At 38.2% G+C, this 248,195-nt stretch overlaps 19 protein-coding genes and 4 long non-coding RNA genes across 53 annotated transcripts; 9 read left to right on the forward strand and 14 right to left on the reverse strand.

The window, feature by feature from the left end:
- The first annotated feature begins 13,360 nt into the window (after positions 1-13,360).
- LOC100646128 (homeobox protein Hmx) lies at positions 13,361-38,722 on the forward strand. Its single transcript, XM_048412516.1, has 3 exons — positions 13,361-15,514; positions 25,681-26,027; positions 29,936-38,722. The coding sequence occupies exons 1-3, from the start codon at positions 14,922-14,924 to the stop codon at positions 30,772-30,774; spliced, it is 1,779 nt and encodes a 592-aa protein (XP_048268473.1). The 5' UTR covers positions 13,361-14,921; the 3' UTR covers positions 30,775-38,722.
- A 7,304-nt stretch (positions 38,723-46,026) lies between these two features.
- LOC100648954 (peroxiredoxin) lies at positions 46,027-47,341 on the reverse strand. Its single transcript, XM_003401316.4, has 3 exons — positions 46,965-47,341; positions 46,645-46,871; positions 46,027-46,568 (listed from the first exon to the last, which is right to left on the reverse strand). The coding sequence occupies exons 1-3, from the start codon at positions 47,007-47,009 to the stop codon at positions 46,109-46,111; spliced, it is 732 nt and encodes a 243-aa protein (XP_003401364.1). The 5' UTR covers positions 47,010-47,341; the 3' UTR covers positions 46,027-46,108.
- A 127-nt stretch (positions 47,342-47,468) lies between these two features.
- Positions 47,469-50,478, reverse strand: LOC100648722 (negative elongation factor A). 2 transcript variants are annotated; one of them, XM_048412517.1, is made up of 7 exons: positions 50,203-50,274; positions 49,764-49,816; positions 49,384-49,686; positions 48,885-49,298; positions 48,624-48,820; positions 48,453-48,552; positions 47,469-48,378 (listed from the first exon to the last, which is right to left on the reverse strand). In XM_048412517.1, exons 1-7 carry the CDS (start codon positions 50,211-50,213, stop codon positions 48,146-48,148), a joined length of 1,311 nt encoding a protein of 436 aa, XP_048268474.1. In that variant the 5' UTR covers positions 50,214-50,274; the 3' UTR covers positions 47,469-48,145. The 2 variants fall into 2 exon arrangements, with proteins under 2 accessions (XP_048268474.1, XP_003401362.1); XM_003401314.4 differs by having other exon boundaries at positions 49,384-49,816; positions 50,203-50,478.
- Positions 50,479-51,969: 1,491 nt separating this feature from the next.
- Positions 51,970-53,122, reverse strand: LOC100648608 (40S ribosomal protein S23). Its single transcript, XM_003401313.4, has 3 exons — positions 52,966-53,122; positions 52,608-52,767; positions 51,970-52,498 (listed from the first exon to the last, which is right to left on the reverse strand). The coding sequence occupies exons 1-3, from the start codon at positions 52,967-52,969 to the stop codon at positions 52,231-52,233; spliced, it is 432 nt and encodes a 143-aa protein (XP_003401361.1). The 5' UTR covers positions 52,970-53,122; the 3' UTR covers positions 51,970-52,230.
- Positions 53,123-53,437: 315 nt separating this feature from the next.
- On the forward strand, positions 53,438-55,299 carry LOC100648488 (cellular tumor antigen p53). Of its 2 annotated transcripts, none has more exons than XM_003401312.4 (3): positions 53,438-53,630; positions 53,735-53,963; positions 54,045-55,299. In XM_003401312.4, exons 1-3 carry the CDS (start codon positions 53,548-53,550, stop codon positions 54,768-54,770), a joined length of 1,038 nt encoding a protein of 345 aa, XP_003401360.1. In that variant the 5' UTR covers positions 53,438-53,547; the 3' UTR covers positions 54,771-55,299. The 2 variants fall into 2 exon arrangements, with proteins under 2 accessions (XP_003401360.1, XP_020722577.1); XM_020866918.2 differs by having other exon boundaries at positions 53,506-53,645.
- LOC100648374 lies at positions 54,829-57,471 on the reverse strand. 2 transcript variants are annotated; one of them, XM_020866913.2, is made up of 4 exons: positions 56,586-57,471; positions 56,319-56,529; positions 55,368-56,207; positions 54,829-55,296 (listed from the first exon to the last, which is right to left on the reverse strand). In XM_020866913.2, exons 1-4 carry the CDS (start codon positions 56,828-56,830, stop codon positions 55,057-55,059), a joined length of 1,536 nt encoding a protein of 511 aa, XP_020722572.1. In that variant the 5' UTR covers positions 56,831-57,471; the 3' UTR covers positions 54,829-55,056. The 2 variants fall into 2 exon arrangements, with proteins under 2 accessions (XP_020722572.1, XP_048268475.1); XM_048412518.1 differs by having other exon boundaries at positions 56,319-56,485; positions 56,586-56,736.
- A 201-nt stretch (positions 57,472-57,672) lies between these two features.
- On the reverse strand, positions 57,673-61,914 carry LOC125386391. Of its 3 annotated transcripts, XM_048412522.1 has the most exons (10): positions 61,708-61,871; positions 61,425-61,560; positions 61,104-61,326; positions 60,197-60,750; positions 59,639-59,861; positions 59,334-59,547; positions 59,085-59,258; positions 58,855-58,969; positions 58,574-58,758; positions 57,673-58,470 (listed from the first exon to the last, which is right to left on the reverse strand). In XM_048412522.1, exons 4-10 carry the CDS (start codon positions 60,243-60,245, stop codon positions 58,237-58,239), a joined length of 1,194 nt encoding a protein of 397 aa, XP_048268479.1. In that variant the 5' UTR covers positions 60,246-60,750; positions 61,104-61,326; positions 61,425-61,560; positions 61,708-61,871; the 3' UTR covers positions 57,673-58,236. The 3 variants fall into 3 exon arrangements, with proteins under 3 accessions (XP_048268479.1, XP_048268477.1, XP_048268478.1); XM_048412520.1 differs by lacking the exon at positions 60,197-60,750 and having other exon boundaries at positions 59,639-60,147; positions 61,708-61,914; XM_048412521.1 differs by lacking the exon at positions 60,197-60,750 and having other exon boundaries at positions 57,673-58,437; positions 59,639-60,147.
- Positions 61,915-62,006: 92 nt separating this feature from the next.
- On the reverse strand, positions 62,007-66,221 carry LOC100647913. Of its 2 annotated transcripts, XM_012317146.3 has the most exons (10): positions 66,066-66,221; positions 65,781-65,916; positions 65,460-65,682; positions 64,552-65,105; positions 63,994-64,216; positions 63,689-63,902; positions 63,440-63,613; positions 63,210-63,324; positions 62,930-63,114; positions 62,007-62,826 (listed from the first exon to the last, which is right to left on the reverse strand). In XM_012317146.3, exons 4-10 carry the CDS (start codon positions 64,598-64,600, stop codon positions 62,581-62,583), a joined length of 1,206 nt encoding a protein of 401 aa, XP_012172536.1. In that variant the 5' UTR covers positions 64,601-65,105; positions 65,460-65,682; positions 65,781-65,916; positions 66,066-66,221; the 3' UTR covers positions 62,007-62,580. The 2 variants fall into 2 exon arrangements, with proteins under 2 accessions (XP_012172536.1, XP_020722575.1); XM_020866916.2 differs by lacking the exon at positions 64,552-65,105 and having other exon boundaries at positions 63,994-64,502.
- A 144-nt stretch (positions 66,222-66,365) lies between these two features.
- On the reverse strand, positions 66,366-68,929 carry LOC100647791. The gene is made up of 7 exons (XM_020866914.2): positions 68,784-68,929; positions 68,365-68,712; positions 68,060-68,273; positions 67,811-67,984; positions 67,580-67,694; positions 67,300-67,484; positions 66,366-67,205 (listed from the first exon to the last, which is right to left on the reverse strand). Exons 2-7 carry the CDS (start codon positions 68,688-68,690, stop codon positions 66,909-66,911), a joined length of 1,311 nt encoding a protein of 436 aa, XP_020722573.1. The 5' UTR covers positions 68,691-68,712; positions 68,784-68,929; the 3' UTR covers positions 66,366-66,908.
- A 2,362-nt stretch (positions 68,930-71,291) lies between these two features.
- Positions 71,292-74,328, reverse strand: LOC100648032. 2 transcript variants are annotated; one of them, XM_020866917.2, is made up of 6 exons: positions 73,740-74,328; positions 73,449-73,668; positions 73,197-73,373; positions 72,966-73,080; positions 72,683-72,870; positions 71,292-71,487 (listed from the first exon to the last, which is right to left on the reverse strand). In XM_020866917.2, the coding sequence occupies exons 1-6, from the start codon at positions 74,120-74,122 to the stop codon at positions 71,416-71,418; spliced, it is 1,155 nt and encodes a 384-aa protein (XP_020722576.1). In that variant the 5' UTR covers positions 74,123-74,328; the 3' UTR covers positions 71,292-71,415. The 2 variants fall into 2 exon arrangements, with proteins under 2 accessions (XP_020722576.1, XP_048268476.1); XM_048412519.1 differs by lacking the exon at positions 71,292-71,487 and adding an exon at positions 71,705-72,596.
- A 1,027-nt stretch (positions 74,329-75,355) lies between these two features.
- Positions 75,356-80,002, forward strand: LOC110119930. The gene is made up of 2 exons (XR_002308451.2): positions 75,356-75,446; positions 79,735-80,002. It is a non-coding gene; the product is annotated as an uncharacterized LOC110119930 (long non-coding RNA).
- LOC100647120 lies at positions 75,643-81,170 on the reverse strand. 3 transcript variants are annotated; one of them, XM_003401301.4, is made up of 15 exons: positions 80,909-81,170; positions 80,633-80,681; positions 80,165-80,442; positions 79,898-80,083; positions 79,688-79,820; positions 79,442-79,608; positions 78,241-79,335; positions 77,950-78,163; positions 77,701-77,874; positions 77,470-77,584; positions 77,188-77,375; positions 76,867-77,101; positions 76,625-76,791; positions 76,313-76,553; positions 75,643-76,209 (listed from the first exon to the last, which is right to left on the reverse strand). In XM_003401301.4, the coding sequence occupies exons 1-15, from the start codon at positions 80,956-80,958 to the stop codon at positions 76,022-76,024; spliced, it is 3,480 nt and encodes a 1,159-aa protein (XP_003401349.2). In that variant the 5' UTR covers positions 80,959-81,170; the 3' UTR covers positions 75,643-76,021. The 3 variants fall into 3 exon arrangements, with proteins under 3 accessions (XP_003401349.2, XP_012172528.2, XP_048268471.1); XM_012317138.3 differs by having other exon boundaries at positions 80,633-80,696; XM_048412514.1 differs by lacking the exon at positions 80,633-80,681 and having other exon boundaries at positions 80,909-81,167.
- A 449-nt stretch (positions 81,171-81,619) lies between these two features.
- Positions 81,620-93,737, forward strand: LOC100647000 (dedicator of cytokinesis protein 1). Of its 7 annotated transcripts, none has more exons than XR_007226495.1 (21): positions 81,620-81,833; positions 82,273-82,514; positions 82,591-83,336; positions 83,452-83,608; positions 83,683-83,853; positions 83,912-84,292; positions 84,370-84,585; positions 84,660-84,982; positions 85,088-85,436; positions 86,415-86,513; positions 86,780-86,970; positions 87,067-87,417; positions 87,501-87,777; positions 87,845-88,092; positions 88,185-88,596; positions 88,670-88,893; positions 88,968-89,574; positions 89,640-89,749; positions 90,053-90,178; positions 90,542-90,994; positions 91,094-91,219. XR_007226495.1 is itself a non-coding variant. In XM_020867102.2 (21 exons), the coding sequence occupies exons 1-21, from the start codon at positions 81,791-81,793 to the stop codon at positions 91,916-91,918; spliced, it is 5,991 nt and encodes a 1,996-aa protein (XP_020722761.1). In that variant the 5' UTR covers positions 81,621-81,790; the 3' UTR covers positions 91,919-93,737. The 7 variants fall into 7 exon arrangements, 5 of the variants coding, with proteins under 5 accessions (XP_020722761.1, XP_048268468.1, XP_048268467.1 ...); XR_007226496.1 differs by having other exon boundaries at positions 90,071-90,178; XM_020867102.2 differs by lacking the exon at positions 90,542-90,994 and adding an exon at positions 91,460-93,737 and having other exon boundaries at positions 81,621-81,833; positions 91,094-91,352.
- A 210-nt stretch (positions 93,738-93,947) lies between these two features.
- Positions 93,948-96,375, reverse strand: LOC100647239. 6 transcript variants are annotated; one of them, XM_048412526.1, is made up of 7 exons: positions 96,230-96,365; positions 95,889-96,049; positions 95,193-95,565; positions 94,670-95,125; positions 94,367-94,450; positions 94,231-94,308; positions 93,948-94,147 (listed from the first exon to the last, which is right to left on the reverse strand). In XM_048412526.1, exons 3-7 carry the CDS (start codon positions 95,544-95,546, stop codon positions 94,064-94,066), a joined length of 1,056 nt encoding a protein of 351 aa, XP_048268483.1. In that variant the 5' UTR covers positions 95,547-95,565; positions 95,889-96,049; positions 96,230-96,365; the 3' UTR covers positions 93,948-94,063. The 6 variants fall into 6 exon arrangements, with proteins under 6 accessions (XP_048268483.1, XP_048268481.1, XP_048268482.1 ...); XM_048412524.1 differs by having other exon boundaries at positions 95,884-96,049; XM_048412525.1 differs by having other exon boundaries at positions 95,873-96,049.
- Positions 96,376-96,419: 44 nt separating this feature from the next.
- LOC100647357 lies at positions 96,420-97,570 on the forward strand. Of its 2 annotated transcripts, none has more exons than XM_048412530.1 (4): positions 96,420-96,437; positions 96,627-97,015; positions 97,096-97,195; positions 97,329-97,434. In XM_048412530.1, exons 2-4 carry the CDS (start codon positions 96,704-96,706, stop codon positions 97,382-97,384), a joined length of 468 nt encoding a protein of 155 aa, XP_048268487.1. In that variant the 5' UTR covers positions 96,420-96,437; positions 96,627-96,703; the 3' UTR covers positions 97,385-97,434. The 2 variants fall into 2 exon arrangements, with proteins under 2 accessions (XP_048268487.1, XP_012172524.2); XM_012317134.3 differs by having other exon boundaries at positions 96,421-96,437; positions 97,096-97,250; positions 97,329-97,570.
- On the reverse strand, positions 97,419-99,194 carry LOC105666564. Of its 2 annotated transcripts, none has more exons than XM_048412529.1 (4): positions 99,081-99,194; positions 98,742-98,882; positions 98,323-98,684; positions 97,419-98,229 (listed from the first exon to the last, which is right to left on the reverse strand). In XM_048412529.1, the coding sequence occupies exons 2-4, from the start codon at positions 98,743-98,745 to the stop codon at positions 97,660-97,662; spliced, it is 936 nt and encodes a 311-aa protein (XP_048268486.1). In that variant the 5' UTR covers positions 98,746-98,882; positions 99,081-99,194; the 3' UTR covers positions 97,419-97,659. The 2 variants fall into 2 exon arrangements, with proteins under 2 accessions (XP_048268486.1, XP_048268485.1); XM_048412528.1 differs by having other exon boundaries at positions 98,942-99,169.
- Positions 99,195-99,278: 84 nt separating this feature from the next.
- Positions 99,279-104,132, forward strand: LOC100646881 (coiled-coil domain-containing protein 142). 2 transcript variants are annotated; one of them, XM_003401299.3, is made up of 13 exons: positions 99,279-99,838; positions 100,510-100,727; positions 100,790-100,922; positions 101,151-101,299; positions 101,394-101,581; positions 101,948-102,139; positions 102,223-102,362; positions 102,544-102,828; positions 102,940-103,056; positions 103,134-103,287; positions 103,344-103,461; positions 103,579-103,766; positions 103,851-104,131. In XM_003401299.3, the coding sequence occupies exons 1-13, from the start codon at positions 99,668-99,670 to the stop codon at positions 103,985-103,987; spliced, it is 2,190 nt and encodes a 729-aa protein (XP_003401347.2). In that variant the 5' UTR covers positions 99,279-99,667; the 3' UTR covers positions 103,988-104,131. The 2 variants fall into 2 exon arrangements, with proteins under 2 accessions (XP_003401347.2, XP_048268472.1); XM_048412515.1 differs by lacking the exon at positions 103,579-103,766 and having other exon boundaries at positions 103,851-104,132.
- Positions 104,133-104,519: 387 nt separating this feature from the next.
- Positions 104,520-114,672, forward strand: LOC100646756. Of its 4 annotated transcripts, none has more exons than XM_012317131.3 (5): positions 104,520-104,940; positions 106,110-106,517; positions 109,510-110,518; positions 110,921-112,013; positions 112,352-114,672. In XM_012317131.3, exons 2-5 carry the CDS (start codon positions 106,375-106,377, stop codon positions 114,445-114,447), a joined length of 4,341 nt encoding a protein of 1,446 aa, XP_012172521.2. In that variant the 5' UTR covers positions 104,520-104,940; positions 106,110-106,374; the 3' UTR covers positions 114,448-114,672. The 4 variants fall into 4 exon arrangements, with proteins under 4 accessions (XP_012172521.2, XP_003401346.2, XP_048268505.1 ...); XM_003401298.4 differs by having other exon boundaries at positions 106,118-106,517; XM_048412548.1 differs by lacking the exon at positions 104,520-104,940 and having other exon boundaries at positions 106,109-106,517.
- Positions 108,043-109,250, reverse strand: LOC125386398. Its single transcript, XR_007226504.1, has 3 exons — positions 108,778-109,250; positions 108,280-108,704; positions 108,043-108,185 (listed from the first exon to the last, which is right to left on the reverse strand). It is a non-coding gene; the product is annotated as an uncharacterized LOC125386398 (long non-coding RNA).
- Positions 114,670-154,798, reverse strand: LOC100646011 (dynein axonemal heavy chain 2). The gene is made up of 63 exons (XM_012317133.3): positions 153,268-154,798; positions 152,544-153,001; positions 148,341-148,477; positions 147,921-148,263; positions 147,284-147,803; positions 145,597-145,739; positions 144,823-144,968; positions 144,643-144,736; positions 142,854-143,024; positions 142,560-142,749; positions 142,363-142,459; positions 142,030-142,281; positions 141,323-141,450; positions 141,035-141,153; positions 139,987-140,101; positions 139,718-139,851; positions 139,465-139,658; positions 139,098-139,326; positions 138,771-138,922; positions 138,459-138,709; positions 137,686-137,906; positions 137,352-137,466; positions 136,738-136,909; positions 135,704-135,879; positions 134,941-135,103; positions 132,240-132,464; positions 131,744-132,032; positions 131,527-131,664; positions 130,851-131,021; positions 130,003-130,294; positions 129,823-129,914; positions 129,407-129,610; positions 129,107-129,312; positions 128,840-129,025; positions 128,392-128,611; positions 128,130-128,296; positions 127,835-128,055; positions 127,612-127,721; positions 127,430-127,545; positions 127,259-127,359; positions 126,740-126,918; positions 126,262-126,561; positions 125,813-126,100; positions 124,978-125,168; positions 124,490-124,665; positions 124,087-124,238; positions 123,231-123,395; positions 122,968-123,134; positions 122,410-122,581; positions 121,564-121,776; positions 120,960-121,175; positions 120,706-120,856; positions 120,077-120,226; positions 119,776-119,908; positions 118,968-119,312; positions 118,543-118,815; positions 117,984-118,328; positions 117,524-117,661; positions 117,185-117,461; positions 116,180-116,587; positions 115,412-115,930; positions 114,962-115,112; positions 114,670-114,824 (listed from the first exon to the last, which is right to left on the reverse strand). Exons 1-63 carry the CDS (start codon positions 153,521-153,523, stop codon positions 114,670-114,672), a joined length of 12,978 nt encoding a protein of 4,325 aa, XP_012172523.3. The 5' UTR covers positions 153,524-154,798.
- On the forward strand, positions 119,197-120,242 carry LOC125386397. The gene is made up of 2 exons (XR_007226503.1): positions 119,197-119,327; positions 119,742-120,242. It is a non-coding gene; the product is annotated as an uncharacterized LOC125386397 (long non-coding RNA).
- Positions 125,334-128,833, forward strand: LOC125386399. The gene is made up of 4 exons (XR_007226505.1): positions 125,334-125,638; positions 125,726-125,941; positions 128,376-128,614; positions 128,707-128,833. It is a non-coding gene; the product is annotated as an uncharacterized LOC125386399 (long non-coding RNA).
- A 445-nt stretch (positions 154,799-155,243) lies between the features above and the next one.
- LOC100646636 (photoreceptor outer segment membrane glycoprotein 2) lies at positions 155,244-233,217 on the reverse strand. 5 transcript variants are annotated; one of them, XR_007226502.1, is made up of 8 exons: positions 232,964-233,217; positions 185,009-185,145; positions 182,837-182,993; positions 178,170-178,398; positions 176,151-176,300; positions 163,682-165,264; positions 155,622-155,689; positions 155,331-155,349 (listed from the first exon to the last, which is right to left on the reverse strand). XR_007226502.1 is itself a non-coding variant. In XM_048412550.1 (7 exons), exons 2-7 carry the CDS (start codon positions 185,136-185,138, stop codon positions 155,337-155,339), a joined length of 747 nt encoding a protein of 248 aa, XP_048268507.1. In that variant the 5' UTR covers positions 185,139-185,145; positions 232,964-233,217; the 3' UTR covers positions 155,244-155,336. The 5 variants fall into 5 exon arrangements, 4 of the variants coding, with proteins under 4 accessions (XP_048268507.1, XP_048268509.1, XP_048268508.1 ...); XM_048412550.1 differs by lacking the exon at positions 163,682-165,264 and having other exon boundaries at positions 155,244-155,349; XM_048412552.1 differs by lacking the exons at positions 155,331-155,349; positions 155,622-155,689 and having other exon boundaries at positions 163,051-165,264.
- Positions 233,218-248,195: the final 14,978 nt, after the last annotated feature.

Genomic DNA, 248,195 nt, shown 5'->3' on the forward strand with positions numbered 1-248,195 from the left:
GATGATTGTTTCCTTTTTGTTTCTTTTAAAAGCGTAGGGGATGAATGGCAGGGGGCTGAAATTTGATTTCTGATTCGGATTTACAAAGTATCCAAAGGTTTGGTTCAGATTTTGTGTCCGTGGCTGCTGGTCTCTCGGTTATGGTAAGCCAATATGGTTCTTTGCTTTGGAAAGGCATCGCAGTACAAAGGGCGGACGGTGCTGAGCGATGTGCAGAGTTTGTGGAATAGATACAATACATTAGTCATAAAATTCTGTTTTCAAAGGAAACACGTTAATATTTGAGATTAAAGCTCCTCCGACAGAATATCCAAGAATCTTCCGCTCCGTTACCTCGCGATTGTCTAAACCTTGTTAAAACTCTTTGCGATTATTCATCATTGATTTTCTGTATACCCGAGCACGGATACCTAAGATAAAGTATTTACTGCTGCCTTCTTACTTGGAAAATTAGCTCGATAATTCCGCCCCTGACAATCTAGAATTACCTCGAATTAGGGGTCGTCGATTTGCTCAAAAACGAACAGAATCTTCCCTCGATTTCCCCTAATTTTCCTCTTTATCTTCGAATCTTTCCTTAAGAAAACACAACATTTCGCAAATTACCTTGCAGTATTACCTTACAACAATACTTCACAGCGTTACCGTACGGTATTTCCTATCCTTTAAAGTACAACAAACAACGAACAAACTAATTCTCGTTTTAAAAATTCGAAATTTATCGAGACAATCTCTGGCGAGATGTTTCCACGGAATAAATATTATTCCAAAGCGGAAACATACATTGCATTCTGTTGGAGACCGCGAGTCGAAGAGAAAAGCATCGTTCGTTGTGGCGGGTTTTCGGCATGGAAGCTCGCGGGTTCGCGAATCGCATTACGCCACTCTCCTCTTTTCCAACGAGGAATACGCTCGATGTGTTATGTTATCGGGAGTGAGGGTGGGGCTGCCGCAAAGGGGAGGAATACTTTGAGCAGCAGCAACGAGTCTTTGATCAGAATCTATCAAAAGGATTGGTTGCTCCATTGTGGCCCGCGTTCCGCATCGGTATTACTTGCCATTGCGATCAGAACGTGTACCCTGGCTACGAATATTAACGTTCCACTGGATGCAGCGGCCCGGTCACAATGCGCCAGCCAATCTCTCTGATAGTAGCTAGAGAAACCTTGCACCGATCCGATATCAGGCTAACTAGTTATCGGGGCCGCGAGTTTAAGGCAGAAAAGCCGCGTGGCCCCGACTTTTGCCCGCTTGTCGACGCGAGACGACAAGTCAAAGCGAAAAAAATTCCAAAGTGTTCTCTCCCTCTATCTGGCCTCTCCGGTGCACCCTTAATAGGCCTGCTTCCTAATAGCCGTCTCGGATGCACTTATCGCGATTGCGTTGCAACGTTGCAGCATCGCGCGGATACCGCATGCTTCCGGTCGATATTTTTTTTTTCTTTCCTCTCCGCATCGTTCTTTTTACCTTTCTTCCTTTTTTCTCCCTTTCGATTCAACGACAAGGAAAACGGACGAAAGCGTTTATCCGGGCCAAAGAGTTTGGTAGGAACGAAGTTTAAAGAAAGGGAAGAGAAACAGAGAGATGATGTAGGGGGTGGTGACCCGGAAGGCGTACGGGAGAACAAACGGGCAACGAGAAGAAGGAGGAGGAGGAGGAGGTGGACCATGTTCATCCAAAAAATCGCGGATATCACTGGTAACGCCGACTGAACAAAAGGAGGAAAAGAGCAAAGGGTGGAAAACGAGCAAGGAACGGTGAGTGGAAAAAAGGGAAGCAACGATGGTAAAAAGAGGAAGATGACCGAGAGAAGAAAGAGGAAAGGTTCTGTGTGTCGTTTCCTTTCTTCCCTTACACCGTTGGCTGGTGTAAAGAGCGTGGAAATGTGGCGCAGATGGGAATGCGGATTGTGCTACGCGCGAGAGAAGGTGGAGCAAGAATCGAAACTCGGGGACTTTGAGATCCAGTCGATAAAGCTATTAGCATTTAGACGAGCTGTCGCCGGCGTCGTTCGCCTCTTCTCCACCCCCTGACCACCCATTTCTGCCAGCCGTCCCTCCGCCGCCTCGCTCTTCTCACCCTCTTTATCTCTTCTGTGTGTCGGTTCCCCTACTTTCCTCGTGCTCGCTTCTCCGCCCTTTTTCCCGCGTCCTCTTTCCCTCTTTTCCAACGGTGGCTCCGCCGCTGAAATGCATACCGATGTATCACCATCCCCGCGCATTCCACCCTCCGGCCCTCGAAATCTGCACGTGTATATACGCACACACGAACTGCGGTACGGGCCTTGCTTTTCCTCCTCCTCCTCCTCCCCCTTCCGCTCTTCTTCTCTCTTCAACCCAACTTCAACGTCCTGCAGCCCCTCCTCCTCTCTCCCCCTGCCCCTGCTGCCCCTTCGAGACTCGCCTCGTGCTCCGACAGCGGTAGAAAACGCACACACGAAGAACCGCAGCAGTGACTTCACCACCTTCTATTAGCGGCGGAGCGTGGTAAATGGTAGAAAAAGAGAGATGCGGAGAGGATCAACGGTGGCGGAGCCAGTCCAGTCAGCGAGAGGAGAGATGGTTTAACGCACCAACCACCCTTCACCGTCGAAAGGTGGTGCGTTATAGTGGCACGGCGGCGGTCGGACGACTTGGTCCATACACGCGCGCATTTACCTATACGTTCAGCATCGCGAGTGATCGCGCACACGCTCGTAGCGGTGAGCGCACTTATACAGGGAAAGCCGGCTGGTCCATCTCCGCTCTACGGAAGATACTTATTAAAGGCATCTCTCCCGCAAGCAGCGGCCGGTTGCCGTGGAAACCTGACTCGACCACGCGTGTACGTGTACAAAACGCCCCCGCCCGCGTGCAAACGTGTGCACACGATATAACGCGACCGTGTGCCTAGACACGTGGAGGCGGCCTAACGTGTGTGCGTGTGATCACACGTCGAGAAAACCAACAGGGAGGAACAAACAACGGCAAAAGGAGAGGGAGGAGGACAACGACGAGGCGAGTACACGTAGCTGTGTATACAGGGGGACACGCGTGCTCCATTTGTATGTGTATATATGTCGGCTGTCTGCGTGTACCGCGGCGTTTCACCGTCGAGGGAGGTAGGGGTGAAACAACCCTCTAATAGCCGGGGCGGCGCCTATACCCAACCCTAATAGCCCTATCTCGCCCTCGTCTCTCTCGCTTCGGTTCGTTTCTCCTCGAGCATCCTCGCCTCGTCTATCGTCTTTCTTCACTCTTCCAGTAATTTTCGCCTGCACCGTTTCTTCCTTCTTCTTCACCTCCCATCTTCTTTCGTCGTTCCTCTTTTCTCCTTCCGTCCTTTCCGATTTTCTTCTCGTCTCGTTTCCCTCGCGCGATTCTTCTCGCTCGTACCCTCGGTTCTTACCAGCTGCGTCTCCGCCAGGAATTCGTCCTTTCCTCCCTTCGTTTCCTCCGCACGACGAATCGTCCGTCGTCCCACACCCACCATTCTCTCCTTCTCATCTTGTCTTCCCGTTTCTCTGCCCGTGCTTTCCGATCCTCGCCGCACGCTGTTTGTTTATTCGATGCCTTTTCACTCTCTATTAGTCTCCCGCACTCCTACATTTTCTGATTAGCCGGATGTCGCGCGTATACACGCTTTACCTACCGCACCCGATTCCGCGCGCCGGCTTTTCTTTGAACCGGAGGCAACCAGAGCCATCCGATCGATCGCGCCACCCGCCCGCCCCCGTCCCTCACACACCCTCTGGCCCTCCCTCACTCGCACCAACGCCACCAACCACCCTCCCCCCTCGTACCAACCAACGACTCACTCCCCTTCTCTCGATCTCTTTTCGTTTCTCTGTCGCGCCTCATCTCTCCATTCGTGTGTCTCTTCATCCCCCTCCTAAACCACCTCTTTCACCCTCTCTCGTTCTTCTCGTTACTCGGTTGTGTAGAGGAGCGTGTGCGCGGCTCGTTTTTTACTAGCGCGCGTTCAACGATTCGCGTTTTCGTTTCCGCGATGAACGATCCTTTGGCAACGGTCAACCGCGCTCGGACGGCCAGAGAATGGAGCGGCCTGTTTGACGGCTAGGGCTCTGGCTTTCCACGAATGTCTTTATCTCGCACAGAAACCCGACGCCGGCTCTCCTCTGTTCCTGGGAAAAGAAGGAAAATTTGATCGCGAGTCTTTTAACGCCGCGAGCGGATAAAAATGCCCGATACTAAGATGCATTTTGTTTTCCTTTTGTATTCGCCACTGTGTTATGTTTCCTGCCCTTTCTGTCTTCCTTTTGTTTTTTTTTCTTCTTTGTTGCTTGGGAAATTTTTTGTTACAAAGTTTTGCATATGGTGAATATCGCTTGGTTAATTTTCCTGCTACAATAGATATAGGTTTTCTTATTGCCGGTGTAAGTTGCCAGGTTTCGAGTTTATCTCTGGGACGAAGAACGAAAGTCGACTTACTTCTCACAACAAGAAGCCGAGATAACATTCGTATGAACTGAACCATGCGCCAAATAATGCAGTCATAAACCACCCCTTTCGGAGATACCATCAAGGGAACTCGAAAGGGTATTATGCTGAGGGACACCGGAAGGGAGACGCTTCTAACTTCATCAGACATTCTTTTCATGCCAGAGTGCCTCAATGCACAATCGATCTATTCATCCCCCATTAATTACCATTTTATTTATCCCATTAGATGGTAACGTAAACGTTTCACCATCCAGAACCTGTTACTCCTTCCCGAACGAACAAGATTATAAAATGTTTATATGATCGTTTCTACAGCCCGAAGATTATCTTCTCAAATAATTATCTCGATAATAATTATGTTTCTTATCGATTAGTCGAGAAAATGATCGAGCACGTCAAATGCTATAAGAGACATTTTACCATCAAAGAAATTGGTAGTCCCTCTCGGGGAATAGAGAATACGATACAATGCCGATGATAATATCGAAGCAAAATTCGCACGATGAAATTTTCTATAGCCTTTGAAGCCACGTTCTTATAAAATGACTCAACGTTCTCGCATTCTGCGCAGAAAATTCGCATCTTCCCCAAGAAATACTCAAGACCAATACGAAACTCGTTCTAAAACCAAGCCAAACCTTTGCCAATTCAACCACTTGCAATCCGGTAAACCAATCAATCCGGGAACGATCTGAAGAGCGTTGATTAATCCGGCGATCGATAATAGAAGTCGATGCCCGGCTCCAAGTCGAGCTCGATTTAACATTCGCGACGCGTTCCAGCGCAAGGTTGGAATTTTCCGAATCGAGAGGGTGGCAGGCGGCTGCTGGGATGGGACGAGATAGAGGTGGGCGGCAGAGAAAATCGAACGAGTAGGCGTCGGGATGACGATTCGCCGGAGCGTCGACGAAGCGCTCTTGCACCTTTCTCTCGGCGTTTTTTCACGTGCGGTTTCATTTAGCTGGGCGGCAATATCACGGAGACCCAGGTCGTAGTGTACTATCTTTTTCACTCCTCTCGTACCGTCTCCACCTTCCTTTCTTCCCTTCTTTCTCTTTGTTCCAACTCTTTCTTTCTTTCGCGCGCGTAATCATCGCGAGCGCGCGCAAGACTTCCATTTCAGCGTTTCGCAAAGAAAGTCTGTCTCTCCGCGTCTCATCCCTCTCCCTTGTCCTCCTTGTGCTTGCCTCTCGTTGCTCCCGCGCGCTCGGTTTGCCAGAAACGGCCCGAAACGCAAATCCCAACCCGCGGACCGTCTTCTTTTCGCCTTTGCACAACGCGCACACACGCGCACGTGCCGCGTTCAAAAGTTTTCTGAACCGTTCGCGGGATTAATGGGGAACGGACGCCATCGCTTGAGCCGCCGCCACCGCCGCCGCCGCCGCGCTACACCGGATAAAGCGAGAAGGCCACGAAACGCGCTTGGCCGAAATGGAAACGATACTTGGGGGAGTTGTCGCGCGAGTTATCGCCGTCGATGAATCGTCAGTACGGACGTGTTTGTTAGGGAATTCGTAACCAAAGCGATTTTTGCTTGTTGAAATTTTGAAATCCATCAGTCGATTTTTCGTGATACTGGTGAATTATTCTTGTTAATTCTGCCGTGTTCTGCGAATGTTTATAGATTTTTACAGAGATCGTGAATTTCGAATTGCAAGCATCTTTTGATCAAATGGTACATAAGTAGCATACTCTTGCTGTATCGTATCAAGTATCGATTTAAATGAATTATTATAATCCGATTCGCGTTAGGTTCAAAGGTACAAGCCTTCCAACAATAGCTGAAATTTTTGCAAGAAGTACGATGTTCAGGGATACATTTCGTACTATATCAATGGACGTTTACGATAACACGAAATTGGATAAAGATCATAAGATGATCGTATAGTTGGTTACGCGGAAAGTTGCGTTAAAGTCGACGCGACTGTTGAGAGTTTATGGACTGGTGGAAATTTCTCAAATTAGGAGATCAATTAACTTTAATGTTCCCCTGAGGCCTCTTAGAACTCCTCTAGTTTTTCATGCCGCATTACGTGCAGATCCGATCGATAAGGTATACCAAGGGCCAAAGTCCTCTTCCGACACGTGATTAAACGTATTTCCATTAAACACGCAATTTAATCATCACAATCGTCCGATCTCGACTTGATTTCAATCGTCCGAAAAATTTCCACATGGATTGTATCAAATTCGCGAATCCGTTTGGCAAAAATTTGTTGCACAGTTTGTACATGTCGGACACGCATTTTAACAGGGGTGTGCGTGTAAGCCTTAAGTCTCGAGGGTCGAAACTACGACTTTTCGTGGACTCGAATGGGCAAACGCTCGGTCCGAGGAATTTTTCCGGCTTCCTTCCGATCCTGTTGAGGAACCGTCCGAAATACATCTGGAAAATGTACGCGGAAAAAGGCAACGGGAATGTGCAGGAACTTCACAGTCGTCGCGGTTTCGACGGAAGTTATATCGATGGGAATAATTTTTCACGTGATATCGGTCCCTTTTATATATAATATCGTTCCTTCCTATCATTATCTAAACGCGCCTTATCTACCATTAAAAGCATTGCTATCGCATTGTATACAAATTTAATGAGAACTCCAGAGCATGTTATGAATCGTTTTTCCTACGAATTTATTCAAATAATAATCTGGTATTGAATAGGGAACGGTAACGTACAGACACAAAGAGTTAAAAGGAAGTTTCGCGTTCGAATCAGATACGATTCGAAATACCGCGAGAACCTTCGGTTGCTTTTATTCGCCACGTTTTTATTGGTTTTGTGAAATGCACGCGTTCTATTATGGATACAGCGTAATGTTTCCCCTTCTCGTGAAACGAATATCGAAGATTGAGTTTTTCGAAAAACCAACGCCGTGATATGTATTCGTTTCTTCCGTTTTTTTTTCTTCTATCCCCTTCCTCCCTTTTCTCTCCTTTTTTTCTTCTTTTTTTTTGGTTTTCTTTATTTCGCTTGACTAGTGCTGCAAGAGCAGAGACTTTTCACCGCACACAGGCAGGAAACTTTTTTAATTAATCGCGAGATGTATTCGCCACGAGATCGCGAATAATTGTTGTTCATTTATGATGCTGTAATAAGGAGAACAGGCAGGGGGAGGAGGTACGTTTGCTGTTTTAAATGAAATCGGGTATCGGAACATTTTGATGGATCGACTCGCTTTCGCACAAAATGATATCCCGGTTCGTAAAATGTCCACCAATTTTTGTTCCCTTTGTATTAATATTACATTTATGCAGCCATCGTAACGAGCCGCAGCCTTATTTTCGCGCACAGGTATTGTTTACGTAATTGTACCATCATAATCGCGCTCGTCCGTGAATTTTTCGTTAAATTCCCTTTTTTCATCGAACACGCGGTGAATGTTCCTTTATTAAAATAATCATAATGCACCGGCCGGCAAACAAGTCCATTTGCATTGTTCCCCCCGACGAAATAACGATGCCTCTTTTTCATCTGATCGCTCATTTATTCCATAATTTTTGCTCGGCTGGTAATCAAGCCGAATATAAAAGCTCGTGTTTGCGTGCTTTATAACGAATTATTCACCTGTACGTCTAATCACCAATGTTGTAAGTGAGATTTATATAAACAACACCAACATTCTTGCGAGATATACCAATATTTTTAGTAAAATATAATTTTGCTAGGTTCGCTAATGCATGAATTAAATTTACAGACTGATGCGTCCATAAAAAGATATCAAGTGCTGCTTCGAATTATTAATTCGTCGTTAATTTCTACGCTTTGATCGAATTTAAATATGCAATCGGGAAAATCACGCAATGTTAAAGAAATATGCGACACACGCGACTACTGCAAATCGACTTAAGCATGTGAGTGTTATTGAGCGATATACGCCTCGTTCTTTTCTTACGTTTCTTGGGTTTCTCGGGTATCGAGAATACCGTAATTACTCCAATTATTGGAAGGCCACAGAAACACCTCGGGAAAAGAAAAAAGTTGGCACGGATGAGCAATCTTTAATTCTTGGCGTGCCGTCCCTACCAGAAAACCATACACCCAGGCTATTTACGAAAGTTACCTAATTTGACCAGCACGATTGTCCTTAGGGAATACGCTAGCCCTCGTCCATTAACACTACCCCCGGTGTTCGTCCCGGAAATTTAGATCGCATCCCCCTCGTCGACGGTCAAAACGTGAAAACGCCATTATTGACCACAACATTTCGTCACCCCTCTCGTTGTATCGTCCTCACAATTTTAATTTAGTCTGGCCGCCGAATTAAAAATTATCTCTTACGTTAGTTAGTCACCCTTCATCCTGCGATGATGTGATGATTTTGTCAGATGATAACGTAATCACCGATGCTAGATTAGGGCTAATGAAGGGTGCATGTTTAAGTCATTTAGAAAGATTGCGATTTTTGACCATTCCTCTTGGAAATATACTTCGTTCTACACGATTCTCGTTCATAAGTCACGAGATAATATTAACGATTTAATCGATAAGTCGGTTATGAAAATCCTGCGTTTTTAACGTCCTGCTTGTAAAAGAGAATTGCAAGGATTCGCTTAATATTTTTCTAAGTTGTTCCTTTTGCGTACATTCCATAGTTTTATAAAATGTCGCAGCCTTCGATTTGCATATCGAACGCAAACACGTTAAAAACATTGAAAATCGCGCGGTAGTGTCGATAGCCATGCAACAGGCGTCTAGGAACATTTAATATTCAATACCGATATAACTTCTATAATATTAAATCCCTCAACTGTTCCCAAGACTTGAATTCCTCCTGCTTGTACGATAGATTAGAAATTCCCGAAGTTAGAATATCCTCTTATTTGAATAATTCCTAGGTAAACGAATCGATCGAGTGTCCGGCCGTTTAATTTTCCTCGAGTGAGCGGTCGTTTGGCCGGGACGACGAGAGGATCTCTCTCGCGTCGGTTCTTTCACGAGAGATCGAGCACGGGCCGGCGAGCCCCGAGCTAGTTCCTTTTTCCGGCGGATCTGGACGTCCGCTTCGATCGGTCTTCGCACGGAGATTAGCTCGGCGAAAGTAGCGCGGAACCAGTAGAGGGACACCAACACCGCTCCATCTCGAACAAGACAAAAGCAATGTCTCTTCTCCTCTTGCTCGCAAAAATGAGCCACCGGTTCCTTTTTAATTCGCGTTTACTGTGAACGGCGTCAAGTAATTAGTCGCTTACTCTCTCTCCGGATTTAATGTAAGGTATTAGAGCCGGCAGGCGAACCATGGCTTTTCTTCTCGTTGCCTTGTTCCACGACCTTCGGTAGCTCCTCGTTTACCTCCGTCGCCATTATGTCCCTCCCCTATCCCATCCACCAGGTTTCAAGCTGTGTGACCGGCCGTTAATCGCTTGTTATCTAACCGCTGCTCTTGAAATCTTTCTCCTCCCTCCGCCCTCCCAACCTCGCTGACGCTTTTCTTTTTTCTTCTTTACCTGTCAGCTGCGTGTATCCCTCGTTAAAGGTATTATGTCACGGTTGTTCGACTCTGATCGATCTCTGTCGAGCACCGCCTTGCTTCGTTCTTCCGTCTCGTTCCGCCATTGTGATGCACGCGCGGGGGTGTCGTGTGTTATGAGTGTTCGATCACGCGATTAAGTTTCCCACTGAAGCAACAGTCATCCAACCGGAAGGAACAATCGCGGTGTAACAACTCGAATCAACTCGTTCTCGTGTATAATACCTATGCAGCTATTTACGAAATTCATCTCTTTACGTATTCATAAGTGGAATATAATCTCCGATAATTTGAGAAACGAGCTTCATCAATTGCACCGAATTCCCAGCGCAATTAGCGTCCCTGCTAAAAACCAGCCTCTTCCGTATCCACGGCAGAGATCGGCCACGATCTCGTCGCCCGCTAAACGTGGTCGTCGATCGATCCTCCCGATCGATCTTCCAGGTGCACGTTGTCCAGGGCGAACGAGAGAGCGAGAGAGAAAGAGAACGATGATACGGTTGGCGCACGGTCTAATTACTCGGCAAAGCAGATTCGCGTTCCGGGGATAAAGGGCGGCTTCGGCACGATAATACAAATCGGCCGTGCAAAAACGGCCGGCAGAGGCCACGATCATTGTTGCGGCCCACGGTAAGAGTATAAATTTCACAGCAGGTCGGCGGGGCGACCGATTTCGGTGGCAGCCTCCGAAACAGACGAGAAAGAAGCATCGGTGGCCATTGAAGGACCATTGCAAAAAAGAATACCGATTCGTCTAACTGGTTGAAAGACGAAGGTAGAATACAAGGAACAGAAGAGGAGGGACAGAGGACACGTTGCTAGAGGATGGTCGCAATATTCCAGGCGAAACTCACGCAGTTCGCGGATGACTGAGTAGTTCTGCCGGCAGTATAATGGGACCCCCCGTGGTAGCTTACCTGCATCATCGACTAATCACGCCGGATAATAGGGAACAATGGCGCCCCCGTGAAAAGTGAAGCATACTCACCACTTACCTCCCTGTTCAACCATCACCCCTCTCTATCTTCTATCTTCCGGCGTCTTTCGTATACTGGATGGCTGTCTCGTTCTATGTCTCTCGGCAAACGCTCGCCCTCTCAGATCGTTCCCGCGAGTCTCTTTCTCTTTTCGCCTACGTTTACGAACAACTATCTCCGTCTCCATGCGGAGAGTATATAATCCTCTTACGCACCGGGCACAAAGTAAAATACGGACAACACAAGGCGGTCCGCTCCGTCGCATCGTGTTCCGGCCTTGCCGATTACACGAAAGACTATTTCTTGGAGAATGGTATGGTCGATTTCGGAAATCGACGCGCTAAATTTGTAAATCCGTAAGGCTCTTAACTTTTTAACCTTTTTCACGAAACATTTATTATCTATATATATTACATTCTTCTGTCGAGAGGAGAATTGAAATGAATCGTTACGATTACAGATTACAACATAATTTAGAAGATTTTCGATCAATTGGTAATTCTTATATGGATTCACGATTTTTTTAATTGTCCTTTATAATCAGTTTTATATCGAATTTCTAGCATCGCAGGACAAAATGTTGTAGTAGCGAGGAATACATTAGAAGACTATAGACGATAGATAAAACTACCCGATCAACATTAGCTAGAAAAAATTAAGCTTGCAAATAACGTGTCGAATAAACTAATTCATCGACAATTTTCCACGTAAAGCGTCGCTTTCACGAAACGCTGATACGATTAGAACGAATGTACCTCTCGATATAACCTCGTTATAGTACAGTGAAACTAGAGTCGTTTCTCTGGTTCTTTCCGTTCGTCCCTCCGGAGGTTGGTCAACGGTTTCTCGTTACCTATGTAGGCGGAGGACCTCCGTGAGGTAACAGACATGTGAACGACGACACACAAACGGTCGTTGGTTCGCTTTGTCGTGCTTTAGACGAAGTTGCTCGCGAGACGAGAACGTACGCGTTTGACCCTTTTTACCGGGAACCGCTTTCCTTCCGTGGCGCTCGCCTACGCCGCTGGCCGTGTAATCATTCTCTCCTACTTTCGAGAGGCAGGCCGCGCTTTCACGCGGACGCTCGAATCGCTTTTGTGCCCTTCCGGCTGGATCCGCGGGAGGACCGGCCCATTATGCCACGCAACGCGCGCGTTTTGTTAACTTGGGGATGAAAGGGTCGTTAAAGGAGCCCTCCGGACTCGTTAGTCGGCCGTGCCTTCGGTGATTCTTCCGCAAAAAGAGGTGCGAGATGAGATCCGAAGCGATACTTGCTCCCTTTGTCGCGTAAATTACATGAAAAAATTTATTTATCGGGGAAAAATTGCTCGTTAAAATGGTTTGCTCGGAATTTCTATCTCGGTCGCGTCTCTCTTGTGGGACGAAGATAAGAATGGCGTGGACAAAGGCAGCGGAAGAGCGAAGAAAAAGCGACAGCACGATATCGGTATCATGATGGAATCGTGCGGTCCACTCTTAATTTCCGTCGCCTGGCGCTTATTTAAGCCGGAGCGAGTATCGCGAAAGAGCGAGAGAGCCGGAAGACGACAGCGAGGCATGGATAGAGACGGGAGGACGACGAGGGTTCCTGACTCGGAACGAGATACCCCCGCGCGGCCGGCTACGTGCTCTCGGGGTATTTGCACGCGCGAATACGCGGCTCTGATACACCGACGCGCATAATGCATGTGGTTATAGAGAGCGAGAAAGGAGGACCGGAACGGTGAAGAAAAAGAGGGAGCTAACGGATAGAGGTAACTAGAGGGTGGCGGTGGAAGGGAGAGAAGCAGTAGATTAGGTGGGTACATCGCGCGACTGCGGCGAGGACGTTGGTATAGAATAGCAGATATAGGTGTACGAGAACTACCATCGTGTGGCACACCGGTTAGGAAGAGAGAGCGAGCGAGTAGTCGACGAGGCAAGCTAAAATGGGCGGTCGGAGAGGGGGATGACTGAGGAACGCGAGCCGAGGGGCGAGAAGGGTGGCGAGCAGGGAAGGACAGAGGGAAGCACGGGGTAGTAGAGTGAACGGGGTGTCGAGGGGGGTAGGCTATAAAGGCTAATTGGTTAAAAGCTCACCGCTGGCTGCAGGCTTAAATCAAGATCTTGGAGTGTTATAATGGATAAGTAACACGGCGAGGCACGGCCACCAGCCAGCGGAGTTGTGTGTTATCCCCACCCCTTGGTTAGCTCTGGCAGAGTAGGTAGGTTCGGTGAGGCAGCGCTACCACCCCCATTCCGCGATCCGCAGGATCGTCGAGGGCGAGTATCTTTCGAGTTAAGGACGACGCGGCTCACGCGATTGGCCCGCACCTACGGCTACCCCCGTGCCGGATACACTCTGCCACGAGTCATCGATCGCGCCTCCACCCTATGAGAAATCGCGACATCCATCCCCCACGGTAAGCCATTTGCTCCGCCCCGCCCCCTGCCCCTCCAACAACGACACCCCTTCTGGCAACTTGCAGCTTAGCCATCCTCTCTGCTCCCCTCCAACGCGTTCGCCACCCTTCTATCTTCGTTCGTGTTTCATCCCTCTCGTTTCAACCATCCCTTCGGCCCGTTCGTCTGTCCTTCGGTAGTCGTCTATCTATCCGACGCGCAACACTACCACCCCGTGAGTCTCGGAGCGTGACTCCACGTTCTATCCTTCTTTACCCTCCTCCGTCTCCATCTTCTCCTCCTCTTTCTCTTTCTCCACCCTGCCTATGCTTCTTCTCTTTCTCTCTCTCACTCTCTCTCTCCCTCTCTCCTTCTTCGCCACTGTTTCTCGCTCGCACTCTCCGTCTCCGCTTCGCTTTCCCTACGTCGCTCCGCGCGCTCCGGCTGCGTGCGCGAATGTTCGAGTAAGGCCCTCGTTCGTGTGACCTGTGGTTTCTCCGGCGTTTTCCTACCCTTAGTGCGAGCACAGTGCCCATCCGCAGTCCATCATTCGCCACGATACGCATTCGCGATTCTCGGCTACTTTCACCTCGTTGCTCGTGCTCGCGGCCGACGATTTCCGCGAGTGGATGTCACCGTGTTGTTCCTACCGATTCTTCCAAACGTTCACCCTGTTGTGCGATTCACCGTGCATCTTCGTGCAAGAGTACTTGACCATGGTTCGTAAATCGTGTAACGATGATCCGATCCGATCCAGTGGTAAATATTAAAAGAAACAAAGGGATGCGATCCATCGATCTTGCGTGGGAAAAAAAAAGCGGAACACCGGCGAACGAGTGATTAACGATCAGTGGAAGAGAAAGTGACTCGAGGAAGTGACTCCGTGTTGCTCTTCGCGGTTTTACACGTACGGCAACGTCTCGCGAATAAACTAGCGGGTCGAAGAGGGGAAGAGAAGATCAGTTTGGGGTGAAGAAGAGAGGAGAAACGGCTACGTGTCAGGTTGGTAGGCGGTGGTGGGAGGAGGTGCTACCACAAGCGCACAATTACACACACACACACACACATACTCACACAAATACATTCGCCTGTATATACGCACAGTATAACGCACACTGTGACGCGCGAATAAAGTCGGAAGGTGGTGGTGGTGGTGGACAGAGGTGGTTGAAGGACGAGAGGGGCGAAAGAGGGTGGCTCTGGAAAGGGTGGGCCTTCCAAGTGTCTTGTCTCCTATCATCCTGTCGTCCAGGGTATCGCTTACGAATGTCGCGCGATCGAGCGATCCGTCTCCGATCCAGCACGACCAGGGACGTTCTGCCATCGAAGGCGTTGCGACGAACCCACTAGTCTACACCGTACAGTTTACCATTATCATCGTGTTACGCTCTCCGCTTGATATGCGACGCGAGCCGCGATTCGAACCACTCCGCGTGTCGGATAGACCGTGTTCTGCCGTCGGACCGTCGGCGGAGGAGCATCCTGTGCTCTTCTGACGGGACGAACGCGTACAACGAGCCGTGTTCAGTGGAACGGATGACTGTTTGCTCGAATCGTGTGCCATTCCAGGGGAAACAGAACTCGAGACTGACGCGTTCCGTTCGGGGAACCGTGAACGTCGCTGGAACGGACTCTTTGGACGCGAGTCAACGATGTCTGGTGAAACGGAGATCGAGGTATCCGTAGTGTCCGAAGAGGATTTGGAACTGGAAGGTTCGAGGAGCAGCTCGACACCGGCGGAGTTGCTTCTACAAGAGAAAAACGGAAAGTCTAGTTGTGGGTTGAACAATCACCATTCCTTCAGCTTCGACGTAGGCAAACCGGCACTCAGGCCCGCGTGTAACCCTCAGTACACGTCCTTCAGCATCTCTAGCATCCTTGGAAGACCCGAGTCACCTCCTATAGACTCTACATCGACGGTGTCCGCTGAAAGGCAATCGTCGGATGTTGACAGAGGCTCGCCATTGCCAACAACGAACGCTCAGAATTCCCAGAGAATCGGATCCTCCTGCGACAGCCCTGCAAGGGGTTTGTCCTCGCCTACGTCCTTGAGATTTTCCAACAATCAAAGGGGCGTCTCGTCGGTCGGTCACACGACAGACAACAGAAACAATGCTACTAACATGGGGATCGTATGTGCTACCAGTGCTACCAGCCCGGCGTCCACTTTCTCTCCGCCCAGCGACGCCTCTACGAACCCTCTGCTCGGTCACCAAGCGTCGGCCGACTTGGCGATGCTGTCGAGGTATGTTTTCCTCTCTATCGATCTGTTCCTTTTTTCACAGTGTATGTCATTCAATGAAACTTCATGCCGTTGAACGCTGAACGTTGAATATTGTGCGGTTTCAGCGTGGTTATTTTCGTAGTTTTCAGTGTACGAATTTTTGGTGGTCCACCGAACTGAACGGTCCCGTGGTTTGATGGATGCTTTGCGTTTCATCGTGTTGTTTGTGCGACTGAGTTTTGCAATCGTGAAACGATTATCAAACAATAGCTTCAGCTGTGTTTGGCAGTACCGCGTATTATGATAGGTCGATGGAAAGAATTTGAGTTTAGTAAAAGTTTTCGTGTACGCAAGGTGTTATAAAATCCGTTTAATCTCTCTGCAATCATTCGTCTCGTGGTATTTTATCGTACGAAAGCGACCAAGCGACCTATTATTCTACCTAAATAATGCTTTATCTGACTAATGATTTCTAAATTGCAAGGATAGTAAATCCAGCTATCATCGTCGAAATGTAAACAGCTTCGAAACGCGCAACAATCGACCATTTACCGATAGTTCTGCCCCGCTTCTCGTCCAAGAATAATTTAACACGTTCGTCGAACGAATGGCGGGTACGCGACGGTAGCATCTATTCGTTGTCGATGTCGCACCGATGTCGAATATAGTTCATACCAGTGGAACTATCATTTCGTGTTAATACGTCAACGCCATTAAATGCTGTTAGGTATCAATGTTTACTAATAAGGAATTAGTGCGCGCCATCAATTTTATATCTGCGGCGACTGCCAGCGCAATAACTATTTCATCGACGACCGCGCGCCGCCGCATACGATTAACGTCGATTGGTCACAATCAACGCAATCGATACATGTATGCCAACTTTTTTCTCCAATAACGCTATTTACTTTTAAAATCCTGCTTTTCGATTATCTTATCGAAAGAGTGTCAATATTATCCTCGTCTCTCCCTTATTTTCCCCAGACTTCACGGAGGGGAACGTCAACAACCGATCAAACGTGAAACGCGAAAGAAATTCGGGTGAAAGATCTTGATCAATTCGACTTTTTTTCTTTTCGAGGACATTGTGTATAGTGCCATTATCCTTGTTCGTGACGCAATAAATGGAAACGAAATTATTCGAATGACTTTCCCGAAGTGGTGTCGAAACGATCCGCAATGCTGTTCTCTGGTTTACCTTATTTTCTCAAACTTCATCGAGGGCCAGCAACTGTTTCGCACGTGAAAGGCAAGACAGATCCGTTAAAAAGATCTCGGTCAACTGCATTCTTCTACTGTTCGAGGATGTTCAACAGAGGACCTTTATCTCTATTTAGGATGCCACAATTCACAGTACAATTCTTCGAATAATAACACCATTAAAAATGATCTGAAACATCCAACCGAGAACCGAATATCCGAGCATCCGTGAACCAAAATCAGAAGACGATATTGGACGATGTGCAAGAATCAAACGAAAGATTTTCAGCCACAAATGAAATTTTCTTTCAGAGTGAATGCTCTTTTGGTGAACATACACAGGTCGTATGAATGGTATATATATGTGAACTTTGGTCGAAGGACAGAGTGGTTGGAGGTGGTAGGGGAGTGATAAAGTAGCGGAAAGAGAAACGCGTGGCTGCAGCTTCGGATTATATTATGTGGGAATGGACCGAGGGGTCCGTAATGGGCCTATTAGGCTGTCTCATTTAATAACAACCGTAGCAACAACCACCCTCTTACATTACTTACGTTACTTAGGGCCGTCCGGCTCTGTATCGGATATATCTCGGCAAGGAACTCGAGCCGGGCCAAGCTGAGCCACAAGGGGCTGCCAGAGACGAGGGAGGGTTCGAGATGATTTTATCAGATTTACACCCCCTTCCGATTGACGAGTCCCCGCTATATAACCGACTGCTTGCTTACTTGCTTGCTTACTCGCTCTTATAACGGTTCGATGCCTCCAATTGCTTGTTTTCCACCCGTTTACCATTTGATTAAGTTGCACTCGAACCAACGGTGCATCGGGACCCGTCACTTCGATCGAGAGAAAAGATTATTCCGGGGCACGAGCTTGTCACCACAAGGGGGTGTACTTCGATGGCGCGTCACTCGATAATTTTCCAGATGGATAAAATAGTGGTGCGTTAAACGACCATTGCTGTGGTCCTCGATCTTCGAAACTGCTCGTGTGAAATGTCAGAATACGTATCACGCGAGAATTTCTTGATTTTGATATCGCTCGGACAATTCGGTAGATTCACAAATATTTTCAATGTCTCCGATAATCGATAAATCTATAAAATTGGACAAACGATCGAAGAATTATCTTTTGAACGATCAGTAGGATACAAAGAACATCTCTGAAATACCCCTCTGATGGTTTTCATATTTTTTAACGCGAAATTAAATTATCTCGTGTTGCGACATTGTTTGAGATACACGTTTGCGGTATATGTACGTCGAAGTCCATTCTAGAAGACCATTAGACAAAAACTAACTGCACCCCGTTCCGTAGACTCTACGCCATGGAAGATCGAATATCAACGTAGGTGCGGAAAGTAGAAAAGAATCAATTAGGCAACGGGTGCATAATACATCAGCGGATGAGACGGCAACGCGTAGTGGAAGTTAAGGAGCCTAAGGCTCCCGGGAGAAACGGCCACCTATCCCGTCCCGTTTCGGCCACCCCAGCGAGCGTCTTCCGCGCGGAGGAAGCAAGAGCAACACACGCAAGCGAACACACTTCTTGGTTTGATTTATTATTAAATCGCTGCCTACGGCATCCGAGTCTTGGCCTCACCAAGGTCGGCTAAGTAGACGAAAAGCTTGCACCGTGAAATCTTCCCCCGACCATCTCGACGCTTAACGTGCAACCCTCTCTCTCTCTCTCTCTCTCTCTCTCTCTCTTTCTCTCTTTCTCTCTTTCTCTCTCTCCCTTTGCTGAACTGATACGGTAATAGCATTTCCAGGGAGGAAGAGATTTCAGTAGAAAGGATTCCCGTGTAGAATATTACCTGAATTAGCCGGTCCGTGAATTTACCTCGCATCCTTCTCCGTTTCGTCACATTTTTGCATATACACGCACGTAGGGGGTTGCAGAAGCGCGTTAACAGTTAACCCCCTGCCGCTACACCCTTCGATCTAAACCGTTCTCCGTTTTAAGGGATAAATTGAAAAATATAACGTGTCTGAAAATGATTTTGTATCGATATCTGCGCCGCGATCTGAAAGTCGTGAAAATTAACAATAGGAACGAGAATCGGTTTATTAATTAATTGGTTGATTGTTTGCGAGCGACGAGTATTTTATTTTATAGCTGTAAAAAGAACGAGTCTAGAAAGCTTTTTTACCGCTATGAAATAACTAGATCGCGAATGCTTATGCAGAATATTTTTATGGACGCAACTGAAACATATCTCACGGTTTCTCCTGTCTCTATAACAAGATCCTTATCGCTTAAAGAACAATTAGACAGACTCTTATCTTGCTCCAAGAAAACAAAAATCTGCAGAAAGCAGTAGCAAGGTCGAAAATAATTCAAGTTGTATCGAGTTGTCGTGTAGCGCGAAGCTATCAGGTTTAAAGAGTGGCAGGAGAGTGGGCGGGAAGGTAGGTGCGCGAGACAAAGCCGTATTAAAATTGATAATATCCCAGTGATGAGAGGTAGAAGCTCGTGTATGCGAGCGTCGTCAGAGTCTGTAAATTAATCAGAAGGACGACGCGTAACAGAAACGCGTTTCTCGTTTATCTTCAACATTTTCCTCGCGGTCCAATCTAATTACCGCGTGTTTATCCCGGGAAACGAAGCGCAACAAATGTAACAGTATTCCGTTTAAAAAGAGGAAAAAGAAAGGAAAAACCATCAAAAAGAAAATAATAGAGGGAGATGGATAGACGAAGAGAGAAGGAGAAAAAATCTCGCACGAACACGGCATTGAAAACTAGCTACAGATACAGGAAGCGTCGTAAGAATGTATATCTGTATATGTCTATGTGCATACTATATTGTATATGCGCTATATATATTTATTTTCTCCCTCTCGCCTACTCGTCTACTCTTTTAGCAATGGTGCAAAAGTCGCGCGGGCTCCTTTGCAAGGGAGCAACAATATTCAGTAACGTAACCGCAGGCATATGACGTCTATGCGCAAAAGATCTGGCCGGGATAATCCGCGACAGAGTCGGCCTCGTTAATTACAGCGCCGATGAATGATTCGTTAATTAGCGTGGGATCGTGCTGCAAGTTTCAAAGGAAGGTACGATAAAGCCCATTCTGTATGATCGCCCGTAAATTACAGCGTCGGAAACAAATGTGGAATGAACGGTAGCTGGGAATAGACCACGAATAATAATCGCGTCGAAACACAGTTTCTCTCCTTCTTTCCTTCCATCTATCTCTCCTTCTTTTTCCTCCTCCTTTTCCTCCTCCGCCTTTTCCCGTTCTACCCCCTTTTTTTCACGTTTCTCCCTCTCGTTTTTCCCTCCTCGGTTCTCCTCTCTGTACGTACGTGTGTCGTTTCGATTCGTTCCTCTCTCTACTCTTTCGGGCTCTCGTCCCTTTTATTCTACCGTTGACGCTGATGACGCCTCCGTTCTCTCGCCGAAATCGAAAATCCCGACTGAAACCGGGGAAGCATGTACTTTGGAATATTTCGCGAGTCTGGTCTTTTATGAGGATGATTGCGAAACGTTCAATTTTTGAGAGTTACTTTTATTAGTATCCACAATGCATGATTTAACAGGTCGAATAATCCTATATATATGCAGCGTAAACTTAAATTCGTGGTACAATCAGGAACAACAAAATTGTGTATGTTAATACGTAAATTGTACGTATTTTATATAGAAATTATACGTAAATAATCTTAACTGTGTATGTAGCGTAACTTTGATATAAATACGAGAGCTGTTAATCGCGTAAGATGAATTTTCGAGTGTCGAAAAACGAGCCAAAATTGCAGAGCAGTAGCTGTCGGCACTATTCCATGTTTTCATGGAAATTGATTTCGAAAGCACGGATATGCAACCACTCCGGTATAAAATGCTATTTAAACGATCAGTCTACCGTTATTTATTCCGTTTGTATACCACAAGCAATACCGTTTGTTTAGAATCGAACAATTTTTATCTGATTCTTCGTTTCTTCGCTTTGTCATCGTTACGTGAATATTATATTTTTGAGAAACTTACGTTGATGAAATTTCCTTAACATTACGAGTGAAATACGTATCCTGGAGGGTACGAGACGTCCCGTTCAAGGGTTAAACCGTACATACCGTAAACGGACAAGTTTTTAATGGGAGAAGAAATCTTAGCGGCGTCTGGCGTAATTAATTCCCCCTGGCGAAGGGTTTAATCCGCGAATGTATCCTGGTCTGGGTTTCTAAAGCCTGCAAGCGTCGCGCTAAAGCAATTAAGTTGTTTCCTTGAAATCCAGTGAAATGAAGTTGTCTCCTGTGTAAGCACAAGCATAAATCCTCCACTTGGCCTGTAACAGGCAGCCAGCGGAATGAAGCCAAGTAGCGGATTTAGCCGAGTACTTTGAAAGCCAATAACTCATTGTTGGGTCATCGTAATGACACTTTATAAGTCAGTACGTAACCATGAACGCTGTTAGGCAAATCGACAAAAACAAAACTCGCTCCCTTATCGATATTAAGATTCACGCGAAGACGCGATTTTCCTTTTTTCCAATAAGAATAGAGCACGCTTCCCTCGTCAATATCAACATTCGCGTAATATTTTTGCATATGTTCCGGCAATAAAATTGAAAAGAAACTTTCATTGAAAAATGCAAATTCTTTTCAAATTATGCAGAATAAAAGATTCGTACGATTTTATTTCGAACGTTCTGGCATTTCAGGCCAATTCACTACCCTTCACGAAAACCCTTCGTTCTCGTTTAACCACCAACGGCGACGACGAATTAGCACAAAGCCTGGAGACGAAAAAAAGAGAAAAAAAAAGAAGAAAGATGAGAGGCGTGAACGATCGGTCTCCGAGCAGAGAGCCCTTAATTACCAGCGAGGCTGTGAAACCCTTGCGCCGCGGAAATCGGCGAAGTTTCGAGGCGGTGTAAAGCTGTGCGGGAACGATTGGCCGCCATCGTGCGTAATCGACTTCTCCTTCTTCGGACTACGCACCGAAAACTACCTCCCCTAGTGTAACGGTACACGACAAAAACGTATCGGGTTACGGGCGATCGTTAACCACGGCATAAAGAGTTTATATTCGAGAATGCCACTTACTAGGCGCACGCTCGCCCTAGAACGCGCGCGCGCGCGAGTACCAGCGTACAATCGTACGAGCAAGCGGGCGATATGACCGAGTAAAAAGGTGGGATAATAATCAATACAGAAAAAGGGATAATATATCCATTGAACTATGGCTGTGTAGGGGAGAACGAAGTTTAACGGACAAATTGGTGGAGGATCTGCACATCGAAGAATCAAAGCTTGACCATCGACCGGCTGTTGAATCGATACAGAGAATATCGTCGGTTTGACGTTCGATTCCGATTATATTCATCGTCGCGTTTCATCGAAGCCGTCCGTATCCGATTATGCCGGGGTGACTCGTAATCAACGAGTTTCTTCCTGTGGACATTCGATCGAGCCAATAAGATCACCGACCGACCAACGGGAAAGATCAACTCGGAGAAAGAGAAAGAGATCGAAGAAGAAGAAGAAGTGGATGGCGAGAAGAAAGAAAGGGATGTGCCGTATTGAAGTTGTGCTGATAAAGTAGAATCGAAGGAAGTCGAGGACCCTCGTTGAATCGATCGAGCGAAGGAAGAAGCCGGAGCAAGAGGAGTCGCGCCCGTAGAAAGGAGAGAAGAAAGCCTCTGCTCACGGCCATTCATTCCGCTGGCTACCTAAGAAGACGTAAGCCGCGCAAGAATTAGGCAGAAAAAGGTGGAGCACGCTCCTCGAACGGCCGAGAGTGTTTGGTGTTTATACCTGGCTCCTTAGAAAACGGCCTCCCTCCAAGTAGATGCTTACAAACAGGCGGTTGTCAGATTTCTTTTATCTTTCCCGGGGCATCTGTATGGCCGATGCCCCCGGTAGCTACTCCTCTTTTGCGTTTTCTTTTTCTTATACCGCGACTAGTCGCGTCGACCACCCTACCAGTTATCGATGCGAGACAACTGGAATTGCATGCTTCTCTCACTGTGACTTTCTTCGGGATTCGCCGATAATGTTCGTGTAGTAATTACTTGCAAGCGGAGTTGATTTTTGCATTGAAATTTCTTATAAATGCATAAATATCCGCAGTCTAAGTGTATAACTCAAGCTCTGCAAACATTTGCACGCACAGTGGCGACAAGACTCTCGTTAAAATCAATTTCAACTACATTCGAACAAACATCGGGAACGTCAAATGAGAAACGAGTGTCCCTGAACAGTTCTCGACAACTCCGAACGATTAAGGAATCCCACCGCAAGCAGCGTGTCGACTCGACAAGCTTCGACCGTCGGAGGATTGGTTGGCGATCGTCAACGAGCATGAACCAAGCCGGAGGAAAAGTGCATCGATTCGGCGATCAGAGATCGTAGCTCGTGGCCAGACTGAGAGGGAACGAACGAGTCATGAACAACGGGGGAGCTGGTATGGCTTCCGAATCGGTGGGCTTCTTGCCGTACCGGCTCCCGACGATATGTTCGAACCTACATTTCTGATGACCAACTAAATCGCCGGCCGCAAATCGCCGCTAGAGCGTTAAGTTCTCTCTCTCTTTCTCTCTCTCTCTCTCTCTCTCTCTCTATCTATCTATCTATCTATCTCGATCTCTCTATCTCTATTTCTCTTTCGATCCGAGCGCAACGTCAAGCGTTCGCAGCTGCACTTAACGCTGATCAGGAATAACGATCGCCAGGCTGTTACACACGACCCGGCAAAATGGCCGGTATAATTGAGAGCTCTCTGTTTCGGGAGCAGGGATCCGCCCTGAGATAGTTAGACGTTGGCAGCTCTGTTTGCGGTATGATCTAATTAGAAACTTCTACTTGAGTACCATTGAAAAGTATCGCTGTTATTATTCAAGGATAAACACTAACGTTGGGAAGTTTGAAGTGGCAGCAGCTTTGCTAGTCTTTTGTCTTAGTAAATTTCCATTGAGCGACTGGAAATTTTTCGTAGTTCAACTAATATGGAAAGTGAAAATAATCAAACCGCGTGGATGTACGAAGAATAGAAGAGTTCGACGCTCTCGGTGAAAGTTTAGTCGAGATAATCTATAGAATGGAGTTCTAATTGTAGTTGAGACCTTGCATGCGTCGGTAGCTCGAGTTGCAGCTCACGAACCCAGAACTCAAGGAGCAATTCGGTTGCGTGTACATTGAAAAGCGAAAGCTGTAGAGCGGCTGTGCTCCAGCCGTGAATATCCTCGCCGAGATCAGCACTTAGGAGAACGTAACCTTCCATTTACAAATATCCGGATTTGGGGATTTGCCCCTGGTTTAGACAGGTTTAGGTATCACTACGAGCTCCATTTACCTTAATCTACAATTAAGAGCACCTTCAAGAACCTGGTAACAAAGAGCTATATTTACCAGAAAACTTGCAAACGGCGGGTATTCGCTCTCTGCTCAAACCTTCGTCCGAAAACTAATTACCATCATCCAAATACAATCCACCCTAACGAGTTATCATCTTCACGATTCTACTCTGTTCTACACGTTGATTCTTTTTACTCTGCAAAAGTCACGCGCATCCAACCACTCGATCGCTGAACAATCTTCAATTAGTCACGACCTACGATTCTATCGATCATCTATTTCATTCGCGAGATCTATTATGCCCAATTCTCCATTCACGCTCTCGACTTCCGATCACAGACAACGAATAAAAGAATCCTCGACGAAGGTAAACCGATTCATTGGAATCCCGTAAGCGGATTTTCATCGTTAATAACGAGGCTGTACAAACAGCGAGCCATGGCTGATGTCATTGTTGGGCACGGCTCGCGTTGCCCTTAATAGGCATAACTCTCGAAAAATTCCTTTGCATTGTGGCAAAGATCGAGCAGACGTTAATGGCTTTCGGAAGATCGCGAAGAATCGGTTGCACGGAAAGAATGGTTTGGTCTTTTTTCGCGAGTAACGCAACAAGAAAGAGAATGGAGCTCGTTTTCGACGAAACGGCCATGGACCGGATAAATGGGTTTGGAACCGTTTGCCGGTTTTTCGAGCGCGGAAACGAAGGGAGAGAGGACCAGGTTGAATCGTGGCCGACGCCTCGGACACGGCCACGTTCCGACTGTGTAAAGCCTCGCAACGCTCGCATTCAGCCACGCTTCAACCCGCTGGAAACGCGGCCGCTGTGTTTTAATCCCGCTGTTTCCCTCTTTTTTTTTAGCGTTGTTTTATTTAGAGCGCGGCTTTAAACGGCTCGCAACCGGCGCAAACATTTCGCTAACGGTTTCACTTTTACGCTGCCGCGCCCCGAAATGATCCGGCAGAGCTAACTCTCGGTGAAACGTGACCGATCCTACGCGAATACTTCCGGGTTAATCGAACCCATTACAATCACCCTTTAATCCCAAATCCCTCAATTTTTTTCGTTCTGCAGAATAAATGTCTTCAGAAATGTTTTGCGCATGAAGGATACGAGATTCGAGGACTTTTTTGTAAGTTCTGATAGGATGGGACTCGTGCGATCTTTATAATCACGTTGTTGAGCCTGGTGTCTCGTTTAAGTAGCACGGCATCATTGGACGATGTCAATCCCGAAATGTTAAGATTACTCTGCCAGTTATGACTGGCGATACAACTGAAATTTTCTTTGCTATTTTCTTTTCAAACAAGCAGCGTATCACGAAAAATAAATTGAATCTTTCTCGAAAATAAGTAAATTAATCTCGATCAGAGACTGTACAATGCGTGAAAAACAATTACACGATCCTTGTGGCATTTATAGCACCAAAAACTAATTAAAGAAAGAAGCGATCGTTGAAAAATCGCATGTCTCTTAAATCACAATTAATGGACGAACTTCTTATAACCAGAGGAAGAGAGAATTGTTTTTTACTTTTCAGTGCTACTTGCTTGAAACACATTTATTAACTGAATGAGATACACGATACTAGAAAATATTCGAAGAAAAATGATTGATACAGTTTTAGCCACTGTATCTTTACGTCTTTTGATACGATGTTTGAACTTCATCGAATCTTCCGTTTTCAGATTGGGCCTAATGTCGTCGTTGATAGCGGGCCGATATCCGGTCGGAATTGGCGTCGGCGGTGTGTTCTTTCCGTCGACGTTGCAACACCTTCACCAACAACAGCAACACCAACATCACTCGCGGCTGGCAGCCGCTTCGTCGGCCTTGAGCAACGCCGTTCAGGTCACCGGCCAATCGGATATCGTCGATGCCGACGGCATCCGCGGCGTTCTACCCGGTGGCGCCGGTTGGCCGTTTCCATGGAGGCCGACGCACGGCCTACAGACGCTGGAACATCCGTCGCCGAGCGACGTCGTCGGCAGCTTGAGTCGTGTCAGTCCCGCTTCCGCGTCCTTTCCGCAAAGGGGTGAGTTTCCAATGCCAAGAATCAAGAATTCTACCACTAAACAAAAATTTGGATATAATCTTTAATTAGGAAACTGAAAGTGATTCATGAAGTTGAACCAACAATTCAAGGTACCTTTCTTAGTGCTATTAAGTGATAGGTGATGAACGATAGTTCGGATTAAATTGATTAATTTTAGAGTATTAGTTTACTTTTAAAACAAATAACATTATCTCAGCTTGTATTCTATATTTAATTCTCGAATCGAAATTGATGTAACAGGACAACGGCATACTCGTTTATCCTTAATACATTCACCCATAGATGACATAATAAATGATCCGATTAGGGACCATTTGACCAGAAAGCTACTTCTATCGAATATACATATACTCGTACAAATATTCTACAAACATTCTAGTAGTATGATTATGCGTGAAATCGTGTCGACTTGTTGAATCATAAATTTAGGCTACTCGTGCGTGATAGAGGTTTGTAAACATTCTCGTGCGGAACAACTCGTTGATTGAAAATCGTGCGCTCGCTCTATCTGCAAATAGACCGTTGAATGAACGTGGACATCAACGATGCATCTATCGTTGCACATCAATCCCAAATTGCGCGGAGAGAACGTGATCGATTGATTGACATAATTTCTTGCAAACGGCCTGTTTGTACATCGACAAAACTCAATTATCACGGTTGAAAGAAACAATCCTCTTCCTGTAGCTTCTGACTAAATCGTCGATTTTTATACGAGGTAGAGGGCACAAAAGTGACGTACTGTTTGGTTGCAAGGAAGTATAAATAAGGGATGTTTTACGAGAGAAATTGATCCGCAATGAAATACACTTGGGAAGATGGGAATTTGCGAGCATCGTAAAAGAAACTGGAAACGGTATAAGAAAAAGAGAAAAGGGCAAGACGAGGGCTCGCACGCGTTGTACGTAAGTGTATAAACGCGAGCGTGGACGTCGACAAGTATGGCTTCCACGGCTTCCACCACGACAAACCAACGTCGATCGCCTTACCCGCCGATCGTTTTACTCCTGCCACTTCGCCAAAATACTTGGCAGCCTGCTAGATGATGACCGTTTGCACCTATGGCGAGACCTGCCGCTGATAGTTTCGTAAACACCTCGTCGCTTTCATTCTTCGATCGTTATCCTAGAAAACATTTCACGTAACATGTAACATGTAACAGTCGACATTCTAAAATACCTTAAATTCTGTTCTTAGCATCTTGATAAAGAAATAGAAAAGGACAATAGGTCAAGATTTACATAGAAACCGAGATTTATGAGCAAAATTTCTAAGTCTTTTATAAAACATGCTTTATCTACACAAGATATTCTTCGTGTGTAAATCACAGAAAAATGATAATCTTTTACATGGAATATGTGCAAATTTGAGGTAATATGGAACAGTCGAGGAAACTGTAGGTTTTCTGAATGAACTGATAGAATGGAGGCGCGAAACACGAGATGTTTACGATGGATTTGCGAGATCGCGGTACAACCAAATCGATGAGTCGAGTTTTGCATGGAAGGCGCGAAGGACCGATGCAGAAACGACAAATATTTCATTAGAGCGGTGAAACATGGCTACTCCCGATATCTGAGGCAATTATATCAAAATGGATAAATAGAATATTAATTAGCGGATTATCAATCGACTAAATATTAAATGCAACGGCCGGCCGAGATGAATAGCTCCAATTGATTTATCGAATTCATTGGCCAAAGACAATTTATAGACACATATTCTCGGCCCGGTTGATCGACGATACCGAAAGGGATATCTCTGCGATTCTGTTTCGACCGATGCCAACGACGAAAACGCTTTAAAGGATCGGTTAATTAACGCGTTTAGCATATGCCAAACCGTTTTCACCAACATTCAATGATCGCCTGAATAAATAGGACGATTTGTGAAATTATGCTGGCGCGCGTGGATTCGTCATTCGCCATCATACTAGTAATATCACGTTCCATAATTACCCAGTTGAAACCGTGAAACGAAGATTAAACTGCAGACACCATTTCCTACTCTAATATGCTAATTTCATCATTATTATATAATGACCTCTTTATCGTGAAATTAAATCAAACGAATTTAGACTATGAGAACACTTTAGATTCTTCCGAATGAATCTTTGATTTTTATCATTTGCGAAAATACCTGTAACGGCACACGAGCTACAGGACGATTCAAATCACGTTGATGTTTTGCCTCGGAGTATCAATATCGTTAGGATACATGTAATGTAAGAATAAACTCCCGACAAAACGATGTCGCTGCTACGTGCAACCGTCGAACAAAGACGAATTTGAATTTTCCGACTTTCCCCCGACCAGTATAAATAAACGGACGTGATCGTAAGGAAGACAGTTATCAACCAGTGATCAGTTAGTCGCGCGAATCAATATCAGAGTTACCAACGAGTTATCAGTTATTATATTTAGCGATTATACACCGTCTTAATGAATCCATTAGTACGAGCGTCCTTCTGTACTTATTTATTTAACATTTTAAGTATGCTTGATGGTTTCAACAACGAACAATCTCGTCTAATAAATCTCACGATCAACCACTCTACACATAGTCCTGTACATGTTAATTTGAATTTTTTTAGAACTATGATAAATTAGTAGATTGCGGATGCTTATGCAAATTCATATTTTTATGAGCAGGGCTAAATAGAAATTTGTTTCACCCTCTAAATGATATAACGAGTTCTTTACTTTGGATATTTCGTCGTATTTTCGCACATCAAGCATGTTGTGTATTTTTGCACGTTTAACTTTCCCAAGCAGTCTACCAATTAGTTAACACCATGGCTACTAAATTTTATTTCTAGCGTTACTAAAATTATGCCAACACTTTTAACAAAAATAATGCTTTCTTTCGCTAAAATACAGTCATTTACAAGGATCTCCGTACATCCCATAAAAACCGTTTTTTTATTTAAATACACGATGTGTCACGACATACTTATTTCTCAATATACGTAAAACAGCTCTTGCTTATCTTACCACAGAACATACTAACTTCGCAGGGAAATTTTGTAACATTATATTTTAATAAAAATGACCTCTTCATGAACTATACAAAAGCTTTTGTAAATGATGGTATTAATGTACTAAACTGTTTCCTTCATACCGCTTTAATTGTAATAATCGATGTACGATATATTTAGGTATAATTAGATATTGGTAATTTTAATATTAAATGGCAACTAAAACTGTTTCATATCCTCCGTCGGAAGCGCGGGACAATTTATAGCGCGGTCGTTGGCGATAGTATCCATTTAGACTCTTGCATTCGCCACAATGACAACGAACTACCGATCATCACTGACATTGGAAGCATATGTTTCCATTACGACATGCGTGGCCGCCTATCGGGAAAATTGAGGCGTTAATCGGTATCGATGAGCAACCTCCTGCGGCTACCAAAAGCCGACGCATTATCTTATCCTGTCGCTACTTTGCATCGATTATCGTCCATTCTAGACGACAAGATATTCAAGCGTCCGCTTTTACAGCTTCCCCTTTACGACGGAATCGATTCTCGATTATAGAACGACGATTTCAATCTTACTCGGAAACTTTGGAATTGGATTGCTCTTATCTTATTACTCAAAATCAAATTCTTACAATGTACGCTATCGCCTACCGATATTCGGTACAAACTGAGTGTCTTTCGCTGCTTTTGTTTCCAATCAGTTTACTACAAATCTTCGTCTTGTAATTGGCAATATCGAATAAAGGAAAATTTTGTTCCAGTTTTCCAGTAAATGTAACGAGTAGGTGTCCTTATATAATACTTACGGTCGGCAGTGTATATAACTGTCCGAAGGCTACCAATTTTCGACAGACCAAGGAAGGCTAACAATTTTCAAGCAATCGTATATCATTTTCCTGCAGACGACCTGGACGACGAGAACGGGGAGGAGCGTCTGCACCGGACACGGAGTCCGTCGACGGGCGACGAAGGACACGACGATCTGGGCGAGCAGGACGACTGCCCGGAGGCGGATGGCGAAGGGGAATCCACAAACTCGACGAGTCTTCACGTCGGTAGCGGCGGTGGCACAGGGAATAGCGGAGGTGGTGGAGGCGGTGGTGGCGGTGGGCAGAACAGCGTGCAGGTTGGCGTAGATGGTCGCGACTCCAGCAGCATGAAACGAAAAAAGAAGACGCGAACTGTGTTCTCGCGGTCGCAGGTGTTTCAATTAGAAAGCACGTTCGACCTGAAACGCTACCTTTCGTCTTCTGAACGCGCCGGTCTCGCTGCAACGTTACGGCTGACCGAGACTCAGGTGAAGATCTGGTTCCAGAATCGTCGTAACAAGTGGAAAAGACAACTCGCTGCCGAATTGGAGGCAGCAAACATGGCGCACGCGGCGCAGAGACTAGTCAGGGTGCCGATACTGTATCACGAGGCGTCCGCCGGAAGCGGAACGTCCGGCAGTGTCTCGGTGTCGGTCGCTGCGCCGCCGGCCGCCGCTGCGCCAGCGTCGGTCGCCACGTCGGCGCTCTCCCACTCGGTCGGCGTAGGAGTCGGCGTCGGTGTCGGCGTCGGCACCTCCTGCCCCCCTACCACCGCCCAGCCGATCTTCTACTCCCATCACCATCAGCACCACCATCATCACCCGGCTCACGTGCAGGCGCACACTCTCCTGCCCCACCAGGTACACCCACAACCGCCGCCACCCCCGCCGCCACCGCCTAACGGCCAACCACCCCAATCCTCCTCGCAATAACACCGTCCGGCTCACGAGACCGTCGGCCCGCTGCAACCAACCACCGCCGACACCGCGGTCTCCCTCTCGCGACTCGCCTCGATCGCCTTGTCCGGATAAACGTTTTCTTCTGCCGTTTCGGTCATCTTGGATCGTCGATCGTGCGAGCTTGATCGAGCCAGGTAGAGTTTCTTCTTTTCAACGTTTCCTTTTTCGTCAATTATGATTTTTCAGTATTCTGGGGTTAGTCTTGTTTTAAAAGTTTACTGGAAGTCGGTAGATTAGAGAATATCTGTGATTCGATATTTTATCACGATCAGATCTTACCGACGAGAGGAGGAACTTGACAAAATTTTATCATATATTTTCTATCATCTTTGTTTCTCCTGATTCGGTTTAAAATATTTAATCACAATTACGTAACACTCTATACGATATAACTTTACTTAGAAGAAAAAGACACGAGGAACTTCAAATATTACAACGTATCTTAAAAAATGAAAAAACGCTACATGGGAAATTGTAACTGAGAAAAACAGTTATTTGAACGATACAAAAGAGTATCACTCGGATCTTTAGAAAAGGAAGGAACAAAACGATCACCGAGAGTTAATGCAAAATGATGGAATTTAAAGTAAAATAATTCGCCAACAAGATAACCGGACGATTTTAAAGAAACAGAGAGAGGTTTAACCAAAACACAATCTGGCTTGTTCAAGCTATCCGAAAGCTTTCCAACATCGCTGGAATCGCGGGTTTGGCTCGTTAAATTCCGGCACGATCGATGGCTCTCGAGTCTCCGTTTCAGCAACGAAACGATCTCGTTTTATCGCGCCACGTCTTTCAATTGCACGTTCCAAGCCCGTGTACTAGCATCCGCGTTCCGTTCCAAGCGACGATGCATCGAAACGCAAGAGAACAGGATCGTCACGGTGTCGGAGGTTGGATTTTTCGCCGCGGTTCAACGCGACTGGCGACTTCCGGCAAGTCGAACAATTGTAATATAAGTATGTATCTAGTCTGTCAACTTATCGATAAGAAACTGCTCGTGGAACGATTATTAAGAATATTTTGTCGATGAGCGCAGGACAAACACAGTTCTGTCCTTCCCTCTGTTTCTATAGCCGTCTGGCTCACTTTATGTCTTTCTATCGTTTCGTTTATACGCTTTTCTAAATACGTGACACGAAACTTGTTTCTACCGTTGACACAAATTTTAATTTCTTTCTTTTCCTTAGTCTTCTTTCTAATCGGGAACGTTGCAAACACGAAACGAGGAATCTCAAAGAAAAATGTAAATGTAACCGCTATGAGATTGTAACTAATTGTTAGATACACCGTAAGACACAGGCAGGGTTCCTACGACATCATTCTACCTGTTGTGATAAGTATTTAAACGATTAATTTTATTAAACGAACGGTATAGTTACGAAATACCGACTCTCTCCTCTCCTTCACATTGTATATCTCTCCACCTAATCTATAGACGTCAATTAAGGAAAATGAAAAGCAAAGCACACCGCTTGTCGCGTCGTGTTTTATACGGACGTTTGTGATCTGAGATTCACGCAGACTATTGTACAGCTGATCGTTTCATAATCGCTAATAATGATCGTTGAACCATAACGCAACAGTCCACGTCGTTCAACATCCCATCTCTCACGCATCATCGTCCTTTTCCACACGTGTTTTTGTCCTGAATCTTACAAATATTGAGTTGCATTAAAAAATAATCAAATTTCAAGGATAGAAAAAATCAGCCATCCATCGTTCAACGCTTCGGGCGAAAATCGACGATACTTCGGATGTACCAACAAAGATGAAAAGCTAGAAAAATATCGAACGATCAACGAAATATCTTCGAATAAGACCGCGAATATTCATGATCCCGTGGACGACTTAACACACCGTGGAACATGTCGCTTCTCGACAAAGTCAACTGATGTTTTCCCACTAGAACGCCTATGTAATCGAGTCGTCGTGAAGTGGAAAGTGCTCGATAGACCCTCGTCGATTGTCACCACCGTACCCAGTTCGTATTGTACTCTGTGTTCCATCGTTTAATCGTTTCCTGCGTTCTTATTGAACATTCTGAAATGCGTTGATTTCGAATTTCCTGAAAGCCAGAAGTAGCTGTGAAATGCGCGACTTCGTTCAGTGAGACTGTTCCCGGAGTGGAGATCAGAAAGTTTCGAAGGCTACAGACGAGAAAAAAGTTTCATGGTTACGCTTTTACTAGACGTAATTTTATTTCCTTCTCGTGTTTGGAAACATAAAAATTCCAACTGGGATCGTGAATTTAATTTCAAGTTACACATATCCCGATGCAAAAGTAATCCCGACGAATATGTATAGCCACTAAAAAATACCACAATGGAAACGGGAATATGAAAGAGGGTTAACCAGACATCCCTCAGATATTCCCAACAATTCCTCCCGATCAATGTCTCCACCCCGCAATCGTCTCCAAAGACAGATAAACCCAGACCGTTCGCGCAAACACGATCAAAGAGTATAGAGGGGCGGAACAGGGCGGTTTCGCGAGGATATCCGGTGAACGGGCGACACAGTTTTAGCGCTGTGTAGAATGGCGATGCTGTGTCAGGTGGTTCACAAGCACGTTCAGCCGATTCATCGTCGCTTTCGAGGAGAAAACGTCGAGGCGCCATTGGTGGATGTCGACCACGAGGGAGCAGGAACGACAATGCGTCCGTACCGCCGTGTTTCTCTGCATCTGCACACGCCGCACAGCATCCAGAGTAAGTACGCGCACGTAAGTACGTGCACTTCAATCATCGTTCTCACAGGCCGTCGCGCGCCATCGCGCCTTCGCCTCTTTTTCGCCTCTGATCTCTCTTTCTCCGCGAGAACCTTTCATCCACCGAACGATTACATCCTCCACCTCCAACCTCCCCCAACCTCCCAAACGGCCTCCGTGTCCCTCGTTTTAGTTTTATTCCGCTTGCACACGTTGCCCTTTTCTCTGCTCCGCGCCCTCTTTACCCGACGTTTACCGTTTTCCTTTCTGCGATACCCGGTGTCCTTTCGCGCCTCAAGCCGACTAGGGACTCGATTATATCGAGGCTACTGTCTGCGTATCTCGATCTGCATCCTTGCGATTCCTGTCTCCAACCTCCCCTTTCGACCAGCATCCTCCCGAAGATGTGTTCCACGAATGATAAATCGTTTTACAAGTAGATCGCCGATGTTTATGCATTTGTAGGAAGTTTAAAGGTGGGCAAATCTTGCGTATAGAATGTCGAAAGTATAATACTCGTTATAGTATTCAGTGGGTAAAACATTTTTATATGTAAGTTATACGTTTTTAATTTATATTCGTAGAAATACGAATTTGCATAAATATCGGCGATCTATTCATATGATTTTCACGAGGGTATCGGTTCGATAGATAAATTAGTTAGGAGCAACACGTTGAGTGGAAGGAAGGACTCGATCGTATCGAGATGTCCGAATTCGCAGGTTTGTCTGCGGTCTCGTTTGAGTTTCCACTACCAAGCTGTTTGGTAAGTGTCCTTTCGACGTGTTCAACTATCTCTATGAGAATTGGGCGATATAGCGAAACGGTTGTTTGGCCAATTCTCGGAGAAGTTCCTTGGATGGACGTTGAAGCTTGGATCGTACATGTAGTATAATTTAAGCTCGACGAATTCTGATACTCTTTTTTAGTTTTATCGACTTAAGAATCTATAAGCAGAATTTTATTTTGAAAGAGAAGATTGTAGCGGACTACGTCTGTTTGGTACGCAAATGCATCGGAAAAATGGTCGTTTAGAGAAACATCGATGGAAGCACGTTGAAGAATTCGAGCGAATGGTATTCGTGACGCAACGACGTCGAAGATATTAGCTCCACATGGCCGAGAACCGTCGCCGATGGATTAAACGCGGTTCGATTGATTAAACACGATTTATATTGGCGTTAATAAGCGATGGCATTGAATATTTAAAGCGACTCATTAACTCGGTAATTGCGATGAAACGGCGTAGCCCGCGAAGAGCGTTGATCGATCGATTTCAATTTCGTTCCTTTTTGTTCCGTCGTTACCTTCGTTGCGGAACAACGTTTCCCTATCGCTAACAAACCGATCGGAAAATTCAGCCGTTCGTCGATATCGCTTCTGGAGTTCGGATGAAAAAAAGAAGAGGGAAAAAGCTGGACGAGGAGGAGGAGGAGTCGGACTCGGAAAAAAAACTATTTCTTCCCATCGGATGCTGCGTCGTCAAATGACAGGAAATTTTTTTCGATTTAATGAGACTGCTTTAACATCGGAATCGTAACCTCGACGGAATACTCGTCGTGAACGAGTCGAAATAAATTTGTATAAATATATAAATAATGGGAATTGGTGTATTCGAAATTCAAGAAACTAGAGATACTTCCTCCGAAATAATTTTACTACCACTCTCTCTGTGTATTAAAAAAAGAGTTGTAAAATTCTCGATTTTTTTAACAAAAACATCGCGATACCCGATATATGTTTCGCAAACTAGCTGCCTGTTAAACAACACGTTGCTTCTACTCTTTCACCACTAAGCTTTCTATGGTCGTTTTAAAATCGAGCACATGGATCTTCGCACCTTTCGAAAATCCTCTCCGTCCTATCAATTAACCCCCCACCCCTGATACTTTTGAATCGAGCTAGCCCAGGATTCAAAAAAAATTGTATTAGGATCCTGTTTGTCCCTGGGATCGAAAATTCACCAGCTCATTGTCGGCTGCAATCTAGAGTCGAATTGCAACCTTCCCCTCTCCCAATACTTCTATGCGCCCCGTCCTGGGGTAATTTAACACGTAAGGGGATGACGACGGTCTCGAAGCCCGTGTCCTACAGGGTCTCGTATAAGTGACGATCGTGTTACACCGGCAAACTCACGAAATCTTTCGAAGAATCTATTCTTCGACCACCCTCCCAATGATTGGTCTCATTACTTCTGCCCTGATACCCAGACCTTTTTCGAATTTTTCAATGGGGACATGGTGGTAGAAGGTGGAAGTTATTACCATAGGCGTGATGAAATTTTTTTTCTGACGATATTTGTTTTTGAAATTATTTTTCTGTACAATGTTTCTTTGCTTCGATAACACGTTATACGATGCAACGTAAAAATCATAACGATGATGTAAGTCGGTTCATCGCTCGTTAGAGTTTAGGTTTAAGTTCTATACGTTATCTTAAATTGGATGTAGCCGTGACGGCATTCGAAGAATTCCAGACAAATTAGCGCGAGTGGACCAAAGCTGGTCTTGGGAACGAAATAATCTACGATTCACCGACGAATTACAGAATCTGTGCAGAACAGCACCGAATAGGATTGCGCGATTGGACGATGGGATAAATCCCACGAAACCATCGAATATTTCGTGGATATATACCATTACCGATTTCAGGCTCCCCTAACCGCCAGTTATCCGTCTAAAATCCATCCTGTCGCTGTCCGCCGACAAATCTCGTGATCGATTCGAGTGTGCCATCAAAACATCAAGCAAAACTCATTCCTCGGGAGAATACCAGAGTTTCCAGAACCATGGGGGTCCTATAGACCACCTGCGGTATTACACCCACTTTTGTCTTTGTCACTGTGATCGAGAGACCAGAGCAGAACAAAAAATCAGTAATTCCTAATGGACGAGCGGACAAGGGATCGCGACGACGACGACGACGACGACGACGACGACGACAATGGTCGTTAGTAAATTAAACGCGGTCCTTGATGATCAACGGTGGAAATCGCGTGATCCAACGTCTGTTTAAGCACACGCAGCGGTCGAACGTCCACGCCAGTGCGCGTAATTCACGTGATTCGCGATGAAACACAATCGATAACGCGGCTTAATTGCTGTAGCCGTAAAAGGAGGCTCATTTGTATAAAGCTTCATCGTCCGGCTAATCGAGTTAATTATCAGGCTGATAATGCGCGGACGACTTCGCAACAGCTGTGTTGGATAGAAAAACAGGGAAAAAAGGGGCAGGACGCACAGATGACGCCTGAATCCTGCGTCTCCTTCCTTGCGCCCCGCGCTTTCTGCTTCGCCGTACGAGCAACACGGCCAATTTATAGCGGCCATTATCGCGGACGCGATCCTTCCGTGACTATTATTACCTGCCTCCGCAGCAGCTCGACAATTACTCTAATGGAATAATTTTTTGGAAAATCTATCGAGACCTTCCAGCATGGAATGGTTACAGCGGCCACACCCTTTGCACGTCACTCCAATTGGAACCTCGTTTAGTCACAAAGCAACGAAACAAGTTCTTTATTTGATGATTTGAAAGTGGGTGACGTGGATGATATAAAAGTAAAGAAACTTGAGGAGAGGTGTAATAGCGAAAAGTTGATTCTAAGGTTCTGATCGTATCGAACATTCTGTACCAGAATAGATTTGTACATAGGATAACTGCAGATCTACACGCGTGCTTTGTGGGTTTAAACAAGCGTTGGTTGGAAGCACCGTTTAATTTTAAACGGAATACTCTGCTTCACTGACGAGATAGTAACCAACGAAATCGGTCGATTTTTATTCCAAAACTCAGACACCGAAAGTCGAATCCCGCAGAAAGATTGACGCGTTCGCGAGACTGCCACCAAAAGAGACGAGAGGGGTGAAAGGGGGGCTTAGCTTATAGACCGCGCTGCCAGATCGAATTGCTTTTTACAGCGGACGGTCGCGAGATATCGAAAGCGTGGTCGTGTGTATACTCGTACACGTTTGTTGTACACGCATGCATGAGAAGACGTTCGTTGCGTGTACGGATTCGCGTGGATATGTGTGCGCCAGCACGCACAGTGCACAGATACACGTATGAACATGGGAGGCACATGATGCGTGTGGGGCGCGGCGCACAGGCATAAAAGAGCAAGCGAAAAAGGGAGCCTCTTTTTAATCTAGCGACGATTCGCAACCCCCTGCTTCTTTCATAGTTACGTGCTTAGTGCTTATACCCATTGACTCCCTCTCTTTACTCTGTTGCCTGAGCTGTCTGTCATCGTCCCTCTTTATACGCTTTGTCGTCGTGTCAGAGCGGCTCTCTTCTGTGTGACCGAGGGCCCGGACCAGTAGTATCACTCAGACTTTCTACTCCGCGACCAACCGCGATTCTATTACTTGCCGTTTCTACTTACTCGATTTGACGTACCTGAATAGTTTTATAAGTTGTGTTTACAAATTTTTGACACCTTCAAATCTTGGAGCGTTCGAATTTATAAATTTGCAAATTCTCGACTCTTCGAATTGTCAGAGTTTCAGAAATATTCAAATTGCAGAATTCATCTAGCATTTTACACGAAACAACCATTTTCTCCATTTCCCAAGTACCATTTCTCCCTACAAATTGGCATATTTTACAACGCTGTTCGCAGAATAACGTTTTAGACCAATTGCAGCGCAAATGTTTGCTGGCTCCGGTGTATTCCTCGGGCGTGTCGTCGCGAGACCGAGGTTAAATCGGCCGAGACCATTGTTCGAAATAACACGCGGCTCGCTTTCTGTTCCTTTCTCCGAAAAGTGCATCGCTCTTCGTTCACCGGTTTTTCGCTTGCATACACACTACGGCGTGCACGATGAGCACGAGCCTGTACCAGGCCGCATATGTTGAACATGTACAATACCTCGTGATCGTATTACCATTCACGATAAACCGACGACCAGAGACTAATGCCGAAAGCGGCAGTAATCAACCCTTTTGACGAAATTTCAATCGGCATACTTGCGGTTTCACCCGATAGCGCTAAATATCGCCGCTTTGTTTTATTCATATTCGGTTAATTAAATCGCGTGGAGGATCGTTCGCAACGATCTACAAATTTTTAGATTTGCCAGGTGAAATGAAATTTTTCTATTTCAAGAAAATTTAGTTCGTTGTCGGAAATTTGTAATTTCTCACTTTGAACGCTATACGCCAGAAAACTGATTTAAACTATCGATTCAATAAACGATGCATTTTGAAGAACTGGAATGATTTTTTTGTAACACATACACGAAACTTGCTTTACCTTTTGCATGTATATTTTTCACTTTGATTTCTTCGGTGGTAGTCGTTTATAGTTTAGTTCCGGTGTTAGAGATATAAACGATAATCGTCGAGAGATAATTTTATAGCATTTCAAGTAAACGTACCGTCCGATTAAGGGAGCATTGTGAAAAGGAATAGACTACTCTGGGACGCACGAACCGTGCAAAGGTGGAGCAGTTGTATCTTATCTCGCATTTAATCGACATCGTTGAACCCAACTGTGACGCTCCTAAGCTCCGGTAATTACTTAGATGGACGAACCTTTGACACGAGCCCCCGATTCAACGCGGCAAATAAAACTCGTATCGTATATGCTCGGTTTTAAGAATTCGTTCAATTTCATTCCCCTAGTTAATTACCTCGAGTTTATCTTCAATTTTCAACGCTTCGATCCTATTTTTGTTCTTGTTCCTCTTCCTTTTTTTTTTTTTTTTTTTTTTATTCATACGTTTCTTTCCGATGAAAAAAAAACGAAAACAGGGACGAGCATTAGAACGATTGATAATGGTCGAGCCGATCATTTATTCCGTTCGATGAATTTTTCATTGATCGATCGTCGCGCGCGCCGCAACGACGACGACTTTCATGTTAAATGAAAGTTGCCATCCAGATAGAGAGGACGAATGGTAATTGCGATTGCCACGGGTTGAGCAATTAGTCGAGCGATTGGCGCGTCGAAATGCGACGAGAAAGGAAATAATACGAAACCGAGAACGAGCGTGTAATTAATATTGTACAAGTAAAGCTATCGAAGTTTCAGTTATGCCTGATATTCTGGTATATAGACGAGTGAAAATATCTTTTAATTCGCCCCTGCCTCTCCCTCTCTTCGTCAAATTACATTGTTCAATTCCCTGTATGCAAATTTACAATGCAGAATAAACGTTTTAGAAATTGCCGATGGATTGGCGATAAATTGCAGGAAAGCAACGTGTTTCGTATATTTCTGTGTGTTATTACGCGGATGATGAATCGAAATTTCTAGAACAGTTAAAAAGGACGATCGTTTCTATGTTTCGATGTGAATCAAAAGCAAATAAATTAAAGGAATTGTACGATGCTTATTATAATCTTGTTTTGTTTCAAACAGATTCAACAGGCGAAGGACTTCGGAAATTGAACAAAACGTACATGAAACTAATCTAGAATATCCTTCCAAACTTTCTAAATTTATTTTCTACGAATTTTTTCATTTAGTCTGATCTTACATTAGGATTGTAATAATTGACTTACGTGATAATCTAAAACATTAAAAATAACTTTGCACGATTTTCATATTTTATAAAACAGTTCAAAAGACAGATACTTATCCATCGATAGAGAAAACCGCGACTCGGAGGGTCGGAGATGATTGATTCGCGATTACCACAGCATCGAACGATCGATCCAGGCGAAACGATGGTTAAGCAGATAGGGCCACCTGTCTATTAGCTCCGGGTATCCCGGTATCGGAGTTGTTGATCCTTTTCCGGACCCCGGGCGAGCGCTTCGTTAATTAATCTGGCAGCAACGGACTCGCTTCGGCTCAAAGGCACCCTTTTTCGCCCCGGTTCATCCATCCATTTACTTGCTGCATGCGATCTCTTTCCCGACGCCTTTCACCGCGGAACACGGCCGAGGACAACGAGCCGTGCAAGATAATAATTAAAGTTATAGAAAAAGGAGAATCACAAGCATGTGCCGTCACTTAAAAATACGATGGTTTATTCTCGATACGTTTCACTTCATACTTTACTTCGTTTAAATTTTTAACGCATAAATTTTTCTCCGATTTATCGACAGATGTGTGTATCTCGGAAATATGAATGAATGAAACTTCAACGGAGAATTTAGCATCCGTACATTTGGAAAAGCGAATCCAAATGTTTAGATAGTATTAAATAAATTGATCGAATAATTTAATTTCCTCTACTTTTGATCCTATCTCAAAGATAAAATTAATGAAATTCTTCGTTCGTATCTTTATATGTAGGACAATTTCATTTTATTAGTTTTTCCACCCCTAAAACCAACCGATTGTTCCACCAAAGCTGCTTTCTCGCCAGTACAAAAGAATCGTCGCGTGTCGGCGATTGGTCGACGAAGCACCAGCGAAACAATCGGATCGAGCCGATTCTAAGGCGACGCGTGGATGATTCGCGAAGGTTGGTCGATGCGGGCAAAGACGAAAAATTAAGTCGTCCGCCCGATTATTCTCTCCGCCCCCGTGATTCTATTCCAACCTACTAATAGAGTCGTTCTCGTGTACTCTTTTGCTTGTCAGGCGAAACTATCACGGCGTTGACCCCACGCTCGGCCGGATAATCGACTGAAAATAACCCCAAGAGACACAGGACCCGCCTGGTTCCCCGGACGCAGCCTCCCGAATACAAAGTCGGTGCATCTGTTCCGTTGTTCGTAAAAGGAACGAATGACTCCGACAATTAGAGAGCAGAAATCCCGGCGAAGCGCTTTTACGAGCTTCTTCTTTTCTTGCTCACGCGATCGCGGAGATTGCGCCTGCCTGCTATGGGGTGGAATCGGCCAGATTAAATCGGTCGGAGGAACGATTACGTCCTGTCTGGACGGAAATAATGCGCGTCAGGGGCTGGTACTCGCTGCCGTGGACCAAAGAATTAGAATCTCTTTTGAATTTCTCTTGGATCGACGATTAGTGCTGGAATTAAAGTATCTGCCTGTAGGATAAAGCAGCGATTTCCATCCTTTACCGCCTCATGACACGCGTAAAGTAATTATTAAAAATTAAAACAACAAAGATACGTTACGCAAAATTTGCTTCAATTACTCGTATTAACAGATAATGATAAAAGCTCGATATCTTCCTATTGATTCTCAATCTCTCGGAAAATCAAATAGAAGATTCCATCGCTACCAAACCACCTCCTCGAATGGAAAGAAGAAATCAAGAGATCGAATGATCGATGGATCACTTGTAATTAAATGCACCATTAAGCAGGCTTTGACGAGCGCGGAGAGTTAACCCTGATACAATAGCCAGGCAACGTAAACAACGAGAAACCGATCTTTGTCGTCTAATTCAGGAACGCGGTGGGTGGGCAATGGCCATGACAAAAGGCACATTTAGTTAAATGCAAGGCGCGAGCCCGCGTACCGCATTGTTTTGATCCGGTTTGAGTGGGTACAATTAGATCACGCTGCCGGCGCTATAGTTTCGACCCCTTATCGAACCAGAGGGGGCCCAGATTGGCTTCGTTGTAAGCCAACGCGATACCAAGCCAGTTTTAGCATGCAACGATGTACCGGTGGCGTGTCGCGAATCTCTTTTCATCGATCTGATGACCACCTCGTCCATTCGTGCGGTAAGTGGATAGAGTAGACTGCCAGTGGTACCTTGTCGAACACAGCTTGCCTACATAAGGGAGTCGTTCATTTAATACTTGCCGCTTTTCTTTCTTCTCCGCCATTTCCCTCCTTTTTGTTTGTCAACCTTCTCTCTCTCTCTCGCTCTCTCTCTCTCTCTCTCTCTCTCTCTTTCCTCTATTCTCCCCTTCCTCCGGTAACCACTAGACGAACCTGTCGAAAGCCGAATTGATCCAACTGAGTTTTTATTAATTTCTTAGTTTAACTATACATAAATACATGAACGATACTCGATTCTCAAGAAACAACTAGTTCATTTGCATAAGTTCATCCGTCCTAAGGTAAATTTACACAACGTATTAAACAGCAACGTATATAACATATCATCGTTTTTCTATACTTTTCGAGTTACGGAACAGATCGATGCGATTTCCGAACGACTCGAATACGACGTTTACGAGGGAAACGAAACGAACTGCTTAATTGGTAAAGACTAAACAAGACCGAGAATCGGATAAATCGGTCCAAATGCTAACTGCCAGATTAACGTGAGTCTAACGTGGTCGATTCTTTCCCTAATGCTTCTAGATCGAAGCTTCTCAATAGACCAGGGTCTCTTTCAAAGTCTCTTCGCGATTTTGTGCAACGGAGAGAATCTAACCGTGAAACGTTGCCAACGTATCCTATTTGGAACGGTGACGATCCATCTGAAGAGAAATGAGAACACCGATGCAGTCGAACGGGGATAGCAGTCAAGGAGGAGAAATTCGTGGAGCGGCTGCAGCAGGGTAATCCGATTAGCCGATCACCTCCGAATGCGCCTCGTAACCGGAAAGCCAGTGTGAAAGTGCTAAACGAGCAATAAGAAAGTAATGGCAGTGTGTTCAAAGCAAAAAGCCAGCCCCTTTCGAAAGCAACATGGGCGGGCTTTCTATCACGAATCAACGACTGGTGGAGGGGGTGGAAGAGTACACCGCCGCGGTAGCGGGTGCAATTACGGATTTTGAGTGACAGATGCTCGCCCAGTCGGCAGTCGGAAGATTAAAACAAGTAATCAAAGCCCCAGTAGCCACCCCGGGATGGATATGGATGGATGCATTCCCCTGCCTCCACTGGGTACAACCCCACCGCTCCATTTCTCTCTATCTTCCTCTCTGTGTCTCGTTTTCGTGGCCGCGCCACGTTTTCTCTCCTTGCCTTGCTTCCTCGCCACCGACCGGGCCTAGCAAGCGAGGGTTACCACCAGCTACTATAATATCCACCTATCAAGCCGCGCTCTGAATGCTCCTTTAAGAAAATGTTCCTTTTTCGCTTCTCAGTACTCCTCAGCCGGGAGGTTATTAGACGGCTCCTATCCCTGGCAGGGAAAAAACGAGTGGCTGACAGGAGAGCAAGGGGAAGGGTAAGAAAGGGAGACTCAAACGACCAGCGAGTTCTATTTCACGAGAAAACGATAGAGGATGCTCTTTGACGCGCGCGTTCGCTCGCTTCGATCGGCTCCGCTCGACAACAACCGGCCGGTTCGCCAGTCGACTCACTTTCTTCCTTCTCTTTTTACTTCTTGTCCACGCGCTAACAACCAGCGCCACGACTATAGACTATAATCGCGGTGAAGACGATGCTAACAAAATTAAGCGATTTGCCGCTTATTGTTATCCGCGTAACAGAATGTAGCGTGAGATCTTTGGCACCGATGAATTTACAGGGATTACGAGTAAAGCGTTGAAGTGTTTGAGATTTACTTTCAGCATGATTTTTGTCGTAATTTTTATCGTGAAAATGATCTAGTATCTTCTTTTATAATTATATCAGGTCACCACTCCATAAGTAGTGCGATTTTTTTTCATATATTAGATGAAAATAAAAGATTGCCTGTGTTTGATCAATTGTTTATTTCTTTTTATTAATCTTTCTATTCCAACTTTATAAACCCTTCATAGCAACAGTTTTCATCGTTTTAAATTCAACTTCTAAAAAAATTGCATTAGTTATACGTAGAATGACGTAATATTTCTAACAAATCTATCCCAAATTCCGTCTACATTTTCATCTCGAAATTAATGCATTAAGCTAAAGTACCTAAACACCATCCGTTTTATATTTCGAAATTAATGGATCAAGTTCGGTATGAAAGTTTAACAACCAGACTAGAGTGAACAGCGACGTTAAGGATAAATGTTAAGGTCGGTTAAGCGTTCGTTACGGGCAACAAAAGGAGCAATTAGAGCAAGAAGCCGTATGGCCGCAGCCCCAACAATCGCGGGGGCGGAACAAACCGACGACGATAGGCGACTAGAAAGTCGATTAGAGGAGGAAAATCCGCGTTCGCCTACCGACGACATAATCCACGTTCACTCTTAATCGGACAGACGTTACGACGGAAGTGGCAAGCGTAAAAATATGGTTCGATAATCGTTATGGCGAAACAATCACGGAAAAGTAGAATGAAGGAAAAAAAGAAAACAGAATGTAATTCGATTTCGCAAACTTTCTAAGAGACGAAGGCGCGAATCGACGAAAAAATCTATTTTGCTATCGTGGCAACGATTGAATTCATAAGTTCCTTTCTGGTACTTTCAAGCGTGCGTGCCACGATTTCAATCGATTATTCAGCATTTGTCTGACTTCTTTGTCCATCGGTATTTCTATCCTTCTCTACAAAAAAAATATTGCGACATGAAACACATTTTAGTAATGGTAACGCGTGAACGCGTAAAAACGAAATCTCTTTATTTTCAGCGTTTCTATGATCAAGGCATACTTACGTTTCCGAATGAAAGATAAAAAACTGTTTTTGTTTTTTTTTTGTAAATTAAGAAAATAAATATTTCAGTATTTTAATGATTTGATAGATATCGAATAGATTTTGTTCGATGAACGTGAGCAATATCCCTTCTTATCGATGCGCGACGACTCGACAGGACTCGAGGAGACGGAATATGTTTAATCTTGAGATTTCGGTTCGCAGAAGGTAGGATTGGATTTTATAGGGCGAGAAAGGATGAGCCGTTTATCTCTGGCGTCGCTTTTCAGTTTTTCCCTGCTTCTCGGTCTACCTTATACATCGTTCGTCTTCCAACCCCTCTTCTTTGGTTACTTTATCCCTTCTTTCGGGGGCGTTACCGGCGTCGGTATCTTCTTTATGAAATAATAAGCTCTCTCTTTTAAATTCATCGCTAATGCGGTCCCGCCGATTCCTTAGATCGACCTCCTTTCCGCCACTCAGACCTCTTTTGTAACGATCAATATCAATCTAAATGTAAAACTTTCTATTGATTGATTGATTGAAAAAAAATATATCGATTCGATAAAATAAATATCTCTATATTAGTAAAAGATATTAAGCGATTTCTAAATAAAATTATCCCGTAATCATTTAAGCTATGATAATAATCTGTCTTATACTTTTCCATCATTACTCCTTTCTTACATAAATTTGGGGAGAATTACTTTCACTGCGGAAAGACGAAGAAGAGAAGCTAATCCGAAACAGACTTTCAGAGATTTATCCTATCGTCATTACTTTCATCGCCACAAAGAATAAAATTGACCAATACAAGATTGCTATTCTCCTTCTATACTGACACTCCAGATTCGACCCTTGAATCCTCTGTATCACGCGCGTATGTACGAGACTGTTCACGTATCTTTTTCTCCCCCTTCTTACTTTCAATTCAAGCACCGCAAGCAGTCCTCTCATGGCCTTTGCTTCTGATTCAAGAGTCCGAACATACATACCCTCCATCTTGTAGCTGAAAAAGTTCTGTCTAAAAGCGGCCCGATTACATAAACGCGCATATTATCGTTCGTATTTTTCACAACTTGAAAAAAAAGAAAGAAATTAAAATAAAGAATAATTTTTAAAAATTACGTAAGGTTATAAGACGCATATTATCCCGTCTTTGTGATATTTGCAAATATATATTAATATTCTATTTTTATTACTCCATATTACAATACATTATATGTTATACGTTTATGAAAACGGTTCGTTCGCAATGTTCAATTAACTGATTCAAAGTATTGTTTACTATCTTTTGGGTTTGGTTTAATAGTTTTAGAATCTGGCTGCCAGTTGGCAGGACAGACTTCTCCATGTTTTTCAACAAACTGAAATGCCTTGATGAGCCTCAATGTTTCATCTACGCTTCTGCCCACTGGTAAATCATTTACGCTAAACTGCCTCAATATTCCTTCTTTATCTATGATGAAAAGGCCTCTTAAAGCAACTCCAGAATCCGGGAGAAGGACATTATATTTAGCTGATATTTCCTTGTTAAAATCACTGAGAAGAGGATAACCCAAATTGCCACCCAGGCCTCCCTGTTTTCTTGGCGTATTAGTCCATGCTAAATGACTAAAATGCGAGTCTGTAGAAACTCCAATCACTTGCGTATTCAGAGCTTTAAACTCTGAAATTTTCTCACTGAATGCTATCAACTCAGTGGGACACACAAATGTGCTAAAAATAAAGCCTTGTATTTATTTTAGAAGAAATATTTGGTTTTCTCTGGTCGTTCTCTATAGTTAAAACTTACAAGTCTAAAGGATAAAAGAAAAGAACAACATATTTTCCCCTGTAATCACTTAGGTTGATTTCCTTGAAATCACCATCAACCACGGCAGTTCCAGAAAACTCAGGTGCAGATTTCTGAATCTGAAGCTGACAAGAAAAAGGATTGCTACTAACGCAAAGACTTCGAGCGTATTGCACTAACGTCGGCTGTCGAGTTTTAAACATCAAATTTGATGTTGTAACAAATATCTGTAAATATATATATTACGTTACATATTAAAATAAACTTCAGAATTTAAATGAATTAAATGATTGATATCTCTATCAAGTTAATCGACTTACCGCTTTACATGTTTGGGAATGTAAAGATGCTATCAATCGAAGCATTATTAATATATAAATTACCGGTTACGTGGATGAAGAAGTATTAAAACGAACACGAGGCTACTTCACAAAATAATACTTATTCAAAGCTTACTCTCCAAAGGTTTAATAGCTTGTAGTTCTTAAAGAGGTTATATAACTCACTTTTCTTGTAAACAGCGCATTTTAATAATAATTACTAAAGATCTCTGTATTACATTTATTTCAATCACATACAGATTTATTCACGTGCAAATTTTTATAAAAATAATTGTTTAATCTCTTACGAAATATTCTCTTCAGAAATCAGGATACTCCTACAATAAAATGTTAGAGGGCGACAAACGTAGGATTAAAATTCAAAACTGATCTTTGGAATCGCCAATATTTCGATATTCAACTCGATACTTGAATTATTCTCGAACAATATAACCGATCGTACTCGATTGATTGATAAGGTATAACTGTTAATAAAATTAAATATTTATCAATATAACCATATTTTATTCAAATAACAATATTATAAGTTTTATGTTCATTCTTATTCAGTGGGGAAACATATATTTTATATGTATATTTTATATATATATATAAACGATAATCGTAGCATATAAATTAATAACGTTTGGTTTCTCCTACAATGGAAAATATCACACTGTCCGTTGATAAATAATATTTAACTTTATAATTAACCAATGATTCATGATAATTTGTTCATTGTCGGTGAAACCAAATGCGCGTTAAAAATAGAGATTTTTATTTCAGATAGGGTTTGAAATTTGTTGAAAATTACGTTCATACGTTATATACGTTGTGTCCAATAAAAAATGCATTCGCCATTTGATTCATCCTCTATTTTGAAAAATGGAAACGATGTATTTCTTGATTATTACATATTATCTTTCTGAAGTAACACAAGTTCTTCTCTTATAACTTTAAAATATACACCGCACTTTGAAGCCTTACTACTAAAACATGATATACAGGTCTGCTTACAGAGGCCACATCTTGCCTTCTGCACTCAAATTCTTTAGCTATCTATACAACAGATCTTCTTTAAAAACAGTCATCCAAACAACGGCAATGTCATTAATTTATATAATAGCGATCCGAAAAAGATCTGTTTTCGTTTTGTTTTCTTTTCTTTTCTTGTTTTTTGTTTAATTGGAAGCCGTTGCAGTTGCATTGGAAGCAGGAGTTGTAGCGGACGTTGATTCTTCTGTGACGATTCGTCGATTTTTTTTTATCCTTTTCCATTCACCATTCGTGTAATTCATTTGAAAATGTGTCTCGACTAACATAGGTACACTTGTACCGTCCGGTTGCGTCACTTCTTCTATATTTTCCGAGAGCATTACTGTAACTATATTACCCAATTTCGGACAAGGATTATCTAAACAATAAAAGATGATAGATAAGAGTGTTTATATTAAAAGATATTTGAGATTGTAACAAACAGGCGCATACCCCTTGAACCAGCCATAAAACCTAGAATAAGGGCTTTTTCTGGTCGGGTTACTTTGTTAGCTGTTCTAAACATTTCTTGCGCCTCCAACATTTGTTCTCGCTAAAAATACACAAAATAAATTAACGATCTTATAGAAGTATGAATCCTATATTGTAAATATTTCTACGTACCGTGAGAGACAAGCCTTTTCTTGTGTTTGCTGCTGCATTGGCAGGTTGTGCAGTAGTTTGTATACGAATTTGTGTAACTGTCTGAGCTGGTCTAACCGTTTGTACTCCGACAGGTGTACTTTCCACTGGTGTAATAACTGTCGGTGTCGCAACAGGTAATACTGTACTTGGAGTTGAAGGTGTACTTGGTGTTGTAGCTGTATTAAAAAAAGAAATGAATTATTTTCTGTTCATCATATGTAACTATATACAAAAACATACGAGTTTGCGGCGTGGTTACTGCCGGTGCTCCACTTGGAGGAGTAGATGTCGTATAAGATTGTATAGATGCTACAGGAGTGATTGGAGTAGCAGGTGGATTAATCGAAGTTAAACCCTGAGCATACTCTGGCGTCGTCGATGATTCTGTTGTAGTGGTAACTGTTGATGCTGCGGCAGCTGCCACTGCTTGAGCTTCTGCAACTTTCTTCTGTTGTTCTTCTAATTCAATCATTCTTTTTCGTTTCTTTGCTTGAGCATAACCAAGTGGTTGTTCATTAATATCTAGTAACTTAATGCCACCATCTTTGCGCATCCTATTACTGAGAGGTGTCCTATTAGACATTGAAGAGCTCGTAAGTGAGGGAGAGCGAAAACCACTTGGAGGAACTCTACTAGGAATGCCTTTCAGAGGTGCTGCAAATAATATATTACTTTATATTTTCATATTCTTTTTGTTTTGTCGAGATAATCTTAACTAGAACTACATATATAAGCTTACTTGTGTCAGTCATTTTTCTAGGCATTCCTCTGCTCCTCACAGGCACTGTAGGAGCAGTACTTTTTTTCAAATTACTTGCAGCATCTGTACTTTTTTGAAGTAACTCTGCTCTTAATGCAGCACTTTTTGGTTTTCTTTTTAGAGTAAAATGCTTGACTGGGGTAGGCTGTTGACCAACCACAGAAGTAAGAGCAGTCTTATTAAGATAATGACATTCCAATGGAAGCATTGCTGGGTCATTTTGTTTTTTTAAAAGTTTCCGAAGATCATTAACTAATTCTCCAAAAATAGGTCTATGTTCATCTAAATCAGTGATATCTGTATTTAAAGAACCTATAGAAGGAAATGTCTTCATCGCTTCGGATAACATTGATACCCACAATTCGCTGTCCAATGATGCCACTTCAATGATTTCTTCCAGTTCAACACGCCACTGCGCAATTTAATAAAATTATAAATTACAAACGTACGTACGTACACACACACACACACACACACACACACACACACACACACACACACACACACACACACACACACACACACACACACACACACACACACACACATATTTATATTTATACATAGAAATTAAGCTTAAAATATCAAATATCAAATATCAATTATATTAAAAATGAAGGAATACATTACATATTTTTTTTAAGTATAAATAATTAAAATTCATAAATTTATTTTATGGATTATTCAATATTCAACGTATTGAGGCCATCGTTATAAATATTTTTACGCGTATTTTAAGAACAAATTGCTGCACTTTTTCGCGCCTTAGATATTTGTAACAAACAAACTGTGCCTTACCTCCTCGACATTCCGTCTTGGAATGTGGAAAAATGAAAGAAGTAATTTAAGTTTAACTTGCGTTTGAAGATCTGGAAAACAGTCTTTAATGTTTCGCAGTACTTCTGCGTTGAGTTGTGAACAAATTGAACTTCCAGTCCAGCTATCATTTGACGTTCCAAGCTTGTTATGAAGCCACAACGACGTATCACTGTCCCTTACATTCGCCATATTGGAGTCGTTTGTTTCGTACATTTGACGTACATTGCCGTGGTGCGCCACATGTTATTCCCGCCATGTTCCCGCCATAAAGTAACGTGACATGTGTATATCCATACAGTATACAAATTGTAGATGGACATTGATTTATTCATGATGTATTAAATGTATATATCATATCAATATCACATCAATACATAATTATATCAAAGAAGGTTCAAGTATACCCATGTGTAATGCTAAACCAAAGTTAAATTATTCCATACCTATTTTGAAAATTTGCGAAAGGATCTAAATGAACATCTATGATTAAAGGATCAAAAATTATCACCTATTTGTGAATCTGAAAAAGGGAGAACATGTATGACCACTACATGAAAATTCTGAACCAGTATAGGTCTGTGGCTCACTCTAGCGTAAATACCTTGTACTACAGTAAGGTAAAAGCTACCGCGACGAATTTAACTATATAGCAGCCTGGCCGAGGCAATGAACAAAGTTTATTTAACAAGTTTATTAATTAAACGTAGTAATTATTAGTCAATAATAACTGTGATCACTCTCAAATTTCGTATTCGATTTCGTTACAAAAGGCATACATTTCGAAGATATAAATCGCACGTTTTTTAATACTATAAACTTCAATTAAATTAACATTTACAGGCATTAGTTAATAACTATTTGTGTTATTGGATAATAAATAAAACGTAAATTGTCATGTAAAATCCGAGCAGAGAAATGGGCTGCTCTATGACCTAAAAAGTTAGAATCGTTGAATCGTAGAATCATTAGAACCGTCACGCTGAGCTCAGAGTCTAAATAAATTTCATTAAAGGGCAAAACTTTTTTTAAGGTACTTAATCTATTATAATTCAATTTTAAATATGAGTTATTGTTTAAGTTAATTTTTCTTGCCATGTGATTCTTCAATTAAACATCGAAATAGTTTTCCGAATTGTTTGAAGTTAAAACACAAGCAGAGTGCCTCAATACTCCACAGGCTGCAACCTCGTGAAAATCCTCAGAATCTTTAGATCACGCAACAATGTAATAGAACAGGTTTCAAAAATAATGTCATTAAAAAATGTATATAAGGTTGCCTATAATTAATTCTACAACTACAAAAATAATGGTACCTTATAAGAAAGTATATTTCTGAAAATGAACCAGAAATGAAAAAGCTATGTTTTACTTTTTCAATTCATTTATCATATAGAATCATTCCTTTACTGATTGTACCAACTAATGAAAATAATTGAGATTTGTTACTTAATGAAGAGAAAAGAAATTATATGGAAACGCATGCATTAATCCATTGATTCATAGTCACATTTAATGCAAAATGTATCAAGAATACATTATACTCCAGGAATACTGATATTAATAATATAAATTCAAACTTTTCATCATTAAGACAAATTTTGTATATTTTTATATACTAGCTTATATTTAATATAATTAATATTAATTTATATAAATGAAAATTATTTGATGTTCAGTTCCTACAAACAAAAAGGTAAATATTGAATGCCAATGTACCACAATAGGAAAGTTAAATACTTCATTGAATGAAATTATTAAAAATGTTATTATTACATATATTGTAGAAGTTAAGAATGCATATTTCCATACTTATTGATTTGTAATACTAATTCTCTTTCAACTGTTTTTTAAAACGTCGGTCTTTGCGTTTGTATTTTTGTACCTTTGTAAAAGTAAAAGCTTCTACAGGTACGGGTAAATTAGTAATTAATTAAAACGGTTAATTAATAAAATATTAATTGATTTAAAAATCTTTTACAGATTTGTTAGAAATACATGACAATGATTTTATGATCTAGGTCGTTCTTTCTTTTCTTTATAAAGTGCAAGTAACGAAACATTAGCAACTTTTACTACTTTGAATCGAACTCCTGGAATATCACCCACGGCGTGACCTTTACGACCAAAACCTGCTACCAAAACTTCGTCATTCTCCTCGATATTGTTTAAACAACCATCCCTAGGTACAAAAGCAGTAATTTTCTTGCCATTTTTGATAAGCTGCACTCGTACGCATTTACGAATAGCAGAGTTTGGTTGTTTGGCTTCTACACCACTGAAAACATACAATCGTTGAAATAAATTTCATATAGAAATGTATTCCAATTCGAAGAGATTAATATAAATATGATATAATAAGAGACTAATAATATAAATATACATACACCTTTTCTAAAACAATACCCTTAGCATGAGAAGCACCACCGAATGGATTGGCTTTCCACCGCGTTCCCAAGTGAGCTTTTTTGTAGTCTTTATCATTCCATCGCTGATCGCGTCTGTGGTTTACATGCTTACGCGCAGTTTTAAGACCACGAGGTTTACCTGTAAATCAAAAAGTTAGGTTATGTATCATTTTTGTTTAATACATTTCATCTTCATTTTATTATTTCAAAATCTTCTATTAAACATTTAACGAAACTATAATTAAAACAAATTCAACAGTCGATGAGAACAACACATATTTATCAATTTCAGATTTACACTTTTAAAAACAATGTAATTTTAACATCGACCACTGACCCATCTTGCTCGTTGTTCTATACGATCGGAAGAGGCTAACGTGAATATCTAATAAATCAACGTTGTCTGTTACCGATGTATTAGAAATTATACGATTTCGAATGAAGTATCCGCATGTAAGCGTCTTCGATTATAGCTTGATACTTTTTAATTGGTCGACAGAATTTAGAAACCCCGTTAGGATTAAATATAGATAGATTATTATTAATAAGATAAAAGTCAAATGAACATGTATAAAAAATATAAATTAAGAAGAGAAAGAACAATTTTTTTTTTGTTAAAGGATATTATACCCTCACAAGCACCGGTTATACAATACTACTATTTCATGTATTATAAGTATAACTGATTTTGAAATGAGTTAACGAGTTAATGAGTTTATTTCTTTGCCCCGGAAGTCCTTCCAAAATACATTATTACTTAGGCTCCAACAAATAGTGCGATTTTTAAAATAATTGAGAATCGACCATTATTTCAACGAATGAGTTTCCCGCGGATACAAATGGCGTCTCTTTCACCGCAACGTGATTTATATTTATATGTGGGTTTGTTGTGACAAATCTAGCAAATATTTGATGGAATATGACTACTGCAAATGGGTTTTCAGACTCACAAGAGTCTGATATATTAGGTGAAGAAGAATATAAGGCACTAGTAAAGGATATGTAAGAAGTGTTGATGTATAATTATTATATTACATTCTCATGCATATCGATATTTTAGTTTTCGCTTGTATTAAATATATTACATGTTATGTTGCTTTATTTAGTGGATTTAGTGGATCTTGGATGCAAAGTATAACAGAAGAAATGGAGGAAAAGTACGATTTGCCACAACAATATTTGGAATCTAAAAAGCAAATGAAAGATGAAGAAGAAGAACAAGATGAAGAGTACTTTCAAGAATTTGATCCTGCCATTCCAATAAAAGAAGAGTTTCCTGGTCGTTATAATTTTCAAGTTTCACTGGGTAATCTGGATTCCAGTAAGAATTGGGTAGTAAGTATATAATTAAACCTTTATTAATTACAATACAATAATGTTTTAAATATGTAACTTAATTTTATTCATTTTATATAGTATTCACAAGTATTAAAAAAAGTATTTATCAATATGGAAGAAACACTGCCATTACGTTTTAAATGGGAACCACCTGAAGATGGTCTTCTTTTACGTACTGCCATGGTTTTTAGTTTAGATCAGTATGCTAGTGATCCAGTTAGAAGGTGTCATAATCACATGGCACCAAATAATCCAAGTAATAGAGATGTAGCCTCCAGAGTGATCAAACATGTTGTTCGTTGTACACACCATCTTACCATGTATGAAGAAAGAAATGAACATCTGTCTATAGTGGTACCCCTTAATAGACCACAACCTGGTTCTCATTATGTTCCAGTGTGCTTCAAATTTTTATGTAAAAACAGTTGTCCATCTGGAATGAATCGCAGACCAACAGAACTAATTTTTACTTTGGAAAATTGTAATAGAAGAATTTTGGGTCGACAAAGACTTCATGTTAGAGTTTGTAGTTGTCCCAAAAGAGACAAGAAGAAAGAAGAAGCTGAAGTAACAGATGCACAAGCTGATATAAAAAAAAGAAAACTTTGTATACCAGTTGGGAAAAAAATGATGCCTTCCTGTGATACACATGTCTTCAATGTTCAATTAAATATTGTTGGAAAAGAAAACTACTTGGCTGTATTAAAGTATGCATATGACATCATGGCGGGTCAAGCAATAAAAACTGGTCAGCTTGATTTTTTTAAACCGTACATGGATGATATATTGCGTAAAACTCCCTAAATGCATATTTGCATGAATTTATGTCTTCCACATATATGTTTAAAAAAAACAAGAAACATGGTTTTATAATGTGCTATCTATTTATATATTTTACAAAGTTAATAATGTATATTTTAATAATTCCATTTGTTACTGCATGTTGATCTTAATAGATGACTATCCTCTTTTATAGTGGATTCTATAATGCATCGTAATACTACTTATATATATTAATATTGTGATACTACATATCTTTTACACTAGTATACAATATACTTTTTAGTTTTTAATAGCTTTTATGTATATTCTACATCTCTAACTGTTCATTTGAATGACATTCTATTAGTTGAATGTCCAATGTGTACAATAACAAAGCATTTGGTAAGGGGGCAATGTGTTGGGATGTTAACATCATGGGATTTATAAGACTTGCAACACTTCTACGCATTTTTATCTCAGTACCATTCTGCCCTTTACCATATAAAGTCCATTCCCATGGTATTTTTCCCCCTCTGGTACTACTGATCCAAACAATTTCATCTTCACACTGTATATTTATGATTGATAACATTATTTTGTATACGAAATAAATAACTGTATCGAGCTTAAAAAATATACCTGAAAGAAAAAGAGATCTTCACCACAGTGTAATATGTAAACAGCTTTTGAACCAAATGGAAGAGGTATTGGAAGTTTAGCGCAAATAGAATAAAAATGAACTTGTGGTAGTTCATGAATTCCGCTCAAATGTTCCAATACTGTAACAGGTGTAATAATATCTTTACATCCACTTTGTCTTGAAAGAGGACACATTATTTGGGTACAGGTTATAGAATCTATAGAGCCTCCCCAAATTGGTGTGGGAGATACATTGGACATTAAACTATTACTACTTGATATTAAGGTAACAGTTGCATCAGTTTGCAAATGATTGTCAACATCTTTCATAGCCTCTTTTGACAATTCTCCAGTACTTGCAGATTTCGTTCGATCATACAAACTTGCATGTTCATCACGGTTTAAATCTACAGGTGTAGTATTTGTATTTGACTTTTCACTGGAAACTATTGTTAAATTATCCGCCGAAGCAGCTTTCTCCAATCCACCGCGAAATAATCTGCTTAATAATAATTGACATGTTTTCGTATTTGTAAAATCATGTTTTTCTGCTGTTTGTTTCAATTCTTTCTTCTTGTTTTTACCAAAAAGCCGATCTTGAAGATTTCGTGTGTAACATTCTGCATTGTTATTTACATTGTCTTTTATGTCAAAAATGTCCTGAAATAACTTATGAAGTTTATCCGCGAGCAAACACCTTCCTTGACCCAGTCTAACTCTACAAGTCGGACAACGATGTGTTTTCGATCTACATCCAACACAAATGATATGACCATGAACACATTGAGAAACTGGAGGCAGTGAGCTTTCCAGACAAACTGGGCATTCTAGAGCTCGTGTCTAAATAAATTTAATAATTATTTTTCTAAAATATCGTAAAGTGTATCTAGACAAATTTAAAGAATACTTCTTTAATAATAAAGGAACTATCTAATATCAGAATATACAGACCACTCCAGCTACTGCATTTGCAAGTTTACAGGCCACTTCTGGCAGTGGTCCTTTCACAGCTATTCCTGTTTCTTTTTCTCCTTCATTAATGTGTCTCCAAATAAATAATTTTAAATCACAACCTTCATAATGATGGACTAAAGCCGCTATTTGTTTTACTTTTAATCCTATTAAATCCTTTCCATCAATACTAATTAAACAATCTCCAGCTCTAAAATTTAACGGACAAAATAAAACAGATTATTTCGTTGTTTCTCTTATTCTTACCTAAGTCCAGCATGATCGGCAATACTCCCAGTTTCGATATGGCTTATCCACGGATAAGGATCCCACTTTGATTTTGTTAAATGAAATCCGAAAGATTTACCAATTGCTTTCGTTTTTTTAATATTTTCTAATATTACACAAATTTCCCCCGTGAAGGCTGTATCGATTGACGTACTGTTTTCCGTCATATAAATCTTAACACCTGCAGCTTCAGTTAAAAGTTCTGAAGTAGATGCAACAGACATAGTTTTCCCGAGATTTTCTATTAATTATACTCATTTAAATTTTTAGTCTTATTTAACATGTAAATGTTATGATTTTCACGAGGGCCACGCAATAATGAAACTGATCGAGTCTGTTCTCTAAACACGTTAAAACACTCGCTTGTGCACCTTCACCCAATTTCGTGTCCTTGACATTTATTATCCGAGGGAATTGCAGTTTTGATCTTTTCCTTTTGCATCAACATTGATATAAATATATAAATATAAATTTGAAAAAAAATGTTTTTTTTACAGAATATTACAAATGTGTTTCTTATACTGAAACATTTACGTTTTAATAACGAACGCCTTATTAATAATAGTTAATTGTTATATATATCACTTGAATTCATGCATAAACGCTGTCGAAAGCATAATACTTTGGTTATCATATCACACAAGCTTCTAACTGGTGAGGTGTTATATTACATGACATTCTCTAGTCTCTGGTATAAGTATAAACAAGCAAGTATTGCCATCCTTTCATGGCATTAGTATATTTACGCAGGAGATCCCCACCTGTCTGTAAGGGTGTCTTATTTGAACATGAATCATTTATTATTTCTATTGCTTGAATGCCTCGTATCATTTAAATCGGACATTTGTTTACAGCGATCTGTCATCTGAACAGACACATGAAGTAGGTTTGTAAACTGATTGTAAGATAGGTTAGGATGATAAATCATCAAATCAGCTATAACTTCAATTAAATTAGGTACTGGACACACAGAAAATGCCTATTATAAAATTATAAAAAGCTTATAATTTTTATTATTGAAAAGATTACCACAGTCGACAAATTTATCTTTCAATATAGAATTAACTACATTGAGCAAACTCTTTATTTTCACTTCATATTTATTATAAATTGTACAAAAAATACAAGTCTCGCAAAAAGTATGTCGAATATATAGATTCGTCGAAATGAAACAATACTGACAAAAGTAAATATAAAAAAAAAATGTTCAAAAAGTACTGATCTTACATAGTAATTGAGTGACACATTGCAATTTCTAATTTAACATATCAAATTTTTGAACTGTTAAATAACAAAAGATACAATAATATCAAAGTGTGGAATATCTGCTAAAAGTATTAAAATACTTTCAACAAACAAATCATGCTTAAACTACTTTAACTAAAAATATCTCAACTTTACCTTCAAACATTATAACTAATATGCTCTCCTTTCTGCATAATGAGATACATGTTTCTATTTTTTGTTTATTTTTTCCCCCCAAACTGGTATTAAACACTCTTCAGTTAATTTGGCTTTAACTAATGGTAATTACACATTATATACGACACACAGATACAAGATCACGTTCAATAATTTTTGTTTTAATACAGCTACCAGGAGCAACTAATTATGAGATTCACTTTTCTATTTACTCAGAAAGTTCGACACGATATGGTTCCAGACAGTTACATATCATATTATTAACGCTTTCTCCATCCGGATATTTCAGATATACACCATCTTTGTTAGGTAGACCATCATATGTTAATATCAGAGGAACTTTATTTTCCACTAGGTTGTCCAGAATTTTAATTATTGGTATTAACGGAGGGATATCTTTAGGAATACCCTGTAGACGGATTTTTGATATACAATATCCAAGCTATTTTAAAAATTAGATTAACAGATTAAATAGATTAAATAGATTAAATAGATATAAATACTTTTAAAATATATTATTAAACATATATTAAATTATAACCCACCTTCTTCAAATAATGAGGAAAAATCTTAAGTCTCTTCCTATCTACATATTCTCTACGACCAAGATCATGGTTCATAACACGCGCTCTATCTTCTTCTACCCTAGTAACATATGCACGATAATAATTGCCGTCAGCAGACAGTGCTAATACCGATTCCCCAATACATGGTTCTTTCAAAAATGGAGCTTTAGAAAAGAAAGAAAAATTGGAATTTTTATTTTATATAAGTTTATACAAAGTTAGTTTAATTCTTATCAAATGTTATCAACCATATTACGTACATGTTTCAGCGCATTTTGCAACAGTTCCCATAATAAAGTTATAGCGTGCCAGACCTAGAGTATCTAAGGGACGAACGTACATATGTATATGATTTCGATAACCAGTAATGCATACCTGGAAAAATGGTCTTCATAAAGAAATGATACATTGACCAAAATCAATAGTAATGTAAATAAAATAATAGTAAAATAATAACTATTTTTATTTCAATTAAAACCAAAAGTCACACCATAGTTCCATAATTCACATCACCACACGGTACACCTAATTGTTCTGGTATTGGAATCCAAGGCTTTACAGTAGCTTTTAACGCAAAATTTCCTTTAAGAATTAATATTTCATATTCGTCTGGTTTCTCACTATTTGTTTGGCCTATAACTTTAAATTGAAAATCTTCACCTCCCTACAAGTTACAGTTGAGAAATTAAGACTTAACATACATTATATTTAACAGCAGATTAGATACTGTAGAACCTACATTAAATCTATGTGTAGCATCAGTTAATTTACATATTCCAGTAAATGCATACATATCTGAAAGGGGCTTTTCACATGTAGCGAGGTTACTAACTATCACTAATTTAGCTTCGTCGATCATAGCCAGCTTTAAGAATGGTAGCACACATATAACATATCCCCTAACCCAATCTCCGTCCAACCTTTGACCAAATACAAAATCTCCTATATAGGGTCTAAAAATTAATAATTTTTGCAAAGTACATTAACGTTTAATTTGTTTAATTAATTTGTTTTAATAATGAATAGGATATTGTTATTATTTACCTACGATTCTTCCATTGAGTAGCTTCCGGGATCACTATATCTAATTGATTCAATAATTTCTCATACTCAGAGTCTGCACTCGCAGGCCACATTGCAATACGATATACACCCCTCCTTATTTCTGCCAGAAATTGGAGCTCACCGGATTCTCCAACTTTTAGAATATTAACTATACTCTTTTCTTTACAGAAAGAATATTTTGCTGGATCGTAAGAGAATAAATCTGAAGAAACCACAGTTACCTCATCAACTTTTCCAATAGTTGACGTATTTGGATTTTGATCATTATTTGTCGGAATTACTTCGGATGTTGACGTATTCGTTTTGTCTTGAACTTCAACATTAATTACTTTGTTGGAATCAATCGATGCCATTTTTACACATATTATATTCACGTAATTGAAATTTGTATATTTCTCACAAGCTTTTTGAGATAATTGGATTTTAGCACAAAATCTTGGAATGTACTTATATTACTCAATTTTAGATTACATTATTCTAAACCAATCCTGAAAATTTGCGAAGGAAAAAAAATATTAAAAATTATGACCTACTTACGAATCTGAAAAACATGCATGACCAGTATATGAAAATTGTGGATCAGCATAGGTCTGTGGCCCACTCTAGCGTAAATACCTTGTATTACAATAAGGTAAAAGATACCGCGGCTAATTTAACTATATAGCAGCCTGGCCGAGATAATGAACAAAGTTTATTTAACAAGTTTATTAATTAAACGTAGTAATTATTAGTCAATAATAACTGTGATCACTCTCAAATTTCGTATTCGATTTCGTTACATAAGACATACATTTCGAAGATATAAATTGCACGTTTTTTAATGCTATAAACTTCAATTAAATTAACGTTTACTGGCATTAGTTAATAACTATTTGTGTTATTGGATAATGAATAAATCATAAACAATCATGTAAAATCCTAGCAGATGTTTTCTTGTGTTTGACGATTTGACGTCCGATTTGACGTGTTTTCGATTTACATTCAACACAAACGATATGACCATAAACACACTGAGGAATTAGTGACAGTGAGCTTTCCAGACAAACTGGGCATTCTAGAACTCGGATTTTAATGTAGTAGTAGTTATTTTCCTAAAATATCGTAACGTATATCTAGAAACATTTAAAGAACAATTCTTTAATGATAAAGGAACTGTTTATCATCGGAGTATACACACTACTCCAATTACTGCATTTGCAAGTTTGCAAGCCACTTCGGACAGTGCTACTTTCACAACTATGACTTATTCTTTTTCTCCTTCGTTAATTTATCCCCAAATAAATAATTTTAAATCACATCTTTCATAATGATGGATTAAAGACGCTATTTGTATTATTTTTAGTCCTATTAAATCCTTCCCGTCGATAATAATTAAACAATCATCAGCTCTAAATTTTAATAGATAAAATAAAACAGATTATTTCGTTGTTTCTCTTATTCTCACCTAAGTTCAGCATTATCAGCAATACTGCCGGCTTCGATATGGCTTATTCATGGATAAGGGTCCCACTCCGATTCTGTTAAATGAAACCCGCAAGATTTACCAATTGCTTTTGCTTTTTTTATGTTTTCCAATATTATACATATTTCCCCCGTAAAGGCTGTATCGATTGACGTACTGTTTTCCGCCATATAAATCTTATCACCTGCAGCTTCAGTTAAACGTTCTGAAATTGATGCAACAGATATAGTTTTCCCGAGACTTTCCGTTAGTTACAATCATTCAAAGTTTTAAGCTGTGAACATGTAAATGTACGATCTTTACCAGGCCAATGCAATAATGAAACTGAACGAATCTGTTCTCTAAACGCCTTGAAACACTTGCTTGTGCACCTTTACCTAATTTCGTGTGCTTGACATTTATTCTCCGAGGAAATTCCAGTGTTGACCTTTTCCTTTTACTTCAACATTGATATAAATATATAAATATAAATTTGAAAAAAAAAAATTTTTTTTACAGAATAGAATAAATGTATTAATTATACTGAAACATTTACGTTTTAATAATGAACGCTTTATTAATAATAGTTAATTATTATATATATTACCTGTATTAATCCATAAACGCTGTCGTAAACATTATACTTTGGTTACTATATGGCATGAGCTTGTAAATGGTGAGGTGTTAAGTTGCTTACAGCGATCTGTCATCTCAACAGATACATGAAGTAGGTTTGTAAACTGATTGTAAGATAGGTTAGTATGATAAATCATCAAATCAGTTATAACTTCAACTAAATTACATACTGAACACACAAAGAATGCCTATTATAAAATTATAAAAAGTTTATAATTTTTATTAGTGAAAAGATTACCACAGTCGACAAATTTATCTTTCAATACAGAATTAACTACACTGAGCAAACTCTTTATTTTCACTTCATATTTATTATAAATTGTACAAAAAATACAAGTCGCGAAAAAAGTATGTTGAATATAGAGGTTCACCGAAATAAAACATAATATTGACAAAAGTAAATATAAAAAAAGTGTTCAAAAAGTACTGATCTTACATAGTAGTTGAGTGACACATTGCAATTTCTAATTTATGATATCAAATTTTTGAACTGTTAAATAACAGAAGATACAATAATATCAAAATGTAGAATGTCTTCTAAAAATATTAAAATACTTTCAAGAAACAAATCATGCTTCAACTATTTTAACTAAAAATATCTCAACATTACCTTCAAACATTATAACTAATATGCTCTCCTTTTTGCATAATGAGATGCATGTTTCTTTTTTTTGTTTATCTTTTTCTCCTCGATTTGATATTAAACATTCACCAATTAATTTGGGTTTAACCAATAGTAATTACACATTATACATTCCAGGTTCCGGATCACGCTCAGTAATTTTTGTTTTAATACAGCTACCAGGAGCAACTAATTCTGAGATTCATTTTTTATTTCCTCAGATTAATTTTTGATTTCCTTGGAAGGTTTCACATGATACAACTCGAGACATTTACATATCATATTATTAACGCTTTCTCCTTCAGGATGTTTCAGATATACACCTTCTGTGTTAGGTACACCATCATATGTTAATATCAGAGGAACTTTATTTTCCACTAGGTTGTCCAGAATTTTAATTATTGGTATTAACGGAGGGATATCTTTTGGAATACCTTGTAGACGGATTTTTGATATACAATATCCAAGCTATTTCAAAAATTAGATTAACAGATTAAATAGATTAAATATATTAAATAGATATAAATACTTTTAAAATACATTATCAATCATATATTAAATTATAACCCACATTGTTCAAACAATCAGGATAAACCTTAAGTTTCTTGCCATCTACAAATTCTCTGCGACCAAGATCTTCGAACCTAACATGCACTTTATCATCTCGTACACTAAAAACAGTTCCACGATAATAATTGCCATCAGCAGATAGTGCTAATACCGATTCCCCAATACATGGTTCATTCAAAAATGGAGCTTTAGAAAATAAAGAAAAACGGTATTTTTATTTTATACAAGTTTATACAAAGTTAGTTTAATTCTTATCAAATGTTATCAACCATATTACGTACATGTTTCAGCGCATTTTGCAACAGTTTCCATAATAAAGTTATAGCGTGCCAAACCTAGCGTATCTAAGGGACGAACGTACATAACTATATGATTTTGATAACCAGTAATGCATACCTGAAAAAATGGTTTTAATAAAGAAATGATATTTTGACCAAAAGCAATAGTAAAGTAAATGAAATAATAATAAAATAATAACTATTTTTATTTAAATTAAAACCAAAAATCATACTGTAGTTCCATAATTCACATCACCACACGGTACACCCAATTGTTCCAGCATTGGAGTCCAAGGTCTTACAGTAGCTTTTACTTCATCATCTCCTCCAAGAATTAATATTTCAAATTCGTCTGGTTTCTCATTATCTGTTTGACCTGTTACTTTATATTTATAATCTATATTTTCCTACAAGTTACAGTTGAGAAATTAAGAAGTAACATATATTACATTTAACAGCATATTAGATACTATAGATCTTACCATAAATCTCTGTGTAGCAACAGTTAATTCACATATTCCACTAAATGCATACATATCTGAAAGGGGTTCTTCACATGTAGCAAGGTTACTAACTATCACTAATTTAGCGTCGTCGACCATAGCCAGAATTAAGCATGGTAGCACACATATAATATATCCCCTAACCCAAGTTCCATCCACCCTTTGACCAAATACAAAATCTCCTATATTTGGTCTAAAAATTAATAATTTTTGCAAAGTATATTAACGTTTAATTTGTTTAATTAATTTGTTTTAATAATGAATAGAATATTGTTAATATTTACCTACGATTCTTCCATTGAGTAGCTTCCGGGATCACTATATCTAATTGATTCAATAATTTCTCATAATCAGGGTCTGCACTCTCAGGCCATATTGCAATACCATATACACCCGTCTTTATTTCTGTCAGAAATCGGAGCTCACCGGATTCTCCAACTTTTAGAATATTAACTATACTCTTTTCTTTACAGAAAGAATATTTTGCTGGATCGTAAGAGAATAAATCTGAAGAAACCACAGTTACCTCATCAACTTTTGCAATAGTTGACGTATTTGGATTTTGATCATTATTTGTCGGAATTACTTCGGATGTTGACGTATTCGTTTTGTCTTGAACTTCAACATTAGTTACTTTGTTGGAATCAATCGATGCCATTTTTACACATATTATATTCACGTAATTGAAATTTGTATATTTCTCACAAGCTTTTTGAGATAATTGGATTTTAGCACAAAATCTTGGAATGTACTTATATTACTCAATTTTAGATTACATTATTCCAAACCAATTCTGAAAATTTGCGAAGGAAAAAAAATATCAAAAATTATGACCTACTTACGAATCTGAAAAACATGCATGACCAGTATATGAAAATTGTGGACCAGCATAGGTCTGTGGCCCACTCTAGCGTAAATACCTTGTATTACAGTAAGGTAAAAGATACCGCGGCTAATTTAACTATATAGCAGCCTGGCCGAGATAATGAACAAAGTTTATTTAACAAGTTTATTGATTAAACATAGTAATTATTAGTCAATAATAACTGTGATCACTCTCAAATTTCGTATTCGATTTTGTTACATAAGACATACATTTCGAAGATATAAATTGCACGTTTTTTAATGCTATAAACTTCAGTTAAATTAACGTTTACTGGCATTAGTTAAGAACTATTTGTGTTATTGGATAATGAATAAATCATAAACAATCATGTAAAATCCTAGCAGATGTTTTCTTGTGTTTGACGATTTGATGTCCGATTTGACGTGTTTTCGATTTACATTCAACACAAACGATATGACCATAAACACACTGAGGAATTAGTGACAGTGAGCTTTCCAGACAAACTGGGCATTCTAGAACTCGGATTTTAATGTAGTAGTAGTTATTTTCCTAAAAATATCGTAACGTATATTTAGAAATATTTAAAGAACAATTTTTTAATGATAAAGGAACTGTTTGTTATCGGAGTATACACACTACTCCAATTACTGCATTTGCAAGTTTGCAAGCCACTTCGGACAGTGCTACTTTCACAACTATGACTTATTCTTTTTCTCCTTCGTTAATTTATCCCCAAATAAATAATTTTAAATCACATCTTTCATAATGATGGATTAAAGACGCTATTTGTATTATTTTTAGTCCTATTAAATCCTTCCCGCCGATAATAATTAAACAATCATCAGCTCTAAATTTTAACAGATAAAATAAAACAGATTATTTCGTTGTTTCTCTTATTCTCACCTAAGTTCAGCATTATCAGCAATACTGCCGGCTTCGATATGGCTTATTCATGGATAAGGGTCCCACTCCGATTCTGTTAAATGAAACCCGCAAGATTTACCAATTGCTTTTGCTTTTTTTATGTTTTCCAATATTATACATATTTCCCCCGTAAAGGCTGTATCGATTGACGTACTGTTTTCCGCCATATAAATCTTATCACCTGCAGCTTCAGTTAAACGTTCTGAAATTGATGCAACAGATATAGTTTTCCCGAGACTTTCCGTTAGTTACATTCATTCAAAGTTTTAAGCTGTGAACATGTAAATGTACGATCTTTACCAGGCCAATGCAATAATGAAACTGAACGAATCTGTTCTCTAAACGCCTTGAAACACTTGCTTGTGCACCTTCACCTAATTTCGTGTGCTTGACATTTATTCTCCGAGGAAATTCCAGTGTTGACCTTTTCCTTTTACTTCAACATTGATATAAATATATAAATATAAATTTGAAAAAAAAAATTTTTTTTTACAGAATAGAATAAATGTATTAATTATACTGAAACATTTACGTTTTAATAATGAACGCTTTATTAATAATAGTTAATTATTATATATATATTACCTGTATTAATCCATAAACGCTGTCGTAAACATTATACTTTGGTTACTATATGGCATGAGCTTGTAAATGGTGAGGTGTTACAGTTGCTTACAGCGATCTGTCATCTCAACAGATACATGAAGTAGGTTTGTAAACTGATTGTAAGATAGGTTAGTATGATAAATCATCAAATCAGTTATAACTTCAACTAAATTACATATTAAACACACAAAGAATGCCTATTATAAAATTATAAAAAGTTTATAATTTTTATTAGTGAAAAGATTACCACAGTCGACAAATTTATCTTTCAATACAGAATTAACTACACTGAGCAAACTCTTTATTTTCACTTCATATTTATTATAAATTGTACAAAAAATACAAGTCGCGAAAAAAGTATGTTGAATATAGAGGTTCACCGAAATAAAACATAATATTGACAAAAGTAAATATAAAAAAAGTGTTCAAAAAGTACTGATCTTACATAGTAGTTGAGTGACACATTGCAATTTCTAATTTATGATATCAAATTTTTGAACTGTTAAATAACAGAAGATACAATAATATCAAAATGTGGAATGTCTTCTAAAAATATTAAAATACTTTCAAGAAACAAATCATGCTTCAACTATTTTAACTAAAAATATCTCAACTATAGCTTCAAACATTAGAACTAATATGCTCTCCTTTTTGCATAATGGGATGCATGCTTCTTTTTTTGTTTATTTTTTACCCCACATCTGGTATTAAACATTCACCAATTAATTTGGTTTTAACCAATGGTAATTACACATTATATACGACACACAGATACAAGATCACGCTGAATAATTTTTGTTTTAATACAGCTACTGCGAGTAACTAGTTCTGAGATTCATTTTTGATTTGCTCTGATTCATTTTTCATTTCCTCAGATTCACTTTTGATTTCTTTAGGTTTCACACGAAGCGGCTCGAGACATTTATGTATCATACCACTAACGGTTTCTCCGTCAGCCTGTTTCAGAGTTACACCATCTGTGTAAGGTAGACCATTAAATGTTAATAACAGAGGAACTTCATTTTCCACTAGGCTGTCCAGATAATCAACTATTGGCTTTAGAGGAGGGATATTTTTAGGAACATCTCTTAGATAGACTTGTGTTAAACAATATCCAAGCTATTTTAAAAATTAAATTAACAGATTAAATAGATTAAATAGATACAAATACTTTTAAAGTATATTATCAATCATATATTAAATTATAACCCACTTTGGTTAAATAATCAGGATAAACCTTAAGTGTCTTGGCATCTACATATTCTTTGCGACCAAGATCTTCGAACCCAACTTGCACTTTATCATCTTGTATACGAAAAACAGATCCACGATAATATTTGCCATTAGGAAGCGGTGCTAATGTCCTGTCCCCATTAGATGGCTCTTTCAAAAATGGAGCTTTAGAAAAGAAAGAAAAATGGTATTTTTATTTTATACGAGTTTATACAAAGTTAGTTTAATTCTTATCAAATGTTATCAACCATATTACATACATGTTTCAGCGCATTTTGCAACACTTTCCATAATAAAGTTATAGTGTGCCAAACCTAGAGTATCTAAGGGACGAATATACAAAGATATATGATTTCGATAACCAGTAATGCATACCTGGAAAAAATGATTTTCATAAAGAAATGATACTTTGACCAAAAGCAATAATAAAGTAAATAAAATAATAGTAAAATAATAACTATTTTTATTTAAATTAAAAGCAAAAATCATACTGGAGTATCATTATGCACTTGACTAAAAAATGGATCCAATTGTTCAGGCAGTGGAATCCAAGGTTTTACAGTAGCTTCTATCTCATTATCTCCTTTAAGAATTAATATTTCAAATTCGTCTGGTTTCTCCTTATTTGTTTGGCCTGTTACTTTATATTTATAATCTACATCTTCCTACAAGTTATAATTGAGAAATTAAGAAGTAACATACATTATATTTAGCAGCATATTAGATACTATTGATCTTACTAGAAATCTTTCTGTAACATCAGCTAATTCACATACACCAGTAAATGCATACATATCTGTAAGGGGATCTTCGATTGTAGCAATGTTATCAACTGTTTCTAATTTAGTGTCTTCGATCGAAGCCAGCTGTACTTGTGGTATCACACATAAAACGTATCCCCTAACCCAAGTTTCGTCCTCCTTCTGACCAAATACATAATCTCCTATATTTGGTCTACAAATTAATAATTTTTGCAAAGTATATTAATGTTAAATTTTTTTAATTAATTTGTTTAAATAATGTATAGGATATTGCTATTATTTACCTACGATTTTTCCATTGAGTACATTCCGGGAGCGACGACTCTAGTTCCACCACTAATTGTTCATACTCAAGCTCTGTATTCTGAGGCCATATTGAAATACTAAATACACCCTTCTTTATTTCTGCCATAAATCGGAGCTCACCGGATTCTCCAACTTTTAGAAAATTAACTATACTCTTTTCTTTGCAATAAGAAAATTTTGTTGGATCGTAACCGAATACATTTTTAGAAACCACAGCTTCCTCATTAACTTTTGCAATAGTTGACATATTCGTTTCGTTTTGAACTTCAACATTAGGTACACCGTTGAAATCAATTGATGCCATTATTATTTTATTATATCCGCGTCTGTGAAATTTGTATATTTCTCACAAGCTTTTTAAGGTAATCGAATTTTAGCACAAATTCTTGCAATATACCTGTATTGCTCAATTTTGGGTTAAATTATTCCAAACCAATTCTGAAAATTTACCAAAGGATCCAAAAAGAACATAAAAAATTTTGAACTACTTACGAATTCGAAAAAGGAGAACATAGGTGAGAACACAATCAGTATATGAAAATTATGACCTAGCGTAGGTCTGTGGCCCACTCTAGCGTAAATACTTTATACTACAGTAAGGTAAAAGCTACGGTAGCGAATCTAGCTATACAGCAGCCTAGCCGAGGCGATGAACGAAGTTTATTATTAGTCAATAATAACTGTGATCACTTTAAAATTTCGTATTCGATTTCGTTACATAAGACATACATTTGAAAGATATAAATCACACGTTTTTTAATGCTATAAACTTCAATTAAATTGACGTTTACTGGCATTAGTTAATAACTATTTGTGTTATTGGATAATGAATAAATCATAAACAATCATGTAAAATCCTAGCAGACTTTTTCTCGTGTTTGACGATTTGACGCCCGATTTGACGTGTTTTCGATCTACATCCAACACAAATGATATGATGAACACACTTAGGAATTGGTGGCATTGAGCTTTCAAGACAAAGTGGACATTCTAGGACCTTGGTTTAAATGGATGTAGTACTTAATCTTTTTTAAATATCGTAACGTGTATCTAAAAACATTTAAAGAATAATTCTTAAATAATAAAGGAACTGTCTATTATCGGAGTATACATTCCACTCCAATTACTGCATTTAAAAGTTTGAAGCCCACTTCTGACAGTGCTCCTTTCACAACTATGACTTATTTTTTTTCTCCTTCATTAATGTATCTCCAAATAAATAATTTTAAATCATATCCTTCATAATGATGGATTAAAGCTACTATTTGTTTTATTGTTAATCCTATTAAATCCTTTCCACCAATACTAATTAAATAATCACCAGCTCTAAAATTTAACAGATAAAATAAAACAGATTATTTCTTTGTTTCTCTTATTCTTACCCAAGTCCAACATTATCAACAAGTCTGGCGGTTTCTATATGGCTTATCCATGGATAAGGATACCACTTTGATTCTGTTAAATGAAACCTGCAAGATTTAGTAAGTGCTTTTGTCTTTTTTATATTTTCCAATATTGTACAAATTGCCCCCGTAAAGGCTGTATCAATTGACGCACTGTTTCCCGTCGTATAAATCTCATCACCTGCAGTTTCATTTAAAAGTTCTGAAGTGAAGATGCAGCAAACACAGTTTACTCGAGACTTTTCATTAATTATATTTACTTACATTTTTATGTTATGAACATGTAAATGTTATGATCTTTACCAGAACCATACAATAATGAAACTGATCGAATCTGTTCTCTGAACACGTTAAAACACTTGCTTGTGCACCTTCACCTAATTTCGTGTCCTTGACATTTATTTTCCGAGGTAATTGCAGTTTTGACCTTTTCATTTTACTTCAACATTGATATAAATATAAATCCAAAGGAAATACTTTTTTACAGAATGTTATAAATGTATTGCTTGTATTGAAACATGTATGTTTTAATAATGAATGCCTTATTAATAATAATTAATTATTATATATATGAGTATATTTTTTTTATTCATATGTCTACATACAATAGTCACAAACACTTGTTTAATTCTATATTAATCTGATTAGTATCTATATATATAGATTTAAAGGTTTGAAACAACTCTATACCATAGCAAGACCTTATATTGAAAATATTACAAATGTGGTAATTATTCGTTTCTATCTAGCAATTAATAAGAAAGCAATTTTTCACATGTCGCTGACTTGGAAGATCGTACATCTGGATCGTCAGTAACAAATTAAAAATATATCCTATACAAATTAAATGGAATGCATTTGATACATTTTGATAATAATTGATAAAATAATTCTTTCATATTTTTGATGAATGATAACAAAATTTCTAATAAGTTACTGATATAATATATTAAGGCATTGATTTAATATATATAAAGTAGTATGTGCAGTCGCTTTAAGTACTAACAAATCAGGATCTAAATTTAAACTTGAGTTCTCAATGGTTTGGGCTAATGCAAGATTATGCTTTTCTACCTTTCTTAATTGCTCCTGACAATTGGCAAATGCGTCTAAAACTTCCAGTTTGGCAACTGGATTTCTGTTGGAATTGGCAGAATGTTCTCTTGGAGGTAAAGGAGGATGACTACTAGCTATTGCTCTAGTATACATTTCTGTAACAGCACGCAGTTTGTCAACCCATTCTTGACGAGCTCGAGCGTCTGTGGCTCTTAATTTTATCATATCACCTATATTGATGCATAATATCATAAGTATCATAAGTATTATACTTTGGTTACTACATTACACGAGCTTGTAAAGGGTGAGGTATTATATTACATGATAAGCTCTAAATACCTGTAGCAGAATTAACGGTGAAGGTATTAGAATCTTCATCACTCGGCGCAATCACTGCACCAGCTAAATATATCGAGCATCGAGGCCGTTGATTTCGTTCAGATTCGCTTAGGAAATAGTGCAATTCTCCAGTCTCTGGTCTAAGTATAAACCAACGATATTGCCAACCTTTCATAGCATTAGTATACTTATGTAATAGACCCTCGTAAGGATGTCTTATTTGAACATTCATCATTTATTATTCCTATTGTTTGGAAGCCTTGTATTATTTAAATCGAACAGTCGCTTACAACGATCTGTCATCTGAACAGACACATCAAGGAGGTTAATCAGCTGATTGTAAGATAGGTTAGGGTGATAAATCGTCAAATCAGCTATAATTTCAATTAAATTAGATACTGGACACACAAAAAATGCCTATTATAAAATTATAAAAAGTTTATAATTTTTATTAGTGAAACGATTACCACAGTTGACAAATTTATCTTTCAATATAGAATTAACTACACTGAGCAAACTCTTTATTTTCACTTCATATTTATTATAAATTGTACAAAAAATACAAGTCTCGCAAAAAGTATGTTGAATATAGAGATTCACAGAAATAAAACATAATATTGACAAAAGTAAATATAAAAAGAGTGTTCAAAAAGTCCTAATCTTACATAGTCATTGAGTGACACATTGCAATTTATAATTTAAGATATCAAATTTATGAACTGTTAAATAACAGAAGATACAATATCAAAGTGTGGAATATCTTCTAAAAAATATTAAAATACTTTCAAGAAAAAAATCATGTTTGAACTATTTTAACTCATGACACATTGCAATTTATAATTTAAGATATCAAATTTTTGAACTGTTAAATAACAGAAGATACAATAATATCAAAGTGTGGAATATCTTCTAAAAAATATTAAAATACTTTCAAGAAAAAAATCATGTTTGAACTATTTTAACTCAAAATATTTTAACTTTAGCTTCAAATATTATAACTAAGAGGTTCTTCTCTTTTATAATGCATATTTTCTTTTCAAGCTGATATTAAACCATCTTCAATTAAGTTGGCTTTAACCAATGGTAATTCCACATTATACAATTTCAAGCACATGTTTAATAATTCTTATTTTAATACAACTAACAGGAGCAACTAATTCTGAGATTCATTTTTCTATTCATTCAGCAGCATTCTAACATATCGGCAGGAGTAATTTACTTATCATTTTATTAATGCTTTCTCCATCGCGAAATTTCAGATATACTCCATCTTTGGAAGGCATACCATCAAATGTACATAACAGAGGATCTTTAATTCTTATTATGTGTGTTAGATATTCATTCACTTCTTTCGTCAGAGGGACATTTTTAGGAACATCTCTTAGTACGACATTTGTTGTACAAGATCGGAGCTTTTTTTAAAAATTAGATTAACAGATTAAATAGATACAAATACTTTTAAACTATATTATCATACATATATTAAATTATAACCCACCTCCTTCAAATTATCAGATAAATATTTAAGTTTCTTTATATCTGTAACTTTTGTAATACCAAGATCACCACATGAAACTGTAATTTTATCATCTTGTATCTTAGTAACAATTGCACGATAATAATTTTCGTCAGCAAACTGAGCTATTACCATTTGCCCCACAACTGGCAGTTCTTTTAAAAATGGAGCTATAGGAAAGAAAAAAAAATGGTATTTTTATTTTATACAAGTTTATACAAAGTCAGTTTAATTCTTTCTAAATCTTATCAACTATTTTACGTACATGTTTGAGCGCATTTTGCAACATTTTGCATAACATGGTTATAGTGTTCCAAACCTGCAGAATCTAAGGGACGAACACATAGATGTATATGACTTCGATAAGAAATAAGGCATACCTGAAAAAAATGTTTTTCATGAAAAAATGATACTTTGTCCAAAAGCAATAATAAAGTAAATAAAATAATAGTAAAATAATAAATATTTTAATCTAAATTAAAGTCAAGGATCATACCTCAGATTCATTTTTCAATTCAGCATCCTGCATTCCTATTTGATCAGGCATTGGTATCCAAGGCTTTACAGTAGCTTCTACCTCCGCATAGTAATCCGTCTCATTTTTAAGAATTAATATTTCAAATCCGCCTTGTTCCTTATTATCTATTACTTCAAATTCACACATATCACCTTCCTAGAAGTTATAATCGGGAAATTAAGAAGTAACATATATTATATCTAATAGCATATTAGATATTATAAATCTTACATTAAATTTATGTTTAGCATCAGTCACTTCACAAATTGCACCAAATGCATAAATATCTGAAAAGAGTTTATCGCATGTAGTAGTCTTATTAATTGGCATTATTTTTGCTTCCTCTACCATAGCCAATCTTATGGGTGATTGGTTAGATACAACAAATCCCCTAAGCCAATCTCCGTCAGCTCTTTGACCACATATTAAATCTCCTACATTTGGTCTAAACCTTAATAATTTTACAAACTATATTAACGTTTAATTTGTTGAAATAATGTATAGCATATTGCTATTATTTACCTATGATCTGAACATTTTGCTATTTGCGAGCACATCCTAGGCAAATTGACTACTAATTTTTCATAATCAAGTTCTGCACTATTAGGCAATAATGTAATACCATATGTATTATTCTTTATTTTTGTCTGAACTTCGAGAATACCCTCTTCTCCAACAGTTAGAGCATTCACTATACTTCTTTCTTTGCAGAAAGAGTAAAATCTACTGCTAGTGAATATTTCTAAAGAAACCATAATTTCATCATCAATTTTTGCAATAGTTGAGGTATTTAGATCTTGATCATCATTTGTCTGAATTTCTTCCCATGTTGATGTATCATACTCATCTTCAACTTCAACATTAGTTACTTTGTTGTAATCAACCGATATCTTTTCAACACTCATTATATCTTCGTATTTGAAATTTTTATATTTCTCACAAGCTTTTTGAGATAATCGAATTTTAGCACAAAATCTTGCAATATACCTGTATTACTCAATTTTGGGTTAAATTATTCCAAACCAATTCTGAAAATTTACCAAAGGATCCAAAAAGAACATAAAAAATTTTCAGCTACTTACGAATCCAAAGAAGGTGAGAACGATCAAAGAACGATCAGTATATGAAAATTGTGACTTAGCGTAGGTTTGTGGCCCACTCTAGCGTAAATACCTTGTATTACAGTAAGGTAAAAGATACCGCGGCTAATTTAACTATATAGCAGCCTGGCCGAGGTAATGAACAAAGTTTATTTAACAAGTTTATTGATTAAACATAGGAATTATTAGTCAATAATAACTGTGATCACTCTCAAATTTCGTATTCGAGACATAAGACATACATTTCGAAGATATAAATTGCACGTTTTTTAATGCTATAAACTTCAATCAAATTAACGTTTACTGGCATTAGTTAATAACTATTTGTGTTATTGGATAATGAATAAATCATAAACAATCATGTAAAATCCTAGCAGATGTTTTCTTGTGTTTGACGATTTGACGTCCGATTTGACGTGTTTTCGATTTACATTCAACACAAACGATATGACCATAAACACACTGAGGAATTAGTGACAGTGAGCTTTCCAGACAAACTGGGCATTCTAGAACTCGGATTTTAATGTAGTAGTAGTTATTTTTCTAAAATATCGTAACGTATATTTAGAAATATTTAAAGAACAATTTTTTAATGATAAAGGAACTGTTTGTTATCGGATTATACACATTACTCCAAATACTGCATTTGTAACTTTGCAGGCCACTTCTGGCAGTGCTTCTTTCACAGCTTTTCCTTTTACTTCAACATTGATATAAATATAAATTCGAAAAAAATGTTTTTTTACAGAATAGAATAAATGTATTAATTATACTGAAATATTTACGTTTTAATAATGAACGCCTTATTAATAATAATTAATTATTATATATATCACCTGTATTGATGCTTAAACGCTGTCGTAAGCATTATACTTTGGTTACTATATTGCACGAGCTTGTAAACAGTGAGGTGTTATATTACATGACACTCTCCAGTCTCTGGTACAAGTATAAACAAGCAAGTATTGCCATCCTTTCATGGCATTAGTATATCTACGTAGGAGATCCCCGTAAGAGTATCTTATTTGAACATGAATCATTTATTATTTCTATTGCTTGAATGCCTCGTATCATTTAAATCGGACAGTTACTTACAGCGATCTGTCATTTGAACAAACACATGAAGTAGGTTTGTAAACTGATTGTAAGATAGGTTAGGATGATAAATCATCAAATCAGATATAACTTCAATTAAATTAGGTACTGAACACACAAAGAATGCCTATTATAAAATTATAAAAAGTTTATAATTTTTATTAGTGAAAAGATTACCACAGTCGACAAATTTATCTCTCAGTATAGAAATAACTGCACTGAGCAAACTCTTTATTTTCACTTCATATTTATTATAAATTGTACAAAAAATACAAGTCTCGCAAAAAATATGTTGAATATAGAGATTCATAGAAATGAAATATAATACTGACAAAAGTAAATATAAAAAAAATGTTCAAATAGTACCGATCTTACATAGTAATTGAGTGATACATTGCAGTTTCTAATTTAAGATATCAAATTTTTGAACTGTTAAATAACAAAAGATACAATAATATCAAAGTGTGCAATGTCTTCTAAAAATATTAAAATACTTTCAAGAAACAAATCATGTTTTAACTATTTTAACTAAAAATATCTCAATTTTAGCTTCAAACATTATAACTAATATGTTCTCCTTTTTGCATAATGAGATGCATGTTTTTTTTTTCAAGGTGATATTAGACCTTCTTCAATTAATTTGGCTTTTACTAATGGTAATTCCACATTGTACATTCCACACTCCAGATCGTGCTCAATAATTTTTATTTTAATACAACTATCAGGAACAACTAATTCTGAGATTCGTTTTTCGATTTGGGAAGAATATCGTCCATTGCTATCAGTAGGTGCGATATCTGTGAAATCATGTTAAAAAAAAAAAAAAACTGTAACTGTATAATAATTAAACAGTAAAATAATAATGATTGAAATATACACTATAGTCAATAATATACGTACTAATAATGTTACAAATGTTTGCAAGCGTATCTGGAGTTGTAAAATCTTTAGGCATAAGCCGTAAATCTTTATGATTGACGAACTCCGTATTTCCAAAATCGACAAAAAACACGGCACATGTTGTATGTGTGTAATTACGATTTATACATATAGCACGATACCACCCATCATCATAAAGTGCGAGACATAACTCATTATCGCGAGGAATATAGTAATCAGTTGTTTCGCAATATGCAGCCATCTTTAAAAACATTATACATATATATATATTTATATTAAGCCAGAATATAAGTTTATGAAATCGAAAATTACCTTCTTTGGCATTATGTCAAAAACATGAGTCATTAAATCATAATCTAAGAGACATATTGCGTATCTGTAACCATTTTCAATAGGATGCAGTACAAGTGCTTCAATGATATCACCAACATTTCCCAAATCAACAGTATTTATATTCTCCGCCATATAACAAGTTTTATCTGCAAGGGGAATTAATATTAATTTAAATAATATTATTTATTAAAAATATTTGTTATCCATTTCTTAATAATTACCTGCTTCAGCAACTTCCTTAGATATCGGCTCGAGTAATTTACTTATCACTTTATTAATGTCTTCTCCACCATGAAATTTCAGATATACACCGTCTTTGGAAGGTATACCATCAAATGTACATAACAGAGGAACTTCGGTTCCTACTATGTGAGCTAGATAATCATTCACTTCTTTCGTCATAGGAACATTTTTAGGAACATCTTTTAGTACGACTTTTGTTGCACAAGATCGGAGCTTTTTTTAAAAATTAGATTAACTGATTAAATAGATACAAATACTTTTAAACTATATTATCATACATATATTAAATTATAACCCACCTCCTTCAAATTATCAGATAAAATTTTAAGTTTCTTTATATCTGTAACTTCTGTATTACCAAAATCAACATATGAAACTGTAATTTTATCATCTTGTATCTTAGTAACAATTGCACGATAATAATTTTCGTCAGCAAACTGAGCTATTACCATTTGCCCCACAACTGGCAGTTCTTTTAAAAATGGAGCTATAGGAAAGAAAAAAAATGGTATTTTTATTTTATACAAGTTTATACAAAGCCAGTTTAATTCTTTCTAAATCTTATCAACTATTTTACGTACATGTTTGAGCGCATTTTGCAACATTTTGCATAACATGGTTATAGTGTTCCAAACCTGCAGTATCTAAGGAACGAACAAATAGAAGTATATGACTTCGATAAGAAGTAAGGCATACCTGAAAAAATGGTTTTCATAAAAGAAATGGTACTTTTTCCAAAAGCAATATTGAAATAAATAAAATAATAGTAAAATAATAAATATTTTAATCTAAATTAAAGTCAAGGATCATACCTCAGATTCATTTTTCAATTCAGCATACTGTAATCCTTTTTGTTCAGGCATTGGTATCCAAGGCTTTACAGTAGCTTTTATCTTAACCTCTTCTTTAAAAATTTCTATTTCAATTCTGCCTTGCTCGTTATTAACTGTTTGTCCTGTTACTTTAAATTCACACATATCACTTTCCTAGAAGTTATAATCGGGAAATTAAGAAGTAACATATATTATATCTAATAGCATATTAGATATTATAAATCTTACATTAAATTTATGTTTAGCATCAGTTACTTCACATATTACACCAAATGCATAAATATCTGAAAAGACTTTATCGCATGTGACAGTCCTATTAATTGGCATTATTCTAGCTTCATCTATTATAGCCATTTTTAAAGGTGGTTGCAGAGATAAAATATATCCCCTAAGCCAATCTCCATCAGCTGTTTGGCCACATATTAAATCTCCTACATTTGATCTAAAAATTAATAATTTTACAAACTATATCAACGTTTAATTTGTTGAAATAATGTATAGTATATTGCTATTGTTTACCTATGATTTGAACATTCTGCCGCTTGCGTGCATATTGTTGGTAATTCGGTTACTAATTTTTCATAATGAGGTATTGCATTATTAGGTAATAATGTAATACCATAAGCATTATTCTTTATTTCTGCATGAATTTCTAGAATACCAATTTCTCCAACAGTTAGAGCATTCACTACACTTTTTTCTTTGCATAAAGAATATAATTCTTTACTGCTAGTGGATATTTCTGAAGAAACCATAGTTTCATCATCAATTTTTGCAATAGTTGAGGTATTTAGATTTTGATCATTATTTGTCTGAATTACTTCCGATGTTGATATATCATTCTCATTTTGAACTTCAACATTAATTATTTTGTTGGAATCAATTGATATCATTTTTACACTTATTATATCCTCATATTCGAAATTTTTATATTTCTCATAAGCTCTTTGAGATAATCGAATTTTAGCACAAAATCTTGGAATATTCTCATATTTATCAATTTTACGAAAATCATTTGTTTGAACAATTTCTTCATTACCATAATCTATATAGTGTACTTTTACTGGATTTAAACATGTAACCATACCTCTATGCCATACATTTTCATATTCTACAGCATAAATATTTCCAACTATTGGTTCCACCTTTTGTGCTTTTTGTGCTTCATGTTGTAACTCAGTCATTAACTTTGAAATAGCATCCTGATCTTCTACTTTTTGAACAAAACATTCACGATTTTGTTTTATAATTATTGTTACATCTTGAAATTCAGTTTTTGATAAAAATGTATTTTTAGAGAATGATATATCATTCTCCATCACTTGAATATCATTGGCACTAAAATTTTGCCATTTTTTATCGTTTTCCTGATCATTTACTTTTTGTGGACTTTTAGCCTTATTGTTGAAAAATTCTTCTCGAATTGGTTGTTTGTGTAAAGAGGACTTATTTCCTGTAGAGTTTCTTGTTTCTTCTATTTCATTTGATTTTGTTACTGCATTCGTTTTTGGCCGCCGAAGAGGTAATTGAATATTAGAAACATTTCTGGGAGAATATTGCTGTTCATCATTTGATTGTAGTACAGGCATAGAACAGATAGTCGTTACTAAAGCTCTAAAAATAAGATATCAAAATTTAAAAGTCCAAAAGTATTTCTGCCTTCTAATTGTATCATATATTTCTTAACTATCAACATGTAATACTATGAGAGAGTACATACGGGATAGCTTCACATTCAAGCTTATGTTTTGACCAATTAGTCACTTGGCAAGTTCTACTGCAATAAAAAATATTGCATCTTTCACATGTATACTTTGTCTTCTTCGAACATACCTTGCATGTTCCAATTGCATCTTGGAACATGTCTTTGCCATATTCATATAGGCTCTATTACATCAAATTGTACATTATTAAATTATTATTGTAAAGAATATTTTTTCTTAATCTTTTATATTACTCTACTTACAGAAATACGTTTCTCATATACTTTATTAATGTGATTGTGTATTTCAGGATCAGGATCTGGGATTTCATACATTGTATAACCCCGACCAAGTGCAACACGTCTCTTACCATCTGGGGTAATATCTAACTGTCCTCTAAAATATTTTCAATAAATATTAATCCATATAACAATATATGATGTATGTACATTTTACTTAACATTGAACAATACCTTGTCCACAATGTGTTCGTACTTGCATAAGGCTCTGCATTTTCATATGGATTATATGTATATGGGTCAGAAGGATATGGATACAATAAATCATTATCTGCCGTATAAGCATATTTTGGTAATCCTGGATTCGGTTCCACATTTTTGAATACATCTAAGGGCCTGCTTCGTCCTCTTGTTTGTATTCTGCACATATTTATAAATTAATATTACATAACTTATATTACATAATTATGACAAAAACGATGATTATAAATATATACTTACAATTGCTTATCTGTTACTGTAACATTCATTATATTATGATTTTCGTATTCTTCTGTAACATCTTTAGTAGAAAATATTTTTGTATTTGCTACATCATTCCTAGCTCTTTCTTTAGCAAATGATATCTTCAGACGTAGTGGTGGTACATTATGTAAATCTTTTATAGCACTTTCAGCATTATGATATGCACCATAAGTAATATAAGCCCAATTAGCATTTGGGCGGTAAAAATATCCTTTAACTTCTCCATAATGGTTGAAAATTTCTAATAAGCCTTGCTAAAATATTATAATCCATTTATAAGATATCTTATATCCAGATATTTACACAAATTACATATATTTTATTATTATTTTTAAATAAAATTTTTACAAATGTGACAAAAGTTTTAAAAGTATTTAAATCAGTAAGAAATCAATAATTGTACATATTAGTAATAATAAAAAAGTTATTAATAATTTTACGTACTTTATTTAGTTCTCCAGGTAAATCACTTACGTATAACGTAAATTCCTCGCTAAAAACAAAATTGCTGCAATTTATATATGAAAAAAAGATATAGGAATTTACAAAATCAATAAAAATTATTTGATTATTGTTTAAAAATGTATACACGTGACATATAATAATCATATAAAAATAAGTAATATAATAATATAATAAAAAACAAAATATAAGAGAACGCTTAAATAAATTTTAAATAATTGATTTCGAAGTTAATTGTTAAAAATATTTTAATCTTACTCATTAGACGATTTGTTTTCTGTCAATTTATCAACTTCGTGAAATGCCATCGTTTTATTACTAATATTGCTTAATCAATTATAGGTACATTTATAAAAATGTATAAGCGTATTAGATTTTATAAACGTGATTTATAAATTAGATGAAAAATATTCAATTACAAAAATCTAGAAATGTAGGTAAACAAAGAGAATTTCGAACAGTCTATGCTACGACGTTATACGATATCTAGTATTACTTGTACATATATTAAAGTGCAATGAATAATTTACACCAAACAAATACAATGAACACAAAACTATAAGCTGTAAAATCAAAAACATATATCTAATATATCAATTAGAAGTAAAAAAACCGTAATAGATGTATTTTGTTACAATAAAATAAATTTATTTTTGATTCTATGTATTTCGATTATATTTGTATTAGCACGTGTCTTGAAATTAATCTGCAATAAAATATAATTTATTGATAACATAATTATTCATCGTTTTGTTCAAATTTATGGCATACTTTTAATTATATATGGTGTCTTAATTTGTAAATATAAAAATCAATGCTTACAAATATCGTAGGAATAAATTTATTGAAAATTACTACAAATGTGGTAGGGTCAGTTTAAGAAATTCTATTTTTCGCGGTTTCTGATGTGAAAAAATATACAGTACATTTGAATATCTATAAGCTAGGACATATTTCGTGGTGTACTTGTGGTCTTCGTGTTCTCATCATCGTGATAACATCCAAGCACTGGTCATCCTGTTTTGCATTATAGTTGTGTTAGATGTCAAGATAAAAAAGTCGTATTTTGTTCGCACAACAAATGTGTGTATCGAAATGTAATTAGTGTACATACCTTGTTATAATAAGCTTTTAATTAAAATGACAATGACATGGAAGCAAGTTAAAGAACATTTAGGAGTTGGTAAGAAATAAATCGCTAATTTAGCCTTTGTAAGATCTAACATCCTGGGAGGTGCCCCAATCAGATAAAATTTTAGTTTCTGTTTGCGCGCGAAATATTAATTTATAATAATTTCGCTGGTTATTTTGATTACAAGTATCTAAATATTAAATGTGAATATATTACTTAGGTTCTTTGAAAATAGTTAATTAAATGGCGGATATTACCGAAACTATAATTGTTCATGACATTATCATTTATATAATAACTACACGGTATATATATATACATGGAAAGTACATATCAATTGAATATTAAATATCTTTATTTAATACCTTTCTGTTTCTTGTATCTGTAATGGAAATCACATTAATGCTATATTTTGATTAATTGAAATATTAAAACATTATATTTAGAATAACACTTGCTAGTGCTCTTAACTGTTTATTATTAATTGTAGCCATACATAACTTTGTACATGGGACTCCTTATGCAATGCGATTGACTGTTGGAGAAATGGTACAGATATTAGCAGAATATGGAGATTGGTATTATGGACGTAGTAAATTTAAAGGGACATGTGGGATTTTCCCAAAATCTTATATACACATTTTACAACAATCAGTGAATATGGATTGTTTAATACATGAAATCACTAATGTTTTACGAGAATGGGGACACCATTGGAAGCATCTATATGTAGTTAGTATATACAAAATAATAAAATATTTAATTAGTAAAATTATATTTAATATAACATAATTTCTGTTATGTATAGATTCACTCTATGCACTTCAGAACAATGCAACAACAGATTTTAGAGTTAATAGGATATAGAAGCAAAATTCTAAGTGGCACATTGACAGTAGATGAATTAAAGGATGTGAAAAGATTAGCAACAGCTAGAATTGATACTGGTAATCAATTATTGGGCATGGATATGGTTGTACGTGATGATCAAGGGAATGTTCTTAGTCCTGAAGAAACAAGTACAATTCAATTATATTATCATCATGAAACAGCTGCAGAAAGAATAAGAAAGGCAGCTAATGATACAAAACATAAGCCTTCAAAACCACAAGCACCAGTATACTCACATATCTTTTTTATTAGTGTAAGAAACTTCGTATGTAAAATGGCAGAAGATGTAGAATTGTTATTAACTTTGTACGATGGGAGAGAAATGAAAGCTATTACTGAAAATTATGTTGTGTCATGGAGCAAGGAAGGACTTGCCAGAGACATAGATCAATTACACAATCTTCGAGTTTTATTTACAGACCTTGGTTCTCGAGATTTAACTAGAGATAAAGTTTACTTAGTTTGTTATGTAATTAGAGTAGGAGGTATGGAGGCTAAAGATGCTGATCATCGACGTTCAAGCGTAGCACAAACTAATCAAAAAGTCAAAAATACTGAAAATATGAGAAGACCATTTGGTGTAGCAGCAATGGATATTACTTTATACATTAGTGGTAAACTTGAGGGTGATTCAGATCATCATCATTTTATTCCGTTTGTACAGTAAGTATGAAATTTTGTTAGGATTTATATTCTGAATATAAACTGTTTCATAAGAAACCTCTTATGAATACAGTTAAAATAGATCGTTTTGTTGGGTTTTTTTTCGTTGCTCCAGATGTTGTGAGAAAGAAAGTTTGGATGGTACATTACGTAGAATTCTTTCCCAAAAAGAAATAAATATTCAAAAAAGTAGTAATGGCAATAGTGGCAGCTCTGCTGGTGGTCAAGGTTTATGGGCTAGCTTAAAGTTGCTTAGGGGAGATCCAAAACAAGTAAATAGAAAATTACTTGATAAATAATGAGATTTAAAAATATATTTTAATATTTATGAAGAATTTAATATTAGGTACGTGATGAAAATCCACATCTAGTACTTGGTAATGTTGCTATTGCAAGAAAAATGGGATTTCCAGAAGTTATTTTACCAGGTGATGTGAGGAATGATTTATACCTCACATTGATTAGTGGTGAATTTAATAAAGGATCAAAGTCTACAGATAAAAATGTTGAAGTTACAGTTAGTATTATTTAAAAATGAATGATATTTTCAAGTATATTATTAACTTATTTTTTAGGTTAAAGTATGCAATGAGTTTGGTGTACCAATACCAGGAGTTATGACATTAGGTGGTGGAGTTTCACCTATTGATGAATATCATAGTGTTATTTATTATCATGAAGATAAACCTAGATGGTGTGAAACATTTAAAATTGCTATTCCTATTGAAGAATTTAAACAAGCACATTTAAAATTTACATTTAAACATCGAAGTTCAAATGAAGCAAAAGATAAATCTGAAAAACCTTTTGCCTTAAGTTATGTGAAATTGATGCAGCGTAATGGAACAACATTGCAAGATATACAGCATGAGCTACTAGTTTATAAATTAGACCCAAAGAAATATGAAGAAATTGATATTTCATATTTGAAATTGCCATCTACAAGGGGTGAATTGGTAAAACTAATATTGCAAAAAATTTAACTGTTTTTACACATAAATATATTACAAAATTTAAGTACTCTTAATTATAGGTTGAATTAAATTTAGAAAAAAAACCGACATTAGGAGCGCTTACTTTAAGTAGTAAAGACAGCTTTCTGATAGCGACTAATATTTGTTCAACAAAATTAACCCAAAATGTAGATTTATTAGGTTTATTGAATTGGGCATCACACAATACAAATTTAAAAGAATCTCTGATTGCTTTAATGAAAGTTGATGGTGAAGAAGTAGTGAAGTTCCTACAGGTTAGTTAATTTTTTATATTATGTAATATATGAATACAAAGTATAAATATTACTGTACAAAAATTTGTTTTTAGGATGTTTTAGATGCTTTGTTTAACATATTAATGAGTAATTCAGATAGTGACATTTATGATGATATGGTGTTTGAATGTTTATTATATATTATTGGGCTTGTGTCTGATAGAAAATACCAACATTTTCAACCAGTAATGGATTTGTATATTTCTGAGAGTTTCTCTGCAACGCTCGCATACAAAAAATTGATTAGTGTATTACGTAAACGTATAGATAATGCAACTAATAATGATGGACAAGAACGTGATATATTACTCAAGACAATGAAAAGTCTTCAATACTGCATGAGATTTGTTGTAGAATCCCGCCTTTTATTTACTGCGTATGCTTTACTTTTCTTACATTATCTCGACTATATTCATACATTAACATATACTATAAATGTACTAAAAATGTGTTATCATATATATTATTTATTTTACAATAGGTTAAATCAAGATGAAGAGGAGTTCTCTCAAACTTTAACAGAATTATTGAGATCTATAGTTGAACTCATGAGACATGAAACAGATAGTACTTTATTAGTTCAAGGAGCATGCTTGAAATATTTACCAACTACTATACCCCATTTGCTACGTGTATATAGTGGCAAGCAGTTGAGCACAATTTTGACTGACTTATTAGTTACTTTACCAGTTGGAAGATTAACTAAACAGAAAATGATGACAGTGAATGATATTGTTCATAGCCCCCTTTTTTTAAGTGCAGAATGCAGAGCAATTCTGTTACCTAGAATTACTATTTTGGTTCGTGATTTATTGGAAGCTAAAGAAGAGGTAAGATATGTCATGTCATTAATCATTACGATTTATTAACTTTAATGTGAAAAGAGCGAATTATTATTTATTGAAGTACATATGAAATAATTTAAAAGTGCTGTTACACCTAAATGTATCATGGTGATTTCTTAAATGTAAAATTTATTTTGAGTAACGTCATTTTTGTTAAAGCTTCGTTCATATTAATATTATCGTGATCAAGCTTGAAAAGCAAATATATGTTGCACATTTGATATAGCTAAAATGTGAGCGGAGCTTTCGATTTGCATTTAAAACATTCTTACACACAATTTGTGAATAGTGTCATTATTTGTGCTTTCCGTGCAGCCTGACATCCTCCCGCCACGCATCTTTCTGTGAATTTCATCAATCTTATATTATTCTTTAAGCCAGGATGTCTTAATTTTTGTAATATATTTAATTATTTTAGACATATAATATTGTAACATAATATTCTATTGGTCTAGATAGTAAATTTAAAATTGACAAAAGAAATATAATGAAATCAAAGACATCCTCTACAAAATTTTACTACAGCATGAGAATTGAATCAAATTTCCTGTTATAGCATGTAATCATAAAACAGTATTTCCAGCTATTCTAAAGGCATTCATAAAGTGTAAGTTATTCCTTTTGTGTCTATCTTCTCATCTTATTCATGTTCAGATTGGATATTATAAGAATATATATTCTCAAAGTAAGAAATTGAATAACTCTTTGAAAAGCATTAAACAAAGTATCTTTATAGGAATTCTAGTATTTGTTGTAGTTTCTCAGCTCTTTCATAACTGTTCTATTGCTTGGGGCACTGCATTTTTCTTGCATGCAGTCTTATAATGCAATTTTCCTTAGGTGATGGACAATGTTAAGGATGTAACTATATTTTTTTATGCATAAATTGGCATTATATTCTCACTAACATAGGGCTATTTCATTTTTGTGTTTGGTTTGGTTTTGGTTATTGGCCTATAAAAGGGGCTGTCAAGTACGCCTGGAAATAGCGTGGCGAAGGTAGCCAGGCTGCTCGGCGAAAAACGACACCGACTCAACCAACATCGTGGCTACTCTGAAGAGGTAATTGTTGAAATATACATCGTGAACTCGAGCGCGTTACTTGCAAGTAAATTTTGGATTACTGGCACGATGGTTAATGATGTCATGAAAGATACAGTGATCTACTTATGATAAGTATTTTATGTTAGATTTTCAGGAATGGTGTTTATTGTTGTGCTGTTTAATTTTTTTCTTTTTTTTTGTTGTACTTAATTATTTTTACAAGAATATTTACAGATAATCTATAATAGTGATGAGGAACATGTTTTTATTTTATGTTTATGTAGGTAGAATTGTGTGTCAAGATTTTATCTGACATCCTGGAATTAACATTTAGGAAAGATATAGGAAGCACTATACAGGATGTGAAAGAAATTATGCTTACTGCTCTACGGACCATTATACAGACAGTTATATCAATGGATAGAGAAAATCCATTAGTAGGAAATTTAGTTTCAGTTATGTTAGCAATATTCAGGTAAAGATAGTAAAATTTTTATTTGAAAAATGTAAAAATATAAATTTTTTTTAAAAGAACAGGATCTGAGCGTTTGATATTAAATATATATTTCAGACAAATGACACAACATCATTACGAAATTTATATAAACCACTTTGGAACTAAATTTGATTTGCTTGATTTCCTCATGGAAATATTATTAGTATTTAAAGATTTAGTATCAAAAAGTGTATTTCCAGGAGATTGGTGTGAAATGATTATGCTTCAAAATAGTATAATTTTAAAGTCATTGCGTTATTTCTCGGGTACTATTAGGGATTATTTTTTTACTGATTTTGAACAGCAAGCTTGGTCCAATTTTTTTCATTGTGCAATTGCGTTTTTGACTCAGCCAGCCTTACAGTTGGAAACATTCACGCCATCAAAACGCAACCGTATTGTTTTGCGCTATAATGATATGCGAAGGTATGAATATAGATTGGGATATCAAATTAGTTTATTTTTCAAATGTGTAACAAGTATTAAAATATCTGCCTTTACTTCTGTAGAGAAACGGCGTTTGAAATACGATCAATGTGGTTTAATTTAGGACAGCATAAAATATTGTTTGTTCCGGGTTTAGTTGGAGCAATATTAGAAATGGCATTAATTCCAGAAACTGAATTAAGAAAAGCTACTATTCCTATATTTTTTGATATGATGCAATGTGAATTTTATAGTTCACGTATTGTTGAAGGATATGGTGATACTAAACGTGATCCGGCTCACATAAAAGCTAATTTCACAGAATATGAAAATGAAATGATTGCAAAATTAGATATATTGGTATGTTATAATGTATATATTTTTAATTTATTCATTCATTTATCATTTTTTATGTACATTCCAATAGGTTGAAGGAGGCAGAGGAGATGAACAATTTCGTTTACTTTGGATTCAAGTAATGGGTAATCTTTGTGAAAAGCATTCAACTATGCGAGAACAAGGATTACGCTTTGTTGATACAGTAGCTAAACTTATGGAACGCTTATTACAATATCGTGATATCATACATGCCGAGTCTCAGGAACATAGAATGCTGTGTATTGTAAACTTACTGGAATTTTACTCTGAAATAAATAGAAAAGAAATGTATATTAGGTATATATGCAGTTAACAGTTTCGTTAATTAAAATTCATTAAATTGTTTCTAAAAAATTAAACAAATGCTAAATGATATGTTTATTTTACAGATATGTGAATAAGCTTTGTGAGCTACATTTGGAATGTGACAATTACACTGAAGCAGCATATTCTTTGAAACTTCATAGTCAATTACTAGCTTGGAGTGATCAACCATTACCGCCACTTTTAAGATCGCATAGATATTTAGCATGTCAAACGCATCGTGAATTAAAAGAGGCATTATATAATGATATGATCGAATACTTTGATAAAGGTAAAATGTGGGAATGTGCACTTGCAGTATGTAAAGAATTAGTTACACAATACGAAGAAGAGACATTTGATTATTTACAACTTTCTGTATTATTGACGCGCATGGCAAAGTTTTACGACTCAATAGTAAAACAATTAAGGCCTGAGCCTGAATATTTTAGAGTTGCGTATTATGGACGTGGTCACCCGGCATTTTTACAAAATAAGGTATGTCATGAAATGTTTGTGTACCTTTTAATTAATTATTTGAGTATTATTAGTTATTGATAATTAATCATAGGTATTTATTTATCGTGGAAAAGAGTATGAGCGTCTCAGTGATTTTTGTTCACGAACATTAAATCAGTTACCAAATGCAGAACAAATGAACAAATTGTCTCCTCCTACTTCGGAAGTGCTAGAATCCAATCATCAATACGTCCAAATTAATAGGGTAGATCCATTAATGGATGAAAAAAGGCATCGTCTTAGTGGGAAACCTATAACAGCAGAAGCAGTTTTGAGGTAAATATGATTAAATAATATACAGTAAGTTTATAACATGAAATTTAAAGTCTGTTTTCTTTCTCACATTTAAGATATCATCGAGTGAACGACGTTCAACGTTTTCGATTTTCAAGACCAGCACCAAAGAAAGATTTAACCTCTACAACTGCAAATTCTGGTGATAAAGAAACGAATACTGTTACCAGTAACGAGTTTGCTGCATTATGGTTAGAAAGAACAGTACTCGTTACGAGTCATCCTTTGCCAGGCATTCTTAGATGCTTTCCTGTTACATCTAGTGAAACCTATTTAGTTAGTCCCCTTCGTAATGCAATTGAAACAATGGAAGCTACAAATACTACATTAAGAGATTTAATCTTAGCACACAGAGCTGATAATAATATTCCGCTAAATCCGCTTAGTATGAAACTAAATGGTATATTAGATCCAGCGGTAATGGGTGGTATAGATAATTATGAGAAAGCGTTCCTTAATTCTGAATATCGCAGTGCTCATCCAGAAGAAAGTTCCGATCTTTTGAAACTAGAGGGGTTAATCGCTGAACAAATTCCATTACTGAGTGTTGGTGTCCAATTACATAAAGTACGTGCTCCGCCTGAATTAACTCCGTTTCATCAACGTTTGGAGCAATGTTTTACATCAATGCGGAATCAAGTAGAGGCGAAATATGGGAAAAGGGTAAATTTAGATATCATTTTACAAAAAGAAATTTTTTGAAAAAATTAATTATACATGAATTGCAGACATGCGATCTACAAATTGAAAGCTTAACTCAACCTGTTATGATGAGAAGACATCAAAATTCGAGAGGCGAGAATAATCGATTATCTGAATCACATATTATGAATTCAGAGTAAGTAATGTATACACTAATTTGCGTAATTTGCTGCAAATATTGCTATTATTTGTAACTAACAATTTCACTGATTCATTACTATGTTATTAAATGGTGTTAACTTTGGTATGAGATTATAATCACATTTTTTTTTAAATACTATTTACATTAGTGAAGATTAATATGCATGTAAAACTGAAAATATCCTGAAATTTTTAACACATATTTCATATAAGAATAAGCAAAAAGATATCCTATGTAAGTTTCTCCATATTTTTTTATTGTAATGTTATGTGGTTACTTTGTAATTATCTCGTTCAGCTGTGGAACTCACTCCAGGGTATCCTCTCTTACAAGATCCCAAGTTGCAACATTCAAGTCGCTCGCCTCATTCAATTTTAACAACAGTACACCTTCATCTGGTACTCAAAACGTCAGTTTGTCAAGGTAAAGATATTAGAATGGTGATGTGTAAAAATAATTATAGCATTAATTAATTTCTGAAAGTCTTTTTTTCATCTTTCATTTTTATTATTATCTCATTTATTATTATCTCATTTATTATTATTTTATATCAACTATTTGTAGACGTAGCATCAATATGATTTATCAGCGCTATCATATATTAAATGTTCATACTAATTGTCTGTCGATAACACGATTATCATTAAATAAATGAATGATGTACCAATTATTTAGTTTGAAGGGAGAAATATAGTTAAACATTAATTAAAAAATACTTATATAATTTTATCTAATCTTCAATATTACGAATGAATATTAGAATAACATATACATATGTAATTTCAGGAATTTAGCTGTTGGGCCTGATAAACACAGTATCCTATTATCCTTCCTTCGCGCATAGCAGTTTCTGTATATGTACATGTGTATATATATGTACAAATTTTTATTTATATCCTACTTATTTTTTTATATATTTATATATATATATTTTGCCTATTGCCTAATATATGTTAATCAGCTTATTATTCTAAAATTATTTTGATTATTTTAGTATTATTTAGTTAAATTAATTATAATTTTATAAAAACGCTTTTAGAAATTAAGTATAAAACATTTAAGAAATACCACATATGTACATATATATTTAAAAAATTATATTTGTACATATTACTTCTTCTTTCTCTTTTACTATTTATTATTTATTTGCATGATATTTTTTGTATTTTTTGTTGTATTACCATGTATGTCCTTGAGTAAAACAACTTCTATAACACAACCGATTATCATGCTAAATAGGTAAATAATGTGTTATTACAGTAGAATTATATTAATACATATCTTTGAGATATATATATTCATAAAATTAAATTTGTAATAAAAATTACTATTGTGCAGGAATTGTTCAATACGTTCACACATATTATCAACTGCATCTCTACAAAAGGCATTAGGAAGTCCAAGTCCAGGGACAAATAAAAAGAAAGATTCAAAACGAAGAAGTTCACGCAAGAGTGATTCAGTTGCATCAACAAAAAGTGATCAGCCGACGAGTCAGTGGTATACTACAGCAGATGTACCACAAATTGCGTCGTCCCCTGTCACTCCATTAATGTCCAGTTTTCCTACTACTCCAATATTCGAACTTCGTCAAGAGGTAATATTTCAGTATAATGGTAGTTGGTAATATCAGATCATAATAATAATGATGACGATGATGATTACGATGATAATAATAGTAACAGTAATATAATTCTTGTTTAGCTAACACCTAAACGCCCTTTGAGGTCGGAAGTAGAAAAGGAAAGAAGAATAAGTAATCGTTTATCTGGTCAATCTCAACATTATTTAAGGAACATAAACAATGGAATGGATTCAAGTAGTTTAGGGAAGGGAAATAGAGATAGTATTGGTACTACAGACAGTACAGCGTCTGAAGACGACCCGCCACCACCTTTACCTATGAAAACACGCGAGGCTGATTATTGTAATCTTCCAGAAGAATTGCCTGTTCAGCATTGTGGAACAGGTAGTCTAAATAACTTTAATCGATCTTTAGGACAATGGTCAAAAAACAAACTTCCAACTCCTACAGACGATCTTGACATTCAAACAAAGCCACCCACTCCACCTCCGAAGCCAAAAAGGCCGCCTTATAGCTTAAACAAACTTATTCTTTCTTCAGATATAGATAATTTTAGTCAAGACCCGTCCGTAACTTGATTCAAATTATTTGATGATCATGTGTCTTGCCAGTATACTGAAAATTACATATAATGTTTATACATATAGGCTCTAGTTACAGTAGGAAATTAAAAAGTTACCATTTACATTTTATTATGTACCTTTTCTTTTTGTAAAGTAAAAAACTATCTATCACTGTTAAAGATAACAGAATAGTAGTAGTTCAACATATTTTCAGTAACATGACAAAAGTATTGAGAATTAGATTTAATTTTATATTTTTACCTTTATTCCATCCAATCGAGAAATTTTTGAATAAATTGAATATATTGCTATTAAATATGATAAAGGTATAACAATTTAAAAAAAAAATTACAATTTATAATTTTATACTTATGAATGGAAAAACATCTTTATATATGCATATATATTATAAATTCTTCACTTTATATTTTATAAATACATTTATAGAAATATAAGTTTGGAATATACCCGTATTCACAAATGTTAATTAACATATTGAGCATATTTACTAATGCCATTGATATCAAAGTCTTTCATTTATAGAAGACTTTATACTCATTACAAGACATATATATATATATATATATATATATATATATTTTGGGGGCCTTTGTAGGAATGTTATATTATTACTTTGTAGGTAACAGTATGATTAATACAAAATCATTTGCACTCACACGAAATCGAATATAATACCCCGTTTCACGTGTTCGTTATTCACTACTTCTACGGCACAACAACACAACGATCTTCACACGACAACGATAAATTCAACTCTGATTCTCTCAACTCTCGTTACGTTTTTCATGCTCACTTTTTCCCTTAACATCCCTTGGTAATGCTCACAACACTCCTTGACAACGTTAACATATCTTGACAACGCTAATAAACAATTATCCCTCACGCCACGTCCTTCCCTGATGTCACACTATCTCACAACTCGGCTGGCAATCATACTGTTACCTACAAACTAATAATATAACATTCCTACAAATATATATATATATATATATATATATATAAGTTATGCATAATATGTTTATTAAGAAGCAGATATTAGAATTTTTACTGCATATTTTTATAGATTTTTATAATACGTGTTTACTGGATTTTCGCTGTAATAACATTTTTGAACAAATTATACTGTTATTGTTGCTAATCTTTTTTAACATAGGTAAAATTTAGAAAGCTGTTTTTAAATCTAAGATAATTTTTTAATATCTGTTTTCTTTGAAAGCTCGATTTTATATATACACCATAGTATTATTAATACCTTAACTATTACGTAAGCATTACCAATTTATTGTGATGTACTAATATAAATTAAAAGTTTGTTTTTACGGATCAGTTGACAAGATGATGTTTAAAATGTTAAATTATTTAAAACAATGAAGACTTAATTTTATATAATCCTGAAATAAAAAAATAAGTCACTTTGTATGCAGTACACGATCAGTATACTATAGAGTTTATAGCATGTTTATTTACTCCATTTTTATATATCATGACAGAATATTTTATAATGAAACAAATTTTTATGTATTTTTACACAATTATACAAATTTGTTATAAAGCACTACATCATTCGACAGGATTATTGTGTTTTTGTTTTTGACATGCAAACGTATAACAAATTTGTAAGAAAAAGCAAACGTATCTTCGATTATGAAATATTATACAATTTTTTAAATTGCAATTATTATGTGAGTCTCATACCAAAGAGATTAGTGCTTTATTTATTTTGTTAATAGGTTGTATGTGTCATTTAAGAAATGTTATATCACGCATTATTCACATAAAACAAAAGCAAATAAATTCGTTCTTTTCATATTAATGGTAAACAAGAAATTACTACAATTATATATTTATACAATTATACATTTGGCTATAATTAACTTTTTAATAATCACGTAAGAGAAAGTTAATTTATTATAATTCGTATTTATTGTGCCATTTACTCTCCTTGGTGTTCACATTGATTAACTTAAATTTAATTTAGAACAATGTAATAACGTATATTGTCAAAATTAAAATTTATTTACTGTTAGATGTAATAAAATCCTTTATTTATCATTTATTGACAATTCTGGTTTCTCTTAAAGATAAAAGAATTTAAGAAATTATTTTATGATAATATTACAATATTCTTCATATGTTTCCTTATGATAGTCGGCAGTTATCGTTAGATACTGCAGGAATTTTATTTCTCTTGACATTAGAAGTTTGTTGTCTTGTGCTTGGAGGCTTTCATGAAAACGGGAAAGTTTTAATAATTTTAATAATTCAAGTAGATATTATGATACAAATGTTTCAAAAAAACTGCTCACCGATGATGCCTGACTTCTTTGCAAATTTTCATTTGATATTCTAGACCTACTTTCCATCCATGACCATTCCTTTCTGTCCTAAAAATAGAAATCGTTATTTAACTTTTATTCAATCTCTTTTTATTTTAAATCGTACCAGTGTCTCCTGAGAGGTTTTGACATGATCTAAATTTGGATACAACATGTGGTCAATATCAGAAAGTGGTGGAGCAGTGGGATGCTACAAAAAATTTTTTATTACTTTTTTATTTAGACATAAATAAATGATACAAAGAGTACTCTTTCATTTGTCATCATTACTTATCTGTTGTAGATATACATTAATAGGAATATTTGTTTTCTTTTTTAAATTAATAAAAATAAAAATGTTATGTTAATAAAGTGAAGAAACAAGTTTAATACATATATTAACTAGAATAAATTATGGATTTATACATACTTCCATTTTTTCAGTGTCTGTAGGCTGAACTGGACAGCAATTAGTGTAGTGATTATATTTGTAAGGTTCTTCACATTTAAAACCCGAAGCAGGACAGGTTTGCATAGGATGCCTCTGATTACATTTGCTATAGTTTTTTTTATTTTGTCTTCTTACCCGTTTTCCTTTCCCATTTGAATTATTAGTCTCTTTATCAGAATGTGTAACATTCTTAGCAGATACATTATCATTCTTAATATTATTGCCATCTATCTGTTTTCTATTTTGGTTTGTATCCTGTTTCTTCTTTTGCATGGCAGATTTATGTTCATTAAAAATGGATATAAATTCTGATAAATTAAGATTTTTTACATTAAACAGCTTTTGCCTCATTTGTTTATCATCAAATTCAATAATTAATTTGTCTCTAATTATGCTGTCTGTCATATTTCCAAAATTACAAGTTGTTGCTTTATTCTAGAAATTAACAGATACATAGAAAAATGCATTAAAAAATATATATAGTTTTTCAAAATTAACTTACTTTCAAATAAACAATATAATTTTCAATAGAGACATCGGAGTTTTTACGTGACTTAAAAAAGTTATATCTTTCTATAACTTCATTTTTAGGGGGAAGAAAGTATTTATCAAGTTTTGCTAATAATATATTCATGTCATCTCTCTCTTTCAAATGGTTTGAAACAATTTTTTCTATAACATCTTGACCAATCTTTCCTATGTAAGTCCTTAATAGATAAGCTTGATAATCCCGTTCTTTGTTTATAGAATTACTTGCTTTCATAAATATCATGAAATCTTTTCTCCATTTTTGCCAATTTAGAACCATATCTCCATTATCAGATAAGGGCTCTGGAGGTCGTACATATATATCCATGTTGATAGTAATTTATTATCTACAATATTAACACAAAAATGAAAAAATTTCATTTTAAGTATGACATTACTATATAAACAGTGTTAACGTTGGAACTAACACACCAGTAAAAGTGACTGATTTTACAATTTTATTTTAAAATTTCTACTTTTTGGTACCTTTTTGCAATGATATAATGACTTTTATAGTGACAATTAAAGGAATAATATAATGAATTTTATTTTATTTTTTTATTTATTTAAAATCAAAATAATTTTGTATCATGGCTATTTATACCAATACCAGTCATTTTGACTGGTACTTGTCAAAGTGTAAAAGTGTCCTACAATCTGTTTACCGAACCCGAATTTTCCAGCTTCCCCGTTTTGCACAACTTCCCACACGTTTTTAGTATTTTTACTGTGTATCATTCAGTATGATGGTGTCAATTATCAGGAAAATTCCGGAGCGATCATGATTTAAGTTATTTTATTTGACATATTATATTGTAAAATTATGAATGCCTTTTTAGAAAAGATTTGAAATTATTAATTTACTTAACATTTATTTTATATATGTAATGTTTGCTATATTGTATATATTTTTATAATTATGTAACATATAATTTATTATTATACAATAAAAAATTAGTTTTTTCTACATATATTATAATTTATAATGATCAAAGACATATAATTACGTACCTGATTATCAAAAATGTTGCGCAGTGTCACATGAACACAATCTTTCACTTTTATAGCTTAACAATATGATTTCGTCATATCGATGACTTTTTTTGAAGGGTATCCCCCTACCTATTTAAGTGTGCCTACTTTACGACTTGAAAAAAGAAACGATTGATCATGTGTGTCAACATTGTAAAAAGCTTTAAGTTGACTTATTAATTTTAATGTTGGTAACAAGTTTAAATCAAATTACTATAAACTTTAAATAGCTTTAAAATATAATGAGAATAAAATAATATATTATTAAACATAGTTTTCTTAGTGATTTTCATTTTTCTGTGAATATCAATTAATATCGAAGATAATTATTTACTAGGTCAAGCTTATGTTTCATCTTATTTAATTTATGTTTTAGGTTAAGTTAGCAGTAGAAGAATCTTAAAAAGTATTTGGATTTGGAGTTACAATTTTGAATAGAAAAGTTAATATAAGATGGATGAGGTACATGACTTGGAAGATTGGAGAATTTCCTTATCCTCACGAAACAATGTGATATATAATGGTACTCCGTATGTTCCTATGCTAGTGGAGAACATTCTTATACATATTTCTTTCGAAGATTACGAGACAAATGGGATTAAAACAATACAAACAGTAGGAAAACTTATTCCAAAAACTGAAACGGTTGCTACACTTTTATCTGTGACACCTGGAAATAATTCTGCATTTTCTGTTAGCCTCAAAATTTTAAAAGTTAGAGATATATACATTAAAGATTCAAATGATATATATTGTCCAATATGGGTAAGATTTTTACTTTTAAGGATTATTTATCTCTTGCTTGTTTTTGTAATGTAATTATGACACGGAAAATTTCTTTTCAGAAAAAATGCAGTATATTTAAAATATATGGAACTTTAAAGAAGGAAGGATTAGAAAATGTTTTAGAGGCTTCTCATTTGGTTCCAGTACAAGATGTTGTGGGTACGTGGAATCTAATGGCATCATTAAGCATAATTGCACGTTCAGAATATCGCCAGTAAGAATACTTGTCTATAAGAAATGAGAATGAATAATTACTAATGCTTATCTTATTACTAATGTTACTAATGTTTAGCTACTACCGTACCAAAGGACAAAGTAATATGTTACAATTACAATGGGATAAAATGAAAAAGGAAAACAAACGAGTTACAAAGAAAGACATAAACATTTGATAAAATATATTATTTCAAAATCAGTTGTGAACATACATAAATATATACTTGTAATAAAAAGTATATTATATTTTCTTATGTATTAAAGTATGTATAAAATTGTTAATAAATTGTTATGAACAGATACTTTGATTAATGTGCATTTAGTGTTTAATATTTACTTAATATTTTTAATGCATAATAAGTATAAAAGCATTCTTCAATTCAATTATATGAAAGAGTATTACCATTCTAATGTCTATGTGCATAAAATTTCTTATTACATTTTGAAGGAATATGCCCTATATGTTTGCAAATAGAGCAAACATTATCTTTTGCTGGACAAAGTGACCTAGATGCAACATGGCTTAAATCACAAAAGCGACATTGTGCAATTTGAACAAGATGGCATTTCCACTTAAAATGATTTAATTTCTGGCATTTTGTGCAAATTTCATTATAAGCTGGGCACTTCTTACGCATATGATCACCTCCACAATAATTGCAATTGTAAATGAAAATCGTTGGACATCGTCTTGGGAAATGATTCCATTTGTTACATTTTACACATTGTTTTCCCAATGCTGGACATTTCTCAGAAGAATGATTACCACCACAACATAAACAACTGATGATATCAGTGTACAATTTCCAAATAAATGCAATTTCCTTTAATGTTAACTTGTTGAAATCAGAAGAAAATATAAATGTTGGAATTAATTGTTTAGCAACATTTGTAAATTGATGTTCATTAATTTCTGTTAAAATTTTCTTTTTTATTAATTCTTCTTCATTTTTCATATTTTTTTCTTTGATTATCAACTAGGAAAGAGAATCATAAAGTGCTTAAAAACTTACTATACGTATGTATGCAACTTAGAACAATTTTTGTTGTAAATTTTTAAATGTCTTTACCTGTAAGTCATCTATATATTTATAGACATTTTCTAAAGGTATTTTCTTTCTTCCTGAAAATATGTAATATTCTTCAAATTTTTCTATTAATATATCTACATTTTCTTTGTCATTTGGAAAATTGAATACAAATGTATTATGAATATCTTGTCCAACTGGACCCATTAAATTTAATAATAGGTTTCCCCATTGTTGTTTGTCAGAATTGTTTTTATTCTGCGCTCTTTTAAATGCAAGAAAATTATTTTTCCAAGTGTTCCAATTTTTGAAGAATTCCTCTTCTGTCATAAATGGCGCAGGTAGCTTAACGTAAGGTACCTTTGTAGTTCTTTCCTCCGAAACATTTTTATTATGTGAATTGCCTAAAAGTAAATGTATTATATAAAGAAATTACATATTTACACATAGAAAATAGTTACCCATTATTGCAACGACTATATTTAAAATTCTTTACAACTTTTAACCTCTACAATCATACTGTCACTGGCTTGATCTCTTAGATTAGATTAGACCAATTCCGTTGGTGCGATTTTTTAATTGGCAAATAAGCGAGGAATCCCCTACAGCAATTCATTTCGTTAAAAACTGTCGTACATGAATAAATGTAATTTATACAAACCGTATGAAAACAATTAAATGTATATACTTCTTGGCAAACTATTATAACTATTATCATTAAAAATAAGTTATCTGTAAGAATGGATTAGATATTTCCAGGCTGTGATGCAGTATTAATCTTATAGAAGTAAAAAAATTACGTTCGCTTTTCAAACAAAACTGAATGCATTTGAGTGTAAATTTAAACATTTGATAATTCCCACATGATTTGATCATGAAGAATGAGCTAGCATAGTTGATGAATTGGTTTTTAGACACCGACTGTCAGTCGTTAGGCGTTCCCCTGGCAACTCTACTCAGATTACATACAACTACTTTGCCATGCGATAAAATTTTCTAGTTCAGCTTCTATCCTTTAACATTTCAACATTCTTTGTCTAAGTATTTTTTATTATTTTTCTATCTGAAATATCTGTGAATAATCTCATAGTTCGCAAGACAGTTTTGTGATTCGGTGGAATCGAAAGATTACCAGGAAAATTCAATCAGCTTCTTAAGGAATCATTTATAATGAATTTTTAATCATCATCGTCTAAAAGACGTTCGATTTGGAATTATTACATTTGGCTACGATTTAAAAAATAATGTGTTTGTATTCCAAAGGAGTCAAAACGGCTATAGTACATAGTACATGTATGATGAGCGATAAAAATGATATGGTTTTTCGAATGATCGATTGAAAGAGGAGTTGATATATATAAATTTTCGCTAGTGAAAGCTTAGCCACATGGATACCAATTACAGAGCAAATATCGGCAAGTGGTTGCCACTTCCAGGCGACGTTCTTGAGAAATGGTTTGTCAACTCGTCCATGGTTACAGAGAGCATAGACAATCTTGTTAAATCCATAGCCTTAATTATCCAGGACATCACAGATTCACAGATTTGTGAACTCGAGGTGCGAAACATGAGTTCTTATATGTTTTTCCATGGTAAAGTATTGGTAGTAGTTTAATTTCTCATTATGAACCGTTCGATTAATGAAATTAGTCTGCTTAATGCAATGTGCGCTTTGGTGTCGTGAATGAAAGATATTTCCACGGAAGCTGTTCGAATTAAATAAAGTGTTCTCTGCTTTTTTTGTTCTGTATCCAAAAAGGAAGAATTGAAATTTTTTCTATATTTATTTTCATACCGTTGAGAAAATTTCTATTACTTTATAGCAACCAATATTTTTGGTATAGATGAAGTTTCATAAAGATGGTTTCGTAGGATCTTTAAAATTTTTCGTAAATAAAGAATAATTTAGGTAAAAAGGTACTTCTATTCCTTCACGAATAGACTGCAAATGTTCATGCATTTATGGAAAATTTAAAGGTTCAAAAACGCACAGAATGCATATAATATGTAAAAATATATATAATATCCAATTTATGTTATAACATCTAGTAGATGAACCGAATTTTAGATTCGATTTGGATTCTCTATTTAGGTTTTATTTCTTTAGTCAATCAAAATTAATTTATAAAATTGCGTAAAGATCCGCAATATATTCACAAATAATTATGATGACTGTCGAATTATCTTTGTATTGAATTGAACGAATTTTTATTTGTATTTTACATACAGGCATATAAGAGAGTTGCAAACGATCTAGAAGAGATAACGAAAGGGTACAAATCAATCAGTACGACGAGCCTTAGTACACATCCGATTTACAAGTATAAGATGCGTCATTTCTTAATGATATTAAAACGAAAATTGAACGTACTCGTAAGGTTCACTCGCAATTTGATAAACGAAATCGTCGATTGTAAGAGTGACGAGCTGCTTAGGATTATTTTTAGGTAAATACCGTAGGGCCGTACGTTGAATTTTCATTCGATTAATAAAAACCTATTGGTTCTAGGTTGGTGAATATTTATAACGATATATTAGACATGGATATCGACGTTTCTGGTCCTTTAACAAACGTATTCTGTAATGATTGTCCTTATATACTGGAACCAATGAAGAAGATATCTGTTACTCGAATATTGCAGGTGAAAGTTTTTCTTAAAATTGTATTACATCACTACGAAAATTTCGTTCGTTCAATCTTTTTTTCTGAAATCTATAGTGTTTCAAATTTCCAACGAACGAAATCGTGAATTTCCTGGCACAAATTCGACAAAACGAATAAAATGATATTAGAAGTTAAGTCGATAGATTGTTCGATTGGTTTTCTAGATCAAAGTTCGAACAATAAATGATCCACGATTTGATTCCAGGTGCTGGCCAAAAATAGGGCGGAAGAATCTTGTCACGAACTCATTGACTGCCTTTTAGCAAATTACAAGCCCCGCGAGAAAACCGATCCCATTACGACAATATCTGGCGACGCCGACGTTTCCGAAAATTCGAGTATCGAGATTTATCGGTCAGAGCAGCCAGTATTAAATTATTATAAAAGACTATTTTATTTTTATATGATTTTATTTTTGTCGCGTATTTTACGAAAAATTGTTTCGCAGAGCACTTACGAGACACTTAACGCCGCCGATCGAAAGTTCCACGTCGAGAACGGAGTTGGAGGTATCAAATATTGAGAGCATTCAGACATTAGTCAATACTCAAAATGAACAGGTACTAAGGCTGTTAAACGTCGTGCAAGATGTTTCACCGAAATTATTTGGCACTGATGCGTTAAAAACTAGCAAAGGTAAACAAGAAAATCTTTTTCATTGTTTAACTCTTGCTTGTCGCAGGTGTGGCCATTTTTATCACGTGTATCGAATGAATTAGAACTTTATTTTACAGCAACAAAGCTTGGGTTTAAACAAAAAGAATTTTTACCTTTACGTGATAATGAAATTCACTTAAAAAATAGAATTGTTTATATAGTTTAATAGAATAGTATCAGAGAAATATAGTTTAGAAAGTAATTAATGACGAATATTTCGTCGAATTCTCCCTGACTGTATGTGTCAGAATTAATCGGACCTAGCCTCCTGTGCTTGCGGATTAAATTTCATTTTTAATTACTAATCCGTCTTGAAACATTATAAAATATTCACGGTCGTGAAAGGCGAGACAAGATTGAGAAGCAGTGCGATAAAGAAGGTGAAGAATTATTATCAAGAAGTTGCGTGGGGCGCTCTATCAGGTATTCTGGATCACATAGTTCTCTGGTGGTCTTCGGAGGCTCTGGCTACTCGTCATAATCATGGAGCACAGCAGCTTAAAGACTGGCTTAGTCAATTCATCCAGAAGAATCATGGTATAAAAGAAATATTAATATGAAACACACACTTAAAAGTTTCACGTAAAACAAACAATTATGTATATTTATTAAAATTTTAGTACCACAGTCGGTAAGACCAGCATTACAGAATCTTTGTGATGCACTTGGTTACCACGCCACGATTACAGAATGGGATCAGTTCTTTAGACTGGCTTATACATCAGCTTTTAAATGTCAGTCGAAAGCTTCCTTCACGGAGGTAAGTTCCCTTTTTATTAAAAAAAATACTCAAGTAAAGAATAAAATAATATTAATAAATTGCGTTTATACATAGTGTTTAGGTTTAGCGATCGGGTACTCTACAAATTAAAATGCTACATACCATGCCTTCCTAATCCCAACACATAGAATGATTCAAAAGGGTTTGTGTGAATTTCCAGGTGTCTGACACGGGCCAAATGTTCGTAGAATTGTTCCAACTGCTCGTTAGGTTGAGCAACGAATGCGAGGCAGGCGGTGAATGGGTGATAGGAGCACCATTGATAGAGTTACCACTATCGGAACAGATCGTCATCCTCCATCGATTAGATCATTCGGTACATACAGCGAGACTATGGATTGTACAGGAGGCGAAAATCATAGCTCATACGTGGGAACTGGACGTGTTCTTTCTTTTGGTAAAAGGTGACATAGTGAACTGTCTCGAAGAACTTTCATATTTAAAGGTAAAGCTTAGGCTCATTAAACAACTAGTTATTTTGTAATATTCTTCTTTAATGTATAATTTTCTTCATCGAAAGTTTTTACACTGTGTTAAATTATTTTCTGTGTTTCAGCTGGCTGATCATACGAGTACATTGTCAATGGATTCTGTGAGTGTTCAGGTATATGTTTGCGCGAAAATGAGAGCGAAAATCGTGTCTGAAGTAAATGTCAACATAGATTTACTCCAGGTAAGCGATGATTTGTAAGTGTTTGGCAGCTCTGCTGAGGTTTCTGCTTTTATATACTTCCTGTTGTTTTTCCACAGAAGTGTTCCGGAAAGTGTGTAGAAATTCTGGCAAAAATCTGCCGCGTGGTCAGCCTAGCGAATCTGCACATGTGTTTTCCACGTTCAAGTTACTGGAGGAAAGGGAGCGACGTTGCTCCAGTGACTGCTAGTCTTTACGTGGAGTCTTATTTCGGTAAGCAAATCCCTCTTACACGTACGCTTGATTCTCTAAAGCTGTCTATTCCGCAGAGAAAGTATTGCTTCCGGTGTTGGAAGTTATTGAAGACCCCGAGACGTCGAATATGATTTTGAAAATTATGTGCGAGGCATGGCTGGATTACATCTATCTGCACCGTGTTAAATTTAGGTAAATCGTCAGCTGGTCATGATCTTTATTTCCGGTAAAAAAAAGTGACAAGAAGAAGCGAAATAGAAACACGATACGATATAAATTAGATTTTACATTTTTAAAAATATCTTTTAGCGAATATGGTGCGTTACAATTGCTTACGGACTTCGCGTACGTATCGAAGTGGGTGACAAATTGTCCGATTATTTCTCAGAATGTACGAGATCATCTTTTGAAAAACGAAGTGCTGCGACGATGTGAAGGAGTGGGTCGATTGCTCCTTCGACATCCTGGCGAGGCTATTTCTATGCGTAAAAGACTCAGTACGAAATAGAATTATCATAAAATTAGGGCGACTTGAATTCGAAGTGGTAAGAAAAGATCTTTTACTCTATCTAATGTTTCAGCCAGAAGAACAAACGAGCGTGGATCGCCCGAATCCCCGGGATTGGAACGCATGCCAGCGGAAATGTACGTCCCCAACCAAGAACAATGGCTGGAGCTTCGCGCCTCGAAAAGATACAACTTTTGTTGCACCGAATGACCAAAACATTTCAACGTATTTATTATATGAAAATAATCATAAGATTTTAATATTTAGACCCAGGTTACTCGTTTCCAAACCAACTATACTATAATAATATAATAACTAATCAACTAAATCAACTTGCTATAATCTTTATTAAATCGATTTAAAGATAGATGTCTTATCAGCTTATTCTAGTCGTTGTGTTTGTCTTCGTTATTTTTTCGCGCTTGCTTTTTCATTTTTCATTTAAACTTGAATAGGAATATCGAGTATCTGGATGCAACTGCAATGTTACGGATGAATTACGTAACGCATATAGGCTAATTCCGCGCGCGTGTTGTTCCAACAAAACCGGAAGATCCCCGGTGTGAATTCAAGCGAGTTATGCGTCTGCGAAGCCCCTCAAGGGGAAGGAAACCTTTCGGCAAACCTTCGCGCGTCACGTATTACGTTACGCATCTTCATACGTTACGAAATAAAAAGGGACAATACGTTGTATAAGATTTAATTAGCTGGACGTCGATCATTGACCGCCTGCTGGAAATTAGTCGAGTCTTTGCTTTGGAATCTAACGCAACGCCTTTTTTAGGCCTACCGTGATGAAACGGTCTAGATTATCGTTGGTTCGTTGATTTTCGTATTTGATCGACGGAAGGACTCGGTTAATTACACCCTGTCACGTTTACGACGCGTCGAAGATTGTAATTAGCGGTGGATGCACGACGATCGATGCGCCAGTTCAGCCGCTTTCATAATTACTGCCTAGTTATGCGGAGAGGAGGTGGATAATCAACAGGGAGCCCGTTGCTCGGGTTGATCGTCGATTCGACACGTGACAGTAGGCCATCGGATTTCCCACGATTATCACTGATAAATCGATTTTTCCTCACCTATTGCGGAAATACTCGTGTTCATCGCGTTGCTTCGCTAATAATCGTTTCTGGAAATGTATCAATGCTCGTGAAAACGTGAGTATAGATAGCTTTGACGATATAAGCGGTTTTGAAATTGGTCGTGTATTTCTTTGATGTATTTCTAAGTTACATTTTTAATTATTATAATGTAGATTATAGCTATTTTAAGATTCAAAGGTGTCGATGATCTTTTTCGAAACGAAGTTTCGCTTCTCGACTTCGACCCATAGACATCGCAGGATAAAAATGCGACGAGGCGACTTGTATTTCATTCTAGTCCGTCGATCCTCGATTCTTATGTAACACGAATCGGTCAACTTGCGTAGCTAGTGCACTGTATGTATAATGTATAGTGCGCTAAGCATAGAACGCTCGCGGGATAATAGATATCTCGATATCTGGCCTGTGGCCTGTCAAGGCGTTCGAATTTGCTTGACTCACTGTGACGAGTAAATATGAGGATTTGCGGATGATAAGAATAATCCCGATTTAATTGCTTTTATTTTCGACCGTTGTCCTCGCTGGTATTGCGTTAATAGCCTATTTAGAAACTTTTATGCGTTCGTTTTCTTCTTTCAACATTATTCACGCGTTTACGATCCTAATTTGTAGGAATTCGAATTTTTCCGGTTCTTGGTGCGCGAGTAAGTTTAGGAGTGAGCTTTTGTGAGTTTCGAATATTCTAGAATTTGATTGATTGCATAAGGATGATTTCGTATAGTAGTGGATTTTGAAACGTTCAGGTGCTTGGAAATTTATATGATACTTCATCACTATATCGAGACCAGTATCGTTCGTATCACGTTTCACCATCGAGTTAGAGCCTATTTACTGCTATTCCACTTTTCATCCGTCAGTAGTTTTTGCAATTTTTTGGGCAAGAGTAAGCATCGATCCTGTCATGTGATTCTTGTAAATACAACTATAGAAATGGTAGTTAAGTTTGTTTCCCTTGCTGAATATCATCATAAATATTCTATTTTCGGTATATTTTACATATTTTTACATATTATATATTTTCCATATATTTTTCCATCTCTAAATTTCTCGAATCTTGATGTTGATACAAGATGGATCTTATTATAATCTCTGAATTCGATGATAATATATTAATAAATATCACAATCTTCCATTTTCATGATTAAAGAATTAAAGGTAAAGGTAATAATATTTTTCAACGTTTTCAAACAATGAGAAATAGTATTAATAACTTTCTGACGAAGGGATGCAGCGTAGAGAACGACAGGAAGCATCTTGCTGTGCGTTGATAGAAAGAGGATGCCCAAGAGAATTCCAGGAAGTTCCGATTTGCGTCGATTCCTCCGCGGTAAACCGAGTCGACTCGAACCGAACGGAGTCGAGCTGCGAAACTCGCCAGTTGTCCACGCCAGTTCACTTTTGTTCGCCATTGTGATCATTAACACACTACGAGTATTTTCCTCGAGATTTCTTTTTGTCGTTCGCCAGTGAGATATTGTCGTTTGGATCATGTACGCGGATAGAGGAGTTAATGAAAGAACGTCGCTCACGAGACCTCTGGATTCACCGGACTACGTGGAATTCGCGAGCCTGCTGAGGACCCGGAAGACTCGAATTAGACAGTTTCAGTGCTGCATCTGCGCCGCTTTAATGTAAGTCTTCCTATATTCTCCAGAATACAAGACCTCGCTTGTCTTATATTTCTTTATCTTTTTTTTCTTAAAAAGATGTGGGAAGATGTTGGAAATATTGAGAGATCGAAAGAAGTATGAGAAGGAATTCTCTGTTTTTTAATATTTTCTTATTTCTTTATCCTTTTCTTTAAAGAGATAGGAATGGTTGTTGAAAATATCTAAAAATTGAAGTACGGGGACAAGTTCTCTCTAGTCAAGGTATTTCTTAATATTCCCATATTTCTTTATTTCTTTCTTTAAAAAGATAAAGAAACCTATTAAAATTATAGAAAGGTTGGAGTATGAGTGTAAATTATCTTTATTCTTTTTATCGTTTAACATTCCTTTGTTAGTGTGACATAATTTTTATCATTTTCTTGGAAAGGAAACATGAACACTCCTTTATTTGTGTGATCTATTCTTATTCTTCGTATTTCTTTATTCATGTAATTTCAATAAAAATCGTTATAAACAATTTTTTATTTGTCAGAGTGTATCTTTTTATATTGGATTGGATTGAAATAGTTTACCAGTAGGGATGGTAAGCGTATTATTGCCTGTCGCTGGAATGTTCGATGCTTTACATGTATTATAAGATGCGATTTGCAACTGGACGATGCCAATCCAGCGTTCGAAAGCATTAAGAATTTACGTCTGTAATTAAGCGTGTTTATATAATTACAAGAGAAAGCTACCTTGAACGCGTGATACGATGCAACCAGTCGTTTAAACAAATAACATGCGGATGAAGCATACATAATCAATCACAATCAAATAAACAATAAAAAAACCTTCTACTTAAAAATATTCGTACAATTAATTAGAATTGCACAATTAAACCAATATTATTAATGAAACTGTACAAATCATGATTAAAAAATTACCAGTAATAATACATTTTCTTCTATAATAGCAACAAATTTAGAAATCAAATAAAACTTTACAAACAAATTCCACAAATTACCAATTAACTGATTACCTTTTTCGACGTAAAACTTTAAAATTATAAAAAGGAGCACTATAATTTACAACCAGTAGTTAGCCAATTTACTAATAGTATTAACTGGCAAATTATTGCGCAAGAGAATTCTATTCGATAATAAAACGAAGAGAACAACAATCAGGAATTCATCAATTTTTTATGATACCGCACGATACCGAGATAATTGAATTTTCTAAGTTAACCCTTTTGTCCGGGAAGGTTGAGACGACTTCTGAGCGCATTTTCGATTCGGAATCCACATAAAGGAACGCTGTACGAGTTCACTAGTACACCGACCATTACCATCGTCACTTCGTGTAGGGAAAAAAACCATTGTGCATCGAGTCCCCACCGTAAGGGGATACTTACGTAAAATCATCGCTCACCTCGAACTACCGGCTGACCGGCCGATCGTTTCAGTTCGGTCTTGGAACGCGTGCAATCAGGAATGCTTTCCTCGGAGAAAACCTCGTTGACCGACGACAAGCCAGCCAGGGTATACTACGTGCATGACGCGTTGCCATTTTATTCCCATCACAGGAGGCAACGGCTGCGGCTACGATGTTTCATGTACACGATCGCGGTGTGAGTCACATTTCCATCGTCTTTGCTTCTATCCTGTTGTCCTTGTTTGTGTTCTCGCGCTGCAGTTTGAATCTCGCGCACTTTGTAATTTTTATCAAATGAGTAGAAATAAAAAATAATATTTAGAATCATATAGAAAATAATATAGTTCGGTTTGGTTTAATGTAGTCTCACCTTTTATCTTTTGATCGAGATTCAAATTTTGATTATTCGTCGATTATATGTACGGTATTTTTGTCGTAGGAGAACGACGTCGTCCTGTTTCGTGCGATATTAATTTGACACCTTTCATCTTGCGTTTCTGTTATGTTTTTCGATTTCGGTCCATTTGACTATTCGTAGATTGTTAGTACTTTCGACGAATAACATTTGTAAAATGATTAGCTGCAGTCTATGTATCTGATTCGATTCTAACTTTTTAAAGAGTTTTCAGACTATATCGCAGTAAAGTGGATCCGTGCAACAACGAAACCGCGGTTTCTATGCTGCGGTTTCGTCTGGGTGTAACTCGAACACGTGAGACGGGTTTACGACAGGTTCATCATGGGGCAATTCTCTCTTGATCATTAGAAATCACCCACTTTGTTTCATTTTACAAGCTTTCAAATTTCAATATATTCACTTAAATACCCTCAGACAATAAGACAGTGGATTATACGTACAGAAACTTACGTTGTTTGGAGATTTTTCGTGACACCAATGAGCATTAAGAACAACAGCTTGTCCTTATCTCATTTGCAGAGTAAAACACCTTGCAATTCGTTTACGAGGTACAAACAGTCTTGCATGGAACTCGGCGTCTTGCGCATAGGCTGATTAGTGTTACGTGATGCTGGCCTTGATTACTTGCGTGATTGTACGGTGACAATACGGTTGGCCAGTTACAACTTTTCAAACAGCTTCTTCTAAGATATATTATTCCATCCTGGTGGTATTTAAATCGATGCTTTTTCGATAAATTCACTTTTACGATTCGTCTGATTTATGTATTGAACGCCATTCTTAAAACGAAAGTTTGCTTTGATAGTTTTTTGTTATTATACAATTTATCGAAAAATAACTATCTTAATTGTCGAGGAATTATCGAAGGATGACTATCTTAATTTCTATGCACTTTTGACAAATTAAACATTTTGTAGGCAAAGTGACGAAATTTTATCCTTCTTCTTTGAGGCGAATTTTTATTTTTATTGAAAAAAGTTAAAGGCAATTGGTTTAACGAATGACTGTATAATTCAATAAAGTAATTCATATCACAGAAGCTTTTTATATGTTTTAGAAGCTCTACAACGGTACAAAATTTACCTTTGAATGTAAACAATCCAGTTTGCCTATGAAGGATAAAAAAATATATCTAATTATTAAAATATAGCTCTTTAAGTTCTTGTTGTACTTTTATTTCAGAGCGATCTTCACTATGGCCCTCATAGTGACAGTAAGCTACTCCGTGAGCCACGATATGGTAGACGTCGGTCCAAACTTCACCACCTCTTCCTCCAAGTCTACCATGAATCTCACAGGCACTTTAAAATTGGGCCTTGCTCCTGGATCTGGGTCTTACACCCTCTTCAGCAACCCTTCCATCGTCCCACCTTCTAATTCTATCTTTGTGTCTGATAAAAACACAAAAGATACCGCTACGCCAAAATTAACAGACGATGAGATAAAGATAGGGCTGGAAGCAGGTCGCCAAGCAATAAATGAGCGACTTTTTGCAGACACCACTGCGTTAATGTCTCCACTATCCTCACCATCGCCTGAAATGAGGCATCGTTACGCAGTAAGCACTTGCACGAGCGTTGGAACACTGGCTTTAGCGGCTGTAGCAGAACTTGCAGCGACTAAAAGAATCGAAAGTTCAAGGACAATCGTTGGAGCATCCTCTGCTATTGGAAGCTTCTTCAACGCAGGCTGGCAGTTTCTGGATATTTGCAAGCAACTCACCACCCCAGAATGTCCATCTAGTAAATATAGAACCTTCGATGGAAGTTGTAACAGACCAATGCAATGGGGAGCCACCATGACACCATTCAGAAGAGTTCTAGCGCCTAACTATGCCGATGGTGTCGAAGCTCCTCGTAGAGCAGCTACAGGGGCCGAGTTACCCTCAGCAAGGGAAGTTAGTTTGAAGGTTCACAAGCCTTCACCAAGTAGCAATCCTCATTTCACAGTGATGTTAGCTGTTTATGGACAATTTTTGGATCATGATATCACCGCTACTGCGATTAGTCAGGGTATCAATGGTACTTCTATCTCTTGTTGTCCACCATCTGTTGGTCATCCTGAGTGTTTTCCTGTTCCTGTATCTTCTGGAGATCCTGTTTTCGATGTAGCTGGGAGAACGTGTATGGATTTCGTCAGATCTGCACCCGCACCCCAGTGCAAACTGGGTCCCAGGCAACAGTTGAATCAGGTGTGTACTTCCGTTGTTTCAAAATTTAATGCTTATCCGCATAAATCGACATTTTAATGCTATGAGCATTAATTCTTGACGTATAATGAGATTCCATTCGAAGGACGGTGTCGGTCGTGATATAGGGCGACGAGAAATTGCTATCGGGATGGATGAAAAATTCCCTTGGAACAATGCGCGATCGGCGCGTCGCGTTGTTAATTAACTCGATTATCATCGCATCGATGAGGCGAGTTTCGATCGTAATGACGTATTCGTTATCTCCGTAATAATGATATCGCACAATAGTGATCTAGACAATGGGAACAAAATTATACTGTTAAATATACTTGTTCGTTTCTCTTTGATTCCAAAAAGTCAAACCTTTCATATTTCAAAGTGAATATATATTATTGTGCACAGGCGACTGCGTTTATTGATGGCTCAGCGATCTACGGATCCGATCAGGATACAGCTCGTAAGTTGCGAGAATTTTCTGGCGGTCGATTGAGGATGCAGTTGACTCCGGACAATCGAACTCTCTTACCACCTAGCATGAATCCTAACGATGGCTGTAATCGTGAAACTGAGAAGTTGAGGGGCAGGTACTGCTTCGCAGCAGGCGACGCCAGGGCAAACGAAAACCTGCACTTGACGACGATGCATCTGCTCTGGGCGCGACAGCACAATAGAATCACCGAGCAGTTGACTAAGATCAACCCTTCTTGGAATGACGAAACGCTATACGAAGAGTCTCGACGTATAGTGGGTGCTCAACTGCAACATATTACCTATCAGGAATTCATACCTATCATCTTAGGAGAGCAAGAAACGAATCTACGTGATTTGAAGCCTCTCAAGTCCGGCTATAGACAGTGGACCGTAAATGACTCTAATACTGACCCAAGTATAGCTAATAGTTTTGCAGCAGCTGCCTTTAGATTTGCTCATACTTTATTACCTGGCTTAATGAAAATGACTGACGAGCAAGAAGGAACCTCTTCTTATGTAGAACTGCACAGAATGTTGTTCAATCCGTATAGTTTGTACGCAGAGGGTGGAGTGAAGAGATCAGTCACCTCAGCTACGAGAAATATGATTCAGATGACATCTACTCATGTCAGTTCTCAATTGACCAATCACTTGTTCGAAGATCCTATTGCTAATGTTACTGTTCCCTGTGGCTTGGATTTGGTATCGTTGAATATTCAGCGTGGGAGGGATCATGGGCTTCCTGGTTACACTAAATGGAGGGAATATTGTGGATTGGGGACATTAAAAAGTTTTTCTGATTTGGAAGGACACCTGGATCCGCAGGCCCTTCAGGAGATTTCCTCGTTGTATGAGTCGATTTATGATATTGATTTATATACTGGAGCTTTGGCTGAATTACCTAGGACTGGTGGTATCGTTGGTCCCACTTTTACGTGTCTGATCGCTGATCAATTTGTTAGGTTGCAGAAAGGGGATAGGTTTTGGTATGAAATTCCTGGACAACCGCATTCGTTCACAGAAGGTAAGATAATTGTTGAGTATACCTAAAATTTATATTCTGAGTACTAAGATGTCTGAGGAAATTCTTAATCTTTTTAGAATTGAATTATTTTTAAAAAGAAGAGATTTTTTTATCAATTACTAATTGATCAGAAGAGTTATTGAATAAAAAACAATGTACCTTAAGCTTGACTGGAATTTATAACTGAATTTTTTGTTATTTTCCATTTTTCAATAAAACTTTCCCAAACTCTTAGACAAGATTAGATAAGATTGTCACATCCAATTTCACAATGTATAATAAATTTATGTTGTATTGCAATATTTATTTATGCGTTTCCATTCTTCTTCCTTTTTCAGACCAGCTTACAGAATTACGTAAAACCTCATTGGCGAGGTTGATCTGTGACTGTTCCGACGGTGTAATACAAACTCAGGTGGAAGTGATGCGAGCAATAAGTGCAGAGAACCCCATGATGTCATGTGAAGACATCCCAGGGCCATCCTTCGAACCATGGAGAGAATACGACTCAACATCCCCCAAATTACAAGTTCCTTTCATGCCAGTCAATTGGACGCTATTAAAGAACAATATTAACGACACAATCAGAGATGTTGTGACCTATATCAACAATTCTAGGACTATGATGGACACTGACTGGTTAGCCTTCAAGAATTACATAAACGATACATTCTCTGATCTTCAAAACCAACTATCTAGTTTGCATCCCCTGGAGGTAGATGATCCTACGTCCATGGAAAAATTATCAATGGATTCTGATAGTTTTATTTTAAGAGTACCACGATCACCAAATATGTATCAAGATTGGATCAGATTTAAGAATAACCTGTTAATGTCATTGAATGATTCCATGCAGATGATGAGTGGCGGACCAGCTGCAGTGACCAAATGGATAGCTTTTAAACAGAATATTATCGATCAATTTGCTGATTTAAAGAACCGGATCTCGTCTCTGAAGGCAGATATTACTCCGAAATTAGAGACGAAGAAGAAAGAGCAAGAACAAGCTTTGATGAATAAGAATAAATTAATAGGGACTTCGAGTACCAAAAATGCTATGATTCCAGCAATTTTTGATTGGAAAAACTTTAAGGATAATATTATATCTTCTTTAGATGATAGTATTATGAATATAGGCGACGATATGCTCCCCCCTGGTGATCCAGCTTGGGCTACTCTAGGAGATGATATTAAAGACCGACTTTCTGCTTTTAGGGACAAGATCAATAGACGGAGATCTACTACAGTTCCTGCTGAATTAGCCATGGGGAAATCAGATACTAATGACGATTGGATGAATTATAAATCTGATATAATTAAGATTGTAAACTATGTTGAAAATAAGGTTAAAAAAGAAATGCCACCACCAGCTGATCCAGCATGGGCTACGTATAGGGATGAGATTATGAAAAGTTTCTCTGCTTTTAAGAGCACTCCAGCACCTATAGAACTCGCAACATTATCCACCATAAATAAAATTTCTCAACGTGAATATCTAGGAACTTCTTCAGCAGTTAAATTTAGTAATATGGAATTATCTAATTTGACTGATGATTGGTTACAATTCAGAGCTCAAGTCAACGATTCCTTAATTAAAGTGATTCAGGACATTCAGAGCAAGGAACCAACAGAGATTGATCCTATTGCTTGGGCTGTTTTCAAAGATTCCATTAAGTCTGATTTCGCAAAGTTAAAAGATGAAATTGGAAGTATGAAGGCTGAATGGATTACAGAAATAAGCAAATTACAACCAAATAAAAGTTCTTCGAATCTCCAAGTTAAGTTTAACAAACCTGAAGACTCGTCTAAGTCAGATTATATTAAATTTATTAAACCAGTCATTCCTCCTGATGAATGGGTCGACTTTAAGAAACAAATTAACGATACTGTGATGACTATTCTTAATACTGCGAATACAACAGATAGATTTAACTTTGATGATCTCCACGAAATGTTCAATGAATCTTTCGCCGATCTGAAGAACGAAATATCAGCTCTGAGGAGTTTGGTCAAGGATACTTATAATAGCAAAACTGCAGCTGATTGGATTAGCTTCCAAACGAAGTTGAATTTTACAGTCAAGGACCTAGTGGATAGTTTAAAGAAAGAAACTCAGCTAAAAACAGGGAATGTGACGAGGATTTTGCTCGAAGCTAAAGACAAGTTATCTGATCTTGAACCACCAGTGAATTCAGGCCTGACTCCGCCCACAAAATGGCTTCAATACGCTTTACGAATAAATAAAACAATTTCAGATGCTTTAGAAGGTATCGACAGCCAGAAACACGCAGCACTGATGATTAATGCCGCTAAACCAGAATCATCATCATCATTGGATAATCCTAAAAAACTTACGAATTGGTTGATTGTTCCTTGTCTTGCGAGTTCGCTCCATGTGTTCACTGTAGTATCAAGGTTTCAAATTCGCATGTAAAGAAATTACAACTTTTTTTTTATTATGCTTGTTGTATATATTCTATTATTTATGGAAATGAACTTTTATTACACACTAACAAAGAGATAAGTATAGGAGGAAGGAAACAAAAGGAAAGTGAGAGTGTCATTGGAACTGACGTACCTTTTCAATGATCGCGCTTGAAACATTAATCCTAATTAATTAACAACAACAACAATGATAATAATAATTAATATGAATCTACGTGGCGAGACTTAATAACAGGGCAGTGCCTCTTTTTACCCAGAAGTCCGATCCCCCTGGACCTGCGTTTAAATCGACCGCTACTACGAACGATGGTCTTCCTTGATCCCCGCTTCTTTGGGGGTAATAATAACAGGGACACGTGTAGAGTCCTGTGCAGAGAAATTGAAAGCAAGTATGTAATTACTTGAATTAATTAGAAAATGGTAATTTCAAACAAGAATTCTTTTTGTCAATGTGGCGAACAATTTTTTTCGAACAATTTTTATATCGTCGTTGTCGTTGTTACCTCTGGTTCTCTTTTTAAGCTCTTCCGCGGGTCGGAAGTGAATCACCGGCATGTTGCAAACAAGTTGCATAGGGGACGGTTCGACGAGGACACTGTTCCTCTTGTCCCAGCCAGCGCCTTCCAGAAAGATAGAGCGTATGTACACGCCGTCCTGTAATGGAATGTATACACGGTTAGAAGCATGCATACACGCCGCCACTTTCCTAGCAATATCACTACGATGAATTTTTTATCCTATCTATTTTTCCGCGGTAGGTTTCCTCCTTCATCGAAGGAACGCTCAAACGGCGACGGAAATTCAGAATAATTAGATTGATATCCCGCATGTTTGATGCATTTTGCTTATGTTCTTTTTGATTTTTAAAACTTCTTTTCAAAGTTTAGTTTCTTTTCAAAGAAGTCGATTGAAGTTAGGACGGATATAACAAGATGTATTTAATATGAAATTACCATTGGTGGTTCGATTATGGCCGACTCGTCTATGGTAAAAACATTGAATTCCCAGGACAGGGAATCGATAGAGACGTTCCAGAGCCTGGCGGATGTCTGCAATACAGCGGTAAGGAAGCCGGTTGGGAACGTGAATGCGGCCAGCCAGAACAGCAGCGGCGGATGAGTAGTTCGAGCCCATTCATTGAAGTGTTCCACCCTGCTGACTAAATCCCTTGTCCAAGCACCCAACAGTTTCAACGACGGATACGTTGTCAGCCAAATCGAAGGGACTCGACCTTCGTGTACACAGGTAAAGATTTCCTCAAGGTTTGATGACATCAACACCAAACCTTGGATTGCGAGTTGAAGATCTTTCAAGCTACTGCGAGTTTTTTGTAGCAGAACGTTGTAACGTTGTATTTCTTGAAGCAACACCACATCCAGTGGTGATTTCTTTGGACCTATTAATTTCTGAGCTGTTTCGTAATCGATGTCGTTTGGTATTCTCGATAGTATGTCCATGGTTAAATGAGTAACCTTAAGAAGTGAGAAGTTGATGTTGATTTTTATGTCTGTTAAATTTTTTATAGCAGAACAAAATTTGAGTTATTGCTCGATCTAGTTTGCAGACCTCCAGTAACAATTAATGGCAGAGCTGCTGTGTTTTATTTTATTTTATTTCTAGTAGTAAAAATCTAGCGAATTTAATAAAAGAAATGTTATGTGAACTGTTTGTTCCTAGAGAGTTTAGACAATTGAAATTTTCTATTGTCAGTTTTTACAAACCTTTTCCTCCTTAGTAGTTTCTTCTTTGGCAACTGCCTGGACCTGAAGTCCCATCAGAGTCTCGAACATATTTCTGGTTTCCATGATTAAACAGGTGATGTCTGCGTTCGGGTGTTGACCGAACGCTTCCGGTTTGTCGATGGTCGGTAGGACCGTGATGAAATCGTGATAGGATGCCAACGAACCATCCCTCGGTATGTAATAGGTTGGTAGCGATGATAAACGATAATAGGGCACAGTCAGGGCCTCCTCGGTGAAATATTGTTGAATGTACGTCATTAGCAAACGACGGTCCCAGTCGTCGGTCACGTGTCCACCGTAACAAACACCTGCTATGAGATACTTCAATGATTCCCATGGTGTCACTGGGTATTCGTCAAGATACACTTGCAAGAGATTTTCCGATACCTATGATTAAATCGAAAAATCAATCGTACAGCTACTATTTTCCACCTTATAATTTTTCTCATATTATATCTTGTTTCTATATATCTTTATAATTGAATTTAAAAAATATTCGAATAAAATTATTTTATTGTTTTGATGTTTAGTTGTAGGAAATAGAATCAGATCGATATTTTGGTCGTTCTTAATTGCAGATCACACGCGTCTCTAGATTGAATTTTCATTTCATTATCATGATCTGGTTAAGAAGTTTTAACGATCAAGTCTATATTTGTATATTATTGAACAAAGTACTTCTGGACTTATGGACTTAAAATCAAAGTGATGTAAGACAAGATTTTGAGAATTTCACAAGTATCAAGTTATTTTATAAAAACTGGCAGTGGACCGATTTACGCTACTATAATTTTTGGCTCTTCATACTGGATTAACTCTTATATAACGGCGATTTAATAAATAAAATTGTCAAGTAATTTCAAAAACAGAAACGTCTGTAACTAAGAAATCGTACAAATGAGAAAAATCAGTTTTTAGTAACATTGTTAATAGAACATTTCAATCTTGTCGATGGTCCAATCGCGAACCAGTCGGTGAAATTACCACGAAGTCGGAGTCGTTGAAGCTGTAGATGACATTCCAGCCCAATTGCTGGAACTTTTTACGCTCGAGGAGAATCGCGTGGAAGAATACCAGGCCGAACAGAAGCTTCTTGTATTTGGACTTTGCTTGGCACAATTCGAACTGGGTCTCGGTTATTAAGCTGTAAAGTCGTTTCATGTTTGCCTTTAAACCTTTCGGTGGTTCCGTGGTCATCTTTATACCCGCCTGCAGGATCGATATAGGGAATTGGGGACTTGGGCTCGAGCTAAGCCACAATCTGCAATCGATTCGAGACCCTTTCATTATCAACTCAGGCGACACTTGCGATCAAACGCGAACCTGAATTGCGGGTGTATTATGGTTTTACTGGCCCCTAAAGTCTCCACAATCTTGTCCAATTTCGGCATCCAGCTTAGCGATAAGTGGCAATTCGCTAGGAACACCCAAGCCCCTTCTTTTGCACCTACTTCTATCATTCTGCAAGTAGATTTTTGTGAAATTTTTTATTATTAAATAATACTATTATTAAATTTAATATTAGGATTGATATTGTTACTAAGTTTAAAGTATAAAACTTGTATCAAAGAAGACAAAGTGGAAATTATATAAGAAATGAGTCTTCTTCTATATATTCATGTTTTATAGAATTCTATTTCTTATAAATGTGAGTTAAATCCCTATTATTCCTGAAATATAGTATCGTTCGATTAATTCGGATTTTTTTTTCAAGTACATTAATCTACAGAATGACACATTCTTTAAAAGTCTAAAATTCTACTTTCTTTTGTATAAAACCGACCTAGTGGCAATGGGCGCCTGTCCCTGACCCAGAGACAGAGTCATAAAGTGGTTAGTCATTTCCTGACTGTCGACTAGTTGCATCAGGGTGCTCGTAGGATCCACACCGGGCGAGAGGACGAATATAAGCGGAGTCTGTGCTACGGAATCATCGAGCACTGCCTTCAGGTCGAGTACCGGTGGCTCGACGAACCTTTGACCAAGATTCAGCACGATGAAGTTCGCGATACAGAAGGAAATTCTGTCAGGACGGCAGCTACGTATTACTAGCATCTTTTGAAACACGTTGCAATTCGTTTCCCACTCTGCTACTAGGGGTGTGTTTTCTGGTTCCGTGTTAACGTACCTAAATATTATTTGATTTTTATTTTGTAAAAATAGTAAATTTTTAAATAATGACTTTTAGACGATTTACCAATCATGTGGTTTCGTATTAATATACCTAAATATTATTCAATTTATAAAATTATTATAACATTTTATGATATTAAATAAAATTATAATATTTCACAAAAATAATAAATCGGACTGTTTGATGTAACAATTTACAGGAAACGTACCAATTATGCCAATCTCGTGGGAACTGTTCAAACGAAGAAACAATTCCATGAAATCCAGCTAGCTTATCGAGTTCTGTGATATTATCCCAAGTTTCATCGGGCAACCAGCCAATCGGCTTATCCGGCTGATTTTCCCTATCCAGAACAATTCCACCACGAAGTAAGAACGCATACTCGTTAGGAATCACCTTATCTTGTGCGTCTAAGATCTTCATACACATGTTAAAGGAAAAGAGTAACTTGTGTTGTTCGAACAGACCTCGACACGTATTCCTGATTCAACGAGAGTTGTTTTTGAGTGGTAATAGCACAACATAAAATCAATATTTTTATACATGAATTTATTTCATCGTTTTGATTTTTACGATCGAACCTATAAACATTGCTCAGATATTTCGTGACATTCTGTATAGGGCTATACGTACTTGTACAATGCGTAAGTATGATATTCGTTTAGATTCTCGATTCTTTCAGGGAGCTTTACACTTTTCGCGCTCTTGTCAATCGACAGCATAAACAAGGTAATATATGCGTCCAAGGCGAATTGGTACATCGGATCAATAAAACTCATGTCGTTCAAGACGAAGAAGAGGATCGCGGCACGATGTGCACAGGACCTGTATTCTTCTCTGGCGAGGTCTATCTCCTTCTCTGTTTGTTCAGAGACTACCAACGATTCCTCGATAGAGGTCGAGGTCGCCTTTGACGATTGCAGCGTGCTCAGTAAATCCAGGTCGTCCAGTAGAGTATCTCCGGCCACGTTCAGTAGACTGTATGAAATCACGGTACACATAAACACCATATGCTTCCTTAACTCTTTGGAAGTTGTGAAATCTTTTTATGTCCTTAGATAGATATATCGTAAAAATTGCTGACAAAGAACAGCTGTCGTATGAAGACCACAAAGACGGTCGTAATATCCTGTTACACTGTTAATTCTGATCATTGTGGTTAGATCTATCCGCAATTCTGTAATTGAAACATATCTTGTTAAAAGCAAGCAAGTGTTTGGTAGTGCTTCTCAATGGTATCATGTGTTCATTCGCAAAGATCGATGCTGCGATATAAAGATATAAATTTAAAAACATTTTTTCAAGTATACCGTGATCTTTGACCCAACTGTTAGTTCCGCAACTTCCACAGGGTTAACTCTCGTGTTACGTGCGCTTTATTTCCATCGTATTATTATCATGTTACAGAGGAAGGGATCAAAAGAAGCAAAGGATATCTTACTGGAGTATTTTGTCCTCGAGTTCTTTGAGAGTTCGTTTATTGGACGAGATCGTGAAGACCAGATTGTCCTTCTGTTCTTCGAGCTGCGGCTTCTCTTTTCTGACCACGATTCCCAAGAGCTGGTCTTCCAGTCCTGCGCACAGGATAATAAGGTTCTAGACTTTGTCTCCTCTGGCTACCTCTTCCTCTACCGCCCTCTCGATCTAGTTCGCCTCCCGTTCATCCTTCTCTCTGTGTCCATCCCTTTCGCTCTCTATTATCTACCCTCTTCTAACTGACGCACGATAAGACAATTAGTTACCCTGTTCCTTAATGGCGAAGTTGCATAACGTCGTTTTAGTGGATATCTCCGGGGCGTAATGGGGGTTCGCGAGTTTCGTCGTGATGAAGAGCCGGAACTTGTCGTGGTAGCTGATCATCTTTTCGTTGAACTTGATCATCATCTGGTTCTCTGCACAATCGGAGAACACGTACTGTAGATGGACGCGATATAGCGTTGGAAGGTAAAGTTTATACATTTCGAGTGCCAAAATATGCAATTGGAGAAGCCTTTAGAGGGATAAGAACTTTCAATTCGGAACTGTCTCTTCCTGTTGCACTCAAAAGTATACCTATTAATTTTTGACGATACAGTAATTTTCATTAATACGGAAGCTGTTATTAATTTATTAAAAAAAAGTAATAGGGAATTAATATCATATATACGGATTTAATAAAAGGTTATAAACAGAATATTTATTTGTAAATTATCATTGTAGAATTTAAATCTTCTCTATAAGACGAAAACGATTCTGAATACAGCCATTATACACAGAGCGCAGCGTTTTTATTGAATTTACGTTTAACTGCACTGACTGTCAATGAGTCTTTGATGCTTCTTCCATTTGAATTGCTATTGAATTCCAATAATTTCATGATACTTTTACATACCTATTTTCATTACTGCTCGTTCAAGGATCGGGTTCAATACCGGATCGATCGTTTCACCGATATTTTCTAGTAGAACTGGTTTACCATATTGGATCGCGTATTCTAATACTCTGACGAAATCTGGTTGGCCGAAATCGATCACTTTTAGAGACTACGGCCGCGAGAAGATCGAAGAGATTTCGCTTAAGAATGTTTGTGTAATTAAGATTCTTTTATAATTTGTTTGTTTCCTGGATTGGATCGCAGATGCTTACGTTCTTGGCCTCCATATTTTTCAGCCATTTCACTGCTTGACATTGTGGATCGATTACTAATGGCCACCTTGTACCTCTGACTACAATGATACCGTTCTCAGTACTAAAATCATCGGATGGTAATCCTTGCATGTTCCAGTCTCTGATGACCGCAGGGTCGGCCAGGAATTGTTTCACATCGAGCTGGGGCGACGTTGGAATTTCTTTTTCTTGCACCTTCGAGTTCGTTTGCGGACACCATTGGAAATTAGAGAACAAAAACATCGATACTTTTTGTTTATTAAATTTTATATCACTGCCGACTACTTTTCAAAAAAGTGCACATCTTTCCAGAAGAATGTTGGACAATCACCCCGCTGTCAGAAATCTCAGAATAAAACTATCTTGCAATCATCCTTCTGGAAGAATGATAGTCATATCTAAATAAAACTTTATATTAAAAGAGCTGGTATGGTTATTTTCACAACTGCACGGCAACATATATGATACACAATATCTAACCATCTTGGATTTAAACGGACGCAGAAGGTTTTCTGCCCTCTTAGACACATTCGCGAATTATGATGATTACTTTCGACTAAAACGATGGAATCACTTAACTCACCTCTTTCATCCAGATGCTTATCAGTTCCTCTCTGTAATTGGATACGAACGGGCCCAAATAGGACACAAAGGCGGTGGATATTAGGCAATCACCTGGCAGCCAGTCAAAGAACTCGGCCAGCGAAGCAACCGTGTTCTCCCATCGAATTCGCTCGCCTGAGAGACCGTCGACTAGCATCGCGGCTCGCTCCAGTTTCAGCTTCAGTAGTTCCGCCTGAAAACATGCGGAACTGAAAGTAGAATCGAGTCAGCATAGTTGAAATTTAGTCGTTGGCTCGTTCGCGAAATAAGACCACCAGATTAGCTGTGGTCGTTCGAGTACACCCTATCGATTCGACTTTCGTTGTGGAATTCAGAACTGAAAGAGCTGCGGAGTTATTTCGTTGGAAAATATATTTAAAATAGGATCGAAGAAGTAAATTGAATTCTTACCGAATTAGAAAGAAATAAAATAGCGCGAATGAAACTTAAAGCAGATATATAATATTACAAAGCTTTCATTTTGTCAGTCAATGTTTAACTACGATATGACTCGTTATCGCAAGATATCGAAAGAAATTTTGAACCGCGAAAGAGCCGCAAACATGTAAGACAAATATCAGTGGAGGGACTTTCTCGGGTTAGGACCAAAAAGTAATTCGAAAATTCGCGCTGAACGCAGCCCGTGCAAATACGCGACGCTGATGATATCTGGTCTTTAAATAGCGAGCAAACGAAACTTTCTGCCAAAGCGTAAATCCGTGCAAATAAAACAATATGGGAGAGGCATAACCGAGGCCACTAGATGTTCATGTAGTTTCAGTTTCGAGATGGGGATTCAAATCGAGACGATTATTCAACTACTCGCCAGCTTAATTAACTCTTCTTTCTCCTTCATCTTCGCGTCGTACATCTCCTGCAGTTTCTTCAGCTTCTCTTGCAATCTCTGCAACTGTTGCATCGCTTCATCTAACGCTTGCTCTTTCTCTTTGAGAGATTTCAACGCAGCCTGCAATTTTTCCCTCTTCGGTGCTACGATTCTGCGATTTCAATGGCGTATTCTTATATAGCCTATCGCAATTTCTTTAATTTCCTTCGAACTGAGAATAGAGGAAGGAACCCTGTGTTTCAGAGCTTCGTCTGTTTCCGCGCTTCTCAACCTCTTTGCAAATGCGTGCTATTTACGAGGACATTAAAACGCGCATATACGGTCGTACCAAGTAATCCAAACCAAACAAAGTATGCTCGATTTTAATAAATTGCTGCTCCACGAAAGATAGAAGATTTTATTTATCGTGAATTTCCCGTATATTCTTCGAAATGTATTCACCTATCATTAGCTACCCTTCACGATACGAGCATTATTGGTTGAGAACCGCTGTTCTATTCCCATTCGAGATATTAATCTTCAAGAAAGATAGATTACCTGTAAAGTTTCCCATATTCTTCCATTGCGATGACCCATATGCAGAGTGACTTGGCTGCCACAGACACCAAACCTACTTTTTCTGGCTCAAATTCCGGGTTTGACGTGTACCTGCTAATTTGTCGAAGTGTCCTGTCGGAGATGTTGTCTTTGTCGAAATCTCGCAGCTAAAAATTAATATGCAGACGCAGAATATTCCATGAAATTTTGTTTGGAATAGAAAGAGTAGGAAGAGGATCGTTGGTCTGTGTGCTTTTCCTTACCGTGTTGAGGAAGTTCACGTCGGCTAGTTGACGCTTCGACTCCGTCCAACTCGGTTCCGAGGTTTTCAGGATCATCACCGCCTCCATTACCATCTCGACTTTCGGCGGCGGACGCGTGAAAGATCTTATCTCTGCGATATCCTTCTTGCTCAGCGCGTCCAGGGCCTGTGTTATGGATAACAATTGATAGGATAGGTACCGATAAATTCGACTATACATATGGATGAATGCGATTTCGAAGGCAAAACTTGTACGTGTTGTGATAAGGGATTCGAATGGGAACAATCGAAATTTTTCTTTTGTACAGCGTGTACAACAGCCGGCGAAATTATTCTTACTGCAGTTTAATTACTACATTTGACTAATATATGTTTGGAAATTCCATCTCTAATCGAATTGAAGTTTCCAATCCTCAACTAGTTGAAATACTGTTATACGGGTCACGATCGATGATCGATCGAACGACGAAGCCAAGAGCTGCGTCGCCGCCATACTTCCTCCAGGATTTTTCTTAACAAAGCAGTCCATGGAACGAATTTATGTAACACGTCCGGTGTTACTGTCGTCTATAAAACGTACCAACGAACTTTGGCGAGAAACTTTTTCGGACGGCGTGCATAAAACGCGAAGTTGAAGGAACCAAGCGGTCGTCGCGAGCAGGGAAAAGTCGGACGCGACGGCTGCAAATAATAAGGACGTATATCGGGGTTCGCCATCGAATTCACCATTTTACCGAATATTCGAGGCGTAACACCGTTCGATTCACGGCGAAGTAGCGCGCTGCTTAATCACCAGTAGCAAACGAACCGGAACGATATTACCGAGACGATAGAAGAATTAATGTTGGGGAAGGTACCTTCATGGCCTCGTTCAGAGCTGGTTCAACAGTTGCGAGATCAGCTCGAGCGATTTCTTCGAGTTTCTTGCACTCCTTTTGTTCTTCACCGATCCGCTGCGAACGCGCGGCCACTGTCTTCTGTGTCTCGTCTGCGTCGCGACGCTGATTCACTATTAAATCACGTGATAATTGGAACAGAGACGGTTTCTCAGCTTTAAGTATATTCTGGGTATTTTAAATATTTTAAGTGATAGAATTTTTATTATTAAATTAGAATATATATAGTGTTAAGGTTTTACGTTTCTGAAAGGAAGATTAGCACAAGTGAATTATTACGTGGGTCAAGATCGCGTGAATTTTCCTTGGGTCGATCTAATTGCACTTAATGACGATACATCAGCGTTAAGAGGATGACACGTACCGATCGTTACCAGAAACTCTTCGCATTCCCTGGTAGATTTATGAACCTGCTCCTGTGTGACTTCCAGTTCCGTAGCCATTTCGTTCACTTTAACGCGGGTGTCGTCGATCTTCGAGAGACCGTTGCGAAGTTTGTTCGCCTGGATCGCCAAGTCCTCTCTCTTCTCCGCCAGCATTCTGAAACCGAGAGTCACCCAACTGACATGACGTGTCGTTTACCTTGCTGCCTCTCGTTTTCAAGTTATTTTCCATTTTTATACAAGTTTTATTAAATCACGCGTATCTTCAAAAAAATACCTTTAAATAATTGCGACGAGAAGAAGAATATTTCAAATAATATCTACGAATGTTTACTATGCAGAAAATTACAGAACTTCACTAATATTATTACAAAGATTTTTGTGGTTTCACTTTGCAAGGAGATTCGTGAATTTTTCAACGAAAACCCTTGTTAAAGAGATTTTGTTGGCTAGCGTGGCAGAGACTCACGTTTTATATCCAGCAACTAGTTCGAGGAAATTCACTGGTGTCACGTAATTGTAGCGCTTCATCTCAGCAGCCATTCTGCTGGAAAACTCTGACACGGTCTTATGGATCAGAGAGAAGATAGCCGCGATTCCATCCCGCATTCGCTCTTGAAGCGGTGGCAAAGGAATCGCTGTCGCCGATTGTCGAGGTTCCTGTAGAACATTTTGGTTCTGCGATGTAAGCTCTAACATTGATCGTACAATTCATCAAATTTCCATTTAACCTCATAACTATGCTTATATGTTTAATATGTCTAGAAAACCACACGATACCAAGGAACAACATCCAAATAAAGGAAAAAGAGCGAGGACGGAAAGATAGAATTTTTAAAACGAAATAGTTCCATTTAATCTTTAAATAATCTGTTTTCAAATAAATATACAAATAATTTGACAAATATTTAACTTGAAAGAGACTTGAAAACTACCAAGCAAGCAAATTAGAAGTAGAAGATAAGAACAAAGAGTAAGAGAAATCTGGGATTCCTGTCGCCGGTGTTCCATGCTCGAACACTCGAAGGAGGATACATGATCGGGGCAAATTCAAAAATATTAAGCGCCTGATTGCCGGAAACGTTCTCGACGATTGCATTTCGGAAGGAAGTTCGCCAGACGGGACGAGGGTGAGTTGTCGAGAGGAAAATAATCGGATTCCACGAAATAGAGAGGACGTAAATGTGGTTCAGCCTTCCTTCTCTCTTTCTCTTTAGAGGCGGTGTCTCGATTCCGGAGAAATCGGAATCGAATGGAATCGATCGGCCGGAAAGGGGCGGTAGAAGGCACAGTCGAAGACCAACCGCTTTATTTTCACCGGTGATAGTGAGCGTCAGATTGAGATTCATGAGGAACTTGTTGCCAACTTCGAGGAGGGCTTCCCTCGGCCATTCCAGGAACCAATCGATGGTCGTGCAGTTGATCAAGCTCGGGTACTGGCGTAATCTGTTTCTGAACGCGTCTCCGATCGGGCTCATGCATACCACCAAGTGCATATTGGCACGCGCCCGCTCGATCAACAACGAATAGATCGCTTCTGTCGTTGGTACTCGTCCAGCACGTATTACTTCCTTTGTCAGCTTCTTTTTAATCTGTCGCACAGAAGGACAGGAAGAATTTATGCATGTACAAGTCTTTCGATTCGTTTTAGATCCATAATCAAGAATTTCATTATGGAAAATAGATATTACAAATGGGATTCGATAGAAAAGAACAGGAAGTGGATGAAATTTGGTATCGGCAGGAAACATACTTCTTCTATCTCATCGCTCTTGTAGAGATTGGCTACTTCTCCCGTACTCAGTATACTGTTTATTACTTCTAGAAATTGCTCCTCGGTCACTTGCGTGTCGTTGAAGAGGAATGTCGTAGGTTTTTCCTCCACGCCTGTTTTTGAGTATAGGACCTTCAGGTCTTCGCGGAATTCGGGTAGTTTGTAGTTTTTTGTAACGTAGATCTGGAAGGTGGTCAGTTCGCATATGTAGCTCGCGATTCGGGATAAAGATTGTCTTCCGCTTCCGCCGATCCCTATTAGCAGCATGTTACCACGGGGCTGTCGAAAGATATTTCATATCATTTTCTATCGTGATAATTTCATTGTTATCCTTTATTTTTGAAAATAATCATTCGCATCACGAATTTAATCAAATCGATTTCCACGCGACCTAATGCATTTTTCTAATTAGCTTAACTAGTTTTATTATTCTAGATTTATAAGAATCATTACTGACTTGAGAGATCACGCGAACTATACGGCAGATGTGTTCAATCGCGTCATGGAAAAGAACTAAATTCATGCGAACCACGCCACTGGAAGCGTTATATTCGTCCATTTGATTCTCTATATAAGTCCTCACGGCAGTAAGGTTCGTAAGGTCCTCGTATATGTCCCAAACGTTCATGAAACTACCTGCGAGTGTCGTGGATTAAGTCTGGATTAGATTCGCGTTACATTCGAATAAACTGATTCAGGTTTAACCCAAGTTAGACCTGGATTACACGGAGCGAGGGTTAAACAGTGGTCAGATTAAGTTCAACTTAGGAATACTTCGGTATCTTTCTTCAGAATCCATTAAGGATCACACCGTACTAACACAACATTTCATTTGCAACTTTTTTTTACAATCAATTTATATTCAAATTCTATTTTTTTAACATTGTGTCTGTGAAAGGAAATTCCACGGATTCGTTTAATACCTCTTTCGTTAAATAAACTATCGTTTGGCCCTTGATGGGTCAATTCAACTTACCAAATAAGGGACATCGTTTTTCGGGGCAGATATTCTGGAAAGTCAATTCAAAGTGTTTCCCAAGTTGTTCGCCAATTTGATCTACGAACCATTCTCTGTCTCTGAAGAAGAAAAAGATTCGTTTCTGAATTCTGAGAAAGTGTTTGGGAAGATTTTTTGAGATTCGCTTACTTTTCGTCGATCAATCGATCGGAGAAGACTCTGAACGTCTCGTGCACCCATAGACGAAGGAAAGTTTGCCTGGAAAATTGGTAATCTTTATGACTTCGTAGCAGACCTTGGAAAACCTGTTTGGCAAAAATATCGAAGATTGAGTCACCGAGAAAATACAGGTCCCAAAGTAACGTTCCTACCTTCGATATGTCCCTTAGATTGAACAGATAGTGTATCTTTGCTGGCGTGGGCAACATCTTGCTGATCACTTTGTTATACAAGCCGATGGTGGAAAGTGTTATTTCGTTGGCTGATTAAGAGGAACACTCTTTGTTTAATTTCTTACTTACGATAGTTTTAAATTAAAAATGGAACATCTTTTTCAATAAAGACCCCATAAGACGAAATGATACGTCTACTAACATATTCCCTTTACTTCCGCATGGAATTCACCAAAATGTTGATTCAACATCGACCCATATATTCTGATGATTTGCTTCTCGACCGGGAACGTCATATTAATTACATTAAACTTTGTCAGCAAGCGATTCGTAATAACGTTTCGACCTCCTCCGGGGGGACCCATGGCCGCCATTAATTGTAATTTCTGTATAAATTTCTGTGTTTGTTTCTCTCGATCGTACCTTGACACATTCATCAAACAATATTATGTAATAAAATATTATGAGCTCAATTGTTAAAATTAACGAGATTGTACCAGAAACCGTATCCTATCCACTGCCGAATTAATTCCAATGGCGGCTGCGAGCCGTATATCTCTTTCATAGGCATGTTAAAGTCGTCCATAAAGGCGATCAGAGTTTTACCGCCTGCAGGAATGTACACACGTATGGTGCGTTTCTCGAGTCTGCTCTCAATTGTGTCCTAAAACATGCGAAACTTCGCCAACTTGTCCCGATGCAAATACATCGTTTGCATTCCTTAACGAGCAAATCTTTCGTAGGAAATCGCGGGTTCACCTGTACGTTCTTCGAAGTCGTCTGGGCGGACATGTTCAGAGTCAGCACGCTATATTTCTCCTCGTTTAGGAAGTTTAATACCGACTGGAGTATTGACGTCTTTCCCGTGCCTACGGGACCTACTATAAGAACTGGGAATTGGTTCTTTAGCAGCGAGTTCACGATGAACTCGTATCGAACTGTGTCTACGGTCGGCACTACTATCTTGTAGAACGGCATCCTGGTATGTCGAATTATTCATAGTTATTTTATTCGTTTTACTTTATAATATCTTTATTTCAAAAAATATACGGTGATTTTAATTTCCTTTTTCAGAGAAATAAAATTCTTTTGGTATACGATAGTGTAATACAGGAGCACAAATAGAAACATACACTTTCGTTGGAAAATCTTAGAAGAACCAATAAAGTCTTGGAAAGATAATAAAATGTAAATTGTTTAAAATTACCTTGGCTGAATTTTCCATACCGGAGGCAATCTTTCTTCCCAGGAAACGAACGATCGTAGTCGAGAGTCTACAAAGTATTCGTATACAGTGTCTCGCAGTGGGAACGTGCCTTCGATCTCTCGTATGAAATTGTCCACTTTAAATCTACCTTCTTCGTTAACCGACGCACAAATAGACCATATCAAACTAACACAAAATCAAGTCTCTGTAAAATTAGATCTAAAAATTGCGTCTTTTGGATGTGAGATCTTTTTTAAAAAATTATACCAGAAGAAGAACCACATTCTGCAAATATTGGCGAACATGTCTACGTCTCCCGTGAACTCAACCCCATTTTCAGCAGTGGCAAGCACTTCTAGAAGCTTGCATAATGATTGAACGGCGTTTAGTTCGGGAACTGGGACAAGATCCTCGCATTTTCGTCGTTTAAATTCTAAAGTATCGTTCACGTGGGCACTGAACAATTTTTTCATCTGCAGTATATATTTCACTTTAGTTGTCGTATCAATTTCACATCTCTAATTTGACTTTTTCTATCAAAGTTTGTAATAAGACTAGGCGACTTACTTCTTCTACGAATTCTGCCTGTCGTTGAAACTTCTGAAGCCAGCTGTGCATGTAAGGTGTCCAACCAAGGTCTTTGTAATCGTTATATACCATTCCAGCCCGCGAAACCGTCGCTGGAGAGGCGACAGCGAGGTCTTGGACCTCGAATAATAGCAATACTTGATTCGGCAAAGTGATTCGATCGTTATTTATGAGAGTTAAAACCTATAGACACGTTTATTTCATAATAAACTATACAATTTAGTAATCAATAATTGTTAATTTATTACTTGTAAGTTTTAAAAAACCAGAATTATAAACTTCTAGATGCCTCCCTTTAAATATAAATTTTCTTTTATTTAAAAGTTATTAACTAAGAGAAATTCCCTAAATAATATTTGGATTTTTCGAGAAAGTAGAACTTTCAGGAAGCGTACCTTGTTATCGTCCATTACGCTGTTCATGTTCTCGATCCAGTCAGCGTCCACTGGACCGTCAAAGAGGATCCATTTTGTGTCAGGGCTATCGTCTGTCAAAAGTAACGAGACTCTGTCGACTTTGTCCAATTTGCCGCGACCAAACCGTGGTAGCCAAAAAATATAAAGAATTCTGTGTACCGGAACAGGTTTTTCGCATGATCGACGATATAACGCCATCGTGCCATTCGCCAGTGGTGAGATTGTATTCGCCGTAAAGTTCAGCGAGGCTCAACGCCTTTGGATTAATGGGATAGACATGAACGGCGGTGTATCCTGGTTTCTTGTCGTTCTTCATGCTCGTCATCGCGTGCTGTAACACCTTCCATGTAACCGTCTTCGCTGTGTTCGACTCGCCCACTATCATCGTCGAGTGCCTCGAATTCATCGTCTCGTATAGCTCGATAACTTTCGTCAGTATCAGGGGAATAGGCTGTAAACAATGTTAGCTGTGCAAACTGGCGCGCGTGCACTTCCAGAAGTTCACGCAGCCTCCTAGATTGCGACGTTAATGGCGTCTGAAGACGATCGATTGAAATTCGGGACCGAATTGAGATTCCAGTTGATTTTCGCCCGCTTTGATAGTCCAATTAAGGGTAATCGGATCTTTAGCGTGAAATATATTTTTAAGATTAAATTGAGGAGGAATAGATGCATATATACAGGCGCGTTGATCGTGTTCTTTATTGTAGCTGCTATAGAATTTTACGACGCAATAAAATTCGTTTTTAAAAGTTAACGTGCAATGAAAAAATCGATATCTGTAAGGATGCATGGAGCAGTTTTGTAATTTATAGAGTACATTATTCTCAGCTCGAATCTTTGGATTCTGATTGTCAGCGTGCAATATGCAAGTACTAAAGATTACCATTTTGACGAACATGGTAATATTTCCTCGATCGAAGGTTCTTTTATTAAAAAATAAACGCCTTTAAAGATCAGCACGTCGTTCTGCGTTCGACGTAAGGGGCGGAGGCGTTCGAGATTACCTGGAGCTTCAGTTTGATGGCCTCCCTGGTTATGTAACCGATAATTTCGCTGTAATCCACTGTTGGTATCTCCGCATCGGGGAAGAGATCGCTGGTGATACCGAGGAACAACGGCAAGTCGTCCGAGGTGAGTTTAGCGATGTTCATATCCTTCATGGCAAGAATGATCACCTGCGCGCGATTCACCATATATTTTCATCGTTCCCTCGTTTTACCGATCACGTAACGTCTAATGCCGGATCGAACGATCGCGCCACGTTTATCGCGGTAAAGCGACCGGATAAACGTAGTCGCGTAAGTCTCGAATCTATCTCGAACACGGTGTGTGGCGACAGAGTAAAAACTGTTTTAGAGAGAGGAGTGTAAACAAAGTGGTAATCGAGAGAAAAATGGCAAAGTAAAGGTATAAAGGGCGGGGATTGACTGTAGCGTAAAATGATGAAAGGCTGAAGCGATGGAAAATTGGATTTTTCTGTCCTTATGTGGTTTTGCTGTTGTAAAGAAAAGAACGAAAAAAGGGAATGGTTAAGCTATCGTTACAGTGGTTTCGTGTCCTGACGAACTCTAACGAATGAAGCATCTGAAGATTGAGATACATATACCAATAAGAATTTGAATTGTTATTGAATTATATATGCAAATTATTCATCAGAACACGTATTCTCTGTAATCTTACTTCCTCGTCTGGCAGATTCGGATAAAGCCTCTTCTTTTTTCCTGCATATCTCGTTAAAGTCACTATTCCCCTCAAACCAAAGTCGTAATGAAATTGTTTGCTTAATTGTTGCTGAGCCAGCGTGTATAACGTGAAAACCTACAAAGAAGAAAGTAAGAAGAGGAAAATAGATTCGAATCTCATAAAAGGATATATTTCACAGAAGGATTGTACGAACCTTCTTGGCGAGAATTCGCGTCTGTTCGAAACCCTCGCAGAACAAATTGATCTCGGCGATCATGCCGCTGTCAGGCACCATCATTGAAATTGGCCTGAACATGGATTTCAGATTATCAGGCAGTTCAGTGCGACCTGCGTAACCTGGATTCATCGTGATAAAGACGCCGCAGGTGTGCACCAGCGATATTTCATAGCCCTCGAACACGAACCTGGTGAGTTTCTGCGAGAGCGCAGAGAGAATCGATAGTATCTGTTGTGCAACCACCGATAACACCTCGATGTTTATGCTATTGCGGAGAAAACGAATTCAATTGTAGTGACCATCAAGTGTCATTGCACAAAGGCCAAACAACATCGAAACCAGCGAAATGTAGTTTTGACAAAGTCAATGTTTCGAAAACACAACTATTTTCAAGATGACATAGTTTTGCGTGGATATAACGAGAGAGCATAGGAAACCAATATAAAGAAACTGGATGATCTTCCTCGTTTACCGATTAAATTCATCGAAGCAACCCCATGCGCCGGTCTGAGCCAGTCCAGAGAATAATCTGCCCATGCTTTTGTAATCTAGCCCTTCGGAGCAGTTCTGCACGATCACATTGAATCCCAGTGCTTTTCCTAGATCCTTCACGGTCTCGGTTTTCCCTGTACCAGCCGGTCCCTTGGGGCTGCCACCACGATACAAGTGTAGAGCTGTGGTGAGAGTTATGTAACACCTACCATCGAAATAGAATTATTCTCAAAGGGCCGCTATTAATTTATTATGACAGTTATTAGATCGAGTCGATAATTCGAATCGTATCATGTTTCATATTATAACCATATTAAGCATGGTGCATACAACATTAAACTTGCTTTAACATTAAACAGAGTATAATCTATATATCTTAGTAGCCTCTTCGTTTTTACAGTTTTACGATCTTGAGTGAAATAAAATAGTTGAAGAATTTATAATAAATTATTCGGCAAGACGAGCCAAAAATTTGTATTTTCAGACATTATAGCATCTCCGATCTCTCGTTGAACGTTTCCACAAATTCGAACACGCAGCGATTCATCGTTTAATCCGTTTCTAGAGTAAGGGGCGAGTCGACGACGGCTGTAAGGGTGGGACGCGACGTACTACTACGAGGAATCGTGCTTCTCGGAGGGCGCGTTGCGTTCTTCTTTCCGCAAGACAAATTCTCGGAACCGGAGAACAAATGTATCGGGACGGCCGGCCCTGTCCATAAATTAGAGCCGAGCGGCTCGAACCCTTTTATCGCGATTAAATCGATACCGCGTTAAGTATCCTCTCTGAGCTGGCGTTGCTGTCCTCCAAACCCCTCGATCCGTTTCCTTTGATGTCCCTTGTCGCGCAAACTGCTCTTCCCTCTCGATAACAACCACCATGAGAGATTGTATCGCATCCTGTCCTAACTGACGTATATTACGCGGTTCTGTACACAAGCTGAGCTTATGTCCGCATTGCTAGACCAAGGAAATTGCGTTTGGAGATCCGTAGGATTTTGTCGTGGCGAATTTTCTTTACTTTTCGTCTGGTAACGATAGACTCCAGATATAATTGATATACTACGTGTAAAATCGTTAAGATCAAGTGTTGCTTAGTCAAACATTTCAACTTAATTCAACGTACATCCTCTAGCACAAACTTTTAAAAATTCTACGATTTTTACTTTTTACTTACTTGTCATCTCTAGTTTTTAGCAATCGTTTTAACAGTTATTTCTCACAGTCGTGGATGGTTCTTCGAGCTAGTTAGTTTTATTAATCGGTGCACTTCGTGCAAATGCCAAACAACCTCGAACGATCACAGCATTCGATCAACTACGAGAAATAAACAATGAGAATAAACGATAGCAACATATTAATATCATCGATGTCGAAGACGGCGGAAAGGACACGAATTTGTTAAAAAGTCAATGATCGTTTTGATGTTTGTCGAGAGGGTAAGGAGGCTGGTTTAAGTTGGGAAACGTTCTCGAAAGGGTATAATCAACATTAATCAACGATGGTTCTTGGACTCAAGACGACGAGTATGATCCTCGAAAGTTCGCGAAACTTCATGGACATTCGCGAAGAAACGTTCAAGCGACAAATTTTCACCGGAGGAACATCAGCGGAGATGTAATTAACGTTAATCAACGAGATTCTCGCAACCCCGTAGAAGAGAAGAGACGAGCTCTTTGGATTTTGGTGTAAGTTCATTAATCATGAGAGAAAACTCGGATGTCAGTGTTCGATCAGGCAACGACACATGCGAAACAGTCACTAAAAACGAATTACCTTCAACGAGTCAAAGACGCTTGTCTCCATAGTTTCGTTAATTTTCCTCCTAATAGACGATGATAGTAACGAAATTTTATTGTACGAGGCTTTCAGATTGTTTAAATATCTTCACTTAGCTATCCTTATTTTAAGTATTGTAGAATCAGTGGAACAGGACGAAGCGAATGAAACTACTTTGCATATTCCACATACTGGTGGGGTGAATTTTTAGAGAATTTCTTTGGACAAAGAAATTACTACATCCACGAGATTGCCAATCTGAGTAGTTAGCAACTCTTCTCCATTTAATAGTTTGAGACAGGAATCAATGGCGACTTCAGGTGAACCAAACCTCATATTGCGCGTAGCTGAAGTTTCAAGCAATTTAGTCCCGAATTACAGTCGGTGTCATGTATGCTTTGTTTCATTACGTCTAACGAAGTTAATATTTCGAGGACGAGGGTAATAGATTGCGCGTAATTGTAAACTCGCACGCCATCGGTAATCGTTGCGACTTCTGACCTAATTATAATATCTCATATCACAGCACCGACTCGTATGTAATCGCTTTCACGCGTGACCCTGTTTCCTGTTGTCAATCATAATGACAAGTAGCTTATAAGTTTCCGCCTCGAGAAAAGGGTTGTCCTTAGGAGCGGTATTTGAACTGATGCGCATTACCCTGACGTTTTGTGTTAAATTTGGGTCGAATTTTGATATATCGATAATATGCATATCTTGTTTTCGTAGAAAGTTAAAATAAATAAATTCTGTTGCAGGTACTAGGTTTAAGGCTATTATAATATGATTTAGATTTCCAGCATAATAACACCGATTTGTTCTTTCCCAAAAGATTCGTTTCTTTATCCAATGCTATTCTTTTTTTTTTTTTTTTTACCATAAACTACAGGAAATTGAATATACCTATCGGTGAGCGGCGTTATCACCAAACGTCCCGTGTTTCCAAGATACTCGTATCCGTAGACAAAATACGTGTTCGTCTGCCAGACGATGCAATCGTCGATATCTTTGTCCCAGTAGAATCTCAGTTGTGATAGCCATTCGAAGGCGGACACGTCTCTGCAGTCTGTAAACGAGGTCGAAAATCGGCTTTGCAACGAAAACGTATTTTCGACAATCCTGTTCGAATTGCGTCGTGCGTGATGAAACATTGAAATCAGTCGACCCCTCGTATATTAGTTTAATTCACGAAATCGCATTAATTGGCGACGCGTCCCCGGACAAATCGTTGACGCGCGAATTTACGGAATACATTGGACAAACGTTGCACCTGTTCACTTAGCAATATTTGCCGATGGCGCGGGCTAAATTGTTTCCAGGGATGCAAGGATAATACACGCTCCAATCTATCTGGCTATTCATCTATTTTCGACTCGATACAGCCCAATGAATTTACGAGATTCTGGGGGACAGACGACCATCCGTTGAAAACCGTATTGTCGTTCTAACGTTATAACGCGAATATGACATCGTGAACAAGTCTTAAGCTATACGGCAAAAGGGAACATTTGTTAAAATATTATTCCGATACTGTTTGATATAGCTGTTTGTGATATACTGTTTTTAAGAAGATTTTGACCAAGGACAAGAAGAAAACAAAAAAGATACAAAAAAGATTTGGTTAGATTGGAAGCTGACTGGATTAGGAATTGGATAGATCACTTACTAGCTCGGTACATTTTCTCGATAACGTCTCTCGCGTGGATCTCAATCACCGCAATCGCCTTGAACTTTAATCGTTGAAGATGGGTTAGTTCGCCTCTGATCGCTTCCGTATACTTGCTTAATGCCTGGTTCTGTCGTTTTCGTAGCTTTTTCAGCGGCCTTCTCGAGTCCACCAGCCTTAAAATACGTTTATTACCCGTTATTAGTAAATTCAAGCGAAACCCTTTTTCTCTTATCGTTACAACATTCTTCTAATCTATCTAACGTTAGTTCTACGCAATCCACAAAATCGTTCATAAAAAAATTCAAAGACTATCCAAAAAGGAAAAGAGTCATTAATTATCCTCGTCAGACAGTATCACCTCTCCGCATCTACATTTAACTTTCTACTAGTAAAGCGTCGTAGCTGAAGGAAATTTTTCCCCCTCGCAAGCGGCATAATCAGCCTCTTTGTCCGACACCTTTGTATCCCTTTATTTCTTTCAACGAGAGTAACATCCCCGTGGCCAACGAGAAGGTTCTGGGTGCACCCAGACCCGGATAGCTGTTCTACCCGCGGACGAACGTTGGAACAGGGTCCCGGGATGTAGGGATTTCCTTCTCCACCGTTGGGTGTGGGTTAAATTATTCGCAGTACGGCTAGTATATGCAAACGAGGGAGGAAGGGTGTTTAGCTAGGTCGGTGTGACTGTGGATCGTAACACGGGAGCCGGAATATGCAAAATTCCCCTTATTAGAGTTACCGTGTCCCTTTATTCGCGAATCCAACCCCCGTATCTTTCACTTTCCCTCTGCCCGCGTCTTCGTTCTCCGTTCCTCCCTCGTTCAGTCTGTCTCCAACAAAGCAGAGGCAGCCTTTAAGCCGTTAGATTCGGTTTTCCTTCTGTTCTATCCCTTTATCTTTATCACCCCTTTTCCTCTCTTTTCAACCATACCCATCGCCCCCTCAATTTCAGGTCCATCGTTCTGGTTACAGACTGCTGTAACCAACGTCGTCGCTAAATTTTCATCCAGAGCAGCATGTGTGAGGCTCACTTGCAGTGTTGAAGGGTACGGGTGCAGTCGGTCGTCCACTGGATCTGAGTGGACGTAATTCCAGGCTGGCTTGGCCACTCTTTCACCCACCTGTCGCGTTTCGTGGACATTTTTCGCAGCGCGCTACGACACTGCTTCAGCACCTCGCGCAGACTGGTCCTCATCGCGGTCTCTGCGAAATCGCCATTTTTATTTTTTCTTTCATTTCCATGCCCCTTTTTTCCCGTCGTTCCACTGCACGATCTACCCCTACCGCTGTCGTTCCTGCGCTATGCCCTTCCATCCCGTACAAATTGCGTGCCTTTCATGAAAAATTGTTGCCAAATGGCCCCTTGAAAACGCCGGATAAAAGCGGCCCGAACGATACCAGGCTGACCTTTTTTTTTCATCGCCGGATGCACTCGTACAGTGTCAAATTTGATTTTCGAATGAGATGGATGATAGATGTTTGGGTCTTTTTACTTCCATACAGTTTGATTGTACGTAAAGTTGCTGCGTCATAGTTCCCATCGTTAAGATATTAATGGTGATAATTTTGAAACAGAGCTTTAGTTTATCAGTATTTTTTCAAAATGATTTTTATCGAAACAATTATCATAAGAGAAACATCTTACCAACATCGCAGAGCCATTTCTCGACCTGGCCCTCCAGAACAACGGGCACGTTAAAATCGATACATTCTCCTTCGTTAGAGTTCATCGCAGTCGCCAAATTCTTTCCAATTATGGACTACAAAGTCACACAAAATATCATTAGGTATATTATAATATACAATATAATGAAATAAATCTACTAGAATGAACGAGAAACGTTATGAATTTTTCAAACAGTCCAATACTTACAACGAAGACATCCTTAATGAGAAACACGTGTAATTCGACAGATAAATACCCATATCTTTTTTTTTTTTAACAATGAATATAAATTCAACTAACAAGTTAAATTTACCTTAGTTGTGGTCAGAAATTTAATATTCTCGAAGAGCTTCTTAATATGTTGTTGTATCAGTTCGGGCCTCCTCGCATTCGCCAGGATCTCCAGTAGATCGTCGTTAGAAATGAAGTAAAACCTTGGAAACACGTGTCGTTTGGTTTCCAAGTACTGTTCGAGAGCACGTTGCATCGATTCGAGCTTGTCATTGAGTTTATTCAGAAGTTCCAGCAGACCAGCTACGAAGACAAGAGAGAAATTAGGTGAGCCGAGTCGGAGGAAAAATGCAAATGCTTCCGGTGGACCAGATTTATATTATTTTATAGCGCGGTCTTCGTGTCGGTACGTGGCTTTGCCCTCCCTTTTTTTCTTTTCACGTTCCAACAGACGACGACGACGACGACGACGTGTCGTACATTTTTCATTCTTCTTTTTCTTTCCTAGCGCTTGTTCGATTCGCCTGAATATTCCGAACAGCTTGTTCGAATTACAATGCATTACGCGTCTTATGTTTGGACGATTTTATTGGATACGCCTACTTTGTTTTTCTTTCGCTTATGTTCTTTCTTACAGCCGCTTAAGAAAGTTTTCTTTAATTTTGTTCCATGATTTTCGTGAGTTAATTTTTTAATCCTCCCTATTCCTTTCAGAAATACATTAAAATACGTAAATATAAATAATTTACAACAAAGTACGTTTTTAATTCTGTCGTTAAGTCGGATACGCAAAATTCGATAGATGTATGTAGACTTTCGTCATTCACCGTATGCTAGTTTTCTCACAATACATACGTGGATTATGAGTGGCTTCTAATGCCAAACCGTAGGATGCCATCCGCGAAGTAATTGCGATCCACTGTCTTGTCAGTTTGTCGTATTCGCTGGTTTCCTTAGGGAGCTGTTTTCGGATGTCTTCCGTGGTGAATATGTTGTCCATGTACATGTAGCCGCGCTGAATTAACAGGGTCGTTTCGAGAACCTCCCCGATGGTCGAAAGGGTTCTCTCCCAGTAATCAACTTCCTCGGCAAACGGTTCAACGAACCTGTAACACTTACACATAGTATCCCATCGAGTTTCCCTTGAAGCACGTCAGTTTATCAAACCTCGTTGCCTTCATCGCTGATAATTGAATTTGATGATCCTCCAAAGATTGCATTATTTCGTCGATAGACCTTATCCTGAATATCCCGCTGTCTTTGTAAGGAATCATCTCTAAAGGCATGTTTTGCCAGATCTCGGAAATATTTTTCAAGCCCTGATGAATATGAGACGGGATCTCTTTATCTACTTAGACATTCCTGAATTTTTCTTTTACGATATGTTATTCGAGATAAAGCTATATTCAATTTATGATCGATTAGATATTTGTATATTTGCCTAACTTTTACTTCCTTACATCTAATATACCTTTTTCAACTTGTTACGCTTACGATTTCGATAGCTAATTCCATAGTAGCGGAGTTTGAGATATCGTCAATTTGGTCTGCATAATTTTGCAGCTCCATCTCCGCGATGGTATCGAGAGTGAAATCCTCAGATGTTTCGTCGAAATCACGATCTACAATTTCTTTGACTTTCGTCCAGTGCCTAGGCCTCATCGCCGGATTCTTCAGGTTGGTAATTAATGGAAGGGTACGCCTGAATCTATCCACTCTCCCCCTGAAAAATTTGTTATTCCACACATTTTGTTATCAGAGTAAGAACCGGCGGTCTTCAAAATTTTATATCATTAATGAAAATGTGATTTTAAGAAAAGCAGAAAATGACAGAATAGAACAGGATAATTTCTATTATTGCCTCGAGTGTTCCACGATCTCCCACTTCTTTTCTTTGAGTTCCCTGCTAAGACGATTCAGCTTCCTGAAGAGAATATTCGCGGTATTCTCCATTTCTTCCATTTCAATCTTCCAGAAATTCTGCGTCCTGTATTTTTCCCAAGCATCGTTCCATTCGCTAGTGATCTCCCATACCAATTGGATGGCGTTCATGTCCTATTAAAATAATTTTCGTGCGTCTATATGAAAAGAATGGCGAACGTTTATCATTTTACCTGCTCTAATTGTATCAGTTTGAGGGAATCTGGTTGATTTATGTCGAACACTAAAAGCTGCGTTTTCAGCTTGGATTCTCTCTTTTTCAGTGCCGAAATTTCCCGTTCCGTGTAACTTATCCAGGTGAACGCATCTTTTCAAAATTAGAATTAAGATGGAGTTAAACACAATTAAGAATTACGTGACAAATATATGATAAGTTGACGAATATGAGAGGTTTATTTAGATTACTAATTCAGATAACTGTCCAAGTTACGAATAAGTTCACCTTGCGTCGTCCAAGCAGACGTGAATGGCCCAGTATCGAAAAATTTCGCCACTTGAGCTAATACTTCGTCTTCGAACATGAGGGCATCTTGCAGTAGGATCTGTTTGAATTCCTCCTAAAATAAATAATTATACCGTAAGAGTTTAACACATATATGTAGTATCTTAAATAGGTCTAATGCAAGGACAAGTAAGGATGTTTTATTTGTTAACAGGTTGATATAGTTAGTGTATTTAATAACGATGAATATAATGATAAAGCGTGACAGATTATTCAGTGATAAACAATGTCAACGTGTTCGTTCGGCTTAGCGGCTTTATACATCCGACCTCTCGACGTGTGCTCTTAGAGTCTTCAAAAAGGACTACCTGACCTTTCATCATTTCTTGGTCTTCTCCGGGAGACGACCCCCATTACGCTCAGATCACGCCACCGTTCGCGCCTATCATCACGTATGCCGCCTTCTTTGTAGATGAAACAACAGACCGAAATCGACGTTTCTGGATGTCGCTGCTTGGCGACAACTATGCGTTTGTCGCGTAATATAAAAAGAAATTTAAGAAAAAAAAGAAACTTTATTTCTTTCTTGTTTACAATACACTTCTGAGCTCTAGGAGTGACTGTTCAAGACTGACTTGGAGTATTTAAATTCTTTTATTCGTGGGAGTGGGAAAAGGCTTCAATCATATATTTCGGAGAACGGATAGTGACCGGATGTCATTCCGATGGTCACTCATGCTATGGGAATTGCTTATGTTATTGGTTATGGGAAGCGCTTGGAATTTCGCTATCTTATCGCTTTGTTTAGTCGGATTTCGTCTGTGACACGCTTGTCGATACGAGCCCTCGTCGGGCAGCTAAGCGACATTGTAGGACCGCGAGCGACGGCCAGAAACGCGACCCATCCTAAAATCTCACAGCGTAACAAAGCGTACACCCCCTCTTTTTTTGATACTACATATATAAATAGAATATGCAGATATTTATGGAAATTCGTAAACATTTGTAAATTTATAAATCTCAAAACAATTTATAGACGAATACTAGCCTTCTTTGCCTTCAATGACTCTTTGCATTCCTCAAGAAGAGCTAAATAGGCGGCCCAGGAAGGCTGTATGTCGTGCAGTTTCCGCATGAAATCGTACGTGAAGCCCACTTCGTATTTCTCTAGATCGAATAAACGGAACGAATAGAAATTGCAAGGGAAAAAGAACAATACGTAACAATTAAGCCTATCGGGCATTCCTCAATAAGAAGAACACCGTTGATCTCACGGGCTATCGGTCTCGCCACTGCTTTTTCGCACAAGAAATTTAAGAATCGTTTGAAGGTTTACCCAAAGTCTCGTATTGATAACGGATCTTTGGGAATTCGCTCTCTTCTCGAGGAATATCGGCGTTCAGCTTCTCAAACAACTGCATCGTGTATTGCATGCTGATAAGATCCGTTGGCTCTTTCGTTATTCTGCGAACGAATAAATTTATAGTTGCGACTAGTTGCTAAATGCAGTAAAAATCTGCGCAGGAATTTATTGTAATCATTTAGAGGACATAAAAGATATTAGAGATTTGGAGGATATCGAGTTGCATGATTTATGGAGAAATTTTTGTAAATAGACTGCATACAGCAGCATAGGTCGCGCAATTGGGATAACTTCGAATTGGGTTTGGGATAAGTTTGATTTAGACTCGTTCTAGATTTGATTCGGACTTGGTTATATCTTCCCGCAGGGAGGACCGCCGGGACACAGACCGCGGTTTCGCGGCTGAATCCCGCTTGCGTGAGTCCTTTGGGCATAGCGAACCCACAGACACGAGCTACACAGAACCGCCATAAATTTCATTATATTCAATTATATCGGCTTGATTATGTTATGGATCATTAATAGCCTCAGAATGTCTATTTTGGCTATGCGTTCTCATTTTGATTAATATAAAGACGATTAATAGTACCGGGTGAGGACAGTTTAGGAAACTCCATGGAAATTTTCAGCCTCGCAAAGATTTTTGTTATTATTATGTGGTGAATTTATGTGGTACTAACTTCTTAGAATTGTCCGCGATATAGTGATACACGTGATGTACCATATTTTGGGTTTGCCGTAATAGAAGTTCAATTAACTTCTGTTGCCAAATCGAGCATTCTTCGATGATGGCACCTTTTAGTCGATCGGCATTCACGTCGAGGAAGTGCACAGTCATCACTGTTTCTTGCATCTGAACGTTATTGGCGATGATCGTGTATCTACTGATATCCGAGTCGAACGTCTCCGCGGTAGGCTTCAATTTTTCGTATCTAATCATGGATTATATAAATCTGTATAGCTTTCACAGTGGTCAACGACATAGGCGAATATTTGTGAAATTTTGTAAATACCTCTGAAGGTACATGTCTCTATTTATTTCCCAAATTTCATGGAACGGTTCCCAATTTTTCATGTAGTTTTGCATCTGAACGAAGCAGGCATTCACCTCTGAAAATTTGTATTAATAGTTATTGTACTTAATATAGTAACTGCAATAAAAGTCATTCCGAAGGAAAAGAACAAGTATGAACGAAGGGGAGAATACAACCGTCGTTGAGTTTTTGTTGAAGATCGAGCAATTCTGGATCTTTCTCGTATATTTTCCAGAATGGTGGAATTTGAAAATCGAACTTGAATTTGTCTATCAGTCGAGTTATTCTTTTCAAGGGCTCTAAAAGATTGTCAAAGATCACTGCAACTTCCATGGCGATGTTTGCCAGGTCCGGCAGGAATTTTATCTAGACATAAAAGAATCACAATCTCTTCCTCCAATCTTGACTCTTCCCGTTTTAATTTCTATTTTAAATAGGATAATAATAGAAAAAGAATATCGTACAATTACCTTGTTGTCGATTAGCTCTACGTGTATCAAAATGAGCGGCGATGGTGGCGTAGTACCATCACCATGAAGAGCAACGTACATGACCTCAAGAGACGCGACCAAGCACATTTTGAAAGCCTCGCCTATGAGCAGGTCCATCCTGCTTAAGTAAACCTTCCATTCTTGCAAAGACTGTTAACAGATTTTTATGGAATACTAATAATTGTTATAAACTAACAATAAAATTAATAACTGTCAACTGTTATGAAATTCAAAATTAGTTATAGTAACTTTATTTATTTGACAGATTTATTCAAAGTGATTGAAGCAGGAAGACGATGGTTATTTGATTAGTGCTATTTCTTAATGTAGTAACGCAACACAACTAAAATAACTAAATTTGTACAACTAATTAACTTCTGAGTGACAACTCACAACTCACAACTTATGACCAACTCTCAACAATCGACTCGCCATTAACTAACTCTATCTACCAAAACGTCCTTTTATACCAGTTTTAGTACTCCTACCACGCACACGTGTATCATAGCTGTTAATGACCCAAGATGGTCACGTACAGCTTTACAACAATAGGTAATTGAAAAAGACCACGGGTATATTGCTGGGCCATATGGCCCATTGGGATTTCCCATCCTTCCCGGCGTGTCAGCACTTTCACTTTTTGCTGTATTGTAGTTCATCGGGTTTTTCTCAAATGGTTTTTCCGCGATATTATATATGTAGTATCAAAAAAGAGGCGGGTATACGCTTGATCTATTATATATTTAAGGTATAAACTAAGAATCGTAAGAGTGCTGGGGAAGAGAGAAAGAGAGGGAGAGAGAGAGTGTAAGTAAGAATGTATGCCTTGGTGACGTGAAAGCTAAATGAGTAAACGAGTGGGAGAAGGATCCGAGGGTTGGGAGTCAGCATTTTTTGACCTGAGAAGACAGAAGTTGGGAGCCGAGTGTTAGACTAAGACGTACGAAGATATTGTAATCAGTTTTTGTATTGGGTATTGCTTGTTAAATTAAAACTAAACGTAACTATCTTGTCTTTGCTCTAGACAATTTAAGATACTACATATAATTGTGAATAGAGAAAAACTGATTTATCCATGTTTCTTGGTGTATCTTCATATCACAATGGAAATAACGCGTGTAACAGCACTTCCGGATTAACGAGTAAGTGTGTTCCTCACGGCAATCGCTTCACGCAGCGATATATCGGTCTGGTCCGGGTTTTCGGAGTGCCGTAAGAATTGCACCGTATAGCCTACAGGGATAACGCGAGAATGCTTCGTGCGGATTTTGCTCTGTGAATGGCCGCATTTGTTGTCGATGCAAGGAAGAAACGAGCAGTTCTGAGTGAGAATGAAAACGTCGGGACAGAACGACGCTGTGTCTCGCTGTTATTTCATCGTGTTCAGCAACATTTCTCTTCTACGTTCATCGTTTGAAGTATAAAGAGACATTTTAATAAAATATTTCGTATGATATATATTTTTTCCTAGTGGACAGACACTTGGCCGTGTAGACACCCGAAAGGATGCTAAATATTCCGAATATTTGGACACTGAATGCCTGGAGAGATTTTATGTCCCCATAAAAGTTCGCATCTACGCGAACATTCTCCCTGTATGGCGATTTATGTTATCAAGATTGCTTTTTACGAGGGCGGTCAGTTTGGCTTTCGACAACGAGTGATTCAAATTGTGTATTATAAGCTTTAGTCTTATATAAGAACTGTAGAAATAAATATATAAAATAATCGAATAAAAATGATATTTAACAATCTTTTGAACACTTACGTCTTCAAGAACATCCTTAAATCCATCCAAAATAACCAATATATACTGAAAGATGGTTCTGTGATAGCCCAGTAGAACTTCGAAAGTTTCGTCTCTTAAATAATTCATTATACGTATCCAATGATTCATCCTTTACCTTCAAAATTTACCATACTCATTTTAGATCCATTCAAATCATACCTGGTTTTCAGTAACTCTTGCTGTAAATCCTCCAAAGCGTAAGTGTAATTCTGCCTAATTTTGATCATCGACGTATCGCAAATCTTCTCACACAGTTTCATGATATCTTGATTCGATTCTTTGTAAACGTCAATGAACTCTTGAAGCTGTAAGAGAATACGTGCGATTGAAATCGACCTTTCCACTTCTCGTACATCGAGAAAGCTGTACGACGGAATGTACGATAGGAATCTTTGACAACCCTGACACCTGCTGTGTGTCGGAATATTTAAGAATTTTGCTCGAACGAGATATAAATGTCTATACATTTACTTATCGACATTCATTCGTGAGAGTAAGATTCTTTTTACAAAGCTGTTCGAGTCACTAGACCAAGGCAAGGAAGCGAACAAGGTCGAACAAGACACCATACCGAAAACGGGTGAATTTCGCACCGTTTAGCAAAAGGCAATGAAGTGTCCGGCTTTGTCCTTCGACCAAATTCCGTCGATTTGAACAGGGTAACGAATGACCGCAAACGCGGCCTCGGATATCCGCTATTGTTATTCCGTTTCGCCGGTACGCGCTCTTCTTGCTTAATTAAACAAACAAAGGCTGCGGACAGATCCCACTTGGCTGGGTCAAAATTTAATTTCGCCAGGACAGAGCCGGACTCGTTGCATAAATTTCTGCAGCGCATAATATAGGCGTCGTCCTTTCCGACCGATTTAGGTTGGACGAAGAGGACGATAGCGACGGTAACCAGAAACGGAGGAGGGACAGAACGAAGCGTACATTTGCCGTTTGGTTAAAGCAATCCTCGATGTATGCGTCCACGTATTCAGTGTTCCATGTCAGCCTGTTTAAGCCGGGATTGATCTTCCTGTCTACGTGGCGAATTAGTTCGCGGAACAGATCGCGTTCTGTCATCGACAACGCTGAAAAACACAATATGCTATATGTACATTAATACGTATACGTACTCGTTTATGCGCGCATGTGTCCACTCGACACAGTTCACCGCAGCAGAAACGCGATTATCCGAATCTGTTCGTTCTAGCGTACATTCGATCGTTCGATTACCATTTGATGTATCAATTCAAATTTCTCGTTGAAACGTACTCCTATTCGGGGATTTTTTTAAAGTAGCGCGCAGGCTTTTCAGAGATACAAGGTTACGATGTAACGATGTACGATGAAATTATATGGTTACGACGCTGTTGGTTCGAACTACTTGGCTGACAACGTACAAGCTGATTTCCACTTTTATGTTATTCCCTGCTCTTATGATATAGTCTTCGTAATATAGATAGTACGGTATAGATGAATTGAAGTTTCAATGAAACTCTCTATTGAACTTTTTATTCGTAGATTGCGTTCCGAACTCATTAAATTTATCGACGATTCTTCAGAAGGAAATTAATTTATCGGGAAATAGATTTTCAGAGGAATTTCGAGGGGAGCGAGGTGCATCGTTTTAATTAACTAGGATAATCTAGCGTGTTCTTGTTCATAAACTTTGTACCTACCATCTTGACATTTTATAATCATGACCGGGATTCTCTAGTCGATAATAACACGTAGTGGCGCGTTAAGAGCGAGCCGAAAGACGCGCCAGGTATTTCTGAGGGAAATGTACTTGACCAACTATTTCGCAATCTCCAGAACTCGAAATACAAACGGAAAGTTCGTGCACACCACAACGTTTGAAACTTCGAAACATCTGCTAGAATTTGTTCCAACACGTGTCTACGAGTTATTCAGATTTATACAAATGATAAAGAAGAAACATCAAAAAAAGAAAAAAGTAGATGAATAACATTTCAGATAAGAATAAAGTAGATGTTCAAATACTTTCGCAATCCAGTGTATTTTCATCGATTTAGAAATATTCATCAATCGATGGAAGTGTCAACCCATCGTGATAAATAGCGGACACGACGCGGTCTTTGGAAAATGAAGGTCCAACCGGAATTTGCGCCACGCCACTAATTATTGCTTCGTAACTCGACGTATTCACAGGGTTTGATGCATCAGAAAATGTATATACGTTTAATAGAATTTGCCATGACGTGGAGAACGTCAGTTAGTGAGTTTGGAAGAAGCAATTTAGTGAGTTTTAATTAATCACGCGCTACGAGTTCCGTAATCGGCATCGATGAAAGGAAGGAGAAAATTAAGAAGTTGCGGAACATAGAAACATATTTCATTTACAATATCGTTTAATGTCACTTAAAGACCTCGAGGTTCGTTTTATTCTATAATCTGCATTAATTCATATACATATGAAATTCCCATGACCGCTGTAATTTCTGATCGAGTTCGAAATATTCGAATAATCGAGGAGATAGTAGACGATCGAGGTTGGAAAAAATTTAGTAGAAAATTCTGAAATTACATGTAAAATTCCCAGTGTGGTATTAATGCATCTTTGGCGTATTGTTAAAAGCTTGTTAATAGTTTAATATTGCAACCAACTAACCTTTAATCACCTTATTGTAGCCAATAACTACAGCAAGAACGCTCTCGTAAACGAAGTTCAGAGTTTCCCATTTATCGTAAACGATTTGAACCTGAACAGGAATAGTGAATTTGAGAGTAATCCAATAGGCGGTTTCGCGGCATAAATTCAAAATGTCCGGGTTGATGTTGCAGCATAGTAATCCAGCAGACGAGTCGCTGCGTCGCATAAGGAAACGATCAAGCTTGACACGTGGATTCTCGCCAACCTCGTGTACCCATTTCATGTATATATCGGCAACGAAATCCTCGATCGATTTCTTTAGCAGATCGTGCTGATAGTAGATATCCTCGCTAAGACCGCAAAAAGGCATCCACATGGCTTCCTCGAGCACCTCTCTTGTTGATTGCAAACGAGCACCTTTCAGTAGTAGATTCAATGCCCTGCCTGCATAATATGGAGTCATCGAAGGATACTCCTCCTTTTCGTCCAGTATCTCCTGCTTCGTTCGTTGGATATCTTCGCTGAAGAGTTTCCATATCTATGGAGGAAACGAAATCTTTCTTTTATCTCACTTTCCTAAAATTTTCGCTTCGATATAATTTTTATAAGACATCTTATTTAATTTTGAAAATTTGAGATTTTACTAGCTTTGTACCTCGATCGTCTTAGCATCGAACAGAGCTTTCAGTTTCTCGCGATTCATGTAAGTGTAGAAACTCTGAAAATCCTCCACTGCTTCCTGTACGCTGTTCAAGCGTGCGAAGATTGACGTGACTAGGTTTTCGATGATGACTTCTAGATCTTTCATTTCGTTGCGAAAGGTAAACATGTCATCGTGCCACATGCCGTAATGAACATCGAGGATTCTGTTGGACTCCTGCTCGATCTTCTGCAGTGCCTCGTGAAATAATCTTTCGATTTTTTGACACACCCTTTCGCGCTCTTCTCCCTTCGTTCCACTGAACAGCGGTCTCATTATTTCCGTTGTTTCGTCTATTCTGTGCTTAGTATGCCAATGGGTTAATCCCTGATCAAATCGTCGGTCGACGGGCGTGAAGAGGTGCAGACTGATTACCTGGCAAAATCGATCATCGCCTGACAGATCTCAATCATGTCGTGGCACCTGCTAATGAAAATATCAATATGCTGGAATATATTGTCCCTGTCTAAATCCCATGGTATGTCCGTTAGGCTATTGTGGGCTTGCGCTATCTGCAAGGCAAACACACAGAGATGACTGTTATTCGAAAGAATTGTCTCGTGAAAATATTACGCACGATCGAGTCAGTCGTTTAATATCCGGTCTAGTGACGCATTCAAATCGATCCGCGATGGAGAATGTGACTTTAAGCCGTTAAATGAGCTTTTGTTTCACCCTCTATACGCTTATCCCATTTTATTCTGCATTATCGGCTGTTCTGCCAGTGAAAACAGTTCGCTACCATCTCCACGGGATGGTGTATACATTCCTTTCAGTCTATCAGGGGTGAATGAACAGGGATGTGTCATAATTCGCTCCTACTATCCCCTTTTAGCACCATCAACTAGTTTATCTCGCGTTAATGCTTTATCGTATGAATTATTAATACTATTTTTATTCTACATATTACGTACATTACATACGCATAAATATTTCTTTCTATTTTTATCTCCCTATGGATAAAAGTTGAAAGGTTGTATTATTTATATCAGAAACTTTGAGTATAAAGAAATAATTCTTCGTCAATTCGTCACTTCACTATCAAACTGTTAGTCGTTTGAATTCTGACAATAAGTATATTCTGTTCATGGTATGTTCTTATCTCTATACTATTATTTCTATTATGTCTATTTATATTATTCTTTTATTCGTTTCTATTACATATAAATAAATATTCTATATATTCTATATAGTACCTCTATATCATGGTATATATTTCATTTCGTTCATTTTAGTGAAAGTGATACTTTAAAAGTAGATATCTTCTAGATAAAAAGTATTGAAGAAGCTTTTATGATTCCTCGAAATACCATGCGGGCTATAGACTTTTCTATATAAAATCGTATCGCATTGTTACAGGGTGCACGAGAATTTTCTCTTGTCAAACATCATTCTAGGAACGCCATTGACACACCAGACGATTCAATTTCAAAGCGTTCGAGTGCATGATGTTGTTACGTCATTTCGTATCTTGTCAACAATCAGGCTGGCTTTCTTCCATTTTTATATTTTTCCCGTTTATATTTGGACGATCAATCGCGGGATCGCGATTCATTTTCGAAAGGGACGCACTTGATCGTTTTTCGAGAGCTTCATAAACAATCGGAATATCGAAATTGCAATATTATTTCGTTGCTCCGTTGCTATCGTACTATTTTTTCGCTGTGGCGCCTGTTTTTTAATAATTTGGGTTGAGATTGTTTTCGCACTATATTGCGCATTCTGTATATTTGCATGCTTTTAAATTTCTCATAAATGCGCTATCACCAGAGATCTGCTAATTAGATGTACAAAATCTTCTCATAGTATGATTATTGAGATTTTTCACGGAAAAATCGAGAATTTCAGACTTTTTGACTACGATTTCTGCGCCCTCAGTTTTGCGAGAATAACCACAATGCGATACGTAGCCCACGGCAATTCTCATCTCTGTCGACGCTTATCTAGTCATACGGGAAACGCCTAAGTCGAGGTTACTGTGACTTCCGTTTAACGCGAAAATTTGACCCGGTTCCAGAGGCAACCCTCCTTTCGGCAACAACACGCCACCCCCGTTGCGCATGATAAAATGTTAACTTTGAGATTGACGAATTATCTTTAGACGCTTCCCTTTTTGCAGCCTTTTTAGTTATGAGGTTGTTTGATGACAGTTTAAGATGTGATTTGCTTTCTTTCTTAATTTTATAAATTTGTCTCAGTTATCAAGTACACCAAGTAGTATAAATATCGAAATATCGACGAAAATAGATTAGATAAATATTCATCATTAGACTGCGATGTTATGCTCATTCATATTTTTATGAATGTAAATAAACTAACAGTACTCAAATAGAAATTTCGAAACATTATAACTAATGTCCCGGTGCTTTGAATAATTTTTATGTTTTTGAATATTGTGTCCAGTTTGTAAATTTTTAAATACAAATGTATAAACATGTACAGTTTACTTATCATATTTTTTCAACCGAATTTTTCGTTTAATTTGTGACCATATTAAAATTATCAGTCGCTCAGTGGTCTTAGCAATACTTTTACGTTCATTTGCACGTTGCACGGATGCTCGCGTGTTGTTTTACCACGATCCGTCGCGATTAAAGGAAGATAAGATTAATTGCAGGCTCGAGTCGCTCGCCTCGGCAAATATTATTTTAACGGGGATGGGAGCGTGTTCCCGCGTTCACGGGGATCATTGTGAACCGGCCAAAGGGTGGGTACAATTACCGTGACTTCCGCTTAACGCGGGAACTCCTCACTTTGCCTAACGGCTCTTTCCTAAGTATCCAAAGTAACTCCGCACACGTCGTTTAATAGTCCCTTAATGCACCGACCGTCGACTGAATTTGTACGCGATAACACGGTGAACATTCAAACAGTCTTTCGAAAGCATTATATGTATTCAAAAAGTAAAAGCAAATATCGAAACGATTAACGAAATATCAGGCATTTAAAGCAAAAGTGGATTCTACTACATTTTTATGAAGTACATTTATATATTATCGTTAAGATACTTTTTCAGACACTTGATTTATTTTTAACATGATCTATTTTAATTATAATATTACGGATAAAATCAAATTGTAATTATATTTAGATCATGATTCTATCAAGATCACATATCCCAAATCCTGTATCCTATTCCATCTTCTATGTCTTATATCTCATATCCCACATCCTATGTTATGTATCACGCAACTATTTTCTATACATAACATCTCTAAAGTTACATATTAGGTTCCACGATTTCTACCTCACTTTCCATACTATTGACATACTCTGTATTTTACATTCAACATCTAATACCTACAATCCCAAAGCTATTCCACAATTCACATTTCCATCCCACATTCCATATTTCATATAGCTTATCTCATATCCTATATTCTACAACTATTAGTATTCCTAACATATATCCGTATCTTTCACCTTACTTCTCACACTTCATTTCTCCATTCCATATCCCATATTTCATATTTTTTTTCTGGTACTCTATATCCCACATCCCGTATCACTAGGAAATATCTTTTATCTTAGCTTTTGTAGCATATACATCTATTCTTCCTACATTTAACGTTTCATATGTCCTATTTCCTCTTCTGTGTCCCATATCCAGTATCCCTGAAACATATCTTCCATCCTTATTCCCACAGCACATATCTCTATCCGACGTCTCATATTTTATATTTCCATATCCTTTACTCTATCATACGTTTTCCACATGCCCTTTTTCCACCTTCTATGCCCATACCCGGTGTATTCTTCTCTGTATTCCAAATCCTGCACTCTATATTTCAAATCAAACTAACAAATTTCCTAAATCTATGTTAGCGATTACGAATTTCAAATATGGAAAGTGTCGGCCCTTGACGCGGTTTGTGGGAAATTCGTTGGGAAAATATCCATTTTGTGGGAAAAGAATTTCATCTCGTGAGTTAGTGAATTTCGTTCGTAAAAAAGGAATTTCATTTTATGGGACAATGAACTTTATTTTGTGGAAAGTGTCCATCATTTGTGGGTTTTGTGGGAAATTTATAGGAAATGAACTTCATTTTATGTGATAGCGAATTTCGTTTGGGGAAACTGACGGTTTCTTACGCGCTGTTCGTGCGATACATTTTATCTTTTGTAGGAAACATACTCTTCGTGAAAATTTTCTGACTTTTGTCTTGCGTTTAAATTAGAAGGGTGAAATCATTGAACTAGGATAGGGAAAATGAAATGAGAAGTAAATACAATGACCGGTAGGGAATGTAAAGAATGGAGTAGTGATGTAGGATAGGAAACATTAGATGTATGTATTAGATTGTGCGTATTTGATATGAAGCACAGAATTTGAGAAATGGAGTAAGGAATAGGAAACGTGAAATATAGAAATTTACACATTATCATGAGTTCACGAGATATGGGGCTGAGAATATAAGATGTCGGAAATGAGATAAGGAATATGAAAGTATAATAGGGAATGTTTCATAAATATAAATGTAGTAAGTGTTACTTATAATGAATTATACAACTTATTGAATATTAGAGTTAGTTCACTTTTGCTCTCAATGCCTCACTACGAAGAAAAATGAATATTACCTTGTCATACAGTGCTTTATAATTTTCACAGGCGTCTATACACTGTCTGAACTTTTGCATGGATCTTCTAGGCTTCTCAGAAAATACTTCATTAAAGTCGATGTAATCTCGACACAGGATAATAATTTGATTACTAAGAGCCTTGAAGAGATTCTCTATTCTCTCATGACTGCTATAGAACGGCGAATTCAACCAGATTATTCTGAACAGATGTATGATTAACATCAGATGTTCCTCGATGCTTGATGGTGTAGTGCATTTCTCTAATTCTGCAGAGGGATCTATCAAGATTCGAAGATACTCGATGTTAGATTTGGCTTCCTGTACGCCGTCTTCGATCTCATCTACTAATGATAAGAACTGACGAGCATAAGTCGAATGACTTATTAATAGGAATTCTGCTATTATTTTCACCGTTGGGTTCTGAAGCTGGTGGTTTAGACCGCAGAGATTGTCATCTGTTAGAGAAATAATTTTTTATAGTACAAATATGTTTAGAAGAAGGAATGGAAGCTTAGATTCTGGGAGCTGGAGTTGTATACATTTTATTAGAATATACATTGAAATATTCAAATTCGAACATTCAGATTATAAAATATTAATTTAATATTTTGTAATCAGCGTACAGAGATTTATTAAAGTGAGCTGTCCAGAAATCCCAGATCTAATATGCTCTACAAGCAAATACATACTCCTGAAATATTTACGAAATGAAATTACTAACATCGATAAATCCAAAAGTCGTACTCGTCTTTTAGACACAACAATTCGTTGGGTGTCGCTTGCTCTTGGTCTGAGAGGGCTATCCTTATTTGGGTGGTCCAGTAAGCTACCACACTCTCCATCCTCTTGACCAACTCCTTATCGGTGCAGTCCTCTTCGGTCAGGTTGCTACCCTCACGAGGTACATATATCACCGTTAAGCCCAGCATTTTGTACGTAAGGTCTGTTAAGTTGCAGAAGAAGGTGTCCATGTTCATGTAAAAGTCCGCCTTCACGCATGTATCTCAGGTTAAGGAAGACGAATAAGTTTCTCCATCGATATTTTCCCTTATTTTTATTTTTCCTGCTCCTCCAATACTTTCGTTATAACTTATCGCGATATAATAAAAAAAAAGGGCTTAGCTATTCTATTCCATTTCGTTCAAACAATTTCCCACTGAAATTTAATTTTTATGATTCCGAAAACAGAGATTAAGAATTATGATTCGAGAAACTATAAGAGATCCAGAACAGATTAATTCACAGAGATGGAAACCAGTAAAAGTGTCAGGTCCTGTTCATCTCTAGGATTTTCGTTTAAAATCATGTCCTCGCAATTAGAGGAGAACGGCTCCTTCGATTCAGTTAGAATCGCGGATCCATTAGAAATAATGAGACGACTTCCAGTCAAACACAATACAATCGTTTCTGCCTCTAGGTGGACCTAATAATCCGTCGTTCATGGCCTTCCGTACATGTACAAACATCGACGCCGAATTTACCAGCGGCGAGTTGCGCAGTGCATTTAGTCGAAAATTATGGTAATAATAACTTCGTTCCACCCTTCCTGTTTCACCCTCTCCTTTTAGTCCTTCTTCTCTTCTCTCACTCTGTTGGTCGACACTGAGCCGAAAGTTCGCGCGGTGCGCTGCGGTAACAGGGATTGCGCGGCCGAAGTTACAAATTCGCTTGGTAACGTCGTCAAGTCGGGGTTGTTGCGAGCTTAAGCCGAGGAGACTGTGCAAATGTTGGCCGATCGTCCTTTGTTCCAAACCCTCTTTCGTTACTGAAAGCTATTTGTTAGTTTCGATGTAGACAAACTATTAGTGGATTGTCGTTCAGTGCCTGTTAGTAGTAGAGCTGTAAATAAGTGAGGTCTAAATTGGAATCGAAGACACGAATAAAGTATCAGAGAAAGTTATGAAACTAGGTCGTTGTAAATTTATGAAATTTCCATGAAGCCTGATCACTTGAAGTACCGCGTTGGCTCTATCATTAACTTAGAATATTCCTACTTTCAAGGGCTCAGGAACGTGAAAAATTTCAGGCATCAGAATTAAAAGTATCGCTATCGAAATTGTTACCCCAAAGTGGCAAGATTATGAGAACTCCGTACCTAAACTATACAAAAGCTTCCGACAAGTTTCTCTCAAGTAGGAAGCTGAATTTTGTAAATTTGAATTTCGGAAAACGCCATTGACGCGGGACATTCGCCCACGAAGATTCTAGAGCGCCCACTGCTACCCAATTAAACTTATAGCTGGCGGTTTTACACCCACAGATTGTTTACCAGAAAGGGAGAGAAAGAGAGGGAAGAAGAGCAAAAAGAGAAGAAAGTCCTGGAGGAGACAAGAAAGTTTCGTAGTTCAGCTCGTTGAAGTATCGTTACGATACCGTGCTCCCCGGAAAACTTTCCCTGACTAATTAAACACGAGTTAAGCCACTGAACAAAGCGGGCGAGAATCCTCTCTGGATGGATACTGTCTGGCCAGGTTTCGATCTTGAGGAAGATCGGCGACAGCACGTTTTGAACAACCGACAGCACGTGCTGCTCTACTTTATCGTTTACCGAGCCGAACAACACGCGATTCCGAAATGTGTCCGCTCGCAGGATCTCTTGTGGTTCCCTGATGAAGTAAGTGAGCTCGTATACCGGTACAATAGGAAACGACAGAGAAGCAGCGAGCCTGTTGTATAAATAATAGATGGTCAGGGTGGTGAAGTTCGGATTTAGAAAGAACTCTCGAATTGTCAATTCCAAGTAGTAGGACCAGTCCTCCTTCTTTAGTCCGCCCAGGGTTGTCATGTCTTTCACACAGTTGACCTGGAAGAAGAGGAAGATTTTTTTCATTTATTGGCTGAATCTTTTAATCATGATTAATGTTAATATCAAAGGGTTGATTTTCTTTTTTCTTATGATATGAGTTTTAATAATTAATATTATCATTTTCTTTTTTGCGAAGGTTGTAATTCTTGGTATTTAGGATAAGGCTGAATCTATCCATAATCTATCCAGTATTGTGCATTAAGAAATTTCTCCACGATCATTATACTTTATGTTCCTTTATGTTCTAACATCCAAGTTAAACTACTAACCAGGTTCGACAGTTCCTGTTCATCGTAGATCGGTCTAAGTTCCTCTTGAATTTCATCGACTTCGTGTCCTGCAACAGAATATATCAACGTGTCAGTCAATATCCACTCCACCAAATATATAATTTTTTCCCTAACTTGTTTCTTTTCAGAAGCGCAAGATCATCGAATTTGAAAATTAATCAAGTTCGCGCGAAATCCAATCGTAAAATGAATTTAGGACCATGGTGTGTATAGACAACTGCGTTATCTATGATACTATATAAAATATCAAATTTACCATACTGCATGTATCTAACAATTTTCCCGAGTTTTTCTTCTCAAAGAGTTAAAGAACGACTCTGCGCCGGGACCAAATTTTCTCCGATCGTAAAGATCGTTCGTTAGACGGCGATCGAAAGTAGCGATCGCGATGGGTCTCCTTAAATCCGACGGGAGAGTTAAATCGGACACATTCGTTTCTAAGAATCTCTCCTGTCCGTTCCGATATCGTTTTTCGTTAGTTCTCTTCTTCTCCGCCCCGCTTTCTCGAAGGCGCATACAACCAGAAGAGCACCAAGCCCACCACACCCTCTGTGCCACCCTCAGGATACGACTTCGTTGCTGGCAATCTAACAGGAACGATAAATCGCGGCCAGCTAGTGAATCGGCGGAAGAGGAAACACGTCGGGTGATCGAGGCGCCGCGGGAGGACACGTTGCCATAATTTATTAGACTATGATAGCGAGTATTATGTAGATAGTACCGATGCTCTCTCCCTTCTTCCCTTCTCTCTCTCTCTCTCTCATTTTCCTTTTGAAACATTCTCTCAACCCGAGGGACTTATTACTGTCACGCAGCTTTCCATACCAATGATTTTTCACAAATTTTACACCCTAACCCTGTCACGTTCCTCATGGTATGCTTTTTTCCCTTTTACTCTTCGTTCTTCGTCGTTTCTCTTTTCTTCCCTCGTTGGATCTACGCGAGTGATGCGAGGATTTCACGAATTTGTTCAGCAGTCGCGAAAGATGTATTCGCGAAAGGAGCACGTCACTTTCTGACGAGATTCTTGGTTGTGAAGGTTAGTGCTTGTTGACTCTTCCAACGCCATCCAAGGACTTGTTGTTGGCTATTTTGCACAAGGGATGATAGGGCGGAAATATCTGCAGGAATTTGAAGAGGAGCCTATCGCGCGGAAACGTTGTGCTTCGACCGTGGCTATTAGGCATCGGATTTTTGTTCCATCTTTGGATTTTGAATTATATATTCTTGAATCATGAATTCATGACAATAATTTGGATCATACAGCTTTGGGTTATAGAACTTCGGGTTCTAAATTTTTAGATTATAGAACTTCGGATTACGCATCTATGAATTCTAGACCTGTGCAGTAAAAGATACTTCAGAAAGACATTAAAACGAACAAAGATTTCTGAAATTTATTTTATCTTGTTTGCGCGATGCTTCTGTTGCATCTGATGTATTGTTTACAAGGTTTCTACATCAAATATTTGTAAAATATTTGCACAGGTTGTTTTACGACGAAAGTGCTAGGAAATGGCGAGAACGGATAGTGTTTGGGATGTAACGACGGAGAAAGCTGGAATATGGGTTTTTTTCAGGTTTGGAAGTGAAAATTTGTTGCCTTCGGCTGCTCGACAGTCCGTGTGTCATAAAACACAAGCGAGTGTTTCAACTTGCCGACTTTTACGATGCTCTACGTCTTAACAGGATTGTTTCGCCAAACCTGTTTACTGTTTCATTTCTTCTAATTTATTGTGATTGTCTTCTCTTAGATTTAAGTATCTTTTTGCTACTATTTTACTTAGGGGTAAGTTCCATAATTATAATTAAGATACTTCCCCGTTCTTCTTGCTACTGCAAATGGATTATCTTTTTTGCTAGAGTCAAGTACTCATTTTATATTAACGCCATGTTCCAGGCGAATTTTATCTTCTGGAAACTTCTAAAAAATTCAAGACATTTTGCATATTTCATTCTCAGCCGAAGGCAAATCTAACCAAAAAGATTCTAATACCATTCGTATGTACCAGCAGTTCGAAATTTTTCCTCTTTCTAAAAATTTCTCCTACAGCTTGGTCCAACTGCGACAATTCGAATTTTAATCGCTATCATTTTGAACATTTTTTTTTTCCTAAAAAGCATCGCGAGTGAATTCCCGGATCTCGCACGGAACATCGATAATCCGCGCAGCGTTACGCGGAATGCACGATACGCGCGAAGCATCGGCCGATAATGGAAAATGTATTGCCAGCAGGAAGAACAGCAAGGCACACGTTCCAGCCGCTTTTTTCACCGGAAAAAGAGAGTGACATTCTCGCGACACGCATGGAAATGCTCGGCCTGCCGTCAGTACGGAGGATCATCGCCGAATCGGCGAATTACCATTGAATTTTTCATACCAACGTTGCGATTGCAAGGGAAAGGAACGTTATCGCGATGCTATGAAAAATATGTGAATTCTATTGCATTTTTTTTTTCAAATGAGAGGTTGGTATTTTGGAGGTTTATTTGGCCAGTCATTTCATTAGAAACGCGATTATAGGAATTTTATAGCAATGTTGGCGAAAAATTGTTGCGATTGCAAAGATATTTGATTTTTATTAATTTATCTGAAATAGGAGTTGACTTTCGAGTGTTTATCTGGATAAACACTGGATTAACTGCGAAATTATGAGAATTTCTCAGTGACTATTACAGGAAGCCAATCTTTATTCAAAAAATTAATTTCCGCCATATATTTATTTTTTTCTTTTTAAAAGCGGCTAATTTTCGCATAGTTATTCACTCGGCAATTAATTTAGCTGCGAAATTATTTATCAGCCATGATAAAAAATGTCCTCTTCATTAAAATTCACGACTACTGATCGTAAAAACGCGACGAAAATGTTAATTATTTTTTGCAAAAGGAGGGCGTGGTTTTTCGAGGATTTATTCGGAGGTGAATCACTCGATTAGCAGCACGATTACGCGAATTTCCCAGTGGTGATCGTGAAAAGTCAGTCGTTCTGTTTATTAAAATTCATTAACATTGTATCGATCGGTGGATGAGTGGGGTTGGTCGGGGGTTGGGCTCGCAGGGACACGGCAATAACGATTCGCAATAAAATTCTCGTCCAGCGGATTAACCGTTACAATTTCGTTACGCGTTCAACGCGAAAGTAATTCCTTTTTTTTTTTACCATGGTGCTACCGGGGTGGGACACGATCGAACCTCGGTGAATATCGTGGCAAACATTTTTGCTTGGCCATGCTGGTATATTAACACGCGTGCGAGCGCCACAGACATAGCGACCATTGTCGACGTAATTACGGGCACTTTGCGCGGTGTGCGAAATTATTTCGCCATCCTCTGCTAGCCATTGAGGTTGTGTAACAAGCTACGATTTCAAATTTTCCTTCCTCGAATAGAATCCAATTTTTTTTCGCGATAGGAAGGATAAAAGTTGAGGAATGAAGACATACGACAGGAACAATGTGTTTATTCTTTTGCAATTGATATTTGTGATTTTGTAGATTTGTTTCTGGTTTATTTCTAGATTGATTAGAGATTAGCCATAGATGATTCTCCTTAAAATGATGTTAATGGGTCCGAGATAATAAGCATCGATTTCAGTCTTTCGCCCTTCGGATAAAATCGGATCTTTTCATGATAAAATCGAAATTAACATTTAAGAACGAAGACGTAAGATAAGAATGTGTCAGTTCCTTGTAAATGAGAGTTTTATAACTCTGCAGTTTTATTTCTCGTCGAGTTAATTGACAAAGTTGCTGATTTGGAATATACGACAAGAAATACACTATGCCTAGATGATCGTAATTAATGTGGTGTAATGGAAACAAATAGGTATACGTATTTAATAATTACCTACTGTGTAATTACGTTTCAATTGGAAAAACAAGTAAATTTCTATATTGAATACGACTAATAACGCTACAGGTAATAGAATAATCTTCTACATTTTAGAATTATCACAAGACAGGACTAAGATGTATGCAAATAAAAAAGTTAACAAGCATAGATTAACGAAATTTTTCAAACGCACTAAAAAAGATTCTAGCACCTACCTAATTCACGATTTCATCCCCTCAATTACGAAGAGCGACTGCGAAGGGGTTAATATGAAATTAAATCCCATTGGCGATTTTGCGACGAGTCCTCGGCGCCGAATTGCCGTCCTCGATCATCCACAGTCAGTCCGTGACATTAATTGTTCGCAGGGTAGTTTCAACCTTCTCCCTTCCTCCGTTTCTCGCCACCCTATGCTTGCTAAATCTCCTTGCAGACACCCGCTGGATATTTCGAATAAAGCCCCGTGCTCACAATTCGAATGCTCGTTATTCAACAGACAGGTATTGGTTTATCCAGTTTACCTACTTTCTAAACTAGCGACGAATTAGCCACGTTTCTCCTTCGAATCGGTTCGAGAAACGGGTCTCGAATTACCATAAACCCGGAGACAAATTAGGAACTCGGATACGCCGATTAATCGTCCACCAGAGCGGCCACCTTCAGCATCATAATTCAACCCCTCGTATCGATGCTACCCCATTGTTCAGACTCGTTCGAACGATTTTCTCTCCAGTTTCTGTTAGTTGGAGCTACAAGGTCGAGCAAAAATCTTAGACCTTCCATTAAAAGCTTCTGTCTCAATAAAATCTTACTAAATCCGTGAACGAAGGGAACCATAAACGAAGAACACGTGTTCTAAAAATATATATTATTTTCACTGTATATATAAAACCAATAACGTCAGTCGTTTAAGATCTTTGCACATGCGATCGATATGACGTTTTATTGTACATGATCGATAAGAGTGATTCTAACTTTCTTTCGTGTCACACTGTATAAGAAAGTTTAGCGGAATTAAACGATTTTAACGGGGGGGGGGGGGGGGTCTAAAGGGGCGAATTATAAAATATAGGAAAATATTTGAAATAGCTTGAAAGTTTGTTAATTATAATGATTCTTTTGTGACTGAAAATATAGTACATAAAGTAGTTACAGCAATCAAAGCAGAAGGTGTTGCAACATAGGATGAAGGAATGATCGAAGAAGAGTAATATTTAAGAAAAACAAAACTTTCTAATTTACTTGTTTTGAGTATCGGGCATTTAATAACGGTAAATTGAACATCGAGGAGCGAGCTGTACATAATATTAGACCTGGTGAAGTTCCTTTCCGCCAATTACCACTCTTCATCTTCGCGACTCGATATTGCTGTACTTTCATCGTAGTTTCACTTACATCGTAATAAAAATTCCAACGCAGCGAAAAAGAATTTACGAAGAATCTTTGCTAAACTGTTCTCTCTAATTTCATCCTCTTACTTTATAATGTCGCGCAACATTCGTGTTACGATTAACTTATTTAAAACTGGAATTTCAGTTTTAAAAAGACTAAAACAAACGATGTATCTGATAAATGGAACGGATGTAGTTAAATATTTCAGTTGAGATTTAACATTTATAGCGTGCTCTTTACTGGTACACGAGATCTAACGTTTTCTGATTGAAAAACATTTTCTCTACTGATCGATCTTGATTCTTCTCATTAATTTTTTTTTTTATTACTAAATACGTCACAATTAATTCTCGTTGAGAATTACAAGTATGCCGACTGGAGTGTTACAACGGCATATCCATCCAGGGGCAGTTGTACGTAAATTCAGCATTTCATTATTTCACAGAAATTCATGTACATGAAATAATCATCTTTCGATCTTGAAAATACTACAAATTTTCCATACAATCTGATACAAATTCTACGCGATATTTAAATATCTTCCATCAAAATTCCATCGAATTTCGTCAAAAGAATATATTAATACCAATTTTCAAATACCCAACTAATATATCATAAATCACAAGCGACAAACTGTATAGAGGGTTAGCGAATACCAACATCTCAAGATAATTCATCGCGGAATAACAGGTTGGAAGAACCAAAGAGATAAAGGAGACTCCGGAAAGAATAAGAAAATTGGGGAGGAAAATCAGAAGAAAAATATAGGGAAACTAGAGGAATTGGTAAAGGGAATAGAGCTACATAGCGGAAGGTAGAAATGTAGAAAATAGAAGAAACTGGATGGCAGAGGAGAGTCGCTAGAAGAAGCCTTTAATATTTTTCTCGTAAATCTTACGTTGTCTCTCCTCCTCGTCGGTGGACTCAGCGTCCAAGTACTCTCTGTGTGGATCCGAGGGCGGCTTATCTTTAACTTTATCTTTCCGACTTTGCATTTTATTGACGGCTCGGCCTGCCGGCCCCGACACCTCTGCCGCTCGAGGGTCTCGTGCAGCTGATTTATGCGACCCGACCGACTGTTACCACGATCCACCGAACCCTTTCGTCGGTTTCCTTCTTGCCGTAGATATTGTCAAGAGCCACGCCAAGTCGCTCGATTCTCCACTGAGAACCACTCTGACGGACGGGATCTCACTCGATCGTCGCCTGTCCTCCTAATCGAGAGTCGACTTTCTGTCGCTGCTTCACCGCGTGTCTCGGATTCTCCGCTCGTTTTCCGCGAATTCTTTCGTGGCTGAATTCACGATTGAAATTTCGCTATTTTGTCGAACAGAATTTAGAGATTATAGAGATTTTAAAGGTTACATCGAGTGAAAAACGGGAGAGAAGTAATGTTACGAATATCGTTTCTAAAAATTTATCTGAAAATTTAGCAATGTCTGCATTATCTTCTCGTAATAAATAACATCTTTACGATGAATGGAAGTAAGTTATTTGTGTTTTGAGAGCTGAATAGAATGAATTTTTAATGAATATCGTTCAACCGAACCGTTTGATTTTTAAATTCCCATTCAGAGTCCTATCTTTTAATCGCTTTAATGCTTTCGGAGGCGTAACCTAACCCAGTGTATATCCTTTATCCGTAGAAAATCCTGTGACCCTCCTCAACGCAACGACACAACCAGACATCGTGTTATTCCACGGATTTACAAGACTTGGTTTCACCCTCTGAGATTATCGTTTCCGGTATACGGATGCCGATCCCTTGCACCGGCACCAGTAAACTCAACCAGAATATCGTAGATCTACATGCGAGGTGCGGTGCAAACCGTAATAACCAACGAAGAATTCATAAAATCGAAACTTAATGGGACGAAGACACACAAAAATGGAAATATCGTAAACTCACTGCCTTAAACAGAGTGCAGTAGAATTTTTTATAATGTGGTGGATACATTGGTTCACGAAAATATTTGAATACTTATCATGAAAAATCTTTATGCTCGTATTGTATGTATTATACAAAACATTTTGAACTTTTATTCGCGCTGTAACGAGACGCGGGTGTCGTAACTGTACTGAAAATTTGGAACCAACTTGAAAATCTATAGAGGTGGTTCTTTTTACTGAATCGCGAATTGCTCACATGTGCATAGTTCCCCTAAATAAGATGCAAAATGGCGCTACTTTCAGTCGACAATACCGATCGATCCCATCGGCTCCTATTCGAGGAAATATAAATCCTGTTTAATGCACCGGCCGGTGAAACGACGTGGATTTGCGAGCAACCGAACGGCCATTTGGGAGCTCGATGCGAGATTGATGCGCCACTCTAAATATCCTGATCCATCTCCCATGATCCCACGGAATCGTCGGGCCAATGATAAGCTTAAATAACCGGAAATATAGGGGAACAATGGACGTTGCGTTTTAAGTCCTGATACGAATGTTTCTTTTTTCTATATTTGTGATATCGAACTTTCATCCGTGTTTCGATCATCGCGGATTACTGTAAAATTCAAAATTCTGTATTTTTACCCCTTCCGTCCATTTTCTATTTTTTTGCTTATAATAGAGAATAAATAGCGGTTATCAAGTAAGAGCCGCGCACAGAAACTTCATTTTTCTAACAATAGTGCTGCGTTGTAAATGGTAGAATGGTTCTCGGTTGTTTAAGTTACTTCTAAATGCGCAGAGAAAAAAAATAGCGGAAGAAAAAAGAAAAATGTTGCAAGCTTGAGTGGTCCACGTGGTGTAATTGAATTTTTGCGTTCTACGTAAAAATTGTTCAGTGGCAAAGGAAAAAAGAACGAACCTTTGATTATCGGTGTCGATTGCCCGTCAAACCTGATCGCTGTCGGCAGCAACTTTTCAGAGCAGTCAAAGGGCGTGGATTTTCGATGCACGAGCCAGGGAAAGTGACAAAAGCGAGCTTTACAGACCCTCGCACGCGCGTCACACCTCGCCCCGCAAGTTTAGCGTTCGACGAGAAAAATCTGTCGCTGATGAAAGCACCGTCGAGGCTGCTGCCTGCAACAATTTCTCCCTCGAGGAAATTCAGTCTGCCCCGAGACGAACTTACTCTTCCAAATCTTCCCTGCAATCTTTCTCTTTACTGATACATCGTTTCGAAGCCTGTAAAAGATAGCTCGAGGAAGAAGCTTTGCGCATAGTATCGTTTCGAAGCGTTTAGAGGTATATCATCGGAAAAATTGAAGAAGATTCGAAGTTACGTATGAATACGTATACTTTAAGGTACGATTTCACTCACCGAGAACAGTTTCTTTTTCGGCTAAAGCAAAGAATCGTTCCGGGTATTGAAGTTTTCGGATCAGAATCGAACTCTCTTCTGTTGAAGATCTCATCTGACTGACAAATCGGTTTTCCGTTAATAAGAGAAGACCGAAGAAAATGTTGGTAAATGTATTATTTATATTTTTATTTCAGTAGTTTGGTGTGCATTTAGAGCTGTAGAAGTTTGGTAGAATATCGATGACGAGAATGTGAGAGGCAATTGGAATTTTGTCGCGATCCTATCGAATATGGTACAGTAGTACAGGAATTGAAGATTCTTAGACTTAGCTTATGTGTAAACGGTTCTTGAATTTTCTATGCCTGAAACTCGTTTTCAATTTGAAAACAACCAATGAAATTAATTTGATAAGCAGAATCAAGAAGCAGTTATACATCGAATAATTACTATTTTCCAATCGTTACACGAAACGATGTTCCATCTTCGGTTCATCCGTCAAGATTAACGATTCTCATGCAACCAGCAGGTTTTTTCGTACAGTCGAATGAACGATGATTTCGACCGTACGTACGAAAAGAGAAATTGCATCGAATGAACGAGTGGACAGGAAAGAGCGGCATGGAAGGGTGCAGCCGGTCGATGGAACGAGATTAAAAGAGGCAAAGCTACAAGATTAAAAGGCAATGCCGGACACGGGCCGAATCGAACAGCCCGGACGAGTGCTCGCGGAGACATTTATATTCCCGGGAAATCGTTATTGACCGATCAGAGAGACTCGAGCGATCCCCGGCGTGTCGTTCTGCCCTTTTCTTTCTTTCCTTCTTCCCTTCCTCGATCCAACGTCCACGCTGTACGTCGTCACTATCCTTTCAAAGCTACACACGTATACACCGCCACTATCTCGCTTTGTTCCAGCTTCCTTCGGGAGTTTCATTGTCGTTTATGATATCCAGCCTTTTGTAGCTCCTCCCTTCATCCTGTCCACCAGCCCCACACCGATTCTTCTTCCATCGACTTCCTTTTCTCTATGTTGAGACTGTCGTTCCATCATCGTTGTAACGAGCATTTTTACCAGTACCGCGCAGAGAACGTCGTTTTGCGTGGTATTCGATTGATCGGCATTATATTCACGATGCTTTGGTTATCTGAAAATTGGAGATAATGGTAAGATATACGCGCAATAAATTTCTCGGTTAATGTATATCGTAGGAGCGTGTTTGTGGATAGTCGTCGTATGGAATCGAGAACAGAAGCTTATTTCGTGCTGTTCAGTGATTTTATATAACAGAATTGTTTTGTCTTATCTTGTCTGTTTATTGGAATTCTCTAATAACGGATCAAATTAGTATATTATTATCTAAAACCTGTTTTAAAATCCTCTAGGAGAAATAAGATCTCCACAGTATCGTTAGTAATCGTTTAACGATCGAAGAGAATTTTCCAGTCTCTCTATTTGTTATTTTCCTGTCCTTCTCTTCGTGAACCGAGCTATATCGAAAACGAATTCTGCGAAGCTGCAAAGCCACTACTTCCATTTTCCATCGTGCAACCCCAGTCAGGTTATTATTCCCTTAACGCAACGATCGGATAACGTGGCATCCGAATTACTCGGCCCACTTTTATTGCACCGCTATTTATCACCGGGACGAAACACCTTAGCATCGAGGCTTCTACTTCTATCCATCATCCTCCATCTTCTTCCGTCGTCCATTTAACGCGTGGCGTGCTCCCCTTTAGCCTTTAAAACATCAGACCAAACGCGAACCAAACGACTTTATCCTTCAACGAGGTATCATTAATCCTATGAGTCAATGAATATTCGTTCTTTACAACAATTAATAAGAATCGACTCTTATACTACATGTAAGTTAGGACGACGATCTTTTCGTTAACTGTTTTCCAATTTTCTTAAGACTAATAGCTTATCGAGCTTTCAACGAAACAAGCCAATGAATATTGATTATGTTATTATATTACCAACAATTATTGAGGAGTTTTCTGCAAGAAGAATTATTACGAAATTTTTCTTTGTTCTGTAAATATGAAAAGAACAAAGTCCTCCGAGAATTATTATAATTATCGATGCAGAGTTAAAAATTCACGAATCGTTTTAACAAAACCATCAACAATTTTGCGAAAGAAGATTCTTTCGACGTACTAATGGTTCTGTCAATCTTAGATGGAGCAAAAGATACTAGTAGAATCTACGAAGCTTCCCATCGCACAGTGGTAGATCTGTTCTTGGTTTTCGAAGCTTCATCAGTCTTTCGACTTATCGGAACCGGAAGGAATCTCGAAGAAGCGATCCTCTGCCAGCTGGAGCAGCATAAAAAAAGACATTCCTTGAAGGCCGCCGGTCCTATCTGAGGGAATGTTTCTGACCGCACATGGATCTTTCGGAAAAAATGTTCGGCAATGAACCGAGGAAACGGAAACCATTCCTTCCTCCCTGTGGTTGGCTCTTGGCCGACGATACTGAAAGAGAATCCTGGAAAATCGTGACTAGTTTTCTGTACGAGCTTCCAAAGTGTCAAAAAAAAAAAAAAAAAAACTGTACATTTGTGTGTGTAGCAACAGGACCTTGAAATAACAAAGCTAAAAAAATGTTTAATTTTTGTACACATACGAAACACAAGTGGTTAGAACGACTACTTTGCAAAATGGTCGGAGAAATTTTAAACTTGTCCTCCTTAATGTTTCACGATGCTCGATCGGTCGAACGTGGTCTGCACAATAAACGTGATATTACTTGTTCCTCGACTTTTCTTTTATTTTATTCTATGATCGTCTCATTCGTGATTCAATTACATTAAGCCGAACGCATGCAAGGCTCGGCTTGCAGCGGAAGGTTTATCGGTTGCTAGAGATCGTTTCGTAATTGCCGCCAGATGAATTTGCTGTGGTGCGAGGTAACTGCGAATATATCGTACCGGGGCCAAGCAGGAAGGCGGAAATTAAAGGAACGAGAACTGTGTACGGGCAACGAGTTATGAAATACGACACGGGTACACAGATCCGATGAAACTTAATCGGGTTGGGCGAATACACGCCTCCTACTAGTTGTCTATTGCCCTATAAAGATCGTTCGTGCCTTACAATCTTCTGTCAACGTTTCCACTGTTATTCATCATAAATAAGAACAGGTTAAACTACATTTGAGATATACGTATACACGTACAGGCATATGGACGAGTTATATCAATTAAATCATCTGTAAATTACACACTTTACTTTTAATTTCAGTTTCAAGTGCACAAAGAGAAACAAGTGTGAGATTTCACTTCAGCGAAGAGTTTGTAACATTTTAGAATTTAATCCGGAAAATTACATATTGCTGAAATCATATTAAGGGCAAATTACGAACGAATAAATACAATAAAAATCGTGAAATAATTTACGTAGGCTTTCCAAGTTAATTCGAAGATATACGTACACGTATGAGGTCATTTTGTTTTCATTCGCAATCTCTCGTTTTTGTCGCAAGAGGATGTTCTATGGTCGCGATGGGATAAACACCGGGGGTTTGTGAAACAATCGAATGGGGCATTCGAGGGAATTTATCAGTGACGCGAAGTGTGTTGTAACGCAGCGATTTAAAATGTTAAACGCATATCGTGGAATTATTGGGGGCAGCATCGAATCCAAATTATCAATAATGGGCTATTTAAAACGATTAGCGAATTTCCGCCGAGGCAAACCGTACTTTACAGGAAATCTGTATAATGAGATTGTCATATCGATATATTTTGTATCGCCTCTTCTTTTTTAATTTTAAAGTCGCGTTCAACCGTGTATTGTACTTCTCAAAGTGTTACAGAGTAAAGTGCTCATGTAAAAGTCATTCTGCGTACGAAACACGAAGACCTTTTTTTTAAATTTTGAATCGCTTTTCCGAGAAAATCAAGTTCGAATGTTTATCAAACGCATATGAATTTGGAATTTATGGACTTTTAACGAGATACGAACGAATAATTGGCAAAAGATTATTCTACGAAAATAAGTTAAAAATATAGAATACGAATTTTTCGTATTTTCGACAAAATCCAGTTTGAACATTCGTCAAATACGAACTCGATTTTCACTAGAACGAAGCTTCAAACGAAAAAAGTTCAATTCCATTTTTTACTTATTTTCGTCTATAAAATAATCTCCTGTCGATTATCCACTTGTCTCCAATCTGGAACTAACCAAGTTGGTGAAATAACTTTTCAAACCTAATATTCTCCGAAACGGGACATCGAATGAAAGAATTATATTCTACATTTTTGTCTTACTTTTGCATGCCACACTTCGTATACAAACGATAAACGTTGAATCACTGAAAATCTTATTCGCCTGGTAACAATGGCAAATGGAAATTACTATGTAACTCCGATAGTTCAGTTAACCAGACGTTCGCTAAAAGCCATCGACAGACGTCTCTTCTTTGTTTCTGACTGTTGTTTTACCATGGTAGTCAGCGAAACTTTTTGAAATTCCAGAAGAACCAACGAATGGTCCCAATGGCTCGTGAAAGTATGAAAACTTCGACTAGGAATGACGGAACAGTTTGCTATATTTCGTCTGACAAAAGCACGAGCTTCTGGCGAATACGCAGACGAAGTTCGTCGAAATGGACACTTAGAAAATTGCGATTCTTGTATTAATGTGTCTTTTTATACAGACACTTTGACGTGTATCAAGAAACATTCTGAAAGACTGTCTTTAAAAGTAGAAGTGTACTACTAAAATGAAAGCTGCGTAGATCTTTCTATATGTATCATATGCATATATTTTTAGGGATTTCAAATAATCTACCTTTCTTCCTTGTCGTTATTTTCTTAAATGAAAATTGTCTTTTTATGAAGTGTACGAAGATTTTTGTAGATGATTATATTATGTGTATCTAGCTAATCGATATAACTTGCGAATCATTTGCAAATATCACTGTCTATCAATTCAACGAAGAAGTTGAACGAATTTGTAAAATAGTCGAAAGTGTTCAGGTTTTAAGATACTCGAAACTTCGGATTGAACCAACGAAGTTGGTTCAGAAGCTTAATCCAAATTAATCCAAACACACAACGCGTTGCACGAAGAACAGGAAGAAGAACACACGTCAAATCAATTAACGCGCGGGGGATACTTCTGTTTCAGAAGAAAATAGGTCAAAGGGCCGGTGGGCGACCGAAAGCGAGCGTAGCCATCGTATGTATGCTAATTGAACGAGGGGCAATCTGGAATGGACCCAGCCAGTGGCTTCCAGTTGATTACCATGGCAAGTACTCGGGCGGAGAGTTCCTCCACGAACGACAATGTGAAAACAGCTTTAATGTTCCTTGCCGGCTTCCCTCAGGATGGTTCAAAGGGAAAGAGAGAAAGACGAGAGGATGAGAAAATCCTGTTCTAGGATTACCGTGTCATAGGAAGTATCAAGCTTTTCGTCTAGATTGAAGTTACAGTGAATGCACACCCCTTTTGAAAAATCTTAGGGTGGTTATTATTATATTTTGCCTCGAAACTGCATAGATTTAAAGTAATTTAAATAAAAAGATCTGACGTGAACGTTTATGTAGAACATTTTTAGTTGTAAAAATATGAATCTTCATAAATATCTTCAATCTCGATAAAAGAGTAGTTTTGAAGACCTCCGAACGGTGTCGTAATTTAGTAAATATAACACTAAATCGAAGATTTATTTTTACGTTCTTCAGAGTATAATTTTGCATAAATACGTGGAGTGTATCAATGGTTCTCGTATCAGAGTTAAAAGTACGCTTCGTTGGCCGGAAAACGGGTTGGTTACGGATAACGAAATGCTGGAGGGATGGTTGTATAAATTAAGTTTAGTGATTAACTGAAACACTGAAATATTGTTGCGTTTAAAAGCGAGATGCTTATTAAATTCGGATGGTTGAAGCTATACCGCTTGCTGAAATATTTACAAGCGGGAAATGAAACGGTGGAAGATTTAATGAGCCGATTCCGCCGCGGATTAACATGCAGTTTTTATATTTACTCGTTTTGTTAGGTCCTTCATTTAATGCAACTTCAATCTACAAATCAAACGTAGATCGTAATAAATTTTATTATCGCCAAGCGTTATAGTTGTCCTTGGTATACAAATAATAAATTCAGCTAATATATACATATAAATATATATAATATAAATAGATAAAAGATAAATTAACAAATAATAATTAATCTCCTAGATTTTTCTAAAATCAAGTCTTTCACCCTTAATTTTTCCAAGATTACAACTATCGCCTATCGATTACAATTCCAACTACTGTACAATCACCTCCATTCTTTCACGGCTCATCTCAACACAGTCGCTTTAGAGTATCTTTGTCACGGCGTATCACGCTCGGAGAGAATCCTGCGGGACACGGAACTGGTCTCTTTCCGCGGTGGAATCGAATTTCAATTTAGCGAGTGGCAGAGGGCGAAAGAGTGGGAAGACCAGGTTGATCGTGGAGGTCCGCGGTTGTTTGTCGACAGGCGTGCATCGTTCTCTCCTGGAACACTTTTCTTCGGCAATCGATTGCCGGACAGGACCCGGCATCGAGGGATTTCCTCGAGTGCTTCCGCTGTCTCGTGCAGCTTGCACTCTCTCGAATCGGTTCGCTGGCCATGGGAATGGGACTAACTGTTTTCTCGATCGTGCCCGTTGATCGAATTCAACGGAAACAATGACCACCGGAATAACCGGTACACGTACGGTCTGTTCGAACTCGTTCCTCCGACGAGTACGTTCGATTTTCCGAAAATCGTCGACCAGTTTGGTGTATACAGGTCTCTGGCCGTGAATCCTGATGACGGTTCGCGAAGTACACGAACGTCCAGGATGTAACCTGCGTGCTAACATTGTGAATTTCACGCAGAATCTACCGTTCTGTTGACAAGCAAGTGAATTGTTTGATCCTATGCGCGTCACGGTTCGAAAGGGTTGGAACTGTTGCCCACTTTTTGACGACGTGTAATTTCATTAGGAATTAAATTGGAATTTTTCAGGAAATTGTTCTGAAGCAGGACATTATTAACGGTTCGTCTATTTAGTAACGAACAAGTTTTTATTCTTCGCTGATTTATAAAATGGCACTTATTGTTATTTTGGTGATGACAGAAAGAACGTAATATAATAGGATTAGTTGTAATTAGTTGAAGTAATGTAGGAAAAATATGAAAATGTCGTATAAAGACTTTACGTAATGTAAAAAATGAGAGTGCAGTATAAAAATTCATGATAAAGTAAAACACGATGGTTGTGTATGGAAATTCCATGTAAAATAGAGAATAGAGATGCTTTGTAAAAATTCTAAGAAAAATGAGAGAGAGAGAGAGAGAGAGAAAGGCAGAGAGAAAAAGAGAATTTTATATAAAATGGGAGATGGAAATTATATAGTATGAATATTCTGTGCAAAATAGAAAACAGGAAGATTGGATATGAAAATCCTCTAGAACAGAATAAAACAGAGATTTTGTTTAATGTAAACAGACAAAATTCCTACATAAGGAATACGTGGAAAGAAATCACCAGATACGAGAGCAGACAAGAGACGAGAATAGCAGGATCGAAGAGAGAGCGTCTGAAGAACGAGTGAAGTGTTTCTGAGTTGGTCAAACACTGAATCCAGATTTCTCGAGGCTTCCTCTTATATACTAAATGTTCCTCAAAAAGATCGACGTCACATAGATTACAGCACTGTCTCTTACAGTGTTAGCTATAGTTACAAATATTATAAAATACCACCGAGTTTATTTAATAATAAAATATACAAATGTTATATATACCGAAAGTATCGTGCAATTCCAAAATCGATGTCCAAGGAAATTTCAAGTTCGAGAAATTTTATATCGGAATATGGATCTTTTATATTTTTAAACTTTTACTAGAAATTTTGAAACAGGTGTTTAAATTATTCGAATTTTAAATAGTAAGCTTTTTCTATGTGAACGCATAAAGAACATACGCATAATTAATGTTTTGTATAATATTCAACTTTTACTAGAGAAAAATGGAACTTAAATTACAGACGATGTATTTTCAAGTGTTCTCGAAAAATAATGGCGAGATTTTGGCACCATAACGACTTTCTGCACGACTTCCGGACAGGGTAGTGGCATGCGCTTGCTCCGTTAACATTAATACGTTGGACGTCGCGTAAAACTGGTTGCTTTACTGCGATACGAGGGAAACGTGCGGATCGTAAGAACTTCGTTACCACTGTCGCGAGAAATTGCACCAACTCGCGAAAAAACCCGTCGCACCCTGTAAATTTGCCATTATTAAATTCGACAAGGACGAACGAGGCAGGAAAAGCGGTCCGCCTACCTCCAGCCAGAGCAAGTTCCTGCTTCTAGAAACGGAAGAAAGATCCTTTCTGCTTCCTTTTCACCAATTTCTTCTCTTCTTTCATCTTTATCCAATATTTTCTTCCTATTCTAAGTATAATATGTCATATACTCAGCGTTTTAATATTCCCACTGATGTTCCTATTCATAAGTATCACTTGTGCAAATTTACTGGTTTGCAAACTGTACAGGGACAAACTCTAAATACGTTCAATGATAGACGTGCAAAATACGGTCGTACTTCTTTTAAAGGGTAAATACACCGTTTTTGTGGATAATTTACAAATATTCAGGCAAGTGTGTCGCATAGAAATGAAGTTTTAAATTTCAGTAGGTAAGAGAAATCGGTTAAATATGCTTTTTACCTTTTATTTTTGGTCAAAGAATGTGATGATTCAAAAGAGCCTTCGAGTCAAGATTGAAGCTGCCCTGATAGAATCATGAATATTGATGTTTGTCCCGAGTCGTCGCGGATGAAAATGATGGAGCAGCAAGCTGGTGTAATGAGTTATTCAAATTTTGTTTATGCCTTGTAAAATAGAGAGTATCAAACTAGGTTGCGAACCTTTGAATCCAGAAAACCTTTCACAGCAATATTCTCAAATTCTGAATTGCGATTTAACCCCTACGTCTGAATAAAAGAACAAAATAATAATAAAATAAAGTAGAATAAGCTCGGCCATAACAATAATATATTGGTTAACATATTTAACACTCGTTACACTAGCTTGTTTACTAAATATACGCTTGCAATGAATATCTTGTAATATCTACGTATTTTTAAATTTGTTCCAAATCTTCTGCTTTCTAAAAGTATTCCAATATTTTCTTGAGCTACTGTAGTTTGATTAATCTGTACGAAGTTTATCGATCGTTCGTTTTACGCGCAAGAAAGCCTCGATTCGCTTGACACGAGCGATGGAACACAGCTGTAAGCTGCAACGAAAGAACCGCACCCTCGTCAGTTTGTACGCGCGAAACCGCTGCGCGAAACAAGGCGTGTTCGCGAGAATCCCCCAGAGATTCTACCGTTCTTGATCCCTGTTAGTTTTCGTTGCTTCTTGCGAGCTACGCGGCTAGCAGTTTAAATCGAGTCCGCGTCATCGGAACGAGCACGCAATTATGCTTTTTTCCGCTAGTCGGTCCCTTCTCCCGCCTCGGGACTTCCCGATTCCTCCACGAGAACCACGAATCTCGAGCTTTCTCTAAACGTGATGAGGGTGGAGTGAGGTTTTTCTTCAACCCCCTCCCCCCTGCTGTCAGCTTCGAGGAACAAAAAGCTAGATCCTCGAATTTTCTTTAGCAGACGCTCCAGTCGAACTGTTTCGCTTGTTTCCGACGGAATTTTGGCCATTTCTCCACGCTTTTTAGCGCTTCATATCTTTCTCGATTATTTTTGTCGCTGACAGATATTATGGTATTATTGATTCAACTTTTGTCAATTAATTAGTTTCAAATTATTTCACCATCGTATATCGGAAGGAACCTCTGTATTTCTTTGATGTTTTATTATACCTGAACTTACAGATTGATTTGACAGTTTCTAAATTTTCTATTCAGATCATACTTTATCAGTCATTAGGAAAATATTCTTTCATATAACAAAGGATTATAAAATCTTTACTATCGTGTTTTATCATCCATCGATACGATATTCTTTTATGTAAAAAAAAAAAAAAAAAAAAAAAAAGAAGAAGAAAAAGAAACGGAGCAATGTAAGCTTTATTCCATTTAACCATCGGTATCCAACGATTGTACTCTAGTAATTACATCTGTTCTTCAGTTTCTCCGATTCCTTTATCTATCGCATCGAATATCTCGATTCGTCGGGGGAGGAACACGATCGACTCAGTGAACGCGGCTTTTTATCATCGTCGCGGTCCCCGGTCGAGATTTTCGAAGCTTCCGTACCATCTCTCCTGCATCCGTTCCTTTCTTTTGTTCAGACCCATCGATCGTTCGACTCGATACGACGGGGAAAACGAGCGGTTTAGTGGCGCGACTCGATTAACCGATTCCCAGTAATCATAGTGAAAGCTATCGTCGAATCTTGGCGTCGTACTTCTGCGAGAAAGAAACTCTACGAACTCTTATCTTATCGCCCATTGCTCTGGTCTGCGTCTTTATCGTCTTTCTCGTTCTAAACGAACCTTGTTTGTTCCTCAGAGGCCGTTTCGAGAGTGTATCGTAATCGATGATCGATTAATCCCCGCGGAGGACGCGCGCGTTGCTTCGTTAAACGCGCCTGTCTTCCGGCGATGGCTTTTCATTTCGATAAAAGCTTCGAGAAACGTTTCTCGATTCTTATAGATCTCTACGATTGAAGTTAAACTTGATCGATGCTTACACGGAACCGTATTATATATTTGCGTTGAAAGGTGGGGGAATTTTTGTTGGGCTTGTGAAGGAAGTGTCTGACGTGGAAATATGATTCTTCTTCGACGGCATTGGTTTTATTTTCTGGTTTGTTTCGGCTTCCAGAGGTCTCAGTCCGTATCGCTGGAATATACAAGCGGACGTAGATCGATCATCGTATCGCCTCGGCCGCTGTTTTTCTATGGGGAGATTGAAAATGGAATCGTTGAATTAGGGGGAAGAATAATTAGAATCAATTTGGACTGTTGGAAGAAAGTTTTGGTTTCCATAAATAAAAAGAACAGTAGATAAGAAACGAAGACTGGAAGAATTTTTGATAAATAAGTTTCAGTTAATCTGTATAACTAGCCTTACTAATAAGATTATAATTTTTTTACCCGAATTGTTAATTTCGCGCGATTTACCCGTTGCACGTGTTTCTCCATAATCCACCTACCCATTGATTAATAAAATAGCAACGTTCACGCGGTGTCTGCGTGATATAAGTAAGAAACGTCAAGAGATAAAATTTCAGCCAACACTCGTAGCTACAAAGTTTTTAAACTTTCCTTCATCACGTGGTCGCCTTTCTAATGAAAGTCCGACGCGGGTCTCCGTTTCTTTCAGTGGCGCGCGTGCGCTTCCATTCTAACTCGGAGAAATTAGAAAATTAAACAAATAAAGCCGGAGCGGCGCCGCTTGAGCAAAGTGTTCCACCGACAACACATACAGCTGCATATACATAGATGCAGAGGCGCAAACTTCATTCCGTGGATATTTCTAGCCAAGTTAGAAAGTTACTGTAGCTTCCCTTTAACTCTTTTCAGCTGGCAGCAAGTTGCTCGGTCTACACATGTAGGGTTTGAGAATTAGCAACTCTCCGGCGAAAAATGAGACAGCAACGAGCGTACTCGGATGAAACTGTCTGAGAGAAACATTACAAATGTACGAACGAGTAGTCGAAACGTTAAATGCAGTGAGGACAGTTTTTTCTGATTCGTTAATTGAATTTTGGGGACTTGTTGAAATTTTGGTACACGCGTAAAGTGGTTGAAGGAAAGTTTGATTTTTATCGGTTGCTGTTTAATTATGAGAGAAACGTGTCAATTTTTAGATGGTACTTGATGTAAGGTACTTATTATAGCTACGAGCTAGACAAATATTGTTCGAATTAAATTATTTCATTTTTCTCAAACGATCTAAAACCTCGTCGTTCAAAATTTTCCACGTTCATTCGATTGACACCGATCTTTCGCACATTTACGAACAGCATCGTTCGTCGAGCGACTCGCTGATGGCTCATCCGGGGAATCGATTGATTCAATTCAGCCGGTCCACTAACCCGATCGATCTGGCAGAGATTAGGTCCGCTGGCTAAGCCAAAATCCAGACGGCCATAGAGCCAACCCGGTGAAGCTGCCCACCGATCTCCAAGCGCCACCGCGTTCCTCGCGGCAGTGAAGTCGAACCTCGACAATACGCTCAACGAAATCTGAAAAGAAATTTCCGTACGTTAGTTGTATGTATTTGTACTATAAAATTTGTTCGGCTTGTCAAGCCTTTCCTTATGTTGCAAATTTTTCTTTATACTTGTAATGTTGTTCGTAATTAATTTTATATATGTATCGATATAACAAATATAATAAAATACAAATATAATGAATAAATGTAAAAATATATATAATATAAATAATAACGACTATGTGTTATAGAACTTAAGAATTTGAGAAAAGAGCTTCAATTTTACTTTGTCTTGAAGCAAGTTTTCAACAAAAAGATCTGCCAGAATATGGACAATTTCTATTGATACAGTCTATTTAACAAGGATGTGAGTGGCGTAATTTAGTGACTGTTCGATATGGCAGTACAAATCCTATTTACTATGTATTAAAACGCTTTCATATTAATAATCAGCTTGACCAGCACGATTGCCTAAAATCTATAGCATTAACTTCAGATTAATAATAAAATTAGCTAATATTGAATTTCAGGACTTACATCACCGGAATAGCGATATTGTGATAGCTGAAAGTAAACCGACCAATAAAACGAAATTTTTGAAACATAATTAAACATAATTAAAACAACAAAAGACCATCGTATTTATAACAAAGTATAGGTATTGTTACAAGAAAACCCCGCCATTTTACGTTCAGCAAGATACCAATATTTTAACAATAAGTAATATGGTGCAGATAATTTCCAAAGCGATGAGAGAGATCGATAAAAGACAAAACGGAGCGAGGACACATAATGAGGTGCGGATTAAATGTAATGTGCAGTGGAAGGGGTGATATTGGTCATCAGTTGAGGGAAACATTAATGTTCCTTATATTTCATATGTTATATTATTCATGATTCTGAAAATTCGTGGACAGATAGCAAGACAAAACTTAGAAAGCTTAGTGGTCAGTGACCACGGAAGCGTGGAACAGATGATAGTGGCCGTCAGATGAGGGAAATATTTATGTTTCCTTATATTTCATATGTTACATTATAAGTTAAACCGTATAAGTATTCGCGACCAGTTAGCAAAATAATTGGAGGTATAATATTCACGAATTTTTACGTTGATTATTCTATCACATTATCTTATTACGTTATCTTAGTCGTAGGACATCAGATTTTAAAGAATTTTTTTGGATCAGAATAATTTGCCGCGCGAGCTTTTCTTCGCAAAGTATAACATCTTGTCAATGAAGGTATAATGTCTAAGATGGTCTTGTTAGATTTCATAGAATATTTTTGTCGGATGAATACGATCGAGGGTTGAATTACTAGAGCAACGAAACGATGGAAATTTGGCGTGAAAAGCAGCCTTTCACCTTAAAATATTACGCGTTTGCGGGCTTCGATGACACGTGGTATCATCGCGTCCAGGCAATCAATAATTCCGAACGAATCTGATAATCCACCGCTATTTCAGTCCGCCTCTCGTCGACTCGCTTCCAACTCTCCACTGTCGCGCTTGTTTATTCTAGATTCGCGAATAGCTGCGGCGATAAAATTGCTGCTATTTATGCTTGTAATTTTTCATTCGATCAGCTGTCAAAAAAGAGCTTTGGAAAATCCGCGAATTACGTCGACTTAATCCCTTTGGTCATTTTTCTTCAGCAGATTTTTAGAAATTCCCTCTGTTTAAATAGATCAATATTTGACTCGCAGCGTAGAAAATCAAATATAGTCTTTGACATAAACGTATCTAGAAATTACAATGGAAAGAATAATCTACGTTGGTTCGACGTTGTCCAACGATCATTTCGATAACAAATTTGGCCCATCGTGAAACGCACTTAATCCCAGCCATCCCGATTCGACTAAGCAATTGTTTGCGCCGGTCAGCGCGTTATTATTGATTTACCTGTAACACAAACAGAAACGCGATCAGGACTACGGTGGAATAGAGCGTTCCGTTTAGCACGCTCTTGATGGCGACGAGACAGCCCCGAGGGTTTAGGCTGTCGTAAGTGGAGTTTTGTTCCGAATTTGGCAGCTGAAGAGGATCGTGATAGCACGGACCCTTTACGTTGATTCGGCAGCAACTCCACGGCACCACCGGTGGTGTCACGCGACCATCCACTTTCGCGTACCTGAAACAAGATTCCTACGTGTCGGATCGCCTCCTCACGTACAATCCATTTTCTCTCTTTTACGTTGCTCTGCTTCTCTAGCCCTCCTTCTTATCCCGGTCTCTATGGTGTCGTTCAGAAGAATCGTTATACTTTGGTAGAAACGTGTTTCCAAGATGTTGGCTGCTACGTCGGTACAGCTGGACAAGGGAAGGATGGTTATGCCGCAAATGGACTGAGTTTGTTTTAAGGAAGTGGCGATTTTGAGTTGAGGTTTTTCTTTTGCGAGAATATTTTTGTCCCCGATTATGAAAGTAATATCAAAATTAGGAAATAAAAAAAGTCGTTACGTATGTACGGTTGTAGAGCGATTAAGAAGGGAGTTAAAAATTAAAAGAAATTGTCACGTACCTTCGCAGGTACTGACAAGCGCTTCAATTTTTTCCAATTACTTCTTGCACAGTCATAGCAAAAAGTCAAGATCAGTGGACGCCAGGTGTAGGAAATTATCGGGGAACGTCGATAGCGAACATTAAACGAGCCACCGATTGGCATTCCGCAAGTTGTTGAACTTGCTAATTCGAACTTGTACGCGAACATGTCTGCGAAGTACAGAATGAGCTACGAACCGTGTCGCGTACCCTCCTGGACCGGCGACACCATCTCGACCGTGGCTTTTCGTGGCAAGTTTTCGTGCGAAAAGCGGCCATCGACCACAGGACTTTCACGTGTCCTATACGGTGGCTACGTTCGGGTAATTAAACGCGGTGGCATCGATCTGTGGCTTGAATCGGTTCATAGACATCGATAGAGGCGAGCTTGGATTTCGCGATGCGAAATTGTACAAAGATCATTTCGGAAAGTTGCTTCCATGAATTATAGATTCCGTCGAGAGATAATCGGATGTAGGAATCTTTTAAAAATTGCTGGCAAATTTGGGATCACTGCAAGAATTTTTTAAGGAAAGAGCATTGCCATCGTTATAATAATCGATATTTTTTAAATGTCCTGAGAGATGATAAAGATAGATTTTTAATACTAAAGAAAAAAAAATGATAACACGGTATTAGTTGCAAAACTATTGCGAAAAGCAGATTTCAAATTAGATTAGGTGTTTTAAGATGTTTCAATTATACAGGCCGAAAGCGACGATAAGGAATTCAAGAAACTCTTGCCTTAAAATTTAGGTATTCAGGACGTTTGAATAATCGATCGAGTAAAATGGTAGTTCTCATAATTAAAACGATGTTATATCACGTTAAACCGTTAACAAAGAATCGAAGAAACGACTGTTTTGAAATTCCGGTATCTAGGTCATTCGAGCAATCGACCGAGCGAAATGCTGCCTCTCATAATTGAAACGATGTTATGTCACGTTACACCTTATCGAATTAACCCGTGGCGTCAGCCATTTTGTCGCGTGCATATGATATAATCTCAATGGATTTTACGAGATCAACGCGGAGAAGGGGGTGGTTGATGCTTGGGGAATAGTTGCGGCGACGAGGAGAGACCCGGGGCTCGATCCTAGTGGAAGGTATAATTCTGCAATTAACATAACGAGAAATCGATAACCCACTGTTCTATCTGCGATTACCAGCCACGACACAAAGGCTTCTATTCGGAACGCGCTATTAACCCTTTATTATCGAACGTATTACCGCTACCACATAATGCACACATACGTCAGCCTACAGAAACCTAACTATTAGGCAATTACCGCGAAACTACTCTAAGCAACGCGAACTCGCCCCGACTGCATGAATTGTTTCATTCAAATGTTTCGCATCCGTTACTTCCGCTTCTCTACTCGCAGCCAGCAAAATTCGTTAACCTCAACAATTCCAGGTATCAAGCGCGCGGTATCTGTACCAAAAATCCTAAAGATAGTTTGCTAACTATCAGAAATTTATTACAATCGGAAAACTCTGTAGAATAATTACAGAAAGTGCAAGATTTTTGCGGAAATTTCTAATTTTTAATTCTTCGTTGGACGCTGATTCGAACGAAGAAGATTATTGCCAGATATTGTGCAATTTAAGCGGTGATAATGATCATGAATTATGTACTTCGTCATTCCACAAGGTGATCGATCTTCACCACAATTGATCACATATGCCTATGATCACATATGCCGCATTCTTTTGAAACTACCGGCCTAAATCGATGTTTCTGGAAGTCGCTGCTTGGGGACAACTATGCGCTTATCACAGGGTAAATTTGACTCACTATGCGAGAAGATAGTTAATTCTAAACGCCTTATCATGGGTCACCGCTAGGGTAACATCCAGTCACTCTAAACATGACACATCCGTACAATCAAAGTCTACATCAATCAAAGTGTACATCGAGAGTATTTCTTAATAAATATATTGTTAACTATACTCTAGTTTTTCTTCAGTACATATCACTACTTATCCACCTCAATTCAATATTAATATTCCGATGGACAGACACGCCAATCATCCTTCTATGTGATGTAATCATATGGCAAACACGAGACATATAATTTTAACGATATAAAATAAATAGCGCGGAAATGATAGTCGAAAATTATTTAATATATTCATAAATTCTCATATCGATATCTAGGTTGGTTCGAAGAATATAACGGTTCACGACCTCGCTTAAAAATTCCTCCATGTTACATACAACTTTCTTTCTAAAGAAACAAACGAATCTGAGCGATCGAGGAGCATTAACGTGCAACATTTCACCGGCCGTAAACCATTTCTAAATCCAGATGGAGAATGCTTTCGCATGGGCGTAACGTGTGGCCGGTAAAAGCACACACGGAGGAGCCCTTAGAGGGTGAGTTAGGTGGGCCAGACCTGAGGTGAAAGGCCCTTTCCACGGCGTGGAAATAATCTGGCCATGGAAGGGCACTTTGCCGAGGAGCCAGCAGTGTTTTAAATCCTTTTCTAGGAGCATCTCGTGGAGGGCGTAGAACGTCGAGCCTTGGAACTTGGAAGCACGACGTTTCATCTCCTTCACGCCCTTCCTTGTGTTTTTCCTTCTTTCGATATACAGGGCGTTAGGAAAAAGTGGACGATATATTAGGTTCATGTAAACTAGTTGGTGGAGTGCATCGAATCACGTAGGAATTACGCTGATTAAACGCTGATGATATTCTCATTAATTAATGATCAAAGTTTGAATCCAAAGAAACATCCTACGTGCATCAACCTATAAGTATAAGGCGTATATTTAATAATCAAGACCACGAACACGTTTTTTTTAACACAACGTATAGTTTCATTAAGAAATGGAAACCTCTAGGAAACAACGACATCGATGTAGCGAATATGAACAGCTTTGCAGAATTGTGGATGGCCGCTTTAAAATCGTATAACGGGACCACCCCTCTCGGTCAACTACTCCCGTTAAAATTTCGTTTCTACGCGGTGGGAACGCGTATAGTCGTAATTAAAATCCTGGCATACTTTCTGCGTTTCCATTAAAGTTCCTGGAAAATTTGTTCCTCGCCGTCGGTGGACAGAAATGGCCTGGGTATTATGTGTAATTATTGCACGGATGCTCGTGGAAAAAATGTTACTAACGCGATGGGATGGGTGTCGTGATTTGTTGAATTTCAATGCGCTTGATCGTGTGATTTCTGGTGTTCTATTTTATATTCATAGAATAGTAATATTCTCCTGTGTTTGCCTGCAATTCAGGTTAGGGTTCATGTTCCATTCATAGTTTTATACGGGGTGAATCATGAATTACTTTACATTCTTTTGTTATCAGTGCAGCGACTGGAACTCTTCCCGTGTCGTATCATATAATTAAAACGGGTATTTGGGACGATTGGAGTACGCTTTTTATCAATTCAACTTTTCCCAAGAAAATGAAAATGATAACAATGAAATTGTAACCTGTTCACGCTCAGTTTTTAACGAATGTTCAGACAAGTTTTCGTAACGTTAAACACGCAGCATGCAAAATATACAGAATAATAAAAATATTAAACATACCAAACAAATAATATATAGTAGGATATATGTATGAAATAAATAATCGAAAATATATAAAATAACGAAAGCAAAATTCCATTTTTTTTGTTAAATTTGTAAAAATATGGATTTGTACGGACATTAAGTTTGCATTAAATTGCAGTTCGTATCTTTCCAAAGAAATTCAATTTCCGGTTACAATTTTAATTATAATTATAACACTGTATGAATTCTTATGATAACAGTTTAACAGCCACGATAAAATTTCGATAAACTACTTTCTTGGGAAGATGTTCCACTTGGGTTAAGCAGGATCACTTCCTTGGAAGTAACATGACTATCGTAAGACGATAAAGCTCACATTGTCCATGAACCATGGTGGAGGGTAGGTGAGAAGATAATGGTCGATAAACGCGGATAGGATATAGATTTTATGGTGTATCCGATCCATAGGAGCTATCGACCCTCGATTGTCTTGACATAATTAACCGATAATTACTTACCTCAGGATATCCGGCGAGTCCAGCATAAGAAACTCCCGTTGCAGCCAATATGTCTTGTGCCAATCGTCGGATGAATCTATTCCGCAACACTGCATGTTAATCTGCATGCTGTCTATTTTTCGCTTCCATGACACATCTGTGAAGTATCTTTTCATACCTATTTCACAGAATACGGAGAATTTTGACAATGAATTTTGATGAATTTTAGAAGGAACTAATTCTTTAGAATACGATCAAACACGATTCATTCGTATTATCTTGAAAAAATCATAATTATTAAATGACATTAAAGGAGAGACGCAAATAATATTTAACCTATGCATGATGACTGAATCTCCCATGGGTCACCAATAAAATGACTCCTGGGAACGAGACATACGGTGTATGAAAAAGAATGGAAGAATCGTCGGGCGTATATGAATCTCGATTATTCTCACACGAGATGGGACGGTATTCTGTGGAAGCGCCGACAAATTCCATGGAACGGTGGCCGGTAGCCTGGAATATTTTGCATTAGCCTACGACTTTCCGATATTTTATATCCTATCGAAGGAATTTGTCGAAGCGGTTGGATCCGTGGAAAATTGAAATTTTCATTTTCATTTCGCGGTCGAGACCTTTGGCCTATTAATTAAAAACCTATGATCGAAATAATCAAATGTCGATTATAGTTAAATACTGGTGATTGAAGGTTCACGCGAGATCGAACAATTTATAGCGATTTCATTAGCGGTTTAGGAGATTTCAAAGTAATCACGTGGATCTTTCCATTTTAACGCAAGTGTAGAATAACAAATACGAAGATCCCCATAGATAATTTTATTTTATTACAATTCTGTTTTTTTATAACTTTGTCATGCTTCGTTCTACATTTATTTCGTCAAAGAAAGATAAAGAAATACTAAAGATCGAAGATCTTCGCGATTCGCGGATAATCAAAGTAAAATATATGTTTATCGTGGACCAAACAACTGTTAATTCGATTAACACGAAACATTTCACTGGTACATTGTTTTTTTCTGTATAATTGCTCAGTAGTATTAATTTTTGGACTATTCTGAGCTCTGTCATTACCAGTAAATTCACGAGATACAAAATATACAACACATGTCCTGCACCATAAACGATTCTTCACCAGAACTCACTCAGAAGCACTAAGTCGATCGCGATCTCCATATCTCTCACAATTTACAGCTAATTAGGGTAAATTTGCGTAGAGCACGCAGCGGAACGCGACGCATCAGCCTGCAAGTTTATCGGGAGCAAACGTTTCGAATTTCGAGGCCCGGAGCAAGAGGATCCACAGAGTCACGTATCTATTCATTAAGTAGCTAGACACCAAACGAGATTTCCATCGGTAATTTCGAACGGGACAGCCGGTGTGCGTCGCGTTCGACCGTCGATTTGCATATTACATAGTCGGATACTATTTCGCGGAAGCGCACCGTTTCCACCATCTGCCTGCCATATTGAGACGATACTCTGCTGAATCCAGCGTGCCTCGCGTGCCTCGTATATATCCAATCTTTCCCCTATTTTTCTCTTTCTTCTGTTTGCTTTGTTAAATATTCAAATTCGAAAAAACGACGGCCTAGCGGAAAATGAAGAAGGGAGAGGAACGTGGAAGGGGGAAAAAGATGGGACAACGGATAGGCGTTCACGAGGCGATCACGCGGACAAAATGAATTCGCGCACAGCCACCTGCCGATCCGCGAATATCGCTCGCATACATCGTTCGTCGATGAATATTTCACGATTCTGGCGTTTGCCTCGGTTTCGCTTTGTCTCTCTGTTTTCGGAAAATGGGTTATCCGGGTTCGGCCACCGACGAATACCGTTTGCCTTGCTTTCGTTTTCGTTAATGGAGTTATCGTTGGCTTCGTGCTACGCCTGCGAGCGTTTATTGTTCCAATGGTTGGAAATTAGGGAAATCGCGAAGCTCGAAGATGTTATAGATCTGTTTGGGATTAATCGTTCGGAGAAGAAAGAAAATTACTCGAGAAATTAAAAATTTAGAAATGATGACAAAGCGATATAAGACCGGGAGAACTCAATGTCCATAAAAAATAAGCAGGAGAAAGTAATTTTCCAGTTAGAGTCAAACCAAATAGACATAATCGATTTTTCCCCAATTTACCCTCCCCCAATATTATTTTAAACTCTGGAACTCACCCTCGTGAAGTGTTTGCCTAAGTTGAACCGTCAAAAGGTCCGCTGTAGAGAAGCAGATGCTAGCCATGAAGCAGCCAACAAGCACCACGAACAAGCCTATCAGAGTCCATAGGAACAGTCTCAGGTTCATTCCTGGCCTGAAATAGACGAATCATCCGTTATCACCAACTGGATGGCTTAATCTATAATCTTTATTTAAGACAGCCCAGAACCGGTTCATTTTTAACTCAGCAAGGAACCAGTCGCGATTAATTTCGTTTTCCAATTTTCACACTTTGATGTAAACACGGGTGCGTCTATGTGCGTGTACGTGTGTGAATTGAAAGGAGGCGCGAAAATCATTCTAACCACCGACTGGATACCGCGGAGATACATTAACGAGCGAAATGGTAATTAAAACAAATGAAGTTTGGCGGAGTATCGGTGGAATTACTTGAAAATTCTGACAAATCGATCGGCCTTCGGCAAGCGGCCGTTTTCCAATTCGTACTCGGCCGGTCGACGGAGAGAAAGAAAATTAAGAAAAACACGCTAGGGGTTAATTCTCCGGTCGTTCTCCAACGAGGTTACGCTCGAATCCACTTTTCGCCACCCTCTTTTTCCTCCTAGCCCTTTTTCGTTGCCCATCTATCGTTTCTTTTCGTCTCGTCTATAAAAAGTCGAATGAACTGGATGTTCTCTTCGATCGTCGTTGTTCAGGTTAGATCCTTTTCTTAGACTTAGATGATTGTGAAGTTTAATCGATAAATTCGTTGATCGATATGCCATTGAAATTTTCCGTTAATTTTATTCGACGGGTATAGCGCAAAAGAATCCTTCATCTTTCTAAAAATATATACTCTACCATATACGTTTAACGTTATTTGTTTAGATGAATTTGTTCAGATTTTCACCATATAATTTTACGTACATCCTATTTTCTTCGGGGAAAAATCCAAGTTTCCAATTTTTTTAGCACTTTTGTCTCCATCTCTCACGGATTTTGTATAATAGCAACCGAGACGCACATTGTGTTCGCGTAGATCCGATTACAAGGACCAATTGATTGTATTCACGCACACTCGACATCCCTAATGAATGCTTCAATCCGGTGAATTTCCGTTCGCGGCGCGGTTTCCGCAGGGAAATATCAAGAATATCCTGTCGTTGTTCTCGTTAACTAATTTACGCGAAATCACAGCTCCGATCCGGCTAATTCGCAATTTGGCCGGTATTGTACCACGAAATTTAACCTTCCACCCTTTTTCAGTCTTCTGATTTCTCTAATTGTACTAATTCGCGTACCGATGAAACGTTCAAATAACTACATGAAAACGTATTGCGGCAGAGAACAAAGTTACAAATTAATTAATTACGAAGCTAAAGAGATGACACTTCGAAGAATTGAAATACGCGATTAAATCGAAAAATTCTCCGAACCTTCACACACACCACAAACATGTTCAACCTATCGATTAATACGTAAATTTGTTATGGACAGAGTCGACTTAAAATTACAAAAAGCGACAGAACGTAATTTGAAAATTTGTGTTATGATAATAATTGCTTTACCGTTACATTTTAATATTTCTGGAATATTTTATCATAAAATTAAAATTCGAAAAGAGGTTACTTTTTGGTGATTCGTTTTCGAAGCCGCTACACGTGCAATGGGTGAGCAATTTGCAGAAAAATGAACTTATCTTTCTTACAACGTTTCTCTTCCACGAGGCTATCGCAAGAACCGAAGAAATTAAAGGCGGAATTTCGCTCGCGGTACCTTTGATCGCGTGGATGTTCTGGGTCGTTAATTAAGCCGCGATGTCATCTTCTTCTTCGTGTACACTTCGTGATTGCGCGTTTCCACGTTGAATATTGTAAGTTCGAGTGATGTACGTCGATTGCTATCACGATTATTTATGTACTGCGTACAAAATGTTTACCAATGTAACGATTACGAATGCATTTTTAAAGAGAAATAAAAAAAGATCAAGATGAGGTTACAGACAATATAAATGAGATAATATACGAGATATGAGACATGTAACATCTGTAAATTACAAAGGTACCATTCAATTTCCTTCAGGCTAGTCATTTTAATATTCAAGAAATTTGTCAAAAAAGCTTCTCAAATTTTCTAACCTAACCGCAAACGTTATAAACCAATCAATTATATTTTTAATTGTGTCATTGATTCACTAATTATTCATTAATCCCTATAATCCATTATATTAATAACTCAAGGATTACATAAAACAATTAATCTTCTGAATATAATATACGAATATGGAATAAAAAAAGAGCATTTCGTTAATTACGTCACACGTTTCCTCGATACAGAAGGCACGGAAAAGTGAAATCTTATTAACTCAACTACAATTACCCTTCGGCATAGTGGAAGTAATTATAGCACAGCTTCACGCCCACCAGATTGTGAGCGAGCACGTAAAGACCGTATAACGTCAGGGTTTTAAACACAAGCCCGAAGAGATTCTCGTCGTCGACGCGCAGTTTCGTCGCAATCACGAATGAAGCAATCACTCCCATGAAAAACAGCAGGAATCCGATAAGAAGACTTGCTAGAATCGCGAGCACCACGCATCGATGCAGATATTTCCTCTGATTTTTCGTGAATTTTATATCGAGCACTGCCATTTTAATAATGTCACCGTGTTTCCTTTCTTTTGTCCCATCAACGCCCTCTCGTACGATTTAATATTATTGGCGAGTTTTGTTTCTTCGATAATTATTAAAATTAGGTATTAAAATAGAAATCAGTCTTCTATTTGAAATTAACATGGATATTTCTATTCGCTGGAAGTACCATGGCTATTCGGCGTAAAATAGAAGAATTTTGTTGTTAATAATATCGTTAAATAAATTATTGCAAGAGAATCCAAGGATGACTGGAATAAATCGAAACTAGGAAGGATCTATAATCTACATCGTCGTCGCTAATTAGTCGTTCCCATGTTGCGTAGTTCAGAATTCTGGCACTTGTGTCGAGGCCGGTTTGCTGCCGTGTTAAGGATCCGGAATTTCCTCATTCCTGCGACGGAAACTGTACCCGCCGAGGTATTTCTATGGTATCTAGGGAGTCTTCGTAGTGAATCGCGTCCACGTCTATAGGGTGGAACACGCCACCTTACGACAAATCCCTTAACACTTACAGCAGTTCACAAAAATATTCCAACATTTACCAAAACCTTTTATGAATGCGTTGCTTATGTTATTGTGTACCAATGAAATTTCAAAATGTTTTATATAACACGTTCAATACGAACATATAAGTTCTTTACGCTAAGCATTTAAATACATTCTTTAATTTACTACGTGTATCTTTCATGCATTCAAGTCTCTCCTGTTTATTCCACTATCTTTGTTTATTCCTCTTTAAATACAGTTTCCGGTAGAAATTATAATACCCACTTTATAGTAACTTTACGTTAAGCAACTATTACGATATAAAGAATCTTGAACTTGTTTCAACGTCGAAGAAATAAAGCCACAGAAACTTCCAAGAAAATTTCAGTCTTCTGCTATTACCTACTATATTATAACTACTACTTGTGTGAAGATTAAAACGCAAATTTCCAGTATGCTTAAGCTATCGAAGTTTCTGGTGGACGATGCAAAATCGTAGGATACACGGTAAAAGCGACGAATTGAAGGGAACACGAACAACGATCCTCCCTTTCTCTTACACATTCTCCCTTTCTCCCTCTCGGGGTGAAAATCGTTTAAAACGCGCCGAAAGTTTTTTAATTCCGCGAGAGGATCGTGCAGCCAGGGTTTTTCATTAACAGAAACTACGAAAAATCTGACGATGGGCGGCTAGCAACGGCGTGCTGGAGGATTACTTCCAGGTCACCCGGTAAGTGCTAACGCGCGATACCAGCGTTGCTGTAACGGGCATCGTTGCAGGACGAGAAGAACGAGTAAACGAGGGAGTATGGAGGCATTCAGTGTACTCAAGGGTGGAAGTTGCGAAACGTGTACGGTCTCTCGCCTTTTGCTCCCACCCTTTTCTGTTGCCTATCAAAACAGTCGTTTCGTACGGAAATTTCACTATCCTAGTCCGAATGAATATTAATTCAATTCCCCTTGTATCTGATAAAAATCTCGGCGTACACTCCGGTGGGAGGAATTCGAGAATCGTTGTTGCGTGCAATCGGATGGCAGAGTTTTATTTCCTCTTTGTTCGTGGCCACGACGTTTTAATTAATTTTTCCGTTTATCGGAGTGACCGTATTTATTTAGAATTTCTACGTACCTTTTAGCTATCGTATCGGATCGACGTCTTTTTTATGGCCATGTTACTGGAAACTGCAATGTTTTGGAGAGTAGAATCGAATTAACTACCCATCTCTTTCAAATGGATTATTTAATTCTTAATACGTGGACACGAAATATTAAAAAGACAATGCGCTCTACATATGCTATTTGCGAACTACTTTTTAAAATTAATTCCATTAACAATCGAACTTCTATTAATCTGTAACAAAGTCAAATCAGAATTTGTAATTTTACGTGTCAATAATTATTCCAACAACATTGAAAATATTCCAAGCAATCATTCACATCGAAACCTCGATATTCGATATTTACGTCTTACATTCCATAGCACGTTTCGATTAATCGAACGATCTACTGTGGCTGGCCGTATCGATAGCCGCAATACCAGTTGGAAACGCGGGGTAAAAACCTCCCCTCATAACCGCGATAAATTCATTGACAATGTATGGCCACGGCGCGCCTCGTCCCTTCGGAATAATCAATTACCACAGGATCATTAATTAACTGGGAAAAGTGCAACGATTTAAAGGCAGAGTAACGATGCAAGTGGTACGGTGCCACGGGTGAAAGAGGAAGTATAACTGGATGAGCGTAAGACGCCCTATAATGAATCATCCTCAGACGATTCAAGGATTTAATGGGAAAATATTCCGTGGAGATAGTTGAAAAATATTTTTTTCGAATTTGGAAATTGATGCGATTATGGAATTTAGCAGAAGTACCGATTAAATAAATATTTTGCGAAACGTATCGTATTTCTTTAGAACAGAGAATTTTAATTCGATTACTATTTATCTTTCTCTACATAATCTTAAACTTTATAATTATTTATCGAGTAAGTATGTAATAAAATTATCAAACGTATACTTCACAATTTCCATTCAAATTCAGAACGAACTAAATCATCCGTTTGCTAGCCGGCGATAAATTCTCCATAGAATTCATCCCATATTTGCTACCAACAATAATTCATATTCCTCACAATCAAACCATCAGAAGGTTCTAATCGATCTATTATTCAATCTGTTTATTTCATCAGACGTAAAACTAAAACTATCACACCTCCGAATAAATCCAAATCCAAATTTGCCAAAATTAACTATCGATCGTTCATCCGTGACAATTCTCACATTGCGTAATTCGTCGTTATTTTTTCCCTCTTTTCACCTATTTTTTAACCTCCCCTTTTTCCTCTGTTTATCACGGTAGACACAATTCCCGTTCGCTGGTTAACAACGGCCAATGAAAACGTTTCATTACGCATCGGTGTTCCGTTGTTCGTCGACCAGGACCAGCTTTATCGCGTTTGTTTGCTCTTCTCAGCACGCTGATTTCCGGAAATCCGCGGGAAATCATCGAGCCACCAGTTTAAACGCGGCTTCAGCGACATTCCCGAGAGGATTCGAAGGATCCCACGGTTTAATCGAGCATTGCGACTGCTAAGGGCCGATTCAGCGGGCTCTTTGGTCCAAATTCTGACGTTTCAGAGATTCGATTTTAGGGGCAGAGTTTTATGGAGATTCTGTGTGCTGAGATCTAACCTCGTTACCTGAGATCTACCTAGTCGTATTTGAGCTTGCGAAAATTGAAAAATGTTTAATCCATATTCGAGGATTTTTCGTTATACACGTTTTTTATTCCCGAGGAATTATATTATTTAGAAAGAGATGTAGGAAAATAATTTGTTATATGTCTGAGAAGTGAGCTTGATGACAGTCACTGCACAGGGTTAATCACAGGCATCGCCGAATAAAATTGATTTGTTTTATCTCTCAAAGATTATTCTTTAACAATCGTATCGTTATTTTTCCAGCATATAAATCTTTTATCTCAGAATATTCCATGCCCTCGATATTTATAGAAATCAATGACAAAATGCACGAAATATTCGCGCAAATAGTGGCGTCGTAATCATACAATTTCACGTTACAAGTTTTGTTACCTGCTGTAATAGGAGAGAAATAACGCAAGCTGACAGATCGCAAGCGATCGATTCAATTTTCAACCAATTTTCTCCATCGATATAGTCAGGATCGAGGCGACAAACGCGTGTGGCAACTCAAACAATCAAACGGAACAAACGGCCCGCCTAAATCGTGCCAATCGATCGGTCCTGGTTGACCAGCGAATCTATGCCTCAATTAACACCTGGCTGGTGCGTGCGCACCGGTCGCAATACATCGGAATCAATCCTCATTAGCATAGGTTTTAATTTAATTGCAGCGGGGAACAAGCAGCGCCACGATACCTCGTTATTTTTCTCGATCGAGTTCGTTTCTACCGGACACCCTGTTACTTCGTGTCCAATCCGGTGACCGTGTTCACCATGAAATGCCAAATGGCTTGGATTTATCGCTTGCAAAGAAATCCTCCGAGGAAAGTTGCACCTTTTTTTTTACCTTATTTTACTATCGAAATTTTTATCAATTTCTTCTTACGCTTCATTATTACGCCGTTAATCTTCTTGTTCGACTGTGTCTGGTGTTACATTTTTTTACACTTTTGATTTACATTCTTTTGTAGATTATATCAGGACATTTTCGATTATCAATTTTCTTAGTTTATACTTACAATATTGTACGATGCTGGTTGAATTTTCTTCTTTTCCCCGCTTGACCAAAGTTTTCGTCAACGTAGAACGTTCTTTTTTTCTTTTCTTAGATATTATTTCATGATCACACAGGCTGACGACAGACGGCAGTAAATTACCACGAATTCAGCTATTCTTCGCGCGAGCTGGCGGAGATCCGCGCGCATTTTATGAAATCTCGCGGGCTAATAGCTACGGGTGGATAAGATGCGGGCCTCACGAGCTCGTAAAGAGGAAAGACGGTTCTTACGTAGCAGGGCGGGGAAAAGAAGCCGGCTCGCGAATTATCCTTCTAGCGAGAATGGTAGAACGAATTCAGGCGGGCGATCGACCGTGACGAGTCACGCCTTTCCGTCAGAGAATCGACGGGAATTTTTCTCAAAAATATTCTCTTTTCCTTAGATCGGGATCCTCTGATCTCGTGATTTAAAACGGGCCAACTGGAAATGTCGAAGAAACGAGATAAAAGGATTCGACGATCGAGAAAGATTTCAATATTCTGCTATTAATTTCCGACAAGATTTCTCGTAATAGCGACTTCTTCCAAAATATACTCTCAGTCGAAGCGTTTGGAATTAGCACGCATTAGACGTAGAATTAGAAAATAATTAGAACTAAAAAGACGAATAAATTTAGAATTTTCTTTATCTTCGATCCAGTATGGATTTTTAACTAAGAATTTAACAAAATAAAAAATGATATATGGTGTTTATTTTGCGAGGAATTTATTGACAAACCTACAACAACAAAGAGAGTTTACAACATCTACCTTAAATTGTAATTTTTATATGTATGTCCTATTAATCAACAAATAAATGAAGAATGTCTGTTTTGTAGTATTCCTGGCAAGAGTTTAATAATTAAAAAAATTAGAAAATATTAGACAAGAATAAGAGATGTTAAAAAGCTAAAAGATCATCAAATCACAAAAATAAAGCTTCCAAGAACGAATCAAGAAGAATCAGCTAAATGACTATAATTTTAACAACAAAAGGTCTATAGTGAACGTACACGTATAGAGACAGTCCGATTATAGAATACTAACAGAGGCTTCCTTTTCCTTCATGCAACAGTCGAATCGTGTCACGATTCCCTCGTCGAATTCGACTCGCATTATGCACGCGTAGAACGTGGAAACGCTGACGAACATAATCGCATTAAGGTCGCGACAAATTTCGACGTTGCCTGGATGCTTATTGCTTTGCACGTACCAGGATGCATACACGAATACGTTGAATCAAGCGCAAACGCGATAAGGGAATCCGTGCTCCTTCAAAATTTCAACGAAACAACCTGCACCACGAACTTTCCAAATAAGCTTTAAGCTTATTAGCGGTATTTTAAACGGCGTTCGTTCGTTTTATTTATCTATCGCGAATGTAACTGGAAAATTTCTGGAAATAGATCTTTCGCGGAAAAACGATAAGATTCTTCCAGACATTTTCATAGGATGACGATTTTTCTATATGCGCGACACGTACAAACTGTTCTTAGAGAAAGATGCATAATAATTTTATGAGAAGAAATTCACCTTTTGGATACAGCGTTCTAATATATCGATGTAAAATTTCCTTTACAGTTGATCCAAGTCATAACCGAAGGAACTGTTACGATAATCAGGCAAGCAGCACTTTCCATTAAGGTAAATAAATAACTAACTGACCAATTGAAAATCAATCACGATCAAATGAGTTTTAAACACGCGGTATAAAGTTATAATTTATGGAACGTTTGTATCGCAGAATGCGACATTCGTTTCTACAATGAATAATGCTCGTTCCGAGCCGCACTGTTACGCTAGACTCCAGCGTGGAAACTTTGTTCATATATATCGGATGTTATTGATATTTTAACTATTCTGCTGTTCATTTCGTTTCCGATAAAGCTGTCTCGATTTGATTATAAATTCTGGCTAGCGTTGTTTATTTGAAGGAAATTTGTTTCCAGTTGTTCGGTGAAATTAATATTAAATTTATTAATACGTTGCTCGAGGATTCTTCTACAAATTGCATCTTGACATAAACGGTGCTAAAATTAAAAAAAGAACCAGAGGAATGAAGTTAATGGAGCTGGAACTTGCAAGTATAAGTTTTCAAAGCTCTCGGTCGACTGCTTGCTTTTAAATACACTGCCGCTCAAAAGTTTGCTATTATTGTTTGATAAGAAAGGAACTTGGATTCGTTAATGGAAAAAGTACGAATGTTCCAGCCTTTTAGTAAATTAGTACACGAAGAAGATTGAACTCTACAGAGTTAGACAAAACACATACACATTTAAGGAAAACGATGCTGATTTTTCAAACTGTTGACCCCCGTGGTTGATCGAATATCGTTGTATCTTGCGCGTGACGCGCCGATTAACTAAAAATAGCTATCTATCGATGAGTGTCGACCTTGTGACAAATGACGACCAAAGAGGACAACCAGCAACTAAGAATGACGATTAACCATCAACTAGTTATGTCTAAGAGACAATCAATTTTGCAATCACCTCCTCCAGTCGGTCTGTAGCGAGACGTACTGCTCGAGCAGGTGTAAAAAAGTTAGTCGCTGATGGATGACGGTTTGGCAATAGGATGATTCCGCCAGGTCAAAATTCGGTGTTACGTTACGATACATTTTTTAACGAGAGAATGAACAATGACCGACTTCTAACGAGACGAATTTCTATTAACTGCCGCGCGTAGTGTTACGTCGGCCCATTCTTTACCTCAATAGTCTCAAGTACCCTCCATAAATCTCAGAAATTTTCTAGTTAAGGTCCTTCAGACCGAACAAATATTCTTTCACTGAATTGTTTTCTAAAGCTTATTGTCTACCACGGGTTGACACGGGAAAGTTGGTTTTTGTCAAGTATGAGGCCTCCCACTAGCAACTTTATTACATAGCAAATAACCAATTAACAACGAAGCTTATTTCCCTCACTCTCCTAGCCAAAATTGCCATCAAGAAATTCGATGGTCGCTAGACACACTCATCCTTAGCTTTCCTCCACTACAGCATCGTCACCGAACTTGACTGATTTTTCATCTTTCAAACAGTCAACATCTTTTGACCGGCTTTCCACCCTTAGATCAATCACATACTTAACTTATACATACGCACCAGCGTAACTATCTTCTTTACAAAGTTGTCGAAATAAACTGTGATTTATAACTTGTTATAACAGTGTCATATTTAATTTAACTACCTCTATTATCCTAATCGAAATAGGGGATCGATCATTTCGTGGCGTCGATTATTTAATCGTAACGGGAATTTACGACTCCCGTTGACGTGCTTCCTCGCGATCGCGTCTCTCCGCGAGTGGTCGAAACGCGTAGACTAAGGAAATTTGTCGAATAGCGAACTAAAATGTATACGATGCTTCGCTGTATCGTAAAGTCACCGCGTTGCATTCTTCAACACAATTAGAAAATCATCTTAACCCGAAAAAGATTCCGCGCAGAGTTCCGAATGTATCTGTCAAGGGGTTCGGTTTCCACCCACAGAAACCATCCGTAGCTGATCGTCGCGAGTTATTAAAGTGAAAACTAGATTGTCACCAGATTTCACTGGCATGCTTCTCAAACGCTGTTAAATATTGAGCAGTCGCCGGGTGTTCGCTTAACGCGAAGGCTATAGGTTCGTTTGACCGTCCCCGATGGTTCCTCTGGAAGACCTTGGGGAGCGTATCGCGGGTGGCAGTCATTTGAATTTCGAAACATCTCCAGAGGGGGATTACGTTTCGCTGTACATGCAACTTTCCGCTCCTACGAGCTCGTGCCGGTTGGGACGCGGATCCATTCGATGATGAGATCGGCTGGAAAGCAGTCGATCTTACCAGACGAGGAGAATAATTCCGTTCCACTGTTCTTACCCTGTGAAATAATGGCTTTCGTCGGAGGGACGACAACGAAAGAAGAAGCGAAACGTAAATAGGAGATGTTCCTTTAAAAGATGAGGACAGAGAATGTCTGGTTGATGAGGTGGAGGAAAAGGGTGGGTTTCAAAAGGAGGAAGGGTAAATTCTGGCAGACTAGTCTGGAGGCCGTGTCATTTGTTCGCAGGGTGAGTGTGTGTGAGAGAGAGAGAGAGAGAGAGAGAGAGAAAGAGCGAGAGAGAAAGAAAGAAAATAGATGCTAGTCCGCGAAATGTAGCGTTTCCACGTGAAACGAGTATCGGCTGGTGTTTCGTCCATTTCACGGTCCGTAGTACGTCGACGTTACGTTCTCATACGGTTCTATGAACAGCAGAGGATGGGTGTGGTTTTGTCGAAAGCGAACGTCGACGAAAATCGCTCGATAAATGTGAGTTCATATAGAATAAAGTTTGTCTTTATTTTATGATGATTTCTGCCGCAGACGAGTGTGCGACTCTAATGGGATATCATGGTGGAAAGATGAATTGTAATCACTGGATTGTAATATTCGTATACAGTTGTAAAGTATAATATTCGATCGTTTATCGACACCTTTTACGAATATATCGTGTGTGTTATACGAAACATTTTGAAATTTGGATAACTTGGAAACCCTGTATAATAAGAGGTATTTTTATATAAAAATTCCTGTTTTGTAACGATTTTGATACAAAAGCTTGAAATTAAATTCACTGGGCCTCGCGCAAACTGTTTTCAAGAGATACAAAAACCGAGCCGATTTTCTGATTGTTTTATCAGCTCCCTGTTACGTATCACATCGGATTTCCGATAACTCGGTGTTTAAGCTCCGCATGCGTATACTTCTTCCGTCACTACTGATTCAACTGATTCGACGTTTTTTTCGTTAAACCGAGAATCGAGAATGTTGAAGGTTTCGTACAAAGAGGCCATTCCCTCCACCTCTGCTTCCTCTTTCTCTCTCGAGTTTTTCATTTTGTTTCTCTCTTGTATTTATCGTTTCTCGTGAAAGCACAATCGACTACGTGAAATATTTTTCCACGCTGCCATGCCAATTTGCAAATCAATCCATCCCCTATTAAATATTTACCTATCGGAGGATGGCTACGGAATAAAACCTTCTAAATTCTACAAATAACTTATTGAATTAAGATCGATGTGTACTCAGATATCCAACTCCATTTCAATATAAAACTTCCGCTTCGAAAGTCAGCGTACGTATTTCTCCAACGCTTTTCATTCTACTCTATTCTTATCTTTACTCCTTCAAAACACGTTCAAAAAATCTCCAAATATACAAACACTCCCCAGTGGATAGAGGAAATTATACTCTTTAAAACGCACTTTGTTTCGTCCCGATATCACGATGCGTTACGGAGATACAGCCTTTGAAAGCGCGCGGTTCGAAACGCACGAGACGGTGTGAATGGCAGCCAAAATTCCCGGAAATAGCGTGACCCATTTTTCCCCCACGGCATACGCACGCGGCGTAGTAGTAGTAGTATTGGATAGTAGAAAAAAACCGCTGACTCGGCGTCCGTCACTGACCAGCGCACAAGTGCCAGGCGTGAGATAGGTCAGTGCTCGGGGGTGAGGGAGAGGGGCGAGTCGCGCGACGAGGATAGAGACAGCGAGACGGCAAAAATTACGTTTGGATTTAAAGGACGATATCTCGGGAACGGAAAGTCGTATCGACTTGGGACAAAAAGCATTTTAAACTACAGAATCCTGTGCTTCTTACCAATTTCGTAACAGTTGGCTCTGAATTTTATTCCTTGAATTATGCAGCTTCTCGTTTTAGATATTTTTAATTCGTTTTACGTGGTTGTTGACGTTATTTGATCGATTATTTGTGACTGTAAATGGACTTCTCATGTGCAGTATTATTATCAGCGATGAGAACAAGGGAGATACAAGTTTGAGTCCAACTGTAGAGTTTGGAACGTGTGAGGAGTACGGCCTAAGCTCGGTTATTAGAAATTGTGATTAACGAAAAATTTGTAAATGGTCTCTTGTATGAAAGATTGAGAAATAAGAACAGAGAGAAGTTATATACTTTGATTTGAAAGCTCTGCTTTTTCTTCGATAAATTAATTAATAAAATAGTTCGAAGTCAATTATTTTCTCTCGTACGAAAACGAAGCTTCTTTGATCAATCGAAAAATTCGATTAGTTCATTCGAGGAATTTGGAATGTTTTAGGCGTTTGAACCTCTGTTGATAGAACATCAAAAGAGTTACGTTATGCACAGACGGTGAATATAACTGGATAACATTTTCAAAAGAAAGATTACTAAAGAAGTTCAAAGACGATATAACGAGGGAATTGGTTTTCATCATTTTCGTACGTGAGCCAACTGTATTTGAATTTCTATCTAATCTTTCAATCACCGATTATTATACGAGCACAATGAGCGAAATCATTCAAAGTTTCTCAGAGAAAGAAAAATTCCAGAGGATCTGCAAGCTACGGTTCGTCAACGCTCATAGTAAGACCCATCGTAGAACGAGAAATTCAAATCTTACAAAAGCTTTTACATTCCCTCACTGTGTCTGCAACTCGCCTCGCGTTTGTGATTCGCTTCCTGGCTCCAGCTCACGTTGATGGTAAAGTTTTCATCGGTATCACTCTCAATGGATGCGGCTGCGTCTCCGTTTTCTGCGGCGAACTTCGATCATTCCCAACTTTGTCCCTGCCATCGATCTCGTCTTGGCATCCCATCGACATAAATTAACCGACATGGAATTTCGTGATATTCTCCGTTTCCCTTAAAGCGTTTCCTCCTCTATCTCTCTTTCTCTTCGCCACTGTTGGTCAACTACAAATCACAAGATGCTGTAGCAATGTTGGGTCGTAGATAGCTTTTCGTTCCTTCGACGATGCAACAAGCAAATAAATTAATGATAATTGGCCTACGGAATTTATGCAAATTCATATTTTTACACGATCGAAGAAATGAGATTTCGGAGGAAGCAGAGTTCTTTTTTTACCTTAATAAAACACGTTTATCGCATTTCGCCAAATTTCTCGGTGATATCACGAATCCTAGTCTGCCAATGCATTTTCCAAATTGTTTCCCACTTGCTTCGCGATACTTTGCTATCGACACTTTGGTACAAAGCTTTGGCAATTCGCTTAGTTCTCTGTACAATACGAAGTTTACGAAATGTTTACGAAGGCTAAGAAGCGTAGAAGATCGATACGCTATTTCGTAAATATCCATTTCGTAGAGAGACGTTCCCGAGTCCCGTGAATTTTATTGCATGGGCGAAGTACTCTCGCCAGTTGGTTTCCTCGGTGTGCAACCCTCGACGACCGGGGATGCTAAGAAACAACGGCCGGTAGATTATCGTTCTCGCGTTTCATTGTAATTCAACGGTCCTCTCGTGTTAAACGCTGCACTAGCTGCTTCCTGGCTGTGAACGGAAGCTATTTGGGACCGAGCAACTCGAGAAAATAGGCTAAACTTTTTCGTGTTCCTCCAGGAAGCCATTAGATCTCATTTTGAAGGATTTTGATCCAACTGGATGATTTATAATTTCAGACAAAATTTGTGGAAAGCGAAAACGTCATCTTTAATCGAGTATTCTCGTCGGATTCAATGGAAGATTTTCGAATCTTCACTTTATTGAACATCGCAAATTTTCAATTTCTCTTTCACTTTGTTCCTTGAACGTAAAACTAATGTTATTTTTTTTTAAATAAAATATCCACACTTATAAGCAGCTAATCAGGAAGATTTCCTGAAATATCCTCGAAGAAGATATCTTCCTTTCTCGTGTAAGACCGCAAATCATCGATGTCCGCGTATTCTCGTGATTGCATTCCGCTAATCGGCCAGCACTCTGCTCGGCCAATTATCATTAAATCGCATGTGCACACACGCGACGTTCAACCGGCGCGAAACGTGGAACGGCTGGGAAAATTGTTTAACGTTGGAAAATTGGTGCAGCGTGCAAGTGTTTCTGATTCAACGACGTCCGCGAAAATTGCCCCGGATACGGTACATATTTGCCAGGGAGGCCAGACCAGAAATTTATCGTTCGATCGACCATCATCGCCAGAGAAATACACTTATCCTGATTTATCGCGCTCGCGAACAAATACGCGCTAGCAAACGTGTAACACGCGTCTCTCGTTAATCCGCCTCCTGGCAGCTGACGATTTTTTCGTCAATTAAACCAGCTACAACACCCCTTCTCCCACTCCTTCTTGATCATGTGTTCGTTCATCCTCCCGAATACAGCTTTTAATTCACTCGTTTAATCCCCTTTGTCACTCGAAAACTCTCTCTTCACTTTTTGCTTCATTGTTTTTTATCTTCTCTTTTTTTATCAGAGTTATATCGATAGTACCAGGGAAACTGTAGAGCCTTGTACAGAGATTAAGAGTTTTCTGTCTCCTGTTACAGAATTATCCTCTGTGATCCCGAATTAATCTTTAATTACAGGAAGACACGAGAGTCGAGCATAAGTAGCAAATGTACAGGACAGTTTTTTAACTGGTTTATCATTACTCTTTTACTTAGATTTATTCTCTGTCGACTAGTTTGGTGATTTTATTAGTGAGTAGACCACGGATATTTATGCAAATGAATATTATTTCGTGGATAAACTTAAAGAAATGGAACGTAACAGATTTATCTCGTTTAGTAAATATTACAAAAAGTATGTATCGTATTTGGGATATTTTATATATTACCTGTATTTTTGTAATTTCAGAATTCCCATAAATAGTTTAGGTAGAGATGAAGGGTACAATGGTAGGTTTCGTCAAGATAGTCCATCTCTTCTCCACATTAATCATCCACAGTCGCTAGGTTTTGGGAAGAGATTAGACATCAAACCGCTTCCATCTTCTCTACGATTCCATCTCAGTAGACCATTCGGAATGTTCTTCCTTATCCGTCATAACGACGATCGTTCTCTTCGATCTTCCCAATTTACGATATTCATCGCGACTCTATGAACTCGATAAACCCTCGTTCTACTGAGATTGCATTACACGACCATGACGAGCTGAATATTTCACAGAGAGACGACATCCGTGTAACCTTATAAGGACGATCGTTCCTTTTATCGGATGTTTAGTTACATACAATAAATCATATTTGTAGAAAAAGAGAAAATAGATAGTTAAGCAATTTAATTTAACGTTCGAGCATTCTTTCATAAAATGCGTTTGTTTACGTTTAGCAAATAAACCAGCGTCTTGAAAAAGTTATTGGAAAACAAATTAGTATCAATAATATTGAACCAAATAAATAATTCAAATTAATACCAAATGTTTCTAAATTTAATGCATTTATTCTTTAGTAAAAATTATGAAATGATACGAAAGTAATCCCAATTTAACTTAATCTTAAATTGGGTCTATAATACAGGATCGTTACTGTGATAATGACTAAGTATTCCTAGCTTAAGAGTATTAGAGCCTTGAATTTTCAAGTTATAGTGAAGACACATCATATATCTTTTACCGCAAGATAAGTCTAAATTATTATACGCGAACGCTTCATTAATCATATGAGTACAAGATTGTTTATCGTTTAGTCTATCTAAATAAATTTCACCATCATCAATCTAATACGTTAATAGATATTGATATACGTAATACTTTTCGTTATGTAACACCACGCATTGCAAGGTAGACTTCACTACCAACTTCAAGAAAAACAATATTCCTTGTACTTATTTCAATTAATAATTATCCTTCTCTTTATCGTAAAATTGTTAAGCTTTAATTTTTTAAGTTTTCAAGTTTTTGAGATAATACTAGATCTTAAGAATCTTTTCTATAGAAAAATGTTATCTTATCTTACCAAAGCGCGATTCACGATCAACGGCAAACAATCATCCCCATAAATATCCAACTCGCCCTTTTTCACTTAGAAGCAGACAACCTATTCCAGAAAAATTCTCAAACAGCTTGTTATCTTGCCCACCATCAATTTCAAACAATAACGAGGCCAACTAGCTACTTTTCTACTTAATCGGAAGGAACGTAGCGCGCACGCAGGTTGTTTCCAGTTTTCCAGAGAAACTCTCGTAGAATTCGTAGGAATCGTACTACAACTTGTGCCTTTTGTTTTTCTTCAACCTGCTCGTCGTACGTTTCTCGTAGGAGAGAGAGAGACAGACAGAGAGAGACAGAGGGGGGGCTGAAAGAATAAGGAAAAGGGGTGGTGAAACGCGAAAGGGGTTGGCTTGTCCGCGTGAATTGCGAGCACGCAGACGTTACAATATCCAGCGGCAGCGATTCTTCCGCAGGCCGCTAACTGGAACTCACTGCATTAAAGTTTACCCCCGCCGGTTCTTTCTTATCATAATCGCATTTGTGGATAATGGGCCAGGGATAATTTGTTATCGCGAGATGTCATGGAGCAGAAACTTTTTAAATTACTTCGTTCCTTCGGACCAACTTTTCTTCCCGCCGCCATGCACTCCCTCCACCCCCAACCTCCACCCGTTATTCCACGTCTTTCTTTCTGTTCTCGCACAATTCCACACCCTTTAGTCTCGTTCCGCTCTGTCTAACCCCGCACTGACTTTTCCACACGAGTTCAGTTACCAGAGATACGAGATCACCGGTTAGTACATTTGGGTTACATTGAAATCATCCACTAAGATTTCACCGATACAGATTTTATTCAGTAGAACTCGCTAAAATTAGTTTACACCGACCACCATACTATGGAACAATTACAAGAATATTTTTGCACAATATTTACGCAGCTTGATGCAATACTGTAAATTAAATGAAATTAATAAAAATTATCGGATAATACTTGTATCAGTCTAATTGTTTCAATATCGATTCTCTGTTGCGAAATTCGCTCTGTCACTGATATCAACGTAACACGAAACGTTCACGCATGGAATACAATACGGAGATATTTTTCTACCCATTATTCTACTTTAACCGCTGCTCTTTTCCCATCTCATCTCTTTCTTCTTTCAATCCTTGTCTCAAACAAGGCACCGGAGACGCATTCAACTCGAAGACGTCGCGTTCTTAATGCGTCGCGATGCGCGGACAGCAGGTTGTTTGCCTCGAAAACGCGGCCCGTTTAGCCAGCGTGGTTCGACGCGTAAATACTCGCCGCATCCGGCCACCAGCTTTTACACGGATTGTTTCGTTGCCAGACGGAAGAATCGGTATAAAGTGGAGGACTTGGTACGAGGCGAAGACAGTAGGAGGAAGTTGCAGAGTCGAGAAAGTTTCGGCAATTCGCGATGGTTTCGAGAAACGAGCTACCGTCTCATAACTTCCGTCGTGGCAAACGTTTCACAAAGGAACATGCCGTTTCCTGGATCCTTTTCCACTTCGAAAGGACGACGCACTTCGTGAAGGTTCACTGGGACGTGGCCGATTTTAGGAAACGGCTGAAAATTGCGCGCTTGTTTCCGGTTTCCGTAGTTTCGTAGATTCCTTAAATTCCTTGGCTGCAACTAGCGAGAGGTTTACTTTCAGCAGTAGTACGAGTCAATAATTCACCGGGCAATATTGCCGGTGCTTGCGTTAGTCAGTGGTACGACCAGATGATTTATCGAACGCCCCTTCGGCGCAGTTGCTTATCTACGTCGCGGCGGAACTAGTCAATGCTCTTTCTCTTCCGTCGTGTCTCTAAACTGTCGCTTCAACTGTGACGGCAGTCGATAATTTAACGTACACGCAATAGCTTTATTCTTTCTCTGATATTTTGTCATCGTATGTTTTCTGCTAAGGAATATCGAGCTATAATTAATTTAGTCCGCGAGTGTAATTGATCTCTGTATTGCGAATCTTGCCTCGATAAGCAGTTGAGAAACGAGCAGATCGTTCTACGTTACCTTCGAATTACGCCTACATCGAAAACTATCGTTCGCTGAGAGCTTCTCGAATCAAATATCCACCGGAAGCGAAAATGACCAACGACGCGGAATATCGTCAGGGAACATTGTGAAACATTCCCACGTACGCGCGCGTCAGAGAGAGAGAGTGTGTGTGTGCGAGGAAAGCTGCATAGTGACCTTTCCAAGCAAAACCGGGAAAAAAGAGAGAAGAAAAAAACCGGGTTGGAAAAAAAGATAGGAAAAAATGAGAAAACAATCGCTGCCGGACGAAATACCTTCCAGGATCGCTTTTTCATCCCTCGATCGTGGCTGTCGAACCGTCGGAACGAGACGCAGGTGACCGGCCGTGAATCGAATAATCCGGATAACGGCGGATGCATTTTTTTTCCATTTTCCCGATAACCCTGAAAACAATGTTGTATCAGTGCACGTGCGCGCGCGCTCGTCTGCAGGAACGCACTGTAGCTCGTCACGAGCTACGTGAAATCGGTGAATTACATTTTTACACCTTTTGACGAGGCTTTTCCTCCCTTTCCTCTCTCGCTTTCGTTCTGTCTCTGTTCGTGGATTACGATCCGGTCGACCGACCGGCAGAGAAATAACGCGGATTTCTCGTCTGTTGATTCGGCCGCGCTGATTGTGCCTGTGATTTACATCGGACGGCCCTGTAAATTTTTCGTGCGATGGTACGTTCGCCTGAAACTCGTACTCGTCCTGTATTTCGATCGCAGTTGAAAGAAACACCGTGTTTTTTTTCCTTTATTTCTGCCCGCTCTCGAATCGTCGAATTAGCGATTGAACGCGGCGGCGAGTAATTGAGTCGTACTACTTGCAACTCCATACTGATTTGGTGAATTATTCCTGCTACTTACTGAATGTAATTACAGATAAAATACACGACAGAAATATCATTGGATAATAAGAATGAGAAAGAAAAAAACTCGTTTTTGTAGCGTAGAGATATTCGTCGACCCATATTAATTGCTTAATTGACCAAATTAATTGGATTATCGGTATATCGGTATTACCTGTTTAATGTAGTTCCAGATAGAATATATACCTTAAATATAATGGAAAATTAGAATTAAGAGCAAGAGAAAACGTTTTTCTACTATAGCGTAGAGGTAATCGTTGACTTGTACTATTTGCAACGATTTTTCTCCGATTAGCTAAGCAATCCAAATCGAAGCGATTCGAAGATAGGGAACTTGAAACTGATTTGCTAACTCGGAGCTGTTTTATTTGATTTATCTAAAAAAGATACGCTTCTACCATTCTTCCACGCATTGAGCTTGTACATTTACACTGTACATGTGAATGTGTGTGTAAGCGTCAGAGGACGTCCGGGTCTTGGTTGAGACAAAAGACAAGAGCCAGTCGTTAGAAGTATCTGGAAGAGTCGGTTGACAACAAGCGTGCGTGCGAGTAGGATTTTGAGGTCTTAAGAGTATAAGATATATGTATAACAGTTGTGTGCTAAATAAAGGGAATTATTTGTATTTCCGAATCCATTCTATATCTTTTCAGAGCTCTATATATAATATCAAAATACACGACCGCGATCACCCTGAAGGTATAGTAATCTGAATTCGATCGTGGTCCACTAATATCGCGGCCAATTTCAAGGTGAATTAAATCAACGTGATCGAAATTTAAATTGGCCGGAGCGCGGCGTTACAAACTGCGCGTTATCGAGAACCACGGTTCCTCTCTCTCTCTCTCGGCATTAGAATATAAATTAAAAAACACACGTGCATACACTGTCACTCTTGTTCTTTCTGCAAAACTAATTGAGTTTCTTCTCTTATATTTTAAATAAACTTCCCATCCCTTTAACCTGTGGTTATATAAATTCGCATCAATTCAAAAAAAGAAAAATCCTTAGGAAATTTTCAATCTTATCTTTCCTGAGTAATTTTACTGGTTCGTTTATGACAGTCCTCGTCGGTTTATCAGATGGAAAAGAGAGGTCGGTTTATCGAAGTTACGAAAGTAAAATGCCTTCCGTTGGAACGCGAGGGAGTGGAAAAATCGCGAAGGGGAAAAATTACACGGACGCGAAATCACTCGACCCTCGGTTTAATAGAGGCAATGGGGGGCTATAACAGCGGTTATGGCATCGTTACACGAAAGATGTTCATTGCAAAGCGAAGGAACTCGCTCTTGAGGCATGATTTACGTGGGCCAGCTTCCAGATATCGAGCCACGTGTTCCAGCTTTCGCTGTAACCAGATCTTGAGGACACTATGCCTTTTAATTGCCTCGAATCTGGTTACCATTATTCGCCTGCTACCTTGCCTCCACTCTAGTCGAACTTGAATCTTGCACTTTCCACTGTTACTCCGTCAAACAAAATGTTCATTACGAAATGAGAGCTATTACTTAGATTCTCTATTGGAGAGCTTCAAATGCGTGGCATTTGTGATAACGGGGTAAAACGAGCTCAAAGAAAATTTAGTACCCGCCATTATTACTAAGCTTTGTAACGGATGAATTTTTGATAATGGGATTACACGATGTCAAGAAGAATGTGCTTAGAAATTGAATTAGAATTACGTACGATTAGAAAATTTGTTCAGAATTTAAGATTCGTTTCGTTCAATTTTAGTTACAATACACTCAGACATCTCTTTTAAATAATAAAGCGTGAAGTCTATGTGGTTAGAAATTTTTTCATACTTCTGTCTATTAAGCAAGAAATTGCGCACATTATACTTTACTATCTTTACACGGAAAGTTCTCAAAGTTACCATAAACCAGCCGCAAAAGTTTTTCATCCCCAATTATCCCAATTATCAAAATTGTTCACGAATGAAAATACAGAAAGTGAGGACGAAATTCGGCGCTCCCATCTTGGTGCACAGGGGCAGAGTAAATATTTGAGAGGCTTAATTAACATTTCTAAGCGGGACCAGGCCAGCTATGCGAATAGAAAAAAGCGAAATCCCTTGGCTGCGTGTACGTCTGGTCTCTTTCGTTATCCTTATTTACCATGGCGCCGACGGAAAACAACGACTAATCCGTAAGAAGGGAATTAATTGGCTGAACAAACAATTAGCGAGAGGAAGTCGGGGATGGAGGTTGGTTGTGTGCTCGAGTTTAAAACAACGAGCCTCTACGAAGCCTGAACGGAGAAGTTAAGATCGTGAGATAAACGCGTAAACCACAGCCGCGATCTCGTAAATCAGTTCGCAACGCGGTATAAACGGATTATCAGCCGGGAAAATTTACTGCACGCTTGCCACTTTTCTTCCCGGTGTAACTTTCGGGGAGAAGAGGGCGTAACGAAACGCGTGCATCGAGTTTGACGGCCGTGTTGATTCGTTGACGGAAGTTTCCGCGGCTTGGATATAGGGCTGCGGTATTAGAAATAGGATTATACAGGGTTGGAGAAGTTTGGAGACGGTGTCTTCGGGGATTATGTTGTTTACGAACTCTCTATTGTTACTCAATCTGCCTATGGATTATATAGTAGCTCGCAACGTATGAAATGCGAAATTTCAAGATTTTAACGTTATAAATTCTTTATATAAATTATACATTACATTATTATTTATATCAACATGTACAATTATACAACGCACGAATACGTTATTGGCCATAACTACCTATTTCAATATTTTCAACAACACGTAATTAGCGATTTGCTTCTCATTAATTTATATATTTCAGTAATAGCTATCGCGACAAATCAGCTGCAGTGTTACTTCGATCGATGTTTAATGAACGATAATTTAACGATAATAACGAGCAACGAATACAGAAATTTATATAATTCAAAGAAAAAAGCCAGACATAATATGTAATTTAGAGAAGACAGTACTTTTATCACTGTAATCAATGCAAATTAATTCGTAAGAATACCAGTAAAATAAAGCAATTTCCAGAGAGTCCTCCCTGGAGATTTTCTCGAATTCTAAAATCTAGAAGTTACGGGTATCCTATGAAACTAAATTAAAATTTCCATCTAGAACAGAGTACTCGTCAAAGACTCCTGTGGGTTAATCGAAGCCTCGTGATTCACCCAGACAGTCATAAACTCGAAATCTACCGCACCGACGTCTAAACGATTCATCTCTGAACCCGAGACGCCGAAGGAATCGCGCAATAACCTTGTTGGACGTGTTTCAGCCACCGACAGTCAGAGAACACAAGACAATCTTACATTTGCATCGCAAAAGTCGTCGTCTCCATCTTCCAGGGAGCAAGTCCGTGGAAAATACACGTTCATTTCGAGGAATCGATCCTTACTCTAAGGGAATGAGAGAGAAATCCTAGATCGCAAGGGTGAGATTCGTGATATCGGATGTTATCATCACTTTTAAAGGAAACGACATACGTTCGTACGAACATACGCGTTGCTACTGCAAGAAGTATAATAAATAATGTCACGATATCGGTTCTTCGAGAAACTTGAAACACGAGATCTGCCTCGAAGAAGTAGATTGCAACGTCTAGGAAGACGTCTACAACTGCGTCAATGTCTACGTTGGCGCGAAGCGTACGTGCAGAGTACAAGTACAACGGCTGCACGATTGTAGCCGAAAATCAATATCGTGATACCCCACCATCGTGAAAATTTGAAATCTAAAATATAATAAGTAATATGTAACTGAATTTTGAATGCTAATTAGATAATATGAAATCATGAACTTCATAAGACAAGAAATCGATGAATTTATGTTTCTCGAGTTGTGCCACTATCGATGCCAAGCAGCAACGTCTAAACTCTAACTATTTTTCAATAGTAATTAGGCGATGCGGAATGAAGAACTTCATTAAACGAGCAACTGCTCAGTTTGATTTACAACAAGCACATATGTTACTGTAAATTTCTTATCACTTTCGAGATTTTACTATATCTTTTTCTCTGACAATACGTGACCACGTATCGCGCTTGAATTCCACGTATCTGTAGCAGAGATTAGACGAAAAGAGCGAAGGCTATAAAGAAAGAAAGGGGGTAGAGAATAAGGGAAACGCGATGCACGGGTTGATTTCTTAGCAGCGCGTCGCAAAAAGGCTTGACGCCATTCCAAGAAACAAATCGATCCGACTATACTCGCACGTCGCCTTCCTCCGAGTCCTCTGCTTCCTTTTACCCTCTGGCTTCGATGTCCTCTTCCGTGTTTCATGGTGTCACATTTTTATTATTTCTGCGACTCTTGGGGACGAGGCGAGTGCGAAGCGAAGCGTTCGTGCCTCGTACGTGGAAACGCTTCGGGGCCCGCAGTAGAATCGTTCCGTAATGGTTGGACGTTGTTTTGAAAACGGACGTAGGGAGAAAGCTAGCGTGATCGCGTTTTCGTGACACGTTTCCTGATGCACGCTATTGTGTCTCTTGTACCATAGTCGGACAGGTTGCACGGGAATGATATCGTTTTCAAGAGTCGCCGCGCAACGTGCGTCCGACTATGAACGAGGTTAATCTACTGGCACGAATCCATCGGGTTATACGGTACTTGGATTTTACTGCACTTTTTCTCTCGTATTTTTGTTGCGTTTTATGAGGCTAATTATAAGATTTGACAGAATGCATACGGTTTATTTAAATTTAAATCAAGTTTTTAATTTCTCGGACAATACTTGTTTGATTCGTTTAATTTTCATTTTTACTCTGTATGCTACTATATTTTTGATTGTGATTTGTGAGATCTTATAGAATGCAAATTATTTCTATCTTTTACTTAATCTGTCACAGACGAAGCACAGACTTCGTATGCTACGTATGATTTCAATTAGAAATTCCGTTACTTGGAGTAGATCTACTAACAGTTGCAAGTACTATAATCCACGCTAAATTTTTTTATTTCGTTTTATCCATCCTAATTCCTATTTTTTAAAATCTGTATCATTCCGCACGGAATTACCAAAAATTTTGTCTCGTGATATCTCACAAGGGATACGAAGCATATTGTAGACAAAAGACACGGTAACATGTTTTAACGTAAACGTACTAGGTCAGAAATAGAGAGAGAGAGAGAGAGAGAGAGAGAGAGAGAGAGAGAGAGTGTGTGTGTGTTGACAAAACGTCCCCAACGAATTTCACCCTCGTTTGGAACGGGCCACTCAGAAGCCATTCAACCCTCTGTCGAGGAAGGAAGGGTCGCGATGAAGCTACCTCGACGACGAAACGAGAAAAAGTCCGTGTCGCGTGGCGGCGCGGTGACACGACGCCCTCTTTTGGGGATGGAAAACGCGCCGCTCCCCAGAGCGTCGTTCTATGCTCGAGCCAACATAGCGTCGAGATGTTTTACGAGGTGGCGACCCGGTGCCAACTATGTCTCGTTATATTAGATTTTACTGGCCGCTCCAGGCGGTGCATAAATTCGTTAACCAATAAAATGCTCATCGCGTACCGCGATAATCGGGTCGGCTGCCTGTGATAATCGAAGTCTGTCTCGCGATTCTTAGCGCCAGGCGCCTCTGTTTTCCTCCCCTCGTCTTGTTATTCATATGGTAATACGCGTGAGCAGGAGTTTGCGGAGCTTTGATTAGAGTAGCGGAGAAAGCTATTTAATAAAATTTTGTATAGTTTCGAATAATTGGATCGTATCTCTAGATTGGAAATTGTCTACCTAGATTTTTGTATTTTTGATTATTCTTTCTATAAGCTGTTGAAACATAATTTTTTTTGAAAAGTAGATTCTTAAAGTATTCTTTCTACAGAAGAAGAAACATTATCGTTTCCATAAGCTTTTAAAAAATCAATCTTTTGGCAGGAAGATTGAAAAAGTTGTACGAAAGTTCGAATGGAAGATAGAGTGTAGTCCAAAGAATTAAGACGGGTTTCCAAATCATCGAAAGTAGTTCAAGCTTGAATTTTTCGTTTTATCGTAAGAAAGAATTTACGTTGATTTAACTAAACGAAAATCACTGCTCGAACCATCGCTGTTCGACCCTCGTGTAACTCGGTACCAACCATCTGAGAAAACGGAGCACGAGACTCGCAAAAAAGTACTTTGAAACGTGCACTTAGTATCTCGGTAGGTTTAATTAAAATCACACGTACCGTTCCAGAACAAACAGACGTTCACCTTTGCGGGATTTGGGTGGAAGATTGGGTCGAGACGAAGAGACCTTCGCTTCGTTCAAATTCATCCATCTTCTTTAAGTTTCGCTCAGACTAATCAAAGTTCAGGTTGATCGTTCAGACTCCATACAGATACTGGTAATACGTATTTAGAACATTTTGTACAGGATGATAGGAACAACTCTTCGCTCCAAAAGCAAATAAGAAAATAATTTTGGTAATATGGGATTGATCGACAATGTACTGAATTTTAAAGGCGCTTTCTTATAAAAAATGGCAAATATGATTTATCGTGTTTTTGCCCTTTAATCTTCGAATAAGCACGGAATACGTTAACGTGAAAAATAACATCATTTCAAGAGCTACGATTCCAACGTTGAAAGATACGAGTACTTCGTGAGAGAAGCATAAGATGAAAATATAATTTCTCTGGATGGTCAAGGATATAAAGTTTTATTCTTCGAAACACGTTATATTTTTTAGACTCGAACGCGTATTCGGGAAGATGCTCGGTCGCAAGCAAGATGAACAAGGAGATGCGATCCCGAGAAGGACAATTTTCCTTCCATAAAGCTTCCCTTTCCGCCGGGGAAAGGCTCTTAAGATCGTAAAAACCGAGTTACGCCGTTGTACTCTCGCTGCGTCGACGCGTAATCCTTCTCGACTAGCTGCAAATACACGGAGATGATAATTAAAAACCGCCCTGTGTTCGTAGTTTTTCTTTTTTTTTTTCTCTCTTCCATGAATTATTCAGCGGCAACGTCGTTTACGCGACTTTACACCTTCCTTCCGTTCTTTTCCGTCGCACCATCTTCGATTCACCTTCGGCCATTTAATAAATTTTCGCCTCGAGTTTCTTGAAAATTCGTGTAAGGTACAAGATTGAGTCTAGTCTCATACTTAGTAGCTTTAATTTACATTAGTTGTAGCGTATTAATGCATTACATTTTCCTTGTGTTCGTTTCTTTCGTACTACACTGCGTTTACTACAAACTGTTACGTAAATTTTTTCTCAGCTCTTTTCTCTCTAAGCAGGAACTCTACACTCGATTCTGAAACTGTTGGAAGATTAAGAAAAGATCCGATTTGTTGAAAAAATTAGAACGATATACCCTTTTAGGGTAACAAACAGACTGTGGAAGTGCAATTAAAATGCGAGCAGGATATGCAGGGAGAAAAGCAGGGTCACTTTTCAATCGTTGATAGTTCCAGGACGCTTCTTCAAAGCGATAGAAATTCAGATCTCTGGTCTCGTGGAATCGAGGTTCGTCGCGACGTTACAAGACAAACAGGAGTCGATAAGCCGGAGCCATGAGCGTGATAAGGTCGCCATAGAGGGGGCGAGATCCGCAGGCTGCTCGACTTATTCGCCGTCCGTGATATAAAGCTCGGATTTCCACCGAGTCGTCGAACTCCGGAACGTGAAGCTCGGAGAACCGAGGCGCTCGTATTAAAATCCCTCTCAACGCGCGCGAATATTCGAGCGGGTGAACCCAGTGAAAGCTGTTTGATCCTCTCAAAGAACACATTCGCTGGGAAATTAATCGAGAAAGAGGCGGAAACTGTTGTTTATTATATGATCGAAAAGTAACAGTCTCACCTGTCGGAAATGTTATCAAGGGAGAGACTCAGAGTATTATCTTATCACACTACGTCCGAAAGCGTCGAATTGTATAACAAACAACTGTACGAATTTTAAAATTCTCTCAAAAACTGAAAATTCTCAACATAGAAAGTTCAGCGGAAATTATTATTTTATAGTGCAAGCTAAGATGCACATCATAAAGATTAGTCAATTCCCATGCATCATCCCCAGAGGAAAAAAAGACAGCAAAATTGTCAGCCAGTCGTCGACATAACAACATTCATAGTTGTTGGTAAGTCGCGTGCTCCTACAGCGCTGAGGAGCACTCAAGAACCAAGATGGAAGAGAGTTCTCCGAACTTCCATTAAGTTAAGGATTTCGCGCGTAAGAAGAGAGTGAGCAAGATTCGGAAACATATACAATAGAGCAAGACGCAGACAGTTGAGGCTACTCGATGGATACGAGCAAGAAATTCTCACTGCAAACTCATCTTTACCTTCTCTCTTTGAATTTCCTCTCTGAATTTCTTCATGTGTCATTACTAGACTGTGGATTTTCATGCAAATTCATTTTTTTTCAGAATGTAGTTAAAAAAGTACAGACGCGGTATAAAATTGTCTCACCTACAAAATATTATAGAAAACATTTGGGAATATCTCGTACATATTTTCATATTACGTGGATTCTGTGTAATTTTGCACTTTCAAATTTATCATAAATGCATAAAACTTCGTCGCGTTCTAGTCATTACCCATTCAACCCCTTTCTTCTTCAACCCTAAATTCCCTCTCCTCCGTTATTTCTTTATAAAAGAATTCTTTCCCAATGTACTCGAACTTTTTACACATTCTCCAGTATTATTCGAAAGCCATCTATTCTATCTAAACTCGTTTCACGTGTATCATAGAGTTTAAGGTGAAATTTCCCATTTTTCCGTTCGCTTTTGTGCACCGTCAACTCCCCAGGACTCTCTTTCTTGATTCTATCCCTATTTCAATCCCTTCGCCCAGCAGTCTCGTTTCCACCCCAAGTACCCATCCTCTCGATTCCGTTTCCCCGTTCTCGCATGGTCGATGTTTCCTCAGGTGAACGAGAATCGCGTTGGCTCGTTACATCCAGCTCGAAGGAATTCTCTGTTCGCTTAGCTCACCCATTTCCACCCCTCCCCTCTTCTCGTCTCTTTATCGCAGAACACGAGAGTGTACAGCCCGATCATCAAATTGGGATCACTCTAAATTTTCAATACCATTCATTTTTTTGTGGTAAAGTTCAGAGACGCGAGCAAATTCTATTGGGTTGGCAACAGTTCGAAGTTTTCATTTTGCACTCTGGATTACTATCTTGCATGGACATACAATTCTGATCGACGTTCCTTTGACGGTCTGGATTAATTATCATGTTTGATATTTGTTAATATTTATGAACGGAGTATTTATTAATATCTATTAATATTTATCGAGAAAAATGTACACCATCATATACATATTTATTAATAAATTTAGGTAATCACGACTGCCACTTATCTGACACTGCATGTATGTACGCGTATGATTCCTTATAGTCGATGAAGTCAAATTTCTGCATGTGAATCTGATTTCGATGGCTAGTGATCGTAGAAGGGCGGATCGTGACGTTACCGCGATTTTTCCCGCACGAGGTAACCCGTACGAGGATCCTAGTTGCCAGGCAGGATTAAACGAAGTTCACGTTCCTAAAGTCGCTATTACCTCTGACACGTCGAAAGTTTATAGCCTAGAAAGAGGGAAGGGGGAGAAGGTCGGATCGATTTTGGCCGCCTTTCGGTTCGCCAACACCCTTCTCCACGTCCCTCTTCTCTCTGCTCTTCGTTCCGAGCCGAACGTCTGTCGTCTTCACCCCTCTCTCCCGTTATGTATAACGTTTACCCTCGCAGTTTGCCCCGGCCAACAGCCCCGAGAAAATGTAATTCCATCGTACAGTCGAACTTTCGGGCTTTAATGTTTGCCCGATTTATCGTCCAACCGACTAACAGCCAGCTTCGATCACAAAAGGGAACCAAAGTACTAAGCTGCCTGTTTTTATCCCTCATCCCTGTTTACGGTCGTTCGGGAACAAGTGGTAAGCGATATGAAGCTTCCGATTGATCTTTGCGGACGTCCCAAGTTTCTGATGGTTCAAGGAATTTCTTGCTTCCGAGGATTTTTCTTAGCTCAGATTATGGTTAACATTTTTAATGGATTATTGATTCGACCGGTATACTCTGTTTATCGATCCTCTTCGATATTTTCAGAGATAGGATTATTTTTTGATATTTCTCTTTCTCTCTCTCTCTCTCTCTCTCTCTCCACACGGATTTAACATTCTTACGAAGAGTTTAATTCTATTTATAAGAAGATCCATTTTTCTACTTTCTCAAATTATTTCACTGTACGTCATCCAACGTAAAGAATATAATTCTATTTTCCACGAATATATTCCATATTTCTATAATTATAAAATGATGCATTTCAATCACACGGCTAAATTCTGTTCCGCAGCTACATCAAACAGAAAGAAAATTAGCTATCCGATCAACAGATTCCAATAATCCCACACTACAGAAATCCAAGTGGTCTTTAAGCCTGGCCTCGTTAGGGCTCTCGCGATGAAGAGGGTCATAACTCGACGAGACCACAAGAAACCTACCTCTCCAACTCTTCGCCTCTTAACCATCTTCACCACATGTAACCACGTTTCTCCGTGTGTTTAAAGCGCTCAACGTTGCAAGAGAGGAAAAGAAGCTTCGAGTGTTCAAGCAGGGAAAAAGCGATCGAGTCGCAAATACGATATCGGTTGAAAGTTTGAGGAAAGATTCCGGTTGCTTTGCTTCGCGGAACGATAACAGGTGGCCAGGAGAAGCTTCGCGGAAAGGAAATTGATATTATGTTCCTGATAAAAATGGCAAGAAGCACGATGTCTCTACGTACGATACGTACGCAATAACCAACTTTCATAAAGCCGGCAAATATTGACGTTTGGTGATTTCTATTTCAAGAAGAACCAGTCCACCGTCGTTTCTTTCTTGTTTCGAAAGGTATACACCCACGTTTTCCGGTTATTTAGTAAATCAAATCAACTTAATGCGCGCAAACAGAAGCCTGACTTCGATTCGGAATTAGCAGAATTTCCGAACGTTTGGTTTCGCGAATAGCTGTTAGTATATTAAATCATAAATTCCAAGATAAACGTTTAAAAATCATTTTCCTCTTTTCGCCAAATTTGTAGAATTGATCGGTGTATTTAACTGAACAGTGTGTATTATAAAAAAACATTAATGCAATATTTTATGTAATTACGTGATATTTTGAAAATATTAAAGTAGCGAATATCTTTGTGAATGAATATTTTTTAAATATCTGATTGACTTATTTAAATTTAATTAAAATTCAGTTTTATGTATGCGCGTAATTATAATTGTAATATCCAGCGGATAACGAAGTTTGAAAAATCAAATTGCATCCCGAAGAAAGAGCAAAATGTTGCGGTATGCGGGTTGTATTCAAACGCGCGTATATCAAAGGGACAACGAAAAGTTATTACCATCCAGGCAAACTATGCCACGATGTATTGTTTAATTTAATTAAAGAATTCGCCAATATTCGTTGATTCATTCCTGAAACGTGCGATTCGTATCGAGAAATTCTTTCTTCATAAAGCGGAATATTAAATCGCCAATCTTCAATATTGGCAAATCGAATTTCGTTTCTTTCTCCTCGAAAACTGCGACAACGAAACCTTCTTTGTCCCTTAATCCGATCCATCTAACGCAATTAAACCCACGCCCTGCCGTGCTTTTCGCATAACAAGAGACAGTTTACAACTAATAAACGTATTAGGTTGATGTACGCGAAGTATAGTTTATTTAAATAATAGAGGCGTGAAAGAACCCAAAAATGACGAGAAACCCGACGCTAGAGACGGATCGGGTCCAAAAAGTATTTCGATATTGGCCTGTCTCATACAACATTGTTATAAAATGAATAGACACTGTGTAGCTAATCTCTAAATATGATTCGAGTCCTCAAAAGTGCAACTATTTCTGGATTCTCGCACGCCTTTGTTAAATAAAGCTTTAACTAATCTCAGTTGTCTTAACTTATATTTAAACAAAATAACTTCTACGTCGTTTAATACACTTTTACGATAATTAAGCAGTTTCGTTATCCCAGATTCCTGAGGATTACTAGTTGTGAACTAAAATCTCTTGGGATAAAGCTGTTGCAATTTGTTCCAAGATAATCGTTACATCACTTTAAAAAAATGACAACATACATAAAGTTCGACGATGAAATTGGTGAGTTGCGTTCTTTTTTATACGGTTACTGTATAATGAAAAAAATAAATAAGCAGGAAGCAACAATTCGAGGGAATCGAAACTACGTAATAGAGAAAGGAGAAAAAGACGAAGAAAGAGGAATGGAATCTGAGTGGCGGATCGCAACGAGATTGCTTAAATAAGACCTTAATGAGCAGATCTTCCTTTTCACTTGGACGAGACGAGACGGAGGATCGTATTGGAGATGTATCCTTTGACAGGGATCGCGGTGCACCGGCGATGAAAAGCTAACGAACGCTTGTCAAAGGACAAAATCCACCATTCTGCATTCTTTACGCAGGAAAAATTACCGTTTCGTTTCATTTCCTTGCGCCAGTATTTCGCCAGGAAGCAGAAAGTCCTGCAGCGGAGGGGATGAATTGTACGGTCGAGAGTTACGACCACGACGATCGCATTATCGTTGTTGTTCGAATAAAAAGGGATGGACCCATTGATTTATCCTGTTTCACGAAGGGTAAAGGGATTGGGATCGTTGCTCGTTTTCGATTTCTAAGTGATTTTAGTCGGGAATGCTTGTGGAGGCGACCGATGATCTCCCTGTTGCCTTCGAGTGGGTTTAAGATGGTAGTTTGTATTGGGATTTGCGTCACGCAACTGGAATTATTCTTCAGTGCTTGCGAAGAACACTTCTTTCTTATATTTTGATACTTTTCTTAACAACAATATTATCATATTCGTTTTATATTCTTCGAGTGATTTTCAGATAGAACTATTATATTAACTATATAGAACTATTATATTAACTTAACGAGATATTTTATGATATATGTATAGAGAGAAGCTTAGATCTCATATTTTTATTAATCATTATTCTTTAGTAGTCAGATAAATAAATAAGATGATTCGTTTGATATTATGTAAAATATTGCAAAGAAGTCGATGATGCTTTCGACATTTCAACGACTTTCTTTGAAAACTATAAGAGTAATATACTTATTGACTTTAGAAAAATTGTAGAGTTTATGCCAATATGCTATAAATTGGTCAAAAAGCCCTTCAAGAAATCCTGCCTTTTTCCACAGGAAGTAGGACTCATAACTTATCAGTGATGACAGAAAAATTCTAACAACCCAACAATCCGACCGTCCCCAAAATAATCTTAAAACATATCGTCCCATAAATCTCGAAAAGTCGACTTTACACAACTCCCTCAATTTGCGAATGTATCAAAATTAATCAAAGGTAAGAACAAATTTATTTCCACTCTTCAAAGAAATTTTCATCATAAACAACCTTCTCCGACGTCGCGGTTTACACTCCCTTCATGTATGTTCCTATGAATAATCCTGTGTACAGATGGACATACGCGTGAACCATGCAGAGGCATCCTTCTGCTTCACTTTCTCGTGCTACGTGTACGTTCGAGTATATTCAAAGTTCAGCCTCGTTCTTCCTCCTTTCTCCTTAAATTTGAAAGGGTTCAGAACAGGTCGGGTTTATTAACGAGTTGACACAAAGAGGAGCATTGGAACAATAACGATCGTCGACTGGCTCGAACGTCGAATTAGTACGTCCATCCGTGAGATTCGAATCCATAGACTCGTATCGTTCCATGGAACATCGTAGCCACGATGGGCTCGAGTAGCTAATTAATGGTATCAGCGGCGTGATAGCATCTCGTGTACCTCCAATGCCTTTCTTTCTCCTCTTCTCAACGTTTCTACAGTTGGTTCTTAACTAGGATTCAGACGATGGTTTGAACAAAACGGATGCAGGATAAGCGAGCGGTGGAATTTCTGGACAGAGGGAAGTTGTTAAGTAAGGGCTGTCAAAAGGTAATGAAGATTGTTAGTTTGGAATTTGGTTAAGATCGTGTTCTTGGAATTATCGAGAAGACCGTCGAGTAGATTTGAGCTTGAAGTGTCCAATTTGAATGAAATGTGAGACAAATCCAAGGAAAGTGGGCAGTTTAACGATTGCACTTTTGAAACTTTCCTATGAGATCTATCAGATCGAGTTAAATCGATGCAAACGGAAAAGATAGGAAAAATAATCTTTTGCAATATCATAGACGATAGTCGATTCATCAGGGATCAAGTACGTTTTGTTCGATTTGTCAATAGCCATGAGCCGCGAGATAGAGGATGGAAAATGTCGAGTCCTTTTCATCGACTCCCATCGATTAACCCTCGCAATACTCTTTGTAGAACGCAGGAGCGAAGTGATCTTCGAGAAGAAAGCACGTTGAGGGCGAGTTTCAGCTCATCGGTCTTATTTACCCATGGTAAGGTAACTGTGGATGAGCTCAAATATCGCGAAACTCACTTCATTATTTCTGTCATGGTCAACGGAGCCTCTGGTTCCCGGGCGTCGTCGTGGAGTTCCTTTTACTTAACTGGACAGGGGCGGATTAAATTAACCACTGTCGCCACCGGTGTAACTGACCGCTCTTTCATTGAAAAATTGTGTTTGCTGTTCGGTTCGCGTACAAATTTTATCTTCTTGTTACAGTTATGACATCTTATATTGGATTTTCATATAAAGCTTGCTATGAAATTCTATATATCAAAATTGCCATGATAATTAGAAGAGATAAAATCATTCGAGCTCGATTCATCTGTAATTTTCCCATTAAAATAACTAAAACCATATTAGAAATAAACAAATGTCCCGTCCGTTTTAAATAATGGCATACGCCAGATCTGCAGGCTTCAATTACTAAATAAAGAAGTAATTTGCCAATGTCCAGTCGCAAGACCACGATAATTCATCACCGACTAATGAATTATATTTCGTTCGAACGAGGAAATCGATTGGAAAGGATATTTTAAGGATCCCGTTTCATGCTCCTTCTTCGTGATTAATGGTTCACGTTTAAAGGGCTACTTACCACGGGTAGGTTAATAATATTTTCCGAACGATGGAGAAGAACACGTTTGCTATGGAATTAAAGGAAACGTTTCCACAAGTTACTTACGATCGTGTTTCGAGCTCCTTCGTGACGCGTGCGCGCACATCTTCGAAGCTACCACTTTTGATGCGAGGTTCGACTTCACGAGAATTGAGCGTGGTCAGGTATGTTACGAGGCTTCGCGAAACCCACGTAAATACAATAGCTGACCAATGCCAGACCTCGGTGAAATTAATTTCAGCCTGACTTCACCGAATTTGTGAGCTAACTTTTATCGCTTTATCGACGCCCACCAGAGTCGCTCGGTGAAATAAATTTCCAGAGCGGAATTAATTTTGTCACTACGTTTCGACCGGTCTTTCTCTCTTTCGTTTCTTTGGTAAAATGCGTTTTCGACTAATGACAGTGGAAATGCATTGGAAATGAAGGTAGCATGTTGATTGTTTCAAGGAATGGAGATGCGGTTTGTGAACATTTGATTCGATTGCGTGTTTGAATTCAGGATAATATGTGACGAACATTTGGAAGATGAAACGTAGATTGCGTATAATTTCCAAGAATTATTTTCTACTAAAATTGCAGAATTTACACACTGCGTGGTATGCGATGAACAGATTGGATAATAAGCATTAATATTCGATTTTTGAAAGATGAACGAAAGATTGAGAGTAAAATCTTTTACGTAAACCGTAATTGTTTCCGAGGAATGAATTAGAAAAAAAATAAGCTTTCCTTTTTTTGTCATTGAGAAAATAGTTCGGACGGTTCGTTAAAGCAGCAAAGACACTCTAATTTCCTGACACGATACAGGGTTAACGCTTGACGGGGGTGAAATACGCGCGAAACGACGATAAATTCAGCAATCACGGGCATAGTTGCCGCGCGTCGCAAATATTATCAGTCCTCCTTACGCTAATGTCTCGGAAGATTACGCGCAGGATTAACCCTTCGTAAATAGAAGAACTCGCCGGATTCCGGCGATGTAATTTATGACGGGCTGCCAGGGTTGAAAGGCTGGTGTCCTGGTGTATCTAACTAGATATGAAAGTTTAATGATCGCTTAATGATAGATGGTGTCGTTAGAAGGGTGCCTTGAAAAGACTGCACGATCTTTCCGGTAGTAAGACGCGCTTCGCCCTTCTCTATCGGTTTCGTTTCTTTGGCTGTTTGAGTTGGAGAGGGTGCAAGAAAGTGTGCACTTCTTGAGGCTGTTATTTTCTGACTTTTGAAGAGATTACGCTATTCTGTAAAAGAGTATGATGAAAAATGAAAGATAGAAGAATTTTTATCCCTTTAAGCGATTTGGAATATGTTACAGTTGAAAATTCACCAATTTTTAATGTTATACGTATAGGCATAAATTTTTAAAGAAAGATTAATGATTTAACACGGAAAAAATCAGTCAGATCATCTTGTCGACGGTTACTCGATGCATTTTGTACAATATTTAGAAGAAGAAATACCTGCAGCAAATTTTAGAAAATTAAACATTTCATCGTCTGCCTTCTATGAGCTTTTCTACTTCATAAAAATTTTCTATATAAAACTTGCACGCGATTCTCTCTTTGGATGGTAGGTAGTTTCGTCCAAAAAAACGTGTCAAAAATAGAGTGCATGTGAAAAAATAAAAAAATTAATTTGAAACGTGAAAATCCGCTACAAATACTCGAATGAATGTAGATTTAATTTTTTCTCAATCGATCAGTAACTTCAAACACAACATAAAAAATACAGACAATTGGGTTAAAAGTAAAATTGAGGATAATTCTACGTAATTCACTGAATTGCGAAAATTCTCGGAACTCGATGTTACGAGTTTATTCTAAACGAAATGTGTTTCGTACAATTTTTCCATAAAATAGAAAATAGGAAAATAAAATATGAAAAATAGGAACATGAAATAGCAGAAGTTAGTCAACAAAATGCAAATTCCTGGAAAAACAAAAAAATTCGAGTACAAAGTGACGTTTTAAAATTCAAAAGTACATTCGTAAAAGGGCGCCGTGTACGTGACGTTTGATCAAATTAAATTGTGTAGAAAGGGAATTACTTTTTTTTTTGAACCACGTTAAATGAAACTCCAGTAAAATAAAAATTAGCTGCATTCAGTAATTAGAAAAACATGAGTTTTTAATACCAGCATTTGTAAATATTCTCAGAATATTTATCCCTGTCGAAGTTCCTTGAAACGATCTAAACAATCATCTTCGACAATACTGCGCATGAAAGAATCATCTTAAGATCGAGGAAAGATTAACGAAGTTCTGACTAATTTGTACAGTTAAAGAGAGAACGAAAAACACAATGAATAATACAGGATAAAGTACAAGAGAAAATAGGTGGGTTTGTTTGAAGCGCTTCCTTTATTCCGTGAAACGATATGAAAAAGTGGTTCTGCCGGAAGTTACACGGGCCATGTTCACGTTACACGAGCTACCCTTTGTGGTGGAAATTGTTTCTTTTTAAGTAGGGGTGCAAAAGGGAATGTCAAGCTCTCTCACTACTATTCCCAGTTGAAACGCGATGCTACCATTTTTCACTTCCTCTCTCATTCTTTTTAACCGATTCAACATTTGCTAGTCGACCATTCAATGAACACGAAAAATAACCGCCCCAAAAAGGAAATCGAAATAACTTTTCAGTTTACAGTCTGTTAAAGAATATTTATTGTAACAACGATATTTCGCTAACACATTCAGGAACAATTCCTATCAAAAATTTGTGTGAAATAAAACATCTGTTATTCAACCATTCAACGAATACCGAGAAAAGAAATAACCCTCCAATTTACGGTCTGTTAAAAAAACGAGTCGTATTCTATTTCCTATGACACTTTCAGAAACCGTTTCTACCAAACTTTTTTTCAACGTTAAGCGATCGTAGAGGGTTGGAAATCGTGGTAGAAAATCGTAAAAGGCAGCAAACGAACCGCGCAGAGGACCAGGATCCAACAGGAAATCCGGCCGACGCGTAATATGCGATTTCGTCAGGTGGAACGGCTTGGGAATCGAATTACCCCGCGAGGAGTATCTACAAAATGGCCGTGCAGTTGTTTCCCGACTCGTAAGTGGGTGCAGGAGAGACAAGAGCGGAAGGAAACGACGGAGAGGGCGAGAAAGTAGTTGAAACGGTCAATGCGAGGAAGATACGGAGAGACAGTCATTCCAACGTCGTCTCTCGGCATCGGGAAACCCTCTCTCGCATGAGAAATAACTCGAATTTAAACGGCTCGCATGCCGCCGTCAGCCACCCCTTTTACGACCGCCGGAGAAATAAACGGGAAATGAACGACCAAAAAAAAAGTTAAGGGGAGATGGAAAGGGGCATAATGGCAGCTAGACGCTACGATGACTGAATATCCAGGAGTTTTTCTTACGCCAATTCCTTCCTTTAGCCACTTAGTTAACTGAAAGAAGATACACGTATACATAATATATTATTAATATATATTTTTTATTTTTGTATAATTTTGGTTAAGAGTTTAGGATCGCTATTCTCTAGAATAGGAGCAATTTCAAGACAAACGTTGTTGGAATTTTCGTACTTTAGAAAGTTTACAGACAAAGATTTATTAAATTGCAGGAAATTCCTATCGAGATCCGAGGAGTTAGTTTTGAATTGATAATAAAATTTTATAAAAGATTCGACGTAGGTACATTAACAAAATTGACCAAAATTTCCCCGTTGTCATTAGAAAATCGCCAGGGAAACGTTTCGAGGTGCGCTGCACCGGAGAATTCACCGCTAAGTAGAATAGTCCCGTATCTATCCAGCCACGGTAGAAATTCATCGATAGCGGGTCTCGCCGGGAAATGTAATTTCCCGGAACCTATCGTTATCGGGACACGAGTAACAGCCACGATTTACATAACATCACCCTGCTGGTACAAAATGCAGAAATCGAAAAGGAGGAACGAAGAGGACCAGAGTCCGAATGAAACAACCTGTTTGAAACGAAACCACCCCTTCCATTCTCTTTCCAATTTCCCAATTCGGGGCGTGCAAAGACGACAAGGACTACTGCATTAGCCTTCTATATACATGTATAGGTACGCTGAATTGCAAGAGTATCGCGTGAAGCAGCGCATATCTAAATAGACCGTGCCAGGAATCGAGCGCTATCTGTTCGAGAAACCTGTGAATAATTTTCACTGCAAGCGCTCCCAAGGCCTCCGGGGGTTTTTAATCGAGCGCCGGTTATTCCAGACGCGAGACCTTATCCTCCTGCGTTTCGTTCGCGTAGAAAAAAGTAGAAAATGCTCGAGAAAATAGACGAAACACGACGTCGCAACCTGTACCGTGGTTATCTACGTCTACGTGTAAGAGAAGCAGAGGTAGCAAGGGGGATGGTTACTGATGCACGCTGAAATTTTAACGAAGCTTCGCCGGTAGCCTTTCTGAATTCACCGTCGGACCCGTACTTTTTTTCCTTCACTCCTCGTCTCTTTGAGATCCTCGATGACCTCGCCTCCCATCCACCTTTACGACCGCTGTCATCACCTACGCCAAGTGGATACGCAAGCCGGTCCGAGATCAGCAAAGTTGGACGTGCCTCGAATCCACGTTTCCAACTCATTTACGAGTGGTAAGAATTTAATGGAGTATTAACACTAGCCCAGGGGAGAAATGGTAAGGTGGACTTTGCCAAATCTTCTGGTATGGGAGGGACTTCCATAATTTGGCTGACAGGAGTGCTGGTGTTGTTTGATTTTCGGTATTAGTAGAGAATTTTTATATATTTGAAGATCACAGCTGAGAAGTCATATTTTCTGCCTCTTCTTTTTCTTTATTTGTAAAAGAGCAATTTCTAAATTCAATTATATTGTTAAGGAATATTACATCGAAATTATCATCGTTCCAGATGCACCAGGCTCGTTAGAAAAAGGATAAAAAGTCCACGATAATAATAAAAACAAATTGCTGCGAAATCAAATAGCCACAGAGATATCGATTGCACAAGTGACCAAAGCTTCATTTTCTAATCGAAGTTGTATCCGCTTTGTGCCCAACATTCTCATCTCAAACCTTTGGGCGTACATTCCCGTTTGAACGGTAATTGAAGAGCTATCGCGATATTATTAAAAACAGAGAGCGGAGCGTAAAATGATATGAAGCATTAATGGAGAGCGCGGGGTGAGCGGCTGTTCGCGATAGATGTAATAAATTTTAATTAAACGGCCTGCGATAAAAGCGGCGCGATAGGCGGTCGAATCAAAGTAGAGCGATGAAAATCGTCGGTCGATCCATTCGCGAAGCAATCGTAAGGAAACAAAAGAGTCGAACAGAGGGCGGAACTCGAAGAAATTAAGCAAATGGCAAAGAATAACCTGGAAGTACGAACTACGAAGGGAATGAGGCGTTGAAACGAGTCGTGGGAAAAAAGCATCGAGGAATTTCAGTGAACCATGCCGGTTTATCGAACTACTTAACTGGAACAAAGAGACAAAGCAGCTAACACGAGAGTCGAGCGAGGGTGACGAGAGGGAAAGTTTTTAGGACTCGAATCGAGATTATTGGAGCGATATTTCTCGTCGATCTATTCGTTTTGACCTTTACATAAGACGAAAGATTTGCTGAAGGAGCTGTAACCTGTTTCCTTTCAACGAGATTCGCAATCTTTCTATAAAAGAGGAATTCCTAGTCTTGTCAATTATCGAGGAAACGTTCCGCTGGCTATGCGAATTAAAATCATTTATATTCCATAGAGACGTACTTTAAACCAGAGACAAAGAAGCAGAAGCCTCGTAAAGACCTTTGAAGACTGCCGAGCTTCTCCGACCGACTTTTTCATCAAATTTCACGAATTATTTTTAAATCGTCGCGTGGCAAACGGAAGAGTCTACTTAAAATCCATTGTCTTCTATAGAGAACCCATCTCACGCTGGACTAACCGACAGATCTAATTTCTCCATTGAAAATCCTCTCTAGAACGGTGTTTCCTTTCGCATTAAATATCCACCCGATTTCAATCTCTCTGATTTTCCCTCGGTCAGAAGTGAATACGCGTACGATTCATATAGAATAGAAGCTGTTTGGCAACCTAAACTCAAAGAACCTCCAATTTCGTGGGGTCTTGCTCAGTTGTTCGTTCATGAAACAATTGAATCGTCTTTGTATAGCTACACGTGTAGCTATGTGTGCGCGTGTATAGGTAGCAAAGGGGAATCTTTCGTCGAATTACGAGGATTCGTGGCACGGGTCAGTGGTCGTGCAATTTTCGTGTCTCTCGGGTGTCTGCATCGACTTTCTCGAACTCGTGCCAGTCCCACCGAGACTTCCGTCCCTTCCTGCAGCGTTTATGCGTCGCCTGGGACGCGAGTACGTTGAATAACACACGCTATGAGTAGAATGGGGTGACTAGGCTCGAGGAAAGACTACCCGAGGCTGTAAGAAAAATAGACGTGCTTCCATAGCGCCAGAGGCTCGCTTATTTGTCCAGGCCAACGAATATTTTGCTATTCTCACGCGTCACTGATGGTTTTGCTACGATAAAGTGGCTGAGAGATAACAGAGGGTTCGAGTCGTTCTTGCGTGATACTTTGCGTCATTATTGCAAGAAATCTGATTCGACGTTTTTGGAAGATTTAAGCGTTCGTACTGTTTGCAGTATTTGTTGGCTTTCGGGCGAGGGATTGCTCGAGGGAAAATACGAACCTTTTTAAAAAAGAAGTAGTTTCTCGAAAAATATAAATTTCTCGAAGAAGGGCTGATATTGTAGGAAAAATTGAATTTCCTAAACAGGAATTGTTCCTTTGAAACGTATACATTTGTGAAGGAAGGGATGTATATGTTTAAGAGATACGAATTTTTCAAAAAAGAATTACCTTTTCTGAAAAATCTGAATTCTGTTTGAATTTTTTAGGAGATACGAATTTTATAAAGAAAGGATGATTTTGAAGAAAATATGCATTTCTGTGGAAATCACTTGAAATTATTATAGTATTGGTAGATTGTGGTGTAAAAGATACGATTTTTTCCACTGGACGTAATTACGTTGTTCTATTAATCGACACGAATTTAAATAATTAAGGGGGCTAAGCAATTAATCGAATGAATCTGCGGGCGGTTGCATGATTTACAACCGCGCCATCGGCTTGTTAACCGACGGATATTTAATCAAGCAAATCTGTGTAATGCATACGGGATTTCCTTTAAGCTCGTTGCATATTGCACGGCATGGCTGTGCAAACAGAAGCATGCTATTCCTTCGATCGTTAATTCCACAGCAACACACAGAAATAGTAAATAAAATTTTCAGATGCTACAATAGAAGAAAAAATTCCAGACAAATTAAAGAGTTCATAAAAAATCGATTCTTATTTACTTTTATCTGTTACTTGTCGAATGGTAAAAAATATCTTTGTATTTTTCATCTTTGTTGAATAGATTTCAACTATTTTAAACAAAATATCATATCATAAGACAAATTAAACTAAAAATAAAATAATCGAGTTAATAAAGTTGGTCCCAGGAAATTTTCACGATACATGATCGGGTTAGTTTTCGTCATTTAGATCAGTTCGTACTGACTACTACACGATGTGTTTTATCGAAAAGACGGAAAAATTTTACAATATTCTTTTTCGTTACGAGATCCTCGATCATTAGTGTCATTGTGCATAAATGACGAACCGATAAAATTGACGACGAAAGCTAGTTGATTTTTCAAATAATTGTCGAAGTAAATCAGAAAGACTATAAAAGGAAACATCGCTCTGATAATGAAGCAAGATGAAATCGCAAAAATCGATCAGCCGCCGATGAAACGGGAATTAAATTCATTCCATCGTCGATATTACTTCAACTCTTTACACGGCGCGCTACGGTTATGCGACCCATTAAAGCCGGGCAGTGTGCTTAAACTCTTTTCGATCGAAATATTAACGGCTATTGGTGGATAAAAAGCGTGGACGGCTGGATAGAAAATATATAAACGATTCGATAGCAGACTGAATTGGGACAGGGAGGGGTGTACAGTACAGAGAACAACGGAACGCGATCATCGAATCGATAGATAACAATATCTAGTGTTCGAGATTGCATATCGCGTTACAGAGAATCAGTGTATATCGGCTGATTGCCTCCGTGCCCATTTATGACGGCAATTTCGCTATTTTCTCGATACGTCGGGCTTGAAATAGAGTGAACCGATTGGGGATGAGGGTGGAATAAGCGGAGGGGTGGGAAAAGAGCGGACGATGGTCTACGCTGTGGCGCTTCGAAGAATTCATTCACAGTATCCTACGTGCAGACAATGAACATCTACGTTTGTGAATTTCTAGGAAGTGCGAACATTTCAATTATATTTTTGTGGAGATAATTTAGAAAATGTATTGGCCGCGAAATATGTAACCAACGACGACTTTAAATATAATATCGTACAAAGTAAAAGGTACTTTTTGTTAGAACGCTTGTCGTTAGGATAACGTAACTTGACGTTATACTTTTAAGTCTGCAGAGAGTAAAATTCAGGCCCTCCTTCCATTTCATTTAAAACACGAGTAATTTCCTGGTGAAGGCAATCCAACGAACACATTCTTTCCACCGCTCGTGAACGAAATTTCCCTATTACCTCCTCCTTTTTTTTCCTTTTATTCTCTACCCTGCATAACGATATTCCAGAAAGTCGCAATGTCGAACGAAAACGTAACTTACTCTGCCGAAAAAAATGCACCCTAAATCACCTGTCCCATTAGCGTGGACAGAAAAAAAATGAGATACACCTAATTACTTTTCGCTTTTTCCCCAGCATCCGCTCTTCATCCAGATGAAACGCGTTGATTCTCGTTAAAGTAACCCAATAAACGTGAGGCTCCTCTCTCTTTTTGCTCGACTCGAGGAGCGGCCACGGGATAAAATTCTCTCGAGTCCTCCGGCTTAACACGTTGCGAAATATTCGACGCATGTTTCGTAATTCTCGCGTTGCGCAGCCCTCCGGCGAAATAAGGGCGAAAAGTTGCAGTTAAGTGCTAATTGCTTTATCCTTACCTCGACCGTAATGCGGATCGCGCGTCGCCCAAGCGAAACTATGGCCAACCACCTCCGGAACCTGCAACTCTCTATACCGATCGATCGCTCCCTGTCGACGTTCTGCCGCGATACGTGATATTCTTTTGAAATTAGACGAATTGAGAGACGAAACCTGTTTGTTTTATATTTCCAAAGAGATTTTGGCGGAGTTTGCTGTTGTTAATCCTTTCAAGGACTAGGAATGGTGGAATACACACACACACACCTTTTAAGATATTTTTAACGTGGAATTTATTGGAACGCCGTGTCGTTCATTTTATGTCGTCGTTACTGTGAGAGCTTAAAAATGTGTAGAATAGAAATATATTAAAAGATAAAATGAATAATGGAAAATAGAATGCATATCGAAAGGTACAATAAAAATGAAATATAAACAGTATATATGGAAATATATAAAGAATATATATATGTTTCCATATGCATGTGAAACATACAATAATCTGCATTCATAAAATATAATTTCCACAAATATTTAGCGAACATAAATTTTCGGATACAAACTATTAATTCATAATACACGTTTCAACCAAAATCAATTATTAACCTATAATAGAAGCTTTTTAAACGTATATAAAAGAAACGAAACCTGTGAATTTGTAATCCTTGAATTAGTCCAAATTTGTTTAGGCAATAGAAAGTATTTTTTATTTTTTTAGACAATATAGAATCAAGTCCAAGAAAATGTTTACGAAATATTCGCCGTTCAACGATACTTTCCATATATCCTGCGACATTCAGCCAGTTTCTGAGTCTGAATGAAGACTACCTGCATCGGTGCTATCATTATCACAGTGTTTGTTACATTTCGCGTTATTCCTTCAACAATGTTCTATGTTAAACGTATACCTCTGTATCGAATATTGTGTCACGTGTTTCACGCGAGTTCTTAAGAAGATTGATCGTTATCTGTGTGAGAGTACACTGAATATACGTGTACGCGATCTCGCACCATGCTCGTGAAGGTGAATGGGGTTTCTGTATATACGTGCGCGCGTTTTCAATGGAGCGTTGTTTGCCCAGACATTGCGTATTTTGAGCACGTTGACTTGATTTCGACGTAGTAATTGAAATGCTAGCTGATGAAATATATCTTTAATTCAACGCCATTCCCCCCCAACAATAACTTCTACCATGTTTTACATTTTTTACGCTGTTATGCTTCTAAATAAATCTCCGCTAAAAGAGGAAAACGACGTTTTGTTTCTGTTATACGTATTTCCGGCAATATGTACGATTAAAAGATTATTCATAATCATGCTTGAATTAAAGAAAAATTGTAAGCGCACATATATGTAGCAGTAAAAGTTGAAAAATTCAAATGAACATATCGTACGCTACTATACGAAATCATTTCAACAAATTACAAGAAATATTGCTGATCAGCTAACAAAATCTTCCTCCACATTTTTCGATAGGAACTATCTTCCTTCTGGATACTTCATTTACGCTCGCGGGGTTTTTCGAACCGTCCGCATTCACGAAAGGTTACCTTCCTTCAAAATTCCCCTCTATGCCCGAACTCAAGCCCCGCAAACTATTACTCAAACTATTCCAACTCATATTCAACTTGTCCACCCTCATACGTGTCCCCGTGTTCGAACATGTTTGAGAATGCATCCGCCCCGCCTCGAGTAACGTCAGCGGGCTTGTGTTTACACACGCAAACATCAATATTAGCACGTGCATCGTTCGCGCGATTCGCGTTTGTTTGAACCGCCGCGATTCGCCTGCGTTTCTCCGTTCTCTTCCGTCGTTGTCTTCGTGTCCATGCTTTTCATCACGAAATCATACTCCATCAACGTATACAAGGTGTTGCAACATGATCAACACTATATACGACAACTGGGAAAAGTAACCGCATATGAATGGTAGGTTCATGAAAATACATCCGCTTGTATGAACGAAGTATCTGATTAACTGAACTTAAAGCCGAATTTCCGCTGTATCGCGTTGCAGGAACTCGTTGGATGGACGCGGATGAAACGAGAATGAAAGTAGCTGTTCATGCGTCGTGTTCGTCCAAAATGAAACAATGTAAATTCGGCTTTAACCGAACTCTTTTACCTGAGCTATTGCCGGGCATCAACCCATTTATGTGAACGTATAACAATAAGATGTAAACAGTAGGGGCATGCGTTACGTGACACACTCTCATACTTCGCAGTGGATACAAGTTTGCAACATTGTTATGTGTTCAAGGGTAGATGCTTCGAGGAATTTTCTTATACGAGCATGGACTTCTATTAATCGAGCGAAAAGAATTACGGATGGAGAGAAATAGGTGGATACCTATTATGCAAATGACCTGGTTATATAAACAACTCGTATAAACAGAGTCCTATTGCAATTAGATGCTACAAAATATTTTAAAGTTTCGTTAGTACTGTTACAAAACTCGACTATCACGATTATAGATGTCGATAGAGTTCGAAAGACATCTGGATTATTATTTTATATATATTATTTTACATATATTATTTTACATATATTATTTTATATATATATACATATATATATATTTCATATATTATTTTATATATGACATATATTATTTTACATATAAATTGTACAAAATACAAATCATATTGTGTCACTGTAGAAAACGATTTCTGAGCATTTACAGATATAGCTTGGTCCAGTTACACGAGACACCCTCTATACGAGATTTAGGTATGTATCCACGGTGTGGTCGAACGAATACACGCGAGAATAGGAGCGCGCAAACGCGGAGAAACACGAGCCAGCCAGCGAGAACGCTTTAACGAACCAGCAACGCCCGAAGCGATCGCGAGAGACACCGTCCTTGTTTCCGCGTAATGAATACGAAATTGAATAACATCCGGCGTCGAACGTTTACCCTAGCTTTACAAGCTTTCAATGACGCGACGAGGGAGTCGCAAGCTCAACTTGTATCGTTTCGTTTCGTCGCGCCGCGATGTTTTTGTCAGCAGATCGTTTGATCGACAAACGAAGGAGTTTCGTAGATGCGAGGTATACTCGAATTTTGCTTCGTCATGATTACTTGCTACCAAGGATGTAGGTACTGTGTTATGTATCGTGATTTTGGATACTATTATCACGTTTCATCAAAGGGGTAGTTTTCGCTAAATTCGCGAATATATTATGTAAGCTATTAATTTATAGCTAATGAATATTTTAATGGGAACTGGCCAACAATAAGAGTATAACGTAAGATTTCAAAATCTAAGTAGCTATTCGATCGTAACACGCGAAATGACCGATTTGTAACAAGATTCACTGAACGAATTAATAAAACAAAGAAATTTGCGTTACATATAGAAGAGGAAATTTTCAGTTTAAGACTTATAGATAACAATTATCGAGTAATCAATTTTTGCTACGGTCTAATGACCAGTTTAACTTTTCAAAGGCAAAATCATAGTTGGATTAAACTTGTATTAAATTTGAGTTAAGCTTGGTACATGGATAATTTATTTTATAGCGTCTGGGAGTATCTGGGAATTATCTTGAGGCAATAAAAGTTTCTTTCTATTTGTCTGTGAAATATTTCTGCCTTGAGTCGAGACTTCGGATTTTAGTCGCGTCTCCTCGATCTCTAGTAAAGTAAACTCTACTTTATTTTCTTGAATAATATTTTACGATTCACGAGGTATACTAAAGAAACAAAGATTGTATTCTAAAGAGAATTCAATTATAATAATGTGCTGGTCAGAATTAGCATCTTATCGACGAGATGCTTTTACCGTGAATAATAATCTTATTGAAATCCTGTCTTTTAAATTAATCGAGCTACCGATATGGAAATTTAATAATATATTAAAGAACCTTTGATTATTATTCGTATTGTTAGTGTTATGGAAATTCCAATATTGAGATATTTGATACATTTATATATCTCATCTACATATTGCAATGTAACTGATTCACGTAACATGTTAATTTTAATGATCTGCCTTGCCGTTAAAATGTTCATGATATATTTCTTATACGACAGATATTCAGTCCAGAATTCTTTTATCTCAAGGAATTTATTCATCAATAATCCATTGAAATAAAGAGAATTAATGCTGGTATCTGTAATATTCAGACTGCGGATTTTTACGCATTCACGGGAAACATAAAAATACAAAAATGCATAGAATACGCGTAATATGCAAAAGTATGTAAAATATGCAAAGTTTACCACTTGTTATGATATTTAATAAGCAAAACAAATTCCTTTATCGGTTCTATTCCTCTGTTAGTTTCCTTCGCAAAAATATGAATTTGCATAAATATCCGCAGTCTGGTAATACTAATTCCGAAATAATAACAAAATCAGGTTCAGATTCAATGTACGTACAGCTGAGTTCATGAAACTTCAGTGACTCCAAAGTTTTTGGCATTAGCGTATAATTTACATTCTCCACTACTTTCTAAACTTTATATACCCAATTATTCACCTATCGTGACAATACAATTATTACGCATCGTAAAACACGAAATCGCATTTAACACCGTACTGATATCGTTTAATGTTTAACTAATATTAATTCGCTTACTTGGCAATCTTCACTTCTCGTTTAATATCTGCCTTAATATCCACGTTTGGATATGGTTATTCCGCGTCACTTTTATTCCCACGTAAACACACGTTGAAAATAGATTGTAGTGGTAACAAGCCGTGGCAGATACGGTGTCCCAGTTGTTGTTTAACGTCGTTTAACTGCAATGTTCTCAATCGACGCCAGTATCGATGGAACAGAATAACGCTTGCCCGTCACTTAGAACGCGTCGCGATCGACTAAATGTTTCGTATTCGAGGTTACTTCGGGCGAGGGGCACCCCTTGTCTGCGATGAATGCGAGCAATTCTGCTACCTGCGGTTTGTTGACGTCACGCGGATGAAATATTTCGTGGGATACGAAACCGTTCGTATCGTATATCTCCATTTGTTGTTTGAAACTTGTGTTGCACGAAAGACACGTGCGACGATAGAGTCAAAAGATGATTCGATTTGGTCAATTTTTTAGAACGAACCTTTAGCGATAATATTGTTGACTTTATAATATTAACGTAACAATGTCCGTTTAACGGTACTATTTTTATCAGTAGAGAAGAATTGTTTAAGGAATACGTGGAATCTTTATATCGTTTATTTAATGTTTATTTAATGTTTCTAGAAAACTGTGTTTATGTGTCATTTAATTGATTTTTCAAACGCGATAAATCTAATTTTATAGGCGAGAAAAGCTGTTTAATGAAATTTTTGTAATGAATTTCTCATCAAGTTTATACATCGAATTTTTATTACGCGCGGACAAAATTTTATTTATTCCATTTAATTTACTTAAAAATCCTGTTTGATCATTTAAATCTATTTATTCCGTAGAACATTTTGTAATTTTAGTTTCACGGATCGTATAATCAATTTTTTCGTAATAAATTTTTATTGAATTTTTATTACGTTTATCTCTCTATAACGTATTTAAAAATCCTCTTTGGTTTAATCTATTTGTCTTCTTTAAAACAGCTCAACAGTTTCTGTTTTACAAATTTTTCACTTTTTTTGAAATACGATAGTATCGAACGATAATTAAACTGTAAATTAATCTTTCCGCCGGAAAAATTAGTTTCGTTTTGAAAAATCGAGAGGCTCGGTATTTCTAAGTACTTGGTGAGGCTTGATAGCTATGCTACAATGTACAATGTACACAGGCGAGTGGAGACAAAGCTGCTCTGGAGAGATTCAAATTCAGGATCCTTCTCTGTCATAGACAAGCGTATTACCTCCCAGTCTCTAGCTATACGGGTAGCTCGCGTTATCGTTAGCCGGGATTTTGCTCGTAAATGACAGCTGCAAAAAGGAGAGTGACCGTGCTTCTTTGTGTCTAACATAGTGGCGATATACCAACGATATTAAACCTATTTCCATTTATTTCTCTATCCTTCTTTACGTTCAAATTTCAGATTATTCGCCGAATAATCATACAAATAAATCGAATAAGAGTAATTTAACCCTGTTGTTCGTATTGTCTCTATAATTGATCACAAATGAATATTATATTTCAAGAAATATTATTCAAATGCAGATTATTTTGAAATATTTGGTTATAGTATCATTACTTGGTAATATCGTTTGGCATAATTAAAATGAAATTTAAATTAAAACGCTTTAAGTTCAATTTTCCACGAATTCCAAGTCTCGTTAGAATCGATAATTATAGTCGCTCGCAACCTTAAGGAACAGGCGTTTTTCACAGAAAAAGTACGTGCGCGGCAAAGCATCATAGGGAATGTTCAATTCAAAATGGCGCTCTGCCAAATAATTCGCGGAAGCTTCGAGTCAACGAGAGAAATGTGAGAGAAATAAAGGCGACGATTTTCACGAAACAGAGGCACCCAGTATCCATACAAAGATACAAGAAACACGAGTACGAAAGAAACGGAGAAAGAATGCCGTGGATTGCAATCGATAAGAAGGAGGAGAGGCGGAGAGATAAAGGATGCTAGCCACACGGTGGCACGCAAGCGAAATACACTTTCGAAATACAGACGGAGGATTATAATCTGAGATTTCCTTCTCCCTGGAACGAATAATCGACGGTTTCCTGGAATTCGAGTCAATGGAGGGAACCGCGAAACATTTTTAATCGAGAAATTATTCGCTGGATTGTTGGAAATATTCGAGGAAAAGATTCAACAACGATCTCCTCGGTAGTTTTCTACTAATGGAGTATTAACGCTACATAAATTTCGTAGTCGTTAGTTCATCGTCAGATTAATTGGAACAAGCCTAATTTAAATAAAATTAATTGAAATTCGAATTAATTCAACATTGTGTTTTTTACGTAGTCCGTGGACATTGTATCTCGTTTCATACCTTTTCTTCGTAGCTTCACTTCGTTCTTCGCAGTAAATTTTTAATGGATCATCGTACGACGTATCGAGACTCGTTACTGCAGCCAGCCAGACGGATCTCCGCCGTTATTTGTCTCCGAACGCGAGTTTTATAAAAAGTCGCAGAATTCGGTATAAAATTCAGTGGAAATTAACGCGCTCGCGGTTGGGGTGATTTCAAAGAAACCGGAGCCCCTTTAGAGACGATGGAATCCGCGATAATTATCGCGGCCAGGGATTTTTTCTCGCGCCTCGATATTATTTTCAACCCCTATCCGCGTGTTTCTCGCTCGAGACGCGTCTGTATCACGCGTTGTAAAGGATAGAGGGGCCGGAAGCGTCGGCATCGACGTGAGATTAAAAAGTATCAAACAGAAAAAAAAAAAAGAGAAACGAAACAGGCAGGGAAGCGGAAAAGAATTGCAACTGCAAAGTTACACATTTGCAGCGCAATTAACGAAAGTTTCAATAGTACGATGCAAGAAAACAACGACTCAACTCGGCCGATCGAAGCTTCGTTACGATACCATCGAACGTTGCCGGAGCTGGAACCCATCAAAATCGAGCAAGAATGCTTTTAGCCGACGGTTTTCCGTCGCTCGACCGCCGAGCCGCTTCCGATGATTCAATTTCCACACGGAGTATTTGCGAATAAACGTTGATACACGGCAATCGGAATGTTTAATAAACAGCGATGCGGAGTACGGGCCTGCTATCTCGAGGGGTAATCGTCGATTGATTTTTCCCGATTCGTTTTCATTCCCGGCCGTGTCATTGTTTTCACTTATCTTGTCCGTTATAGTTGCAGTTTTCCTTTGACAATTCGTTACGATTCAATCGGCGAAAATTATTATTGTGCATTAATAATTATCTATAATTTTATTCCATCATATTAACCCATAGCATTTGAATTTCACAAAATTCAGACACTTTCCCCAATCAGCAATAACATCATCAAATTGCATCTCTATCCGATTCCTATCCAAAATCCTATTACCTAATAATTCATGAACTAATGCTATTAATGAATTCACAAGATATGACGTTACAGGCGTCTCATTGGTAATATCAAAATTTCACGTTTACAGCGGAATATAATCAGATGATACGTAATTTGTAAAATTTACTTGTCAAACTTCGTTCGTTCGATTATCAAACGCATATCCCTGTTATATAAGAATTATTATTCGGCTTAAACTTGTAGCTTGTTATCCGTAAAATTTCACTTAACAATTTCAGTCGAATTATATGTATAATTAAACGTGTCTTCTATCCTCGTCAACAATAAATCATAAAATTCAGAGGATTTGCTTCGAAACGTAAAAAGCTCGTTCGTCTACTCATTATCGCCTACAACATATACACACCGTGCTGATAGCACAGCCAGTAACAATGCTCGAATCATAATTGCGCGTGCACATAATAATTGCCGGGACATTTATGCAAATGCATAACTAATAACGGGTCCGAGGCCGCGACCGTGCATTCATCGAAACGTTATTACGGTTAATGGACGGCCGTGTCGCATGTTTGTGTCGCAAAACAAATCTTGCTGGCCGCTTTGTGCGCCATGTATCCGCCTATAGTAATACATTGGGGCGTGAGGGGTTGAAACGGAAGGGTGAAAGGGCGAAGGAAGAGAGAAAGGAGGAGGGTTGGCGCGGAGATCCGCAAGCATCTCGGTGACGATACCGGTTGGCAGACGAAGAGCGCGGCCTGTTCAGCGGCCCACACGACGACATTCAACGGGAATGACAATGCACACTCCGCTGCACTTGCTGCTTAATGTCATCCTCAAGCCGTGCCTAGTACCATTAGTGCACGCGTACATGCACCCCTCCCCAAGCCTCATCCTCCTCGCCAATGTACGAGAGAACGCGTCATTGTCGCGGCTTGTGGTCGAACCTGCGCGCGCCAGGGGTTGCTTTCCATTCTTGGGACAATGACGATGCCTGCAACCCTTCAACTGAGACTGGCCACTGGTTCCAACTACGGATGTTAAGGCGTTAGCAATAGCTGGCTTTAAGCCAGGTTTACGATGTAGTTTCCTTGCTATCTTTGAGTGTTTGATTTTCTATATGCATTTTTACGCTAACATTGTATACCGTTAGTTCAAGACTTCTTCGATTAGCTTCTCTGAAGAGTTAGAGATAGCTCAGACCCTCGCGAGGTTTCGTCTGTATAACGCGGAACCTGTCTATGCGATCTAATCTGAAGCAGTCAGCCAACCCTAGATTGACCCTGACCGTTTCTCCCACTCGGTACATGGTAGGTAATTCAGTTGGGATTCAGACACCTCTGCGAATGTTTTAAGTTTTTTCCGTACGCTTGGTATTCGTTTTGACAATTCTGTGCAATATATATCTATATATAGAATTTGTGAAAATAGAAGGAGAAGTAGTGGATATTTCAATTTTAGGGTGTTGGTTCGTTGGATTCAAACCAACGGGTTTGAATTCAGAAGGAAGATATCAAGGTGTTGGTACGGAAGGAAAGAGGATAATGGTTCGAGTAATTACACGATTGGTAGGTGGTACCTGGAGTAAAGTAATTATGGGGTGCAGACGATGTTGGGCTTTTGAGACTTGATAATTGACGATAAGAACCTGCTTCGGGGAAAAGCTTCTTGATAGCTGTGGTACTGGGTTGGGGGCTTGGTTAAGTCTCTGATTAATGTTATTTGGTTTGTAATTCGAGATCTGTTATTGAGAAATTGGGGTTCTTGATGAAAGAAGGGTAGTCTATAATGTGGATTCGAAAGGTAAGTGTGGTTAATAGATGGTGATTAGGAGCTGTGAAGAATTATTAACTGTACGTCTTAGAAAATTCAAGGTAACTGACTTTAATTGTTTTATAAGATCTAGGAAAGAGGATACTGTTACGCGATTAAAAATTTATCGAGGCGTTTATAAATGTAATTCGGAACGAGTTGGATTCGATATCATAGAATGGAAAATTAAATCTCTCATCGGTCGAGCATCCTGTGATCAACAGCGAGGAGAGAAGATTTGTCTTCTGTAGCTTTGAGTACGTTCATCAGTGCAAGGATTAAAATTACGGTCTTTGATAATCTTTAAACCATGTTACTAATATTAGAATTACCAACGATTAAAGTATGAAACTTGTCCCGGATTTAAATGGAAATTATATGGAAAATGCATCAAAAGTGCATTGTTGTAAATCTGTAAAGTTTCTATGGAAAATTACGAATTGATCATTTTCAATATTCTAGTAGTTAATAAAATTATTTTAGTATTAAAATTAGAGCGCAGTTTAATTCAAATTAATTAATTAATTAATTGAGTTCCAGAAAAAAAATCGATTCTAAAGCTGCACATTTGTTAACGATTGACAAAAAACTGTTGCGTTTAATAGAGTTCAATTTGAAAAAATAGGAAGGAGAAAATCGAAACTCGAAACTTTCCAACGAAGTTAGAACTCGCGTCGGAAACATCAAATACAAACGAATCGCATCCGGAAGCTTTCAGTTTGTCGTCATTCGATTCAAAAGCGCCGAATTCGGAAGATTTCGAGCTGAAAGCTTTCTACTTGTTGCCAACCACTCTGCAATCCTTAAATTCGCACGAACTCACTTGGAAAACTTTCCAGTTCTAACTACTTAATTCGAAACACAAGAATTCGATGAAACTCGAAAATTGCTCAATTTTCTGCTTCAATCTTATTTTAGCTTATTTCAACGTGTTGCGTTTTATTAAACTATACATTTTGATTACAAGAAAATTTCTTTTTGTGTGTGTGTGTGTTTTTTTTTATTCAAAGCTTCGACGTAGCTGTTGCAATTGCAGATAGACATCGCGATTTAATTCACCGGAGACAATTACCAGGGTCGCGTCGTTGCAACAACGAGTCTTTCTCGCCGTAGAGCCCTGATAACGCTTATGATGCATCGTGGCAGCGATAAGGCGGTTGTTCTTAAAAATGTTACATCGCAACCACTGCCGTTGCGCGTTGTCTTGAAACGAAAAAAAAAGAGAAAAGAATGAGAGAAACTTTCATGAGAAGGCTGACGGAAGATACCATCAGAATTTCCAAACTCGAACTCTGATATTAAATAAATTATCCAGGAAATTGACTTGTTAAACAAAACTTCTGATAATCGTCTTAAATGGAGATTAAACTTTCTTTCTTACAATTACAAATTATTATTATTCATAAGTTTTCGTAACAATACAATTATTTACAAAAACAGCATACCAATGTAAAAAATACAGTATGTAATATAATATGAAATAAACAATATTAATTTGCAATCCTTGAGTTCGAACGAGTTCGTTTTGAAAATTTTTCAATTCTAATTTTTAATTCGATACGCGAGGGATTGGTAAAACTCGAAAAATCAAAACATTGTAAAATAAGCTTAATTCCATGGACGAGTGAGCATTGTCACTTGAAAAGTACGTAGATACGTGTTGTACGATGTGATACCATTAACTACAGAGCGAACACACAAAAGGAGCTCGATCGAGGTGATAATTGAAATGCCACACGGTAGAAAATTCCACTAGACCTCAACAACACAATCCATTAAAACGTAGAGTCGTACAAATATGCATTCGCCTGTCTAGTTAACAATAATGGTGAAAACATAGGCGTTCCATGAATAGTTTATTATATAACCTCTGGTCATTGAATTAGAACCACTGAAAATTTTCATCAATCTTCCCATCCTCGTTTTTCGTTTAATAACAATAATTTCGATAGCAAAAAATGATTCGCCATTTAGCATCGCAATTAGAAAAGAGAAAATTTTGCAGTATCTGGTTCTTCTTCAATGACCAAAGAGTATATATAATTGCAAATCGAGATGATATCATCGTGTATCGACTAACCATTGAATCGTCAAGGATTCGGTTAAGCAATTTGTTCCAGGCCTCGGAATTTCTCTAATTCGTATTGAATATGCGATTGACGGCCTAACGCCCATTCAAGTTAAACTTAGTTTCCATGCAATCCAAGCTTAACCATTTACGAAATAATTCGTACGTAACCGGGAACCGGAAGCAGATCGAACCTCGACCTAACTTAAATGAAACCGTGGAGCCATCGCAGACATCGCCTACCTTTAACTTACCCCTAACTTCCATCTAATTTGAGGCTAAGTAACGTGTACTTGGGTGTCGAAAATTGGCAAGAATCTACCGAAACACAGGCTCAAATATTTACTTCGTTTCACAAGATATATCAACAATAATTCGTTGTTGCCTTAATTCTAGGCCTGGGGCAGGATATCGAAACATCGTACGTACTATATATTCGATGATACAAATTATCACAGTCTAGCGAGACTTACTAGAACCCTCCGTAGCGTTCTATCAAACAGTCGAAAATCTCCGATCAAAACCACTTTCTACGATATACAAATTATTCACATTTTCATCTCTCAATAATTGAACCAAACCTTCTGAAACCATTCCAAATCTTCCATTCTGCGCACATTACACCTATCCAAAAACGTTAGTTCCAGTCTCACATACAAAGCATCCATCCATCGTTCCCTATGCCACATTCCCTTCTCATCATCTCCGTATCTACGTTCATTCTTACAGAAAATCATCAGCCACCCTGAAACCCTAAACATTCTCAGGCTGCATTTGAACGAAGAAGAACCGTGCGATTTCCTAAATCCACTGCCTCGGAACTCACACCCTCACTGACACTGCGAACAGAGAAACAGCGTGGCTGGTAGGACGAGATAGAGACAACCAGAGCGGAGATATCCCGGGCACGAGCGCCCGACAGAAATACAATAATCATACAAGCCGGTACATGGCCCGCATAATGGGTTCGTCGAGAGGCCAAAGGAATACGAGTATCGGAGGCGGGCGAAGAGAGACAGGGAGCAGGAGCGCAATCTCGTCGGGCGGTCGCGCATAAATTCCACTCGGATCGACCGTTTGAAGGGCCGGCCAACGGGTCGCATTCGCCCCCGGTCTCGTGGTCTCTTCTTAATATCTAAAGAGCTGGCGCCACCCTCGAGGATACTCCATCGAGGCTGGCGTAATTCGTCTCGGTCTTCTTTCGTCGCTCGTCCCACCAATAGATCAGTGAACCTTTTTCTTAATTTCGCCGCTTCGGAGCTTAAAATCTGCTTTCCTTTCGGATTTTTACGGCGTGCTACGGTTTTCGTCTCTCTTACACAAGGGGGTGTAGTTGTGGCTAGTACTTTGGGAAAGAGAATGATTTCTCGAGGAGAACGGAGGGAAGATGGTGGTGAAATTTCGAAATATTTTAAAGTGAAATTAAGGGGTTACTTTGATCTCTGAGAAAGTGGTTTGTTGGAAATCGAATGAAATGCCGGACGATGTTTATAAAGGTAGAAATAGTATTGTATAATTACATTTAACGCGAACTGTAGAAAAGAAACAGTGGCAGAATTGTGAGAGATTTTTAGAAATTATTGAAAGGTATGACTTTGATCTTTGATAAGGTAATTTATCTTGAATCAAGTTAAGTATTAAGATATTTACAGAAGTGAAAGTTACATTATGTAACCGAATTTAAATGGGTAAGTTATGTATACAATTATATAATTGTCATATGATTGTGGTTAGGTTTAACGTTGTATAACTGTATTTAGATTTAAATTTAGAGACAGACTCGAGACATAGTAAGGTCTGATAGAGGTTTAGATCGAACAATTTTTCCACGGTTGTCGCACGTTTTATCTTACGTGTCAGTAATATTATTAACCTTGTTCGATAGAAATCACGGCGCATTTATGACGGCGAATTAACAGGAACAAGAGGGGGCGAGGCTGTTGGTACAATCAATAAGTTGAGCTTGTTATATGAAACGGATTGATATACACAGAACGAGCAAGGCGTACGGGATATAAATGTTTCCGCACCTAGTGGGAATAAAACTGCCCTGTTCAAATCAGTAACCCTGAACGAAGAATTGCTTATCTGAAAAACTCCATTTCGACATGTGTCGATGTTTAATGGCTTCCGTTACAAACTTTTAATTTTTAATCTTTTCTTGTGTTATTTAAGCATTCTTCTGACTTGAATAGATGCAATATATTATACGTACAAAGGCATATTTAATTTTAATCATATCAAAAATAGTATCGAGAGATAATGTTCATCGCATGAAATACAAGTTAAAATAAAATAATATTCTAAAACTATATTGTAGTATTTGATCCAAATCTTCGTAAGCTAACGGTATTAATTGAGGATTAAAAATTGCTCTCTGATATTCTGGAAAATCTTTGAGAGGTATCGAAACCGCAAGTCGCGTCGTAGTGACAGGAGCGGGTCGATAAAAAGGGCGCAACTAATTCAACACAGAAATTCAAGAGTGAAAAGGGTAGCAAAACGCATAAAGAACGACAGGTTCCAGGAAAATTGAACGGACCACCGCTTCTGGAATTTTCATCGAATTTTCCTCGTGTAACGAATATCGAATCACTGAATCGTTCATCGATTGATCGACGACCAAGATGGGGGTAGTTGGGACTGGGGATGCGACCAGCTGGAAATCCGGTCGGCTAAGGGTGCTTTTAAAAATTCAGTCAGTCCGTCCGAGGACGTTTCAACAGAAAAAAAAGTGTCGCTGTTTCTCGCCGAGGATGAAATGTTGAAATTTACCTATCTCTCCCCCTGATGTCTCTCTTCAAGATGAACATTCCAAGGAATAAGTGTTTATCCTCACACCGGATCGTTTGCCATCGATAATTTGAATTTTTCATTTTTTCTATATTTTGGTTCTAATTCTGCTTTGCTCAAAAGGATTAAAGTAACACGTAGTGATAACAACTATTGGACGATATTCTAAATACTTGGAAGAGTATCCAAGAATTACGGAGGTCTTTTAAGAACGCAAAAACCTAAAAAATATCGCATAGATTTAAACGGTCTACTATGCATATGGCGTCAGTAAAAATAAGATCGCGGAACGGAGGGTTAAAAACCAGATCCACGACCTTTATCGCTAGAATCTTTTCTGCTGTGGTAGGTATTTCTTGCAGTGACTTTGAGGATGAGTTAACTCAATCTATAGCGAACCCTAATTTCGCGAAGCTGTCGTTGTTATTGCTGCACGAGGTTGCATCTATTACCCCCGTGGATAACGTGATACATCGCGTCTGGCTTTAATGTCTTCTGGCTGCCAGTGAAGCGATGAAATTCGCGAATATCGAGGCGCTCGATGGGTTGTGTAACATGTTCAACGTATTGCTGGTTGAATAGTCGGGAAATTCAAAATGGCGGTCGTGGGCAGGTGCTCGATGTTCTATGCGGGATTGTATTTTACCAGATTAATTCTTATGAAGGCGGTAATTGTGAGTGGCCTAAAAAAGTATAGCCTCGCCATTGTATTTACTACAATAGTCACATATTAATTAATTGGATTTAAGTATATTAAATGTTGTAGTATTGGGTGGTACTTTTATACAGCTACAAAAATTTGAAAATTAAATTTCGTCATCGCGCTATATACGAATTTCAAATGAAAAAAGTTTCACAGCCTTTATTTAGTTGGATTAATAATTCGTTTCGTTTCCTACGAAAATTGATTATTAAATAAAATAAATAACTTCTTTCTTTTCAAAGAATATTAACGAGACAATTTATTTTCTAGAATATCTTTCTCGATATCTTTCTAAAATTATTTGATGAATTATAATTCCTATTATCAAATGCTTCTATTAAACGATTATTAAATATAACGTTGCACCAACACTCAGAAGTTATACGCTATTCTATTCGAGATCTTCACATACATTAGCGCCATCGTCGATCGCGATCGCGACAAAGCTTGCTTTCTATTTTTTCGCAGTTCCTCTCACGTTATGTACGTTTAGAATTACGTAGATGTCACATGCAATTTACCGACGCGTCTGTTTAGCGACGGACATCGTGACAAACAAGTAATTAACAATATCAGCCAGTTGTGAGCGGGAGTAAAGAGCAATTTGATCGTTAAATTCGATTTAAAGGGCTGTCCAAGCTGACACGACCCTCGCAACCGCGCTTTTGCACGCGTTTCCCTTATTTTTTTCTCTTGTCGCCATTGAACGTTTTCAACAATTTCTCTCGTCATCGTTCCCAGCGTTCGTAATGGAGAGATAAATAAAATATACGCCAGTCGATGGAAATCATCGATCGCTACAATGACAAATGCCTTTTCTCCTTCGAACAATTGGACACGCGACGAGTCAAACGCGGAATTATGCGTTGACAATGTTTCGAAACTTTTCAAAAATTTCATGATTATAATTGATGATTGATATCATGATAATTGAGAAATAGCACGAGCGTAGTCTTTGATTCACGATACGTGCGACGAGCTTCGTGGAAATTACAGTGACAGACTGTTAATTTTTTGTCAATTTACAATTTCATTGCACAAGTATACGACCAATGTTCCATCCTTATCGATTTAAACATAATCGATGTTGAAACCAATTAAAATATAATTATCAATTCAAACTTAACTAACACCAATAATAGAACTACAATTTCCAAGTTATACAATTTACTCCATCCACCACATTGTCTATATTTTCCAGAGTGCTCCTCTATTCGTTCGATTAACGAGAAATTCATTTTCCTCGTTGTATATCGCGTAGCCGGTGGGTACTTTTCGATAAAGATTTCTCGTACGATTAAAACGTGTTTGTCGAATTGGACGTTAAAACGTTCCGTTGTGCGAAAGCGAATAGCTGAGACGTCGCAGTAAGCATCCTTTGTTAGCATTCCACAAGGGGATAAAAGTGAATTGAAATGTCGAAGAAAGCGAGTGGCAAGAACGTAATTGAACGTTTATCGGCTACAATAACTCGGTTTAAAGGGGCCATACCCTGTTTATTCGACGTTGAACCACGAACTAAAATTCATATCGAACTCTTACATTGTTAGTTCATCGTGAAGCGATTTTCGATAATAGACTCGATATAAAAATCAGGAAAATTGCGATGTATCAGTTTCATTTTTTCACTTTTTTTTCAAAAAAAAAACTTTCTATATGGCGTGATAAACTACGAAGGCTTTACGGATTACTAAAATTATTCGATATTGATTCGACAAGCGGCGAATAAAGTATCGCGAATAAACATCAACGAATATGTAAACAGCCAAATGAAGAGTGTCAAACCGAAAAATGCAAACAAACAAGGATAGAAAGAAACTCGAGCGTAAACAGACAAACTGAAATTGTAAACGAATAACACCATTATATAAACAGGCGAGTGGGGAAACTGGGAAATTTTTCACGGATAAAAATTAATCGACTGTTTGAGGACGAAACATTTTTTTAAATCGCTAAACGGAATCGCTACTTCAGATGATCGTATAAGTAATGACAGAAAATCTCTTTTTTAATTCGCAGTCTTACATCACGTTATCTGCCACGTGAGAGTAACTAACAACTACTTTCCATTAGTAAACTTTGAATAATTGTATATTCTTGTAAAAAAGATATTTATAGAAAGATGTCGCGTGTATCTGTGAAATCAGCCAACCTCCAAAGGGATCATTGAATTATTCGAAATTAATTTTAGCGGGCGTGAAAAACGCGGGAGAGCGAAACAAACGAAAGAAAAAGAAAGCGGGACAAAGAGTAGATAGGGATGAGGGAAACCGCACTCAAAGAGTAACATCTCCCACGAGATCGACGTTCCGCGGCGCTTTTCCACGTTGGATTACGAATAACGGCGTTGTTTCAATTTACCCGCGACCACCAACGCCGTCACGCCTTTCGTTCGAATGTCAAAGTTACTGGGAATCTCGCTGCTGCCTTTCGGATCGGTTCACGACAAAGCCACGCTGGTGTTTGAACGATCACCGAAATCGTACTTTGAAGGCTGTTTCGCTTTTGTCCTTGTACGATGCTAAACCAGCGAATCGGTTCGATGGTCCCTTTCTTGGTTTTTGCTGCGGTTGCTGGAGGATGAATCTGTGCTTTGAGTAACTTCGTTTGTTACTGGCTACGTTACGCGAAAGTTCTTTTACTAAGAGAAAGTATCACACTCGGTGTCACTTGAGATTCTGAATAATTTGTATGATAAAATTTATCTACGCTTTTTATTTACGAGGCCTGTAGTTAAATCTTCGAATATAAATCGCGTGCTGATATACAGCGAGGGGTTCGTAGCGAGTTGAAACGAGGACATGCGTCATATCTGTTCAATTTTTGGCTTTTCTATGTCAACAATTTCAGTTTCTGCAATTCCATTACCTTCTAGTATAATATCGTGTGCATTACACGCATTCACATTACATGGTAACATATAAAACATCTGTTACCTACGATTGAAACAAATATGCTTCTGCTTTCTACCAGAGTCAGTTTATTAATCCATATACTACGTCGTTGGGATCGACACACTTTTGCCATCACAATACAATATTTTCCTATCCCTGAAAAATATCGTTGTCCTGGATTTTACAAGATTTTCGCACATCGTCCTTCGTTTTAGAAAAGTATAGAAAACAACGATAGAAAGCGCATTTCGTTATTAACATTCTTTCATTCATAATATTTACTTCGATCGAAATTAATAACTGCTATCAACGTTAGACGGGATTCCAACATAAGAATTCCATGAATTACGTTCATTCGTTCGGTAGCAACGACGAAAAAGTTGACAACGAACCCGGAATTAACTTCTTTAAGCCAAGCCCTGCTGCTTTCTTCGCGGCGACTGTCTCATTTAAGTCGTGAAACTTCATAATGAATCTAAACTCGCCGCTCTTAACCTCTCGACTGCGGCAAAGTGAATTATTCTTCTCTTCTTTTTTTTTTTTTCGAATGACGGTTTAGTCTCATTTAGTCGACGGGAAAGCACGCTATCGCCAGAAGTTTCCTGTGCCCGCCCCAAACGCGGTTTCCGACGAAAGAATTTCAAGCTTTTGCACGCTATTACGGAACCTCGATCCAATTTTAAAGAGCTTCTAAGACATCTTCGACTTGGCGCAAAAACACAAAGATCGTTGCAAAGACAGCGAAGCTTGACAAGAATTTAGACATTATTTCAGTTTTTCTGCCGAAAGATATAAACTCAGATATTATGAAATATACTTGATGAGAGGCTATTATACAACCTGCTTTAAAATGAAAATTTTTAATCAAAGAGCGAAAGTTATTCCAATCTGAACTTTCTTTTATATAACCGTATAAGTTTGCCGATTCTAGTTTTGTGTTTTAGCTAGTCCGAAATAATCTAGGTAAGCTTGCATATGTTTCTGAACGTTGTACATTGAATAAAGTAAAACGTAATTGTTTCGAGAATATTATCAAACCAATTAAAAAGATAATAGATTTTTCGAACAAGATTACATATTATTAAATACAAATATCAAGTGCTTTATCATGGTAAAATGATTAAAACAAAATTTTTGTGGAAGAATTTGTTATATTAGCAAAAATACCGAATGCAATAAAGCAAAGAAAATCACGCTGTTCTCAACTAAACCTCAAAAGTTTAACCTCGAACTCTGTTGAGAACAATAGAACACTTCACGAGAGGTTTGGGAGGGTGCAGAGACTAGCAACGCGTATGCGTGCATCGCGGAAACGAGAAAGGGCCACTCAACCTGCCGCTAACAACTTTAAAAGTTCCGACTAAACGAGAAATTGCATTAAATTGCGTTTCAACCGAACCCTTTCCACCGTAGCCCGTCCTCCATTCTATACGCGACGCTAATGCTCCTCGCGGTTGTGGTAATCCTTCTGCGAATCACCCGCCATGTTGTGTTACATTCTCCCCAATTTTTGGTCGTCCAACGATTCGTAATCTCGAATTTGCGATGATAAATCGGATTAGAAACGACGATTTCAGGATGCAGAATTCAGTGTGACCTGTTATCTCGTGTCATTTTGAAAACAAAAAGAAATGTTGAAAATTGTGGATCTTAGTTGCCGAAATAA

This window comes from Bombus terrestris, chromosome 15, assembly GCF_910591885.1.
Source record: "Bombus terrestris chromosome 15, iyBomTerr1.2, whole genome shotgun sequence".
Lineage (NCBI taxonomy): Eukaryota > Metazoa > Arthropoda > Insecta > Hymenoptera > Apidae > Bombus > Bombus terrestris.

Excerpts from the sequence above, each read along its gene's own strand:
- LOC100646128 (XM_048412516.1), top strand. The coding sequence starts at position 14,922 with ATGTCTGGTGAAACGGAGATCGAGGTATCCGTAGTGTCCGAAGAGGAT. Across the intron at positions 15,515-25,680 it reads GACTTGGCGATGCTGTCGAG|ATTGGGCCTAATGTCGTCGT; the intron begins GTATGTTTTCCT and ends TTCCGTTTTCAG. Across the intron at positions 26,028-29,935 it reads CGCGTCCTTTCCGCAAAGGG|ACGACCTGGACGACGAGAAC; the intron begins GTGAGTTTCCAA and ends ATTTTCCTGCAG.
- LOC100648954 (XM_003401316.4), bottom strand. The coding sequence starts at position 47,009 with ATGCTTCGATTGATAGCATCTTTACATTCCCAAACATGTAAAGCG. Across the intron at positions 46,872-46,964 it reads ATTCCCAAACATGTAAAGCG|ATATTTGTTACAACATCAAA; the intron begins GTAAGTCGATTA and ends ATATATTTACAG. Across the intron at positions 46,569-46,644 it reads TTCTTTTATCCTTTAGACTT|CACATTTGTGTGTCCCACTG; the intron begins GTAAGTTTTAAC and ends CTTTATTTTTAG.
- LOC100648722 (XM_003401314.4), bottom strand. The coding sequence starts at position 50,436 with ATGTACGAAACAAACGACTCCAATATGGCGAATGTAAGGGACAGTGAT. Across the intron at positions 49,817-50,202 it reads CAAGACGGAATGTCGAGGAG|TGGCGTGTTGAACTGGAAGA; the intron begins GTAAGGCACAGT and ends TAAATTGCGCAG. Across the intron at positions 48,379-48,452 it reads TTTTATGGCTGGTTCAAGGG|ATAATCCTTGTCCGAAATTG; the intron begins GTATGCGCCTGT and ends TTTATTGTTTAG.
- LOC100648608 (XM_003401313.4), bottom strand. Across the intron at positions 52,499-52,607 it reads GGTATTGTTTTAGAAAAGGT|TGGTGTAGAAGCCAAACAAC; the intron begins GTATGTATATTT and ends GTATGTTTTCAG.
- LOC100648488 (XM_003401312.4), top strand. The coding sequence starts at position 53,548 with ATGACTACTGCAAATGGGTTTTCAGACTCACAAGAGTCTGATATATTA. Across the intron at positions 53,631-53,734 it reads AAGGCACTAGTAAAGGATAT|TGGATTTAGTGGATCTTGGA; the intron begins GTAAGAAGTGTT and ends TGCTTTATTTAG. Across the intron at positions 53,964-54,044 it reads ATTCCAGTAAGAATTGGGTA|TATTCACAAGTATTAAAAAA; the intron begins GTAAGTATATAA and ends CATTTTATATAG.
- LOC100648374 (XM_020866913.2), bottom strand. The coding sequence starts at position 56,830 with ATGTCTGTTGCATCTACTTCAGAACTTTTAACTGAAGCTGCAGGTGTT. Across the intron at positions 56,208-56,318 it reads CAAATGCAGTAGCTGGAGTG|ACACGAGCTCTAGAATGCCC; the intron begins GTCTGTATATTC and ends AAATTTATTTAG. Across the intron at positions 55,297-55,367 it reads AAGATCTCTTTTTCTTTCAG|TGTGAAGATGAAATTGTTTG; the intron begins GTATATTTTTTA and ends ATAAATATACAG.
- LOC125386391 (XM_048412520.1), bottom strand. The coding sequence starts at position 60,012 with ATGGCATCGATTGATTCCAACAAAGTAATTAATGTTGAAGTTCAAGAC. Across the intron at positions 59,548-59,638 it reads ACTCAATGGAAGAATCGTAG|ACCCTATATAGGAGATTTTG; the intron begins GTAAATAATAAC and ends ATTAATTTTTAG. Across the intron at positions 58,471-58,573 it reads TTCCTCATTATTTGAAGAAG|CTTGGATATTGTATATCAAA; the intron begins GTGGGTTATAAT and ends TTTTTAAAATAG.
- LOC100647913 (XM_020866916.2), bottom strand. The coding sequence starts at position 64,367 with ATGGCATCGATTGATTCCAACAAAGTAACTAATGTTGAAGTTCAAGAC. Across the intron at positions 63,614-63,688 it reads TTGCTACACAGAGATTTATG|GAAAATATAGATTATAAATA; the intron begins GTAAGATCTATA and ends TGTAACTTGTAG. Across the intron at positions 63,115-63,209 it reads TGCAAAATGCGCTGAAACAT|CTCCATTTTTGAATGAACCA; the intron begins GTACGTAATATG and ends TATTTTCTAAAG.
- LOC100647791 (XM_020866914.2), bottom strand. The coding sequence starts at position 68,690 with ATGGCATCAATTGATTTCAACGGTGTACCTAATGTTGAAGTTCAAAAC. Across the intron at positions 68,274-68,364 it reads ACTCAATGGAAAAATCGTAG|ACCAAATATAGGAGATTATG; the intron begins GTAAATAATAGC and ends ATTAATTTGTAG. Across the intron at positions 67,695-67,810 it reads AAGTGCATAATGATACTCCA|GTATGCATTACTGGTTATCG; the intron begins GTATGATTTTTG and ends CATTTTTTCCAG.
- LOC100648032 (XM_048412519.1), bottom strand. The coding sequence starts at position 74,122 with ATGAGTGTTGAAAAGATATCGGTTGATTACAACAAAGTAACTAATGTT. Across the intron at positions 73,081-73,196 it reads AATTGAAAAATGAATCTGAG|GTATGCCTTATTTCTTATCG; the intron begins GTATGATCCTTG and ends CATTTTTTTCAG. Across the intron at positions 72,871-72,965 it reads TGCAAAATGCGCTCAAACAT|CTCCATTTTTAAAAGAACTG; the intron begins GTACGTAAAATA and ends TCTTTCCTATAG.
- LOC100647120 (XM_012317138.3), bottom strand. The coding sequence starts at position 80,958 with ATGGCATTTCACGAAGTTGATAAATTGACAGAAAACAAATCGTCTAAT. Across the intron at positions 79,821-79,897 it reads ACGAACACATTGTGGACAAG|AGGACAGTTAGATATTACCC; the intron begins GTATTGTTCAAT and ends AAAATATTTTAG. Across the intron at positions 77,875-77,949 it reads ATGCTAAACATAAATTTAAT|GAAAGTGATATGTGTGAATT; the intron begins GTAAGATTTATA and ends TATAACTTCTAG.
- LOC100647000 (XM_020867102.2), top strand. The coding sequence starts at position 81,791 with ATGACAATGACATGGAAGCAAGTTAAAGAACATTTAGGAGTTG. Across the intron at positions 85,437-86,414 it reads TATTGGAAGCTAAAGAAGAG|GGGCTGTCAAGTACGCCTGG; the intron begins GTAAGATATGTC and ends GGCCTATAAAAG. Across the intron at positions 88,597-88,669 it reads CGGCATTTTTACAAAATAAG|GTATTTATTTATCGTGGAAA; the intron begins GTATGTCATGAA and ends AATTAATCATAG.
- LOC100647239 (XM_048412523.1), bottom strand. The coding sequence starts at position 95,546 with ATGGATATATATGTACGACCTCCAGAGCCCTTATCTGATAATGGAGAT. Across the intron at positions 94,451-94,669 it reads CAGACACTGAAAAAATGGAA|CATCCCACTGCTCCACCACT; the intron begins GTATGTATAAAT and ends AATTTTTTGTAG. Across the intron at positions 94,148-94,230 it reads AAAGAAGTCAGGCATCATCG|CCTCCAAGCACAAGACAACA; the intron begins GTGAGCAGTTTT and ends TTTTCATGAAAG.
- LOC100647357 (XM_012317134.3), top strand. The coding sequence starts at position 96,704 with ATGGATGAGGTACATGACTTGGAAGATTGGAGAATTTCCTTATCCTCA. Across the intron at positions 97,016-97,095 it reads ATATATATTGTCCAATATGG|AAAAAATGCAGTATATTTAA; the intron begins GTAAGATTTTTA and ends ATTTCTTTTCAG. Across the intron at positions 97,251-97,328 it reads GCACGTTCAGAATATCGCCA|CTACTACCGTACCAAAGGAC; the intron begins GTAAGAATACTT and ends ACTAATGTTTAG.
- LOC105666564 (XM_048412529.1), bottom strand. Across the intron at positions 98,230-98,322 it reads AATATATAGATGACTTACAG|TTGATAATCAAAGAAAAAAA; the intron begins GTAAAGACATTT and ends TCTCTTTCCTAG.
- LOC100646881 (XM_003401299.3), top strand. The coding sequence starts at position 99,668 with ATGGATACCAATTACAGAGCAAATATCGGCAAGTGGTTGCCACTTCCA. Across the intron at positions 99,839-100,509 it reads CACAGATTTGTGAACTCGAG|GCATATAAGAGAGTTGCAAA; the intron begins GTGCGAAACATG and ends TTTTACATACAG. Across the intron at positions 103,767-103,850 it reads TTCTATGCGTAAAAGACTCA|CCAGAAGAACAAACGAGCGT; the intron begins GTACGAAATAGA and ends CTAATGTTTCAG.
- LOC100646756 (XM_012317131.3), top strand. The coding sequence starts at position 106,375 with ATGTACGCGGATAGAGGAGTTAATGAAAGAACGTCGCTCACGAGACCT. Across the intron at positions 106,518-109,509 it reads TGCATCTGCGCCGCTTTAAT|AGCGATCTTCACTATGGCCC; the intron begins GTAAGTCTTCCT and ends CTTTTATTTCAG. Across the intron at positions 110,519-110,920 it reads CCAGGCAACAGTTGAATCAG|GCGACTGCGTTTATTGATGG; the intron begins GTGTGTACTTCC and ends TATTGTGCACAG.
- LOC100646011 (XM_012317133.3), bottom strand. The coding sequence starts at position 153,523 with ATGAACATGGACACCTTCTTCTGCAACTTAACAGACCTTACGTACAAA. Across the intron at positions 128,297-128,391 it reads CGACTTCGAAGAACGTACAG|GACACAATTGAGAGCAGACT; the intron begins GTGAACCCGCGA and ends CGCATGTTTTAG. Across the intron at positions 124,666-124,977 it reads CTAGTTGCTGGATATAAAAC|AATGCTGGCGGAGAAGAGAG; the intron begins GTGAGTCTCTGC and ends TCTCGGTTTCAG.
- LOC100646636 (XM_048412549.1), bottom strand. The coding sequence starts at position 185,138 with ATGAACCTGAGACTGTTCCTATGGACTCTGATAGGCTTGTTCGTGGTG. Across the intron at positions 178,399-182,836 it reads GACTCGCCGGATATCCTGAG|GTACGCGAAAGTGGATGGTC; the intron begins GTAAGTAATTAT and ends ATCTTGTTTCAG. Across the intron at positions 176,301-178,169 it reads CGTTTCTGTTTGTGTTACAG|ATTTCGTTGAGCGTATTGTC; the intron begins GTAAATCAATAA and ends ATTTCTTTTCAG.